The 288,358-nt window shown below is 38.9% G+C and overlaps 8 protein-coding genes, 1 long non-coding RNA gene, 1 other non-coding gene and 4 pseudogenes across 22 annotated transcripts; 10 read left to right on the top strand and 4 right to left on the bottom strand.

The window, feature by feature from the left end:
- Positions 1-8,724: 8,724 nt before the first annotated feature.
- On the bottom strand, positions 8,725-9,526 carry LOC145545660 (olfactory receptor 5BS1-like; annotated as a pseudogene).
- An 8,911-nt stretch (positions 9,527-18,437) lies between these two features.
- On the bottom strand, positions 18,438-18,995 carry LOC145545659 (olfactory receptor 8S1-like; annotated as a pseudogene).
- Positions 18,996-33,694: 14,699 nt separating this feature from the next.
- Positions 33,695-35,888, bottom strand: LOC145545658 (olfactory receptor 8S1-like; annotated as a pseudogene). Its single transcript, XR_014082161.1, has one exon. The product of XR_014082161.1 is annotated as an olfactory receptor 8S1-like (transcript).
- Positions 35,889-50,885: 14,997 nt separating this feature from the next.
- Positions 50,886-156,219, bottom strand: LOC145545657 (olfactory receptor 8S1-like). The gene is made up of 6 exons (XM_081590495.1): positions 155,981-156,219; positions 140,945-141,097; positions 86,946-87,032; positions 55,389-55,535; positions 53,076-53,171; positions 50,886-51,838 (listed from the first exon to the last, which is right to left on the bottom strand). Exons 5-6 carry the CDS (start codon positions 53,158-53,160, stop codon positions 50,886-50,888), a joined length of 1,038 nt encoding a protein of 345 aa, XP_081446621.1. The 5' UTR covers positions 53,161-53,171; positions 55,389-55,535; positions 86,946-87,032; positions 140,945-141,097; positions 155,981-156,219.
- Positions 118,508-141,285, top strand: C4H12orf54 (chromosome 4 C12orf54 homolog). 9 transcript variants are annotated; one of them, XM_081589104.1, is made up of 10 exons: positions 118,508-118,541; positions 119,361-119,474; positions 119,830-120,011; positions 125,156-125,186; positions 126,179-126,217; positions 130,375-130,407; positions 136,026-136,050; positions 138,236-138,278; positions 139,758-139,930; positions 141,081-141,285. In XM_081589104.1, the coding sequence occupies exons 4-9, from the start codon at positions 125,175-125,177 to the stop codon at positions 139,897-139,899; spliced, it is 294 nt and encodes a 97-aa protein (XP_081445230.1). In that variant the 5' UTR covers positions 118,508-118,541; positions 119,361-119,474; positions 119,830-120,011; positions 125,156-125,174; the 3' UTR covers positions 139,900-139,930; positions 141,081-141,285. The 9 variants fall into 9 exon arrangements, 7 of the variants coding, with proteins under 7 accessions (XP_081445230.1, XP_081445228.1, XP_081445224.1 ...); XM_081589102.1 differs by having other exon boundaries at positions 118,508-118,586; XR_014081932.1 differs by lacking the exon at positions 119,830-120,011 and having other exon boundaries at positions 138,155-138,278.
- TRNAC-GCA (transfer RNA cysteine (anticodon GCA)) lies at positions 125,225-125,296 on the top strand. Its single transcript has one exon. It is a non-coding gene; the product is annotated as a tRNA-Cys (tRNA).
- Positions 126,179-197,099, top strand: LOC145545180 (olfactory receptor 8S1-like). The gene is made up of 2 exons (XM_081589079.1): positions 126,179-126,221; positions 195,871-197,099. The coding sequence occupies exon 2, from the start codon at positions 195,904-195,906 to the stop codon at positions 196,876-196,878; it is 975 nt and encodes a 324-aa protein (XP_081445205.1). The 5' UTR covers positions 126,179-126,221; positions 195,871-195,903; the 3' UTR covers positions 196,879-197,099.
- Positions 156,288-270,093, top strand: LOC145545191 (uncharacterized). Of its 3 annotated transcripts, XR_014081933.1 has the most exons (9): positions 156,288-156,550; positions 216,829-216,923; positions 236,390-236,538; positions 246,014-246,073; positions 248,167-248,386; positions 257,476-257,536; positions 258,434-258,491; positions 260,122-260,383; positions 269,969-270,093. It is a non-coding gene; the product is annotated as an uncharacterized LOC145545191 (long non-coding RNA). The 3 variants fall into 3 exon arrangements; XR_014081935.1 differs by lacking the exon at positions 248,167-248,386; XR_014081934.1 differs by lacking the exons at positions 216,829-216,923; positions 248,167-248,386; positions 260,122-260,383.
- LOC145545184 (olfactory receptor 8S1-like) lies at positions 164,693-169,730 on the top strand. Its single transcript, XM_081589082.1, has one exon. It carries the CDS (start codon positions 166,920-166,922, stop codon positions 167,850-167,852), a length of 933 nt encoding a protein of 310 aa, XP_081445208.1. The 5' UTR covers positions 164,693-166,919; the 3' UTR covers positions 167,853-169,730.
- LOC145545181 (olfactory receptor 8S1-like) lies at positions 183,164-184,251 on the top strand (annotated as a pseudogene). Its single transcript, XR_014081930.1, has one exon. The product of XR_014081930.1 is annotated as an olfactory receptor 8S1-like (transcript).
- Positions 205,551-206,484, top strand: LOC145545183 (olfactory receptor 8S1-like). The gene is given in 2 exon segments (XM_081589081.1): positions 205,551-205,621; positions 205,623-206,484. Coding segments are annotated over 2 exon segments (933 nt in total).
- LOC145545179 (olfactory receptor 8S1-like) lies at positions 250,028-250,963 on the top strand. The gene has a single exon (XM_081589078.1). It carries the CDS (start codon positions 250,028-250,030, stop codon positions 250,961-250,963), a length of 936 nt encoding a protein of 311 aa, XP_081445204.1.
- Positions 262,858-266,271, top strand: LOC145545182 (olfactory receptor 8S1-like). Its single transcript, XM_081589080.1, has one exon. The coding sequence runs from the start codon at positions 264,891-264,893 to the stop codon at positions 265,824-265,826; it is 936 nt and encodes a 311-aa protein (XP_081445206.1). The 5' UTR covers positions 262,858-264,890; the 3' UTR covers positions 265,827-266,271.
- An 11,983-nt stretch (positions 270,094-282,076) lies between the features above and the next one.
- LOC145544907 (olfactory receptor 8S1-like) lies at positions 282,077-287,233 on the top strand. The gene has a single exon (XM_081588291.1). The coding sequence runs from the start codon at positions 286,295-286,297 to the stop codon at positions 287,231-287,233; it is 939 nt and encodes a 312-aa protein (XP_081444417.1). The 5' UTR covers positions 282,077-286,294.
- Positions 287,234-288,358: the final 1,125 nt, after the last annotated feature.

Genomic DNA, 288,358 nt, shown 5'->3' with positions numbered 1-288,358 from the left:
CAGGGAGCCTGGGAGAGGCTGCAGTAGTCAGTCACTTGGGGCCTGATTTGGAAGTGGGGGTGCAGAAAAATTTCCAGGAATAGCCCAAGGAACAATGCAAAATCTGACAAATAAAGCTCAATCTAGGGTTTCTCAACCTCAGACTATAAATGTGTGCACAGTGAGGCATTAATGTTCATGTGTGTGTGCACACATGCGTCACCCTCATACTCTCTCTATAAAGTCTAACATTCCCTTTGGAGTTACTCCAAAATCTATGCACTTGAGGTATGCTATATCTTTTCTGCACACATTTATCACATGGCCCTATAAGAGAAATTAGAGCCATAAGGCAGGAACTCTTTAATTTTCTTGAGTCCTCACTTAGAAATGTATTTCTTTGTCCCTTCTTTAGATTTAATGGTAGAGGTAATGCTTTTAATCCAAGACTAACACCTGTACTTGGACTTGAACTCCAATCCCCTTCTGAGCCTCTGGGTCCTTCTCCTTCAGGTATGCTAATTACCTGTTTTTAATCATCAGTTTCCTTCTTATATTCATTTGTACCAAGAATATAAATATATTAAAATAGTTCCCATATTTAAAAATATCTAACTGACCCCATGTTTCACTGCAGCTACTGATTTTACATTGCCTTACTCTACTTGTCTCACAGCCACTTCTGAAAGTCTGACTTAACTATACTACCTCCCAAGCTTTTCTTACTTCTTATCCCACAGCATGCTGGGTTCTGCACCCACCATTCCTTTTCCTTTCTGTTTCTACTGACTTCTAAAACCAGTATTAATTTTCCTCCTGATACTGTGATGCAAGAAACTCCCATTTCAGTCCTCATATTCTGCATGATTGGACTCTGGACTCTACAGAGCTAAGAAAAAGTGGGGAAGAGGGAGTTATTATTCTTCTTGAGCCATCAGGAAAATAGTTCCTATATAAGTATATCTTTGGAAGGAGTCTGGGATTCTTCCTCAATAGGACCAGATCAGGAGGACTGGTGGTTTCTCTTACTGATAGACTTTACTTCTGCATAGGGTGTAGGACAATAACTGTAAACAGATGATTATAAGTATTTATATTTTATATAAGTAACATAAAGGTGAAGTGAAGTCGCTCAGTCGTGTCCGATTCTTTGCGATCCCATGAACTGTAGCCTGTCAGGCTCCTCTGTCCATGGGATTTTCCAGGCAAGAATACTGGAGTGGGTTGCCATTTCCTTTTCCAGCGGATCTTCCCAACCCAGGGATCAAACTCGGGTCTCCTGCATTGCAGGCAGACTCCTTACTGGCTGAGCCACAAGGGAAGTCAACATAAAGGTATAAATAATCAATTCACATTGACCAAAGATCAGGCTTAGCAGCATTACATATAGCATTAGCATTTACTTACATATTAATACATATACCACCCTTTCCACTTTTTTGGAATCACTGGCAGATTTTATTTTCTTGGGCTCCAAAATCACTGCAGACAGTGACTGCAGCCATGAAATTAAAAGATGCTTGCTCCTTGGAAGAAAAGCTATGACAAACCTAGACACTGTGTTAAAAAGCAGACAACACTTTGCCAACAAATGTCTATATAGTCAAAACGATAGTTTTTCCCGTAGTCATGTATGGATGTGAGAGTTGGACCACAAAGAAGGCTGAGTGCCAAAGAATTGATGCTTTTGAATTGTGGTGCTGGAGAAGACTCTTGAGAGTCCCTTGGACTGCAAGGAGATCCAACCAGTCCATCCTAAAGGAGATCAGTCCTGGGTGTTCTTTGGAAGGACTGATGTTGAAGCTGAAACTCCAATACTTTGGCCACCTCATGCGAAGGGTTGACTCATTGGAAAAGACCCTGATGCTGGGTAGGACTAGGAGCAGGAGGAGAAGGGGACGACAGAGGATGAGATGGCTGGATGGCATCACCAACTCAATGGACATGAGTTTGGGTGGACTCTGGGAGTTGGTGATGGACAGGGAGGCCTGGAGTGCTGCTATTCATGGGGTCGCAAAGAGTCAGACACGACTGAGTGACTGAACTGAACTGAACTGAAGACACTGGAGATAGCTATTATGATGATTAATAATTTAATCATACATTTGTTACTTTCATTACCATTGTTTTCTTAGGTTCCAGTCCTTCCCTCTGATATCACTTTGTTTCTTGTGGAAATATTCTTTAGTAAATTTTTTGAGTAAGAAATCATGGGTAATATATCCGCTGAGTTTTTACATGTTTTAAAATATTTTTAGCTTTCCCATATTTAAAAATGTATTTTAGTACATATCCATTGTATAAAGAGTAAGTTTTCTCCAATTCCTATTCCCCAACTACTTACTTATCCCTTTGTTAGATGCATAGACTATTTACCATTTTACTTAAATGAACTTTCTGAGATAGTCTATGATATAGCCACATGTATATATGTAATATTTTTATAAAAAAGATAGCAGAGTCTACACCCCATTTTGCAACTTACTTTTTAGTATTATTTATTATTTATTTTGAAGATCACTCAATATTGGTATATACAGAGCTGCCTCATTTCTTTTCTTTTTTTTTTTTTTTTGGCCATGCAGTTTATGAGATCTTAGTTTCCTTACCAGGATCTGAACCTATGCCCCAGCAGTGAAAGCACAGAATCATAACCACTGGACTGCCAAGGAATTCCCCAGAGTTGCCTCAACTTTAAATGGCTGTCTAGTCATCGTCATATGAAAACACTATAATTCATTTAACATGTTCTTTACAGATGGCAATAGTCAACATCCATGCATTCATTCTCTAAATATCCATTGAGCATGTATTATGGCCAAAGTGCTTCTAGGTGCTTGGGAAGACATTAATGAAAAAACAGAGTTCCCTGTCTGTATAGAGAAATGTTTTGATGGTTATGCTTATAGTTTTCTTTGCATGCTTGTGAGGATATTTGTAAGATTAATTCACTAAATGTCCATTGACAGATAAATGGATAAAGAAGATATGGTGTGTGTGTATTATATATATATATTTATTTATATACATATATATGTATATATATATTTATTTATATACATATATATGTATATATATATATGGAATATTAGAATATTACTCAGCCATAAAAATAATACCATTTGCAGCTACCATGGATATATCATACTGAGTTAAGTATCAATAAGTCAGTAAGAGAAAGACAAAGACTATATAATATCACTTCTATGTAGAATCTAAAATATGACACAAATTAATTTATCTAGAAAGCAGAAACAGACTCACAGACACAGAAAACAAACCTGTGGTTGCCAGGGGGAAGGGGGCATGGGGGACAATTTGATTGGGAGTATTGTACTAGCAGATTCAATATATAGAATGGATAAATAACAAAGTGCTATTGTATAGCACAGGGAACTATTCAGTATCCTGTAATAAAACCTAATGGAAAAATATGAAAAAACATATATATATATATATATTTGTTGTTGTTCAGTCACCCAGTCATGTCTGACTTTTGTGACCCCATGGACTACAGCACATCAGGCCTCCCTGTCCCTCACCATCTCCTGGAGTTTGCCCAAGTTCATGTTCATTGCATCAGTGATGCCATCCAGCCATCTCATCCTCTGATGCTCTCTTCTCCTTCTGCTTTCAATATTTTCCAGCATCAGGGACTTTGCCAATGAGTTGGCTGTTCACATCAGATGACCAAAATTCTGGAGCTTCACCTTCAGCATCAGTCCTTCCAATGAGTATTCAGGATTGATTTCCCTTAAGATTGACTGATTTCCTTGTAGTCCAAGGGACTTTCAGGAGTATTCTCCAGCACCACAGTTCAAAGGCATCAATTCTTTGGTGTTCTGCCTTCTTTACAGTCCAGCTCTCACAACCATTCATGACCACCAGGAAGACCACAGCTTTGACACACAACACGTGCTTATATTCTCATTCCTGGTGGCTCAGTCAGTAAAGAACCTGCCTTCACTGTGGGAAACCCAGGTTCAATCTCTGGGTCAGGAAGATTCTTTGGAGAAGGGAATGGCAACCTACTCCAGTATTCCAGCCTGGAGAATTCCATGGACAGAGGAGCCTGTGGGCTACAATCCATAGGGTTGCAAAGAATTGGACATGACTGAGCAATTAACACTTATATATATATATATATATATATATATATATAAAACTGAATCACTTTGTTATACATCAGAAACTAACAATATTGTAAGTCAACTATACTTCAATTAAAATGTTTTAATTAAAATTCTTCCACATTTTTGTAGTTTCATTATTTGTCTTTAATGCATGTGGAATTTATTTGGGTGGGTGTAAGAGGGGAATCCAGGTTCATTTTTAACAGAAAGCTACCAGTTATTCTATATCATATAATGAATAATCCATTTTTAACCTATTGATCTGAATTAGCATCTTTCCAATATTCTAAATTGCCTGTATATCTTTGGGCATGTTTATGGGCTATCTATTCAATATATTCATTCACTAGTGCTACACAATTGGAATTATTGGATCCTTTCATTCTTATATTCTGGAGTACCTTTCCCTTTATTACACTTAAGAGTTTTTTATTCTTGTTTTTTCTTAACTTTTCCTTTGAATTCTAGAAACAAATAATCTAAGTCTAAAAGAAGCTTGTTTCTATTTTTATTGACACCATGTTCCATCCATAAGCTTTTAAGAAAGTTATTAGATCTTCACTATATTGAGTTCTACCACTCAATAATATGATATGCTTGTTCGTTTTAATCTTCTTTGAGTCCCTTGATAGAATCTTAAACTTTTTTTCCAATAGTTTTTGAATATTTTAAATTTATTCCTGGGTGTTTTATCTTTTTTTTGTTCCTACTGTGATGTTAATTTCATCCATTATGTTTTCTAATTAGTTGTTTAGAGATAAGGAAGGATATTGATTTCTGTTTATTAATTTGATATCTAGTTACTTTGCAAATTCTTTTATCATTCTCTTAACAGTTTTCTGTATAAATCTTCCAGATTTTCCAGGTAAACAATCACATCCTTTCTAAAACCCTAAAATTATCCTTTTCTTTCAAGTTTTTATTCTTAATTTCTTTCTTGTCAAATTGCATTCTCTTAATACTTCCAGGAGTATTCCATGTATATTTAATATATGCATTTTCATAATAGTGGCTATAAAGAGCTCCTTTTCCTGAATCAGGGAAATGTACTTAGTGTATTCTCAGTAAGTATGATATCAGCTTTAGAGAGAAATAAATAAAGCATATATATTTTTAATTCATATATATATATTCAAATACATACATTTTAAAGAACTTTACTCATATTAAGCAGACTTTATTTTTTGGGGCTCCAAAATCACTGCAGATGGTGACTGCAGCCATGGAATTAAAAGACACTTGCTCCTTGGAAGAAAAGCTATGACCAACCTAGACAGCATATCCAAAAGCAGAGACATTACTTTGTCAATAAAGTTCCATCTAGTCAAAGCTATGGTTTTTCCAGTAGTCATGTATGGATGTGAGAGTTGAGTTATAAAAAAAGCTGAGTGCCAAAGAATTGATGCTTTTGAACTATGGTGTTGGAGAAGACTCTTGAGAGTCCCTTAGACTGCAGGGAGATCAAACCAGTTAATCCTAAAGGAAGTCAGTCCTAAATATTCATTGGAAGGACTGATGCTGAAGCTAAAGCTCCAATACTTTGGCCACCTGATGTGAAGATCTGACTAATTAGATACGACCCTGATGCTGGGAAAGACTGAAGGCAGGAGGAGAAGGGGATGACAGAGGATGAGATGGTGGATGGCATCACTGACTTGATGGACTTAAGTATGAGCAAGCTCCGGGAGATGGGGAAGGACAAGGAAGGCTGGCGGGCTGCAGTCCATGGGGTCACAAAGAGTCAGACACGACTGAGCAACTGAGCAACAACAAGAGAACAAGTAGAATTGAGAAGATGGAGAATTGGGAAAATTTAGGTAGAATTAGCTATTGGTATTGGGCAGATGAGTCTGTTTCTGAGATGTAAAGTTGTGAATCAAATTATAGTTTGGGGGAATCTTAAGATTATAGGTGGTAATTTAAGACCTAGGAGTACATGAGAATATCCTGCACAATTTCTTCCCTATTCTTACATAAATCAGGGGAATAATTCAGAAGTTATGTTTCAGATCTTATTTATACAACCTCTTCCTAACTCTGGTTGCAAACTTGCTATTGAGAAATCATACAAATAGGTTATTTGGCTCTTGACATTGGTTTACCTTGGATGTCTCTTCGTTGTTCTTCATTTATTTTTGTATCTATTTTTGTATTTATTTTTGTACCTCCCTGAGCCAAATGAGGATCAGACTCTTATTAATATGCTTGCTTGGAAGGGACAAGAGAAATTCTATATGACTTAAATGAAATGTAAAAAAGCACACAAGAAAACTAGAAGAAAAATTCAGGACACTGATGGTAAGGGACTTCTTAACCTTCTTAATCTTAAAAGCGGAGAAAATTACACAAAAGGAAAGTTATTTGACTACATAACACAATTAAAAATAAAAACATAACAGTAAAACAATACACTTTGAAAGGGTGTGAAATGAGTTATTGCAAAAATTAACATCCTTGTTATTTAAACACATCATTCAAATAAAATAATACTGTGAATGCAGTAAGAAACTAGGAAAATGGCATGCTAATAATAAAAGAGGAAATGCTGATGTTTAATGTTTGAGAAATGTTGAATATTATTTGTGATGAAAAATAAATGTAAATACAAGAAAGAATTAGCATCTTATACCTATCAAATTGGTAAATATTAAAATGATTTAAAAATGATTGCCAAGCCTGGCAGATATACATCGCTAAGCCCTCTAATATATTGCTGGCTGGACTATAAATTAGTATAAATATTTATGCAAGCAAATTGGTAATATAAATCAAGATCATACTTATAGCAGAAAGACAGGAGAGGGAATGAGAGTTATAAGATAAAGGATGACAGTTTGAGTATAAAACTTTTTTTTTAACTAACACAATTCATAATGTATATATGGGAGGCTGGTGGGGCAGTCTTGCCAGAGATTTTACCACATGAGAGTCTGTAGTAGGAATTGAAAATAAAGAAGTAGGTGGCAAGCACACCTGGAAGCTTGGCCAATGACTGCTTCAGTCTCCTAAGGGAGGGGAGATTGATTAGTCAGTCCTTGAACCCATCTCTCAAAGATTCAAATGAGGAAGGGAGTGGTTGCAAGATGCAGATGCTATCCTGTTTACGTCCATTTAAGTGACTGCATATCCTTTACTAGGGTTTGGTCTGGGGAAGGATGCCCTTCTCATTATACCCATAACCTATATCTAAATAGGTCCATTTTGGAGAGGTACTCTTAAGAATATATAAGGGGCAGGGCACAATAATGGTCTTATTAACTTTTCCTTTATTTGAAGAGTCACTAAGTCTGTTAATTCTACCTCCTAACTATCTTGAAATTAGATCACTTAAGGGAGAACTGTATGTTCTACATGAGATGCAGAACTGGCTACACTCTGTACAAAAACCCCTTTTTCTTGACAAAATCTGATGATGTCAATCTGTAGAACTGACCCAAAAGGTAATTACTATGGATATATAACCATTATATTTTAGAAGTATACTTCAAAATTAATTTTTCCTGAAAATATGATTTTTAAAATATTTACATCTTTAAAAGTATCTTCCTTATTTACTCACTACAAATTCCCCTACTAATTTTGTAGAATTTATTATATATTTAAGATTAAAAGTTCATGGTAAAAATAAAAAATAAACCAACAATATTTTTTGAATTTTAAGAAATTAAGAAAATGCCAAAGGAAAAATAAAGTCTTACTTTTGTTTAATGCTTATGAGGGTAAACACAATGATGCATATTAAGTATTTCATTTAAGGAGTCACACAAGTCTGTCCATCCACTGGGTTGTGAGCTTACTGTCTCCTCACCCATGAATCTTTTGTGACAAGAAATTAATTTATTTGACTGAATATGTGTCAAATAAACAATGGACAGTGAGTTCAGGAGGGTTTGGCTGATTTGGACTGTCAGACACCAAGTGAATTAACTGACTTGATGTGCTCAGGGCTGAATGAAAACATTGTTTTGAGACAGCATAGATATTCAGCAGGTTATGTCCAAGGAGATCTCTAGTCTAGTTGCCAGACAGCCAGATCCCATTCCAGATACTCAAAAGTCACCACCAGCACACTTGAAACAGTTATTTTCCCTTTGATTAGATTAGAGCAGATTCCCGTCCTAATTTGTGTTTTTGCTTTCTGGCAACTTGAAAGCTAGTAACTCAAACCAGGCACATCAATTTTTTTAGGTTTCCCCAGGTAAGGTGGATGAAGCAACCCTCATTCACTACAATCTTCAATCAGTAACTAGTTTTCTCTCACTCTGAAATGCCTTTCACACTCCCATCTTTTTTTTTTTTTTTTCTTTTTTAATGCTTAGAACACCATACTATTAACACTTTGAAAACAAGGGAAACAGATTTGGACTCTGTCTACACTATTCCATCACAGTACTTATTTCTCAGGCTTCACTTTATTTTCCTACCAAATACAATAAAGTAAGCAATCACACAGTTAAAACTCTATTACGCACACCCGATAGGTTATATTCAGCAAATGGCAAATTCCTAAAGTAACCAAGTTGGCCATTAATGCTCTACAGCCCATGACCATGCTCTTTCATTGTCTTCAGACCAAAGATAACATGAATCCCCCACATACTGAAGGGCACATTTATTGCTTCAACACTCTATGCAGGGCTATCTTCACCTCCTGGTTCTTGAGGCTGTAGATGAGGGGGTTTAACAAGAATGTGATCACACTGTACTGAATGGAGACCACTTGCTTCAACACAGAGCCCGAGAGAGGGGTCGTGTACCTAAATAAGGCTGTCCCATAGAACAGAAGCCCCACAGTGAGGTGGGAGGAACATGTAGAGAAGGCTTTGCCTTGACCCCCAGAAGAAGGGATGCTTATGATGGCAGAGATTATTCTATATTAAGAGAAAAGAATCAAGGGAAATGTCACAAATCCTAACAATGCACACAACCCAGCAAAAGGGCCTCATTGGCAGTAGGATCAGTGCAGGACAGAGGGAAGAGTGAAGGCAGCTCACAGCAGAAGTGAGGGATGATATTGGGGCCACAGAAACATAAAGTTGTAAGTGAAAAGACTGTTTGGCAGCGAGTTTAGGAACCCCACTGCCCAAGCTGTAGTTACCATCCCAACACACCAGAGGCCTCTTCACAATCATACTGTATAGCAGAGGGTGGCAGATGGCAGCCGAGCGGTCACAGGCCATGGCAGAGAGCAGGCAGGCCTCCGTGCTCCCAGAGAGTAGGAGAAAGAAACTCTGGGCCATGCAGCCCCACACAGAGATAGTTTTCTTTTGAGTTAACAAGTTCTCCAGCATCTTGGGCATGGTTATTGAAGAAAGGAAGAGATCCAGAAATGACAGGTGACCTAGGAAGAAATACATGGGTGTCTTAAGGTGAGAATCAGTTCTGATCACCAGGATCATCACCAGGTTCCCCATCGGGGTCAGGAGGTATATCACCAGGAACAATGCAAAAAGCATGTTCAGGATCTGAGGATTTCTGGAAAATCTCATGAGGACAAACTCAGTAATGATGGTGAGATTTTTCACGATTAGAGATGCCCTAAAACTTTCATGCATTGGAGAAGGAAATGGCAACCCACTCCAATATTCTTGCCTGGAGAATCCCAGGGACAGGGGAGCCTGGTGGGCTGCCATCTATGGGGTTGCACAGAGTCGGAACAACTGAAGCGACTTAGCAGCAGCAGCAGCAAAAAGAAATATAATGCAGTTGAGTCATTCCAGGTGAATAGGACTGCCTCCCCTGTGAAAAATGTGACTTAACAGCTTAAAGGTATAAATAAAAACTATGAAGCCAAGGAGTTTCCCTCTTTGTCACACTAAGCACTCCCATCACTACTTCAACTCCGCAGGCATGCAGCCTTCCAAAGTCTATCTCCCATAATTGCTTCTTTAAAAGTCCGTCTAGTCAAGGCTATGGTTTTTCCAGTGGTCATGTATGGATGTGAGAGTTGGACGATGAAGAAAGCTGAGCACCGCAGAATTGATGCTTTTGAACTGTGGTGTTAGAGAAGACTCTTGAGAGTCCCTTGGAATGCAAGGAGATCCAATCAATCCATCCTAAAGGAGATCAATCCTGGGTGTTCATTGGAAGGACTGATGTTGAAGCTGAAACTCCAATACTTTGGCCACCTCACGTGAAGAGTTGACTCATTGGAAAAGACCCTAATGCTGGGTAGGATTGGGGGCAGGAGGAGAAGGGGATGACAGAGGATGAGATGGTTGGATGGCATCACTGACTCGATGGACATGGGTTTGGGTAGACTCCGGGAGTTGGTGATGGACAGAGAGGCCTGGCGTGCTGCAATTCATGGGGTCGCAAAGAGTTGGACATGACTGAGCGACTGAACTGAACTGAATCTTTAATACATGGTAAAGCTTCAAAGACCAGGTAAAAATGCTTAAGCCTGACTGAAATGTACTCCACTAAGGAGACAAAGTGGAAGATGGTATTCCAGGCAGAGGAAATGATGTGATCAAATACAAGGAGACATGTGCTAATAGTCCATCTCTGAGGAATTTCATCAGCTTGGTTTGGGTGGGTATAGGGTGATGTAAGGAGGCATGTAATGCCAAGCATGTGGGTCATATGATCAGATTGGTAGTTTAGAAATATTCACCCAGTGGACATGTGGAAGATGAGCAATGGAGCATATAGTCAGGGCAATGAACTCATCCATTCAGTACACACGTACTGAATACCTTCTGTGTGCCAGGCATGATTCTAGACTCCTAGGGTGCACCATTAAACACATCCGAGTTTACATTCCAGTCAGGAAAAACAGGTAAGAAATAACAGGTGTAATAATAAATAAGTATAATGTGTCAGAAGATGCTATGTGCCATTTAAAATAATAGATCAGGGAAAGGGAGATTGTTAATGGGATAGAGGAAGGCAGTGAGGTTTGCAATTTAAAACAAAGTAGTCAGGGAAGGACTGAGACAGTGTCACTTGAACAAAAATTTGAAGGAAGTGAGGTTGTAATCCATAAGAATATCTGTTGAAGAAGAATTGGGAGAGCGTTGCACTAGCCCTGGTCTGAGATGATAAGGGGTTAACAGAGGCTGCAGCAATGAGAGCAAATGAGAGGAGACATATTCGAAAGACATCATTGTGCTGTGCTTAGTCGTTCAGTTGTGTCTAACTCTTTGCAACCGCATAGACTGTAGTCCGCCAGGCTCCTCTGTCTATGGGGATTCTCCAGGCAAGAATACTGGAGTGGGTTGCCATGCCCTCCTCCAGGGATCTTCCCAACCCAGGGATCGAACCCAGGTCTCCCACATTGCAGGCAGATTCTTTACCAGCTGAGCTACCTGGGAAGCCCGAAAGATATCATTAGTTGTATTCAAAAAGATTTCAAGAATTCCCTGGTGATCCAATGGTTAGGACTTGGTGCTTTCACTTTCAGGGCCCAGGTTTGATCCCTGGCACAGCCAAAAAACAAAAAAAACCCAAAAAACAAACAAAAAAGAATTTCATCATCAATTCAATGATAGGATAAAAGAATAAAAAAAAATGATTCTCAGGTTTCTGTCTTTAGTGACTGAGAGGTCTCATTTATTAAAATAGGTGACCCAGGAAAAGCAGCATGTTGAGGGAAAGAGGATACTCAGTTTTGAATATGTTGTGTTTGATGAGCCCGTGAGACAGTGATGAGACATTCAGGAGGCACTTAGAGCTAGAGTCCTGAAGTTCAGGAAAATTATTTGGGCTGAATATATGAGTCAAAGAATCATTAACAAGCTTAGCCACTGAGAGCCCACTCATAAGAGAAGATGCACTCTAGGACAGAGTTGCATATAACAGAGAAATTTAATGAAAAGAGAGGAGGAGAAACCCACAAAGGGTCCCTGCGCTCACTCAGCATGGTCAATCATGGATCTGTCTACTCTGGAGGGTCCACTGGAGGTCATGGAGCCCAGTGTCCTCTGTTTATAGGTGAGGAGACTGAGGCCCAAAGAGGGGAAGTGGCCTATAACCTCTTTCTCCAGCTCCACCACTCACCAACCACCACCCCGTCCCCCCACCCCCACCCCGGCCCCACATCATTCCTGCTTCTCTTTCTCTGCCTATCCTGCTAAGAGCCTTCACATCTTAGCTCAAGGGTCATTTCCTCAGGGAAGTCTTTGCTGCTGACACAGTAACTTTTTGGGGGGGAGGGGATATACTTGTTTCTCATTTATTATGCTTATTATAGCTGTAAAAATAAGACCTTTTTAGACTATGTAAGAAAGATTTTCCGAATCTCCCTTAGCCTGTCCCCACCCCTGCAGATTACCTCGGTCTTATTACCTTGCTTTGTCTTCACAGCACATGCCAGTATCTGGTATTTTATAATACATTGATTATCAATTTTCTTTTCTACTGAAATGTAAACTCAAAGATCTGGTCTGTTTTGGTCAATACTCCATCTCTAGCACTTAAAAGAGTGCCAAGTGCCCAACATGTGAAAAGGGCTCAGTGTATTACGTGCTGAGTGACTGAATGAATTTGTTTCACATCTATCTAATTTTTGAGTAAGTTCTATGAAGACAGTGACTATGTCAGTATATTCATCATTATCTCCTCAGAGTTCAGCACAGTGCCTGGCACTTAGTAGGTACATAGTAAAGGTTTATAAAATACACATATAAAAATGCCACAAAGCTAGATTTTACATAAGCTTGTTCTATTTTTAATGTACTACATATAGAAAGCATTAGTCACTCAGTTGTGTCCGACCTTTGTGACCCCATGAACTATAGCCTGCCAGGCTCCTGTGTCCATGGGATTTTCCAGGCAAGAATACTGGAGTAGGCAGCCATTTCCTTCTCCTGGGAATCTTCCCAATCTAGGGATTGAACCCAGGTCTCTTGCATTGCAGGCAGATTCTTTGCCATCTGAGCCACCAGGTAAGCCTTATACTATATATAGGAGATCATAAAAATATTTTTGATTATTAAGTAAAACAATGAATGAAATGAATAATCATATGATCCATAGGCAATCCGACTGGTGAGACCATAGGTTACACTGGCAGTGAGATGTCACATACACTCTATGGCCTGGTTAGGAAGGAACTCTTTGAAGGAAGGAGTTATTTGAGGTCTCTGTGGCTTTCTTGAATGGATGGTAATGGGGCTGAACAGAGTCAGAGGACCTTGATGGGACTCTCAGCTACTCTGCAGGGAGTCAGACTTTGGGCAAGGAGGCAAATCTGAATCTGAATCTCTGTTTTCTCACTTGCATTACCTACCAAGGTTTACATGATGAACTATATAGAAATAGGCCTTAAAGTCTGGTCCTAATGCCAACAACTTTTGGTTCAATTTGTAACTTAGGATTCAGAGAGGACTGGTTACATTGTTGGAAAAAATAAGGATAACAACACATCCTTAATGGAATAAAATTGGTTGCAAAACAAAAGCAATTTACTAACGTATGAACACTATTTCAGACAAGAACTAAATTAAGTAGCTCATGATCTTTAACAAGTCAATTGATTTTTCTTAGTTTAGCCTGAGCATACTGCTGGGTACAGGAAGGTCTCTCCAATTTTTACCTAACACATTTTGTTTTTGTTGTCTCAATATTTTAAAATTTCCCTATTTCCATATCCCTCTATAGTATTTACCCTTTGAGATTCATCATCTAGCAATGAATGATTCCAGAAGCTTTCTGTGACCTGTCCATATGCAGGTTCTCTCTGCTCTGGTTTCTAGCTGCTGCAATTCCTTGGACAAAATTTAAGTGGTGAAGGCATGACTAGCCTAAACTCCTAGGCATATACTAGAAAAATATATGGGAAACCTCTGCTCTATTTGTAAATTGAAGCCAGATGATGATACTGTTCTACATCTACTTAAATGGAAATTAACTACTTTAAATTCTAATATCCAGTGCTGGCAAGATTTGGTGAGTCATATATGACCTTATACCTTGTTCGTAATATTATATTTGGTACAATAATTTTGGCAATGTGAAATCTAAGTTCTCTCTTTTGGAAATTTATCTTAAATAATTCAAAGGAGAGGAATGACTATGTGTGAAAATTATATTCCAGGGTTATTTTCAAGACAGTAACTCAAGGATCAACCTAAAAGATCAAATAACTGGTGAATAGCTACTGTATTGTTGTAGAAACAAATGTAGAATATTATCTGATTAAAATGATAATTATAGGGGAGAGACAGAAACAAAATATTCATGATATCTAGTAAAAAGATCAGAATACCTGATTAGTATGAATTCATTAAATTATGTAAAAATATGCATATAATAGGGGCTTATGTAGAGTTAACAATGGAAAAATAAACAGCTGAGTGGACTATTGTCATGATTTTGCATTTTTAACAACACAGTTTTTATACTTTTAATGAAAAATATCTTTATGGGGGTAACAAGCAATCCACATTCTACCCTTTTGTTTCAAACTCAGCAATTAATTACGCCAAATTCCAACAAAATATATGCACCTCTTCCTCTTCCCACCCTATTTCTGCCTTTCATATTCTATCAAACAAGATTGAGCTTGGTCTGAGAAGCCATTTCTTTAAGAAGGTGTCTTAGAGGCTCAGCTGGAGAATGGAAATGGCTCAAGTAGTTTGATTTTTCTATTAGTTATTCTGCCTTTTGTGTGTTCCCTACCAGATCTTTAATCCCAAATTTGTGGTCTAGGAGACATCGCTGGAGGATTTGGTCCTGAGGCCAAAAGCTGAAGGCTAGAGAAAGGTCCCTGGTAGAAAAGGAAAAAAGGGAATTCCCTGGTCAGAAAACTAAGATTCCACATGCCTTGTGGCCAAAAACTGAAACAAAACAAAAAAGTATAAACAACAGAATCAATATTGTAACAAATTGTAATAATATTGTAACAATTGTAACAAATTCAATAAAGATTTATAAAATATACATATTAAAAACAGGAAAGAAATAAGCTTTCTAAGGGAAGAGAATGTCTGGAAGTGAAGACAAGCGGAGCAGTGCTCTTGCGGAGTAGGAAGCAAAGGATATCAAAGATGTTCTCTCTCCTCCTTTTCTCATGCTAGTTCCAGACTTTGTGGTCTCCGTGAGCAAATCTTTGTAGCTACAAGCCATTTAGGCTTTCAGATAACAAAAATTTTCAAAACATTTTGTTTTGTAACAAGAATGAAAAGGAAAGTTACAGATTTTGCTTTGTTTCTGAAAAATTCTAAGGAGCTGTGCAATTTGGCTGTGCTTTCTACAGATTTGGTCTTGCTTGGAGATGGGGCCCTGAACTACAAAAAGGGTTAGTCACTGTCGTATCCAGCTCTTTGCAACCCCGTGGACTATAGCCTGCCAGGCTCCTCTGTCCATAGGATTCTCCAGGCAAGAATACTGGAGTGGGTTGCCAGTTCCTTCTCCAGAGGATTTTCCCAACTCAGAGACTGAACCCAGGTCTCCCACATTGCAGGCAGATTCTTTACTGTCTGAGCCACCAGGGAAGCCCCTGAACTAAATGTCCTCTCAAATTACTTTCAGCTTAAGATTCTGGCATTTAGCTAGGAAATCTTCCATCAGAGACTATTCCAAACTCGCTGTTACTACCCATAATTCAAAAATGTTCCACTCAGCTGCCCACCCAGAAATTATAGTTCCCTCATTCGTTCAATCTCAAAAGGAATTGTAAACTTCATTTTGTAAGTGAAGGGAAAGGACAGATTATGGATTAATAAAGTGACAAATTACTCAACCTTGTAAATATTTCATCCCAGATCTGACATGACCTGCTTCTGTGAATTTGGCAAGGCACTTTTTGCTTCTTCTTCTTGAGCTCAGTTCTCCCTGCTGTGCAATGAAAGGTCTGAAACAGTTGCCTAGTAAGATCCCTTACATCTGATGGGTTGGGAAGGACTGAGAAGGACTGTGGAGTCTCATTCTAACTTGGAGACCTGAGTCGTTCATTGCCTTCTGCATCACTTTGAAAGACAATGATGTGGAATGCTCAAAGAACTCAGTTAGGTTCCAGGAAAAGCTGGTTTTCTTTCCCAACCAGTTGAAAACTGTCTTCAATGCAAATAGTCATCTTATGTTTAGTTTTAGGTAAAGCCTAAAATGTTGGGATGCAAGGGCTCTAGTTTGAGACAAAACCTATTAATGAGAGGGCAACAGGCAGGAAGGCCAGGGGTCTCCAAATGGAGGAAATAGGCAGCAAGTGTCAGACATTTTCTCTCTCTTAAGAGGCAGGAGGAAACAAACTAGTGATATTTTTTCCCTTCTCTATACAAATTTAAAAGAGGTTTCTCTTAAAATACTGTGTTGCCATGACACCTGGTTTCACCTGAAGTTAACTATTCTCGAACTTTGAGTTAACCAATGCATTTTTCTTATGGAAATGTTTGTCTTAAGTTATGTTAATGTACTATGCATTTACCCCAAACGCTGTCTTCCACCTAATGGCTCAGAACCTACTTGGCAAACCAGTATGTTATACTCAGACGTTGTTCCCCTAATCTATGTAAATGAAACTATTTGCAAGATCTGCCTTTCTGCAAAATTCAAGTCAATCGTTTTATGACCCGGGAATGTCCGGTGCCCAGATTATTCCAAAATACATCTTATGGATGAGGGGCCTGGTGCCATTCTGAGTTTAAGACATTCCTTTCTTACGTTAACAAACTGCTAGTGACTATATAACATCCAGCTGAAGACTAGCAGGGGGGTACTCTTTCTGCCCCCTTCTGATGCCTATGTCAGAAGCTTTCTCTATCTCTTTTATACTTTAATAAAACTTTATCACACCAAAGCTCTGAGCGATCCAGTCTCGTCTCTGGCCCAGGATTGAATTCTTCTCCTCCAGAGGCCAAGAATCCCGGCCGTTTTTCTGTGGCTCAGCAACAACCTTTCATTAAGAAGTTTTAGCCATCCTCCTTTTCTTCCTCCTTCTTCCTCTTTTATCTCTTTTGGTTCTAAGGAGGGCTCCTGGCTAGTTTGTGTGATTTCTATCATTATCTCTAGTCTTTTTCTACTTGGTACCCATATGCCAGGCTGGTTCTTAAAGAGTGAGAGGAAGCAGTGACGGGGAGCTGGGAATTAATCTGTACTCATAGGAAAACAGCAGTAGTCAGTCATCTGGACCCCTGGCATTCCTGCCACTCTTGTGGGAGGGCTTGTAAACCCTTCTGCTAGCCAGAGAGCAGCCTGGGGCTTCTCCAGGTTTGACAAAACTTGACCTTAATGTACATGCACAGGGATACATACTCCTACCCACACACTCTCTCACATATATGCAAACAAATAAGTCTTACTTTTAGAATTCTATTAATTTTTTTAGAATGCTTTTAGAATTCTAGAAACCTTACTTTTAGAATTCTTACTTTTATTCTCCACAGGATTCTATGGAGCATAAAGGATAATGTGGATCATTTTATTTCAATCTCCAACCTGATGCATGAGTCCCATACAGCATCTCCCATTAAGTGGCCATTCACTTCTGTTTGAACTTCCTCAGGAACTCTATTCCATCAGCTTAAGTTTCTTTGCCATAATCCTGCCCCAAATTTTGATATTACTTTATCTATGTGACCCTTTCCACAAACACCTAAACAAGCTTAACTATCTCTTTTTAGAAACAAAGCAAAATCAAAAGCAAGAAGCACAAACAAAAAAACCCTTGACTTTCCTTAAACCTACTGCTCCATTTTCTCAATCTCCTTCACAGCAAAACTTCTCAACAAAGTTATCTATGGTTGTTCTTTGTACTTTTCCACTTGCCATTCTTTCCTCATCTTATTCCAGCTAGCTGAAACTTCTCTTGTCAATATTGCCAACAACTTCCAAAGTCAATATTGCAAAATTCAATGGTAACTTTTCTGTTTTCTTCTTATTTGAATTTTCAATGGCATCCAACACAACTGACCTCTCTATCCTCCTTGTAGAATTCTCTTTCCTTGGATTTTGTGACACAAAGATTCCTGATTTTGTTTCTTGCTTAACGGCTGCTACTCCTGTTTCTCTTGTTGGGTCATTCTCAACTTGAACTATAAATGCTGGAGTGCTCCAGAGCTAATTCCCAGAACCTCCTCTTCCTTTCATTTTCCTCAGATGTTCTGTGCTAATCTTATATCTCAAAATACCACATATACCCCAAATATTAGCCCTGATCTCTCCCTAGAGCATCAACTTGACATCCAACTTGACATACATACAACTTGACATTCCACTTTGATGTCTAATAAGCATCATAAGCAGTTTAGCCAAAATGCAACAAACCAACCAGCCAAACTAATAAAAATCAAATCCTTAATCTTCACCCTCCTAATGTGCAATTCTCCCAGTCATGCTTCTTTTAGTAAATGATGCTACCATCTACCCACTTGCTCAATTGAAAATCTAAGACTTATCCAAGATGACTGCAGTGAGGTAGGAAGTACAGATGAAGAAATCCTCACTCCTGCTTTGTGATGAAGCTGATGCTCAGAATCGTGGACAGAATGTGGGCATAGAAAGGAGGACAGTTCCAAGGTTACACGTGACATAAGACCAGTCCAGGGCAGTTAGACTCGTGGAGACATCAGAGCAGGCCAGAGGGAAGAGAGAGGGCAGCTCGCAACTGAAGTGAGCGATAGTGTGGGTCTCACAAAACTAAATTGACAGTTCCAAAGATACTGATGCAATCATCCAGAAAGCCCAGGCCCCATAAGGCCAACAGCAGCCCCACATAGAGCTGGTTTCTCATCACCTGACTCAATAACAGAGAATGACAAATGTCAACATAGTGGTCCTGGGCCATTGCTAACAGCAGGAAGGATTCAATGCCCACAGAGGCAAATACAAATGTGGGCCACAACCTGCTACTAAGACTGCCTTCTTTTCAGACAAGAGATTTTCCAGAAACTTGGGCACTGAGACTGAGAAGTAGCAGATGTCCAGGAAGGAGACATAGGTAAATGGAAATGGTAATCAGCATTGATTGTCAGCAGCATCACAGGATCCTTCATCAGGGTTAGGAAGTAAATCTCCAGGAACAGCACAAGAGCACAGCCCAGATGTGGGGGTCAGCAGACAGCCCAAGGACAATGAGCTGGGTGATGGTGTTATGTTTCTCCACAGTCAAAAAGAGGACACTTTCCCTTGGAAAAAAATTAGTGTTTCAAAAAACTCATTTTTTCACCTATTTCCTCTGGGTCTTAAATCCTTCCTCTATACACGTTATTTCTTGACTCTGGGATCCAAGTTCAAGTTTTGAACCATCTTCACTAACTCTCTAAACTCAGTAGTATCTTTGATTTTCTTATATTTTACACCCCCAACCCTAGATCAATCTGATGCTGTTCAATCTTTAATAAAATATTTAGATGGATATAGAGAGAAATAGCTAATATAGGTTGAATGACTGAATTTTTTGCAAAAGGAAATGTCAGTGGGATCCAGAGAAAGAGTGGAAGAGTTTATCTTGGGAATAGGGATGCCTGATCCATTGTAAAAGGAAGGAAAGCAAAGAGGGAGGTGAAAGATACAGGGAAGTGTTTGTGTCTGGAAGGGAAGCAACCCTATGGACTATAGCCGGCCAGGCTCCTCTGCGCATGGAATTTTCCAGACAAGAATACTGGAGTCAGTTGCCATGCCCTTCTCCTGGGGATCTTCCCATCCTGGGGATCTTCCCGACCCAGGGACCCTACTTGCATCTCTTGCATCTCCTGCATTGGCAGGCAGGTTCTTTACCACTAGCACCACCTGGAAAGCCCTCAGAAGGAAAGAGAGTTTCCTATTTAAAGCCTGTATGTTATCAAGAGGTAAAAGGTAAAGCCATCAGTGGATGTGCAAGGAGACTGATGTTTCAAATAACTACTTTGGATTAGTTGCAGAGGTGAAGTCTAGTCCAGATTTTTGGTTATAAATTTGAGTCCAGTGATCACTCTTATGTGATTTTTCTCCTGTTTGGTATATGTGGAGCATAAGTCATTGCATTTATCTCAGACATGTAAAGTAATGAAAGGAGATATGGTTTATGGAATTAAGAAACTGCCCAAGGTGATTAATTGAATGAATCTTGCCTGGTTCATGAGAGAAGTAAAGATATGAGTGGCATGAAAATGAAAATGTGGTCAGCATAAAGGATTAGTGTTCTCAATGCATGTGAAAAATGGTTGGTTTAGGAACACTAAATTAAATGAATCAGATAGAGAGGTGACTGTGGTAGGAGAGTGTTTGAAACTGAGATTTCTGAAGGTACTGGCTGAATGTGTGAAGGAAAACATCCATGGAGGGAAGGACACAAGGTAATCACAAACTCGGTACAATTTTAATTAAGATGAAAATTTGGGTTTTCCTTTTCCCCTTTCTCCTAAAAGTCACATAATGTTAAAATGTTTTAAAATATGTAAAAGTTTTAAAAATGTAAAAAGCAGAGCACAAGAAAGGTAGTCCAGAGATAACTTCAGATGTGCTGCTGTGGCAAGGCACCCGTCTCAATGGGTCACGACTGCTTCTTCCCCTCTTGTTGTTCAGTCGCTAAGTCATGTCTGACCCTTTGCAACCTCGTGGACTGTAGCCCACCAGACTCCTCTGTCTGTGGAATTCTCCAGGCAAGAATACTGGAGTGGGTAGCCATTCCCTTTCCCAGGGGATCTTCCCGACCCAGGGATCGAACCCAGGTCTCCCATGTTGCAGATAGATTCTTTACCATTTGAGCCACAAGGGATGATGATTACTTTTTCCCCTCTACAAATATATAATTAAGCTCTGTTTAAGAGTGCTATATTCAGGCCTTGTTACTTTCAGTGTTCTCAGTTAGCTAACTTATGCTAACCTAGAAAATGCCCAAGTTCGCTTGCTCTGACCTGACACTGAGACACAAACTCAGCATCAATATCACTATTCAAAGTTGCTGGCTCAGTCAGCTAGCTCATTCTGGCCTTCCTGTTTTGTGGCTGATGAAATTAATTACTTAAGCAAGATTGAGACTTTCTTCCTATTATTTCCTTACTTAGCAATCAAGCATTTGTTAGATACCATGTCCAAATAAACCTATGAACATAATCAAATGAAGCAATAAGCAGACAAGTTGGCAGAATTCATTCAGATTCAGTGACAAAGATGTTTAATTGGCTTGTAAAATATGCACTGAGAACTGCCAGGAAAGAGTTGGCACAGTGTACTGTTTATATTTTTTATTTTCTGTATAATGTGATGTTTTGACATCTTAAGCTTTCTGGCAGGGGAGAGTCTGCCTCTCACCAGGGGTAGCTAATTCTTAAAGATAGCAAAGGAATTAGTAGGGAGAAGACCTTTAAAATACACACTAACCAATTTAGAGCCATATCTCCTCTATGTAGCCCTTATACACCAGGAAACAATATTTATCTGCCTTTGTCATCCCAGAGCCAGGTGCCAGCCTATTAGGGACCATCCCTATAAGCACTTCCCTGGTGGCTTAGATGGTAAAGCATCTGCCTACAATGCGGGAGATCTGGGTTCAATCCCTGGGTCGGAAAGATCTCCTGGAGAAGGAAATGGCAATCCACTCCAGTATTTTTGCCTGGAAAATCCCATAGACGGAGGACCCTGGTAGGCTACAGTCCATGGGGTCGCAAAGAGTCGGACACAACTGAGTGATTTCACTTCACTTCCTATGAGCATAGAACCTGCTGAAATTATTCAACCAATCCAGTCCCAAACTTTTTACCCTGCCTTGCCTTTCCAGTTAAAACCCAGTCAAGACTCTAGGCCATGCTCTCTCTCTGTCCCCTTCTGCTCCTCACCACTGCTGGTGCTTCCCCACATGGCCCTATGTGGTGTGCCATGCCAACTGTTTCTAGTACCTGTCAGTAAAATAGATTTTGTTTTCTTGAACTTCTCCTGTGATTCTTCCTACTGCCTGAGACATACCTAGGGTCAAGTCATCAAGTCTCTTATTAGCTCTGTTTCTTATTAGCCATGTGATTTTTGGAAAGTCTTTAAGTCTTCTTTTTCTCTATTTCCTGATCCATAAGATGGCCTATAATAATATCTCTCTTACATGGTTTTAAGAAGTTATTTATATAACTTATATGCAGTGCTCAGCATACATTGGTTATAATCAAGCTTCTTTGTTATTCATTGCCTTACCTTTAATCTCTCAATATTCTCAAGGACAGAAGAGTTCATTTTAAAGGCAGATCTGAACATGTTAGTAAACAGAGAAATAAAAACCAGATCAAAGAGGGAGAGATGGAGATGGATGACCGCACTGTAAGAAATGAGCTGCAGGAAAGCTCAAAGGCAAAGCACAGAGCAGGGAGGACATGAAGAGGAAGAATAGTGATAAGTGACTTGAGGGAGACCTAGCTCTCCTCTTCCCCAGTGAAGAAGGCCCTTTACATGCTCTCACCTGTTCACAGAATGTGTCAATAAACCACGCAGGAAGAAAAGATCAACAATTGTTTTCTCTGAAGGAAAGCTTTTGTCTGTCTACATGCCAGTATTAGAGAAAAAAAAGTACATTAGTGTATGTGCCGGGAGTCTTCCTGGCTAAGATTTCAAAATTCTTCAGGTTCTTATTAATATAAACTTGGGCTGCTCTGAATTCCAAGAAAATACATAGAAATACAATTTTGAAAAGTTCTGATTCTCAGCATATAAATATTTGAGTGACTACTCAGACCATTTCAAAGCCAGTTACACAGTTGCTTTTCACTATTTTCTCTTATTATTCTACTTTCCCAAGGGTATTATTCAAATAAAGCCCTGTCAGATCTAAAACATTCAGAAGAATGCCTAAATTTAAATAGCCAGTGGATGGGCAACTGATCATGCAAGCCCAGACAGAATACAGATGAGTTGATTCCTTGGACTCCCTGAAGTTCAACCAGTAGCAAATTTTTGATCTCTTTGTCTTAGAAGTTTCCTTATGTGCATGTATGTATATATGAACAAATACAGTCTTAATGTTTCCCTCAGCTTGACTAAACTTTAAATAGGTTTCCTGAGTCTAGGTTCCTGATCTCCCTTTTCTTAAAAAATTTGCTTTAAAAAACTTGAAATTGTAAGTTCTCTGCTTCTTTAGGATGGATGTAAATCTCCCAGCCTTTTACCTGTCTTTCTCCAGGTCCTGGGAACTATCTCTTTGAAATGCAAACACTGAAGAAGACAGCACCTATCTCTTAGTCCCTGTGGGAGGACAGAACCCTAACTTACATAAACAATAATTAGTAAATTTGAAAAACAGAGAAAAACATTTGCAAACCCAGGAATAACTCAGTGAGCCTGACCTCCCATTGACTGACCTTAAGGAACATACATACATACATGCTCTACTGAGTCATAAGCAGCTAACATTTCCCTCTCCCTGAAAAAGGCTTATTTATGCATCCCATCACAAATAGCATAGGATAATATACATATCTCAAAGGGGCAGAACTTGTTCCACTAATTTTATCACATGGCCAAAATGAGTTGATGTGTACCTTCTCTACGGGCAAATGGGAAAGAAGAGAAAGGTGGGATTGAGCTGCTTCTTCTGAACTCACCCATCCAGTAACAACTTGCCCTCTGATGGGGTTGGAAAGACTTTTTGAGCGTTAGTGTTTTAGGTTGGGTTCCCAAGAACTGGAGCCTGAGAAGTCTGTTCATATGTAAAAAATTTAAAGGAGAAAGCTCTCAGGAGAAATTAGTAAGGAAGTGGGGGAATCCATTATATCCAGTATAGGGAAAGATTTGTGTAAGATTCTGGTTTCAGGTAAAGTGTAGCAGCTATATTCTAATGAAATCCACTGAGACTTCTGAACTTTAGAAGCTGATTTAATCTCTCATAGGCTCCAATGTTGAATACTGTAAGGAGTTAACAGAACCCCTTTGGGCTTCCCTTGTGGCTCAGTTGGTAAAGAATCTGCCTGCAATGCAGGAGACCTGGGTTCGATCCCTGGGTTGGGAAGAGCCCCTGGAGAAGGGAAAGGCTACCCACTCCAGTATTCTGGCCTGGAGAATTCCATGGTCTACAGTCCATGGAGTCACAAAGAGTCAGATACGACTGAGTAACTTTATTTATTTATTTTTAAGATTATCAGAGCATCAGCCAAACACCTAAAATATTATTAGAAGGATCTATTGTGCTAGCACCAGGTAAGTTATTTCAGGCAAACTGAATGAACTCATTTGTCAGTGAGAACTACATTACCATTATTGAAGACCATAGCAGAGACATATAGGAGCCTGAGAGAAGAGGAACAGACCAAGGAAATTTTGGTTTTAGCATAACCAGAATGCCATGCACTCTTTCTAGTTGCCTGAAAGACAGGCCTTATTAACTAAAACAAAAATAAGAAAAGCAATCTGTCAAGAAGTTATTTTGGCTCTAAGTTTTGCCATATTTGCTAGGCCAAAGCTATATATAAACATGAACACATCTCTCAGAAAGTGCTCTTTAAGATACGGCTGTCTTACAAAGTATAAATATTTGCAGTCGTGGTAGTCCCAGTCCCTGGGATAGTTACTCAAGTAAGGTACTTTCTTTGCTCCCAGAGTATTTAAATTATTTTAATTTCTATTTTGTTCTAGTATTTGTTTCTGACATCACATGTTAGATCAAAGTGGGCTCTGTCAGGACAGCCTGTACCTCAATGGTAAGAAGGGAAAACCTGAGGAGTTACAAGTCAAGGCACCACAACACCTGCTTTATCTCTTACTCTGGATTAATTATATCATCTTCTTTTATGTTTTAAATTGTACTTCCTTCTTTTTTTGATGACAAAACATGAGCATATTTTTAAAAAAATCAATTCAAGATTTTAGGAGAAAATGTTTCAAAAGACAGTGTATTCCAAGCAATTTATTATTATTTTTGTTTTTTAATTACAATTTTAAGATTGTAACTATTTTATTTCAAAATTGAGATGATAGAATAATTATTTCACAGTGAAATATCCTTGTCTTTTTCTTTTGTTTATTAATAAAGCATTCTTAGGCTAAAGAGTCAGTGTGTTAATTTGGGGATTATTAATATCTTCACAATATTGAGACTTCCAATATCTGAGCTTAAACTATTTTTTAATTTATTTAGATTTTATTTCAATAATTTTTATGACTTTATATTTTAGCATATTTTCAAATTCACAGCAAAACTGAGAGGAAGATAGAGATTTTCAATTTATCCCCACTCCACTCATGCGTAGCCTTCTACATTATCAACCAAAGTAGTTATATATGTGTTACAACTGATGAGCCTACAATGACACGTCATCAACAACCAAATCCACAGTTTACCTTAGGGTTTACTCTTGGCATTGTACATTCTATGGATTTGGACAAATGTAATGACATGTATCCATTTTTAAAAATTTGTTTATTTTAATTGGAGCCTAATTACTTTACAATATTGTAGTGGTTTTTGCCATATATTGACATGAATCAGCCATGGGTGCACATGTGTCTCCCATCCTGAACCCCCCTCCCACCTCCCTCCCCATCCCATCCCTCAGGGTTGTCCCAGTGCACCGGCTTTGAGTGCCCTGTTTCAGGCATCAAACTTGGACTGGTGATCTATTTCACATATGGTAATATACATGTTTCAGTGCTATTCTCTCAAATCATCCCACCCTTGCCTTCTCCCACAGAGTCCAAAAGTCTGTTCTTTACATCTGTGTCTCTTTTGCTGTCTTGCATATGGGGTCATCATTACTATCTTTCTAAATTCCATATATATGCGTTAATATATTGTATTGGTGTTTTCTGACTTACTTACTCTGTATAATAGGCTCCAGTTTTATCCACCTCATTAGAACTGTACAGAGTAATTTTACAGCCCATTGATCTCTCCCTTACCCCAGCCCCAGGTAATCACTGGTCTTTATACTGTCTCCACAGTTTTGCCTTTTCCTGAATGTTGTACAGTTGGAATCAAAGAATGTAGTCTTTCCAGTTTGGCTTTGTTCACTTTGTAATATGCATTCACGGTTTCTTCATGTCTTCTCATGTATTTTAGTATTGAATTTTAGTATTGAATAATATTCAATTTATTTTTATTGTTAGTATTTTTAGTATTGAATAATATTTCATTGTTTGGATGTACCACAATTCATTCATTCAGTCAAGAGGGGTATCTTGATTACTTCCAAATTTCATTATTGAATTTATTTTTAGTATTGAACAATATTCCATTGTTTGGATGTACCACAATTCATTCATTCAGTCAAGAGGGATATCTTGATTACTTCCAAATTTCAGGAATTATTAATAAAGCTGCGATATCCATCCATGTGCAGGCTTTTGTGTGGATATAAGTATTTAACTCCTTTGAGTAAACACCAAGGAGCATGGTTATTTGATTGTGGTAAGAGGATTTTTAGTTTTGTAAGAAATATCAAATTGTCTTCCAAAGTGACATCCCATTTAAATTCCCACCAGCAATGAATGAGAATACCTAGAGTGCCACATTTCAACCAGTATTGGTTTTGTCAGTATTTTAGATTTTGCCAATTCTAAAGGGTGTGCAGTGGTTTCTCAGTCTTAGGTTGCATTTCCCTGATGACAAATGATGCATAAAACTTTATTATATGCTTATTTTCTATCCGTATGTCTTCTTTACAAGGTGTCAAAGAATTTGGCCAATTTTTTAATTAGTTTTTTATTGCTGAGATACAGGGGTTCTTTTTTGGTCACACCAACTGACTCATAGGGCCTTAGTTTCCCAGTCAGGAATCAAACCTGCATCTCCTGTACTAGAACTGTGGAGTGTTAACCACTGGACCACCAGGGAAGTCCTATAGGGCTTCCTTTTATTTTGGATAACAGTACTTTATCTGATGTATCTTCTGAAAATATTTTCTCCCAGTCTGTGACTTGTCTTCTCATTCTCTTGACCTTGCTCACAGAGCAGAAATTTTTAATTTCAGTGAAGTCTAGTTTGTCAATTATTTCTCACATTAACCCTGTCTTTGATACACTTAAAAGTCATAGCAATATCTAAGGACTTCTAGATTTTCTCCTGTGTTAACTTCCAGGACTTTTATAGTTTGCCATCTATACTTACTTCTGTGTTCCATTTTGAGTTATTTTTTGTGAAGGGTATAGGTCTGTGTTTAGATTCTTTTTTTCACATGTGGATGTACAGTTGTTCCAGGGCCATTTGTTGAAAGGACTGTATTTGCTCCATCCTATTACCTTTGCTCCTTTGATAAGATCAATTACTATAGGTATGAAGGTCCATTTCTGGGCCTTTTGTCCTATTACACGAATTGATTTCTCTATTCCTTCACCAGTACCACACTGTCTTGATTGCTGTAGCTTTATAGTCAGTCTTGAAGTCAGGTAGTGATGGTTCTCCAACTTTGTTCTTCAGTATCGTGGTTGTTATTCTAGGTCTTTTGCCTTTCTATGCCAACTTGAGAATCATTTTGTCAATATCTATAAAATAACCTTCTGGAGTTTTGACTGGAATTGCACTAAATCCATTTATCAAGTTGGGAAGTACTGACATTTTGGTAATATTGAGTCTTTCTATCAGTGAACATGGAAAGTCACTACATTTATTTACTTCTTCGTTGACTGTGTTCATGAGTTTTGTCATTTTTAGCATATAGATCTTGTACACATTTTGTTAGATTTCTTGTTGCTCTTCAGTTGCTAACTCATGTCTGACTCTTTGCCACTCCCATGTATGACTCCCATGTATGAGACTGTATGACAGGCTCCTCTGTCCTTCACTGTCTCCCAGAGTCTGCTCAAGTTCATGTCCATTGAGTCAATGATGCTATCTAACCATCTCATCCTCTGCCTCTCACTTCTCTTTTTGCCTTCAAACATTCCCAGCATCAGAGTCTTTTCCAGTGAGTTGGGTCTTTCCATCAGGTGGCCAAAGCATTGGAGCTTCAGTTTCAGTCATTCCAATGAATATTCAGGGTTGATTTCCTTTAGGAATGACTGGTTTGATCTCCTTGCTGTCCAAGGGACTCTCAAGAGTCTTCTTCAGCACCACAATTTGAAAGTATCAATTCTTTGGCACTCAGCCTTCTTTATGGTTCAACACTCACATCCATACATGACTACTGGAAAAACCATAGCCTTGACTATACAGACCTTAGTTTGCAACGTGATATTTCTGCTTTTTAATATGCAGTCTACGTTTGTTATAGCTTTTCTTCCAAGGAGCAAGCATCTTTTAGTTTCAGGACTATAGTTCACCGTCCACAGTGATTTTGGAGCCCAAGAAAAGAAAATCTGTCACTGCTTCCACTTTTTCCCCATTTATTTCTCCATGAAGTGACGGGACCAGATGCCATGATCTTAGTTTCTTTAACGCTGAGTTTTAAGCTAGCTTTTTCACTCTCCTCTTTCACCCTCATCAAGAGGCTCTTTAGTTCCTTTGCACTTTCTGCCATTAGAATGGTATCATCTGCATATCTAAGTTTGCATATCTTGATTCCAGTTTGCAATTCATTCAGCCTGGCATTTCAAATGATGTACTCTGTATATAAGCTAAATAAGCAACATGACAGTGTACAGCCTTGTCTACTCCTTTGCCAATTTTGAACCAGTCAGTTGTTCCATGTCTGGTTCTAACTGTTGCTTCTTGACCCGCATACAGGTTACTCAGGAGACAGGTAAGGTCCTCTGGTACTCCCATCTCTTTAAGAATTTTCCACAGTTTGTGTGATCCACACAGTCAAAGGCTTTAGCATAATCAATGAAGAAGAGATAGATGTTTTTCTGGAACTCCCTTGCTTTCTCTGTGATCCAATACATGTCAACAATTTGACCTCTGGTTCCTCTGTCTTTTCTAAACCCATCTTGTACATCTGGAATTTCTTGGTTCATGTACTGCTGAAGACAAGATTGAAGGATTTTGAGCATAACTTTACTAGCATGCGAAATGAGTACAATCATACAATAGTTTGAATATTCTTTGGCACTGCCCTTCTTTGGGATTAGAATGAAAACTAGTCTCTTCCAGTTCTGTGGCCACTGCTGAATTTTCCAAATTTGCTGGCATATTGAGTGCATCACTTTAACAGTATCATCTTTTAGGATTTTAAATAACTCAGCTGGAATTCCATCATCTTTACTAGTTTTGTTCATAGTAATACTTCCTAAGGCCCACTTGACTTTACACTCCAGAATGTCTGGCTCTAGGTAAGTAACTATATCAACACGGTTTCTGGTCATTAAGACCTTTTTTAGTTCTGTGTATTCTTCTGCATAGTTCTTCTGTGTATTCTTGCCACCTCTTCTTAATCTCTCTTGCTTTCATTTGGTCCCTACAGTTTCTCACCTTTATCATGCCTATCATTGCATGAAATGTTTCTTTGATATCTCTAATTTTCTTGAAGAGATTTTTAGTATATCCCATTCTACCATTCTAAGAAAAGTTATGAACAACCTAGACAGCATATTAAAAAGCAGAGACATTACTTTGCCAACAAAGGTCCATCTGGTCAAAGCTATGGTTTTTCCAGTAGTCATGTATGGATGTGAGAGTTGGACTATAAAGAAAGCTGAGTGCCAAAAAATTGATGCTTTTGAACTGTGGTGTTGGAGAAGACTCTTGAGAGTCCCTCAGACTGCAAGGAGATCCAACCAGTCCATCCTAAAGGAAATCAATCCTGAATATTCATTGGAAGGACTGAAGCTGAAGCTCCAATACTTTGGCCACCTGATGCAAAGAGCTGACTCATTGGAAAAGGCCCTGATGCTGGGAAAGATTGAAAGCAGGAGGAAAAGTGGACGACAGAGGATGAGGTGGTTGGATGGCATCACTGACTCAATGGACATGAGTTTGAACAAGCTCCAGGAGTTGGTGAAGGACAGGGAAGCCAGGCGTGCTGCAGTCCATGGGGTCACAGAGTCGGACATGACTGAGTGACTGAACAACAACATGACAAAATAAATAGACAAGTAATAAGTCATCAATATTAGCAATACAGGTTACAAATTATTAGTAATTACATGGACAAAATATTGGACAATTTTGTCCAATGAACAAAATATTGGACAAAATATTGCTAATCGACAAGACAAACACAAAAGAGAAACAGGAAAAGATGTGAATGAGAAACTTACAGGAGAGTAAATCCAAATGGTAAAAAAATATATGAAAAATAGTAACACTCACTGGTAGTAAGGAAAATGTAAAATAAGCTAAACAAACATACCACTTTGTACCCAGCTGAAGGCAGAAGATTTTTTTTTAAAGTTTTTTAAACTCGTTTATTTTTTAATTGAAGGATAAATGCTTTACAGAATTTTGTTGTTTCCTGCCAAACATCAACATGAATCAGCTATAGGCATACAAATGTCCTCTCCCTCTTGAACCTCCCTCCCATATTTCTTAAATTGAAGTACTGATTTACAGTGTTGTGTTAATTACTGCTGTGCAACAAATGAATCAGTTACATTTTTTCATAAGTTTTAAATGATCTGTAACAATTGTATCTGGAGAGAGGAAAATCACACCCATTCACTACTTAGGATGTGTGAACATTCCAGAGAGCAATCTAGCAACATATATTCAAATTGAAATACCTATCCATTTTGATTTTAGAATCTCATTCCTGGGAATTACTCCCATATAAATAGAAGCATCCAAAATTTAAGGCTCTATATACAAATATATTTATTGAGATATTCATTGTCAAAAATCTGTAAGCAAACGTAACGCCCAAATAAAAGATAGTTGTAGAGATTATGACACATCCTTACCATGGAATATTAGGCTATATTTTGAAAGACTAAATTAGAACTAACCCTTTGACCTAGATTACTATGCCAATGGTACTGTTGAATGAGAAAGACAAGACAAAACCTACATATTTAAAAGGATATATTTAAACCTACATATTTAAAAAAACAGAATGTCCATGTATGTGTAGAAATGAATGTATATGTAAAAATGAATATATCTATGTGTGTGTGTGTGTGTGTATACAAATATATATATGAGCACTTACATATAACTATATGCTGCTGCTGCTAGATCGCTTCAGTCATGTCCGACTCTGTGTGACCCCATAGATGGCAGCCCACCAGGCTCCACCATCCCTGGGATTCTCCAGGAAAAATTATATGAGCATGCCAAAAATTATGAAACAAAATACATTCAGTTAACATGGGTTTGTGGAAAAGGAGGTGATGTGATTGGATGGAAAATAGAAATTGGAGAAAAGGGACATAAGTAAAAAAGAAAACAATAAGACTGGAGCACCATGAAGTTTTATACATCCAATAATCTCACAAAATTATATATGTGTCTTTATTTGTATAAAGATATAAAAATTAATTTAAAAATGTCAAGTACACACTCCTTGGCTGAACATACTTAAAATAATGTTCCACAAATTATCTCTGTATTTTTGAAATAGAAATTAATGGGTTATTATTTGGCTTCCCTGGTGGCTCAGACAATAAAGAATCCACCTGCGATGTGGGGGACTTGGGTTCAATCCTTGGGTTGGGAACACCCCCTAGAGGAGAGCATGGCAACCCACTCCAGTATTCTTGCCTGGAGAACCCCCATGGACAGAGGAGCCTGGCAGGCTACAGTCCATGGGGTTGCACAGAGTCAGACATGACTGAGCGACTAAGCACAGTACAGCACATTGCTAGTTTAAATTCAAATCTAATTATCTTTTCTGATTCTGCATTTCAGTCCAAGTCATGTTAATTTTGCATGCTGGAAACTAACAGAGAAACAAGAAAGGATGGACATGAGAAGAATCATGGGTTTTTTTCCTTCAAGGATGGAAGAACTTGGGTGAGGAAGAGCACTGTGGGGGTCATTTTGAGTGGTTTGGAGGTTTGATATGCTGAGTCCTCAAATCCTCCCTGGTATAACTGTTCAACTCTTGATCAATTCTATACACAACTCAGGATGATAGTTCATTCTCATAGGGCTGGAATTCAGCAAGCCAGAGATCAACCTCTGAGTTTGGCTTTAGGTCATTTCTGAGCCACAAGCAGTAATGTCAGAATTTCCAGATTTCAACTTGTTTTGCTTGAAATTATCCTCGGTTCTTAATATTTTTATCCCTCCCATACTGGATGACAGGAGCAGCTTCTTAATTACTATAGTTTTATTCTCAGTGAGTACATGATTTTAGGTGATCACAGGTGGTAAGTATACATTTGTCATTGAATAGTGTGGTATGTATGTTCCCATCAAAATACAGGTTTTGCTGTATTTTATACTTGATGTATATTAATTAATCCAAAAATCTACTGGGGGTCACATGAAGAACATAATTCAATTTTTAGTGCCAATTTGAATAGCAATTTGACTTGTTTCCCACCCATATAATTTGAATTCTGATCATACTAATAAAGAAAAGGTGGCTCAGGGGTAAAGAATTCACCTGCCAATGCAGAAGGTGAAAGAGACACAAATTCGATCCCTGGGTCAGGAAGATCAATCCCCCGGTCAGAAACGGCAACCAACTCCAGTATTCTTGCTTAGAGAATCACATGGACAGAGGAGTCTGGTGGGCTATAGCCCATGGGGTCACAAAGAGTCAGACATGACTGAGCATGTAATAAAGAAAAGGATGTTTTGCAAAGTATCAGACTCAAAAAAAGGTTTGTGAAAATGGACTCTGGATTCAGACCTACTGGTTTGAAATTGCGCTTCTCCTTACCTGTAGGCAACTTTCCTGGTTCTTGGGTATTTATTTGCAAAACAGGAATAACAGTACTTAGTTCATACAAGGTTGTTGAGATGAGGATTACATGTATAAAACATTTAAGATAAGGGTCTTTATTAAAAGTTTGCTGTTGTTATTTTGTTTATTGAAAACCCTCCTAGGAGGAAGCCCAGTAGGCATGGAATCACTGGAGATCTCAGTAGCAGGAGGGACTGCGCATCTCTTGTTAGGAGGCACTGGCCTTTCATGGGTCACATGATCTCCTTGTAGTGAGTGTGGGGACAGGCGGCACATGGAGAGCCCACCAGGCTACACAGAGGGGGGAAGTGTTAATTTCCATAAGAGAGTGGTGTTCAGTGACTGGAAGAAGGGTGAAAGCACACTGGGCAGGCAAAAATAATAGATGTTCTCTACAGCATAAATATATAAACAATGCCTTGTAAAATTACGTGACTCATTTCTCATCCTCTGAAGAAGTCTGACCATTAATCCTCCTTTGAATAGAGCCTGCTGTCTTCTTAAGCACGTATTAAGATGCTGACACATACATAGCTTTTAACGTCTGGCATGATGGTCAATCCCTTGTTTCTGAGAACACTACTTTCAAGCTTCAGACCACTATTTTATCAGTGAATGGAAGTGACCCTCATTCTGTAATGTATGTAGTGAAGGATTTAAGAACACTTCTAATAAAGATATTTCTAAGAATACTAATATTATTATTGGCCACCTGATGTGAAGAACTGACTCATTTGAAAAGACCCTGATGCTGGGAAAGATTGAAGGCAGAAGGAGAAGGGGATGAGAGAGGATGAGATGGTTGGATGGCATCACCAACTCGATGGACATGAGTTTGAGCAAGCTCCGGGAGTTGGTGATGGACCGGGAAGCCTGGCGTGCTTCAGTCCATGGGGTTGCAAAGAGTCAGACATGACTGAGTGACTGAACTGAACTGAAGAATACTAAAAAAATACCCTTAATTTCCAATTACATATCTTGTTAAAGAATAGTTTAGCTTCTCCATGGTCGTGTTTCTCTGGTTCTCTATGTGAAAAAGCTACCATATCTTCTCAACATTCTTCTCACAGCTGCCTTCACCTCCTTGTTCTGCAGGCTATAGATGAGAGGATTCAGCATGGGAGTGATCACGCTGTATTGTAAAGGGAAGATCATCTCTAGGGGGGAACCTGAGGTCGGCAACAGATAGCTGAGGAAACCTGAGCCATAAAACAAAATCATAGTAGTGAGGTGGGAGGAGCAAGTAGAGAAGGCTTTACTTCTGCCTGAGGTGGAGCTGATGCTCAAGACGGTGGAGACAATACAGGTATAAGAGAAGAAGATGAAGACCAAGGTTCCAAAGAAATGTAAGAATGAAGAGCAGAGCAGGAGTGTGCAATTGGTGGAGGTATCAGAGCAAGACAGAGGGAAGAGAGAAGACAGCTCGCAGCTGAAGTGGGGAATAGTTTGGTCCTCACAATAGTCTAAATGGACAGCCAGGAGGATGTTGATGAGAGCATCCACAAAGGCCAGGCCCCAGGAGCCCCACACCAGCCCAGCACAGAGCTGGGTGTTCATCACCTGGCTGTAAAGCAGAGGGGAGCTGATGGCTACGTAGCGGTCATAGGCCATCACAGCCAGCAGACAGGCCTCAGTGCCCCCGGTGGTAAACACAAAGAAGGCCTGAGCCAGGCAGCTCTCTACAAAGATGGTTTTACTTTCAGAAAGTAGATTTTCCAGCATCTTGGGGACTGTGACGGATGAATGGCAGAGATCCAGAAAGGAGAGTTGTCCCAAAAAGAACTACATGGGCATGTGGAGGTGGGGATCAGCCCTGATAACCAGCAGCATCACCAGGTTCCCCATCAAGGTCAGGAGGTAAATCACCAGAAACAATGTGAAGAGAAGAATCTGGGTCTGAGGGTCAGCAGAAAAACCAAGGAGGATAAACTCACTGAATATGCTGTGGTTTCCCATAGTGATAAGATTTATCCTAAGAATCCAAGAAAGAAAGACATTAAAACCCCCTTTGTGCCTCCCAGTTACCACACTGCCTTAGCCCTCTTGTTCATTTACATCATTTCACAATTGTACTGGAAACCATGTTCACATATTCCTAAGCTAACTTCCTAATCATCATGATAACTTTGATATTGCTGGATGGCAATCCACCATCCCTCTATCAAATCCCTATGTAAATTTGTGGACCCTTGTCTTACATCTCTGGAAGTTTCTTTAAGATGGTATTAATATAAAGAACATTTTGTATAGTCAGTGGGAATAGAGAGAGAATTTTTGATGCAGCAGAGCAAGACATAAACAGCAAAAGTGTAGTCATTTTAAAAGGGAAAAGGAATGAGATCCAGGCAGGACAGGTGGAGTTTTCTCTATAATTAGAAAGACAGGCACTTTATCTTTCGTAAACAGGAGGGAAGGTAGAGTGAGTGGGGACCGAGGCAGCTAGCTTGGAGGATTTTATGGATGAAATGAGAGACTTTCTGGCTATTGCAAAGTTTTGTAGAAATATGAGATGAGATCATGAACAGAATTTGCCTGTCTATCTATGCATGCGTGTTGTGTGTTTTTAGTGAGGTGGTGGTGAAAGATTTTGATGAACCAAGAACACAAAACTCAGGTACACCAAATACCTGTGACTAATTTATGAAGGAAATACAGTAGGGTTAACTGGTGATGTATTTGCCCCTTTGAGATGCTGGGACCAATCTGAACAAGCCTGTGGGTATGTCAGTAATACTTAGCTGCTTAAGCACCATGTGTGGAGCAGATACATATTTGGTTTTAAATGGAGTTTTGTTTTGTTTTCTTTTTATAGCCATATATAGTGATAAAGACAAAAAGATGTAAGGAAGAAGCATGCTGGCAAGTGAATGAATCACAGAAACAAGGCTGTGCAGGGAATTAAAAGGGGGGCCAAGCCAAGGAGTATGGCTAGGGCAAAAGCTGTAAAGTCATTGGCTTGGGATTGAAGAACTGCTTACATAGGAACACTAGAGTAAACAAATTGTAAGATTTGGAGATAATTATTAGAGGGATGCTTGAAATTCAGATTTTGTAGGTATAAGTACTTCTGATGAAAAGTGATGGGTGTTGTTGTGAGAGTCGGTAGCTAAGATGAGGTAGAAGGTTCAGTCTCAGGCACAGTGGAGGACAAAGTCTAGGGTGCTGAGCTAGTGGGTAAGGACTGTTTTCCTGTTTTATTATTGTTTTATTTTTTAATTCTACTCCATTTTCTTTAATGATTAGTTTTAAATTTAAATAAAATTTACTGAAAAAACATTTCAGTTTAAGGTAACCAGCCGAATTATAAACCTAGTTGATTGTTGGAAGAAACAGCCATATATTTGAAAAGAGAAGCTATTCCCTGCAACAGAGTAATACCTGGTTGGATATTCTATGCCCAGCTTAAACTCCTTTTAATAGTTTTTATAACCAGGCTCTGCATTGTCAATGTCTCAGACAGCATGGAAAGTCTACATGCCAACCCAACCTCATGTCACACTCCAAGACCTGCCCATGTTCTGCTTTGTTTTGACATCCCTGACTTGTAACCTCAGGCTCTGGGTAACTATTCTATAATGCTGTCCAAGTCTAGCCCACGTTGGTCTTTCCTTCTAACTCAAGACAATTATATTCAGCTGATTGAGGGAATTAGGGTTTCTCTTCCCTTGACTGCTAACCAAGCACTAGATGACTGTGTTCAATTACCTGTCTAAATAACCAGTAGCAGCAGGTGGTGGCATCAATCTCAGTCAATTTGAGATCCAATGACAAATTATTCACATCCGGGGAAAATTACTCAACTTGTATAGTTAGTGTTGAGAATCCTATATTAGAGCACAATGGGGCAGCTCAATTTTCTACTGAAAATTAATATTTGTATTGAATATGCTGGCAATAAGGAATTATGAATTATGTATATTATTCTTCCAATATATGCTTATTTATTTCTGGTTATTTGAAAAATATGTTATAAAAATAATGGCTGAAATTTTTATATTTTGCTCATTAATTTAGATCTGGTCACAGTGTCCACTTGGGCTCCTGGTATGCAGATCATCACACTATGTCCAGAGGATACAGGCAAAGCAGCTAGTATAGAACTGAAATATGAAATCCTTTATGTCTGGTAAAAAGCTCACATTACTAAGAGTGTGGATGTGTTGGGGCCACTGTGCCTCTTTGACATGATTTCAGGGCAATACAAAGAAAAACCCATTTCATATCTCCAGCCTCCACATATATCCTTACTTATTGGCTCCAAAAGATTCTATGAATTATGGAGAAAAATTTATCCCTACAACAAGGCGAAAGATGCGCTAAGCTTGCATAGTGTATTTGCACACATGAGACACACTGACAGGAAGAAGAGTTTCTGTCCAGGGGGCTTGACTTCTGCAGAAGTAGAACATCAGATTTCTTTTTAGAAGAATATTTGTAGATACTCTCAAATATGTAAAATAATAAAAACAAGCCACATTATTGTGGCTGATGTTTAAAGTGTCACCACTAGTGATTTCTTTCTTCTGTTGTTTCTAAACATAAAATGTCAACACTTTGGAAAGCATGACATAGCAGTTTTATTGCCAGATATAGTTCACTGGATCCTATCCAAAGGAAAAACAGCTAAAGACTGATCATTACAGAACGAAATATGACTTTTCTCATGTTAATCAGAAAATATTACAGAGAACATTAATAAGTGTATGAATGAGTAAGGAGCAAAAGGAGAAAGTGGTTCAGTGTATTATCGATGTGGGAAGATAACATAAAGAGCTTAAAGTTCTAGGTTTATGAAGGGGCACCTGATATGAAGGAAAAAAAGTAAAACCAGAGCTAAGCAGGTATTAGAGATATGTATAACCTATTTTATAATTATACTCAGACTGTGCCTTGATCTTGCCCCACTGGTCTCAGGGCTGGGCCATCTGAAGGTTATTTGAATTGCAGATAAAGCAACTCCCCGAAGCTCATAAGACTACAGTTGATGAGGAGACAGTTGAAGACATTAAAAATAGGAAATGTGCTCCTAATGTTCTACCATATCCCTATCTGGGTTGCTCTCAGCTTCTTCAAGATAAAACATAGACTTTATGCCTGAAGGTCACCAAGTGGACTGGAATGTTGACAACATCCTGCAGTTTAGAGACAGACACATCTGGTATGACCCAATTGTGTCATTTACTATCTGTTTAACTTTTGTGATATTGCTTGGTATTTTATTTATTTTTTTTTTTTATTTTTTTTTTATAAATTTATTTATTTTAGTTGGGGGCTAATTACTTTGCTTGGTATTTTAAATCATAATTTTTTCACAAGTGAATTGAGTAAACTTGGGGGAAGTAATGTATATCTTACATTTGGAAAGATAGAATTCATTTATACATAAAGAACTGCAAACAAGATTTCTGACATACTGTAATTATTAATGCATACCAGAAAGAGGAAGAAGAAGGATACTGCAGAGGGGAAGATCAAAGCATCTTAGGGAAGAGATAATATAAAGTCATTTGCAGAAGAGCTGGCCCTAGACCTGGAACAGTGTTTAGACAGGAGAGCAGTGAGGAGCTGAGAGGCTTCAAAGGGAAGCTAAGTCTCTTAGGAAGCAAGAAGATAGGAAGGGAGTGACGGGAAGAGGGAAGTACCTTAAAGAGTAGGTTAGGAGGGGAAAGAGCATCAGAGGATTCAGTAGAAAATTTTCATGCTCTTGGCTTCTCCTGGTGGAAATTATCCTGGAGCTTTGAGTCAATAGGTGAAGAAATCAGAGAACAAGTGATATTCTTTAGGAAAAGATGTACTGTAACTTCCCAACTGTGGGAGTAGACATAGTTTTCTTTTTAGGCAGCTGAGTGAAAGGGAGAGAAAAAAGAAATACGTTAGCACAGTCTTCAAAAAGCACATCACTGGTAGAGAAAGTGTTCAGAATCTTACTTGTGCTCTTAGCCTATCCTGGCTTTGAAAAAAAGACAGAAAAATATTTAGAAAATTTCAAGTTCTTGACAGGTTGTATTAATCTCTCATAGTGTCTCAAGCTTGATCTGGGTAGTAAGTAAGTACAAGATCATTAGTTCACACCTTTTCCTCAATGACTATAAATATGTTGCTGATAGCATTACCTGAACAAAGGATTCTGGTGTCTAGCCCATCAAAAGAGCAGTTAGTTTAGCCTGACTCAGTAATGTACATTCACAGGAATATGGATTATTGAGCTTGAAGCAAAAGTCTAGACTCATTTGCTAAGAAGCTTGAACTTTTAAAAAGTCATATGGGATTTTCTCATGTGTGATCTTTGCAACTTGTGGACTGAAGCAATCAACCTGAACTCCTAGATGAGCTTTCCTGCTAGTCTGCTGGAAACTGAAGAGAGGCATGGTAGGAGAAGGGAATTTGGAACCTGTGAAGGAAGCCAGAATTTCCCCTCAGGGACACAGAGGCCACGTGGACCCAGAGAATTAACTTGGGATCTGAAACTAGACTCACAGCCAACCTCCAGATTATCTTCTCATGTGTATGAGAAAGTCAACTGGATTTAATGTTAATCAGCATTAATATTAATCAAGTGAGGTAACTTTTTAAAATTAGTATGTTATTATGCAAGAAATAGATGATTATGGTATAGTGTACAAGCAAAACATAAGCTTCAATATCTTTCCTGTGACAGCTCCTATTCTTACCTAACCTCATAGACTGGGGAACCAGTAAGGGAGAAATTTCCAGTTGTTAAAGACACATGGTCCAATTGCACCCAGAAACTGGGACGATATCCATAGGAATCAGAATTGTGCTGGCCCTATGAAATACAATGGGGTTCCCTTGTGGCTCAGCTGGTAAAGAATCTGCCTACAATGCAGGAGACCTGGGTTCGATCCCTGGCTTGGGAAGATCCCCTGGAGAAGGGAAAGGCTACCCACTCCAGTATTCTGGCCTGGAGAATTCCATGGACAGTATAGTCCATGGGGTCACAAAGAGTCGGACACGACTGAGCGACTTTCACTTCACTATGAAATACCAGAACAGCAATGATATTTTCTGATGCCAAGGAATTATTGTTATCTAAAGGACTAATATTAAATAGATGTCAAGAGGTTTTCATAATTTACTGCATATGATTACCTGGATAAATGGCTCCATGTCACTTTAGTAAAGTGGGAAGAAAGCCTCAAGGTATTTACCTATGTACTATGTACATCTGTGTAAAAGTATTCACTGTGACATCATTTATAATAGCACAAATACCCATGAGTAGAGACTGGACACTCACAGGATGGAGTACCTTTAAGCTGCAGAAAAGAATGGGAAAAATCTCTGTGCATTACTGTGGAGTGATATCCAGAATGTATATAGTTAAGTCAAAGCAAAATGCAGGGTGGTCTAAATAGTGTGCTAACTTCTGAGTAGCAAGCACACACCCATGTGCATACAATACACATCATTTGTTTAACTTTCAAAAACATTAGAAGTATCGAATAAAACTAATTATATATAGGAAGATGGAGAAAACAGGGTGGGGGAAACAAAGATAAGAGTGATATGACCCAGAGGGATGGGATGGTGAGGGAGGTGGGAGGAGGGTTCAGGATGGGGAACACATGTAAACCCATGGCTGATTCATGTCAATGTATGGCAAAAACCACTACAATATTGTAAAGTAATTAGCCCCCAACTAAAATAAATAAATTTACTTAAAAAAAAAAAAGAGTGATATGCATTGAATGTACTTTGTTATACAGTATTGATTTCTGAGTAAAACTTCCGAGTTTTATAAAATAAAAGATTAAAAATCCTGAAGTTAAAAATAATCTAAAACAAATGATTCTTGCTGTATATCAAAGTAGTGATATGACCACAATAGAAAAGAATTATTTCAACTGACCTTAGACTATGGGATTTTGACCAGGCTGCCTCAGTGAGAGATTTCATTCAGTAGTCTTATTTTAGTAATAATACTGGTACTGCTTTTTGAAACTATTAGATTTAAGTTTGAAAGATGAAATAAATATCATGCTAATATTGTTAGGAATACATATTTCAGCACAAGACAAAATGAGACAATATAAAATTAGAGTTTTTGCAATCTTGAATTTGGGTTTGAAATATTTATGAACTTTTTTTTTTTTTTGGCTTTAAAAGGCTCTGTCCATTGAAAAAGCCTACAAGTAAAGAACAGTAGTAGTGGTCACTTATGGTATTCTGAGTTTGGTTTCCAAATAAGATAAAAAGAATCAGGATTCCTTAGAAAAATAACTGATTACAGGTTCAGGACAGGGAGTACACATAATAAATCTGGATTTCTTTGTGCCAGAATGTAAAAAAGGCATCAAAGCCTATTATGTCATCAGAAGGTCACATCAATCAGCCCACTGTCCAAGAATGGAGTATTCTAATGAAAAGTAATGACTGAAATTGATTAAGACACATTGAATATATTAAAATACATGACTTAATGACAATGCACAATCATTCAATTAATAAACTGATAAAAGGATAGAAAGAAGAAGCCCACTGGACAGCAATGGAGGTTGCACTGAAAGTTTATAATTAAAAGGAAAGAAATAAAGTAGTTGTCATGACTTCTGCTATGAATTACATTTCAGGGTAGTCAAGGAACCCCAGTGGATACAAGAACTTACTTTTTTTCAGATGAAGTCAGCTAATAAATGCAGAAAAGTAATAAAATTAGAAAATTACCATTTCGGAACTTCTAATAAAATAACAGCTCAGGCAGTGGTCATAAATATGTAAATATATAAATATGTAAGTAAATATCTAAGTAAAAGAAGATTTACAATTAAGAGATGTGATTATAATCACCCGAACCAATTGATCAAGCCTGTCATCAAAATAAGTAGAATAACCAACATCATTTTCTCCTTGATATAATGAAACAGGAAGTTCACAAATCCACTTATGAAGATTTTAAGAAAGTACTGAAGTCTTAAGACAAAGTATGGGACAGCACAAGGTAAATAACAACAATAAATCAAATTGGCTAAATCTAGAATGTAGATATTCCACAGGAAGACAGTATGGATTTCTCCAACAAATAGCAGCAGTCACAGTTTTCAAAACTGCTCAGAAGCTGTGAAGACTCCTGCCTTGGCAGTGAGGTAAGCTGCTTGTAGCATGCATGATGGCCCTTGTTCTCCTCTTCAGTAGGATCTCCTGAATCCACCACCTTCACCTCTGGCTCTGCTCTCAGGAATATTCCCTGTCCATTATCCTGAACAGCCACATCTGAGATGCGCACTGGAGAGAATGTCCTTCTGAGCAGCTGTGTGGCTGTCACTGCCTACTTTTTATTGGTACCTGTTGCTTCAACACCTGGAATTTTCTTTAGGAATTGATCTAACAGTGGTTTTTGTAAGGCATGCTAGTCCCTGTGTAGGTATGTAATCATAGCTCTAAATCTTCAATAGGCTTGATTTTTAAGTCTGAAGACCCTGGTATCTTAATTTTATTTAGCAAGCATGCTCTGCATCATCTCCTTGCACTCTTATTAGTTGGGCTACCTTGGAGCTATCTGAATCAATGGGCTTAAGTGAGAAAGTAACACTCAAACCTTGCCTTGCCACTAGGTCTTTGTCTTTTTGTGTGGAAGGAATTTAGTCTTATCTCCTATTATGGCTTTTGCATCAAAACCAATGCTTATCGCTGTATCAGTTTCAGCTACAACATTTCACTCCTGCAAGACTCTAAATTATACAACTCTCAATTAATATAGATTAACTATAGGCAGAAACTAACTTGATAAACTATATTTCCTTCCACTTCTGCTTAGAGGCAGGAGTTTTGGCCAGAACTCATTTCTCACAGGGCTTTTCAGAAATGGGCAGTCAGCATCCACCAATATCTTATATTTTCACTATCTTTTCCTCTAATGTTATGTCATCAGTTGGCATGTGGGCTGCCTTTCAAGCTGTCATGGATGAAACTTTGATCAGATAATTTACTATAGCTTAACTAGGGTGCTGTACTTTCTACTCTGCAGTCTCTAAATCTTTACTGCCTGTTGCTTGACTACTTGTGCCAAACCTATGACACATATTATAAGTTTTGTTACATGGAACACTCCATTTCGTGGAGTCAAATTCTATATTCCTTAGGATAAAATTTATTCACAAGTATCTGAGACTGAAATGATAATAGCTTAAACAATACAGAATTTTATTTTAGTCATATAAAAGTCCAGAGGTAGCAATTCAGGGTGGGTATGATGCCTTTATTGCCCCAAATCTTTAGCTTCCAAGCAGTTTGTATTTGCACTTATGTGAAAGACGTCCATTCCCAAAGTCATGGGACAACATGGGTATTCTAGCTCTTGCATTATAAATGCAGTCTAGCAACAATAAGGAGAAAGATGCAAGATGTGGAAAATGGCAAGAAACAAACAGCAATCTTTGAAGGATGGCTCCTTGAAACTTTCACAGTATACCTTATTGGTCTGATTTCAATCACATTGTCATACATAGCTGCAAGAAAGACTTGCTAAAGAATTATTCTGTGTATACATAAGCCTGGATAAAGAAGTGTGATAATTCTGTGATGAGGCAAAAAAAACATAACAAGTATTTGGTGACAACAAGCAATTTCTATCACACACAGAGCATACGATTAATATAAAATGCAAAATGATAACCAGAAAATAAGGCTATAAAATAATATCAATTATAAATATTGACACAAAATTTCTGAATAAACCATAAGCAAAAGGAACATAGCAATGGATGGATTCCAAAATAGGATGTTTTGAGGTTGAATAAAATAATGAGAAAGAATAATAGTGGTTGTGGGGTAATGTTGCTGAAGGAGCCTTATTTTGCCAAATATTAACACTTTAATAAAAACATAAATAGAACATTGATTGAAAAATTTAAAGACCACAAACTTAACTCAGATTTAATGTGCGACTCAACTGCTATTTTAGTTCAGTTAGAAAATAGTTTATTTATTAATGTTGCTGTCATAGTTGTTATCCATCATACCCTAATATAGTTAGACACCTATTTCACACCAAGTACAAACATGAATTCCAATGATTATAGATACAAATGTAAAAAAATTAAATTTAAACTAAGTGTAAGAAAGCATATCTAGGGAACTATTTTTAAATTCAAAGGTGAAGTAGACCTTTATCTCAATGAGTAAAGAGATTTATTGTTTGAAGAAAATAAATTATGTATGAACATGTAAAAACTAAAACTTTTACATGGAGAAAGATACCATAAATAAAGACAAGAACAACAACAAAAAAAAAATCAGGAAAGAAAACACCTACTACATAGAATATGAATGTCAATATACATGAAATTTGAAATGCTCTAAAACTTGATTAAAGACCACAAAAAACAAGCTGAAAGAAGAAATTGGCTGAGGACATGACCTTTGCAAAAGATCAAATGCAAAGAACAATCTAATGTGTGAAAATATGTGAAAAGATGTTAACATTGCCTAGTGGCAGAGGGATGCAAATTGAAATAAAAATGAAATAGCACTATGTAGTAAACTATAACATTGCAGGCTCAGTGCAATAGATTCTTGGCTGGTAGAGTTGTGAAGTGTTAGTGCATATCCAGAAAACAATTTGGTGGCATCAATTAAAATTAGAAAAATACAAACACTTTACAGTGCTACTTCTGGGAATCAGAAAGAAATGCCAAAGAAATAAAAACATTTAAATTTCATAGTATGTACTCAAAAATGTTTACTGTTGCATTTTTGTACTGGTTAAAAAATGGAAGCCTAAATGTAAGGGAATAGTTTGAGAAACTATGGCACATTTATAAGAGAATGTTATGCTGATACACACAAAAATAATGAATTAGGACTGGCGATTTGAGGTGTAGTATGTTTTATATAAATTATTCATGAATGAAAAGCAAACAGAAGTGTATAATACATACAGTTTTTAAACAGAGATGGAAAACTTCTATTTACTATATATATCAGTTCAGTTCAGTTCAGTCGCTCAGTCGTGTCCGACTCTCTGTGACCCCATGAATTGCAGCACGCCAGGCCTCTCTGTCCATCACCAACTCCCGGAGTCTACCCAAACCCATGTTCATCGAGTCGGTGATGCCATCCAACCATCTCATCCTCTGTCGTCCCCTTCTCCTCCTGCCCCCAATCCTACCCAGCATTAGGGTCTTTTCCAATGAGTCAACTCTTTGCATGAGGTGGCCAAAGTATTGGAATTTCAGCTTCAACATCAGTCCTTCCAAAGAACACCCAGGATTGATCTCTTTTAGGATGGATTGATTGGATCTCCTTGCAGTCCAAGGGACTCTCAAGAGTCTTCTCCAACACCACAGTTCAAAAGCATCAATTCTGCGGTGCTCAGCTTTCTTCACCGTCCAACTCTCACATCCATACATGACCACTGGAAAAACCATAGCCTTGACTAGACGGACTTTTGTTGGCAAAGTAATGTCTCTGCTTTTAAACATGCTATCTAGGTTGGCCATAACCTTCCTTCCAAGGAGTAAGCGTCTTTTAATTTCATGGCTGCAGTCACCATCAGCAGTGATTCTGGAGCCCAAAAAAGTAAAGTCTGACACTGTTTCCACTGTTTCCCCATCTATTTCCCATGGAGTGATGGGACCAGATGCCATGATCTTAGTTTTCTGAACGTTGAGCTTTAAGCCAACTTTTTCACTCTCCTCCTTCACCTTCATCAAGAGGCTCTTTAGTTCTTCTTCACTTTCTGCCATAAGGGTGGTGTCATCCGCATATCTGAGGTTATTGATATTTCTCCCGGCAATCTTGATTCCAGCTTGTGTTTCTTCCAGCCCAGCGTTTCTCATGATGTACTCTGCATAGAAGTGAAATAAGCAGGGTGACAATATACAGCCTTGACGGACTCCTTTTCCTATTTGGAACCAGTCTGTTGTTCCATGTCCAGTTCTAACTGTTGCTTCCTGACCTGCATACAGGTTTCTCAAGAGACAGGTCAGATGGTCTGGTATTCCCATCTCTTTCAGAATTTTCCACAGTTTATTGTGAACCACACAGTCAAAGGCTTTGGCATAGTCAATAAAGCAGAAATAGATGTTTTTCTAGAACTCTCTTGCTTTTTCGATGATCCAGCGGATATTGGCAATTTGATCTCTGGTTCCTCTGCCTTTTCTAAAACCAGCTTGAACATCTGGAAGTTCATGGTTCCCGTATTGCTGAAGCCTAGCTTGGAGAATTTTGAGCATTACTTTACTAGCATGTGAGATGAGTGCAATTGTGCGGTAGTTTGAGCATTCTTTGGCATTGCCTTTCTTTGGGATTGGAACGAAAACTGACCTTTTCCAGTCCTGTGGCCACTGCTGAGTTGTCCAAATTTGCTGGCATATTGAGTGCAGCACTTTCACAGCATCACCTTTGAGGATTTGAAATAGCTCAACTGGAATTCCATCACCTCCACTAGCTTTGTTCGTAGTGATGCTTTCTAAGGCCCACTTGACTTCACATTCCAGGATGTCTGGCTCTAGGTGAGTGATCACACCATCGTGATTATCTGGGTCGTGAAGATCTTTTTTGCACAGTTCTTCTGTGTATTCTTGCCACCTCTTCTTAATATCTTCTGCTTCTGTTAGGTCCATACCATTTCTGTCCTTTATCGAGCCTATCTTTGCATGAAATGTTCCTTTGGTATGTCTAATTTTCTTGAAGAGGTCTCTAGTCTTTCCCAATCTGTTGTTTTCCTCTATTTCTTTGCACTGATTGCTGAGGAAGGCTTTCTTATCTCTCCTTGCTATTCTTTGGAACTCTGCATTCAGATGAGAATATCTTTCCTTTTCTCCTTTGCTTTTCGCTTCTCTTCTCTTCCCAGCTATCTGTAAGGCCTCCTCAGACAGCCATTTTGCTTTTTTGCATTTCTTTTCCATGGGGATTTTCTTGATCCCTGTCTCCTGTACAATGTCACGAACCTCTGTCCATAGTTCATCAGGCACTCTGTCTATCAGGTCTAGTCCCTTAAATCTATTTGTCACTTCCACTGTATACTCATAAGGGATCTGATCTAGGTCATACCTGAATGGTCTAGTGGTTTTCCCTACTTTCTTCAATTTAAGTCTGAATTTGGCAATAAGCAGTTCATGATCTGAGCCACAGTCTATATATATATATATATATATGTATATGTATATGCATATGTGTACATAAGTTTGAATGTGAATGTATAAACCCAGAGAAAGCTAAGAAAGATACACTCTGTGGTTAACATGGATTATCTTGAGTAGGAGAATAAGCAGGAGAAGATGTGGAAAGGATGGCAAGCCAAAAAATCCCTAGGAAATAGACTGTAATATGATGTGATACCATTCAAGTGTTTGTGTAAAATGATGTCTGAATAAAAGAACATAGATATGTAAAAATGGCTCAAAAAACAATACTACACAGAAATTAAATTGACTCTCCTTGGTTAAGAAAAAAAATTTCTCAGAAATATTCTCTAGATTATTAGAGATAAAAATTCATCTATTTATTTTGTTCAACATGTAATTCTTTCCTTTCTTGATTCTGATCTCATCTTTCAAGCCATGTTGGTTTTGAATCCTGGATCTCAACAGAGAAACATGGAAGAATAGTATGAGCGGTAACTAACTTTCTTCCATTTGGGAGTCACAGTATGATGGGGCAAGAGAAAACATGCTGGTTTTAGAGAGGTAGGAGGTTCATTATTCTCCAGGTCCTTCAAATTCTTCATCATGACATTATTCTGCTATTCCATGATGTTGAGATGATATAATTCCCAGGTCAACATCCATTTCTCCCATAAGCAACCTGCTGTGGTAGTGAAGTCACTGAATCAGTCTCTGAAGTTAGTTTTGAATAGCCTCTGTTCTACATCTATAAAAGGTCATGTATTTGTTCAGCATAGGGAAAGAAAGTCCCTGAACTTAATTCTGTGCCTGAAGGTCAAAAATCAAGAAATGTTTTTTTGATGTTGAGTTGTACAAGGTGTTTATATACGTTGGATACTAATCCCTTGTCAGTCATATCATTTGCAAATATTTTCTCCCAACAACCTGATTTAAAAAATGTACAGATAAGCTAGACATTTTTTCAAAGAGGAAATGTAGATGGCCAACAGGCACATGAAAAGATGTTCAACATCACTAATTATTAGAGAAGTGCAAATCAAAACCATGAGGAGATATTATCTCACACCTGTCAGGATGGCTATCTTCAAAAAGTCTACAAATAAAAAACCTTAGGGAGGATGTGGAGAAAAGGGAGACCCTGTACACTGTTTTTAGAAATGTGAATTGGTTTAGCCACCGTGAGAAACAGTATGGAGATTTCTCCAAAAAACTAATAGAACTACTGTATGACTCAGCAATTCCACTCCTGAGTATATAGCCAAAACCCCCCTAAAACAGGAATTTAATAAGATACATGCACCCCAATGTTCAGAGCAGCATTATTTACAATTTCCAAGATGTGGAAATAACCTAAGAGTCCATCAACAAATGAATAGATACAGAAGATGTGGGGGGGGGTGTGTGTGTGCGCGCGCGTGTGTGTATATAAATATATATACATATATATACACATACACATATACATACAATGGAATACTACTCAGCCATGAAAAGAACAAAATGTTGCCATTTGTAGCAACATGGATTCACTTGGAAGGCATAATACTAAGTGAAATAACTCAGAAAAAGAGAAATACTGTATGAGATCACTTATATGTGGGGTATAAAAAAATACAACAAGGTATTGAACATAACAAAAAACAAGCAGACTCACAGACATAGAGAAAAGTCTACTGGTTACTAGGGTGGAGGAGGAGCAACGTAAGGGTTGGGGAGTGAAAGGTACAAACTATTAGGTGTGTAAGATAGGCTCAAGGATATATTGTATAAAACAGGGAATATATCCAACATTTTGTGATAACTATAAATGGAAAGTAACCTTTATAACTGTATAAAAATTTAAAAATCAAGAAATGAAATAACTGTCTTAACAATAGAAGTCCCTGTGGCCTTGGCATTCCTCTTTCTCTTGTACTAGCTTAATGTTAGCAAATTTCCCTTACTACAGGGCTTAGTACAGTGTTCATGGTCTCAGGCAATGGGTCTTAAAATAAGGTTGGCAATTACATATCATGAGTAGTAACGATGGACAGATGACCGACTTCATTGTACTTGTCTTAGCACAATCATAAATACTAAATATCTTCATTTCCCTGAGAGTTGTTGTCTACAAATCAATCTCCCAGTTCTAATTTTAAAACCAGTTTTCTTTGAAAGAAACAGAAACTGACTGAAGATAGCTTAATTAACGGGAGAAAAATACATTTTTGGAAAAAAAGGACAGTTCACAAAATAGAAGAGGAAGCATAGCAATTTACTGTCTTTTCCAAAATCTTAACCAAATATCTAATTCTAAATACTTCCACCATTTATCTGTTGCATTTCACGCAAATTTCTGTTGCTTGAACCTCACTTTTGATACCTGTATCAACTACCGTTCTTTGTTTGTAAGCAACTAATCCAATAGAAAATATAATTACAGAAAGTAGTTGTGAGCCTCATAGACTTGGTGGAAGCAGCACTTCAGTGATTGAGAGTGTGGACTCGACTCAAACTGCATGGGTTAAGATTCCAGCTCCACCATTTCCTTGCTCTGAATTTCTGGACGGTATATAAACATCCTGAGTCTCATTTCCTCACCAGTAAAGGAAAGCTAACAGTAAATGCATCTCCTTAAGTATGATAATAAAAGTTAGATAACAGATAATAAAAGTTAGGTGTCCGACTCTTTGCAACCCTATGGACTGTGGCCCACCAGGCTCCTCTGTCCATGGGATTTTCCCGGCAAGGATACTTGAGTGGATAGCCATTTCCTCCCTCAGGAAATCTTCCTGACCCAGGGATAGAACCCACGTCTCCTGTGTATCCTGCATTGCAGGCTGATTCTTTACTGCTGAGCCACTGGGGAAGCTCCACTGAGCAAGAATATTATTAATATTTTTCTATCGCTGCCATAACACACATGACCACAAACTCAAATGACACAAATATATTTTCTGATAAGCTTTTTAGGTCAGAAATATGGGTGGGCTCAACTGATTTTTTGATGTGGGTCACACAAAGCCAAAATCAAGTCAGCAGGCCTTACCTGGAGGATTGGAAGAGACACCAGGTTGTTGGCAGAATTCAGTTCATGAATTCCATGAACTAAAGTTCCTATTTCTTTCCTGGTTTTGGCTGGGAGTTGTTTTCAGCTTTTAGGAATCACCCACAGTCTAGCTCACTGACCCATGCCAGCAATGGTGGTTTGAGTCTTTGTGATGTCCATATTACCTTAAAAGACTTTTTCTTTCTGCCTCATCATAACTGCCTACAGCTGGAGAAGTTTCTCTGCGTTCAAGGATTCATGTGATTAGATTGAGCCCACCTGGATAATATACGATACCCAAGCCCTTTTAAGGTCTATAACCTTATTCATCTGTCCAGTCCTTCTTGCCACATAATGCATTCACAAGTTCCAGGGATTATGAAATCATCTTCGAGGGGCCAGTCTGTCTATCCCAAGTACTTAATGCACTTTGTGACATGAGTTAAGAAATGTAACAAATTGGCTAATATTACCATATCTGTTAAAAACATGACCTCAGGAAGGACAAGTGCCAGGGGAACAGGGTTTCACGGTCTCTTTAGGCACTACAGTCAGATTTTCTTCTGAATGATGGGTGTGTTGTTGTTGTTTGTTCCTGCTCAATATTTGAATTTTCTACAGAAAGATTCTAAGTAACATCACTTGGGTTTTTCTTTCACTCCTTGCCTGAATGCACTGTCAGAAGAAAAGGGTAGAATGGTTGGTCTATCCTGGGTTATAGGATCACCTCACTCTATGGGTGTATAAATTTGAGAAAATCAGGTTTCCAAGGGATTTGGAGTATAATTATTCAAAGACGTATGAAGGGGGAATAACACTAGCAACAAATGTTCACATAATATGAATAATAAATCAACATTTTAACAAAATAACCCTGTAAAAAAGAGAATTATCTGATTCATTTCTCCTTTGCCAAATGAGACTAAATCTGAATCATCCCAAGAGTTTTCTATCCTTTTCGGAAGCATTTTCAAGGAAATAATTGCTCTATGTTCCCTGTAATATCTGGCAGCCTGGACAATCAAGAAACTCTCCTTAAAGTCCATTGTTTGATCATGTAGCACAGTAGTTCAACTTCTCTTTCATAATCATTTTGTGTATCCTACAAAAGAGAATGAAAGTATTTTCTAAACACTCTTCCCATAGCTGCCTTCACCTCCTTGTTCTGCAGGCTATAGATGAGAGGATTCAGCATGGGAGTGATCACGCTGTATTGCAAGGAGAAGATCATCTCCAGGGCAGAATCTGAGGTTGGCAACAGATAGCTGAGGAAACCTGAGCCATAAAACAGTATCACAGTAGTGAGATGGGAGGAGCAGGTAGAGAAGGCTTTACTTCTGCCTGAAGTGGAGCTGATGTTTAGGACAGTGGAGACAATGCGGGCATAGGAAGAAGCAATCATCACAAAGGTTCCAAAAAAATGCAAGACAGAAGAGCAAAGCAGTAGCGTGAAATTGGTGGAGGTATCAGAGCAAGACAGAGGGAAGAGAGAAGACAGCTCGCAGCTGAAGTGGGGAATAGTTTGGTCCTCACAATAGTCTAAATGGACAGCCAGGAGGATGTTGATGAGAGCATCCACAAAGGCCAGGCCCCAGGAGCCCCACACCAGCCCAGCACAGAGCTGGGTGTTCATCACCTGGCTGTAAAGCAGAGGGGAGCTGATGGCTACGTAGCGGTCATAGGCCATCACAGCCAGCAGACAGGCCTCAGTGCCCCCGGTGGTAAACACAAAGAAGGCCTGAGCCAGGCAGCTCTCTACAAAGATGGTTTTACTTTCAGAAAGTAGATTTTCCAGCATCTTGGGGACTGTGACGGATGAATGGCAGAGATCCAGAAAGGACAGTTGTCTCAAAAAGAAGTACATGGGTGTGTGGAGGTGAAAATCAGCCCTAATCATCAGCAGCATCAAGGAATTTCCCATCAGAGTGAGGAGGTAAATCAGAAGGAACAGCACAAAGAGTACAGCCTGAATATGAGGGTCAATAGACAGTCCAAGGAGAACGAACTCATTGATAGCACTATGGTTTTTCATTATCATATAGAGAAGTGTTCTTTCTGGAAAACAAAAAAAGAATATCCACATCAAAAGTCCTTTAATGCTTCTCAGTTACCCCAGCACCTAGATCTTACTCTGCATAAATGTTTTTTCATTACTGTCCCACAATCCATATTCAGATACTTAAAAGCTCACTTCCTGGTCATTATCATACCATAAATGTTTTAAATCAGCCACATTACTATTTTTTTATTAAAATCTTTTTTTGAGCTAGAGTACTTTTATATGGCTCATAGTGATATATTTGAAAAGGAAAGTCTACTGATATTAGAGGAGAATGAAGAAAAATTTCAAGAGTGAATTACTTGAGAAATAGAGCATTAAATCTAGGTGAAAAGGACTTAGGTAGAAGCAGGGGCACTTTGTCTATTCTATATCTAGGAGGGAAGGTAACAAGTGGAGGAAGTTAAGGTAATTTCCATTCGATTGCTTCCATTTGTTTTCAATAAAGTATAAATGAATTCATTGGTTATACATGTGAATTCTGTGAGCATGCCCATAGGCACATAAGAAATTATAAAGGGATGATAATAATGAAATTAAGTGTTCAGTCATGAACTATAAGTGAAAGTGAAGTGTAAGAAACCATTAGATGGTAGGAAGTCAATGTGATAAGAAGGGAATTTAGAGACTGAATATGAAATTATATTGCTTTGGATTTTTCTTGTTTTAAATCTCTCATTTTACTTAGTGGCATCATTTATCATTTAATTTTAAAATATATTAATACAATTACAGAAAATTTTTAAAAAACCAGTAGCCTAGATTATCATGCCCCATGATATTTTAGGTGGGTTTTTGTAGACAATGCCCTGACTACAATGAGTCATGAGAAGCTGTGTCCCAGTAACAGAACAATGCTCTGGATAGATATACCATTCTCATCCTAAAACCAATATATCCAAAAATATTTATAGTCACCACATGTATCTAAGTCATTTTGGCAAGTTTTAAGGTTCCACATGGTTAGTTAAACTCTATTCTCACCCTTTAAATAAGACTTGTGCATGTATCCCTTTGATATTCTATATATGGGGGTTGATATATAGAAGTTCTGAGTCTCAATATAACTATTCAGTACTCTGGACTCAATCCTGAGACCCATCCTGGCCTTTGATGTTCAACACTAGTTCACTTAGTTCACCATTTCTGAAGACTCGGAAACCTATCCTTTTGTCCATTCGTTGACTAAATAGCTGAGTTTCCCAGCCCACCTGAGGAACAATACCCACTTACCTGAATTCTCAGTTAGTGGTACACTGGTGTGTGGCATTTTCAGATCCAGTAAGTGATAAAACTGTTTAGCTTGTGAAGTCAACATTGAGGATACTGCTGTGGGGAAGAAATAGAAAACAATATTGAAAGTTAACACTTATGATGGAAATTCCACACTAATAATGTAAAGTGACAAAATGTGGACCACATCTGGACATCTGGTGACAGTAATTTGGCCTCAGGATAAGGGAGATAATTTCTTAAATTCTTCTTCTTTCACTCTTTGTGTACAGCAACATTGTGCATGGGGGCTCCCAGTGCTCATTCTGAAATCAACCCAGAGCAAAGGAACTTGGAAAGGAACTCAAGTAAGTGTTCACAGTAGCCAGGGGTAAGGCTTTCTCTTTCTCTTGGCTACCAACAAACACAGTTCAACTAACTAGATCCAGAGATTCCATGAATTGTAGAGAGAAACTGAACTTTGGCTCAAGGCAATACCTTGCACAGCAATTATCACTGTGATAAAAGTTAATGCTAGGGGTTTGATTTCATAGCAAGCTTTTTCTTTCAAGTTATTTTGAGATTCTCAGGGCAATCTTTTAAAAACACAATTAAGGAGTAATGTTAGCAAGATGGCGGGCTAGGAGATCCCAGCCTTCATCCTCTCCAGAGAAGCACTAATTTAACAACCATCTATGGATTAAAAATACCTTTATGAAAGATTTAGAATCCAAACAAGAGACTAGCACACTGATGGAACACAGAAATGAGAAAAGACACAACTGAAAGGATAGGAATAAAGTTTTACTTTACCTATGTCACCCCTTTTATAACTCAGCACAGAAGAGCACGCCAAAAACCCACCTCTGATCTGAGTTCTTCTATGGGGGGAAGAGAGAAGCACACTAGCAGGTGCCAGCACCAGGTGTACTTGCTGTGGACCCCAGCACCAAGCCTGCTCACTAATGGTTCCAGAAACCAGGCCCAACCACAACCCGCTAGAACAGGTCTGCCTGTGAACCTTGGCATCAGGCCTGCGCATCTACAGACCTTAGGACTTGGCAAGCCCATGTGCAAACCTGGCACCAAGCCTGCCTGCTAGTGAACCCCAGCATAAGGCTGGCACACATATCTCACCAGCTCCTGCTCATGGTCCCCACCAACCAGCCCACACAGATCTCAGGCAAAATTAACTGGTAAAGAACTTTCTTTGCTGAAGCCAGACTATAAAGACTCAAAGAAGTGACTCCTCCTTGAAAGGTACGGACACTAATGCAAGGTTACAATGATCATGAGGAATCAGAGAAACATAACACCAACAAATGAACAAAAATAAAACTCTAGTAACTGACTCTTTGTTAGAATTCAAAATAATTCTAAGAATTCGAAATAATTGTCTTAAAGGAACTCAGTGAACTGTAAGAGAACACAGATAACTGAACAAAATCAGGAAAGGAATACATGAACAAAATAAGAAGTTCAATAAAGAGACAGAAACTATAAAAAAGGACCAACCAAATATTTTTGAACTGTAGAACACAATGACGAACTGAAAATTAAATAAAGAGCTCCAACAGCAGACTTGACCAAGTAGAAAAAAGAAATCTGTGAACTTGAATATAAATCAATTTTTAAATTATCCAATCAGAGGAATAAAAACAAAAAAATGAAAAACAGTGAAGGAAGTCTATGGCACATATGAGACTCCATCAAGCAAATCAATACATACATCAATGGTGTCCCAGAAGGAGAAGAGAAAGAAATACGGGCAGAAATGTTACTTAAAGAAATAAATGTTGAAAACACCCAAATCTGAGGAAGGAAATGGACATCCAGATTCACGATGCACAACAAATTTCAAACAGGTTGAATACAAAGAGGTCTACACAGACACATTATAATCAAATATCAAAAGTCAAAGAAAGAGAATTTTGAAAGCAGCAAGAGAAAATCAACTCATCACACAAAAGGGAATCCTCATAAGACTATCAGTGGGTTCTTTTTTTAGCAGAAACTTAGCAGGACAAGAAAGACTTACATTCATATTTTAAAATATTGAAAGAAAAAATCTGCTAACCAATAATACTATGCATCTCAAAACTGTCCTTTAAAAATTAGATAAAGATTTTCCCAGACAAATGAAAATAGGCAAAATTCATCTCCACTAGAACTGCCTTACAAGAAGCACTAAAGGAAGTTCTTCAAGTTGAAACAAAGGGATGCTAAACATATAAAAGCATATTAAAGTATAAATCTCACTGATAAGGTAAATATATAGACAAATACAGAATACTGTAATATTATAATGGAAGTAAAATAGAAAGTGTTACTTGCTCAGTCAAGTCTGACTCTTTCCAACTCCATGGACTGTAACCCACCAGGCTCCTCTGTCCATAGAATTCTCCAGGCAAGAATACTGGAGTGCGTTGTTATTCCCTTCTTTGGGGGATCTTCCTGATCCAGAGATCAAACCCCGGCCTCCTGCATTACACATAGATTCTTTACCATATGAGCCACCAGGGAAGCCCCTAGTGGTACACAAATTATTTTTAACTGCAGTATAAGACTTTTACTTAATCTTATAATTATATATACTTAATCTTATAAGATCTTAACAGTATAAGATCAAAGTATTAGGAGTAATGTACATGATAACCACTAAATTTTTTAAAAGGATACACAATTTACATTTACTGTTTACAAAGTAAATTCTGACATCAATAACATAAATTTTGGGGTGGAAGAAGTAAAAATTTTTATATGTGATTGAAATTAAATTGTTATCAGCTTTAAATAAGTTTTTATAACTAAGAGAAATTTTATTCAAACCTCATGGCAACCACAAAGAAAAAGACCTAGAGTAGATTCAAAAATGATAAAGAGAAAAGAATCAAAGTATATCATTACCAAAAAAACCCCACCAAGTCTTTGTGGAAAACAGAAAAAAAGAAAGAGGAACAAAAGAGCCACAAAACTAGCAGAAAACAGTTAACACAGCTGCAATAATAAGTCCTTTTGTGTGGCTGTGCTCAGCTGTGTCCGACTCTTTGTGACCCTGTGGACTGGAGCCTCCAGGCTCCTCTGGCCATGGAATTTTCCAGGCAAGAATACTGGAATGGATTATCATTTCCTACTCCAGGGGATCTTCCCAACCCAAGGATCGAACCCACATCTTTTGCATCTCCTGCACTGGCTTCTTTACCACCAGTGCCACCTGGGAAGCCCTTATCTATCAATAATTACTTTAAATGTAAATATAGTAAATGTTCTAATTAAAAGACATGGAGTGTCTCAATGAATTTTTTTAAAAAGATGAAACTATATGCTATTTACATGAGATTCACTTTAACTTAAAGGGCACACATAAGCTGAAAGTAAAGGGATGGAAAAAAAGGTTTTCCAAACAAATGGCAATCAAAAGCAAGCAGGAATGCTGTACTTACATTTAAAAAATAGTCTTTAAGAAAAAAACTGTCAAAAGAGATAAAGAAGGTCATTACATAATGAGAAAATACATTACATAATGTACCAGAGAGTCATAAAAATTATAAACACATATGCACTAAACATCAGAGAGCATGTGTGTGTGTATGCACACATGCACACACACACACAAACATATAAAGCAAAAATTGATAGATCTGAAGAGAATAACAGACAGCAATACAATAACAAGGCTTCAATAGTCCATTTTCAATAATGGATAGACCACCTGTACAAAAAATAAATAAGGATATAGACTTAGGAAGCACTACAGGCCAAACAAACCTAACAGATATATACATAATATTTGATACAAAAGTAGTAGAATATGGAACACACATATGGAACATTATGCAAAACAAACCATATATTAGACAACAAAATATGTCTTAACAAATTTGAGAGGATTGAAATCATATCAATTACTTTTCAATCACAATGGTATGAAAGTAGAAATCAATAACAAAAGTAAAATAGGAAAAAAATACATGGAAATTAAAGAATGCACTCTTGACAATCAATTAAAGAAGAAATTAAAAGGGAAATTAGAAAACATCAATATAAACTAAAACAAAGATATAACATACCAAAATTTATAGGACATAACAAAAGTGGTGTTCAGAAGGAAGTTTATAGTGATAAGTAGCAAACAACCTAACTTTACACTTCAAGGAATTAAAAATAAGAACAAACTAAGCCCCAAGTGGGGCTTCCCTGGTGGCTCAGATAGTCAAGAATCTGCCTGGAATACAGGAGACCTGTATATTTGATCTTTGGTCAGGAAGATCCCCTGGAGAAGGGAACGGCCACCCACTCCAGTATTCTTGCCTGGAGAATTCCATGGACAGAGGAGCCTGGCGGGCTCCAGTCCATGGGGTTGCAAAGAGTCACACACAACTGAACAACTAACACTTTTCACTACTGTTAGAAACATAATGTTACATACAGAAAACCCTGAGTACAACAAAAAAACTGTTAGAATTAATAAATGAATTAAATTAGTAAAGTTGTAGGATATGAAATCTATATAGAAAAACATGCTGCTATACAATAACAGCAAACTAGCTGGAAAAGAAGTTAAGAACACAATCCCATTTATAATAGCATTAAAAATAATAAAATACCTAGAAAAAATTTAACCAAGGAGATGAAAGACCTTTATGGTGAAAACTATGACTGGTGGAAAAAACTGAAGAACACACAAATAAACAGAAAGACATCACATCTTCACAGACTGGAAGAAACGATATTTTTTAAAAGTCCATGCTAATCAAAGTAGCCTACAGATTCAGTGCAATCTCTTTCAAATTACCAATGGCATTTTTCACAGCAACAGAACAAACAATCCAAAATCCATATAGAATGATAAAAAAATACCCTAAATAGCTTAAGTAATTTTGAGCAAGAACAAAGCTTGAACACATCACACTTCCCCATTTCAAAATATATTACAATGTTATAATAATAAAAACAGTAAGATACTGGTAGAAAAAAAAAATGCATATACACCAATAGGACAGAATAGAAAGCCCAGAAATAAACTCATGCATACAAAGTCAATTAATCTCCAAAAGAGTGTCAAGAGTACACAATGGGGAAAAGATAGTCTCTTCAACAAACGATATTGGGAAAACTAGACATCCCCGTGAAAAACAATGAAATTGAATCCTTATACACAAAAATTAACTCAAAATGGATTAAAAGCTTAACTGTAACACCTGAAACTATAGTACTGGTAGAAGAAAGCATTGGGGGAATCTTCTTCATATTCATCTTGTCAATGTTTTCTTGCATATGACATTGAAAGCACAGAAAAGTACAACAAAAATAGACTAAGAGGGACCATGTCAAACCAAAAGGCTCTGCGTGGGAAAGGAAACAACCAACAAAATGAAAAGGCAGCCTAATGGTTGGGAGAAAATATTTGTAAACCACTAATCTGTTAAAGGGTTAATATCCAACATATACAGGGAACTTTTCCAACACATTAGGAAACCATCATCATCTGATTTAAAAAATGACAAAAGCTTTGAAAAGACATTTTTCTTAAGAAGACATACAAATGGCCAATAAGTACATGCAAAGGCACTCAACATCACTACTCATCAGTGAAATGCAAATCAAAATCACAAAGACATATCACATCACACCATTCAGGATGGCTATTATAAATAAATAAACAATTGTTGGTGAAGATGTGGAAAAAAGGGGGACCCTGGTTTGTCATTGGTAGGAATGTAAATTGGTAGTCACTTAGGAAAATAATATAGAAGTTCATCAAAAAAATAAAAATACCATATAACAATCATTTGGGTATATTTCCAAAGGAACTGACATCTAGATCTTTGAGACTTCTGCATTCCCATTTTCACTGCAACGTTATTCACAGTACCCAAGACAATAGCAATCTAATTGTTCATCAACAGATTAATGGATAAAGAAAATGTCATAAGTACATAAAAAACAATATTATTCATCCTTATAAAAGGAAATCTTGCCACCTGCAACAACATGGATGAATCTGAAGGACTACATGTTAAGTGAAATAAACCAGGAACAGAAGTAAAAATATTACATAATACCATTTATATGAGGAATCTAAAATAGCTAAACTCATAGAAGCAGAGAGTAGAATTGGGATTGCCAGAGTCTGGGAGGAAGGAGAACCAGAAGGTATTAGTTAAAGGGTCCAAAGTTAATTATACAACATTAATAAGTTCTAAAAATCTCATGTATAGCTTAGTGTCTACAGTTAATAATGCTGTTGTATACTTAAAAAATAGTTAAAGAGGTTAGATCTTAAATGTTACTATCACAAACAAAAAAACCACAATAATAATAAAAAGGGTGGGAGGAAACTCTTGATGGTGATGGATACCCATTTATCTTCCAACTCATCAAGTCATATATGTTAAATACATGGAACATTTTATTTATCAATCACATCTCAAAAAAGTTCTTTTAAAACTATTTTAAAACTTCCATTTTTTACCATGGCAGAAATGTCACCATTATTGAGTTTTTTAAAAACTATTTCAAATTTAAAATAAACATCTTTGGGAGCATAGTGAAACAGGTTTGTTTCTGGATACTAACACCATTATGTGAAGAAAATTAGTTGGCTCCTGCCTAAAGAAAAAGTTTCCTAAGAAGACTTCATTTCAGAATTAGACAAAGGGTATCAAGCATAATAAAAAATCCATAAGTGTTGCTCAGAATGTAATAGTGAAAAACATGAATGAATGAATGAATGACACTGCTTTTGGAAGACAAGTCAGTCTATATAACTAAGACTCAGGTTTTCAAATGGTCTGGATTAGCTTGAAGTCCTTTACTTTATGGGGGCTTTCTTAGTGGCTCAGGTGGTAAAGAATCTGCCTGCAATACAGGAGACCTGGGTTCAGTCCCTCAGTTCAGTTCAGTCACTCAGTCATGTCTGACTCTTTCCGACCCCAAGGACTGCAGCATGCCAGGCCTCCCTGTTTATCACCAACTCCCAGAGTTTACCCAAACTCATGTCCATTGAGTTGGTGATGCCATCCAACCATCTCATCCTCTGTCATCCCCTTCTCCTCCAACCTTCAATCTTTCCCAGCATCAGGGTCTTTTCCAATGAGTCAGTTCTTCACATCAGGTGGCCAAAGTATTGGAGTTTCAGCTTCAACATCAGTCCTTCCAATGAACATTCAGACTGATCTCCTTTAGGATGGACTGGTTGGATCTCCTTGCAGTCCAAGGGACTCTCAAGAGCCTTCTCCAACACCACAGTTCAAAAGCATCAATTCTTCAGCACTCAGCTTTCTTCACCATCCATCTCTCACATCCATACATGACTGCTGAAAAAAACCATAGCCTTGACTAGACAGACCTTTGTTGGCAAAGTAATGTCTCTGCTTTTTAATATGCTGTCTAGGTTGGTCATAACTTTTCTTCCAAGGAGCAAGTGTCTTTTAGTTTCACGGATGCAGTCACCATCTGCAGAGATTTTGGAGCTCCAAAAAATAAAGTCTGTCCCTGTTTCCACTGTTTCCCCATCTTTTTGCCATGAAGTGATGGGACCAGATGCCATGATCTTAGTTTTATGAATGTTGAGTTTTAAGCCAACTTTTTCACTCTCCTCTTTCATTTTCATCAAGAGGCTCTTTAGTTCTTCTTCACTTTCTGCCATAAGGGTGGTGTCATCTGCATATCTGCTGCTGCTGCTGCTGCTGCTAAGTTGCTTCAGTCGTGTCCGACTCTGTGTGACCCCATAGACGGCAGCCCACCAGGCTCCCCCGTCCCTGGGATTGTCCAGGCAAGAACACTGGAGTGGGTTGCCATTTCCTTCTCCATTGCATGAAAGTGAAAAGTGAAAGTGAAGTTGTTCAGTCGTGTCCGACTCTCAGCGATCCCATGGACTGCAGCCTACCAGGCTCCTCCGTCCATGGGATTTTCCAGGCAAGAGTACTGGATTGGGTTGCCATTGCCTTCTCCACTGCATATCTGAGGTTATCAATATTTCTCCCAGCAATCTTGATTCCAGCTTGTGATTCATCCAGCCCAGCATTTCTCTTGATGTACTCTGCATATAAGTTAAATAAGCAGGGTGACAATATCCAGTCTTGACGTACTTCTTTTCCTATTTGGAACCAGTCTGTTGTTCCATGTCCAATTCTAACTGTTGCTTCCTGACCTGCATATAGATTTCTCAAGAGGCAGGTCAGGTGGTCTGGTATTTCCATCTCTTTCAGAATTTTCCACAGTTTATTGTGATCTACACAGTCAAAGGCTTTGGCATAGTCAATAAAGCAGAAATAGATGTTTTTCTGGAACTCTCTTGCTTTAGGTTGGGACAATCTCCTGGAGAAGGGAATGGCTTCCCACTCCAATATTCTTGTCTGGAGAACTCTATGGACAGAAGAGCCTGGCAAGCTACATTTCAAGGGATTGCAAAGAGCTGGACAAGACTGAGCAAACAACACTGTCACTTTATAAAGGGCACTTGGCATTAGGGGGAAAGTATAAAGTGAGAGGCGCCACAGACAACCATCACCTACTTTTAGAATGTGTCCTGATTTTGCCTTATGTCCTACTCCTTGCTCAATTAGATACCTCATATGTTCTGTGGTGGATAAGCGAAGTGTTTTGTTAGGTTTTATTCTGCAAAGTGTTATTAAACAAACCTGGAAATCCATAGTATTATTAGATGAACTAGACTGTAATAAAATTACCTAGGATTTATATACAAATCATAATGATTTCCACTGTGCCATAAATTGACAAGATTTTGAACAGTACTCCACATGAGTGAAAATGAGCCGTGTACATCACACAGAAACTGAGATTATCTCATAGAGTTTCCAGTTCTAGCTTAACAGGAAGAGCAACAAATGACCAAGCTTACTATCTCATATCCATAGTACCCTATAAGAGTCATATCTGTCCAAGAAGCGTGGACCACACAGTGAGGTTGCCCATAAAGTAATACAGAAAGATCTCTGCTATCACAGTTCTTTAGAGCTGAAGCACTATCTTAGAGGACAAGGAAGTATGACTATGTTTCAAAAGGCTACTAATCTCATCCATTAAAACACAAATCCAATGTAATATGTTGTTGAATTATTGTTAATCATCTCAGGTATGTCAATGGGATTGCAGTTATGTAGGAGAATATTCTTATTCTTAGGAGATGGAAGCTTAAGTATTCAGGAGTGTTATGGTGTCACAACTTACTTTCAAATGATTCAGCAGAACAAATTATATACATACATACATAGAGATAAGATGACAGATAAAGTACATGCAATATGCTAACAATTTGTAGATCCAGGTGAAGTTATATTATCATATTACTCTTTCAACTTTCCTAAATGCCAAAAATTTTCAAAATTGCAAATGCTTTTTAAATTCTTGAATAAAAGCCCCCACAAATTTAACAGCTAAGTTTTACTTAGCCAGATTTTTCTACGATCAAAGATCAAACTTAAAACTAAATAATATTTCATAGAATTCCTAAATAAAAGTCCCCACAGACTCAGTGGCTAAGTTTTACTTAAACAGACTTTTCTACAATGGAAGATCAAGCTTAAATCCAAATAATATTTCATAAGATACAATAATGTATAGAAAACTGTTACAATGTATTTCCCTTGGTTACCAGGCCATTCTATTTGCAGTGTAAATCTGAGATTAAAACATTGTTCTTGGTTAAAACACAATCCCTCTATACCTACCAAATACATTACAAATAAATTATGGATTCACAAACGTAATTAAAACAACTGTTTTGTGCTTCTCTTTTTGTTTTTGTTAAGTGAAAATTTTGAGTTCTCACCTCTGTAAGAAACAAGAGTAAACAATATATATAACTTTTCCAACATATATAAAATTCATGCTAGGTAAAGTGACCAAAATAGAAAAGCAACTGAGGAATTACACTACATATCCCTACAACTGAAACAATGGAGATCTAATATTACAGTAATGTGATAAAAACTGGGTAGGGAAAAATCCAACCAGTTCTTTACCCTGCTTATGTCAGCCAAATATCTGGATCAATTGCTTTAATATTTAGGTGTAATGAGTATCCAGACAGTGGTGCTGTATATGAATACAGAGTGGCAAGATTTTTCACTTATAAAACAAGACCCACGAAATATGCTTCTTGTTGCAATGTATGCATTTCTTAAAGATATTTTTACAGTATAGCTTTTAAGGAAATACTGATAACTCATAAAATCACATAGAATAAATCTATAACATCTGATACAAACTCTGTGATTTATTTTTTAATTGCCAAAAAAATGTAACTCTCTAGAATTCAGAGTAGAGAGGAAAATGTAATCTAAAAATATTAGAGCTATGTGCTTGGTGTCCTAACCTGTTCACATGGTAATCTCAGTGACCTCAGGACTTGATAAAATACAGGCTCTATGCCCAAAGGCAGGGAGAAGCTGCAGAGGCATGGCATGCCTCCTTGGAGGCACACATATGTAGGGCCCTATCTTACCCTGCTATTTTCTAGATAAGTGAGCTTTGAGAAGAAATTTCATTTTTAATTTTAAGTTACCCATATGCATGTGGATATAATAATATTCAGTTTTTAGTGTTATAGGAATTTGATTTGATAATTTACATAGAGTAAGAACTTTAACAAATTCAGTTTTCAATTTATTCTAAATGCTCAGTATTCAAAAGAGGCACATCTGAGAAGCTGACCATAAGGTCTTAGGGAACAGATTATAAGCTAGTCATCCTGGAGGAGGCAGCATTGCAGGGACTGTAAAAAAAAATAAAGAGTTTAGTTGAGAGGAATCAGACATAAAATAAGTATCTTCAGTTCAATTCATTCTAAGTATCTTAGAAAGCCATAAATAGAGTGAAGGATAGAGGGGAAGGAGTAGAAAGTAGTAGGTCAGGGAGTTGGTCATAAGCAACAAAAACATCAGAGAACTTAGGGAGAATGGTATTATGTTCTTGACTTGTATTCTGGAGCTCAGAATTATTAACAGTAAGTAACATATCCTAGTTCAGGTGATTTCATTAGGAGAGAATGTATCACAACTTCTCAACTCTGTGAAGAAGTAGTCTTCAATCTAGAAAGTTGGATAAGAAAAAAGAAGTATGTTTACCCAGGCTCCAAAAGACCTGTAGATAAATCTTCAGAACTTTTTTCTAAATTCTGCTTGAGAATCATCTTGAAACATTCAAATTTTTGAGCAACTTCTTTCATCTTTCTTAATCCTGATCACACAATCCTCTGTCCACTTAATTTCCTCTATAACTAATATTTTTTGCTGTTAGCATTATCCAAATGAAGTATAACCTATTAGAGGAAAGCAGGTGGGTTTAGACAGCCAAGGAGTTGGAGAATTAAATGGAGAGTGAGAGGAAGCTAGATAATTCTAGGCACTCCCTCGAGTAGTTCAAAAGTTTGGCTTTGGACTCATTAACTAAAAAGAAGAATTCTTTTTAGAGCAACAGGGGACTTTATTATATACTTTGTTATGTACCATCTTTGGAAATTCTGAGTTGAAGCAATCACTTTGACCTATTTAATGACAAATACTGCTATTCTGATGAGAGTTCCAGGGGAACAAGGAAGAAGAATTAGTTCCCTGCTTAGGAAGCCAGGATTTTCCCACAGGCCCATTACAAGGTGGATGAACTCTCTGTGGTTTACCACAGAAGCTGAGAAATAACTGCATTTATCTCCTGATCATCTTCCCATGTGTATGTCCTACAGGTTTGTAAATACAAGCAAGTTGAGAATCATGATAGTCAAATAAGTGAAAGCAAGACAAACTTGCTTTTCATTAGTGTTTCATCATACAAGAAATTATGAAACAATCTCCTGCCATATGATTAGACACTATACTCTCTTACCTAGATATAACGATTTAGCAGGTATGCTCAGAGGCACTTTCTATACATATATGGGATCCATATTTATGATCCAGCTTGTTTTCATCATTTAATTGTACACTTTAGGGATCTTTTCATCCATACACACAATATCCAGCTTATTCTTTTTTATCCTGGCATGATATTCATAATTCAGCTCTATCATAATTTTTTAACCGTTCTCCTTTAATAAGAGTTATAAAGGAGTTCTTCAAGCTGATTCCAAATTAGATATACTAGTATTATAATGAGCATTATTGTACATATTTCTTGGGTATGTATGCTAGCTATTTTGTAGTCTATAACATTATATTCTAATTGCAGTATCAATGTCAAAGAGAAACATTACTTAAAATCTGGTTTGATAGTTTACATACTTTACCTTTCAGTTATATCAATTTACTAGCTGTTCATCTGTCTCACCTCAATGTGAGGTATCTGTATGGGCTCACCAAGACCCCAAATCAATGCTAATTTCATGTTACTAACATGGAAGGAGGAATATGAAAATACATAAGCTTAGAGCTATGTCTGTGAAGTCATTTAGCCTCTCAAAGGAGACCTCATCTTTGGACGAGAATAGGAAGCTGTGTAATGTCTACAGTTACAGCACAAAATCACTTAGAGAAAGTATGCAATATAAAGCCAGTACATTTAAATCAGCACACTGACAGGGAAAATGTCAGAATAATTTTCGTATTTTTGTCATAATAAATCTTTACAAAAAGATGGCACAGATCAACACAAATTGCAGTGGAAATTTTCAATGAGAATCAAACATTTCTTATTTGACACACTATTCCACTCAAACACATAGCAATGATAAAGTACAAAAACAATCTGCCAGTTATTCGAAATCTGACCTTGTAGTACTGCATTTAATGAATATTTCACAATTTGTCCACTCTTTACCATTCTTTTAATAAGCATTTGAATTATTCTAGTTTGTGGCTGGTATAAAGCTATGAATATCATTATAAAAATCTTTTATGTAGACATATGTATTCATTTTCCTTGTATGTTACTTGGATAGAATTGCTGGGTAATAGCACATCTATATATTTAGTTTTATTAGAACTGGAAAACTGTTTTCCAAAATAGTTGTAAAATTTTTCATGCTCAGCACCAGTATATGAGGGTTTCAGCTGCTTCACATTCTTGCAATATTTTGATCTGTTACTCTTTTTTAGTCTTTTTAAATTTTAGTGAATCAAATGCATGTGAAGTAGAAAATCATTGTGGTTTAATGGTGTTTGAAGTAAGGGATACTGAATAATATCCACCGAACTGAAAAGGAACTTTGAGACCATAAAATGAAGCAGGCAATTCCATAAACTGCAGTTATGAAGTTTATTGTGGGTAACTTACACAAAGGAAGTATTGGGCAGACAACAATCCAGAGCCATTCACAGCTACAATAGACAACCCAAAATGGGCATAGGGGGACTTAAAGGGACCAAAGCTAACAATAGATTCTGACTACTAAGGGAGAAGCAGGGGTTTTTTCCTCCCCTTGGGGGGGGTGTCACATGATCATTATTCCTCATGGGCCATTAAACATCTGCATCAGCAAAAGGCATTCTTCCGGTTTTCACATAAGATGAAGGTAAGGGCAAAAGTTGAGAGGAAACTGACCAAGATGGTGAAGCAGCAGGACATGGAACTCACCACCCTCCACAAACACATCAAAAATACATCTACATGTGGACCAATTTTCACTGAAAACTAACTGAAACTGGCAGGAAGACTTGTACAACCAAGGCTGTAAGAAAGATCTGCAGAGAATCAGGTAGGAAGGGAAGAGAAGCCATCAGGTTGAGACATGTTCCCCTATGAGGGGACTCAGGAAAGGGGAGACTATATAGGCTGAAACCCACATTTAGGAGGAAGTTGTTGGAGCATATTGGACACTCCCATCCTAGAGCCTGACACAGGGAAAATGAGTCCCCTTGGCTGGCTGGTGGGCTGGTGGGACTAACTGGAAGGTCTTGGGAAGCCTGGACTCCATTTGTAAGGAGCTTATGTGTGCTGGCATAATCCTGAAGCAGGGTTGAGACAGTGGCTTGCAGACTGCTAGAGTGGCTGCCCAGTTTCCCATGACTGCCCGAATGCCCCCCCCCCCCCGCCACCCGAGTCAAACAAATGCTCCAGACATTTCTTGCTTTATGTCACAGCTCCACACTGGAGCAGGTGCTGCTATGACTGAGAAAAGAGCTCAGCCATGAGGGGCAGAATTGACTCACAACCCCACAGTAGTGTTGTGGTCAGAAAATATGCTTGATATGATTTCAGTTTTCTTAAAATACTGAGGCTTGTTTGTGGCATAGCACATGATCTATCTTAAACAATGTTCCATGCACTTGAAAAAATGTTTATTATGCTGCTTTTGGATGGAATGTTATATATATACATGTATGTCTATTAAGTTCATAGGGTATAATGTGTAATCTAAGGCCACCATTTCCTTATTGATTTTCTATCCAGATGATCTGTCTAATGATGTAAGTGGGGTGTTAAAGCCCCCTACTATTCTTGTATGACTGTCAGTTTCTCTCCTGTTTCTTAATATTTGCTTTATGCATTTAGTTGGTCCTATGTTTACAAATTTTACACCTCTTTTTAGATTAATCCCTTTATCATTACACAATATTCTTCTTTGTCTCTTACAATAGTCTTTATCTTAAAGTCCACTTTATCTGATGTGAGTACTGCTACCCTGGTTTTCTTTTCATTTCCATTTGCATGGAATACCTCTTTCCACACTCTCACTTTTAGTCTTGGTGTGTCTTTATATCCGAAATGAGTGTCTTATAGGCGGCATATACATGGGTCTTGTTTTTTTTAATCCATTAAACCACTCTGTTTTTTTTACATGATTGATGGAATTTAATACACAAAACTTAAAACTTTTGTACCACAAAGGAAATAGAAACTCATATCAAAAGGATAAACATCCCACTGGAAAAATTATTCACCACTTATAATAACAAAGGGAAATAGATTCATATATAAATATGGAACATATATATGGAATAATTGTTATTGTTTAGTCACTAAGTCATGTCTGACTCTGCAACCCCATGGACTACAGCCCACCAAGCTCCCCTGTTCATGGGATTTCCCAGGCAAGAATACTGGAATGGGTTGCCATTTCCTTTTCCAGGGGATATTCTTGATCCAGGAATCCAACCTGTGTCTCCTGCATTGCAGGTGGATTCTTTACCACTGAACCACCAGGGAATGCTCCATTAAATCAATAATCTCAACCACTCCATGCCTTTAGACTGAAGAAATTATTCCATTTCCACTTAAAGTAATTATTGATAAATATGTTCTTACTGTCATTTTGGTAATTGTTTCTTGTTTTTGTAGTTCTTTTTTGTTCCTTATTCTTTTGCTCTCTTCTCTTGTGTGTTGAGGCTATATTTGTACTATGATGGATGCCTTTCTCTTTTTTGTGTGTCTATCTAGTATAGGATTGTATAGGATTGTGGTACCCTAGGTTCATATACAACAGCCTATATATATGTATGTTATTATTTTAGATCAATGATCTCTTAAGTCCAAATGCATGGTAACCTTGCTACATTTTTTTTTTTTTTTTATAAATTTATTTATTTTACTTGGGGGCTAATTACTTTACAATATTGTAATAGTTTTTGCCATACATTGACAAGAATCAGCCATGGGTTTACATGTGTTCCCCTTCCCGAACCCCCCACCCACCTCCCTCCCCCTCCCATCCCTCTGGATCATCCCACTGCCCCGGCCCCGAGCCCTTGTCACATGCATCGAACATGGAATGGTGCTCTGTTTCACATATGACAATACACATGTCTCAATGCCATTCTCCCAGAACGGCCCGCCCTCACCTTCTCCCTCAGAGTCCATAAAATTGTTCCATGCATCTGTGTCTCTCATTCTGTCCCGCATATAGGGTTATCGTTACCATCTTTCAGATTCCATATATATGCATTAGTATACTGTATTGTTGTTTTTCTTTCTGGCTTACTTCACTCTGTATAATGGGCTCCAGTTTCATCCATCTCAGTAGAACCGGTTCAAATGTATTTTTTTTAATGGCTGAGTAATATTCCATTGTGTATATGTACCACAGCTTCCTTATCCATTCATCTGCTGATGGACATCTAGGTTGCTTCCATGTCCTGGCTATTGTAAACAGTGCTGCGATGAACATTGGGGTACACGCGTCTCTTTCAATTCTGGTTTCCTCGGTGTATATGCCCAGCAGTGGGATTGCTGGGTCATATGGCAGTTCTATTCCCAGTTTTTTAAGGAATCTCCACACTGTTCTCCATAGTGGCTGTACTAGTTTGCATTCCCACCAACAGTGTAAGAGGGTTCCCTTTTCTCCACACCCTCTCCAGCATTTATTGCTTGTAGACTTTTGGATAGCAGCCATTCTGACTGGTGTGAAATGATACCTCATTGTGGTTTTGATTTGCATTTCTCTAATAATGAGTGATGTTGAGCATCTTTTCATGTGTTTGTTAGCCATCTGTATGTCTTCTTTGGAGAAATGTCTGTTTAGTTCTTTGGCCCATTTTTTGATTGGGTCATTTATTTTTCGGGAATTCAGCTGCAGAAGTTGCTTGTATATTTTTGAGATTAATTGTTTGTCTGTTGCTTCATTTGCTATTATTTTCTCCCATTCTGAAGGCTGTCTTTTCACCTTGTTTATAGTTTCCTTTGTTGTGCAAAAGCTTTTAATTTTAATTAGGTCCCATTTGTTTATTTTTGCTTTTATTTCCAATATTCTGGGAGGTGGGTCATGGAGGATCCTGCTGTGATTTATGTCGGAGAGTGTTTTGCCTATGTTTTCCTCTAGGAGTTTTATTGTTTCTGGTCTTACGTTTAGATCTTTAATCCATTTTGAGTTTATTTTTGTGTACGGTGTTAGGAAGTGTTCTAGTTTCATTCTTTTACAAGTGGTTGACCAGTTTTCCCAGCACCACTTGTTAAAGAGATTGTCTTTTCTCCATTGTATATTCTGGCCTCCTTTGTCGAAGATAAGGTGTCCATATGTGCGTGGGTTTATCTCTGGGCTTTCTATTTTGTTCCATTGATCTATATTTCTATCTTTGTGCCAGTACCATACTGTCTTGATGACTGTGGCTTTGTAGTAGAGTCTGAAGTCAGGCAGGTTGATTCCTCCAGTTCCATTCTTCTTCCTCAAGATTGCTTTGGCTATTCGAGGTTTCTTATATTTCCATACAAATTGTGAGATGATTTGTTCTAGTTCTGTGAAAAATACCATTGGTAGCTTGATAGGGATTGCATTGAATCTGTAGATTGCTTTGGGTAGAATACTCATTTTCACTATATTAATTCTTCCAATCCATGAACACGGTATATTTCTCCATCTGTTTGTGTCCTCTTTGATTTCTTTCATCAGTGTTTTATAGTTTTCTATATATAAGTCTTTTGTTTCTTTAGGTAGATATATTCCTAAGTATTTTATTCTTTTTGATGCAATGGTGAATGGTATTGTTTCCTTAATTTCTCTTTCTGTTTTCTCATTATTGGAGTATAGGAATGCAAGGGATTTCTGTGTGTTAATTTTATATCCTGCAACTTTACTATATTCATTGATCAACTCTAGTAATTTTCTAGTAGAGTCTTTAGGGTTTTCTATGTAGAGGATCATGTCATCTGCAAACAGTGAGAGTTTTACTTCTTCTTTTCCTATCTGTATTCCTTTTATTTCTTTTTCAGCTCTGATTGCTGTGGCCAAAACTTCCAAAACTATGTTGAATAGTAGTGGTGAAAGTGGGCATCCTTGCCTTGTTCCTGACTTTAGGGGAAATGCTTTCAATTTTTCACCATTGAGGATAATGTTTGCTGTGGGTTTGTCATATATAGCTTTTATTATGTTGAGATATGTTCCTTCTATTCCTGCTTTCTGGAGGGTTTTAATCATAAATGGATGCTGAATTTTGTCAAAGGCTTTTTCTGCATCTATTGAGATAACCATATGGTTTTTTTCTTTCAATTTGTTAATGTGGTGTATTACATTGATTGATTTGCGGATGTTAAAAAAACCTTGCATTCCTGGGATAAAGCCCACTTGGTCATGATGTATGATCTTTTTAATATGATGTTGGATTCTGTTTGCTAGAATTTTATTAAGGATTTTTGCATCTATGTTCATCAGTGATATTGGCCTGTAGTTTTCCTTTTTTGTGACATCTTTGTCTAGTTTTGGAATTAGGGTGATGGTGGCCTCATAGAATGAGTTTGGAAGTTTACCATCTTCTGCAATTTTCTGGAAGAGTTTGAGCAGGATAGGTGTTAGCTCTTCTCTAAATTTTTGGTAGAATTCCGCTGTGAAGCCGTCTGGTCCTGGGCTTTTGTTTGCTGGAAGATTTCTGATTACACTTTCGATTTCCGTGCTTGTGATGGGTCTGTTAAGATCTTCTATTTCTTCCTGGTTCAGTTTTGGAAAGTTATACTTTTCTAAGAATTTGTCCATTTCTTCCAAGTTGTCCATTTTATTGGCATATAGCTGTTGGTAGTAGTCTCTTATGATCCTTTGTATTTCTGTGGAATCTGTTGTGATCTCTCCATTTTCATTTCTAATTTTGTTGATCTGATTCTTCTCCCTTTGTTTCTTGATGAGTCTGGCTAATGGCTTATCAATTTTGTTTATCTTCTCGAAAAACCAGCTTTTAGTTTTGTTGATTTTTGCTATGGTCTCTTTTGTTTCTTTTGCATTTATTTCTGCCCTAATTTTTAAGATTTCTTTCCTTCTACTGACCCTGGGGTTTTTCATTTCTTCCTTCTCTAGTTGCTTTAGGTGTAGAGTTAGTTGATTTATTTGATTTTTTTCTTGTTTCTTGAGGTACGCCTGTATTGCTATGAACCTTCCCCTTAGTATTGCTTTTACAGTGTCCCATAGGTTTTGGGTTGTTGTGTTTTCATTTTCATTCGTTTCTATGCATAATTTTATTTCTTTTTTGATTTCTTCTGTGATTTGTTGGTTATTCAGAAGCGTGTTGTTTAGCCTCCATATGTTGGAACTTTTAATAGTTTTTTTCCTGTAATTGAGGTCTAATCTTACTGCATTGTGGTCAGAGAAGATGGCTGGGATGATTTCAATTTTTTTGAATTTACCAAGGCTAGATTTATGGCCCAGGATGTGATCTATCCTGGAGAAAGTTCCATGTGCACTTGAGAAAAAGGTAAAATTGATTGTTTTGGGGTGGAAACTCCTGTAAATATCAATTAAATCTAATTTGTCTATTGTATCATTTAAAGTTTGTGTTTCCTTGTTAATTTTCTGTTTAGTTGATCTATCCATATGCGTGAGTGGAGTATTAAAGTCTCCCACTATTATTGTGTTATTGTTAATTTCCCCTTTCATACTTGTTAGTATTTGCCTTATATATTGTGGTGCTCCTATGTTGGGTGCATATATATTTATGATTGTTACGTCTTCTTCTTGAATTGATCCTTTGATCTTTATGTAGTGTCCTTCTTTGTCCCTTTTCACATCCTTTATTTTAAAGTCTATTTTATCTGAAATGAGTATTGCGACTCCTGCTTTCTTTTGGTCTCCGTTTGCATGGAATATGTTTTTCCACCCTTTCACTTTCAGCCTGTGTGTGTCCCTAGTTTTGAGGTGGGTCTCTTGTAGACAGCATATATAGGGGTCTTGTTTTTGTATCCATTCAGCAACCCTTTGCCTTTTGGTTGGGGCATTCAACCCATTTACATTTAAGGTAATTATTGATAAGTATGATCCCGTTGCCATTTACTTTGTTGTTTTGAGTTCGTGTTGAAACATCCTTTCTGTGTTTCCTGTTTAGAGAAGATCCTTTAGCATTTGCTGGAGAGCTGGTTTGGTGGTGCTGAATTCCCTCAGCTCTTGCTTGTCTGTAAAGCTTTTGAATTCTCCTTCATATCTGAATGAGATCCTTGCTGGGTACAGTAATCTGGGTTGTAGATTATTCTCTTTCATTACTTTAAGTATGTCCTGCCATTCCCTTCTAGCCTGAAGGGTTTCTATTGAAAGATCAGCTGTTATCCTTATGGGGATCCCCTTGTGTGTTATTTGTTGTTTTTCCCTTGCTGCTTTTAATATTTGTTCTTTGTGTTTGATCTTTGTTAATTTGATTAATATGTGTCTTGGGGTGTTTCGCCTTGGGTTTATCCTGTTTGGAACTCTCTGGGTTTCTTGGACTTCTGTGACTATTTCTTTCCTCAATTTAGGGAAATTCTCAACTATTATCTCCTCGAGTATTTTTTCATGGCCTTTCCTTTTATCTTCTTCTTCTGGGACTCCTATGATTCGAATGTTGGGGCGTTTCATATTGTCCCAGAGGTCCCGGAGGTTTTCCTCATTTCTTTTGATTCTTTTTTCTTTTTTCCTCTCTGCTTCGTTTATTTCCATCATTCTATCTTCTACCTCACTTATCCTATCTTCTGCCTCCGTTATTCTACTGTTGGTTCCCTCCAGAGTGTCTTTTATCTCCTTTATTTCATTATTCATTCTATATTGATTCCTTTTTATTTCTTCTAAGTCCTTGATAAACATTTCTTGCATCTTCTCAATCTTTGTCTCCAGGCTATTTATCTGTAACTCCATTTTGCTTTCAAGATTTTGGATCATTTTTATTATCCTTATTCTAAATTCTTTTTCGGATAGATTCCCTATCTCCTCCTCTTTTGTTTGGCTTTGTGGGCATTTCTCATTTTCCTTTACTTGCTGAGTATTTCTCTGCCTTTTCATCTTGTTTAGATTGCTGTGTTAGGCGTGGCCCTTCTGTATTCTGGTAGTATGAAGTTCCTCTTTGTTGTGGAGGTTCCTCACTGCGGTTGGGGTTGGACAGGTGGCTTGTCAAGGTTTCCTGGTTGGGGGAGCTTGTGTCGGTGTTCTGGTGGGTGGAGCTGGATTTCTGCTCTCTTGAGTGTAATGGAGTGACCAGTATTAATTTTTGAGATGTCTATGGATTTGGTGTGCCTCTGGGCAGCCTGTATATTGATGCTCAGGTCTATGTTCCTGCGTTGCTGGAGAATTTGCGTGGTATGTCTTGCTCTGGAACTTATTATCTCTTGGGTGGAGCTTGGTTTCAGTGAATTTATGGAGGCTATTGGATGGTCTCTTATTAATTAATGTTTCCCCTGGCTTTCAGTCTTATTCTTGCAGTAGCCTCAAGACTTCTCCTTCCATACAGCCTCAATAATAAAACTTTTAGGTTAATGGTGAAAAGATTCTCCACAGTGAGGGATACCCAGAAAGGTTCACTGAGTTACATGGAGAGATGAGGTGGGGGGGGGTGGGTTGTAGTGACCAGGAGGGGAAGAGGGGAATTCAAATGTGGAGAGAGCAATCTAGCCAGTAAGCACTTCCCTCTGTGCTTTCCACAGTTTGGAACCCTCAGAGTGATTCACAGAGATACATAGAGAGGGGGGAGGAAGGTAACAGAGGTGAGCATGAGTAGAAAGGGAGGAATTAAGAGGGGAGAGAGAGATCTGGGCAGTATCCTGTTCCTGAAGTGTTCTCCGGTACCCAGAACACCCTCAGAGATTCACAGAATTGGGTTGAGAAGAGAAGGAGGAGGGTGGGAGATAGAGGTTCCCTGGGGGAGAAGAAAGAGCATCAATAGGGGGACAGAGTGATCAGGCCAGTGATCACACTCCTGAGTAAAAATGGGTCCTAAAGATTGGGTTCTTAAATGTACAAAGTTGATATCAAATATGTAAAACACAGATTAAAAATCTAGAGTAGAGGTTAGACTCTTATAAAACTTACAATCTAAAAAAAAAAAAAAAAAAAGAAAAAAGGGAACAGTGTAAAAAGAAAAAAAAACAGTAAAACAGTAAAAAAAGAAACAGTAAAAAAATGTAGAACAGGAAAAAAACATTAAAAAAAAAAAACACAAAAGGTATAAGATATATGTATGTAGTTTGCTTCAAAAATAGGGTTTTTTTTTTTTTTTGCAAGTTAATAGTGGGTTATGAAAATGAAACTTAAAGGTGTAATAGAGGACTTGAAGAAAAAGGAAAGAAGAGAAAAAAAAATTTTTTTAATTAAAAAAAAAAATTAAAAAAAAATTAAAAAAAATAATAATAGTAAAAAATATATATATCCCGGACTTTCTCTGGAGCTGTTGTGAGCAGTGTGGGATCTGCTCAGTTTTAGATAGATCCTTATTCCTGCTTATACTTTTCAAGATCTGTAGGTCCTTTTTAATGCAGTCGGTATTAGCTACAGGGATCTTAATCTGTTGGCCTGTCCCTTCCAAAGCACTTCCCTCTGTTTATTTGGCTTCTGTTTGGAGATCTCTTCAGTATCTAATTTCCGCCCTGCATCAAAGCGGTGGAGGTGATCTCTTTAGGTTCGCTTGTTCAATCGTGCTGTGGGGAGGAAGGAACACTGCAATTCTGGCGTGTGTGTGGTAAGCTCGCAGTGTCTCGGCCGCACTGGGTTCGCCCCCGCTCACGGCGTGTGTGCTTTCCCCGTCTACCCTGCTCAGGCTTCAGGTTACTCGGCCGGGGAGCGGGCCCTGAGCTGCGTGCACTTCCCAGGACTAAGCCGCTCAGGTTCAGGCTCCCGGTTACTCCACAAAGGCGCAGACTCGATTTTGCCCGCGGCTTGTGCCGTTCCCGGTCGGAGCTGCCCAGGCGGCCAGGAGTTTGGCGAGGGCGCTGTCCCCTGTTGGGGCGGTGCGGCTTATCACCTCCCTGGTCCCCGCCTCGGTTTACGGGCGCGCCCGGCTCCGGTGTGCTTTGTGTCGGTTCTGGGGAGCTGGTCTCTGGCTGCGACCCTCCCGGCTGCTGTCGACCCTCCGGGATCTCAGGCAGTCTTTGCTTAAAAAACTGGGAGCCTGTTTGCAGTTTGGTAGGGGGTGCCCTCTCTGGAGCCGAGTTTGCCCCTTTCCGGCTCTGGCGGGCCCCGCCTGCCCGCTGTGTCCGGCGGGGGATGGCGCAGTCCGCAGCCGGCTAGCTCTCCTCTGGTATCGCTCAGTCCTTTGTTCTGTGAGCGGGCCGGCAGTGCCTTAGAGTTGGGCTTTTCGCGGGATAGTTCTCTCTCTCGCTGTCCCACAGTTTAGGTTACTATCTCACGTTAGCTCCCTCAGATTGCCCTCGGGGCACTCGGGCCCGGTCTTTACCCTAGGCAATGCCGCCCGCTCCTCTCCGTTCAGCCCCCACTTGCTGGTGGCGGATGATGCGAGCGTCTGGGGTTCTTTGCTGGGAGTTGCTTTAGGCACGTAATCTGTCGATTTTATTTATTTTTCCTCCCAGTTACGTTGCCCTCCGAGATAAAAAATCCTCCCCAACACCCGCCGGTGAGAGGGTTTCCTGGTGCTTGGAAATTCCTCCTCTTTTACGACTCCCTCCCCGGGACGGGTCTCCGTCCCTAACTCTTTTGTCTCTCTTTTTATCTTTTATAATTTCTCCTACCTCTTTTGAAGATAATGCGCAGTTTTTGTGAAAGCCTGACGTCCTCAGCCAGCCTTCAGAAGTAGTTTTGTGAAGTTTGGTCAGCGTTCAGATGTTCTTTCGATAAATTTGTGGAGGAGAGAGTGGTCTCCCCGTCCTATTCCTCCGCCATCTTCTGCTCTCCCCCCCCCTTGCTACATTTTTATTCTCCCACCATGTTTAATGTTTAATTCTCCCATCATGTTTAATGTTTTGTCATCTTTTCATTTTGTATATCTGTTATCTACTTATAGATGATTTTAATACTTTTATCTTCAAACTTCCTAAAAGTGTTTCTTCTGCTACCTTTACTGTTCATTTGCCTTTACCAGTGAGGTTTTTCCTTTTTATAATTTTCATATTCCTACTTTGGCATTTTCTTTCTTAGAGAAGTCCCTTTAATGTTTCTTATAAATCCAGTCTAGTGGTGCTGAACCATTTTAGTTATTGCTTGTCTGTAAAACTATCCCTCCTTCAAACTTGAATGATAATCTTGCTATAGAGTGTTCTTAGTTGTAGGTTGTTTGTTTGTTTCATCACTTTGGATATATTTTGCCACTTCTGGCCTGCAAAGTTTCTGGGGAAAGTCAGCTGACAGCGTTATGGGAGTTCTCTTGTATGTTACTAGTTGCTTTTCTCTAGCTGCTTTTAAGATTCTCTATCTTTAACTTTTACCATTTTAATTTTGATATGTGTTGGTATGGACCTCTTTGGGTTCATCTTGGTTGGGCCTCTTTGTGCTTCCTGGACTTGGATATCTCTTTCCTTTCCCTGTTAGGGAAGTTTTCATATACTGTTATTGTTGCTGTTGTTGTTCAGTTGCTAAGTCACATCTGACTCTATGTGACCCCATAACTGCAGCATGCCAGGCTTCCCTGTCCTTCACTATTTTCCTGGGATTGCTCAAACTCATGTCCATTGAGTTGGTGATGCCATCCAAACATATCATCCTCTGTTGTCCCCTTCTCCTCTTGCCCTCAATCTTTCCCAGAATTGGGGTCTTTTTCAATGAGTCAGCTCTTCACATTAGGTGGCCAAAGTCTTGGAGCTTCAGCTTCAGCATCAGTTCTTTCAATGAATATTCAGGGTTGATTTTCTTTAGGACTGACTGGTTTGAATCTCCTTCCTGTCCAAGGGACTCTCAAGAGTCTTCTCCAGCACCACAATTCAAAAGCATCAATTCTTCGGCACTCAGCCTTCTTTATGGTCCAACTCTCATATCCAGTACATGACTACTGGAGAAACCGCGGCTTTGAATCTTTGGACCTTTGTCAGCAAAGTGATGCCTCTGCTTTATAATATGCTATCTAGGTTTGTCATAGCTTTTCTTCCAAGGAGCAAGCATCTTTTAATTTTGTGGCTGCATTCACCATCTGCAATGATTTTGGAGTCCAAGAAAATGAAATCTGTCTCTACTTTTTCCCCATCAATTTGCCATGAAGTGATAGGACCAGATGCCATGATCTCAGTTTTTGAATGCTGGATTTTAAGCCAGCTTTTTCACTCTCCTCTTTCACCTTCATCAAGAGGCATTTTAGTTCCTCTTCGCTTTCTGCCATTAATGTGGTATCATCTGCATATCTGAGGTTGTGATATTTCTCTCAGCAATCTTGATTCCAGCTTGTGCTTCATCCAGACCCACATTTTGCATGATGTACTCTGTGTATAACTTAAATAAGCAGCCATTATTTCTTCAAATTATTATTTTTTCTCTCTCTTCTCTTTCATGGACCCCTATGGGTGCTTAATATTTCTCCAGAGGTTCCTTAAACTATCCTACTTTTTTAAAATTCTTTTTTCTGTTCAGTTTGGATGATGTCCACTACTGTCTCTCCTCCATTCCTCTCTGTCATCTAATCTACTGTTGATTCCTTGCAGTGCATTTTTTATTCCAGTTACTGTGTTCTTCAGTTCTGTTTGGTTCTCCTTTATATTTTCTAACTCTTTGTTGGAATTCTGTGTTTATCCATTCTTCTCCTGAGTTTGGTAAGCATATTTGTGATAACTACCATGAACTCTTTATCAGATAGAGTGCTTATCTCCGCTTCACTTAGTTCTTTCCTGAGGCTGTGTCTTATTCCATAAGTTGGAACATATTCATCTGTCTCCTCATTTTCCCCAGTTCTCTATGTTTATGTGTTAGGTCAGCTAAGTTTCCCAATCTTGGAGAAGTAGCCTAAGCTGCTCCCTTTTGGTCACCAGATCTATATGTTCTAGGTGTATCCCCACATGGGCTACATGCACCCTTCTCTTGTGATGGGGCCAATCATGTGGCCATGCACTGCTGACCTCTAGTCAGGCTGGCTGTGAGGCCATGAATCATGTGGTAGCTGTGGGCCTACTGGATGGTGAGGAAGGCTTCCCACATGGTAGGCTACACCGCCTGGGGAGAATGCAGGACTGATGCCAGCCTGTTGGTGGGTGCAGCTGTTCTCCAGTAGGTAATAGCAGACTCAAATGAGGATTCCAAAATGGTGCTTGCTAATCTCAGTGTTATTGCATTAGAATGAACTCCCAAAATGCTGCAGCCAGTGTCTCTGTCCCCAGGGGGAGTCTGAGTTTCCCCCTTCCTCTCCAAGAGGTTCTTCAAGATCAGCAAGTGGGTCTGACTCAGTCTGCCTTCAAATTACAACCTCTGCACTGGAACTCAGAGTCTATGAGCTTTTGTGCATACCCTTTAAGCATAGAATCTCTGTTTCCTACTGTCTTCTGGATCTCCTGAATGTAAGACTCACTGGTTTTCAAGACCAAACATTCAGGGGTGCTCATCTTCCAAGTGTAGGACCTCTGGGCTAGGGAGCATGATGTGGGGCTTGGACCTTTTTGCTGCTTGGAGGGGACCTCTACAATTGTGACAGTCCTCCCATTTGTGGGTTTCTGACCTAGGGGTGTGGGTCCTGACTATACCTCATCCTTCCTTCCCATCTCATTATGGTTCCATCTTTATATCTTTAATTGTGGAAAATTTTTCAGCTAGCCTTCAGAGTGTTCTCACTGATAATTGCTCTGTAACTAGGTGTAATTTTGATGTGTCCATGAGAGGAGTTTTAGAGTCTCCCTACTCTTCCATCCTGGCCACCTCTCTCTTTTACTTTTCTTAAATATATCTGGCTGAATAGTATTCCACTGTATATGTGTTTGTGTGTACATATTTATATATGTGCAACATATTCTTTATCTATTCACCTATAAACAGTCACAGGTTTCTTCCATATCTTGGGTATTATAAATAAAACTGCAAAGACATGATTTTATATATAGAAAATCACAAAGAATACATCAAAATTACTGGAGCTAATAAAAATTTTCAACAAAGTTGCAGGGCATAAAAGCAAACAGAAAAATTAGTTGTGTTTCAATAAGCCACAAATGAACAATCTGAAAAAGAAATTGGGAAATATATTTTTACAAAAGGATCCAAAAGAATAAAAGACCTAGGCATAAACTTAAGGAAGTGAAAGAGCTGAACACTGAAAATACAAAACATTGCTGAAAGAAGTTAAAGAAGATCCAAATAAATAGAAAGATTCCCTTTTCATAGATTGGAAGACTTAGCATTATTAAGATGTCAATAATACCCAATCAATCTACAGATTCAATGCAATTCCTATTGAAATTTCAATGACCTTTTTTTTAACAGAAATGGAAAATATGACCATCAAATTCATATAGAGCTGCAAGGAGTCCTGAATAGCCAAAAATTCTTGAAAAAATTAACATAGTTAGAGGACTTATACTTCTTGATTTCAAAACTTACTACAAAGCTTTAGTTATTAGACTACTGTGTTAGCGGCATAAAAATAAACCTATAGACCAATGGAACAGACTTGAGAGGCCCGGAAAAAAACCCTAAATCTGTTGCAAATTCACATTGGTACCCAGCCCATTCAATAAAGGAAGAAGAGTTTCTACAACAAATGGTGCTGCGTCAAGTGGATATCCACATGCAAAAGAATGAAACTGATCACTATCCTCAAACCATAGCCAAATATTAAATCAAAATGAATCAATAACTTAATTATCAATATAAGAGCTAAAACCATAAAGCTCTTTAAGTAAAATATAAGAATAACATTTCATGATCTTGGACTAGGCAATGGCTTCTTAGATATGTTACCAAAAGCATAAGTGACTAAAGAAAAACAAGTTGACCTCATCAAAATTAAAAACTTGTATGTATCACAGCAAAGGAAACTATAAACATTGTAAAAAGACAACCCTCAGAATGGGAGGAAATAAGAGCAAATTAAATAACTGACAAAGGATTAACTACCAAAATGCACAAGCAGCTCGTGCAACTCAATACCAGGAGAACAAACAACCCAATCAAAAAGTGGCAGAATACCTAAACAGACATTTCTCAAAAAAAGGCATACAGGTGGCTAATAAACACATGAAAAGATGTTCAACATCGCTCAATATTAGAGAAATGCAAATCAAAAACTATCTCACACAAGTCAGAATGGCCATCATCAAAAAATCTACAAACAATAGATGCTGAAGAGGGTGTGGAGAAAAGGGAATTCTCTTGTATCATTGGTAGGCATGTAAATTGATATTGCCCCTACAAAAGACAGCATGGAGATGTCTTTGAAAATTAGAAATATGACTACCATATGATCCAACAATCTCACTACTGGGCATATACCCTGAGGAAACCAAAAATGAAAAAGTCACATGTACCCCAATGTGCACTGCAGCCCTATTTACAATAGCTAGGACACGGAAGCAATCTAGATGTCCATCATTAGCTGAGTGGATAAAGAAGCTATGGTACATATATACAATGGAATATTACTCAGTCATAAAAAGGAACATATTTGAGTCAGTTCTAACGAGCTGGATGAACCTAGAGCCTATTATACAGAGTGAAGTAAGTCAGAAAGAGAAAAATAATCATAATGGATATATGTATGGAATCTAGAAAGATGGTAGTGAGGAATCTATTTGCAAGGCAGCAATTGGGATTGGAAGAAAAGTTATGACCAGCCTAGATAGCATATTAAAAAGCAGAGACATTACTTTGTCAACAAAGGTTCGTCTAGTCAAAGCTTTGGTTTTTCCAATAGTCATGTATGGATGTGAGAGTTGGACTATAAAGGAAGCTGAGCACCAAAGAATTAATGCTTTTGAACTGTGGTGTTGGAGAAGACTCTTGAGAGTCCCTTGGACAACAAAGAGATCTAACCAGTCCATCCTAAAGGAAATCAGTCCTGAATATTTATTCATTGGAAGGACTGATGCTGAAGCTCCAATATTTTGGCCACCTGATGTGAAGAACTGACTCATTGGAAAAGACCCTGATGCTGGGAATGATTGAAGGCAGGAGGAGAAGGGGATGACAGAGGACAAGATGGTTGGATGGCATCACCAACTCAATGGATGTGAATTTGAGTAAGCTCCAGGAGTTGGTGATGGACAGGGAAGTCTGGCGTGCTGCAGTCCATGGGGTAGCAAGGAGTCGGACATGACTGAGCGACTGAACTGAACTGAATCGGGATTCCCTCGTAGCTCAGTTGGTAAAGAATCTACCTGCAATGCAGGAGACCTGGATTCAATTCCTGGGTCAGGAAGATCCCCTGGAGAAGGAAATAGCAACCCACTCTGGTATTCTTATCTGGGAAATCCTATGGACAGAGGACCTTGCAGGCTACAACCCATGGGGTTGCAAGAGTCGGACATGACTTAGTGACTAAACCACCACCCCCTTAACGGAGACGCAGACATACAGAACAGATTATGGACACAGAGGGGAAAGAAGAGGGTGGGATGAATGGAGAGAGTAGCTTGGAAACATATACACTATCATATGTAAAACAGATAACCTGTGGGAATTTCCTGTATGACTCAGAGAGCTCAAACCAGTGCTCTGTGACAGCCTAGAAGGGTGGGAGGGAGGGCCCAGAGGGAGTGGACATATGTATGCCTGAGGCTGATTCATGTTGATGTATAGGGCAGAAACCAACACAATATTGTAAAGCAATTATCCTTCAATTAAAACTAAGTAAATTAAAAAAAAATGTGTGTCAAAGAATACTATTAACAAAATGAAGAGACAATCTACAGAATATTTGCAAATCATATATCTGCTAAGAAACCAGTATTCAGAAAGAACGCTTACAGTCTGACAACAAAATACAAATACTATATTAGAAAAGAGGCAAAGTTTCTACATATTCTTCCAAAGAAGATATGCAAATTTCCAATAAGCACATGAAAAGATAGTCAGCATCATGAGTCATTTGGGAAATGCTAATCAAAAACCATAAGGAGATACTACATTACACATACTAGGTATAAAAATATACTCAAAAAATAACAAGTTTTAGCTAAGATATGGAGAAATTGGAATCCATATACATTGCTGACAGGAGTGCAAAACAACTCAGCAACTGTGGAAAATAGAGTGGAATTCTTTTTTCAGTTATAAAAAAGGAATTAAGTGTGATACATGCTACAATGCAAGTGAAACTCCAAAACATGCTAAGTGAAAGAAGACACAAAAAAGGTCACATATTATATGTTTTTGTTTATATGAAATATAAGAGCAGGTAAATCCTTAGGGGCAGACATAGATTCATGGTTGCCAGGGGCTAGAATCAGGAGTAGTTAGGAAGAAGCTACTTAGTGGTATTAAGTTTTACTTGGAGTGATGAAAATGTTTTGAAACTAGACAAAAGTGGTTTTTGAACAACACTGTGAATATACTAAATGATCTCACATTGTTCACTTTTAAATGATTAATTTTATGTTATGTGAATTTTGCCTCAGTATATCAACTTTTAATGTGGAAAAAACCCTGAAGATTCTATTGACCACACATAATTAGTACAGGGGAGGAGGCTTCATCCTAACTAGCTTAGGTTTCATATACGCCCTCATTTGTTCTTTAGAATCCTTTCTTCCTGTGCTAATACTCTACTGCAGTCCTTAACTCTGGGTCAAATTCACCATGATAATACTTTGTGGCAGATATTCTATTACTTTGTGGCATATATTCTATCTCAGAGATTGCTGAAGAAATTCATAAGTATTCCCAAATTGAACCATGATCTTTCAACTGAAACTGGTCTCAACAATTTTCCTACACTTCATAGGTTGCAGTAGACCATCTAGCGCAATGTTCCAAATTTGTCTTCTCTGCTGTGTCACTTAGACTCTTACTTCTATTCAAGACCTATCCAAGGGAAAAAACTAGTTAATTGTATTATTTTTGCTTTCTTTTAGCCATGTCACATACATTGCTTATTTTACTTTGTAGGGAAAACTAAAAGGTGCAAGGGCAAGCATCTGTTAATGTACTTGTATGTGAGTGTGTCTGTGTACGTTTATTTCTTTGTATGTTGGAGGATGAGGTAGAAGAAATGAAGGAGGATCTTGCTGAAACCATTTAACAGAAGTGAAAATTCCCAGATATTATACAACTTGTCTAAATGCCCAATTTAAAGTTAATATTTGAGTCTATTATGTAGGATCCCAGGGCAAGAAATCTGTCTAACACACAGTCTTTCAATCAAGACTTGACAATGAATGTTCTCCATTGTCTGACATTCACGTATCTTTAAGGCTGTTCACACATTATCTTTTTTTTTTTTAATAAATTTATTTATTTTAGTTGGGGGCTAATTGCTTTATAATATTGTAGTGGTTTTTGCCATACATTGACATGAATCAGCCATGGGTTTACATGTGTTCCCCATCCTGAACCCCCCTCCCACCTCCCTCCCCGTCCCATCCCTCTGGGTCATCCCATTGCCCCAGCTCTGAGCATTTGTCTCATGCATCGAACATGGAATGGTGTTCTGTTTCACATACGATAATATACATGTTTCAATGCTATTCTCCCAGAACGTCCCACCCTCACCTTCTCCCTCAGAGTCCATAAGACTGTTCTATGCATCTGTGTCTCTTATTCTGTCTCGCATATAGGGTTATCGTTACCATCTTTCAAATTCCATATATATGCATTAGTATACTGTATTGGTGTTTTTCTTTCTGGCTTACTTCACTCTGTATAATGGGCTCCAGTTTCATCCATCTCAATAGAATCGATTCAAATGTATTTTTTTAATGGCTGAGTAATATTCCATTGTGTATATGTACCACAGCTTCCTTATCCATTCGTCTGCTGATGGACATCTAGGTTGCTTCCATGTCCTGGCTATTGTAAACAGTGCTGTGATGAACATTGGGGTACACGCGTCTCTTTCAATTCTGGTTTCCTCGGTGTGTATGCCCAGCAGTGGGATTGCTGGGTCATATGGCAGTTCTATTCCCAGTTTTTTAACGAATCTCCACACTGTTCTCCATAGTGGCTGTCCTAGTTTGCATTCCCACCAACAGTGTAAGAGGGTTCCCTTTTCTCCACACCCTCTCCAGCATTTATTGCTTGTAGACTTTTGGATAGCAGCCATTCTGACTGGTGTGAAATGGTACCTCATTGTGGTTTTGATTTGCATTTCTCTAATAATGAGTGATGTTGAGCACACATTATCTTTAAAAGGACTCACTACTAAGGGTTGACTGGCATATTAACACTTGCTGCTGAGCACCCCAGGGACATCCTTTCTTTCTACCTTTGCTCAAGCATCTGCTAAGTTTCAAATGCCCTCCATTTCAATTCAGATCATATTTGTATTGTCATTTTCACTTTAATTTCAATCTTATTAGATCTTTTTTGATCATTTCTTTCTCCAAACTCATCATAATATGTAATAATAGGACAAATATTATTTACTGAGAACTCTGATAAGTTCTAGGCACTTCTAAAATGCTTTGGTTTTCAATTCTAAAAAAAAAATTATGGCAAATCATTATATCCATGTTTCTAAAATGAGGAAGCATAGTATTTGAATATCTTCCCAAAATTATTAACAAAAGTTGTAATGATTACAACTCTGATCTTTAGTTTTAAAAGGCTGATTTTCTTTCTATCTTGTCCCTTACTTCTTAAGAATTTCTTAGTAATTCCTGTTTTACTCCATGCTGCTGCTGCTGCTAAGTCGCTTCAGTCGTGTCCGACTCTGTGCGACCCCACAGACGGCAGCCCACCAAGCTCCGCCATCCCTGGGATTCTCCAGGCAAGAATACTGGAGTGGGTTGCCATTTCCTTCTCCAGTGCATGAAAGGGAAAAGTGAAAGTGAAGTCGCTCAGTCGTGTCCGACTCTCAGCGACCCCATGGACTGTAGCCTACCAGGCTCCTCCGTCCATGGGATTTTCCAGGCAAGAGTACTGGAGTGGGGTGCCATTGCCTTCTCCGATTTTACTCCATAGTTTGATGTAATTTATTAGCCCACATTAAATAACTCTTCCCTGTATGCCATCACATGAACCACTCTCTTGATCTGGTAGTTAGTGCTTGTGTTATTGTGTTTCTTTCTTTTTGCCTCCAATGACATTATAATGTTTTGAGACAGTGACTTAAGACAGTGACTGTACTACATACTATTACAACTCTGAAGGATCTGGCATGGACTTTAATTATGCATCTACCAATGCCTATTTGATCCTTGCATTCAAGCAGTCATCCCACACTTGTTTCATACTTTTTGACTATACTTGAAAAACTGTTGAAAAACTCATGACACCTAAAAATGATTGAAATGGTAAGTTTTATGTTATTGATATCTTACAAAAAGGAATAATAAAAACCCCTTACATTCAGCCTATAACCTCCCATCCATTCATCTATCCATCATCAGTTTATCCTTTGCCCATCTCTCTAGTCATCTATTCATTTGTAATCCAAAGATTCCATTCACAGTCCTTCTTTCCATTTGTGTATTCTTCTACTATTTCTCGAGAGGCCCATTTGTCCGGACATCATATGATAGATACCGAGAGGAACACAATCTAGTACAGACTGCACTTCAACTGTGACATGAATACTTTTTCCTTTTAGATTTTAAGTCATCCTTGTCCAGCATTCAGGAATTTGTTCTCTTAAACTTTTTCCTCATGCCCAGTTTCATACCGGATTTGTAGCTAAATATTAGGTTATACCTACTTATGAAAACTCTTGCCTGGCTTGGTTACACCACATAGTTTTCTGATCAGTCCTCTTAGGGTATAAGTCTGCTCTATATTCTCAAGCTTAGCCCTTATACCAAGTCTGACCTTGGTGTTGCCCAAAGGATTTGCAACAAGTTAAAACCTATAGAACAGTCACCTTCTCAGTCTTTGTTCTTTCTGGTCATTTTTCCACTATTAATATTGAATATTCATATATCTTCCCTGATGATGGGACTTTATTAGATTCAGTTTATATCTCAGGTCTCCCCACCAGGCTAATATGCAGCATAGATGGCTCAAATCTACTCAAATTCAACAATGAAAGGAAACAGCATGCTGGAACAAAACAAATTTTGAGTCCCTTTATCTGCATCTGTCAAATCCTGTTGGAAACAACCAACCTTTCTGGTAGTTATACTAGCAAACCCAAAACAAAACAGTAAAAGAAGTTGAGGCCACTATCAGCAAGAATATGAACTTTTCTGTGACTGAAATTTTCTATGTGAGTTAGGTAGATAATTGATTCAATTATCCCACAGCTCTCTTTCAGACTCATGGTGCTTACTTACCCTTCCAGAGAGCTCACAGTGCCTCCGATTCACACTGAAGTTTTGGTGAGACGAGATCCAGCATAGCAGAAGAAGAGATGTATTCATCTTTATAGGGAGAAAAGAGAGATCAATGTAAAAGTTAGTCAGAAAGTTGCTTCTAATGGGAAGTGAGTTTACCAGTCTGTAAAAATGACAATATGGTACATATACACAATGGAATATTACTCAGCCATTATAAAAAATACATTTGAATCAGTTCTATTGAGATGGATGAAACTGGAGCCCATTATACAGAGTGAAGTAAGCCAGAAAGAAAAACACCAATACAGTATACTAACGCATATATATGGAATTTGAAAGATGGTAACGATAACCCTATATGCGAGACAGAATAAGAGACACAGATGCATAGAACAGTCTTATGGACTCTGAGGGAGAAGGTGAGGGTGGGACGTTCTGGGAGAATAGCACTGAAACATGTATATTATCATATGTGAAACAGAACACCATTCCATGTTCGATGCATGAGACAAATGCTCAGGGCTGGGGCAATGGGATGACCCAGAGGGATGGGATGGGGAGGGAGGTGGGAGGGGGGTCCAGGAAGGGGAACACATGTAAACCCATGGCTGATTCATGTCAATGTATGGCAAAAACTACTACAATATTGTAAAGTAATTAGCCCCCAACTAAAATAAATAAATTAATTTTTTAAAAAAATGACAATATGAGAACATGTCTGCCCAGTTACACTTCATAGATCAGCAGGATGTTGAATTCTGGGGGCTATTTTTAATATTCATTCTGTTGTTTTATCATCTATTCCACTGGAATGAGTATGTATTTAAATGTGGGATAGCACTTATAATCAGGCTCAATAGTAACACCTCTAGAACCAATGAAAAATGTTGATAGTGCTAATAAGGTGAAGAAGATGTTAGACACTACCCCAAGCACTTTACATATATTAACCTACTTATTTCTCACATAAATCTTACAAGGTACTGTCTGTTTTTATCCTTTATCTTTCGGCTTCTTGAAAAATAGATGAAGAGCTGAAGCCGAAGGTAGTTAGGCAACTTGTCCAAAGCCACAAAGGTTTCAAGTGATAGGGTTGGAATTTGAGCTCAGTACCCTGGCATGTGCCTTACTGCATCCTTTCCAAAAAGACAGATAGATGGGAAATATTCCTTGAGAATGAGAGTATACAAAAAGATTCCTAAGAGTTTGCTAGCCTCACATATATTTAAAGTAAAAGTGATAGCTAATTATCACAATCCCAGCGACAGGTCTGGGACTGATAGCTTAATGAAAAGGGAAACCGAGAGATTCAGTGTTTTTTCTATTCACTGAGCATGGGAGACCACAAGATATGACCCCAAACAGGACAGTTTGGATAGTCAGAGGTAGGATAAATCCATGGGTATCTGGGAGGCCCTGAAACTAAAAAGAGGGATGAAAGTAGGCAAGCATGGAACAATTTAACATCACTGAATTTTATTTTTTTCTTAAATTTTTTCTTGGTTTCTGCCTCTCTCCTCCATGCTTTGGCATCTATATAAATTTGATTAATCTTGAAGATAGAGTTAAAAAAAAGCAAATAAGTGAACCTTCTAGGTACATGTGGTTAGGCCCTTGAAAGGACCAAAACTCTACCATCTACTTTCCTGTATCCTCCCTATTCCTGCACTATTAGCCTAGCTTCTGTACCCTACTTTCACTGGACTCTGAGAGTCTGGGCTAATACAAAGCTTGAACCCTAAGTATACGAAATCCCCATTCCCATTGCCCAACATAAGTCACCTTGGACAGACAGTGTTTCCTAAGTAACTGTTCAGACAGGTGAACACGTAGATCCCACAGCATAAAAAATATGAAAGTCTAAATCTGGTTCATTGTCCAGGCATAGAAAGTCTATGAAAAAACCCAGGGTGAAAAGAAGACCCAGGGTGATTTCAGAGAGCAAGAAAGAGGTCACTGAGAAAAAGGAAAGAAGTAATCAGAAGAGAGGAAGTGGGGGAGGAAGGGAGAGAAAGAGAGAAAAAACTTCAGAGAATCATAGATGACATTACTGAGCTCTGGGCTTTTTATGGCTCAGACTTCCTGTTGCACTTATCTTTCCTGAGGCTGAGAGGTCTCTGTATCCACAGGAACCAATATTTTTATAATCCAATTGCAGGAACTTCAGATGATTTAATTTTATTTCTAACTCACAGTAACAGCCTCACAAATGACAACCCCTGAAGCTCCAGGACATGCATCCTATCAGCTTTGGACTGGTCCTGCTTCTTTTCCACTAGCCACTAGGACATTTAAACCCTCAACAAAAGGTATGAGGAGTTTCTCTCTGATGGTCTTAAGCCCAACCACTTGGGCATCTCCTTATTTATTTTACTCTCTGATTCTAAATACTATGCTAGGAAAACCCATGATGTGAGTGATTCCCACATATAAACCTTTAGAAGGGCATGTATAGATTAAGCAGTCAGTAACTGGCTGGCTGAGCCTGACAGCCCAGGAGACAGAAAAGCTGATGTCCTTTATTGTCTGGGGTCACAGCTTGAAACTCAACTTTAGATTTACTAATAAAACATACTGAAACTTTTAAAAGACTCAGTGGATTCTATTTAGTGTAGGCTTTTGTAACTTTTGTGCTGAAGCTTTGGCTTTGATGAAAACTCTCTTTTGTCTGTCTAGTGGGGCTTGAAAGGAGGCAAGACGGGTCACAACATATTTCATGTACTTATTCTCAGTAGATGACATTTGGGAATGACATGGGAAGCTGTGCATTGATCTTTAACTGACCTTCAGGTTTTTTCCTTTGTCCTCATGATTTGAATTCCTAAACATTTCTCAGAAGGATATGTTAGTGATATTTGTGTCAGTGATCAGAGAGGTTTTCAGGGAAATATCTGAATGCAGGTCATGAAAGCCAAGGGAAAAAAAGCTGATGTGAAGGACTGAATGATCAACAGTGATGAGTCAGAAGTTTCATCTTGAGAGAACAGAACTGAAAAATACCTGTTAGATCTTGGAACTGGCTCTGAATATTTTCTGTAAATAAGGAAGACAGGGAGTATTAGCTTGAAGAAGATTTAGATGTGAGCTAATGCTTAGAAACTGGTATATTTTCAAATTTTGCAAGATAATGAAACCAAGGTGATTATAAAATAAGTCAATATTTATAATTAATATCCAAATAGCCAGGTATTGTTCTATATGTAAAACAACTCTATGAAGTAGTGTTAATGAACAAAACGTGGGTCCATTTACCCATGTACAGTAGCACCAATTTACTGACACTGGGTTGTGGTGAAAGAGAGTGCAGGGTTTACTGTAGGTGCCTAACAAGGAGTCTGGGTAGCTAATGTTCAAAGACTTGAGCTACCTGATGACTTTCAAAGACAAGTTTTCAAAGATGGGGAGAGGGTTGGAGAGTGTGTGATAAGCTCATGAGTATTATTCTGATTGGCTAGTGGTGAGGTAATCAGGAGTCAACATCATCAACCTTCTGGTTCCAACCACTCTGGTGTCCACGTGAACAGCATAAAGTTAATGTTTTCCACCTGGTGGGGGTTTTATTATCTATAAAACAGCTTAAAGGATATGGCACAAAATATTATCTACAGCCCTTAAGGAGGAATTAAGATGCTTGACTTTTGTTTAATGGCTAAACTATTATTATTCAGTCTTGCTTGACTGTTTTCCTTTGCTTCTGCATTTTCTTGCTTCTCTAGATTTATTCTTTGGAACTCAGGGAAGGCATAGGAGGCTAAATATTTTCTATCAACAAGAGGTGGGTGGTGGACGTGGGGTGGGGTGGTGGTGGGGGTCTGTCCCAAGAAGGCCCCATAGAGTCCTGCTGTCTTTACAGGTGAGGAAAGGAGGCAGAGAAGTGTGAAATATCTAGTCCAACTTGACACAATTATTAAGTGAAGGAGGTGGGATTAAAATTCACAGCAAAGTCTTCAAAGTCTGACTTTTGTCACCATTCTACTGGTCTTAAATGGAGAAGTTTAACTGAAGGTCTGTCACAGGAATGTTTGTAGGCTGAAGAGGAGTTAGATATACAAAAGCAAGAGAAGGATGAATAATAAAGCAAAGTCTGTGCTCTGATAGAAGACTGTGACCCTTCTCTGGAGGATGACTCTGGGAAAGCAGATAGGATACATTCCACATCATTTATTATTCTGATTTCACACTGCAATAAATAGCTAAATAAGTTTTTTGGCATATATGAGTATTTGTATGTGTGTTTCTGCTTACATTTGGAAAAATATTGGGATTATGCCATTCTTCACTAAATATTGGCTGAATCAAATATACTTTGATACCTGAATTAATCTTAAAGTTACACTGTGATTTAAATGTGTTGTTTGGCACATGTTACTTTTTGCTCTTCTTGTTCAGTTGCTCAGTCATGTTCGACTCCTTGTGACCCCATGGACCGCAGCAAGCCAGGCTTCCCTGTCCATCACCATCTCCCTGAGCTTGCTCACATTCATGTTCACTGAATTGGTAGTGTCGTCCAACCATCTCATCCTCTGTCATCCCCTTCTCCTCCTGCCTTCAATCTTTCCAGCAACAAGGACTTTTCTAATGAGCCAGCTCTTCACATCAGATGGGCAAAGTATTGGAGCTTCAATATCAGTCCCTTCCAATGAATATTCATGATTGATTTCCTTTGGAATTGACTAGTTTGATCTCCTTGCAGTCCAAGGGACTTTCAAGAGTCTTCTCCAACACCACAGGTCAAAAGCATCAATTCTTCAGTGCTCAGCTTTCTTTATGGTCCAACTCTCACATCCATACATGACTACTGGAAAAACCAAAGCTTTGACTATACAGACCTTTGTTGGCAAAGTGATGTCTCTGCTTTTTAATATTCTGTCTAGGTTTGTCATAGCTTTTATTCCAAGAAGCAAGCATCTTAATTCCATGGCTGCAGTCACCCTCTGCAGTGATTTTGGAGCCCAAGAAGATAAGGCCTGTCACTGTTTCCATTGTTTCCCCATCGATTTGCCATGAAGTGATGGGATCAGATGCCATGATCTTTATTTGAATGTTGAGTTTTCAGCCAGCGTTTTCACTCTCCTCTTTCACTTTCATCAAGAGGCTCTTTAGTTCTTCTTTGCTTTTTGCCATAAGGGTGATGTCATATGAATATCTGAGGTTATTGGTATTTCTCCCAGTAATCTGAATTCCAGTTTGTGCTTCATCCAGCCCAGCGTTTCGCATGATGTGCTCTGCACATAATTTAAGTAAGCAGGGTGACAATATACATCGTATCATATTCCTTTCCAAATTTTGAACCAGTCTGTTGTTCCATGTCTGCTTCTAACTTCTAACTTCTGATTTTTGACCTGCATACAGGCTTCTCAGGAGGCAGGTAACGTGGTCTGGTATTACCACCTCTTTAAGAATTTTCCACAATTTGTTGTGATCCACACAGCCAAAGGCTTTAGTATAGTCAAGGAAGCAGAAGTAGCTATTTTTCTGGAATTCTCTTGCTTTTTCTATGATCCAATGTATGTCCCATTACTTCATGGCATATAGAAGGGGTAAAAGTGGAAGAAGAGACAGATTTTCTTTTCTTGGTCTCCAAAATCACGGCATACGGTGACTGCAACCATGAAATTAAGACATTTGCTCCATGAAAAGGAAAGCCATGACAAACCTAGACAGTGTATTAAAAAATAAAGACATCACTTTGCCAACAAAGATCCATATAGTCAAAGCTATAGTTTTTCTAGTAGTCATGTATGGATGTGAGACTTTGACCATAAAGAAGGCTGAGTGCTGAAGAATTGATGCTTTTGAATTGTGGTGCTGGAGAAGACTCTTGAGAGTTCCTTGGACTGCAAGGAGATCAAGCCAGTCAATTCTAAAGGAAATCAACCCTGAATATTCACTGGAAGGAATGAGGCTGAAGCTGAATCTCCAATACTTTGGCCACCTGATGAAAAGTGCTGACTCACTGGAAAAGTCCCTGATGCTGGGAAACATTGAAGCCTTAAGGAGAAGGAGCAGCAGAGGATAAGATGGATAGATAGCATCACCGACTCAATGGACATGAATTTGAGCAAATTCCAGGAGACAGTGGAGGATAGAGGAGCCTGTCATGCAATCCATGTGGTTGCAAAGAGTTGGATATAATTCATCAACTGAACAAGGGCAACAAATTGATGGTACCACTGATGCAAAGTCAGAGACACTCAAAATAGTGTGTATGTGTATGAGTGTGCTTGTGTGTGTGTGTGTATTACATAGGAAATGCATGAGAGGAACACAAAGTAAGACAGAGAAGAGCATACAAAAGAGGCTCAACTCTACCTGTAAAGTTTTGCTTCTCAAATTAAAAACTATGATCTGAGGCAAAACAACAACAACAAAAAAAGGGTAGGGAAGTATAAATTTCCCTGAGCAAAGAATAAAGACTGCTGGAGAAAATGAACTTGGAAGAGCTCCCAACCTTCATACCCTCCTGTGACAGCAACAAGGCCACCCATATGTGCAATAGATAGATAAACAGTTCTTCTCAACAGCGTGTGTAGTTCAGTTCAGTTCAGTCGCTCAGTCGTGTCTGACTCTTTACGGACCCATGGACTATAGCGCACCAGGCCTCCCTGTCCATCACCAACTCCCGGACTTTACCCAAACTCATGTCCATTGAGTCAGTGATGCCATCCAACCATCTCATCCTCTGTTGTCCCCTTCTCCTCCCACCTTCAATCTTTCCCAACATCAGGGTCTTTTCCAATGAGTCGGTTCTTTGCATCAGGTGGCCAAAGTACTGGAGTTTCAGCTTCAGCATCAGTCCTTCCAATGAATATTCAGGACTGACTTCCTTTAGGATGGACTGGTTGGATCTCCTTGGAGTCCAAGGGACTCTCAAGAGTCTTCTCCAACACCACAGTTCAAAGGCATCAATTCTTCAGTGCTCAGCTTTCTTCACAGTCCAACTCTCACATCCATACATGACCACTGGAAAAACCATAGCCTTGACTAGATGGACCTTTGTTGGCAAAGTAAAGTCTCTACTTCTTAATAATATGCTGTCTAAGTTGGTCATAGCTTTTCTTCCAAGGAGTAAGTGTCTTTCAATTTCATGGTTGCAGTCAACATCTGCAGAGATTTTGGAGCCCCCAAAAATAAAGTCTATCACTGTTTCCACTCTGTCCCCATCTATTTGCCATGAAGTGATGGGACCAGATGCCATGATCTTAGTTTTCTGAGTGTTGAGTTTTAAACCAACTTTTTCACTCTCCTCTTTCACTTTCATCAAGAGGCTCTTTAGTTCTTCTTTGCGTTCTGCCATAAGCGTGGTGCCATCTGCATATCTGAAGTTATTTCTCCCAGCATTCTTGATTCTACCTTGTGCTTCTTCCAGTCCAGCGTTTCTCATGATGTACTCTGCATATAAGTTAAACAAGCAGGGTGACAATATACAGCCTTAATGTATTCCTTTCCCGATATGGAACCAGTCTGTTGTTCCATGCCCAGTTCTAACTGTTGCTTCCTGACCTGCATACAGATTTTGGTCAGTTGGTCTAGTATTCTAATCTCTTTAAGAATTTTCCACAGTTTGTGGTGATCCACACCATCAAAGGCTTTGGCATAGTCAATAAAGCAGAAATAGATGTTTTTCTGGAACTCTCTTGCTTTTTTGATGAACCAACGGATGTTGGCAATTTGATCTATGGTTTCTCTGCCTTTTCTAAAACCAGCTTGAACATCTGGAAGCTCACAGTTCACGTACTGTTGAAGCCTGGCCTGGAGAATTTTGAGCATTATTTTACCAGCATGTGAGATGAGGTCAATTGTGCGATAGTTTGAGCATTCTTTGCATTGCCTTTCTTTGGGATTGGAATGAAAACTGACCTTTTTCCAGTCCTGTGGTCACTGCTGAGTTTTCCAAATTTGCTGGCATATTGAGTGCAGCACTTTCACAACATCATCTTTTAGGATTTGAAATAGTTCAACTGGAATTCCATCACCTCCACTAGCTTTTTTCATAGTTATGCTTCCTAAGGCCCACTTGACTTTGCAGTCCAGGATGTCTGGCTCTAGGTGAGTGATCATACCATCATTATTATCTGGGTCATGAAGATCTTTTTTGTATAGTTCTTCTGTATATTCTTGCCACCTCTTCTTAGAGGTGGTAAGAAGAGGTGTGTCTAGTTAGGAGAGAGATATTTACCTCAATAAATCATATGCAGCCATATGCAGTTGGTTGCCCTCTCCTAGCTTTGGTGATTTACCTTCAGTGAGTAGGTTGCACAAATTTGATTATAAAACTCTAAAGCTTTAGTATCATAAAAAATAATGAAAACAGAGAGATAAAAGGAAAAGGTATACAATAAGTCTGTAGTGCTTATTAGACATTGTGGTAGGCAGAATAATGCCTCCCCCATTGATGTCCATGATATAATCCCAGAAACCTGTCAATATGTTACCTTACTGGCAAAGGGACTTTCAGATGTGATTTCTAAGAATCTTGACTTGGAAAGATTATCTTGGATTATCTGGGTGGGACTAACGTAATCACAAAAGTCCTTATAAGAGGGAGGCAAGAAGGGTGAAGCCAGGAAAAAGACATGGGACAAGAGAAGCAAGGATTGAAGTTGTACACTGTAAAAATTTAGTATGACCTATAAAGCCACAGATAATCCACCTCCATCTACCTATAGGTCTCATCTCTAATGAATTTAATTTTCAAATCATTAAATTTATAATTTTTCCCACATCAATCATGGTATTTTTAATCCATTTGAACATTATCAAAACTACCCACATGACCACTCATCTTCAAGCATAATGGATAAGAAGCATCTTCTGTTCATGTAATTTTGAACCTTTGCATACTGCTATTTCAGTACACAGTACATTTCTCCATTACTGCCCTGTCATTGATACAATTCTCATTAAACTGTCAAAATTTCTGTAGGCTGGGGACTATTCTGTAATCACTGTCATGTTTTTAGATCATTTTGAGCATTTAAAATGCCCTCTGATAAGCAGATAAGCCCAACCAAGACAATAGCCTGGTAGTCACAGTATATGGAAAAACAAATTGCTTTCATGTATATGAATCAGAAAATACATTTTTATGTTTTCAAATAAAAATTCAATTCTCATTTTATACCGTTGCAGATTTGTTAATAAATAAATTATATACGTGGCATTAAAGCCAAATACTATCCCATCTATAATCCAGCTTTAATTCTTTTAATATTGTATTTAACATTTCATCATAACATAAAATTGTAGCCTCCAATATTTAGTTATGTCACCTGACTAAACTTTTATTAATATTTATAAGCCATTAAGACTTTGTGCCCTACTATATAAGGAATACTTCAGAAGTTTATATTCATATTCCTTTGGATCTATTAAAAATTTTTGTATGTTAATTGTGACAAACATAATCCTTTGTGTGGGAAAGAAAAGATATACACTGAAAAATACGTTTGTACATGTAAATATATTCTATATATGTTCTGTTTTCATTGTTTCAAATATTTACTGAGCATTTCACTCTTTCCTCTAGTGTTTATCAATGTGACATTTTCCAATAACAATAAAACGTACACATTTTTGACAACTAGTTTTATATATCTAAGTACCTGGAAGCTGCTAGGTTCTATATTTGGTTCTTCACATATACTGAGCATAATATAAATTAGAAAAAAAAATGAAAGATAGTGTTGTCCTAGATATGTTATAAATTACTATATAACTTAGGGCCAGTCATTTCATTTTACTAGATTCAAGATATTTATTTGAATAACTTGAATAACAAGAAGCGGGACTGGATCATCTCCGCAGATGATTATGTCAGCATTCTCAAACATCCCTCACAAATCCTAATGAGCCAACTCTTCAGGGAAAAGGCCCAGCCTGACTAGGGCAATCCAGTCACCAAGTTCAATCTTGAGCTTCTGAAACCGTTATTGAAGAATAGCCCTTTGTACAGCACATTTCACAAAGTTACCCCTTAAAGCCAAAGCTTAATATTCATCAAGTCATGTAAAATTCAAAGCAAGGTATCTTTTTCTTTATTAAATCCACTTATAGGAAAATTTTTTTAGCTAAACGATTCAGTCAATATTATGAAATAAGTCATATATTTTTAAAACTGCTGACTGGGGCTGAATTTATTCTCATAAAAAGTTACATTTTAGAAATGTGGGTAGATTTTAAGTTTTCCATTGCAAGAAGAATATTTCACGTTACTGAGGCCCTCCAGTATATTTCTCAGTACGAAATTGGAGAAATGAAATAAATATTTCTTTAGTTAAAAAAAAATCAACTTTCCATTGCCTCTCTTAAGTAATGGAAGTCACCCATTCTCATGTACATTGATTATTATGAACGGATATGCATCATACAAAATACATTTTGACATTTTTGCCATTACAAGAGTCACATCAAAAAATTCTTAACATGTACTGAATGCTACCCAGGTAGATACATTTTTGTTGTTGTTGACAATTCATTTCTGGAGATAATGATGACCCTGGAAAAAGTGTGTTGGTATAAGACTGGTCTTCACACTAGACCTTTTTAGAACCATAGTGTAGGTTGAGCATTCACAAACTCCTCTCATAAGATAACCACACAAATATTGTTTTTTTTCAGTTGCTTTAATCAATTATCATCAAATTGTTTACTTCTAAAAACGCAGCCCATGTAAACACAGGAAAAATATGGAAAAATGTTGTACACAGTACAACTCACAGAGAATTCTCACAAGAGATATCTAGCCCCTAAGTATCAAGTGGGAAAATTCTTCCAGCTCTGCCTTCTTTCTTAAAGGCAAGAGACCTTCAGGAGTATTCTTCCAAGGGTTAACTATATTGTATTACTTCAGTAGATCCCAAAGTTTCACATGCTAAAAAAAATTAATCTCATTTAACTTTACTTGGTCAAGTTAAATGAGATGAAATCTGACTTCAGGCTGTATGTACTGAGAGAATAGATGCCATTGGCCAAACATCTATTAGAACGCCAGGCTTCACTGGCCAACACACCAACATTCTAAACATACACACAATTCTATAAGACTAGATCTCAAAATTATTTATTTCCAGATAATTCCTGTACTGCATTTAGATGTACCATGAGAAATAAATGAAGAGATGTTTCAGTGCCAGAGTCTAGAATCAAGTGAGAAATTCTGCACTTCTATCATTGAGTATTTCCACTGTGTGGGAGTGTCCCAAGGATAAAGGTAATGAAGATTTTCCTGAGTACATAAAGAGTTTGGCTCTCTCTATTTTCTTGCCTATTTGTAGCTTTCTACTGGGGGAAAAAATGCGTGATGTATTTATAGCTCCTTAGAAGATCTGGTTCTCTTATGTGTGAAGAATTACTGACTTCAGCCAAGTTCATCAGGGACTAGAGAGAGACAAAGAAATAGATGTTTGGTACCAGAAAAAGCAGGCAATTCAGTAGGTCAGATATGATCTCTCTGTGCTTCCTCTTGCCAATTTCTCTTTGCATCAGTGCTCTATCCCCCTGTGGGGAATCCTGTACTCAGTCACTCAAGAGATCAGTTTTCTTTCCTGGGTAATAATACTCATTGAATAGACAGTCTCTGCATACAAACTGCCTGGCCCAGGGCCCTAGAAGATTATAGAAAGCTAAATCCCTCAGGCTCAAGCTTGCTTTCCAAGGAAAAGAGGGGAGAACAACTTCATAACCCAGTCTATGTACCACCCACCATCCAGTGTACAGTCTTTGTCCACAGAAGAACAAAATCTACGGCTTTGCCTGATTGCTGAGTATGGCCTATGACCTCACTTGATGAGGGAGCCCAGACATTGTCCCTGTCCAATCGCAGATCAGTCTCTAGCCCCATCCAAAGAGAAAGTGGGCAGCCACACATATCAAAAATTGATTTTAAGTAAATAACTGTATCAGGAAACAAAGATGGTCATTTTATAATTATAGATGGGTCATTAATCAAGAGGATACAAAAATTGTGTGTGTGTGTATATATATATATATATATATATAGGCACCTGATAATTGAAAACCTAGATATATAAAGCAAATACTAACAGACCTGAAAGGAGAAAAGAAAAAAAGTACATTAATGGCAAGAGACCACAATATCCCACTTTCAGCAAAGGATAAATCATCCAGACAGAAAATCAGTAATAAAACTACTCTTGAAGCAAAATGGACTTAACAGACATATACAAATATCCCATTCAACAATAGAAGCACATACATTCTTCTCAATTGCTACATTCTCTAGAATAGTTTATATGTTAGGTCACAATATGAGCCTCAGCAAATTTGGAAGACTGAAATCATAGCAACATAGTGTGAAACTAGAATCAATGAGAGGAGAAAAAAAAAGGAAAAATCCACAAATATATGAAGATCAAATGGCACTTTCTTGAAAAAACAATGAGTCAAAGAAGAAATTAAAAGGAAAATTAAAAAATATCTTGAGGAAAACAAAAATGTATACACAACATACCAAAACTGTGAAGTGCAGCAAAAGTAGTTCTAAAAGGGAAGTTTACAGTGATAAACACCTAGATTAAGAAAATAGAAAGATCTCAATAAACAATTTATCTTTACATCTCAAGTCACTAGAAAAGACTAAGCCTAAAGTTAGAAGAAGGAAGGAAATAAAAATTAGGAAAGAAATAAATGGAAAAAAAAGACTAAAAAGATATTAGAAAAGAGCAATGAAACTATGAACTGGCTATTTGAAAGATAAAATTGAGAAAACATTAGCTAGACTAAGGAAAAAAGAAGACTTAAATAAATAAAATTAGAAATGAAAAAGATGTTATAAGTGACACCACAGAAATACATACATAATCACAATATTATGAACTATATGATGCCAACAAATAGGATAACCTATTTGTTGAAAAAAATTAATAAATTCCTACCAAGAACCTACCAAAAATCAATCATGAAGAAATAGAAAATATGAACAGACCAATGAGTAAGGATTGAGTCAGTAAGCAAAAACCTGCCAACACAGAAAAACCCATGAACAGTTGGTTTCACTGGTGAATTCTACCAAACAATTACCACCAATCCTTCTCAAATTCTTCCCAAAAAATGAAGCAGAGGAAACATTCCCAAACACATGGATTAAAGAATTAAACACAAAACCTGAAACCAGAGGAGGGAAGATCAACTTGGGAGAGTAGAGAATGGGGAGCTCACCTCCAACCACACACATCAACAGTACATCTAAATGTGGAGCAATTCTCATTGAAAACAAACTGGGAAGCTGGCATAAAGTCTCATATACAACCAAGACTGTAAGAAAGATCCACTTGGAATTGGGTAGGAAGGGAAGAGAAGCAATCAGGTTATGACCAGCATCCTTGGGAGGGGACGCAGAAGAGGAAGGGGATTACAAGTACATCTTCCATGGGAAGTGAGCAGTGCACACCACATATTGGGTATCCCAGTCCCAGGGTCTGACAGTGGAAAAATAAATTCCTTTACCTGGTTTGAAAACCAATGAGACTGACAGCAGGGTTACAGGAAGCCTAGACTCTGCTTGTGACGAGCACACACACACTTGCTTACCCCTGAAACAAGGTAAAGGAAGCAGAATGAAACTTTCCAAGACTATGTCTGGCTTCCTGTGACTATACTGCTGCATGCCCAAGCCTGAGCCAAATGCCCGCTCTGGCCCCTCTCTCCCTTCAGCACAGCTCCACACTAAGGTGAGGGCAGTCATGGCTCAGGGAGGTATGTGATTTTGAGGGATGGAACTGCTCAGACATGGGAAAACATCTAAACAGGGTGAGGATGGTCATTGCTGCAGCCTAGGGAGGCAGCAGGTCAGAAGCAGCCTAAGACTGACTGGTGCTAGGAACATCAAACTGTTGTCTATACTCCAACTCATGATAAGCACCCATATCAGTCAGCCACTCTTGCTCCAGTACTGCTTCCCTCGGGGGCAAGGGTGCCAGTGCTGTGAGGGAGGACCACACATACTTAGAGGGGATGGATTCAGTTGGACATGACGAACAGGGCTTCTGCTCCAGCAATTTGGGACCCACTCCCATCCCAAATAGGGTGGTGTCTGCCACTGAGCAGAGGAGAGATCCTGGTTCATATCTGGCTCTGGCTCTAGACCCTCCATCTCCAGATGTACCTCCTACCAAGGAAATAGTTGCCAGCACACCCTGGAGGAAGACATGACATGTGCTCATGTCAGATCCAGTCTCCAACCAAAGGCACTGGACATGCGCACACTGTATAGTAGTAGTGATAGCGGCTCAGTCATGTCTGACTCTTTGCAACCCCATGGACTGTAGTCCACCAGGCTCCTCTGTCCATGGAATTCTCCAGGCAACAATACTGGAGTGGGTTACCATTCCCTTCTCCAGGGATCTTTCTGAACCAGGTATGGAACCCAAGTCTCCTGCATTGCAAGCAAATTCTTTACTGTCTGAGACACCATGGAAGCCCTGCACACTGTATAGGAAGTTTCCACAACAGTGACAAAACAAGACTAGAATAAGTAACTGTTTCACCTAATTTCACAGAGTCAGAGAAAGGTAAGCAAAATGAGAAGACAGAGGAATTTATTTCAAATGAAAGAACAAGAGAAAACCCTGGAAAAAACAATTAATGCAACAGAAATAAACAACTTACCAGAAAAAGAGCTCAAAACATTAGTATTAAGAATGTTAACTGAATTAGGGAAAGCAATAGATGAACACTGAGAATTTTAACAAGGAACTAGAAAATGTAAAAAAAGAACCAGTCAGAACTGAAGAAAACAACTGAAATACAAAACATATCAAAAGGAATTAACAGCAGACTAGGTGATACAGAAGACTGTATTAAGTGATCTGGAAGATAGACTAATGGAAATCACCCAACAGAACAACAAAAGAAAAACAAATTAAAAAAAAATGAGAGCAGGTTAAGGGACAATATCAAGTGTATAAACATTCACATTATAGGGATCCCAAAGGAAGTGAGAGAGGAGAAGTGCCAAAAATATATTTGAAGAAATTATGACTAAAATCTTTCAAACCTGAAAAAGAAACAGATAGCTACGTATCTGGATACAAGAAACAAAGAGGTTCCCAAACAAGCTATCCCAAACAAAATCACATCAAGACATATCATAATTAAAATGACAAAAATTAAAGAGATAACTTTAAAGGTAGAAAGAGAAAGAGTCATATACAAGGGAACCTCCATAAGTCTATCAGCTGATTTCTATGCAGAAAATTTTCAGGGCAAAAGGCAGTGGCATGATACAATCAAAGCTGCTGCTGCTGCTGCTAAGTCGCTTCAGTTGTGTCCAACTCTGTGCGACCCCATAGATGGCAGCCCACTAGCCTCCACGGTCCTTGGGATTCTCCAGGCAAGAACACTGGAGTGGGTTGCCATTTCCTTCTCCAATAATCAAAGCATTGAAAGGTAAAACTACAACCTAGGATACTCTACCCAGCACAATAATCATTCATAATTGAAGGGGACATACAGAATTTCTCACACAGGCAAAAACTAAAACAGCTCGTAAATCTTAAACCTAACCTAAAGGAAATGTTAAAGAGTTTTCTTTCAAGTGAAAAAGAAAAGGCCATACCACTAAGTAAGAAATTGTAGGCAGAGGGAAATCTCACTGGTAAAGGCATACACACACACACATGGCTGTGGATCAACCACCTAAATAAGCTAATACAAAGATTAAAAAACAAAAATTGTAAAATCAACTAAAATACAATAAACTGTTAAGGAATAAGCATGAAGATGTAAAATATGACCTCAAAAACCCTGAGAACAGAAGTAAAACTGTGTATCTTTCAGAATGTGTTTAAACTTGAGCTACTATCAGTTTAAAACAAGTAGAAATGGTTATAGGCCAATAAATACATGAATCCCATGGTAACCACAAATTAAAAATCTACGATAGATAGACAAAAACTAGACAGAAAGAAACACAAGAATACCACTAAAAAATCATCAAACTACAAGTCAAGAGGATAAAAGAATAGAAAGAACCACAAAAACAACTGAAAACAGGTGACAAAATGGCTATAAGTACATACATCTTAACAATTACTTTTACATGTCATTAAATATCAATGTCTCACTCAAAAGACATAGGGTGGCTGATTGGATAAAAAAAAGAATCTACTTGCTGCCTACAGAAGACTCAGTTCAGAGCTAAATACACAGAGACCAAAAGTGAGGGGTGAAAACAGATTCCATGCAAATAGAAATGACAAGAAAGTTGGGGTAGCAATACTCTTAGCAGACAAAGCAGACTTTCAAAGCATTTTAAAAGGCATTTTAAAATGTGCAATAAAAGACAAAGAAAGGCACTGTATAATGATAAAGGACTTAACACAGCAAGAGGCTATAACATTCATTAACATATATGTACCTATTACAGGAGCACCTAGATATATAAAGCAAATTATTAACAGACATATAGGTAAAAATTGACATATAGGTAAAAAATGCAATAATAGTAGGGACTTTAACAGCTCACTAATACCAATGAACAGATCATCCAAACAGAAAATCAATGAGAAAATAGTGATCTTAAATGACACGTTAGACCAATTGGACTGAATCGATATCTACAGGCCATCTCATCCAAAACAGCAGAATACAAATTCTTTTCAAGTGCACCTGGAAATGAACCAGGATAGATCATACACTAGGCCACAAAATAAGTCTAAACAAATTATAGAGGATAGGAATTACATCAAGTAACTTTTCCAACCACAATGGTATGAAGCTAGAAATCAATTACAGAAATAATCATGGGAAAAATAAAATAGGTGCAGGCCAAACTAAGGCCAAACTACATGCAGCTAAAAACCAATGGGTCAATGAAAAATTAAAGAAAAAATCAGAAAATATCTTGAAAACAAATAAATAAAGACATAACTTTTCGAAATCTACGGGATGTAGCAAAAGAAGTTCTCGGAGGGTGGTTCATAGCAATAAGGCCTACCTCAAGAAACGAATAAACTCAAACAACCTAATCTACCATCCAAAGAAATTAGGAACACAAAAACAAACAAAGCCCAAAGTCAACAGAAGGAACGAAGTAACAAAGATCAGAAAGGAAATAGATAAAATTGAGACAAAAAGAAAAGAAAAAGAAAATACCAGTGAAACCAAGATCTGGCTTTTTGAAATGATAACAAAATTGGTAAACCTGTAATGAGGCTCATTAAGAAAAATATAAAGGACTCAAATGAAAAAGCAGAAATTACAAATCATATCACATAAATACAATCATAAGAGAATACTATGAACAGTTATATGCCAACCAATTGGACAACTGAGTAGTAATGAACATACAATCTTCCGAGACTGAATCAGAAAGGAATAGATAATCTGAAAAGACTGATTATTAGTATTAGTTTGCAATTTAGTCAGTAATCAAAAAAACTCTCACCAAACAAAAGTCCAGGATCAGAGAGCTTCAAAGGGGGCATTCTACCAAACATAAAATGAAGAGTTAATTACTACCCTATGGTTTTTCCAGTGGTCATGTATGGATGTGAGAGTTGGACAGTGAAGAAACCTGAGCGCTGAAGAATTGATGCTTTTGAACTGTGGTGTTGGAGAAGACTCATGAGAGTCCCTTGGACTGCAAGGAGATCCAATCAATCCATCCTAAAAGAGATCAATCCTGGGTGTTCATTGGAAGGTCTGATGTTGAAGCTGAAACTCCAATACTTTGGCCACCTCATGCGAAGGGTTGTCTCATTGGAAAAGACCCTAATGCTGGGTAGGATTGGGGGCTGGAGGAGAAAGGGACGACAGAGGATGAGATGGTTGGATGGCATCACCGACTCGATGGACATGGGTTTGGGTAGACTCCGGGAGTTGGTGAAGGACAGAGAGGCCTGATGTGCTGCAATTCATGCGGTCGCAAAGAGTCGGACACGACTGAGCGACTGAACTGAACTGAACTTCTCAAAATATTCCAAAAAACTGAACAGGAGAGAATAATCTCAAAATCATTTTATGACGCCACCATTGCTCTGATACAAAACCAGTAAAATACAAAAAAAAAAAAAGAAAAGAAAAGAAAATTATTCAGGCAAATATCTCTGATGAATACATAAGAATCCTCAACAAAATATTATCAAACTGAATTCAACAATATATATAAAAAGGATCATACAACATGATCAAGGGATTTATTCCAGTGGTGCAAGGATGGTTCAACATTCACAAGTCAATAAATGTGATACACCACATTAACAAAAAGGATAAAAGTCACATGATCACCTCAATAGATACAGAAAAAGCACTTGACAAAATTTAATATTCATTCATGATGAATATTCATTTATTTCATTAAAAAAGTTAGTATAGAGGTAACATATATCAATATAATAAAGGTTATTTATTACAAACTCATAGCTAACATCATACTCAACAGTGAAAAGCTAAAAACTATTCCTTTAAGATCAAGAATATGACAAGGATGCCCACTCTTGCCACTTCTATTTAACATAGTCTAGGAAGTTCTAGCCACAGCAATTAAATAAGAAAAAGAAATAAAAGGCATCTAAATTGGAAGGGAAGAAGTAAAACTATCATTATTTGCAGATGACAACTATATGTAGAAAACCCTAAAATCTCCAGAGGGGGAAAACACTATTAGAACTAATAAACAAATTCAGTAAAATTGCAGGACACAAGATTAACACAGAGAAATCTGTAGCTTTTCTATCCAAGAATAATGAACTACCAGAAAGAGAAAGCAAGAAAACAGTCTCATTTATAATCACAAAAAAGAATGAAACTTAATCAAAGGAGTAAAAGACCTATACCCTGAAAATATAAGACACTGATGAAGGAAATTGAAAATGATACATCCCATGTCCACAGGTATCCTATCTTCATGGACTATAAGAATTAATATTCTTAAAATCTCCATACTACCCAAAGTAATCTACAGATTTAATGCAATTCCTATCTCAATATTCATGATATTTTCCACAAAACTAGAACAAATAATTATAAAACTTACATGGAACCACAAAAGACCCCAAATGGCCAAAGTAATCTTGAGAAAGAAAAACAGAGCTGGGAGGAATCATGCTCTCTCACTTCAGACTACACTATAAAGCTATAGTCATCAAAACTGTATGGTACTGGCACAAAAACAGGAACATAGATCAATGAAACAGGACAGAGATCTCAGAAATAAACCCATTCACATATGATCAATTGATTTATGACAAAGGTCACAAAAATATACAACAGGGAAAAGACAGCCTCTTTAATGAGTGATATTGGGTAAATTGGACAGCTACACATAAAAGAATAAAATTAGAATACTTTCTTACACCACATAAAAAATTAAACTCAAAAAGAATTAAAAACCTAAAAGGCAAAATTGAAAACCATAAAACTTCTAAAAGATAACACAGGCAGTATACTCTTTGACATAAATCTTAGCAATATTTTCTTTTCATCTGTCTCCTGAGGCAAGGGAAATACAATTTAAAAATAAATAAGTGGAATAAAATTAAGACTTACAAGCTTTTGCATAGCAAAGGAAACCATCAACAAAATGAAAATACAATGTATTGAATGGGACAGGGTATTTGCAAACAATGTCTGATAAAGAGTTAATATCCAAACTACATACAGTTTATACAACTCAATACCAAAAACACAAAAACTGAATAAAAAAAATTGACAGAAGACCTGAATAAAAATTTTTCCAGAAAAGACACATATAGCCAATAGGTACATGAAAAGATGTTCAATATTGCTAATCTAATCATCAGGTAAAGGCAAAACAAAATCACAGTGAGATATCGTCTCACACCTATAGAATAGCTATTGTAAATTGACAACAAATAAGTGTTGGTGAGGATGTGGAGAAAATGGAACTCTAGTTCAGTATTGATGGGAATGCAAATTGGTGCAGTCAATATGGAAAACAGTAAGGAGTTTCTTCAAAAAACTAAAAATTGAACTGAAACAGGCCTGGGACCTGGGACACTTAACTACAGTGTAGCAGTGCTTACACCTGGACAAATATATCAAGTAACAAGATACAAACAAATATAAGGGACTAAAAATAATTTCATGCATGTGAAGTTATGGCAAATTAAGGACAAGATACAAAAAGACCAAACAGAAAAAAACATAGCTGCCACTTCTGATGGGTTTCCCTGATAGCTCAGTTGGTAAAGAATCCTCCTGCAATGTGGGAGACGTGGGTTCAATCCCTCAGTTGGGAAGATCCCCTGGAGAAGGAAAAGGCTACCCACTCCAGTATTCTGGCCTGGAGAATTCCATGGACTGTATAGTCCATGGGGTCACAAAGAATTGGACACGACCGAGTGACTTTCATTCACTCTCTCACAGCCACTTCTGAAGATCTAGGAGCAAAAAAAGGGTGTTGGGGAGCAAAAGCAGTATACTGCACATACCCTCAGCATATACCACCACCAAAGGGGAAGGCAAACCACCCTACCACACCAGCCCAACCCCTGGACTCACCCTTATCCTCACTCCACATAAGGAACCAGCTTATCCACCTTGGGAGAAAGCAAGGGGACCTGTTACTTGTTTTTGCTTTTCCTGCTATAGCAGGAGCCCTAACAAAACCTTGACTGAATTTCTTGACTAATCTCTTATCAATTTCTACTGATTGGGAAAGGACAAGAATCCTGGTCTGTGTCAGAAGTACCATATGATCTAATTATTCCATTCCTGTTATTTATCTGGAGAAAACAGAAAAACCAACTTGAAAAGATATATGAACTCTACTGTTCAAAGCATTAATTACAATAGCCAAAATATGGAAGCAACCTAAGTGTGTCCATCAACAAATGAATTGATAAAGAAGATGGGTGTGTGTGTGTGTGTATATATACATATACAGTTTAGTTCAGTCACTCAGTCGTGTCCATCTCTTTGTGACCCCATCCCATGAACCCCAACATGCCAGGCCTCCCTGTCCATCACCAACTCCCGGAGTTTACCCAAACTCATGTCCATTGAGTCGGTGATGCCATCCAGCCATCTCATCCTCTGTTGTCCCCTTCTCCTCCTGCCTCCAATCCTTCCCAGCATTAGGGTCTTTTCCAGTGAGTCAACCCTTCGCACGAGGTGGCCAAAGTATTGGAGTTTCAGCTTCAACATCAGTCCTTCCAATGAACACCCAGGACTGATCTCCTTTAGGATGGACTGGTTGGATCTCGTTGCAGTCCAAGGGACTCTCATGAGTCTTCTCCAACACCACAGTTCAAAAGCATCAATTCTTCGGTGCTCACATCCATATATGGCTACTGGAAAAACCACAGCCTTGACTAGATGGACCTTTGTTGGCAAAGTAATGTCTCTGCTTTTTAATATGCTGTCTAGGTTGGTCATAACTTTCCTTTCAAGGAATAAGCGTCTTAATTTCATTGCTGCAATCACCATCTGCAGTGATCTTGGAGCTCAAAAAAATAAAATCTGACACTGTTTCCACTGTTTCCCCATCTATCTCCCATGAAGTGATGGGACCAGATGCCATGATCTTAGTTTTCTGAATGTTCAGCTTTAAGCCAACTTTTTCACTCTCTTCTTTCACTTTCCTCAAGAGGTTTTTTAGTTCCTCTTCACTTTCTGACATAAGGGTGGTGTCATCTGCATATCTGAGGTATTGATATTTCTCTTGGCAATCTTGATTCCAGCTTGTGCTTCTTCCAGTCCAGCGTTTCTCATGATGTACTCTGCATATAAGTTAAACAAGCAGGGTGACAATATACAGCCTTGACATACTCCTTTTCCTATTTGGAACCAGTCTGTTGTTCCATGCCCAGTTCTAACTGTTGCTTCCTGACCTGCATACAGGTTTCTCAAGAGGCTCAATAAAGGACAGAAATGGTATGGATCTAACAGAAGCTGAAGATATTAAGAAGAGGTGGCAAGAATACACAGAAGAACTGTACAAAAAAGATCTTCACGACCCAGATAATCATGAGGGTGTGATCACTCACCTAGAGCCAGACACCCTGGAATGTGAAGTCAAGTGGGCCTTAGAAAGCATTACTACGAACAGAGCTAGTGGAGGTGATGGAATTCCAGTTGAGCTATTTCAAATCCTGAAAGATGATGCTGTGAAAGTGCTACACTCAATACGCCAGCAAATTTAGAAAACTCAGCAGTGGCCAAAGGACTGGAAAAAGGTCAGTGTTCATTCCAATCCCAAAGAAAGGTAATGCCAAAGAATGCTCAAACTACCACACAATTGCACTCATCTCACATGCTAGTAAAGTAATGCTTAAAATTCTCCAAGCCAGGCTTCAGCAATACATGAACCGTGAACTTCCAGATGTTCAAGCTGGTTTTAGAAAAGGCAGAGGAACCAGATATCAAATTGCCAACATCTGCTGGATCATTGAAAAAGCAAGAGAGTTCCAGGAAAACATCTATTTTTGCTTTATGGACTATGCCAAAGCCTTTGACTGTGTGGATCATAATAAACTGTGGAAACCAGACCACCTGACCTGTCTCTTGAGAAACCTGTATATATATATATACATATCAGAAACCTGTATATATATATATATATATATAAAATGGAATAAATATTAAATAAAATTATATTAAATACATAAAATTCCATCTTATACAATGTTATTCATTATATACATATGTATATTATATAATACATATACATATATATGCTGTGCTTAGTTATCAGTCATGTCCAACGCTTTGAAACCCATGGACTGTAGCCCACCAGCCTCCTGGGTCCATAAGATTTCCCAGAAAAAGAATGCTGGAGTGAGTTGCCATGCCTTCTTCCAGAGGACCTTCCTGACCCAGGGATCGAACCAGCACCTCCTGTTTGGCAGGTGTATTCTCTACCACTGAGCCACCTGGGAAGCCCATAAACTGGAATACTCAGCCATGAAAAAGAAGGAAATATTGTGTGGGGGCGGGGGAAGCCTCTCCAGGAGCAGCCAGGGCCAATCCATGGTTGGTCCCAATGCCCACGTCCTGTATCCCACAGGCAGTAGCCAAGGCTGCCAGAAGGGCCCTGGCCTCCAAGGGCGCCCCACTTGGGAGGCAATTCAGCTGCCCCACCACCAAGACCTCCCGAGGTTGGAGCAGGGTTTCCTCAGCTTCACCCTCTGCTCCTCTTCAGAGGCAGACTGAGGTGGCTCCAGGCCCTACTCGCAGGCGGCCAGAGGGATCTGCGTGGTGTCCAGCAAGCCAAAAGTTAACAGCAGGGGACCAGAAGATTTCAGAGCTGTGTGACTGGCCATCCACGCAGCTGTCCAACTAACTTATGTGGACCAGCTATGGGTTACATGATGTTACAGGCTACACAGCTGGCCCACTTGCATAGAGGTGAATGCTCTGCATCTGCCAGCAGACACTGTCCATATGGTCAAGTCAATATTAAAGATCTATCTAAAAAAAAAAAAAGCAATTCAATTCGCATTTTTTGTTTGACAGTAATTTCATCTCTGTTCTCCATCTAAATAAGGTTTTAAATAAACAAAACCTTAATTCAGGAAAAAAAGAAGAAATTTTGCCTTTGAAACAATATAGATGGACCTGGAGGGTACTATATTTAGTGAAGTCATAAGGGCAACCCCAGTGGTTCTAGTGGTAAAGAACCCATCTGCCAATGCAGGAAGAGACACGGGTCCGATCCCTGGGTCAGGAAGATCCCCTGGAGGAGGGTATGGCAAACCACTCCTGTATTCTTGCCTGGAGAATCCCATAGATAGAGGAGCCTGCTAGGCTACAGTCCATAGGGTCACACCGAGTCAGACACAACTGAAGCAGCTGAGCACACACACACATAAGGAGAAAGAAAAACATTGTGTGCTTTCACTTAAGTGTGGGATTTGAAAAATAAAACAAGTGATGAATATAACAAAATAGAAACGGACTCACAGAGAACAAATTAGTGGCTACCAGTGGGGAGGGGGCTGCAGTAGGGTCAAGACCGGGGAAACAGATTAAGAGGTACAAAGTGCTAGTATAAAATAAATAAGATACAAGGATGTAATATATAACACAGAGAATATAATCAATAATTTATATTAACTTTAAATGGAATATAATCTATAAAAATATCAATTATGTTGTACACTTGAAACTAATATGGCACTGTAAATCATCTGTACTTCAAAGAAGACAATGATATATGAAATAATGTCATAAAGTAGAATTTAAAAGGGGTAATAGCTACATATATGGAAGAATTGTTAAAAGTTAATATGAAAATTGTATCAGGACTTTATGCCAATGACATGATAAAGTTAGATGAAATGAACAAATTCTTATTAAAAATATAATTTACCTCAACAGATTCAGGATGAAATAGAAATCCTGCAGAGATTCTAGTTTTTAGAAAAATTATTACAGTAATTAGGAATCTTTCTATCATGAAAACCTCAGGACTACAATGTTTGTATAGGTGAGTCCTATCATGAGTCCTATCAAATTTTCAAAAACTTAATTTTGATCATACATAACTCTATCAAAGAATAACAAAAGCACAATTACTGAATTTATTCTATGAGACCAGTATATATTTTAAACCAGTCAATCCTAAAGGAAGTCAGTCCTGAATATTCATTAGAAGGACTGATGCTGAAGCTGAAACTCCAATACTTTGGCCACCTGATGTGAAGAACTGACTCATTGGAAAAGACCCTGATGCTGGGAAAGATTTAAGGCAGGAGAAGGGGATGACAGAGGATGAGATGGTTGGATGCCATCACTGACTCGATGAACATGAGTTTGAGCAAGCTCCAAGAGTTGGTGATGGACAGGGAAGATTGGTATGGTGCAGTTCATGGGGTTGCAGAGTCGGACACGACTGAGTGACTGAAATGAACTGAATAATAAAATACCAAAGGAAGTTTATAGGCCTGTTTTACTCCTAAACACAAAATTCAAGGTGACAAGTTCTCAGAAGATAGTCGGGATAAGGGAGAAAAAACAAAGGTGGATATAATTACTAATAAGTTTTAGTTTAGGTTAGAAGGTGGGCCATGAGTTTGTAATACCTTTATAAACAAATGAACATCCTAACATAAAGTAAATAAATGAAGTAAAGTAGTATATATGTGTACCAATTATGATATTACATTGTGAACAAGGAATTGAGAATAACTCAATTCTATGCTTCAGATATCCTAAATTAGGAAAAATTTAAGAGACAGGAAGGAAAAGAGAGGAGAAACAAAAGGAACACAAAGGGAGAGAGGGGGAAACTCTAGCTAGTAAGGGTTCAGGTTACAATTGGAGGCAGTGGTCTGTTTGAATGTTAAGGAGAAGGTAGTGGAGGAGAAAGAGAAGCAGAAGGAGAAAAAGAGGAGGAGGAGGAAGAAGAGGAGGAGGAGAAGGAGGAAAGAAGAATGAGGATGAGGAGGAGGAGAAGGAGGAGACACAGCAGCCACGTTCGGACTCTGGCATGAGCAGCGCAGCACTTTTCAGCTGTCCTAGCATCGTCTGCAATTCCTCTCCCAGGTGGTTGTGGCACTGATGCCCCCAGCAGCACAGCAGTCGTTGTTAGAATCACCAGTTTCTTCTCTATGATTAACTTGTTTTTTCCTCAGGAAACCTCTACCTAGGATCCTCCCTACTTCTTTTCTAGACATCATCACTTTCCCCAGAACAAGATTCACCAGACTTAATGTTATGAGCCACCAGTAAAACCTAGAAGGGGGAATAGCAGGGCTGTTGTAGTACCCTAGAATGAATGGCATTCTCTACCGTTTATCACACACCAGATAATTCTTCACAGAGCCTCGAGCTCCACTTCAGTCAGGGCTCATCTTAAACCCACCTTCTATTCATCCCTTCATGAGTCTCAAGCCCGTGTCTTTCTTCCTTTCTGAAAACCTGGCTTTCTACCTTGTAGCAAAGCTTTACCCCTAGCTTCACACCTAAGGGAATCCACAGAAGAATTTAGGACATAAACAGTTTTTCTGATACTAAGCATATTGTATCAGAATATGGACATGAGTTTGAGCAGGCTCTGGGAGTTGGTGACGGACAGGGAAGCCTGGCATGCTGCAGTCCAACGGGTGGCAAAGAGGCAGACAGGAGTGACTCAACTGAACTGAAACATATTATTAAAGTTTCACAAACAAAAGAACAATGTATCTTTATGTCTGTAACCAAATTACCTGCAATTGAAATAGTTTTCAAATGAATTTTTTTCTGCCTCTGAGAAAGAATATATAAACCAAAGCAAGAACATACTTTGCTGTTTTGGGGGTACATTTCCAAGAAAGGAGACTTTACAAGGTAACTTTTCAAGTCTGACATTAGGAGCAAACAAAGTTTCCTTAATGTTTATTGGTAACATCTTACAGTAATCCTAAATTGCCCACTGAAACTCTGAATCAGCTATGAATTCTTTGGCTTCCATGTGATATGAAATAATCTGATGCTGGTATTGCCCACATAACTCAAAATAACAAGTTCTATTTACACTGGGATGGGCCATGAATTAGTCTTTGCTCTTTTGAGCTTTCTTCACTCATGCTGTATGATATTTAGTTATTTTCCCATATTCCAAGCACTTCTCAGATATCAGATCCACGTTGCCTCTTGGTTGTTTCCAGAGGGTAAAGTGTAGTCTAGGGCGGTGGCCCAAGTTAATTTAGACTCTGTAGTGAAAAGGAAAAATCAAATGGAAAACTCATGTTTTTCTCATCTCTGTGCTTGTCAAATCCTATTGAAATAAAGTCTCTCTGACTTTTGCATCAGTCAATTTAATTCAACTGAAAAATTTCTAAGTATTTTCAATTTGCTGCCTAATTTTGAGCTGGTAATTCTTTCAATTCTATCACATTTATATTCAATGTATCTTCAGCCCACATAATCCATCAGCAAGGTACGTAGAAGCCCATATTGTGGGATTCCAGATTTTCTCATTACAATTCCCAACTCTTCTGGTGACAAAGTGAGGACAAGGCTCATTTTAACTGAATAGTAAAAGACACACACAAATTCCAAATTCTGCTCACTTACTTTGGAAGAGCTCACTCTTCCTTCCACCACCTACACAGTGGATTCAGTCCATAATGTATGAATGACGACATTTGAAATTCAGAAAAGAGGACAGTATCTCTGCATACAGAAAGAAGACTGGGAGATCCAAATGGGAGCCCAGGCCTTTCTGCTTAATATGATCCTTATTTTGCCATTTTTCCAGGGCTAGCTCTCTTTGAGCACCCTCAGAGGCCACTCAGAAGTATCTGGTCTATGTGTTTTCAGATTTTTATCTTAATAAAAAGTGGAGCAGGAGGTTGATATTTTGAGTCATTTTAAGAAAAACATTTAAGAAAAATAATCAGCTGGTTTAGGGCAAGAATTTCACTATTGGGCACTCATACTTCTTAAAATAAGTTGTGTCTAAATTTAAAATTCAAACAGCTCCAGGAGACACAGTGCATTATTTTATTTATAAATTATTAAATCCTTGAGTTCTGATCATCTTATCCTAATATTTACAAATATATAGATAGGTAGCTGAGGATGACTCCACATCTAATATAGAAAATGTTAGTATTTTGAATGAATGTCTGGGAAGGTGGAATAATGAGGATACAAGGAAAGACTAGTGCTGAGAGGCTGCACTTGTCTTCCCCTGGCATCCTGGGAGGCACCAGGAATGGGGAGAAACAGTGTTTGTTAGAGTTAGGCTTCACCTGAGTGTCCTTCCCTGAAATTCTTTGGTCCTTTCCTCCTACTCCCTTTACCACCTCCCAACAGGGAGGTAAATAAGAGAAGAAAAATGAACTCTCTAGAATATATGATTAGACTTTCAGAAGAGGAAAAGAATTGTAGGTTTCCTTTCTACTCTGGGCTTCCCTGGTAGCTTAGACTGTAAAGAATTCACCTGCAATGTGGGACACCTGGGTTCGATCCCTGCATTTGGAAGATCCTCTGGAGAAGGGAATGGCTATCCACTCCAGTAGAATTGCCTGGAGAATTCCATGGACAGAGGAGCCTGGCAGGCTACAGTCCATGGGTTGCAAACAAGTCAGACACAACTTTCACTTTCTACTTTGATGTACTTCCCACCATTCTACTCTGTAACTTTGATTTTAGAATTTTATATTCCACATATAAGTGAAATCACACAGTATCTTTCTCTGTTTGACTTAACTTCCTTTAGCATAATGCTCTTAAGGGTCATCCGTGCAATCACAAAAGGCAGGATTCCTTTCTTTTTTATGGCTGAATAAGAAAGAATGAACTACTGAAATAATAACGTTGAACGAAGCTCAAAATAAAATACTGAGTAAGAGTTCATGCAAAAACAGTGCATGCTGTATAATTTTATTTACATAAAATTCTAGAAAATCCTTACTATAATGAGGGAAAGCATATCAATGGTTGCTTGAGGATGGAAAAGGTGAAGGTGACAGAGAGGAGCATGATAAAGCATTACAAAGGGGCATAAGGAAATTTTTGAGTCGTGGACATGTTCACTACCTGGCTTTTTTTTTTTTAATTTATTTTTAATTGGAGGATAATTGCTTTACAATGTTGTGCTGGTTTCTGCAGTACAACAATGTGAATCAGTCATAAGTATATATATATCCCATCCCTCTTAAACCTCACTCCCACCTTCCCATGCTCCATCCCCATCCAACCCCTCTAGGTCATCACAGGTGGCTTTTATTAATGATTTCATGGATGTACAAATATGCCCAAATTTGCCAAATATGTGCTGTTTACTGTGTGTCAATTATAGTTCAATAAATTTCTTTTGAGAACTAAACTTTTTAATTTAATCTGAATTTAATCTTTGTGTGTGTATGAGATCACTTGTATTAAGCACTGCCAACTTAGTTACTTTTCTTCTTCTCACTCTTGGTGACCTCTGTTTGTAGGAGAAGGCAATATCATGGCAGAAGAAGGGTTCCTCTCCTCTGTGGCATACCCCTTGTATCCTTACCAATGGTTTCTACCCATCTCTTTGGAAGAAGTCTATGTACGGTTGATTGGTTAATCATTCAACATACATTTGAGTTCCTTCTATATTCCAGACACGGTTCTTGGCATGGTAGATACAATCAATACTGAATAAGACAAAAGCTTTCGTGGAGTTTATGTTCTATGAGAAGAAACATGCAGACAAACAAAACTAATAGGAATTTATATTAATATGGCAAGTGATGATGAAAATAAATGTAAATCAAAATAAAGGGCTAGTCAGTGGCAGCAACTGCTGCCTTAGATAGGAGACACAGAAAGACCTCTCTGAGGAAACATCGTTTGCACAGAGATCCGAAGTAACTGTGGTCACCAAACTCATGTCTGGGAGAAGAATGTTCTGGGAAGAAAGGACAGCAAGAACAGAAACCATGAGCCAGAGGCATGCTGGGCACACTTGAGGAAAAACAAGGAAGCCAGTGTGACTGGAGCAGAGTGAGCAAGATGGCAATGTGCAGGAAATGATGTCTAAGGGGTAGGCCTGACTTGGAAGCTCTGTGTACTTTATTCAAAGCATGATGCAAAGGGAATACGGGGTTTTGAGAAGAAAGTTATGTGATCTGTATGCCTTTAAAGATGATTTTGGCTGCTGTAGGAAGATAACGGACAAATTAAAAGGCTTCAGCAATAGCCCAAAAGACAAATGATATAGCTTGACCTGGATGACAAGTGACCAGATTCAAGATACAGCCAATTGGATTTTCTGAAGTGAGACAGAAAAAGAGGGGACTTGATGATTTCAGGGTTTTTTAATTAAGCAACTGGATGAATGGTGGCACCATATAATGTGGTGGGGAGGAACAGGTTTTTAAGATGGGCAGAATTGAGAATTCAGTTTTAGATGGTAAAAGATTTGGAGTGGTTAGACAGAACTAGGAACTTGAGTTAGGCTATGGCATGTATCTGGCCACAAAAAACTAAAAGTTCCTGTATGTGAAGTCATGGAGTGAGGAGCTTAGACTTTTTGTGAAAACTGAGGCAAACAGGGAGGCAGGGCATGATGGGAACAGCCCCAGGGCCTCTGAGAGGGAGGGCGAGAATAATCTCTAATCAGAGGTTCTTCTGGTGACCAATCGTTTAAGTAGTTCATAATAGTAAGAAGGTGGTGTTCAGGGAGGGCCTATGGTGGTCTCAGTGTGTCTTATTAGTAGCACTTAAAGCTCTAAAATCTCTCTTCAAAGCTAGGGGTGGGCAGTATAATAGATATTCCCTAAATACTGCTGAAGACAGCCAGAGGGGCAAGTAATGTCCGTGCCTTTATCCATGAACCTACAATGGTCTTTTGCTACAGGGCTCACACACTGTGAGTCCTCTTCAATGTCAGACCCCTCCTCCTCCACTCTGTAATTTCTGCCTGAGGGATAGTCTGGATCTCTTCCACCACCACCTGGGCAGGCTGTGGGGAACTGGAAGGGTACCATGTTAGGCCCTGTCTGCCTAAATACACACCATACCACAAGTCCCATTTTATCACAATCTCCTCCTGTCAGCACAGCACCCTCTCTGAGTCTGTTCTTCCTAGGGGTCCAGTTGCAGGGAAGAAGCAGGTTCTTGGTCCCTTTGTTCTCAGATTTCTATACATATTGGGAGATTTCACATGTGTGTATGCATGTTCAGTTGTATCTGCCTCTTTGTGACCCCATGGACTGTAACCCACCAGGTTCCTCTGTCCATGAAATTTTCCAGGTAAAAATACTCGAGTGGATTGCCATTTCCTACTCCAGGAGATCTTCCCAACCCATGGATCAAACCCACATCTCTTGCATCTCCTGCATTGGCGGGCAGATTCTCTACCACTGTGCCACCTGGGAAGCCCCGTTTTACGTGTACGATCACCAAATAGTAACAGGTTCCTCTCAGAGCTGCACGTCTACGTCTAACTTTTCTCTAATACTCATTTCCTGCCTTCTTTTTAGCACTATTTCACCTCTTTTTAATTTCTATAGATATAAACTATTTTTTTCTACAGATAACTATTTTCACCCCTTCTAAAACTTTACAGCCACAATAATTCACCAATCTTTGCTGCTCTTTCAAGTCAAAGACTTTTGGAATTCAAAACAAATCCATTTTTCTCAAGGTGCTGTGCTATGCTCAGTTGTGTCCAGCTCTTTGTGACCCTATGGAATGGAGCCCACCAGGTTTCTCTGTCCATGGGACTCTCCAGGCAAGAATACTGGAATAGGTTGCCTTGTCCTACTTCAGGGGATCTTTTTGACCCAGGGATCGAAGCCAGGTCTCCTGCATTGCTGGCAATTTCTTTACATGTGAGTCACCAGGACCTACCTTCTGAAATCAAAAGACCTAACTCTTTAGACCCTATTTTGAAATTCAAAATAAAACATGGATTCTTCTGGGCTCATTCCTGTCATCTCTCAGAAGTACAGAAGGTCTAAGGCAACAACGGGTGGAGGTCAATGATGTAGCAAAAATTCCCAGAAATTAAAATTTCACAGTATTATCTCACTATTGTATCATTTGTATCAAATGAAGCCTGGTTGAGGGTGGGAGGAGAGAGTCAGTTGTCTCAGATCTATGAGGTCACAGCTGAGGTCACAGAAGAGTTGAAAGGGCTAGGTTGATAGGAGAGATGAGAGGAAGCTGTTGTGAGATGTGGCTCAAGGAGGAGAAATTCTAGTAGGTTAGGGGTGGGGAGAAGAGCTATTTGGGGTGCCCAGCTGGGTAAGTTTCTGGACATAATTTTCTTATTAGTTCCTGACTCAGGTTTGGAGATGGGAAGGATGGGAGGAGGGGTTCTGGGAAGCAACTTCTCAAAGGAGGATTTAACTGAGTCACTGATTTGACCTCTTAGCTCCATGTGTTTTTGACAGTATCAGCTATGGGGTTTCCCTCTTGCCTACAAAACACTTGAAGGCTGGAGCTGACAGACCTCCAGCCTGTGTTGCTACCCTTAGCCGTCTGACTAGGATGGAGGATGGGATGGGAAATTGTCCATTCCTGAATTTATTATATATTACTTCCTAACCTTGTCTCCAACTCGATGGACATGGGTTTGGGTAGACTCCAGGAGTTGGTGATGGACAGAGAGGCCTGGCGTGCTGCAATTCATGGGGTCGCAAAGAGTCGGACATGACTGAGCGACTGAACTGAACTGAACTGAACCTTGTCTTAGAGCCACCGTTATCTCAAGCAGCCACGGGCCCACTCCCTACCCCAATCCCAGCCAGCTATTATTTTTTCACTTAGTTTCTCTTTTCTCTACCCACCCTCTCACTGGAATTTCTTTACCTGGGGCAAACACTTCTTCTCTCACACCCTTATCTTTACACATATGTGTACACACACATACACACACATTCACACAAACACACTGACCCATTCAAAATACAGGTGCTTCCTGAACTACTGAGACATCTGTCCTGGTAATTCTCCAACAGGGAAGTTTCCTCTCATCATTTACCTGCCCTCTTCCCCTATTCATTTACTCTTCTCCAGGACGTGGAGCTATCTCCATTTTCAGCTCCAGAGCATCTGGTTTCCATTCAGACTAATGGCACAGCATGCCTTCCAAGATCAAGAGGCAGGAAGGAACTCTGGGCAGCAGAAAAGGTAAATGGGGCTAATGATGACCTTCAAATGTCCTTAGATTGGATATTCTCTATGGGAGAAGAATCAAGGTCCCCTGTCTCCCATCCCTGCCACGGCTGCACCTATTTCCTGGTTGGGGAAAGTTGGGACTTTCATGTGTCCTTTCTCCTCTCCTTAATGGAAGGAACAAAAGCAAGTCATTCTCATTCTAATTAGAAGGTGGGCATCAATCTGAAATTCCTGTTGGAGGAGTTAGTTGTGTATACAACCAAGGGACATTTATTTATCCCAAAACCAACTTTCTCTAAGAAGTTCTTATGTCCTTTACAATGTAAATCAAGGCCAGATGCCCAAAACTTTGCTTTCCTTGCCCTAGGGTACACAGAAGGGCCAGAATCTGCTGCTTTAGACTGCATATGAGACCCAGGCAATATTATCCATAAAATCTGAAAAAAGAAGTACATATACACAATGGAATATTACTCAGCCATTAAAAAGAATACATTTGAATAAGTTCTATTGAGATGGATGAAACTGGAGCCCATTATACGGAGTGAAGTAAGCCAGAAAGAAAAACACCAATACAGTATACTAATGCATATATATGGAATTTGATAGATGGTAACAATAACCCTATATGCAAGACAGAATAAGAGACACAGATGCATAGAACAGTCTTATGGACTCTGAGGGAGAAGGTGAGGGTGGGACGTTCTGAGAGAATAGCATCGAAACACGTATATTATCATATGTGAAACAGAACACCATTCCAGGTTCGATGCATGAGACAAATGCTCAGGGCTGGGGCAATGGGATGACCGAGAGGGATGGGATGGGGAGGGAGGAGGAAGGGGGGTTCAGGATGGGGAACACATGTAAACCCATGGCTGATTCATGTCAATGTATGGCAAAAACCACTACAATATTGTAAAGTAATTAGCCCCCAACTAAAATAAATAAATTTATTAAAAAAAAAACAGTGGGTTTTCTGTGCACTTATAGGTCAAGAATGATTCAGAAAGGAACTGGAGCCTTGGTTTGAGCTTTTGAAGTATGCAGGAGATGTTGTAAGAATTTATAGGAAGCAAAAACTGACACAATATTGTAAAGAAGTTATACTCCAATTTAAAAAAAGCTACCTAATGTAGGATTATATTTATAGGACCCTCTGAAAATGGTGCAACTACAGCAAGAAGAAATAGATCAGTGCTTAGTTACCAAGGTCTGGGAGTAATGGAAAGAGACTGATTCCAAAGAGATAAGAGGGAATTTTGGGGAGTGATGGGAGTGTTCTATATCTTTACTGTGGTGATGATTACATGATGTTTGCATATGTCAGTGTGTAAGTGAAGTGAAGTCACTCAGTCGTGTCCGCCTCTTTGTGACCCCATGAACTGTAACCTACCAGGATCCTCCATCCATGGGATTTTCCAGGCAAGAGTACTGGAGTGGGTTGCCATTTCCTTCTCCAGGGGATCTTCCCGACCCAGGGATCGAACCTGGGTCTCCCACATTGTAGGCAGATGCTTTACCATCTGAGCCACCAGGGAAGTCTACATATCAGTGTGTAAAACTGTACACAATAAAAAATAATGTTTACTGTACATAAACTTTTCCTCATAAACCTGGCTTTATAAATTGTGATTCTAATTACTCAATGTCTTCAGCACCATTTTAGCCAACTTCCATGAAATGCATAGTACCACTATTTCCAAATGTATTGAGAAGTTTCTCATCATCAAAACTGAGAAATGCAGGAATCAAAAATCACAGGATCTTGTGTAGTAAAGACATTAAAGACCAAAAAAAGAAAAAGAAACGAGTTTAAAGGAATTCAGGAAGAAAAGGAGTTAAAAGTGTCTTCTAAGGTTCCTAGGTGGCATATCTTACTAAGGTGCTCATAATGATTAACTGAGGCTCAAGTCTGAGAGCCACTGAGGAATTGCGAAGCCTGACACTTGGAGGAAGATAGAAACAAGTTCTAAGAATATGAGGAATAGTTACGTGGTTCCACTACAGAACTATGAGGAGAAAATAGTCGGTAGATATGGAGGCACTGAGAGTTCTATTTGGGAAAGTGTATTGTTGTTCCTGTTCAGTTGCTAAGTCGTATCCCACTCTGCCACCCCATGAACTGCAGCATGCCATGCTTCTCTGTCCGTCACTATCTCCATGAGTTTCCTCAAACTCATGGATGCCTTTTAATCCTTTTTGTTGCCTAATTGCTCTGGTTAGGATTCCCAGTATCCTGTTGAATAGGAAGGTGAGAGTGAGATTCCCTGTCTTTTCCTAACCTTATAGGAAAAGCTTTTAGCTTTTTACCATTAAGTATGATTGTTGGCTATAGGTTTGTCATATACAGCCTTTATTATACTGAGGTGAATTTCTTCTATAACTAATTGTTGAGAGTTTTATCTTGAATGGATATTGAATTTTATCAACTTATTTTTATGCATCTATTTAGAATATTACATGATTTTTATCCTTTATTCTGTTGATTTTGGGCTTCCCTGGTGGCTCAGCTGGTAAAGAATCTGCCTGCAATGTGGGAGACCTGGGTTCGATCCCTGGGTTGGGAAGATCCCCTGGAGAAGGGAATGGCTACCACTCCAGTATTCTCATCTGGAGAATTTCATGGACTGTATAGTCCATGGGGTTGCAAAGAGTCAGACATGATAGTGACTTTCACGTTCTGTTGATTTGGTGTATCACAATTGATATCCATTTGTAAAATCATTCTTAGAGCCCAGGGGTACATCTCATCTGATCATAGTGTATGAGCCTTTTAATGCACTGCTGAATTCAGTTTTTGTTAGTATTAAGTTGAAGATTTTTGCATCTACATTCATTAGGAATATTGGTGTGTAGTTTTCTTCTTGTTGTATCCTTATCTGGATTTTGTATGAGAGAAATGTGGGCCTCATAGAGTGAATCTGAGCATGCGCCTTCCTCTTCAATTTTTTGGAAGAGTTTGAGGAGGACTGGTGTTAATTCTTCATTTGGTAAAATTCACCTGTGAAGCCATCTGGTTCTCAGCTTTTCTTTGTAGGGAGGAGTTTGATTACTAACTTAATCTTCTTACTCATTATTGGTCTGTTCAGATTTTTGTATTTCATCATGATTTGGTCTTAGTAGGTTGTATGCATGCGTGTTAAGTCACTTCAGTTGTGTCTGACTCTTTGTGACCCTATGGACTGTAGCCTGACAGGCTCCTCTGCCCATGGGATTCTCCAGGCAAGAATACTGGAGTGGGTTGCCATGCCCTTCGCCAGAGGAACTTCCTGATCCAGGAATCGAACCTGTGTCTCCTGCAGCTCCTGCACTGCAGACAGATTCTTTACTGCTGAGCCACCAGAGAAGCCCGAGTAGGCGGTATATTTTTCTAAGAATTTATCCATTCCTTCTAAGATATCTAATTTTTTCGTGTATAGTTTTTCATAGTAGTCTCTTTGGTATTAGCTGCGATATCTTTTTATATTTTTATTTAAGTCTTTCTTTTTCTTCGACATATTTGTTGTTTGAGTGCTGTTTAATTTCCACATGTTGTTCAATTTTAAGAATTTCCTCGTTATTGATTTCCAGTTTAATATCTTTGCAGTAGGAAAAAATACATGATATGTTATCAATATTAAGTCTGTTAAGCTTGGTTTGTGGCCCAGCATATGACCTTGCCTGGAGAATGTTCTGTGTGTGCTTGAGAAGAATGTGTATTTTATTGTTATTGGATGCAGTGTTTTGTATAGATACATTTTGTCCATAATGCCATATGTTAGTTATTTCCTTCATAACTCTGTCTGTATCATCTATTCATTATTGAAAACGGGGTATTGAGGTCTGCTCTTATTATTTTTGTCAGTTTTTCCCTTCAGTTCTGTCTCTCTTCATTTCTGAAGAGGAGCTTTGCCAGGTAAAGTATTCTTGGTTAGCAAGTTTGTTTGTTTGTTTTTGATACTTAGATTGTATCATCTTACTCCCTCCTGGCATACAAGATGTCTGCTGAGAAGTACTCTTTTGGGACTTCCCTTGTATGTGGTAATTCACTTTTCCTTGCTACTTTCCAAGCTCTATTTGTCTTTGACCTTAGACACTTTGATTATAATGTCTCAATGAAGATTTCTTGATGTTCAGCCTCCTTGGAATTTTTGAGCATCATGGATCCAGATGTTAATTTCCCTACCAGATTTGGGAATTTTTCTGTCATTATTTCATTAAATAAGCTTTATACCATTTTCACTTTCCCTGTTCCTTCAGTGGCTTTCAAAATGCCCATATTATGTCATTTGATGGTGTCCCATAAGTCATATAGGCATTCTTTACTCTTCTCAGTTCTTTTCTTTTTATTCTTCTGAATTTCAAATTATTTGTCTTCAAGTTCAATCATTCTCTTTTCTTCTTGATCAAGTCTGCTGTTGAAGCCCTCTATTGAATTTTCCATCACAGCCATTGTATTCTTCAGTCCCAAGAATTTCTGTCTGGTTCTTTTTTATAGTTTTCATTTCTTTGTTGAACTTCTCATTTTGCTCATGTGCTGTTTTCTTGATTTCCATTCATTGTTCATCTTCTCTTGTGGCTTAAAGATTCTTTAATATAACTGTTTAGAATTGCAATTGATCTCCATCCCTTTGAGATCCATCACTGGATCTCTTTGTTCTTTTGGTGGTGTTTTGTTTCCTTGACTCTTCATGTTCCTTGAATTCTTGCATTTGCTGTCTCTTTATTTGAAGAAGCAGTCCTCTCTTCTAGTCTTTACTGACTGGCTTCATAAGTGAAAGATCTTCACCAGTCAGCACAGCTAAAGATTTTGGGAGTCTTTTAGGTCTTTCCTATGGGTGCACTCATCTCTGTTTTCTTGTTACCTCTTGAGGAGAGGCCTTCTCTTAATCCCAAAAAGTCAGTCTGGGTACTGAAAGCCTCCTGTTTATTTTCCCCAGAGTATTCAAGATTCTTTCAAATGTTCCTTCTCCCGTTCTCGCATAGTTGAGCCAGCTGCTGTTATCTACATACTGTCTGAAGAGGCTTTCACTTGCCATCTGCAGAGGCTAACATGTACCATCTCAGGATTATGTGAAATACTAGGAGCATTTCTCAGTCAGTTGAGGGAAGTAACCAATAGGTGAGAAGTCCCATAGTGTTCTGGATAACCCTCTTGGTGGAGTTCATCTAGATCTAACAGGTGATCTGCAGCTGGTTCTGAAGATCCACGTGGTGAATGCCATGAGTGTCCACCCCTTTCTTCTGTTCCCAACTCCTCCAATACTATTCAGCTGTGACAATCACCTTAGCCATCTGGGTGGGATGAGACAGAAGCGGGCCTCCTAGTCAATGTCTTATAAGCCTGGGAAATCAGAGAGCTCATTCCACTCTCACTTCCCTCATAGGAGAAATCACAGGTTGAGAGGGTCCCTACTGGCACTAAGCTATGCTACCTTTGGGGAGGAGTGTCTTTTGGGGAGGCGGGGGTAAAGTGAGACCGTCTTTCTTACCCTCTTCAATGCATCTATTCATGGATTTCTTTTGCTTGAATGAGGTTTTGGAAGCTCTCCACTGGATTCCTGATTTCCCAAAAGGTATTTCCATCCATGGATGGTTGTCAAAATTGATGTTTATGCTGTAGATATGAGGGCTGTAATCTCCTATGCTGACACCTTGTTTATGTCACCTATCTAGTGACTCATCAGATTTCTATCACCCTTTCTTTCCAGAAAATCCTTTGAAGACACAATGAGACCAAAGGTGGGTGAGACTTCCAAATATACTGGTTCCTTTGGGCTTCCCTGGTAGCTCAGATGGTAAAGTGTCTGCCTGCAATGCAGGAGACCTGGGTTCAATCCCCAGGTCGGGAAGATCCCCTGGAGAAGGAAATGGCAACCCACTCCAGTACTCTTGCCTGGAAAATTCCATGGATGGAGGAGCCTGGTAGGCTACAGTCCATGGGATCACAAAGAGTCAGATACAACTGAGCAACTTCACTGGTTGGCAATCAAGGTTCGTGGGGAAAGCAGAGGTGAAAAGGCTGTGGCCAGGAGGCAGGAAAACTGTCTAACAAGAACCATATCTTGGAAAACTTGGGCATTGTAGCTCAGAATGCTCTTGACCAAGTGGTGGGTCATTGTGCACCAAGACTAAGTAACATCTTCAATGCCACAACTACACTACTGCTGCTGCTAAGTCGCTTCAGTTGTGTCCAACTCTGTGCGACACATAGATGGCAGCCCACCAGGCTCCACTGTCCCTGGGATTCTCCAGGCAAGAACAATGGAGTGGGTTGCCATTTCCTTCTCCAATGCATGAAAGTGAAAAGTGAAAGTGAAGTCGCTCAGTCGTGTCTGACTCTTTGCGACTCCATGGACTGCAGCCCACCAGGCTCCTCCGTCCCTGGGATTTTGCAGGCAAGAGTACTGGAGTGGGTTGCCATTGCCTTCTCTGACAACTACCCTAGATGACTTCAAAAGCATGCAGGCTATATATGTGGGTATTAATAAGGTGAGTCAATATAGGAGTCTGTTTATATCTGTCACCCCCTGGCTAGATTAAGAGATGACAAGGGATATGGGCTGAAAAATGACTCAGTAGGGCTGAAGGAGACTTAGGGCTGCCTGACAAATGGCATGCTTTTGAGTGTCCATCTCAACTCCAAAAAATGCCTCATATTCTATCTGTTATGATACGTCAGTTCAGATTATGGGAGAGTTAATGTTCCCAATATGTGTATCTTATTTCAACAGGAAGTAGAATTAACAATCACTGAAACCCTGTGGGACCAGGTGAGTACAGAGGGGTCCTCTTTGACAGCAAAGTGAGAGATGGAGAAGGGAGAGAAGCTTAAGAAAGGAGCACATTTCCTTCTTTCTCCATGAGTAATCTGCTGACTAATGGTAAGGAATTCCCATACTCCCTCCTATCTTGTTCTACTACTCATCTAGTCCCAAATCCTCAGACACTCCTTGTGTCTGGGCATCTCAGTGTCGATTCTCAACATCCACTTCTCCATTAGATAAGCCCTTTCAAGTATGTTTCCTCTACCAGCATTGTATAAGCACTGCACAATTAATGATTTAAATCTTATCCACTAGCAAATACCTTAGCACAAGTATATTTTAACTTTCAGATGAGAGGAAGACATACCATTTTGATATGAAAATTAAAGATCCTAACTCCATTTCTTATTAGAAAGAAATATTTCACCTCTAGAGCCACTCAACTGATCTGACAAATTGTCGGCCAATGGCCCTTGATTCCTATGTCATAAAAAATAAAGATTTGGCCCTTCCAGAATGAGTTACCTTCAAAATTAATCTCTCAAAAATAAATACGTCAACCTAAAGAGAAGACATGTTTAATTTCATTCATTTGAATGAAAAATTAACTCCATAAAATGACTAATTTCTGATTAATTACTAGTGAGCTGTTGTTTCTGAGGGAAACATGCCAATTGTTTCTGGAGTTCCTGTTTGTAACATGATTATGATCGTGTCATTAACACAGAAGAGGATTCTTTTCTTCCATCGACTATAGCAAAAGGTCTATATAAAGACATTAAAAGACATAGAATTTGCTTAAGTCACTCATATATAATTTCAACATAATTTCAATAGGTGGGACATCATTCTGTTTTGATTATTTACAGTGATAAACTGCTCTGTTACTGAATTGCTTTAGAGTATTTTAATAAGGATTCTGAAGCTGAAGCTCCAGTACTTTGGGCACCTCATGCGAAGGGTTGACTCATTGGAAAAGACCCTAATGCTGGGTAGGATTGGGGGCGGGAGGAGAAGGGGACGACAGAGGATGAGATGGTTGGATGGCATCTCCGACTTGATGAACATGGGTTTGGGTAGACTCCGGGAGTTGGTGATGGACAGGGAGGCCTGGCGTGCTGCAATTCATGGGGTCGCAGAGAGTCGGACACGACTGAGCGACTGAACTGAATAAGGATTCTGAAGAAGCATAAATGCCAGATTCACTCTGCGCCATCAGAGATTGCCAACACGACTTTTTTAATGCTTCAAAATATTCTACAGAGCATCAAATTTATTGACAATAATTTAAATGAGAATAATGGCCAGCAGCAGAAACATAGTCATGGAGCTTTCCTGTCCTTTAACTTAATATAGTTGAGAGCTTCAGACCTGTTATTGGGGAGGTCTGAGGTGTTGAAAAGAAAAGAATATGAGTTTGTACTTGGATGTGAAGAACTGCCTTTCCTGTGGTTATGAAAAACATAGTGTTTTAATGTCATTTCAAGGAAATTAGATCAAATCATTAAAATTGTTTTAAAGAGATCAAGTTGAAAAAATATGTTCTTTTATAGAAGACAGATTAATCATATGTTTGTTAATGAATGAAACTGTTGAATCTATCAAGAGAGTTTTTGGTCTGAAAACTTTGATTTGAAAGAGAAATACAAGTTCATTAGGTCACCAATGGGAATTTGCTGCCTTTAGCCTTCTAAATGAGGCAATGCCATGAGCAGTTACTCTCAGAATCCACATGATTAAGCCCTGCATTTTGAAATTGCTTTAAAACAGACTTGTATTTAGAGAATGTGAGAGAAAATTCTTTTAATTCTGTAAAAAGAGATGTCTTTTTCACTTTGATGAAATTTCCTTGTTTTCCCAGAAACAGGAAAATGGCAACCAAGGTGACAATTCTCAAATGTAAAAACACAAGATTTCACTTTATATTTAAATGGTCTATTAGTGCAGAAGCTAGCTATGCTCATTAATAGCCAAAGAAAACTGCTGCATACCTTCACAGAACACAGATATTCACATGGAGTTTCTGAGACCTTTCTAAAATTATCAGCTATTTCAACTTCCCAATCTTGACTTTCTAGTTGCATACACATTTAAACTGTGATATAGAGATGAGAATTAGAGGGAAAGTGATCACTTCTGAACCTATAATATCAAGTGTTCACATGAAGCTAAGCAGAAAAAGACTTTAAATCAAAGACTACGAATTTTTTAAATTAAAAAAAAAAGTAAGTGAAAATCTCCATAGCCTCTCCTGCAAGGCCCCACTGAACAACACTATGTAATGTAATCAACCTTTTTATTCTTTGCCTTTCAATGACTTTTCTGATAAGTTTTACAGAAAGAAAAAAACTTACTTAAAATGTTGTACTAGAATAACTAATGTTCTTATAATTACTGTATTACTAAAGAGTTGATTATATAAGGGTCAGAAAATTGTCCTATGGAGAACCAGTACATAATTGGATACTTACAATGTAATAAGAGATGACTATAAAACAAATATAAATTTATAAGAGATTTACATAAATATATAAGACATGAATATAAAACGGCAGATGGTGACTGCAGCCATGAAATTAAAAGACGCTTACTCCTTGGAAGAAAAGTTATGACCAACCTAGACAGCATATTAAAAAGCAGAGACATTACTTTGCCAAACAAAGCTCCATCTAGTCAAAGCTATGGTTTTTCCAGTAGTCATGTATGGATGTGAGGGTTGGACTGGGAAGAAAGCCAAGTGCCGAAGAATTGATGCTTTTGAACTGTGGTGTTGGAGAAGACCCTTGAGAATCCCTTGGACTGCAAGGAGGATCCAACCAGTCCATCCTAAAGGAAGTCAGTCCTGAATATTCATTGGAAGGACTCATGCTGAAGCTGAGACTCCAATACTTTGGCCACCTGGTGTGAAGAACTAACTCTTTTGAAAAGACCTTGCTGCAAGAAGATCCAACCAGTCCATCCTAAAGGAGATCACTCCTGGTGTTCAAACTAGTCGATCCTAAAGGAAATCAACCCTGAATATTCACTGGAAGGACTGACTCTGAAGCTTCAACTCTTTGGCAACCTGATATGAAGAGCTGTCTCACCTGAAAGCCTGTGACGCTGGGGAAGATTGACAACAAAAGGATACGGAAGCGGTAGAGGATGAGATGGTTAGACAGCATCACTAACTCAAAGCACATGAATCCAAGCAAACTCCAGAGGACAGAAGAGCCTGGGGTGCTGCAGTCCAAGGAATTGCAGAGATGGACACAACTTAGCGAATGAACAACAAAGCATGTTAAAATTCCTGGATATCACCAAAAACAGTTCTATATTTCAACTGAATAAGATATAGCTATCTCATTGAAACATGTCTATTATCATATGTGAAACAGAACACAATTCCATGTTCGATGCATGAGACAAATGCTCAGGGCCAGGGCAATGTGATGACCCAGAGGGATGGGATGGGGAGGGAGGTGGATGGGGGGGTCCAGGAAGGGGAACACATGTAAACCCATGGCTGATTCATGTCAATGTGTGGCAAAAACTACTACAATATTGTAAAGTAATTAGCCCCCAACTAAAATAAATAAATTTATTAAAAAAAAAAAAAGATATAGCTATCTGTCTTAAAGTTCTCATCTTTTCCCCAAAATGAAGAAACTCAGACTACCAATAGTCACTGTATCCATTTATGTCTGGATGAAGAATATAGGTACATGTTTAGTTTTAGAAGACTCTGCCAGAGCTTTTCCCACAGTGATCATACACTTCTGTACTTCTTCCAACAATATATGAGAGTTTCAGCTGCTCTATGTTCTCAACAACACATGGTCTTGGTCTAATGGTGTATTATAATCTAAATGCAAATGCGTTGACTTCCACAGCTATGTTTACCTTCAGAACCAACACCAATGAAATGAAGTGGGTTTCACTGACATTCCTTTCACAACTTGGCCTTCTTTAAATAACTTCCTGTATTTCACCCATATGAAGAAATAGTGGCCCATATGAATGAGAGTGGAATTCAATGGGATTTATTTTTTGAGCTAGGAAGCCATAGTCTGTTGGCATTCATACTCTACAGCCTAATAATGACTGAGAGATTCTATATATAAAATCCCTTTGTAATAACGTTTGTAACATTAATTTGTCCATAATTTTTTGTCTTCTGTCAGGTGCTAATGGCCTTTAAGGATATACAGAAGGAGGTGAGATTAAATTTCCATTCTCTAAATTCCCTGACCATATCACTTCTCTTGCTTCTGATTTTCCTATACCCTTCTGTGATGTTGACTTTGATCAAGCTTTTAGTTTCATTTCTTTATCTAGGAATTTCTCCCTTAAAAGACTAGCACTCATTTGTTAGTCTAGTAAGACCAGAAGATGCCTAACAATTCCCTTACGAAAATGTGATAATACAGAGAGAACATCATATCAATCAGAACTACTCTCAGCAAGAATACTATGCAGTTATGTGAAACAGATAGGTGACTGAGTTGGGAGGATCCCAAATGACATGGTAAATTATTAGGATAGTATGTTTATTAATTATAGGGTAGTACAAATGGATCATCGAAAAACCAAGAGAGTTCCAGAAAAACATCTATTTCTGCTTTATTGACTATGCCAAAGCCTTGGACTGTGTGAATCACAATAAACTGTGGAAAATTCTGAAAGATATGGGAATACCAGACCATCTGATCTGTCTCTTGAGAAACCTGTATGCAGGTCAGGAAGCAACACTTAGAACTGGACATGGAACAACAGACTGGTTCCAAATAGGAAAAGGAGTACGTCAAGGCTGTATATTGTCACCCTGCCTATTTAACTTCTGTGCAGAGTACATCATGAGAAACGCTGGGCTGGAAGAAACACAAGCTGAAATCAAGATTGCTGGGAGAAATATCAATAACCTCAGATATGCAGATGACACTACCCTTATGGCAGAAAGTGAAGAAGAACTAAAGAGCCTCTTGATGAAAATGAAAGGGGAGAGTGAAAAAGTTGGCTTAAAGCTCACCGTTCAGAAAACTAAGATCATGGCATTTGGTCCCATCACTTCATGGGAAATAGACATGGGGAAACAGTGGAAACAGTGTCAGACTTTATTTTTTGGGGCTCCAAAATCACTGATGGTGACTGCAGCCATGAAATTAAAAGATGCTTACTCCTTGGAAGGAAGGTTATGACCAACCTAGATAGCATATTTAAAAGCAGAGACATTACTCTGCCAACAAAGGTCCATCTAGTCAAGGCTATGGTTTTTCCAGTGGTCATGTATGGATGTGAGAGTTGGACGGTGAAGAAAGCTGAGCGCCGAAGAATTGATGCTTTTGAACTGTGGTGTTGGGGAATACTCTTGAGAGTCCCTTGGACTGCAGGAAGATCCAACTAGTCCATCCTAAAGGAGATCAGTCCTGGGTGTTCATTGGAAGGACTGATGTTGAAGCTGAAACTCTGATACTTTGGCCACCTCATGTGAAGAGTTGAGTCATTGGAAAAGACCCTGATACTGGGAAGGATTGGGGCAGGAGGAGAAGGGGACAACACAGGATGAGATGGTTGGATGGCATCACCGACTTCATGGACATGGTTTTGGGTAAACTCCGGTAGCTGGTAATGGACAGGGAGGCCTGGCATGCTGCGATTCATGGGGTCGCAAAGAGTCAGACACAACTGAGCGACTGAACTGAACTGAACAAATTAAGAGTCCAGACCTAAATTTCGCTATGCAACAATCCTCCCCTTCTGCTCTTTCATGCAAGTTCTAGTATATTTTCTATACAAACACTAATTAAATATCTAAAAATATAGTCAAAAAAGGGAGTATATTATTGGCCTACCTCAGACATTGAGTTACTACATTTGCTTGCTCATGGTTTTGATCTGTCTCAGTCCTACCAAGGTGGATCGAAAGGACCTGAAAGAAATTTCCTCTACTTCACTAACTGGATCACTCTTAGCCTTTGAACTAAGCCTTTTTTTATAGTCCAAGAAGCCATGCCATTTTATCCTGCTGCTGTGTCTGGAACTTACTCTAGGAAAAAACTACAGCAGCCTCTGCCTCCGTCTGGCTGGAGGTAAAAGGGAGAAGAGATCAAAAGCTTGGTATTTTCACGAAGTACTCCTTGGCCTCAGGGTGCCTCCACGTTACCCAGAATTCTAGTCCCCTGAGTCCTTCCTAAATGTCCTCCAAGCAGGACTTGAGCTAGTGAGAGGAGGAGGTTTGTCCATAAGTGGGACTCACATGTGTTTATATCATCCTCTCAAGGCCCATGCTGCTGCTGCTGCTGTTAAGTCACTTCAGTCGTGTCCAACTCTGTGCGACCCCATAGATGGCAGCCCACCAGGCTCCCCTATCCCTGGGATTCTCCAGGCAAGAATAGTGGAGTGGGTTGCCATTTCCTTCTCAAATGCGTGAAAGTAAAAAGTGAAAGTGAAGTCACTCAGTCGTGTCCAACTCGTAGCGACCCCATGGACTGCAGCCTACCAGGCTCCTCCATCCATGGGATTTTGCAGGCAAGAGTACTGGAGTGGGTTGCCATTGCCTTCTCCGCTCAAGGCCCATAAACAAAGTTAAATGTCCCACCTGACATCTTCTATGCTGAAGCTCTACTCTAGTTCTAGTGGTTCTTCATAGGCTTCATCAGACACAGTTCCTGCCCTCATGGAACACCTGGGCTGGTGCAGACTGTTATGTCAGTCTGACAAACACCTTCAATCATACAGGCACACTGAGAGAAGAAAGTCAAGCAAAAGATATCTGGGAGAAACAGAACTAGAAAGCACTCCCTTGCCCCAGAGCACTGTTATGTAGAAACACCATCTAGCTAGCTCCTGGGAGCTCAGGGGCCCCAAAGTACATATCATCAGCAGCTATTTACTATAGGATAAGTAAGAGGTAATTTTTTAAAAAACAGATACTTAAAGGTTCATCTCAGAGAACCAATACATACACAGTGAGGAGTCAGTTCAGTGGTTCTGTCATGTCCGACTATTTGCAACCCCGTGGACTGCAGCATGCCAGGCTTCCCTGTCCATCACCAACTCCCAGAGCTTGCTCAAACTCATGTCCATCGAGTCGGTGATGCCATCCAACCATCTCATCCTCTGCTGTCCCCTTCTCCTCCTGCCTTCAATCTTTCCCAGCATCAGGGTCTTTTCAAATGAGTCAGTTCTTCACATCAGGTGGCCAAAGTATTGGAGTTTCAGCTTCAGCATGAGTCCTTCCAATGAATATTCAGGACTGACTTCCTTTAGGATTGACTGGTTGGATCTTCTTGCTGTCCAAGGGACTCTCAAGAGTCTTCTCCAACACCACAGGTCAAAATCATCAATTCTTCAGTGCTCAGCTTTCTATATAGTCCAACTCTCACATCCATATATGACTACTGAAAAACCATAGCTTTGATTAGATGGACCGTTGTTGACAAAGTAATGTCTCTGCTTTTTAATATGATGTCTAGGTTGAGCATAGCTTTTCTTCCAAGGAGCAAGTGTCTTTTAATTTCATGGCTGCAGTCACCATCTGCAGTGATTTTGGAGCCCAAAAAATTAAAGTCTCTCACCGTTTCCATTGCTTCCCCATCTATTTGCTATGAAGTGATGGGACTGGATGCCATGATCTTAGTTTTCTGAATGTTGAGCTTTAAGCCAACTTTTTCACTCTCCTCTTTCACTTCCATCAAGAGGCTCTAGTTCTTTTTCACTTTCTGCCATAAGGGTGGTGCTATCTACATATCTGAGGTTATTGCTATTTCTCCTGGTAATCTTGATTCCAGCTTGTGCTTCATCCAGCTCAGCATTTCTCATGATATACTCTGCATATAAATTAAATAAGCAGGGTGACAATACACAGCCTTGACATACTCCTTTTCCTATTTGGAACCAGTCTGTTGTTCCATGTCTCGTTCTAACTGTTGCTTCTTGACCTGCATACAGATTTCTCAGGAAGTAGGTCAGGTGGTCTGGTTTTCCCATCTCTTGAAGAATTTCCAGTTTGTTGTGATTCACACAGTCAAAGGCTTTGGTGTAGTCATTAAAGCAGAAGTAGATGTCTTTCTGGAATTCTCTTGCTTTTTCGATGATCCAACGGATGTTGGCAATTTGATCTCTGGTTCCTCTGCCTTTTCTAAATCCAACTTGAACATTTGGTAGTTCATGGTTCACATACTGTTGAAGCCTAGCTTGGAGAATTTTGAGCATTACTTTGCTAGCTTGTGAGATGATTGCAATTGTGCTTAGTTTGAGCATTCTTTGGCATTGCCTTACTTTGGGATTGGAATGAAAACTGACCTTTTCCAGTCCTGTGGACACTGCTGAGTTTTCCAAAGTTGCTGGCACATTGAGTGCAGCACTTTCACAGCATCATGTTTTAGGATTTGCAATAGCTCAACTGGAATTCCATCACCTCCACTAGCTTTGTTCATAGTGATGCTTTCTAAGGCCCACATGACTTCACATTCCAGGATGTCTGGCTCTAGGTGAGTGATCATACCATCATGGTTATCTGGGTCATAAAGATCTTTTTTGCATAGTTCTTCTGTGTATTCTTGCCACCTCTTCGTAATATCTTCTGCTTCCATTAGGTCCATACCATTTCTGTCCTTTATTGTGCCCATCTTTGTATGAAATGTTCCCTTGGTATCTCTAATTTTCTTGGGGAGATCTCTAATCTTTCCCATTCTATTGTTTTCCTCTATTTCTTTGCATTGATTACTGAGGAAGGCTTTCTTATCTCTCTCTCATTGCTATTCTTTGGAACTCCGCATTCAAATGGGTATATCTTTCCTTTTCTCTTTTGCCTTTAGCTCCTCTTCTTTTCTCAGCTATTTGTAAGGTCTCCTTGGACAACTATTTTGCCTTTTTGTATTTCTTTTTCTTGGAGATGGTCTTGATCACTGCCTCCTGTACAATGTCATGAACCTCCATCCATAGTTCTTCAGGGACTCTCTCAGATCTAATTTCTTGAATCTATTTGTCACTTCCACTGTATAATCGTAAAGGATTTGATTCAGGCCATACCTAAATGGTCTAGTGGTTTTCCCTACTTTCTTCAATTCAAGCCTGAATTTGGCAATAAGGAGTTCATGATCTGAGCCACAGTGAGCTCCTGCTCTTGTTTTTGCTGACTGTATAGAGCTTCTCCATCTTCAGCTGCAAAGAATATAATCAATATGATTTCAGTATTGATCATCTGGTGATGTCCAGGTGTAGAGTCTTTTCTTGAATGAAGAGAGTGAAAGTGAAAAGAAAAGTGAACGTCACTCAGTCATATCCTACTCTTTGTGACCCCATGGATTGTAGCCCACCAGGCTTCTCTGTCCATGGGATTCTCCAGGCAAGAATACTGAAGTGGGTTGCCATTCTATTCCCCAGGGGATCATTCCAACCCAGGGATCGAACATGGGTCTCCTGCATTGCAGGTGCATTCTTTACCATCTGAGCTACTAGGAAAGCCTGAAGAGAATGAAAGAGACCAGAAAACAGAGAGCACAGAAAGGCCAGAAAGAATAAAAGAGGGGAGGTCATTGCATGAACCATTATGACTGTAGGTAATTAATGATGTCTCTCCCACTCCTAATAAGGCCAGAGTTTGTCCAATTTATTATTCAGCAAACATTTACTGAATATGCTATAAGCAGTGCGTTGTGTTTGATGTGAGGCATACAAAAACAACACCGATTCTTTCAGGAAACTTAGAATTTCATTCCATTCCCAAGAAGCCCACGTCTCACACAGACATCCCTATAATCTTAACAAGTCGCTGGTACACTGAAGAGGAGAGTGGCCCCTGACGCTCTGACTTTCTCTCATCTTTTTTCAGCTGCAGGAAGATGCTCGGATTCGAGGTAAAGAGCGATATTTTAAGGTTTGGGTAAACCAAGGGTGAGGGGAGGGAATAAGGAGGTGTTCATATCAAAGTCTCAACGTTGGTGCTTCTATTTGGCTGAAAGCTGGAGTCTGGATCCAGCTAGTCTCTCCTCTTTCTGGTCCAGTTATCTGGACAGGGACAGCAGGATCCCTTTCTCCCCTGGAATGGCTGTTGAGGGTCAGAGGATACTCTCAGCCCTGTCAGACATGGCACTTGCAGGAGAGGAGAGGCAACAATCGGAGGGAAGCTTCCCAGCTCTGTGTTTAGGGTTTAGGAGGCACTGAAGAGTGGGGAAGCCAAAACGGAATGATTGTTTAGGGTGATCAAATTATAGCACTCAAATGATCATATGCAGATTTTAATGTTTCAAATTAAAACATCCAGGTTCTATGCTTAGTTGCTCAGTCATGTCCAACACTTTGCAACCCCATGGACTGTAGCACGCCAAGCTCCTCTATCCATGGGGATTTTCCAGGCAAGAATACTGGAATGGGTTGCCATGCCCTCCCTCCAGGAGCCTAGAATTATAGCATAAATTTAGCCGTAGTTGGAGTTCTTTCCTTTCCAAAAAGGAACTTATAAATCAGGGCTTTTCAAACATTTGAATGTATATAAATTTACCTTGGTACTTCATTCAATAGGCCTGAGACTCAGGTTCTTCATTTCCAAGAGGCTATCATGTGATGCTGGAGCCTGTGGTTCATGAATCAGACTTTGAATACCAAGGATATAAATGAGTTCACTGAAATATCCTCTAATGTCACAAACACACACTACTATATATAAAACAGATAACCAACAAGGACTTAATGTAACAGCACAGGGAACTCCACTCAACATTCTGTAATAACCCATATGGGAAAAGAATCTGAAAAAGAATGAATATATGTATATGTATAACTGAATCACTTTGCTGTACAGCTGAAACTGACACAACATTGTAAATCAACTACTCTTTTCATTTTTAATTACATGTATATTATTTTAATATTTGTCCATAAGAACATTTATAACAGATCATCTAATTTGGGTTAAATGTATCACTGTGCTTAGTCGCTCAGTAGTATCTGACTCTTTGTGATCCCATGGACTATAGCCGACCAGGTTCCTCTGCCCATGGGATTCTCCAGGCAAGAATACTGGAGTGGGGTGCCATTGCCTACTCCAAGGGATCTTCCTGGTCCAGGGATCAAATCTATGTCTCTTATGTCTCCTGCACTGGCTGGCGGATTCTTTACCATAGTGACACCTGGGAAGCCCAAAAGTATCACTACTCAGTTTTATCTTTTGAAGTGTTCTCCAAAGAGGACTTGCTCAGTGATGTAAGCTATTTTGTTATCATTCTGTAGTATATGCTATCTCTGTGTGGTTTGGAGGTGATCTTAGCTTTGGAGGTGCACATAAGATTAATAGCATTCAGTGAGTTGTGTACTGGAAGTATCCATAAGTTACCACCCAGGAATCTCTGCTGAATTCTGAATATCAGTTTCCATTCCTCAGGCCCATGCAGGGCAGCAGACAGGACCAAAAATATGGAAATATGGCCAAGCAGAATCCATCATGAGGTATAGGGAAAACTTCTCTTGGCTGCTGAGCCCTAAAGGTCAACAGGTCAAAAGGGCTAAGTTTATCTAAGCTTGAAAGATGTTCTCCTTTATTCAAGGAAGGCTGTTTTCCAAATAGGTCACTATAGGCCCTGGAATACCTGCTTGATGACCCAATGTAAAAAACATGGATTTAGGATCTTGATTGTTGTTGTTGTTGTTTTCTGCTTCCTAAAAGGTGGCTGGGTGGGGGAATTCAGAATAAGAGAAGAATTCATCTCATTGTATTTTTCATCTGAAAAAGGAGACAAGGACCTAATCTAGTGTCAGTGCCCTGGGACTGAGGAATTTGACTAACTCCTAATGCCCAGAGCAGGTTAAACAGGGATCTGGTGGCCATGATTCAATATATACTTTGTAAGTGACCAGATGTCCAGTGTCATGTTCTGCAGCTGCCTCTCTGACAGGCCTATAGTTCTTTAGTTTCTCCACAAGTTCTGATCTCTCCCACTTTGACTGGCCATACTCCAAACTAAGGATGTGAGCAGGCCTCAAGGCTCCTAAGGAGATATTTTCAGACCCCTGCAACGGAATGATTCCTTCCTGTGTCCCACTCAGGGATGAGCTCTGCGATACCCACATCATCTGCATCAAAGACTGGGTAAGTGACCCTCTTTTGAGAGTTCCTAAGGGAGATAGCATCCACTTGGATATGGGTGTAGTGACTAGGAATACTGCCGTCTCTGAGCCTTGAGTCTTCAGAACACTGTACTTCCAACTGCATCTCTCCGGAGATGGTCCCCCACCATTCTCAATTAATGGTGAACTATAGAGCCAGGGCGGAGAAGGCAATGGCACCCCACTCCAGTACTCTTGCCTGGAAAATCCCATGGGTGGAGGAGCCTGGTAGGCTGCAGACCCATGGGGTCGCTAGGAGTCGGACACAACTGAGCGACTTCACTTTCACTTTTCCCTTTCATGCACTGGAGAAGGAAATGGCAACCCACTCCAGTATTCTTGCCTGGAGAATCCCAGGGACGGCGGAGCCTGGTGGGCTGCCGGCTATGGGGTCGCACAGAGTCGGACACGACTGAAGCAACTTAGCAGTAGCATAGAGCCAGGGCTTCCTCCTTCATCCTCAGCCCCACTAGAAATCTCTGGAATTTCAGGATCAGTCCTGCACCTCACCATACAGATTTTGGGAGATTCTATTCACTCAATTTAAGGAAAAAAAGGAGAGAAGGAAATAATGACAGATAAGAAAGGAAAGCCACAAAAAAAAAAAGAGTAAAAAATGAGAAACTTAGAAAGAAAAGGACTTAGAAAAAGAAAATTTTAAAAACTTGGAAGTCCAGTGCCTCAACATTGGGAGATGTCAATTTATTTTCCATCCAAAAAAAGACTAGGAGAAAAAAGATCAGGCTATACCACCAGAGATTTAATTTAGACACTAGTAATAACTTTATGATAGTGAAAACTGAAAAACAGAGTACTGTGTAGTAAGGGAGCAGCAGCATGTTCTGCAGAGGACTTTGGAAATACTTTTAAAAATCACTTTGACCTGTTTCAGATACGGTTCCACCTGAACCAGGAAATGGATAAGGTGAACTTCCTAGATCCCTGTTTCAACCCAATTTGATCCTATTCTAGAGAGTTGACCCTAGTGAAGTAAAAAAGCATTCCTCTTAAAAAGATATATCACTATAGTTTAAATTGATCATTGCTGAAACCATGAAAGGGATAATGGGCTGGCAATCTCGTATTTATATAAACCTTAAATGTAATTATTATAAACCTTTACATATGAGGAGCACTTTTGATTGGTCAAAACCATATTGGATCAATGATTTTACTTTATTTCAGTATTCCTCTCTGAGGCAAACATGAGGAATTTACCTGACTTTCCTGATGAAAACATAGGCTCTGATAACTTAAGACACATCTCCTAATCCCACTAAGGGCTCTCTCTTATAGGACACAAGATCATCAGGGAATTGCAATTCCCAGAGCTAGTGATGCCCATTCCTGGTGGAGTCTGACAACAAAATAAATCCTTAAGGAGAGTGGAGGCCAGGGAGGGGGCCCCAGGGATGGGATCTCTCTCCCTCATACATTCACAGCTTCCTCTTATTTGGTACAGAAGCACCAAGACTTCAGATGCTGCAATGACCCCAAAGTTGGGAAGACTGCTGCCAGGCACTGGAGAGCAGCCATCAGGGATCCAGGCCCAAAACCTGAGAGGACAGTCCTCTGATCAGTCAGCTTGCTACCCTAGACCCTAATCCAGCAATCAACGAAGAAGACCACCTTCAGGTATTTCACCGAGGTCTTTCCTCTGAACTCCACCCTTCCCATCCTCAGGACCCCAGGCCTCATCAAGTCCTCACTCCAATATGGCAGAGTAGCAAACTCCATCCCCTCTCCAAAGCTGGGGTGACCTGAGGAACAATCGGTTGAGAAGGTAGAAGAAGCCTGAGGGCAGGGCCAAGCTGGAATCTTTCAGTTTCTTGATTGAGGAAGAGCCAGACAGAGTGAGTCAGGTACAGATAGTTCTGTATAGGGAGGAGCATTCAGAAATCAAGACAGACAATTATGGGATAGAGAAATGGAAACATAGAAGTGTAAAAAACACACTAAGAAACATGAGGCCCATTATCCCCTTCGGGAAAGTGCTCTGGAAACCTACGTTATTTTGAGGGCTTAATTCAGAATAAAGAGTCAAACATGGTAGGTCCACAATAGACTCCATTGTTAGGATTTTCATTAATAAAGCAGTTAAGTAAACTGCCCTCAAAGGAACTGCTTAAGTGATAGCCCACTTCCTCAACTGTTCAAACTCCCTGACTCTCTAGTTTTATCTGACACCTAATCTCATATGGAGAAAAAGACCATTCTCAGATATTTATCTGTGTCACAGACTAAGCTAGTGATACCCTCTCTATGGCCCTATATAAGGCTTACTGGGAACTCCTGAAAATAGAATCTGAGAGACAAATGATAGAGAAAATCAGGTTCATCTGCATGTGTCTAAGTACAGTGACTCTGTGTATTTTCCTGAATAGTCCCATTTCAAATATTTTTTCTCATTTCCCCCATATAGCATCAAAATACAAAATGTCCCAATATTTTGGCAATAAGATCACATCTTTCTGAAAAGAATATATACACTCACAAAACCTCTGTCATCATTCAAAACTCACATTTGACTCAGAAATTAAGGCAGAAAATTTCTTTTCTCCTCAGTACAGCACAGGCAGCAAGTGTAAGACAGCAAAGTGTGGGCACCTACATAGAAAGAAAATGGTGTACAACCAGTGGGTCTCCTACCTTAGTGTGTGTTTGATATCCTGGGATACAGTCATGAGGGCAGAAGTATCATCTGTACGACTGATTTTAGTTTCAGTGCCATCTTCCTGGTAAACTAAATTTCTTTTACTCTCATCCATATGACTGTGACATCTAGGGCACAGTTTTGGTTGCCTGAAAAACAAAGTTATTGGGCAGGCATCACCACTGATCTGGAAGAGGGAGTGATACTCATGGGCAGAGATGCCAGGGTCTATGGCTACAACTGGGAACCTGGAAATCAAGTGAGATCCACACACATCACAAGTGCCAAGCACAGAAACCAGCAAGCAACAACTGATAAAAATAAATGTGGTGTAAAAGACGTCTATCCTATTGGCTCTTACTGGGTAGTGGAATGTAGTGCTTGAATGTCCAAGTATGGTCTTGCATTTGATTCAGAGAACAACAGCATAGATTAGGAGAAGATCTGGATTATAAAGTCACAAACCCATTTTAATTTTACCCAACTTATGGACTCATAGGTCTCAGTTTCCTCCCCTATAAATAAGGAAACATAACTAGAAAATGCTAGAGGCTCCTTTCATTTCTAATATTTTGTGATCTGACTAGCCTCACAGTCTATGACTCTAACATGGCTATCCCCCAAAACTATAGAAAAAGCCAACTAGTCCAAAAATACTTCCTGCAAGAAAAAAACTACTTAGGATATTTATCAAAGATGTTGCAAACAAATATAAAGCATATATCATGACATAAAAGGTGGAGTTTTTAATTCTTACTTGTTCTTTTCCCAACAAAATTTAGACAAAAAGAAAACAACATATTAAAAATGATACAACATAGAATTTAAAACCAGTGGTGAGAATTTGTCACAATACCAGTAAAATAATAAATAAAAATCCATTATAACAATAAAATAAGTTTTAAAAATCATCACCTCATTAGATACTGACTTGGCATTTGTTGAGAGACAAATGTTGAGTTTTTAAATTGAGACTACAAAAGTAATGGAATTTTTTTCACATGAGAGACCCCATAATTTCAGGGTTGTATTGAAAACAGAAACTACACAAGGATCCCTTATATTTTCATGCTAATTCAGAAGTATTTAAAATGCTTTCAGTGGTTTTCCAGTTCCCTGATAAAGCAGGGAAAGATAAAGATAAATCCCTGTAAGACATTTTATAGAACTTGACAGACAGCAAAATTCATCAAGAAAAATAGGCAAAATTTTTAAAAAAGGAGTATTGATGAAGTTACCTTCAAAATTTTACTTCTAAAAGTCAAGAAAATGAGAAGACAAGTCACAGATTGGCAGAAAATATTTGCAAAAGACACATCAGATAAACAAAAATATACCATAAAATATTTAAAACTCAACAATAAGAAAATGAACAACTCAGTTTAAAAATTGAGAACAGACTGCTGGCTAAAGAAGATATACAGATAGAAAACAAGCATATAAAAAGACACTCAACATCAAGGTCATTAGGGAACTTAAAACAAAAATAACAATTAGAGACCATGAGACACCTATCACAATGGCCTAAATCTAAAAACTGACAATAAATAACTGATGAGAATGTAGAACAACAAGAGCTCTCATTCACTGCTAGTGGGAATGCAAAATGGTATAGCCACTTTGAAAGACAATTTGGCAGTTTCTTAGAAAATTAAACTTACTTTTACCATATAATTCAGCAATCATGCTCCTTTGTATTCCCCAAATGAGTTGAAAAGTTATATCCACACAAAAATGTACACATGGATGTTCACAGCAGCTTTATTCATAATTCCCCAAACTTGGAAGCAAACAAGATCTCCTTCAATGGGTTAATAGAAAAATTAACTGCTACATTCAGACAATGTAACATTATTCAGCCCTAAAAAGCAATGAGCTATCAACTCATGGAAAGACATGAAGGAAATGCATATTACTAAGTGCAAGAAGCCAATCTGAAAAGGCAGCATACTGTATGATTCCAAGAATATGACATTCTGGAAAAGACAAAACTACAGATATGGTAGAAAGATAACTTTGGTGTGGGATGTTGATAGGAGAGGAAGTTGTGCATGGGTCAGGGAAGGAGTACAAGGCCTGTACTTTGTGCTCAATTTTGCTTTGTATCTAAAACTTGTCTTAAGAATTTTTTTTTTTAGATTTTTTTTAATTAGTTTATTTTCTATTTTTTAACTTTACAATATTTTTAAAAGTATAGTGGACCACACTGTCATGAGGCTGAAGACCAAAGAATGTTACCAAGGGTGAGGAAAATGCTAAACCCTCTTGGCTAGCTGACTCACATTTCAAAAGGTAATACAACATCAAAAATGTTAAATTTGCAGGTGATACAGTTTCTGAAGACCAGGAGGCTGTGGAAGAATTTTTTTTAATATCTATTAAATGTTACACAGGGAAAGGGTTATGTGGAAGAGAAAGTTTTCAACACTGATGAGACTGACTTGTTTTACAAGGATGTTGGCAAATAAACATATATAATAAAAATAAACTCCAAAGCCCCTGGTTTAAAATCATTTAAGACTGTGCAATTAATTATTTGTAAGTATACATAAGATGTCTTTAGGCAGAAACACATAAAACAAGGTTATGTACTGATCACCTGATGAAAATGTGGACTGAAGGTTTACAGGAATCTGATCCTGTATTTCCCCTAGGAGCAAAAAGTCTGTATTCACTAATTTAGTGTTCACAGAACTATCATGAATAATTAGAACTGACTGTGCTTACAGTTGTATAAAAACCAGAAAGCAACCAAGATGTTCTTCAGTAGTTGAATAGATAAACTAGGGTATATTCAGACAGGGATGTAATTCAGTGATAAAAAGAAATGAGCTATCAAATCACAGGGGCTTCCCTTGTGGCTCAGCTGGTAAAGAATCCGCCTGCAATGTGGGAGACCTGGGTTTGATCGCTGGGTTGGGAAGATCATCTGGAAAAGGGAAAGGTTACCCACTCCAGTATTCTGGCCTGGAGAATTCCATGGACCATATAACCTACGGGGTCACAAAGAGTTGGACACGACTGAGCGACTTTGACATACTTTATCAAACCACAGAGGGAGAAAAAACACAAATAAATCTTTATATTGGTAAGTGAAAAAAGTCAGTCTGAACTCTATTTTCTATTTTTATAATCTTTTAGAAAAGGCAAAACTATACAGGCAGTAGATATTAGTAGCCATTAGTTTAGGGGGAAGTAGTAGGGGGCTGAATAAGTGAGGCATAGGACTTTTAGGGCAGTGAAACTATTCTGTGTGATACTATAATTGTGGATACATCACACTAGGCATCTGACAAGGCCCACTGAACTTTACAGCAAAAAAAAAAAGAGTAAACTAATGTATACAAATTTAAAAATATATCATTAGCAGGATGGAAAGCAGAATGTAATCAAGCAATTTAACTATTTCATAAATGTATGAAACAAGTTCCCTGAAGTGGTTATGGGGTAAGGGGGCTGATCTAAATAGCTCTGGAAATCAGTAGAATCTGTAAGATGTATGACTAAAGACAAAAGCAACTATACATAAGCACAGTACCTTAATTGACAAGCTTGTTTCCCACAGTGGGAATGGGTTAACAATTCTGATGCTGCTATTCATGTATACTGGAATTAAATAAACAGCAGGTGGTAGGAACCAAGAGTCTCACCTTTGAAATGGGAGATTGCAGATAAGCAGGGAAGACTAGAATGATCCATATGATAATAGAGTTGGAAACATCAGTACGAACTCATGTTTAGCTTAATATAGTTACAAATGGTTTCATATAAAAATATTTATAGATATGTTTATACAGATGGCTTAGAATGCACACATATATTTTCTTGCTATCAACTGAGAGGGCCTGAACATATTAGAAGCAACAAATCACATCGACCTTCTCAGATCTTGCTTTCTAGTATCAGTAGCCATTGGAAAGAACTAGGGCTCCTTGAAGAAATGGCTTATCCTAGGGATAAAACAGGGAAATATACAAGATGAATTTGAAACATCTTATAGTACCAAACAGTATGAAAATGCTAAAAAACACAAAGACACACACAAACACACAAAAATAAATAATGGGTATTTGTCAAAGGATCACAGGAACCAATTGAAAGAGGTCTCAATGACCAAAGCCAGAACAATTTGAGCAAAAAATAAAGTAGTACTGGATTAAAACACAAAATATGTGATCACAATGATGTAAATAAATGACTCAACAGATAAATGGTGGAGAAGAAACAAATCTCCCACGCAGAATTTTAAATAATTTATGCAAATACATCACCCTCAAGGAGGTGAAGAATAACCTCATTCCATAATTATAAGGTGTGCATAGTAACTTCCTTCCAAAGAGAATAGTATGGGGGAAAAAGAAACCAACTTGGAGGAAATAAGAGTAACTACAATGCGTAAATCTGAAAAACACTAGCTGAGACACGTGAGCTAGATAACCTTCAACAGTGATAAGGTTTGTTGGTTTTGTGTACTCTTGATATGACACAATGAAAATGGTACTTTACCTTTGTGATTTTCCTCCCCAAAACCTTTAACCCCAGTCTAATCATGAGGAAAACATCAGATAAGCTCAAATTTAGGGACATTCTTCAAAATATCTGACCAGTATTCATTGGAAGGACTGATGCTGAAGCTGAAATTCCAATACTTTGGCCACCTAATGCGAAGAACCGACTCATTTGAAAAGACCCTGATGCTGGGAAAGATTAAAGGTGGGTGGAGAAGGGGACAACAGAGGATGAGATGGTTGGATGGCATCACCAACTCAGTGGACATGAGTTTGAGTAGGCTCCAGGAGTTGGTGATGGACAGGGAAGGCTGGCGTGCTGCAGTCCATGGGGTTGCAAAGGGTCAGACATGACTGAGCAACTAAACTGAACTGAACTACTCAGAACTGTCAAGATCATCACAACAAAAAAAGCCTAAAAAACTGTCACAACCAAGTACGTCTTATGGCAACATGACAACTCAATATAATATGGTATCCCTGGATAGGACCCTAGGGCAACCAAAAAAGAGGACATTATGTAAGCCTAAATAAATCTGAACTTTTAAACTATGGAGCTCAATGAATAATTTTTAATATTGTTTCATTAATTCTAATGTATACTGCATTAATGTAAGATGTTAATAGGTGAAACTGGATTCAGGGAATATGAAAAACATACTATCTTTTCAATTTTTCTGTAAATACTTCAAAAATAACTTCCGAAAAATAAAGTTAATTTAAATATTAAAAGAATAATAATAAATATTGATAGTTAATAGGTTTCTCACTGTGGTATGGGTCAAAAATTCTGAAATGTATTTTAGATTTTTTTTTATACATTTTTACATTTTACATTGTAAAATGTATTTTTGTATACATTTTACAAATGTATTTCTAAAATACATTTTTTTATGTATTTTAGAATTTTACAAAGGATTTGGAGACAAATAGGAGCCAAGGTTCTCACTGTTAGAAAAGAGAATACCAAATACGGAAAGGCTGAGATAAATCTGTATGTTTATATAATACATTTATATAAATGTGTTTATAATTATACACAAACACATTTTTCCTAGCTCTATCTGCTAAGAGAGTCTAGAGGCAATGATCTAACAGTGACATAATGATGACTTACCTAGGATCCAGATCTTATTTTCTAAATATATTTTCTCTTTAAGAAACCAGGGTATCTTCGAATAAAGACTGATCCAAGGCTAGGGCAAGGAAAGTACTAGATGAATCTTTCTGTGCTCTAAAAGGAAGTGATTAAGTAATGATAAGTGTGTTAGTCGCTCAATCGTGTCCAACTCTTTTGCAACCCCTGGACCATAATCCGCCTGGCTCCTCTGTCCATGGAATTCTCCAGGCAAGAATACTGGAGTGGGTTGCTATTTCCTTCTCCACAAGTAATGATGGGACACAACAAAAGGAAAGAGAAGCCAACTTGGAGGGAAACCCGCTGGGCATATCTGAGAAAACTTGAGCATAACAATAAATAATAATAGTCATTGATTATAATCTATGAATAAAATAAGAACCCATGAGTATGTACTGAGAAAATGAGGAGAAAGAGACACAGAGATAGGAAGAAAGACTATAATTGCAGAAGAATGTAAACCAATAAAGAAGGAATGAAGGAGTTAGGAAGTTTTAAACAATATTTATTTATGGGGTAAAAGTTTAATGGGACTTCTCAGGTGGCACTAGTGGTAAAGAACCCACCTGCCAATGTAGGAGACATAAGAGACATGGGTTTGATCCCTGGGTCAGGAAGATACCCTGGAGGAGGGCATGGCAACCAAAGAACAAGATATTTATATAGTCTCAAAATACCTCTCCACAAATTAATTACAAAAGAAAAGGTTACTTTACAGTGAAGAAACTATGTAACACCATGCTATACATTTTTAGGTTTTATACACACACACACACACGCGCGGGGGCTTCCCTGGTGGCTCAGACAGTAAACAATCCACCTGCAATGCAGAAGACCTGGGTTCAATCCCTGGATCAGGAAGATCCCCTGGAGAAGGCAATGGCAACCCACTCCAGTATTCTTGCCTGGAAAATTCCATGGACAGCAGGTCCTGGCAGGCTACAGTCCATGGGGTCACAAAGAGTTGGACACAACTGAGCAATTAACACTTTCATTTTTCATATTTAAATACACACATATGTATATATACACACAAATATATAATATATCTAACTTATGTATGTAATACTTATATATATTTTATACATAATATATATATTCTAATTTACAATAAAAATTGTTAGAAAACAAGCCGGATAACGTGAAGAAAATAAGAGCTAATACTTTATGTGCCTGAAATGAATCAACAAACCTGATTACAAGTTGTGAAAATTAAAGGAAAAAATTAAAACATATTTAGATTACTTTTTTACATTTTATCTTTATGGTATACACATATTTTCTACCATAATTATATTAATCCCATCATATATAAATTTGACATGTATGTCATTTAGATTACACTCTATGTTAATTAGAGAGAATAGAAATAAGACTAATCTAGAAAGTTTGAGGGATCCAATTGGGGTCAATATTAGAATTTTTCGATAACAAAATGCTCTGCCTTAACTAGAAAACCAGTGGGGGGGATGCCAAAACAACGCACAACTCTATAGAGAGTGATCTTTCCAAAATGAAATATATTTAACACCCCAGCTTAAAGCACTTCAGTGATGCTCCATCACCCATATAACCAAGTCCAGGTTTCTTTACATGGAATAAAGAACACTTGATTACCATGTGGTCCAGTCTAAATTTCTACCCTCATAATATTCCTCACCACTCTGTCAAAAATTCCCATTGCAGGCACAATAGGTTACTTTCTGTTCTTAGACCAGGTCACATTTTTCATCTTGGGACAATGGATATAGAGTGCTGTTACTCTATCCTCACTTGGAATTTAGTTCAGTTTTCTAAACCTTGGCATAACTCTTACTTATCCTTCTAGTCTATCTCACATATCACTTTCTCAAGGAAGCACACTTCCTTATCTGCCAAACTGGAATACAATTCCTAAAATACACCCTGCTTACAGTGATATATTTCTTATGAAGTTATGTTTTGTAGTGCTTGTATCTATGGGCTCTGGATAAGGCTGTCTTGATTTGAATTTTAGCTTTGCTATTTAACAGCTGTGTAATGTACTGCAAGTTAGCTTGGCATTTCTGGTCTTAAGCTTCCTCACCTAGAAAACATAATTATTACACTCCTCATAGTCATATTATAATATATAGTATATACTTCTCATATTTTGGCCACCTAATGCAAAGAGCCAACTCACTGGAAAAGATCCTGATGCTGGGAAAGACTGAAGGCAGGAAGAGAAGGGGACGACAGAGGATGAGATGGTTGGATGGCATCACAAACTCAATGGGAGTTGGAGCAAACTCTAGGAAATGGTGAATGACAAGGAAGCCTGGCATGCTGCAGTCCACGGGGTCGCAAACAGTCAGACACAACTTAGTGACTGAACAACAACTCCTCATATTATACTCCTCATAAAGAGAACTGAAAGAAATAATACATGTACATGTAATAAGTGATAAATATAGTTCATAAGAGGATGCCATTCTATTTTAATGTCCATAAAAGTAGATATAAATAACTTTTGGACCCCTGACACTGCTGTGATGAAACAATTTGGCCTAACATGGCAGCTCAGCTGGTAAAGAATCTGCCTGCAATACAGGAGACCCCAGTTTGATTCCTGGATCGGGAAGGTCCTTGGAGAAGGGATAGGCTTACCTTCTCTTCCTGCCTTCAATCTTTCCCAGCATCAGGATCTTTTCCAGTGAGTTGGCTCTTTGCATTAGGTGGCCAAAATATGAGAAGTATATACTATATATTATAGTATGACTATGAGGAGTATAATAATTATGTTTTCTAGGTGAGGAAACTTAAGACCAGAAATGCCAAGCTAACTTGCAGTACATTACATAGCTGTTAAATAGCAAAGCTAAAATTCAAATCAAGACAGCCTTATCCAGAGCCCATAGATACAAGCACTACAAAACATAACTTCATTCCAGTATTCTTGGATTTCCCTAGTGGCTCAGATGGTAAAGAATTTACCTGCAATACCAATATGGGAGACCTGGGTTTGATCCCTGGGTTGGGAAGATCCACTGGAGTAGGGCATGGTAGCCCACTCCAGTATTTGTTATGGGTTCCCTGGTGGCTCAGACAGTAAAGAGTCTGCAAATCTGCCTGCAATGCAGGAGACCTGGGTTCAATCCCTGCGTGGGGAAGATGCCAACCTTAAGTGAAATCTCAATGAAATTTAACATGGTAAGAGAGTTTCCTTAGGATTAAAGATCTCTATTGTTCTTTCTTGGTGGCTCAGATGGTAAAGAATCTGCCTGCAACGCAAGAAACCTGAGTTCAATTTCTGGGTTGAGAAGATTCCCTGGAGAAGGGAATGGCAACCCACTCCAGTATTCTTGCCTGGAGAACTCCATGGACAGAGGAGCCTGGTGGGCTATAGTCCATGGCATTGCAAAGAGTTGGACACATCTGAGCAGCTACACTTTCACTTTGAAACATTAGTTTCTTTAAAGTCAATGTTTTTAATAGAACTTTAGGGTTTTTTTAATGTTATTAGAATAGTGCACTAGTATAAAATGAATCCATTGGGTAAAATTACACACAAGGGTGTTTAAATAACAGTTCTTGACAGTCTGGGGTTTAGATAATTCTCTTTTCTGACCAATCAATACTTTATAATGGAATTCAATTGAACTCGGCAGTCTTTGGCTAAATTGTAATAGTGTATCTAGACATTCAGTATAGAAAACAGAAAACACTTTTGTTTTCATTTTTTATTAGTAAAAGGAAATGAGGAATTGTCAAGGATTTCTTTTCCCCTTCCTCCACCATTTTTTTTTGTATTGGTGAACTGTAGAAAATATTTTTACATTTATGATCTGCAGAAAATTTATAAACCCATATGTGATGCTTTTTAAAAAACCTATAAATAGAAGTTCACTTTTTCAGAGCATGGATTTAATACAATGTGGTTCCCTAGGATACACTCTGCATAAAAGTCTTACAATCCTTGGGGCAAACACAGCACGAGTTTTGTAACAGTGAAGAGCAAATCTGACTCCATATGAGATGTTTCTTTTACTTTAACCTTTGTATTCTATTGCCTTTGCTGCCAGATAAGAATGCTGCCTATATCCTGAAATATATAGGATAGCCCATTCTCAAGATTCTGACCTTTTATTTTTCTATAAAAATGTTTTGCTGAAACCCTTTTTGGTGTTCAAGGTTTCAGGGGACATGAGCCACCAATTCTCCTTGTATGGCCCTGCACCAAACCTTTCTCTATTTCAAACTCCAATATTTCAGTTTGCTTGGCCTCACTATGGATCGAGCACATGAACTTGTGTTTGATAAGTTTTTTCAAACCAGAAATAGGAAGTTGGAAATGTGTTGTTATTGTTAACAGAAAATATTTAAAATATCGCAAGTATGCAAGAAAAGATACAGAATCTGAATAGCCACAGTCCAACAGTTATCTTGGCAGCAAGTGTGTAGTACTTGGGCACACTAAAACAAATGCCTTAGGACTGTCTGTCTTTTGCTGAACAAGTCTCAGCTATATACACTCAGAGAGTTGAATATTTATGAGAGAAATTAATAGAAGCAATCACTCAAATGTCATCTCTGAATAGGGAATGGTACTTATCCTGATTTTCATAAAGGACTCTGTTGACAGATTTAGAAACCTGGGATATGAATACTAGGAACACTATCAATGCATTTAATTTTTCTGGGTATAAGAGAAAGGTGCAGAGGTGGACAGAGTGTGGCTTGCCAGATCCTATCAAACCAGATGTTTTTGCCTTTCTTTCTCCTTCCCCCACCCAAACATTTGAAAAATGAAAAGATTTAGACTTTCTCTTTAAGTCACCTCACACTGCCCAATTATCACAGAGGTGAAGGTGGAGCATCCAGAGTAAAGCAACTAAGAGCTGAATGACAGAGAAATTTAAGACAGCCCAAACTGAGACTTTTGGGGAAGTCAAGGCTTTAGTTAAAAAGTTAGGCCATCATTCTAGAAATCTCATGTTTTCTGAGTTATAAAGAATGTAGACACCTTACTTCTGATCATGCAGGGCCAGCTTTATCTGATCAACATTCCTTTTGAGAACTAGAAAAATATAAATGAAAAGGAAAATGCTTTTGTTTGAAAGTACTGGAAAGTCTAACACGTCTGTCAAGAGTCAGAGAATAAGACCTCACAGGGAAGAGAAGAATACTGAGATGAGCTTGACATTCTGCATTAACTGTGTCCTCAAGGGCTTTGTCTATTTGTAAGTGGCACATGGCCAAGAGACTGAGAAGCCTAGCAGAAACTGATAGCTAAGAGGCTGAGAACATTAGCTGAGCTTTTGGCAGTCCATGGACTGCCAAATCTGTACTAATCTAAGAGTTTAGATTTTTTAGATTCTATATATAAGTAAGATTATACAGTATTTTTCTTTCCCTTTTTGACTTAGCTCACTCCCCTCCAGGTCCATCCATTTTGTCACAAATGTTAGGATTTCCTTTTTATGGCTGAATAATATTTCATTGTAGAGATATACCACATGGACACAAAACTTGAAGTTCAGGGATACCAAAGCAGCCAGGATTTATTGGGCCAAGATCCCCAAAAGAAGCAAAATGTTTTAAGGTAAGCCCAACATTCTGCATAAATTTTCCCCAGGAGATACGTTTATGCCATATGCAGCACATGATAAGAGGATAATAAGCTGAACAGAAAGTAGAGGCTACAAGGCTGAGAAGCCAAGCAGATCTAGCTGTAGAGCTGAGGACCCACCAAGAAGGGGTGAGTGGTAATTATTCCTTTAGTTAGAGCCATGGAAGGTCATGGAAGCACTATACCATAAAAGTAATACTGAACAAGAAATAGAACAAAGCAAAAGTCATTCTTTTCTGTACTAAGATAACATAAGCCAGTCTCAATTTCATTTCTAAAAATGTCAGATATTCCTTAAGACAGGACTAAATGAGTCAAAAAAAAAAAAAGACCATAGGAACAGACTCACTGGAGATCTCAGTAGTTATTAGACATGCATTTTATTTTTTTCATATTCATTCATCCATTTGTTTGTTCAATAAACATTTGCCTTTTTTCCTACCTTTATATAATTGACCAATAACATTGTGTGAGTATAAAGCACAGAGCAAGATGATTTGATACACATGTATATTGTGAAATAATTACCACAATAAAGGTTCTGTCCCTGGGTCAGGAAGAATCCCTGGAGTAGGAAATGGCAACACACTCCATTATTCTTGCCTGGAAAATTCCATGGACAGCAAAGCCTGGCAGGCTACAGTCTATGCGGTTGCAATGAGTCAAACATGACCAAGCAAGTGAGCACAGCAAGGTTAATTAACACATTCATCACCTCAGGTAATTACCATTTTGTGGATATACCCTGAGGACATTTAAGACCTACTCTGTTCGAAAATTTAAAGAATGTAATACAATGTTAACTAGTCACCATGCTGTATATTCAGTTCAGTTGCTCAGTCTTGTCTGACTCTTTGCGACCCCATGAATCACAGCACGCCAGGCCTCCCTGTCCATCACCAACTCCCTAAGTCTACCCAAACCCATGTCCATCGAGTCGGTGATGCCATCCAACCATCTCATCCTCTGTCATCCCCTTCTCCTACTGCCCTCAATCTTTCCCAGCATCAGGGTCTTTTCCAATGGTCTTTTCCAGTTCATTTTGCCAATAAAGCAGAAGTAGATGTTTTTCTGGAACTCTGTTGCTTTTTCGATTATCCAAAGGGTGTTGGCAATTTGATCTCTGGTTCCTCTGTCTTTTCTAAAACCAGCTTGAACATCTGGAAGTTCACAGTTCACGTATTGCTGAAGCCTGGCTTGGAGAATTTTAAGCATTATTTTACTAGCATGTGAGATGAGTGCAATTATGCAGTAGTTTGAGCATTCTTTGGCATTACCTTTCTTTGGGATTGGAATTCATAATTCGAAGTTCATACCCTCTGACTAGCAACTCATTTCCCCCAATCCTCAGCCCCTGGCAACCACCAATCTTCTGTCTGTTTCTAAGAGTTTAGATTTTTTAGATTCTATATATAAGTAAGATTATACAGTATTTTTCTTTCCCTTTTTGACTTAGCTTACTCCCCTCCAGGTCCATCCATTTTGTCACAAATGTTAGGATTTCCTTTTTATGGCTGAATAATATTTCATTGTAGAGATATACCACATTTTCTTTAATCATTCATCCACTGGCATACACTTAGATTGTTTCCATGTCTTGGCTCTTGTGAATAAACTGCAGTGAACACAGTAATGCAGATATCTCTTCAATTAATTATTTCTATTCCTTTTGGTATATACTCAGAAGTAGGATGCTGAATCATACATCAGTCCTATTTTTTTCATTTTTTGAGGACCCTCCATACTATTTTCTATAATGGCTATACTAATTTATATTCCCAACAACAGTGCACAAGGGTTTCTTTTCCTCCACATCCTTGGCAACACTTGTTATCTATTCAGATGTGCATTTTTTAAATGACTTTGATTAATATGTTCAAGAAAACATATGACAAAATGGAGAATGTCTCTAGGGGACTGGATTCTATAGGATATAACCAACAGTAAGCTCTAGAATTGAAAAATATAATAACCAAAATTAAACAGATTAGAAACAGAAGATAATAAAACTAGAATGTGGGTCAACAGAAAATATCCTAACTGAAAGAGATTTTTTAAAAGAGATAAATACAGCATAAAATCATCAAAGTTTTGTGGGAAGTAGTAATGATTTAACATATTTAGAGGTATAGAAAGAGAGGACAGACAGAATGGGACAGAGCAATATAATTTAATATGGAAACGTAGTTAAACAGAAGTTGAAAAATTAGAAAAGTGAAAAGGGAACATTATGGTAATAGAGAGATAGTAATCACAGGAATTGGGGCTAAGGGAACAAAGATAAGAGGTTGGATCATCAGCAACTGAAAGCCTGCAAGAGATTCTCTGTGAGCTGGGACTCAGATCCCTAAGGGGGATGCTGTCCATCCATGCTGCCATCTCAGGAGCTCAGAGAAAGGGGTGTCTTATGGAGCTGGGAAGGGGTGCTTTCTTGCTGTTGCTATGTCTGAGAGGGCATGGGGAGACTAGTTCCATGAGTGCTGAAAAAAGCTGAAACTGGAACCCCAGCTATTGCTGTGGTGGGCACAGGGGGTGATGTTAACAGGAACAACAAGCGGTCTGCCTTTAGTGCCACCACCCAAGAGGAGTGGTATGTCAAAGAAGAAATCTATTTTCCATATTCTGCACATCACAAAGCATAAGAGTGGGTTTAGAGACAAGAGGAGTTCAGTAACCACTATGAATTTCTAGAAAGATCAATACAAAAGAAACCACATCTAGGCATTCATAACAAAATACTGAAAACCAAAGACACAAAGAACAATTTTAAAACAGTCTGAGACAAAAGACAAATTGCCTTTAAACAGACAGGCTGCGACCTGGGGACCTTTGCTGTACCTGGACAAACATCTCCTCCAGCAACAGAATACATAAAGGACTGAAATCAACTGCAAGCATGTGCAGCTGGGGCAAATCAAGAGCAACAAGATACAAAAAGACCAAAACCCAACTGCTACTTCTGAGGTGTCAGTAGCAAAAACAGGGTATGACCTAGGACCCCTGCAAACAGCACCACCAGGGGGATAGGCAGACCATCTAAGTCACCCACTGGCCTGAGCCATGTGTCTGCCCCTACCCTCAGCCCATTTAAGGGACTAGATCACCCCACCATCTCAGGGAGCGAGCAAGGGCCCCTGTTACCTGTTTTCACTTCCTCCAGCTGCAGCGAGTCCCAGTAAAGCCCTGCCTGAATTTCTTATCTGACCTCGCATCAATTTGTATTGATTAAATAAAGAGTTTAAGAACCCAGGCCGGTAAGGGTACCACCTTTAGACACGGGGCAACTGTGGTCCAGGCCTGAAACTGTGTTTTAGGACGTGTTTGACCTCCTTCCCCACCTGTCATTCTTCACAGGGTGATGGTCTTGCAGAGTTGAGTGGATACAGCCAACCACAGCCAGCACACTCTGTATCTTGTGCTCCAGAGATCTGGGCCTCAGAAATCTCTGCCCAAACAACCTCAGGCCGCTTCTGGGTCTCAGGGCCCTCTTTCCACAGAAGCGCACACACCAGGCCAGAGGAGTAAGCATCGAGCTTGATGGTGTGTGCTGAATTATGCAACCATGTACAGACTCCTTCACTTCATGAAAGACCCAAGGGCCTCCATCTGTACTTTTAACTCGGGAAATAAGTAAATATGAGCCTGCCTTCCAAGGAGCCAACATTAGACTGAAACCGATTTCCCAACAGAAGTGACGGAAGCCTAAAGACTGTGGGTTAATATTCCGGAAAGCATGAAAGAAAATAAGTGCAAACACGCTCTATAATCAAAATGTACCTCAAAAGGAAAGAAAACATACCTCATAAAGCCCTGGCGAGGTGAGGCGAAGCGAGAGGAGGCCCAGGCCCTGCGCGCTGGATGCCTGGTTCCACACCACTGTTTACCGTGTTGTTTGGCACCAACAGACGGTTCGGCTCCTCCAGATCAGGTGGCCGGTTGCGAGAAGGGAGAGGACTGCGAAGAAGGTTGGAAGCTTAGAAGGCAGCCTGCCCCAGGGCCCACGCAACCACACCTCTCCTCGTGGCCCCGCCCCAGCACTCTCCCGGAACTTTGGCCCTTGGCCTCCATCCAACCACGGGGGCCGGCTCCGCCCACCTGGCGGCACCATAGCAACCGTGACGAAACTTAAAGCTGGTTTCTTCAAGCTGGCTCCTTCGGCCATGGCGCTAGAATAATGGAGGACAAGCTGATGGAAGTAGTCGAGACCTGGGAGAGTGAGGAGCAAAAGCAGTGCGTGGCATCCTGAGAATCATCAAACCCCACAACCAAGTGTTTATCCGGTCCATCCACATCCTGCACCATGGCGGCTCCTGGAAGGTCACTGAGGGCTACTGGGTCCAGCAGAGCTTAGCATTGCACTCCCTGCAAAGTAAGTATTGGTTAGTGAGAAGATGTGAGTGTAGATAAAGTAAAAGCTTTGGTTTGCCTGATGACGTATAAATGTGCTGTGTTGATGTGCCATTTGACGATGCTAAAGCTGATGTTAAGATCAATCCCAGGAACCATACTGATAATAAAGTGGAAAAGATCACAAGGAGGTTCACCATGGAGCTGGCAAAACAGAGCTTTATTGGTCCTGGCGTTGATGTTCGTTCCCCAGTCAGGGGCACAGGTGAGCAAGAAAATGTCCTGGATTGCTGACACCTGTGCCAGCACCGTTGGGCCCGGAGATATTAATGCACATGCCTGCTATTACTGGTAAATCCATCAGTCAGAGTGGCGTCTGCAGAGGTATCTCTGCCACTGGTCATGGTATTTGCCATGGGATTGAAAATTTCCTCAATGAAGTTTCTTACACGAGCATTTTACGAACGACGTCAGGGTTTGGAGATAAAACATTTTTTCAGGGATTTGGCAATGTGTGCCTATACTCTATGGCATATTTACATCGTATTGGTGCTAAATGTGTTGATGGTGGTGAAGTTGATGGGAGCATATGAAATTCAGATGGCACTGACCCAAAGGAACTAGAAGACTTCAAATTGCAACATGAATCAATTCTGGACTTCCCCAGGGCAAAACCCTTTGGAAGGAAGCATCTTGGAAGCAGATTGTGACATACCAGTGCCTGCAGCCAATGAGAAGCAGTTAACCAAATCCAGTGCACTGAAAGCAAGGATCATTGCTGAAGCTGCCAATGGATCAACAACTCCAGAACCTTAGGTTTTTCTGGGGAAGAACAGTATGGTTATTTCTGATCTCTACTTGAATCCTAAGGGCTTCCCTGGTGACTCAGACAGTAAAGAATTTGCCCACAATGCAGGAGACCAGGGTTCGATCCCTGGGTCGGGAAGATCCCCTGGAGAAAGGAATGGCAACCCACTCCAGTATTCTTGCCTGGAGAATCCCATGGACAGAGGAGCCTGGCAGGCTACAGTTCATGGGATCGCAAGAGTTGGACACAGCTGAGCAACTAACACACATACACACAGTTGAATGCTGAGGGAGTGGCTGAGGAATATAATCATGTCAGCTATGGCCATTTGACCTTCAAATATGACAGATTCTAACCACCACTTTCTCACATTTTTTCAAGAGAATCTAGAAAGAAAATTTGGAAGGTGTGGTGGAAATATTCCCGTTGTACCCACAGCAGATTCTAAAACACAGTACCAGGTACATCCAAGAAAGATATTGTGTAGTTTGGTTTAGCTTAAGCTATGGAATTTTCTGCCAGGCAAATCATGCCCACAGCCACAAAGTATAACCTAGGATTGGCTGCCTATGTCAATGCCATTGAGAAAGTCTTTGGGGTATACAGTGAAGCTGGTTAACTTCTTCACTACCCTATTTATAATTTCTGCAAAACTATCATAAGTTCTATAACCACAGATATCTTTTTCTCTTATGGACATTATTCTCAACAAGTCAATCCAAATCAGCCCTTTAAGAAAGAAATTAAGGTTTAGAATGTCATAGACAGGTTGAAAAGTGTGAAAGTATTACAGAAATTAACTGTGCCAGAGGGCTGTTTGGGATATTATACTTTTAAATAAAAATACTCTTGTATCTAGTCATGCTCCCTTGCTCCATAGCTTGTTCTCAAAATGTTAGTTACCTGTTGTTTGACCTCAGTAATCAGTTGCTTGCAATATTTTGCTCTGGCCAAGTCTGAGATGGGACTATAACTTTGCATTTAAGAAGTGGGTGTGTGGCATTTTCAGAAAGTGGTATGGTCCTTAAGTGAGTTTTGTTACTTCACATCAGCAAAATAACTCAATCTCACAGGTTGCAAACAAAAATAACAGTTGTTTCTCTTTATTCAATCTATTATTTTAGAATGAAATAAGGACACACTGCTGTAATAAAATTGCCTTTAATCACTTAAGCCTATACTGGAAGCAATGAATGCTTGTAAACATGAATTTAGAAAGCTAGCATTTTTATGATATCAGCAGTATCATTTGTAGCTCATCAGTTCTATATTGTTATCCTGCAAACATAAAAAGCTAGATGGATAATTGCTACAGTTTTGAATATAACAACTGTCCATCTATAGAGGATAGATGGTGGAAACTGTTTTTGTTATGGCTCTTTGAATTTGCTAAATGCAAATATGACATGCAGTCTAAATAATGCAGTAATCTCTTTATCATGTTAATTAGTTTTTCATTTCTCTAATTACCTATTGAATTCAAGTAGAGTATAATAATTCAAGTAGAGTAACCCAAAAAAATACTGCTTAGTCTCCTTGTCTGGAGTCTGCCTGACAGCTCTAAGCATTGTCAATGTCCCCAGCCCTGCCTGATTTTGTATCCTTTTTTTTTTTAGAGGCCTCATATGTACACACAAGCTTAATTAGCACAGTGGAGCTTAAAACATTGAGTTGAATGTTTTGTTTGGGATTTTTTGGTTAAGGCCTTTTGAACAGCAGAATATCAGTGAAATACTAGACATTATTTATGTAACGAGTGAGTCATTTTTAAAAACAGTAATTCTCTTTCAGAAATTTCTAATTACTTTGTAACTTAATGACTTAACCTGGTAATAAAAATAACTGTTTAACTGTTTAAAATTTACCTTTTCAAAACAAAAATAAATGAAAGGGAAATATTTCTCCCTCCCTATTCTAATGCTTCTTAATAAGGGCTGAGGTTCATTGTTCTCTTGTACTCAGGTACTGAGTAATAATTACTATAAAGAGGATGCGGGCAGTGCTAATGGATCCTACTTAGCATGTAATTGGAACCAAGCAAAGGGTGAACTTCCCCAACATTTGGCTACAAGCTGACAACAGCAAGGCCCTCTACTCAAGTATCTCCTCTCTTCCAACACATTTGGGCCAATGTGATGTCACCTCCAGATGTATATCTCTCACTTCTAATTTCCTGTCTACATTTTTACTTGACTTTGGTACCTACCTTCTGCCACAAAACTGGCATAACACCTCAAGGTTTATTTCAGGTTCCTGAACATTGCTTTCTGATTTCCCTGCAAATACAGCAGACATCATGTAGCAGAATTCCCAGAGAAGTTAGTATGTTTTCAGTGTTAAAATCATGGAGGTTATATAATACTAATTTGGGGATGATTGTGGGCAAATTTAAGAGATGAGATCAGAAAGATTAGAAATGAGGTTTTTCATGCTTATACTCAGAACTGCCAGAGCCAAGTATCTTTAACAGCTATATGGTTTTCAATTAAAAAAAAATTTTTTTTTTTGTTTAATAAGCTGAGACATTTGGAGAATTGATATCCTTTTTCACACTGTAGCAGCTAATGGTGCAATATGCTGTGCTCAGTCACACATGTCTGACTCTGAAACCCTTTGGACTGCAGCCTGCCAGACTCCTCTGTCCATGGGATTTTCCAGTCAAGAATACTGGGTGGAGTGGGTTACCATTTCCTTCTCAAGGGGATCTTCCTGAACCACAGATAGAACCTGCATCTCCTGCATTGCAGGCAGATTCTTTACCACTGAGTCACCTGGGAAGCCCTCTATTTCTTGTGTTTATATACAAAACTGACAGAACGAGAATGCAAATCACTAGGAAACATTGCAATCTGAATGATAACATTACAACACATCATAAACTATTATGACTCAACACATGATCCACTCAACAAGTAAATACTTCTTTAAATAAAATCTTAATCACTAAGCCATGAAATTGTCCTACAGCTATTGCAAAGCTGAGTATATATAGATTCATCATACTACAAAAAATTTATGGGGTAGTTTAAGCAAATGACTGGTTACTGAGTTTTTCTCCTTTAAGTTTGTCATAATTTTCTACTCATTTTATCTTCAACTCACATGTACTTTGGAGTAGGAAATGGCAACCTACTCCAGTATTCTTGTCTGAAAAATCCCATGGATAGACGAGCCATGGGGTTGCAAAGAGTTGGACATGACTGAGCATGCACACACACACACACGCATGCACCCGTGCTAAGTCACTTCAGCCGTATCTGACTCTTTGCAACCCTATGGGCCATAGCCTGCCAGGCTCCTCTGTCCTTGGGATTCTCCAGGCAAGAATACTGGAGTGGGTTGCCACGCCCTCCTTCAGGGGATCTTCCTGACCCAGGAATCGAACCATGTCTGTTACGTCTCCTTCATCGGCAGTCTGGTTCTTTACCACTAGTGCCACTTGGGAGGCCCACATACACATATACATAGTGTCAACTGAAAAATATTTTTTATAAGGAAAATAGTTAAATGCCCTCTGCCTCCTCTTTTCCTATGAAACTCCTTAGCAAGAGTTCACATTTTGTGGTTCTGGTCATTGCTTCAACTTAGAAATTCCAAATGCCACATTTGAGGGAGTCCCATTGACACTACTGACTACAAAGTCTTACTTCAAGTTCTCACCACAGGGAATAACTGGCTCTGCTTCAGCCATCCTCTAGGCATCTGATGCCTGGGAGTCAACCTCCGACTACCTAAGCACAGCTGAGGATCAATTAGACTGATATATTCTATAAATGGTTGAGGCTAACCATTTAGAAAAACAGTTACAAATGAAGAGGTGGCAGGATGATGGTGTCTCAGACAATCTGAGAGAATTGCCCTATATTATTTCACTTTAACAATGAAGAATACAAGAAAACATTATCAATAGAACTTTATAATGTCAGTCATAAAGCCAGATGTAAAGGAAATATTTTCTCCAGATTATTTTCATTCTTAGCAGGTGAATCAAACATAAGCCCTGCAACCACACTGGGGAACAGACTGTCTTCTGAAGCAGATGTACAGGTAACATACATTCAGGTACTGGAAAGGACTTGGGATGTGTTCACGACTGAACAGCTGAAAAGTAAGGACTCAAAGTCCCCCTTAGATGGGTTATGAGTTTATTGGGAAGAGGGCAGTAAAGGAATGGCCAGGGACAGAAAAATAGACTCAGCCACTATGACAAGTCCTACAAGTGACCCAAAGGTCCAATTCTAGCACATCAGACCAAAGCTGGAACTCACAGATAACATCCAGTGTTCAAATAGAGTATTTCTGTATATCAGACCTGAGCGAGTAAAAAACCAAGTCAAGGGACACAGAAAGGTCTTGGTACTGGAATATTGAGAAAAGTGTATTAGGATGAAAGTCAAAGGATAAATCCAAATATCTGCACAATTGAGATATACAGGACTGAATGCTTGCTCTATTTCTCTCCTTAGGAAGCCTTCTTAAGGGAATTAACATATACATACTATTATATATAAAATAAGCAACAAGACCTACTGTATAATACTCCAGTGCATGCATGCTCAATCATGTCCGATCCTTTGCGACCCTGTGGCTGAAGCCTGCCAGGGTCCTCTGCCATGGAATTTTCCAGACAAGAATACTGGAGTGAGTTGCCATTTCCTCTTCCAGGGGATCTTCCCATCCCAGGAATTGAACCCATGTCTCCTGCACTGCAGGTGGATTCTTTACTGGATGTACTGTATAGTACAGGGAACCATATTCAATTTCTTATAATAACCTATAATGAAAAAGAATCTGAATATATGTATATATCACTGAATATCACTGAACCACTTTGCTATATGTCCAAAACCAATACATAAAATTAACCGTACTTCAATTAAAAAATGGTAAAAAAATAAATAAATAAAATTTTTAAAAAGAAGCCTTACAATGAGCACAGAAATATTATTTAGTAAGGATTTCTTCTTGTGGCACAGGAAACAGCCACAGCTGGTGATTCCAAAATAATTTAGGTGTCCTGGCAAGCTCTCAAAGTTCTAGGAACATGGGACCCTGCCCTGGGTGCCTGCTCAGTCATGTCCAATTCTTTGCGATCCCATGGACTGTAGCCTGCCAGGCTCCTCTGTCCATGGAATTTCCCAAGCAAGAATACTAGAATAATGGGTAGCCATTTCCTTCTCCAGGGATCTTCCCGACCCAGGGCTCAAACCAACGTTTCCTACATTGCAGGCAGATGCTTTACCACTGAGCCACCAGGGAAGCCAACTTGTGTCCCTACTTTACTACTGTGCCCAAGTGAGTGGTCCATACCATGGACCCTGGCACAATACTCCTTTAAATCACCTCTTCCTTATTCAAATGGAGGCCTGACACTTCATGAAATACACATCCACCCCAGAAAGTAATTTTAGGACAGGAGCCAAGGGTCCACGTTCTCTTTTCCTTGTCATTTCTTGAGTCTGGCTGCCCTTTCCTCCTGAACAATGCTGTCCTCAGTAACTTCAAGTTATTTGATACTTGGACACATCAGTGTGATTCCAAATGCCAGAGTGACTCCAAATGCCATCTCTTCAATTGGGAAATGGGAAAAGGAGAACAGCTACCTTTAGTGATTTCAAAATGACTTTATTACACCCCCTTCAGTAAAGGAAGAGGATCAAAGTGGAAAGAATAGCTTTAACTGTGATAGGGGATCATCCTACCTGAGGATATTATTTTTGTAGGCTAAATTATAATTACAAATAATAATGATGATTATTACATTGAGTAATCAGTTCAGTTCAGTCGCTCAGTCGTGTCTGACTCTTTGCGACCCCATGAACCGCAGCATGCCAGGCCTCCCTGTCCATCATCGACTCCCGGGGTCCACCCAAACCCATGTCCATCGAGCCAATGATGCCATCTAACCATCTCATCCTCTGTCGTCCCCTTCTCCTCCTGCCCTCAATCCTTCCCAGCATCAGGGTCTTTTCCGATGAGTCAGCTCTTCGCATCAGGTGGCCAAAGTATTGGAGTTTCAGCTTCAACATCAGTCCTTCCAATGAACACCCAGGACTGATCTCCTTTAGGATGGACTGGTTGGATCTCCTTGCAGTCCAAGGGACTCGCAAGAGTCTTCTCCAACACCACAGTTCAAAAGCATCAATTCTTCGGTGCTCAGCTCTTTATAGTCCCAACTCTCACATCCATACATGACCACTGGAAAAACCATAGCCTTGACCAGACGGACCTTTGTTGGCAAAGTAATGTCTCTGCTTTTTAATATGCTGTCTAGGTTGGTCATAACTTTCCTTCCAAGCAGTAATACTATACAGATTTTTTAAACACACTTCATGTGTTATCACACTTAACTCTCACAACAACTCTAACAGAGTACTCTACTGTTACCCCAATTTTCAGCAAGGAAACAGAAGTCTAGGAAAATTATGCAACATGCACAAGTGGAGCTGGGATTTGATCCTAGTCTGACGCAGGAGCCTACATCTTTAGTCGTTGTACTAGGTTTTTACCCACATTCTGAGTTCTAGCTATTAAGAAATGTCCATGTTTTACCAAACATATCTTGCTGCTTCTCAACCCTAAACCTCCTGGTACACAGCTTTGCTCTTGTTGTTCAGTTGCTCAGTGGCATCCGACTCTTTGCAATCCCATGGACTGCAGCACGCCAGGCTTCCCTGTCCTTTGCCATCTCCCAGAGCTTGCTCAATCTCATGTCCATTGAGTCAGTGATGCCATCCAACCATCTCATCCTCTGTCATCCCCTTCTCCTCCTGCCCTCAATCTTTCCCAGCATCAGGATCTTTTCTAATTAGTCCACTCTTCACATCAGGTGGCCAAAGTATTGGAGTTTCAGGTTCAGCATCAGTCCTTCCAATGAATATTCAGTACTGATTTCCTTTAGGATTGACTGGTTTGCTCTTTCTGCAGTCAAAGGGACTCTCAAGAGTCTTCTCTAACACCACAGTTCAAAAGCATCAATTCTTCAGCACTCAGTCTTCTTTATGGTCCATCATCCATACATGACTATTGGAAAAACCATAGCTTTGACTAGACAGACTTTTGTTGGCAAGGTAATGTCTCTGCTTTTTAATATGCTGTATAGCTTTTCTTCCAAGGAGCAAGTGTCTTTAATTTCATGGCTGCAGTCACCATCTCCAGTGATTTTGGAGCCCAAGAAGATAAAGTCTGTCACTACTTCCATTGTCTTCCCATATGTTTGCCATGAAGTGATGGGACCAGATGCCACATTCTTAGTTTTTTGAATGTTGGGTTACTGCAAGCATCTAGAATGCAGTAGTTTTAAGCCAGGTTTTTCACTCTCCTCTTTCACCTTCATCAAGAGGCTCTTTAGGTCCTTTTCGCCTTCTGCCTTAAGGGTGGTGTCATCTGCATATCTGAGGTTGCTGATATTTCTCCTGGCAATCTGGATTCCAGTTTCTGCTTCATCCAGCCTGGCATTTTACATGATGTACTCTGCATTTAAGTTAAACAAGCAGGGTGACAATATATATCCTTGACGTACTCCTTTCCCAATTTGGAACCAGTCTATTGTCCCATATCTGGTTCTAACTTGCTTCTTGACCTGAATACAGGTTTTGCAGGAGGCATGTCAGGTGATCTGGTATTCCCATCTCTTTAAAAATTTTCCAGTTTGTTGTGACCCACAGAGTCAAAGGCTTTAGCCTAGTCAATGAAGCAGAAGTAGATGTTTTTCTGGAATTCTCTTGCTTTTCCTATGATCCAACAGATGTTGGCAAATTTATCTCTGGTTCCTTTGCCTTTTCTAAATCCAGCTTGAACATCTGAAAGTTCTTGGTTCACGTACTGTTGAAGCCTAAGTTGGAGAATTTTGAGCATTACTTTGCTAGCTTGTGAAATGAGTGCAATTGTGCAGTAGTTTGAACATTCTTTGGCATTGCCTTTCTTTGAGACTAGAATGAAAACTGACCTTTTCCAGTCCTGTGGCCACTGCTGAGTTTTCCAAATTTGCTGGCATAGTGATTCTAGCACTTTCACAGCATCATATTTTAGGATTTGAAATAGCTCAGCTGGAATTCCATCACCCCACTACCTTTGTTCGTAGTGATGCTTCCTAAGGCCCATTTGATGTCACACTACAGGATGAGTGTGAGTAATCACACCATCATGTTATCCGAGTCATTAAGATCTTTTTTGGATAGTTCTTCTATGTATCCTTGCCACCTCTTAATATCTTCTGCCTCTGTTAGGTTCATACCATTTCTGTCCTTTATTGAGCCCATCTTTGCATGAAATGTTCCCTTGGTATGTCTAATTTTCCTGAAGAGATCTCTAGTCATTCCTATTTTATCATTTTCCTCTATTTCTTTGCATTGTTCACCTAGCAAGGCTTTCTAATCTCCTTGCTATTTTTTGGAACTCTGCATTCAGATGGTTATAGCTTTCCTTTTCTCCTTTGCCTTTCACTTCTCCTCTTTCTCAGCTATTTGCAAGCCCTCCTCAGACAACCATTTTGGCATTTTGCATTTCTTTTTCTTGGGAATGGTTTTGATCACTGCCTCCTGTACAATGTTATGAACTTCCATCCATAGTTCTTCAGGCACACTAATCATGAAGATTAGATCTAATTCAGATCTAATTCCTTGAATATTTGTCACTTACACTGTATAATCATTAGGGATTTGATTCAGGTCATACCTGAATGGTCTAGTAGTTTTGCCTACTTTCTTCAATATAAGTCTGAATTTTACAATAAGGATTTTGTGATCTGAACCACAGTCAGCTTCCAGTCTTGTTTTTGCTGACTGTATAGAGCTTCTCCAACTTCAGCTGCAAAGAATACAATCAATCTGATTTTGGTATTGACCATCCGGTGATGTTCATGTGTAGCGTCATCTCTTACATTGTTAGAAGAGGGTGTTTGCTATGACCAGTATGTTCTCTTGGCAAAACTCTGTTAGTGTATGCCCTGCTCCATTTTGTACTCCAACGCCAAATTTGCCTGTTACTCCAGATATCTCTTGACTTCCTACTTTTGCATTCCAGTCTCCTATGATGAAAAGAACACCTTTTTGGGGTGTCAGTTCCAGATCTTGAAGGCCTTGAAGGTCTACACAGGAGATCTTCCCGACCCAGGGACTGAACCCGGGTTCAGACATTGTAGACATTGTAGACACTTTACCATCTGAGCCATAGGGAAGTCCCTCTACACAGCTACCTCAATCTAAATGTGCTTCCATTCCATGGCTCCATAGAGAAATGATATTTATCCTTAACAATTTTGTTCCACTACTTTAAATTAGATGATATCACCAACTTTCCTCTAAATCACAAAGAGTTCCCATTGCAGTTAATCACACTCTGTTTCAATTACTTGCCTTTGTTTTTATATTCTTTTTTGAACTACTGCCTTTTAAAAAATTAGCAATGAATCTTATTCTCTATGTTCCATGAAACTGACACAAAACTTGACCCGAGTTGAAGTCATATTTCTTGAATGCTTGTGATATTAAAAGACAATCAGTATGAAAATTGCTTGGAGCAGGATAGCAGAAAGTTCACTGTCATGCTTTTCTTTATCATATTTAGGGACAAGTCTCTGTAAATGGCCTTGGGAAACCACAGCACCATCATGGAATTTATCCTCCTGGGGCTCTCTAGTGATCCCCATGTCCAGGCTATGCTCTTTGTGCTGTTCCTGCTGGTTTACCTCCTGACCTTGACAGGAAACATGACAATGATGCTGGTAATCAGGGCTGATTCTCACCTTCACACCCCCATGTACTACTTCCTGAGTCACCTCTCCTTCTTAGACCTCTGTTTCTCTTCTGTTACTGTGCCCAAGATGTTGGAAAACCTCCTTTCTAAAAGGAAAACCATCTCAGTAGAGAGCTGTCTGGCTCAGGTTTTCTTTGTGTTTATCACCGCAGGGACTGAAGCCTATCTACCCTCAGTCATGGCCTATGACCGCTATGTCGCCATCTGCCAACCACTACTCTATGGCCAGGTGATGAGTAAACAGCGGTATGGACTGCTTGTGTGGGGTTCATGGAGCCTGGGCATTCTGAACACGCTCATCAATGTCCCTCTGGCAACGAAAATGGACTTCTGTGATACCCATATCATTCCACACTATAGTTGTGAGCTGCCCTCACTCTTCATTCTCTCTTGCTCAGATGTTTCCACCAACCTCATTGTCATGTTCTGTTCCCTCATCCCACATGGCCTTGTAACTTCCCTCTCAATCTTCTTCTCTTATGCCCGCATAGTCTCCACCATCTTGAGCATCACCTCTACCTCTGGCAGAAGCAAAGCTTTTTCTACGTGCTCCTCCCACCTCACCACAGTAATCTTGTTCTATGGTTCAGGTTTTCTCCGTTATTTCACTCCAACCTCAGGATCCTCTCTGGAGCTGGTCTTCTCCATGCTGTACAGTGTAGTCATTCCCAGGCTGAATCCTCTCATCTACAGCCTGAGGAACAAGGAGGTGAAAGCAGCTCTGCAAAGAACACTGGGAAAGTATTTACAATGTTTTTGAAGGCAGAATAAAGACAATTGTAAGAGAAAAACATAAAGCAAGATATCGCATCACTGACATTAGGAATTTTCTGACTGCTCATAAAGTCAAGTTTGGAAAATTTAATCAGAAAGGACTAAAGAAAAAATAATGTAGATCTATTATACAGTGGGTCATTCAATTCAATCTTCTCAGAAGCAAAAAAATTGATTAAATATTCATGTGACATTGTAAAAATTTGCTTAGAACATGTTCATCAATATTTCCCACTTGTTCTCGTATATACATATTAGGGTGAGTTTGGTGTAAATTAGATATCAGAATTTGTAGCTGAGTTTGCAAAAGGCACTGAAAGCTATAGTTTTCCTAAGCAGAAAATGCCCTGAATCTTTGAAAGACAAAAGGTCATAAGTTCATAGGGCCATTGGATAATAAGTTCAGGTTAAAGTTACAGGGAGATAAATGAGTGAGTCATCATAATGAGGCTAAAGCTATCCCAGATATTTTCTCTTACAGGGAGCTTAAGTTGGGAACTAGGCCTGTAGAGAATTCCACTCCGTGTGTGTGTGTGTGTGTGTGTGTGTGTGCGCGCTCAGTCGCTTCAGTCAAGTCTGACTCTCTGTAACGACATGGACTGTAGCCCGCCAGGCTCCTCTGTCCTAGAGTGGCATAGCAAACCTACCCACCATTTCCTGAATTTAAGTAGAGCCCACAGCTACAAGTAGAGGGATACTGCCTGAAAAACACAAGGAAAAAACACAAGTACCGGGGCGAAGCACTCCTGTTTCTAAAATGAGCATACAGAAGTTAGGTTCTGGACAGAACTGCAAAGACGACATGGTCACTGGCTTCTTCCTTTCCTTTGTGGATCCTTTCCAATCCTTGATGCCTCTTCTGATCTAAGTGCTCAGGGCAACATTTTTATTCCCTGAAGGAATCTTGCATTTCCTTAGGTTAGCAGTTGAAAAATAACTCACTGAAACTGAATATTCCTAAATGTCCTTAATCTCAATGGTACATTTCTATAGTAATACACTCATTTAAACTCTATCATCAAAATATTTTAAAATATTGAGCACCTATAGTATTTTGAGATGTTTTTCACTTGATTTTTGGAGAATCTGAAGGATTACTAGCCAACTGAGAAAAACCATTTTATGTTTAAATCATTTTAAATGCTTATCAGTAGGCCATCCTTAACACATAATTCATCAAGTATGCATTTTTTTAAATTATTTATCTGTTTTTTCTATTCATTCATATTTGTATACATATTGTATCACAAGAAATTATAGATCAATTTAACTGCTGCTCAATATTCATTTCTGAATAATGAGGTATTGCTCTGTGGACAGCACATGTGACAGACGGTAATAGCTACAATAAAGCATTTGCTGTTAAGGTTCCATTAACTTTTCACTACATTGAAAATAAAATGTTTTGTTACTATATCAAGTGATACACATTACCATGAACCAATTTGAAAGAAATAGAATCTATCAAAAGTTTCCAAACAGAGAAATGACAGATCAGTCTCCCCTCCTTTCATGAATCCTTATGTTTTTAAGTAAATTTCTTGGTGCTTTCTTTACTTGATATCCAGGAAGAGAGTCATCCGTATCTCACCTACAAGAAGGGGAGGAAACGTTTGTCCATCAAACATACTTTGGAATTCCACACAAGGACAAAAGCATCAAGGCTCACTCTCCTGCCTTGAAGACCTCAGAATTTCTTTTACGTATTGTTCAGTGTGTGTTAGAATAGTAGTATCAGATCTTTTTTATCACCTGTTAGAAAGCTGAAGGGGAAAGGATCTAATCACAGCTGCTGACAGTTTTATTTAAAATGAGGAATTTAGCATCTCTTCCACTGTGAGCACAATAAATACATTTAATCTGGTCTGGCATAGCTGATTCCAACTTGTAGATTTTCTTAGAATGTCTTTTAATACCATGGGCTTCTTCTTTTTGATAGAATGTTAATTTTTATGCATTCAAATATGCTTAACTCCTTTTACAAAGATTCTTTTTTCCCTAAGCTTATAAAATGCTTGCATTAATATGAGGTAAACAATACTATCAAACATGTTTTGAACGTTTAATTTGTCTCAGAACTCAAATACTTAACATTCACCCTCCCATTAATTATTGACATTATACCTTATTATGTATAAGGTAGAGTTTGATCAGCCATGTTATATGGACAAGGAAACAGAATGAAAGAGGTTAATAAAAATAACTCAATCATCCATATTAAATGGTGTAACTCTGAAATCAAACTAGGCAGCTCAGAATCTAGAGGCCATGTTCTTAACTACTGCAAAACAGACAAACTGAAACAAATGTGACTTGATTATTGATGTAAATAATGACTTGCTCTAGCTTTCTATATACACACATGCAGATACACACATACACTTACAGAAAACTATTTGTTGTCCTCTTGTACAAGCTAGCAAATTTCAAGTCTGAAATGCTACAAAGAAGCTTTGCAATTTAGAAATTTCTGTTCCTCGTATAATCTTCATTGTCTGATGAGGAAAACTTTTTTCCGATTCCTTTTTATTTTCACATCCATTCTTCTTAAGGTGTAAGGATTCATGCATTTGCAGAACACTGGCTACATATAGTAGCCAAGACTAGTCGACTGGTTTTGTTCTTATCTTTAGTGGGTCCTGAGACCATCTTTGTGGTTCTCTCTTTGTCAAATAGGCAACTAGTGAATGTTTAGTGCCTGCTGTGTTAGATGATTCTAATGCCAGTGCTTAAGTCTCCTACAAGAAGTCATGTCTTTCTAAAAATTACAAATACATTTTAACATGGCTTTGCATATTTCATTTATATTTAAAATTATCTGATTTACTGTTATCATAAATTCCCTTGGACTGCAAGGAGATCCAACCAGTCCATCCTAAAGGAGATCAGTCCTGAGTGTTCATTGAAAGGACTGATGTTGAAGCTGAAACTCCAATACTTTGGCCACCTGATGCGAAGAGCTGACTCATTGGAAAAGACCCTGATGCTGGGAAAGACTGAGGGCAGGAGGAGAAGGGGACGACACAGGATGAGATGGTTGGATGGCATTGCCGACTCGATGGACATGGGTCTGGGTGGACTCCGGGAGTTGATGATGGACAGGGAGGCCTGGCATGCTGCGGTTCATGGGGTCGCAAAGAGTCAGACATGACTGAGTGACTGAACTGATACTGATAGTCATTATTGAATGCTGAATACTGTAAGTTGCCTTTCATAAATCTATTGATATGATCTTATAGTTGTATTATGTTTTTAATTTGATGAATTACATTGATTCTTTAAATTTTAAAATTGTGGTAAAATAGTCATGACACAAAATTTACCATTTTAACCATTTTCTCGTGCAAATTCAGTCCAGAGGCATTAAGAACATTACTTTGTTGTATAACCATCACCACAATCCATCTCCAGGACTTTTTCATCTTCCAAAACAGAAACTCCATAGCCATTAAATAATAACTCCCATTTCTCCTTCCCTTAGTCCATGACAACCACCATTCTACTTTCTGTCTCTATGAATTTGATTATTCTAGATGTCTCATATAAGTGAAATCATACAATATCTGTGACTGGTTTATTTCACGTAATGTCATCAAAGTTCATCTTTATTGGAGCATATATCAGAATTTCCTTTCCTTTCCTTTCCTTTGTAAGGTTGAACAGTCTTCCAGCCATGTATATACTATGTGTTGTTTATCCATTCATCCACTGATGGACATTTGGATTTTTCCACCTTTTGGCTATTGTGAATAATGCTGCTTTGAAGAATGGGGTACAAGTACTTGTTTGAGTCCTCGCTTTCAATTCCTTTGGGTATCTACTTAGAAGGAGAATTGCTGGATCACATGATAATTCTGTGTTTAATTTTGTTTTGTTTTCCACAGTATCTACACCATTTTAGATTTCCACCAACTTATAGGATTCCAATCTCTCCACATCCTAGCTAACACTTCTTATTTTCTGGGTTTTGTTGTTTTGCTATTATAACAGCTATTCTAATGGATATGAAGTGTTTTCTCATTGTGATTTAGATTTATTTCCCATTGCTTTTTACTACTATTAGATTAATCTAGTATCCCCAAAATACACTCATTATAGTAGGTTATCTCTTTTAATGTACATACTTCTGAAACTTTTTAAGCTTTTATTTTGAAATATATATACTTTTTAAAATTTTTATTTTTTATTAAACTGCAGTTGGTTTACAATGTTTCAGGTGTACAGCAAAGTGATTCAGCTATATACATGAATATATATATATTCTATTCTTTCTTAGATCCTTTTTCATTACAGGTTGTTATAAAATATTGAATATGGTTTCCTGTGCTATACAGTAGGTTCTTGTTGGTTATCTGTTTTATACATAGTAGTATCTTGCCGGGAGCCAGCTCACGAGATCCCCACTCATGACAGAGTCATGAGGAGAAGGACTGACGAGCAGAGCAACTCAGGCCTCAGGGATTCTTGAGAGGCTGCCTCAGCGCTCACCTTAAAAATGAGATCTCCCTTTCTGACACTTGCTATAATAAACCTCTTCTTATTTTCTATGACTTAGGCAAAAGGCCTTTCCTGATTCCCTACTAAAAAAGATCATTCTGAAACCTCAAATCAACAAGGCCCCTGAACGGTAGCACCCTAAATAAAATTATCTGAGATATAGAGTATGCTGATCTAAATTCCTTTTGCTAACATATTGGTTTGTTTAATAAATGTACCTGTGCCTTTGGAGCTAATGTGCATAACTGCTCCCTAGTAATAAAACAGCATTGAGAGCCTCCGCACAGAAAGCCCCTATGGGCACAAAACCCTTCGCAGGAAAAAAGGCTTTTTAGGAAATACAAAAAATATTGCTTTGTGAAACTGTTACTTAATCTATATTTACTCACTATGTTTTTACTCTTAACATATTTAGCCTATATAATGAAAGCATAATAGTTAGAGATTTATATAAATAAAAATTTAGCTTTACTACAAATAATAAGACAATTGTTGATTTAACTGATGATTCTTATTTAGAGCTGAATTTCAGCTTGCTGTTCTTTGATTTTATTGAACTACATTCTTTTCTGTTAAGCTCAAGGCATAGAGTAAATTACCAAAAACAGGTTTTACCTTGAAACTTCCTGTTGATGAATTCTTTCCTGATGTGCCCTATACAAGTGTTCTGATTGATCAACCTTTATCAATGGAGAGTCGCAAGGTATTAGCAGGCCACCAGGCCAGAAGATGATGTAAACAAAATGAGGCCTTTTTGTAACTAAAGACATGCAAACGGCTTCGATGAGGGTCGAAGCTGCTGGCCCATTGAGCTAACTTGATAGGCCCATTAAGATATACCCATTAAGCTAAGTTGGTATGTCCCTTGAGCTAAGTTGGTATGTCCCTTAAGCTGAATTGGTATGTCCCTTAAGCTGAATTGGTATGACTCTATACTTTACATTTGTTTCTATATACCACTAAAAATATAAAAGCTGTCTTAAAAACAATAAAGTTGGAAGACACTTGGAAAACGCTAAGACTCGCTGTGTCTTCTCATTCGTATCACCGACGCCGTCCATCCTGAGGGAACTCTAGACCCGCTGGAGCTGGACTCTGGCAGTATCTGTTAATCCCAAATTCCAAATTTATCCCTCCTTTCCCTTTTCCCTTTGGTAACCATAAATTTATTTCCTATGTCTGTGAGTCTATTTCTGTTTTGTAAATAAGTTCATTTGCATAATATTTTAGATTCTACATCTAAGTGACATTGTATGACGTTTATCTTTCTCTGTCTGACTTACTTCACTTAGCATGATAATCTCTCTGTCCATCCATGACCTAATAAAAAGGCATTATTTCATTCATTTCTATGGCGAGGTAATACTCCATTGTATATATATTATACAACATCTTCTTTACCTATTCATCCATCAGTGGACATTTAGTGCTTTCATGTCTTGGCTATTGCAAATAGCATTTCCATGAACATTGGGGCACACATGTTTTTTCAAATTAGAATTTTCTCCAGGTATGTATGCCCAGGAGTGGGATTGCCACATCATATGGTAGCTCTATTTTTAGTTTTTTAAGGGACCTTCATACTCTTCTCCATGGTGGCTGCATACATTTATATCTCAAAAGATGCACAACCTACATCTCAATAGATGTAGGAAAAGCTTCTGATAAAATTCAACATTCATTCATGATAAAAACTCTCCAGAAAGTGGGCATAGAGGAAACATACCTCAACATAATGCTGCTGCTGCTGCTGCTAAGTTGCTTCAGTCATGTCCGACTCTGTGCGACCCCATAGATGGCAGCCCACCAGGCTCCTTCGTCCCTGGGATTCTCCAGGCAAGAATATTGGAGTGGGTTGCCATTTCCTTCTCCAGTGCATGAAAGTGAAAAGTGAAAGTGAAGTCGCTCAGTCGTGTCTGACTCTTCCCGACCCCATGGGCTGCAGCCTACCAGGCTCCTCCGTCCATAGGGTTTCCCAGGCAAGAGTACTGGAGTGGGGTGCCATTGCCTTCTCCGCCTCAACATAATAAAAGCCATATATGACAAACCCACTGCTGCTGCTGCTAAGTCGCTTCAGTCATGTCTGACTCTGTGCATCCCCATAGACGGCAGCCCACCAGGCTCCCCCGTCCCTGGGATTCTCCAGGCAAGAACACTGGAGTGGGTTGCCATTTCCTTCTCCAATGCATGAAAGTGAAAAGTGAAAGTGAAGTCGTTCAGTCGTGTCTGACTCTTCGCGACCCCATGGACTGCAGCCCACCAGGCTCCTCCATCCATGGGGCTTTCCAGGCAAGAGTACTGGAGTGGGGTGCCATTGCCTTCTGCATATGACAAACCCACAGCTAACATCATACTCAATGGTGAAAAACTGAAAGTATTCCCTATAAGATCAGGAACAAGACAAAATGCCCCACTTTTCGGAGATGGCAATGGCACCCCACTCCAATACTCTTTTGCCTGGAGAATCCCATGGACAGAGGAGCCTGGCAGGCTTCAGTCCATGCAGCTGCACAGAGTTGGACATGACTGAAGCAACTTAGCAGCAGCAGCACCACTTTTGCTCAACATAGTTTTGGAACTTCTAACCACTGCTATCAGAGTAGAAAAGGAAATACAAGAAATGCAAATTGAAAAAAAAGAAGTAAAATTGTCACTTTTGCAGATGACATAATACTACACATAAAAAATCCTAAATGTACTATCAGAAAATTGTTAGCACTCATCAATGAATTTGGGAAAGTTGAAGGATACCAAATTAATATACAGAAATCTATTGCATTTCTATACACTAACAACAAAAGAAACAGTCCCATTTACCATCACATCATAAAGAATAAAATATCTCGGAATAAAGCTACCTAAAGAGGCAAAAGACCTGTACCCCAATACTTATTAGACAATGAGGAAAGAAAATGAAGATGACATAAACAGATGGAAAGACAGAATTACCAATGGCATTTTTCAGAGAGCTAAACAGAACAAAATATTACATTTGCATGGAAACATAAAAGACCCTAAATAGCCAAAACAACCTTTAGAAAGAAGAATGGAGCTATAGGAATCATGTTCCCTGACTTCAGATTATATTTCAAAGCTACACTAACAAAAACAGTATGGTACTAGGACCAAAAAAAACAGACACACAGATCAATGAAACAGGATAGAATGTCCATAAATAAACCATGCACTTACGGTTTAATATAATATACAATTAATATACAACAAAGGAGGCAAGAATATAAATAGGAATCAGTCTCTTTAATAAGTGGTACTGAGAAAACTGGACAGCTACATGTAAAAGACTCAGAACTGACTTGACCAACCTGTATGTTTTACTCATACATTGTTCTCCTAATCTATGTTAATGAAACTATATGTTTACTTGGAAAACTGCCTTTCTTCAAGATACATGGCTCTGGATGATTATGGCCCGGAATGACTCACCTGGTGCCAATGTTATCTCAAAATGCCTGCTGTGGGTAATGGGCCTGGTGCCAGTCTCTGAGTTTTGAGACATTTCCTTTCTCTAATTAGCAGACTGCTAGTAGTTATATAACATCTGGTTAAAGACTAGGAGTGGGGCACTGTTTCTGCCCCCTTCTGATGTCTATGTCAGAAGCTTTCTCTATCTCTTTACTTTAATAAAATTTATTACACAAAAGCTCTAAGCGATTGAGCCTCGTCACTGGCCCTGGATTGAATTCCTCTCCCCCAGAGGCCAAGAATCCCAGCTTCATTCGTGTTTAAGCAACAACCTTTCGCAACCATCTCATCTTCTGTCATCCCCTTCTCCTCCTGCCTTCAACTTTCCCAGCATCAGGATATTTTCCAATGAGTCAGTTCTTCGCATCAGGTGGCCAGAATATTGGAGTTTCAACTTCAGCATCAGTCCTTCCAATGGATACTCAGGACTGACTTCCTTTAGGATGGACTGGTTGGATCTCCTTGCAATCCAAGGAACTTGCAAGAGTCTTCTCCAATACAACAGTTTAAAAGCATCAACTGTTCGGTGCTCAGCTTTCTTCACAGTCCAACTCTCACATCCATACATGACTATTGGAAAAACCATAGCTTTGATTAGTTTTGTTGGCAAAGTAATGTCTCTGCTTTTTAATATGATGTCTAGGTTGGTCATAACTTTCCTTCCAAGGAGCAAGTGTCTTTTAATTTCATGGCTGCAGTGACTTTGGAGCCCCCAAAAATAAAGTCTGTCACTGTTTCCATTGTTTCCCCATCTATTTGCCTTGAAGTGATGGGACTGTGTGACATGATCTCAGTTTTCTGAATGTTGAGTTTTAAGCCAACTTTTTCACTCTCCTCTTTCACTTTCACAAGAGGATCTTTACTTCTTCTTAGCTTTCTGCCAAAAGGGTGGTGTCATCTGTATATCTGATGTTATTGAAATTTCTCCTGGCAATCTTGATTCCAGCTTGTGCTTCACCCAGCCCTGTATTTCATATGATATACTCTGCATAGAAGTTAAATAAGCAGGGTGACAATATACAGCCTTGAGGTACTTCTTTTCCTATTTGGAACCAGTCTGTTGTTCCATGTCCAGTGGTAACTGTTGTTTCTTGTCCTGCATACAGGTTTCTCAGGAGGCAGGTCAGGTGGTCTGGTATCACCATCTCTTGAAGAATTCTTTTCCACAGCTTGTTGTGATCAACCCAGCCAAAGGCTTTGGTGTAGTCAATAAAGCAGAAGTAGATGTTTTTCTGGAATTCTCTTGTTTTTTCTATTATCCAACAGATGTTGGCAATTTGATCTCTGGTTCCTCTGCCTTTTCTAAATCCAGCTTCAACATCTGGAAGTTCTCAGTTCACGTACTGTTGAAGCCGGCTTGGAGAATTTTGAGCATTACTTTGCTATCGTGTGAGATAAGCGCAATTGTGCTGTAGTTCGAATATTCTTTGGCATTGTCTTTCTTTGGGATTGGAATGAAAACTGACTTTTTCCAGTCCTGTGGCCACTGCTGAGTTTTCCAAAGTTGCTGGCATATTGAGTGCAGCACTTTCACAGCATCATTTTTTAGGATTTGAAATAGCTCAACTGGAATTCCATTGCCTCCACTAGCTTTGTTCATAGTGATGTTTCCTAAGGCCCACTTGACTTTGCATTCCACGATGTCTGACTGTAGGTGAGTGATCACACCATCGTGGGTATCTGGGTCATAAAGATCTTTTTTGTATCATTCTTCTGTGTATTCTTGCCATCTCTTTGTAATATCTTCTGTTTCTGTTAGGTCCATACCATTTCTTTCCTTTATTGTGCCCATCTTTGCATGAAATATTCCCTTGGTATCTCTAATTTTCTTGAAGAGATCTCTAGTCTTTCCCATTCTATTGTTTCCCTCTATTTCTTTGCATTGATCATTGAAGAAGCCTTTCTTCTCTCCTTGCTATTCTTTGGAACTCTGCCTTCAATTGGGTATCTTTCCTTTTCTCCTTTGCCTTTAGCTTCTCTTCCTTTCTCAGCAACTTGTAAGGCCTCCTCCGACAATCATTTTGCATTTTGTATTTCTTTTTCTTGGGGATGGTCTTGATCATTTTCTCATGCACAGTGTCATGAACCTCCATCCATAGCTCTTCAGGCACTCTGTCTATCAGAGCTAACCCCTTGAATCTATTTGTCACTTCCACTGCATAATCATAAGGGATTTGATTTAGGTCATACCTGAATGGTCTAGTGGTTTTCCCTACTTTCTTCATTTTAAGCCTGAATTTGGCAATAGGGAGTTCATGATCTGAGCCACAGTCAGTTCCCAGTTTTTTTTTTGTTTTTTTTTTTTTTGCTGACTGTATAGAGCTTCTCCATCTTTGGCTGCAAATAATATAATCAATCTGATTTCGGTATTGACCATTTGGTGATGTCCGTGTGTACAGTCTTCTCTTGTGTTGTTGGAAGAGGCTGTTCACTACGACCAGTGCGTTCTCTTGGCAAAACACTGTTAGCTTTTAACCTGTTTTTTTTTTGTACTCCAAGGTCAAATTTGCCTGTTAATCATATAATCATACACTTTAGGCCAAAGTGTAAAGTGGTTCAATATTTCTAGATGTGTGGTTAAATGTATCACAAAGCTCATATTCTTTTCCCCTGCATTTGTAGTTTCACTTAATAAATCACATATTGCATCAATGTTTAGCCACCAGATTGCTTATCAGAATTTTTCATGATAGTGATGAAAATTGTAAACTCTTTAATTGATATACTAGGGAATGCACAGCTTGATTAAGGTAAATCCATTCTATTGAATACTGTAATCCATATTTTGAAATCACATTTAGAAAAGTAGTAGTCATGTATGTATGTGAGAGTTGGACTATAGAGAAAGCTGAGCACCGAAGAATTGATGCTTTTGAACTGTGGTGTTGGAGAAGACTCTTGAGAGCTCCTTGGACTGCAAGGAGATCCAACCAGTCAATCCTAAAGGAAATCAGTCCTGAATATTCATTGGAAGGACTGATGCTGAAGCTGAAACTCCAATACTTTGGCCACCTGATGCAAAGAACTGACTCACTGGAAAACACCCTGATGCTGGGAAAGATTGAAGGCAGGAGGAGAAGGAGACGACAGAGCATGAGATGGTTGGATGGCATCATTGACTCGATGGACATGAGTTTGAGCAAGCTCTAGGAGTTTGTGATGGACAGGGAAGCCTGGCATGCTGCAGTCCATGTGGTCGCAAAGATTTGGACACAACTGAGCAACTGAACCGAACTGAACTTAGAAAAGTATCTAATATAGGAAAAATTTACATGTTAAAATCCTCCATAAAAATGATACTAAATTATATTTGGATGTAATCCACTGTTTACCAAGCTTTTATGTCACAAATGAAGATGTTGTGAATGTAGATCTTAATTTGATAAAGCAATCATGGAGCCTTAGAGTCTGGTTTTCTAACAAATTCCCAGATGATGCAATTAATGCTGGCCCATAGACTGAAGCGACTTAGCAGCAGCAGCAGCAGCAGCAGCAGCAGCATAGACCATAGTTTGAGTTGAGAAGCAAGGATGCAATCATTTTTGAGGGGAAAGTTGATGGTAGATCGAGAAGTGGATACATGGATGGTAGATGAATGAAAGATAGATGGGTAGAATTAAAAGAAAAATATTAATACCTTAATACTAGAATATTTATCTCTGTAGCAAATAAAGAGGGCTTTATATCAATGCAGGAGATATAAGAGACAGGGGTCAATCCCTGAGTCAGGAAGATCCCCTGGAGGAGGAAATAGCAACCCACTCACAGTATTCATGCCTGGAGAATTCCATGGACAGAGGAGCCTGGTGAGCTACAGTCCATAGCATCACAAAGAGTCAGATGTGACTGAAGCGACTTAGCACACACCAGAGTATTTGTCCCTGTTGCAAATAAAGAGAGCTTTATGTCTTTTTATGCTTTTATTTTACTTAAGCTTGCATTACTTTTGTTCTGACACTTTTTATTTCCTTATTTTAGTAGATGCTCAATAGAGAAACACAGAGAATCCCCTTAAAAAGAATAATTAATGAAAATAATATATAATATTGTCCATTAAGAGATAACTACTATTAATACTTGGTACATGTTCTGTAACACATGCAGATACCATCACATATAAAAATATGCAAACTTGCATGTAACAAGTCATTGACCATATTCTTAGATTATATATATAGCTTTTATAACCACAGAAATAAATGAAAATTTTACTTTTTTGCGTAGATTTTTCTATAGAGAAACAGTGGTCTGCACTTGAGCTGTCCAATGTGGTAGCTACTAATCACATGACTATTTAAATCTTATTTTTAATTACATAAAATTAAAAATCCACTTCCTCAGTCTCACTGGCCATATTTCAAAGGCTCAATAACCACATGTGTCTAGTGGCTACTTTACTGGACAGTGTGTATATCAAACATTTTTCTTATGGTAGAAATTTCTACTGGACCACACCTCTCTCTAGACAGAGAGGTGGACCTGAGTTTTCCAGTTTTCTTGGAATTTTGTTTGCTCGCCTAATAAATATAAAGGATTACTTTTTATTCTAGAGTTGTTAGTATTATTAATAAGCTTAAAACTCATTTTAATAAATAAATGGAAATTTGTTTTATATCAGGAGCATGATAACTTAAACAAATGACTTGTCACATGATATCTCAATCTGTGAGCACCCAAACTTTAACAGAACCCTTAAGCGGACTGAATCTACACATATGTATCACACAAAGGCAGTCAAGCTGTTCAGAAGAATGATTGAGTTCACTCATTTTTTTCTCTTTACTAATTTGATAATCAATTTAGTGAGTCAGCAACTCACTTGCAAGTGAATTCCCATCGCCTCATGGGGACCAGTCAAATATTCTTGGTACAGTCTATCTCCAATTAACTCCCTCTAGACTAACAAAGGTTCATATGTAGCGCTTCATGGTCATTACATCAAGCCAGTAGTTCCATAGTAGTTCCACATTCAGGCATGCTTTCTGAATTTTAACTTGCTGACATTCTTGAGTACAGCTGCTGTAGTTCTTAAGTACAAGATTGGCTTCAAATTGTGACTACTGGGAATAGCAGAGCTGTCATTCCTCTGAACCTCTAAAGCCAGGGAGTGAATGCTTAGGCTGTCTAAATGTAACTGTTCTGAGAATCAGCTAGACAAGATAGACATATGTGTGGCTGAGACATGTTATAAAGAAATATGTGGAAATCCAAGTGAAGAAATGCCTGAGAGCATTTGAGATCATTTGAAAGAAGCCAACTGTCCTATGGCTGTTTCATGTTGTTAAGTGGTGACTCCAGTAATATAGCTAATGATCAATAGATTTCACAAATTTAACCACATTTCAGGATGCTGAAAACTACTTTCCCCAACTCATTCATCATCTTAGAAGCTAGCTTTAAATCATACTCCTGCACCTTCTTGGGCATCAGGTTGCCTTGTTGGACAGAATTTACAGGTAATCAGAATTGGGGTTTTGAGAAGGGCTTTGAAGCTGGGATTGTGGATGAAGAATTGATAAGTAAGGGCTCACCTTTGCTAAGTATTTACGTCTGGGTCAGACCTTGCATAATCAGGTACCAAGCAACTCAGAACTAGGTAAAACCAGGAATCAATTTGGGACACCGTGATGACTAAAGCATAGGCCCTAGGCTAGACCAGAGTTGGAAACAGGGTAACAAAGTTTAACTAGACTCCCTGATGTTATAAACTAGTCATAAAGTCTAAGAATGAAAGGGGCTTCCTCAGTGGCTTAGTGGTAAAGAATCTGTCTGCAAGGCAGGAGGTACAGGTTTAACCCCTGGGTTGGGAAGATCCCCTGGAGAAGGAAATGGCAACCCACTCCAGTATTCTTGCCTGGAAAATCCTGTGGACAGAGGAGCCAAGGAGGCTACAGTTTATGGGGTCGCAAAGAGTCAGACATGACTAAGCAACTGAACAACAACAAATGAAAAATAAAAGTAGATCTGAGGGCAGGAACATAACCGGGCATGAGAAAGGACTGGAACTGAACACAGAAAGTGTGTAAGGATCAAGATCAGAGAGGTACACAACTGAGGTACATAGAGGGCTGAATGTTTTAAGTATGCCTTTCTAGACTGGAGAAAGAAAGGTGAGATCCACTTTATCTGGACAGAGTAAATAGCAACTGGCAATTTCAACAGAAGATAGGGGCCCTCATTAAGCACCAGCTGGTACAGGACTAAGAGGGTGAGTTCCCGATATTCTCTTACATTCTCTCTGTTCTCCTCTGTTTCAGGGAACTGTCCAGAGTCTTGCTCTAGAGAAGATCTTCTGTCCCAGCTGCTTCTCTGAGTACTGGCATAATTTCCATTCGTGTCATTCACTTCCTTCTTTGTCTGGAGCTTTCTGCACAACTGAGCTATGCATCCATCCCAAAAGTAATATAGGGGCAGTGCCAAAGATAAAGATACACTGAGCATCCCTAATACTCCCTGCCCTGTCTCATTACAGCTGCTCTTCCTTTCGAGAATAATCACATACCCTCCCCTTCTGAGTCAAACTGCCCACAGTGGTTTAGCTTGGAGGGCTTCCCAGGTGGCACAGGAAACCACTCCAGAGTGACTGCAAAATGCCAATCTTCAGCTACCTTGGTGACCTCTACATGATTTTCTTATACCTCCTTTACAAAATAAGTGCAGTAATTATCATAGCAAAAAACTTGAATTCCTGATGGTGCATCACCCTGCAAGAGGGTTTATTTATTATGTGACTTATGCCTACAATTGTAGCCTATAATAACAATGAAAATAATAATCATAATAGGTGAGTGTTATGTAGCATTTTTCTAAATACTTTATATATAAATATATTTTATTCTTACAGAAACCTTATGAGATTGAGATAATTATTCCACATAGGCAAGAAAACTGAGACACAGAACAGTTAAGTCATTTGTACAAGGTCTCAGAGGTAATTAGTAGTGGAGCTGAGATTTGAACCTACACTAATGCTTACCTGTAAGTACTACACTATGCTGCTTATTCATACTCTACAGTCCAACTATAAAGAATGATCCTATTTCCTATCTTCACCTCTGATTCTCAATCTGCTGTTCTCTCAATCTGCATGTTTCTCTAGAGAAAGCTTACTCTTTCTCAGACCTCAATATTAACTCATGAATGGCTCTTTCAAAAATCACCTCTAGGACTCCCACTGCACTAATCATAATGGTTTCTAATAACCTGTATTCACATATATATCTCACAGAAGTGTGATCTTTAAAATGAGCAAGACCATGCTTAGTTCCTCATCATATTTAAAGTGACTGATATAATATGTGGCTTAGTTTAGAACATAAATATTTACTTGCTGATTGACAATATAATAAAAGAAAATCAACACAATGTGAAAAACTGATTGAAGGATAAAGAAAACATCACTGACATGATTTTTTTGTATAATATTTAGGAAACAGCCTTTGTCAATGACTTCGGGGAACCACAGCATCGTCACTCAATTCCTCCTCCTCGGGCTGTCTACTGACCCGCACATCCAGGCTCTGCTCTTTGTGTTGTTCCTAGAGATTTACCTCCTGACACTAATGGGGACCCTGATGATAATGCTGGTGATCAGGGCTGATTCTCACCTTCACACGCCCATGTTCTTCTTCCTGAGTCATCTCTCTCTCCTGGATCTTTGTTTATCTTCAGTCACTGTGCCCAAGATGCTGAAGGACCTCCTGCCTGAAACGAAAACCATCTTGCTAAGGGGCTGCCTGGCTCAAGGCTTCTTTGTGTTTATCACTGCAGGGAGTGAAGCCTGTCTGCTCTCAGCGATGGCCTAGGACCGCTATGCCGCCATCTGCCACTCTCTGCTCTACAGACAGATGATGAAGAAACAGCTGTGTGTGCAGCTTGTGTGGGGCTCATGGGGCTTGGGTTTCTTGAATGCTATTATCAATATCCTCCTAGCTGCCAACCTGGACTTCTGTGAGAACCATACCATTAGCCACTACAGCTGTGAGGTGTCCTCTCTCTTCCCTCTGTCCTGCTCTGATGTCTCCATCAACCTCATAGTCCTGCTGTGTTCCAGCCTGATGCCTGGGTTTGGGACCCTCCTCCCAACAGTCTTTTCCTATGCTCGTATTATCTCCACCATCCTGAGCATAAACTCCACTTCAAGCTGAAGGAAGGCCTTCTCCACCTGCTCCTCCCATGTCATTGTGGTGAGCTTCTTCTACGTATCTGCTTTCCTCCACTATCTCATGCCAACTACAGGATCCCCTCTGGAGTTGATCTTCTCTGTGCAGTACGGTGTGGTCACTCCCATGGTGAATCCTCTCATCTATCGCCTGAGGAACAAGGAGTTAAAGGCAGCTGTGAGAAGAACACTGAATATGTACTTGCTATGTTCCAGATGAAAAAAAAAAAAAGAGTCAGAGGAAAATGGGGAATTAGAATAATATGACACTGTGAAAGTTCACATTAAGAAAACTTCCTCGCTCTACACGGTGTCAGATGGCACAAGGTAAATTAGCAGTGCATAAGAAATGAATACAAAGGTAGTAGGAAAGTGTTTGCTTAGGCAAAACAGAGGGAAAACTATGGGTTAAATAACCATCTGAATCCAGATAATGTGGTCATGAAAGTATTAATTCTTAATTCTCGTGTGTGCTCAGTTGCTTAGTCGTGTCTGACTCTGTGACCCTCTGAACTACAGCGCCAGGCTCCTCTGTGCATGGAATTTTCCAGGCAACAATACTGGAACGGGTTGCCATTTCCTACTCCAGGGATCTTCCTGACCCAGGGATCAAACCCGCGTCTCCCTGTGTCTCCTGCAGTGGCAGGTGGATTCCTTACCTCAGAGCCACCTGGGAAACCGTCATCATTCTCAGTACTTCGCAATAATCACTTTGGTCTACTTATGAGGTGAAATATCTTTATCTTAAATTATTACTTTTAATTGAACTTAGGGAAGGTAGTGAAAGCTGTAACTTCACTATTAAGAGAGTATTCAGATATTGGGTAAAAAGAATCATAGATTTGGGGACCAGGAAGTAAGAGAAAAATGAGCATCAACTGGAGTGGCCCTTGGAGATAAGCAAAAGGAAGGAGGTACAGGTTCTAAAGACAATGAGTTCCCATATTAGGACAAAGGCCAGGCTCACAGAAACCTTCCAAGGACCTTGCTATTTCTTGCCAGCACTGGTCTGTGGAGAATTCCACATCTCAAGCTGCACAGGAGTTCTGATCATTCCCTTTTCCAGGCACTGCCTGGGGCACACATCCCTGAAGAAGAGGACTCTTGGGAAGATGGAAAAAGGAAAACAGATCCACTGGTACAATTCAGAACTGCTGGTGACCTAAGCTGTGGTTTGTTTCAAGACAGTCACTGAAATACCACCGGCATGGTCCTGCAGGTGAAAGTCAGGTTTTCTCCTCAGAACTCCACAATAAGCCAGGACAGGACAAGAGGGATCAACAATAAGTTTGTGGGGGTTTTGGGCCATGCTCTGTGGCATATGGGATCTTACTTCTCCAACCAGGGATGGAACCTGTGTCCTCTGCATTGTGAGTGCAGAGCTAACTGCTGGACCACTAGGAAGTCTGACAATAGCTCTTTTTACATATGGGAAAACTGTGTGGGTTCTGGGCAGAATTGAAAAACCAAACAACATAGAAGGTCTATCTTCCTTTTGTGCACCCAGTTCCTTTTCATCTAGTTCTGTTCTCTATTTTCTGCAGAACTTTCCCAGCATCTCACCAGCTGTCTACCTTTATCAGTAACAATTTACTCAGGAAACATTAAATGTCCTCTTTTCTAATAACAAATTTCTATCATGATAGAAATAATAATGCATATTATTATGCAAGCATAATGCATATTTCATATAGATACATTTTATCATGTTATGTATATCTCCTTTGCATAAATAATTTTAAAAATTATTAACCAATTACTAAAAATTATTAACCAACTGCATTTTCTCCTAAAGACTATATTCTAAAAAGTGCTTATCAGCAAGCAGATATTGTGACATGATATATTTAAGTGTATTTATAGAAACTTCGTTGCCTTTAAGCTTTTTATTCACATTTGATTATACGCATTGTTCCAGGAGCTTGTCAATCACAGCAACTAACACATATTCCTTTCTGTATAGTAAGATATTACTCTTTTGTCAGTGGAATCAGAATGCATACATTAAATTATTTGAAGTTGCATTTCACTTAATTTTCACTGTAACTAAAACATAATAATTTGATTCTCTAATACCAGCATGCTTCAATTTTTAATAAAAAAAAGTTTTTTTCAAAAGTCTATGAAGAGTTTTCATTCTGCTGTGTATGCATGCACGCTAAGTTGCTTCAGCTGTGTCTGATTCTTTGTGACCCTATGGACTGTAGCCTTCCAGGCTCCTCTGTCCATGGGATTCTCCAGGCAAGTACACTGGAGTGGGTTGCCATGCTCTCCTCCAGAGGATCTTCCTAACCCAGGGATCGAACTTGCATCCCCTGTGGCTCCTGCATTGCAGGCAGATTCTTTACTGCTGAGCCACAGGGGAAGCCCCTTCATTCTACTGTACTTTCATTTATCTATGACTTAGGTAGGGGAGGTAGGATTGTACGGCCAAATAACATTGTACTTTCCCACAGAATTAAGACACTACAGACTCCTTCATTTTTCTCTTCCTTCCCAAGAGTTTTTACATAGATTGGGAAATGTGTATGATGTGGTGGTTGATGATGGAAAATCAGTACTGACACCTTGTAAGTCAGACCAAAACCAAGGGTCTGTCCTCAATTGTTGCCAACTTTCTTTAAACTCTGAACTCTATTATCAATTCAGCATGGCAGGAAAAGTTCAAACCATATTTTTAAAATGTTTTGCATTTTTTACACCCAGTAACAATCATACAATATACACAATAGTGTACCCCGATTTACCTACTGAGGAATTTTTTCATGTTTATGCTAGTATGCTGCCACCATTTATTTTAGTCAATGAAGCTCCGCTTATGACCCAGGCTCTTTTGAAGCCTCTGGTCTGGTACTTGGAGCAAGTGTTTGTGTGTGAACACTTCAATAGTAGACTCTCTGAGGCCTCTGACCCTTTAATCTCTGTGTGTGTGTGTTAGTTGCTCAGTCGTGTCCAACTGTTTGAGACCCCATGGACCCCACCAGGCTCCTCTGTCCGTGGAATTCCCCAGGCAAGAATACTAGAATGGGTAGCCATTCCCCTCTCCAGGGGATCTTCCCAACTCAGGGATCAAATCCGGGTCTCCTGCATTGCAGGCAGATTGTTTATCACTGGCACCACCTCATCTTAACTCTAAGCTCTGCTAATTTTCAAAGCTAGACATTATGGGGGCTCATTTTCCTAGTTCAAGTACCCAAGGATAGGGAGCCTGACACGAAACTTAAACCTCTCACTGCTTAGGAAAGACATCCACAGAGAGGACAGCCCTCTTGCTCGTGGGTCACTGCACTGGTGGTGTAGGTTCTGATTAGACTGCATCTCTGCCCCTCATACACATTCTGATGTGGCCTTTCTATTATATTCTTGAAAGTGAAAGTCGCTCAGTTGTGTCTGACTCTTTTTGACCCCTTGAGCCCATGAGGCTCCTCTGTCCATGGGATTCTCCAGGTCAGAATACTGGAGTGGGTAGCCATTCCCTTTCTCCAGGGGATCTCCTTGACCTAGGGATCAAACCTGAGTCTCCTGAATTGCAGGCAGATTCTTTACCATCTGAGCCATCAGGGAAGCCCAGTTCCTCAGCTGCATAAAGCCTATTCTGCTAGTCTTCATGTTGTTCTCAGAGATAGTTCTCAGGTTGTTTTATATGTAGTTATAGTTTTGGTATGTCCATGGGAGAAAGTGAGCTCAGCATTTCCCTACTCTTCAGTCTAAACCCAATCCTTCAAGTAACCCTATACAACATCTTTATCTATTCAACTATTGACGGTCATTGATAGTCCATCAATGTGTTTGCATTTTCTTGGGACAGATACCCAGATGTGGAATTGCTGGATTATATGATAGTTCTATTATTAATTTTTGAGGAAACTCCATACTGGTTTCCATAGTAGTTACACCAATTCACATTCCACCAACAATGTACAAGAGTTCCACATGACCTCACTTACATGTGTAAGCTAAAAAACAAGACAAACAAAACAAAACTCAGACTCGTAGATACAGAGAACAAATTGGTGGTTACCAGAGGAGAGAGGGGTTTAGAGGGGTGAAATGAGTGAAGGGAATCAAGAGGCACAAATTTCCAGTTACAGAATAAATATCATGGATATGTAATGCACAGCATGGGAGATAAAATGTTATTTTATTAACTTTGTATGGACACAGATGACTACTGGACTAATTATTGTGATCATTTCACAATGTATACAAATGTCAAGTCACTGTATTGTACACATGAAACTAATACAATATGGTATGTTGTTGTTTAGTTGCTCAGTCATGTCCAACTCTTTGTGACCCCATGGACAGCAGCATGCCAAGCTTCCCTGTTCTTTACCATCTCCTGGAGTTTGCTCAAACTCATGCCCATTGAGTTGATGATGCCATCCAACTATCTCATCCTCTGTTGACCCCTTCTCCTCCTGCTTTCAATCTTTCCCAGCATCAGGGTCTTTTCAAATAAGTCAGCTCTTAGCATCAAGAGGCCAAAGTACTGGAGCTTCAGCATCAGCATTGGTCCTTCCAATGAATATTCAGGATTGATTCCCTTTAAGATTGACTGGTTGGATCTCCTTGCAGTCCAAGGAGCTCTCAAGAGTCTTCTCCAACATCACAGTTCAAAAGCATCATTTCTTCAGTGCTCAGCCTTGTTTATGGTCCAACTTTCACATCCATACATGACTACTGGAAAAACCATAGCTTTGACTATACAGACCTTTGTTGGCAAAGTAAATATGGTATAATCAGTTATAATTAAATAAAAAGATAAATAATTTAAGTGTGCAAATGACCAATTATGATACATATATAATTATCTCATAGTGATTTAAATTGTATCCCCCTAATAATGTTAAATCATACTAACTTGCTTACTATTTTGAAATCTTTTATGAAAGGACAGTTTAACTCTTTTACCTAATTATAAATTAACTATTTGACATTTTGTTATTTATTTAAAGGAGATCTTTTTATACCCTACATATATCTTATCACATATATGAACTGTATTTATCTTCTCTCAGTTGTTGGTTTATTTTCACTTTCATAATGTTGTCATTCAATTAATAGAAATTCTTAATTTTAATGTCAATGAATCCCAATTAATCTTTTATTTTAGGAAATAACTGGCAGGAAAGGTATAATAGATGTCATTCATCATATTTTATTATACCAAAGCCACCATAACACTTTTTAAAAAATAATTTATCTATGGTTGTGCTGGGCCTTCATTGCTGCATAGACTGTTTTCTAGTTGTGGCAAGCAGGGGCTGCTTTCTAGTTGCAGTGTGTGGGCTTCTCATTGTGGTGGCTTCTCTTATTGTGGAGCACAGGCTCTAGAGCACAGACTCAATATCTGTGGTGTACAGGCTTACTCGCTCCATTGCATGTGGGATCTTCCTGGATCAGTATTGAACCCGTGTCTCCTGCATCAGCAGCCAATTCTTTACCACTGAGCCACCTGGGAAGCCCTATCGTAACACTTTGAATCATGTTCTCCACACTTACACACACGAGTGTGTGTGTGTAGATATAATTAACAATGAATTCAAACAATTTTTATATAGGCAAATAATCATATCAAATATTCATGGAACTCTTTTATATACACACACATGCATGTATAAATTCTTAGGTACATGAATAAATACATATCACCAACAAACACATGAAAAGATGCTCAACATCACTAATTATTAGAGAAATGCAAATCAGAACTACAATGAGGTATCACCTCACATTTGTCAGAATGGACATCATCAAAAAATCTACAAACAATAAACGCTGGAGAGGATGGGGAGAAAATGAACACTCTTACACTACTGATGGGAATGCAAACTGATACAATCACTATGGAGAACAGTATGGAAATTTGTTTAAAAACTAGGAATAAAACTACCATATGACCCAGCTATCCCATTACTGGGCATATACCCTGAGAAAACCATAATTCAAAAGATACATGTAGTCCAGAGTTCAGTGCAGCACTATTTACAATAGCCAGGACATGGGAGCAGCCTAGATGTCCATCAACACATGAATGGATAAAGAAGATATGGTGTGTATATGTATGTGTATATATACATATATACACATACATACACACATACATACATACAATGGAATATGACTCAGCCATAAAAAGGAACAAATTTGAGTCAGTTGAAGTGAGATGAATAAACCTACAGCTTGTTATACAGAGTGAAGTAAGTCAGAAAGAGAAAAACAAGTATTGCATATTAGAGCATATATATGGAATCTAGAAAAACGGTACTGAGGAACCTATTTGCAGAGCAGGAGTAGAGACTCAGACATAGAGAACAGACTTGTGGACACAGTGGGGAAGGAGAAGGTGGGATGAACTGAGAGGGTAGCATTGACACATATATACATTACCATGTGTAAAACAGCTAGTTAGTGGGAAGCTGCTGTATAGCACAGGGAGCTCACCTTGGCGTTCTGTGATGACCTAGAGGGGTGGAATGGAGGGTGGGTGGCAAGGAGGCTCAAGAGGAGGGGATAAATGTACACTTATAGTTGATTCCTTTTGTTGTATGGTGGAAAGCAACACAACATTGTAAAGTAATTATTCTCCAATAAAAATAAAGTTTAAAAATATTATAAACAAGAAAATAAATTAAAAATAAAATACTTTACAATGCCGTATAGTTAAGAAAGAAAATATTTATATAAGTGAACTTCATTATTTCAGACATTCACCAATTATAATACCACTGCTTACTTATTTAATTGCTAAATGATAGGAAAAATATTATGCCAGAGCAGTCTCATTTGACTAAAAACCTTATAGCTCATTCTAATAGAAAAGTAGACATTTTCATCCATAAAACAGTTTTTGTCCTACATAAGACTATCATAAGCTTTTTAAACAAATACTTCCAAAAATACACCCAAATTTTGGAGCTCACAAATAATAAAATGGCCCTGTGTGGGAATCTAATTGGATCCACCAAAGCAAATAAAGTTGAATAGATATTTTAGGCAAATATTATACTATGTTTAACTTACTTTTTTCTTTTCACTTTTTTGATCAACAAATTACTTTTACACACCAAATTTAACTGGACATGATTTCACCTGAGAAATCCCACAGAGATGAGACAGACTTTAGAGTGCAAATTGAAAACTTTTCTTTTCCTGCTTGGGGAGCCAGGCAAATACCCACTTGGCCAGTCTGCCTACTTTCAACTCCCACTAGATTCAGAAGAGCTTAGAATTCATGATTAAAGGTCATTACATCACCCAGATATTCCAAAGATCACACAAAGATGAGATCCCTACTTCCTCAAAAAAGTCAACGTTGCTAAAGTTCTTGACAACTTAGTCCAACTTCAAGTTGTAACTTTATAATATAAAAACCAATGCCCTTGATATTTATGACCTACCAGGAGCATGGAATCAAATCAACAGGCTAAACATAGCTGCTCTGCGGACTGCTTAAACCAAAGCAATACTATGTGTGACTGAGATATGATATTAGAAACAGGGAAAACTAAAGCATATTTGAGACTCCTTGAAAAAGGAACTGCTCTACGGCTATTTAACTTTACAAGTGAAATTGAGTAAAACATTTCATCATTAACAGGATTTTATAAACTCTACCATGATACAGGACTTCGAAGCCATATTCTTCAGTCCATCTTTCCTCCTAGTAGATGAATCTAAATAAAAACCCTGGAACCAAGTTGGAGAGCAGATTTTCTTACTGACAAGAAATACGGGTAATGTGTGTTTGAAGTATGGGAAGCATTTTGAGTCTGGGATTGTGGCTAAAAGGTTACTAAGGAATCAGAACTTCTCATTGATTGAATGCTGGACTTACTGAGAAATGGATAGGACCAGGAAACTGACTTAACTACCAAAGTAACTGCTGTGGGTGACCATGGTCAGATTTTAGGGTGTAAAGTTAAAGCTGAGAATCATGAATAACCGTTCAGTATTCTAGGAAATACAGCATTGTAATCCACAGGTGAAGACTGATAAGAAACAGAGTTGAGAGAAATGAACAGAATCTAGCCATTAAAGACGGAGAAGGCGATGGCACCCCACTCCAGTACTCTTGCCTGGAAAATCCCATGGACGGAGGAGCCTGGTAGGCTGCAGTCCATGGGGTCGCTAAGGGTCGGACACGACTGAGCGACTTCACTTTCACTTTTCACTTTCATGCATTGGAGAAGGAAATGGCAACCCACTCCACTGTTCTTGCCTGGAGAATCCCAGGGATGGGGGAGCCTGGTAGGCTGCCGTCTATGGGGTCGCGCAGAGTAGGACACGACTGAAGCGACTTAGCAGCAGCGGCGGCAGCCATTAAAGAGAAATTTGGAATTTGGAGATGGAGGACAGTGTCCCAGTATGAAAGTCAAAAAGTTCATCTAAACATCTGTACAAAAGAGGAATAAAAAGGACTGAATGTTCTATTTTGATTTTAAACCGGTCTCTGAACATGAGCAGAGAAAAATTCGTAGATGGAAATTTCTTCCCCAAGAACAGAGAGTAGCAGCAGTGGGTGTCTCCAACAGAACATAAGAACTCTGAGTTAAACTCTCACTGTCCTGTAGTAGGAATTGCCACGCTTGACTCCTGTGCTGTCAGGGAACAAGGTCCGGAAAGTGTAGTAGTGGGCAAAGTCCTCTATCCTGGCTGCTGCTACAGCCAGGATATCCATTCGTTTATTCCTGGCATGAAACGTGAAAGGTTTCATTCCTCTTGCTTACTTTTCTAGAGAGCCAGCCTATTCTAGGATACATATACATCCCAGTAATGCTTTTCTGGGTGGGTCCGAGGGGCTACACTGAGTCCCAACACTTTCTCTCCCACTTGACATCCCTGCAGTTTGGCAGCTATCAGTGGCAATAGATGCCCTTCTTTCTGTGAAGGTACCCACAATAATTATAAAGACAGGCTTCACTCAAATAATTATAAACTTCTAATTTATCTTACAATTAGGGTCATGAACAGATGAGGGCAGCTACTGTGAGTGATTTCAATGTGATTTTCTTACATCCCTCTTTATAAAGGAACAGAAAGGGGACAAACAGCAGCACTAGCAGCAATCACTTTGATCTTTGATAACACCTCACAAGATATTGGGCTTCCCAGGTGGTATTAGTGGTAAGGAACCACCTGCCAATGAAGGAGACATAAGAGACATGGGTTTGATTCCTGGGTCCAGAAGGTTCCCTGAAGAAGGAAATGGCAATCCACTCTAGTACTCTTGCCTGGAGAATCCCATGAACAGAGGAGCCTGGCAGGCTACAGTCCGTAAGGTCACAAAGAGTTGGACGTGACTGAGGCACCTTAGCATGCATGCACAACATATGAGAATGTATTTGACTTTTGCCTAGACACAAGACTCAGTCTCAAGAAATAATAATGATTTTTCCATGAAAGATACACTTTAACTGACAAAATAATATATGTATATGACTAAAAATAAAAGATGCAGAATGATATAAAATTAAAAACTAGTCAACAAATGTTTTTAAAACATGGTTTGTGTATGGATGGAGTGGGTAGGAGTCATATGTATATGACTAGATCATCACGCAGGTCTTAACAGTTAATTATTTTTTTCAATGTCTGTTTTCCCCCCTTGCTTTATCCAATATTAGTTTTCCATCCCTTAATTATCCCTCAGAATTATTTCACAACTTCCCAGTTATTTGCAATTATTAAAAACCTGTGCACACTGGTATTTTAATCTCAAACTCAATGCACACTGTACCTGCCCAGGCTTGATCTGGGCTTTTGGGGGGATCTGCAGTGGGTGAGAGGGTTTTTCAGTCCTTTGCTCCTCATCCCACTTCAGCACTTGAAACAAAGAAAAATGGCTTTGTCTGTCTCCCAGACATCTTTTCCTTCTCCCACTTCTAAGCTGTAGATTCTCCACTGTTAGGGGAGAAAAAGATTTGAGTAAGACTGTTTACTCTCCCGGGTATGGATTTAATTCTCTGTCTGAGAGGCATACCTGTTCAAGCCCAGAGAACTTCTGAGTGTCCTTCTGATGCACCAGGTACTCCCACTTTTTAAAAACACCCTTCTTGGGATGCAGGCCTCTCCTCTGTTGTCACTCCACTCCTACTCCACTTTTTGTGCCCTGCCATCTGTTTCTACTCCCCTTTCTGGCTCAATTCTTCACTTATCCAGGAAGAGAAGAACATCAATCCATGGAGATGGAGCCAGTCTCTTCATCTTTTTCTTTTTCAGTATACAGAGCAGTATTATTAACTATTGTCCAATAGGTTGCAAGACTTATTCATCCTACATAATTCAGTCTGTACCCTGTATGGGTACCAATATCTCCCCATTTCCCCACCTTCCTGTCCCTGGTAATGCTCCTTCTACTCTCTGACTCTATGATTTCACATTTTTAGATTCCACAGACAAATTAGATTATGCAGTGTTTTTCATTCTGTGTCTGGCATATTCCATGTATCATAATGTCCTCTCAATTCTTTCATTTTGCAAAATTGCAGGGTCCCCTTCTTTTCTAAGACTAAACAATATTCCAATTATATATTTTAATAAATATATCTAATTATAATAAACAATAATGTGTTATAATTTCTTGCTGTCATTGAATAGTTTCTTATAGGAATAGGTTCTTTTGAAGAGTTTTATATATAAGTTAATATTTAGGGACTTCCCTGTGGTCCAGTGGTTAAGAATACATATTCCCAATGCAGGGAGTCCAGGTTTGATCCCTGGTCAGGGAACTAGATCCCACATACCACAGCTAAGTATTCTCATGCTGCAACTAAAAAAATGATCCTGCATCCCACAACTAAGATGCAATGCAGCCAAATTAAAAAATAATAATAAGTTATTATTATTTATATTTAAATATAATTAATTTAAAAATTATTTAATTAAATAATAAATAAATTAAAAATTATTTAATTAAAAATAATTAAATTAAAAAATATTATAATATTTACCCCAAACTCTCCACAGTACTGCTATTTTTTTCCCATGCTTCTAATATTTATTTTGATTTTTCAGACATCTGCTACTGGAACACATGTTGTATTTCTTTCTTGTTTGGAAATATTAAGAATATTACCATAACAAAGATTTCAGACAAATAGGCAAGTCTGGCTGTCTAATACATATCTTTAAAAGTTGGGCCCAACCTGGTTTCTTATCCATTAGTAGCTCACACTTTATTCAAAATTCTCTACAGAACTTCCTCCCAAGTAACCATTGTCCACAATGCTGTTATTAACTGCATTTTACACATGAGGCAAATGAGGCAGAGAGTTTTATGTATCTTATACTAAGTCACACAGCTAATCAGTGGTAGAGCTGAAAGTTGAACCTAGTCCGAAGGACAAGCCCACATGGTTAGCCACAGATCAACAATGTCCACTCAAGCCCTAAGCATTAGTTTTTCAGAACTACTCATGTTTTTACCAAACATGGCTTGATTTTTTTCAGTCTTGAGCCTCAGTTCATGCAAACCACATGTCTCTGGTAAATGTTTTCCAAGCTCAATCAGATACTTTTTTTAAAATTCTGCTCAAATATTCTCAATATAATGTCACTACTGAACCCTCTCAAAATCGCAATTGTATTATCCATTACATAAATAATACTGTGTTATTATTGGGTTGGCCAAAAAACTTTGTTTGGGTTTTTCCATACCAACTTATGAGAAAATCCAAATGAACTTTCTTACCAACCCAATGTTTATTGGTGTTAAATCCATATTATCCCACAGAGTGGGACCATTTTAAGAGCTGAAACCACTCCTTGATGATCTTTATGTTCCAGATGTCTAGGTCTAACAGAGAGCAAAAATGTTTACTGAATAATAGTGATACAAGAAGAGAATAAATGCTTTGAGAAAATGATTGGATGATATCAGAACTTTGCTGTCATGCCTTTTTATATTATTTCTAGGGAATCACCTGTGCAAATGACTTTGGGGAACCACAGCATCGTCACTCAATTCCTCCTCCTCGGGCTGTCTACTGACCCGCACAGCCAGGCTCTGCTCTTTGTGTTGTTCCTAGAGATTTACCTCCTGACACTAATGGGGAACCTGATGATGATGCTGGTGATCAGGGCTGATTCTCACCTTCACACGCCCATGTTCTTCTTCCTGAGTCATCTCTCTCTCCTGGATCTTTGTTTATCTTCAGTCACTGTGCCCAAGATGCTGAAGGACCTCCTGTCTGAGACAAAAACCATCTCGCTAAGGGGCTGCCTGGCTCAAGGCTTCTTTGTGCTTATTACTGCTGGAACTGAGTGCTTTCTGCTCTCAGCAATGGCCTATGACCGCTATGCCGCCATCTGCCACCCTCTACTCTATGGACAAATGATGAAGAAACAGTTGTGTGTACAGCTTGTGTGGGGCTCATGGGGTTTGGCTTCTTTGAACGCATTCATTAACACCCTTCTAGCTGCCAACCTGGACTTCTGTGAGAACCATACCATTAGCCACTACAGCTGTGAGGTGCCCTCTCTCTTCCCTCTGTCCTGCTCTGATGTCTCCATCAACCTCATAGTCCTGCTGTGTTCCAGCCTGATGCATGGATTTGGGACCCTCCTCCCAATAGTCTTTTCCTATGCTCGTATTGTCTCCACCATTCTGAGCATCAGCTCCACCACAGGCCGAAGCAAGACCTTCTCCACCTGCTCGTCCCACCTCACTGCAGTGAGCTTCTTCTTTGGCTCTGGGTTTCTCCGCTATCTCATGCCAACTTCAGGATCCTCTCTGGAGTTGATCTTCTCTGTGCAGTATGGTGTGGTCACTCCCATGGTGAATCCTCTCATCTACAGCCTGAAGAACAAGGAAGTAAAGGCAGCTGTGAGAAGAACACTGGGAAAATATATGCGACGGTCCAGATGAAAAAATAAAGCCAGAGGAAAATGGAGAATCAGGATAAAATAATGCCAGTTAGACATTACGAGAGTTCTCACTAAAAAAAATTTCCTGGCTCTATGCAAAGTGATATGTTACAAGATAAATTAACAGTGCATATGAAACGAGCACAGACATAGCAGAGAGATGTTGGGGTAGTCCAATTACAGGGGAAATGATGGGCTAAATAACTATCTCAATCCAGAAAATGTGGTCATGAAAGTGTTCACTCATTGTTCCCAGTACTCCTCAAATAGTCACTTTGGTCTTCTTATTAGGTAAAGTATTTGCATATTGAATCATTACTTTAACTTGAATTTAGAAAAACGCACTGAGAAAGGCTTCCCTGATAGCTCAGTTGGAAAAGAGTCTGCCTGCAATGCAGGAGACCCTGGTTCAATTCCTGAGCCAGGAAGATCCACTGGAGAAGTGATAGGCTACTTGGGCCTCCCTTGTGGTTCAGCTGGTAAAGAATCTGCCTGCAATGCAGAAGACCTGGGTTCTATCGATGGGTTGGGAAGATCCTCTGGAGAAGGCAAAGGCTACCCAATCCATTATTCTGGCCTGGAGAATTCCAAGGACTGTATAGTCCATGGGGTTGCAAAGAGTCGGACACAACTGAGCAACTTTCATTTTTACTAAGTATAACTTTACTATTAAGAAAACATAGATCATTGGGTAAAGAGTCATAAACTTGGAGGTCACAGGAAGGAAAACAATGAACTTCAACTGAGCGGCCTTTGATATAAGTAAAAGAGATAAAGTTTCTAAAGAAAAGTTGAGTTTGCTTTTAGGGATAGATGTTTCATGTAAACCTTCCCCAAACTCTGCTGTTTCTTGCCAGCAGTGGCTCACAGATTAATTTCAGCTCCTGGGGAGTCCTACTAATTTATTTTACCAAGATTTACCTGGGAACACATCACTGGAGAGGGGAACACTCTGGGAACACAGAATAAGGAAAATCAGACTCACTGGTACAATACAGAACCACTAGCTATGGTTTGGGTCAAGATGGTTACTGGTCCAAAAATGCCTGCCTGGATCTGCAACTGAAGGGCAGTCATTCTCCATTTGAGTTTTAAAAAGTCATTACAGTTTTTGAAAATACGGCAAAACAGCATGGGTTCTGGGCATAATTTTTGTTGTTGTTCAGTCACTCGGTCGTGTCTGACTCTTTGTGACCGCATAGACTGCAGCACACCAGGCTTCCCTGTCCTTCACCATCTCCCAGAATTTGCTCAAACTTATGTTCATTGAGTCAGTGATGCCATTCAACCATCTCATCCTCTGTCATCCCCTTTTCCTCCTGCCTCCTTTTAAAATTTTAAAGTGAACAATTTTAAATAATAATTTTAAAAGTGAATAATTTTATAACATCTGCCTACCCATTGTATAATTGTTCCACTTCTTGGTGACCCCTTTTCATCCATTTCCATCCTCTGCACTTTGCAGAACTATTCCAGCCTCTCGCTAGCTGTCCATTCTACAATAACAATTTACTCAAAAAGAGGCTTCCTAAATTCCTTTTCTCTAATAATAAATTTTGTCTATAATAATAAAATCAAACCAGTCAATCCTAAAAGAAATCAATCCTGAACATTCATTGGAAGGACTGATGCTGAAGCTGAAACTCTAATACTTCGGCCACCTGATGCGAAAGGCTGACTCATTAGAAGAGACTCTGATGCTGGGAAAGATTGAAGGCAGGAGGAGAAGCGGATGATAGAGGAGGAGATGGTTGGATGGCATCACTGACTCAACGGACATGAGTTTGAGCAGGCTCCGGGAGCTGGTAATGGACAGGGAAGCCTGGTGTGCTGCAGTCCATGTGGCCGCAAAGAGTTGGACATGACTGAGCAACTGAACTGAACTGACTGAATAATAAAATAATAAATAATAAATTTTACCAAATATATTGATTTGGTAATATCACAAATTTTGCATAGAAACATATTATACCTTTTAATATCTTAGCATTTATTTTTCCTTGGCATTTGATTAACTTCAAGAATAATTAAATTATTGATTTTACACATGTATTTTCTCCTAGATGTCATACAGTACTAAAATTATTTATCAATAGGCAGACATTGATGTATGACATACAAACTGTGGTTTTTTAAAAAATACTTCATTACCCATAGCTGTTTCTACTCACATTTGGTAATACTTTTTGTGACATAAGCTTATCAGTCATATCACCTACCACACATTCATTTCCTTATAGTAAGGGATTACTCTGTGACCAGTGGACTTGGAGTATATACAGCAAATTATTGGAAGTTTATTTTATTTTCACTGTAATAATCACTTGATTCTATATGACTAACAGGGTTTTTCATTTCCCAATGTTAAAAACATAAATTTAAATTATAAAATTTAAATTCCTCTACTTACTACAAATAGAGGAATGAGCTCTCATATTACCCTACTAACGGTCATCTGTCTGATTTAGACATGGAAAAGATCTTATGGGAAATAATTTTGTGGCCAAATCAAACACCACTCTTTTCCACATGATGAAGACATCATAGACTTCCGCTCTCTCTCAAAATATCTTCCAGATTTCTTAGACACATTGGAAACAGGAGTGGCATGGTTAACAGTGGCAGATTTGGTCTGGCATCTATTACTAAGGCTACAGAAAAGGCATCTGACCACAACGTTGGTCATAAAAATATAGATGCTGGGAAAGACTGAGGGCAGGAGGAGAAGCGGGCAACAGAAGATGAGACGGTTGGATAGCATCCCTGACTCAATGGACAGGAGTTTGAGCAAACTCTGGGAGATAGTGAAGGACAGGGGAGCCTTGTGTGCTGCAGTGCATAGGGTCACGAAGAGTTGGACACGACTTGGCAACCGAACGGCAACAAAAAACAAAGAATGTAGCTTTTTCTTTGTGAGCCCTACTTTCAATTCTGGCATATGAGGAAAAGTTCAAATCAATTTCTCATATAATATTCTGTACTTTATGCCTGGTAACAATCATATAATTTGCACAAGTGTGTATCCAACTTAAATACTTAATGTTGTAAGAGCTTTTCCATATTGATTCAAAGACATAGTAAACATAAGTTTTAGTTATCTTAACACGCATCTTCTTCATAGTTGACTAAGCCATTTCCTGAGAATGTCATTAAAAGCATATTTCAGTGTTACATTTTTAGAATTCACTTCTTTACACTGTTTAGAACACAATTTGAGTTAGACTTTCACCCTTACAAGTAACATTTTATTAGACTTTTTTGCACAGCATTTCCTGAGTTAGAATCACTCCTGAACTGGTTTAGTGGATTAATCGGTAAGAATATTGATGAGTTTCTTGTCACAAATTGACAGACTGCTCTCTGAAAGGGCTGACCAGTTTAAAGCCAGAAATGATGCTAACAACTGTTTCTCCTTTGCCTTAGATACCACTGTCTTCAAAAAATAATGTACTAAGTTGAAAAGCAAGAAACAATATGAATTTTATGATTTGTATTTCTTTGGTTATTAGTGATAATAAAACATTCTGTGCCTTATTAATTATATTTATTCTTCTGTAAATATTTTCTTCATTATCTATTTTATCTATCTTCATATATAGCAGTCAATTTCTCAAGGTCTTTAACAAACTCACCTCATTACAATTGGTCTGACCATGGTTTTTCTTAACTTCATCATTGACCTCCCCCAGGTGAAACCTCTTCTTAATTGCTGTCAAAAATCAGAATAAATTTTTTAAAAAACTCAATAAGCACTGTAACCCTCCATGAATAATAAGACTATTTCTATTGCTTTCCTGGGCTTAAATTGGGGCATAAACTCCATATATATGTGTAACTCCAGGAGCCAGCATTCCTTGGAAGATCTGGGTCATAGGGTAATCTGTTGTTGTTACTCTGAAAGAGGCTGATTATAGTCAGCATTCTAGTATCACTGGGATGACAGTGATTGAGAGAAAAAATACTAAAGACTCAGGCATATACCTTACAAGGGAAAAAGCAAAGGGCACAGTAGTATAATAGCATAAAGGCAGTCCTATAGATCTCAAGGCTATCCCCTCTATCATATCTGAAGACTGTTCCTACTAGGTAGATGACAATAGAGGCAGGACAGATTCTTGAGAGGAAATTTTATTTCATTTCACTTCATTTTATTGTTATATTTTATTTGGTGGGACGTTTTGGGATCTTGAGTCCAGGAAGCAGCAAGAGAGAACTGCTCCAAGGAAGCTAGGGGAAGGGGACCCAAGATATACAAGAGTTTTACAATAAAGGGCAGGTAGTCTGAATATCAAAAGATTATTGTTAATTTAAAAAAAACTATATCTTAAGTAAAGGAATTCAGCACTTTTCTATGTATGGGAAGATGCAAGAGCCTGGACTCACTAAAATCATTTCTTTGATAAGCACCTTAATTATATGGAGCCAGTATCCTGTGTTTTCACATCCTGAGTTTCCTCAGGTCTCACTGTAGGGAGTGGCTGCAGTGTGATGGCTGCTAGATGGAAGGTATTCTTTCCTTCCTCAATGAGAGGGACTCTTTTAAAGTGACCAGTTCATGATGATGTTTCTCATTTAAATATAATTTTTACACATTTCTTTATTATTGAAGTATTAGAAACTTAATTTTTGTTATTATGTTAAGTCATTTAGTTGTAAAAGAGGATACAGTTTAAATAATAATTTTAAATGGACAAACAACAGATTCTGGTGTGTATATAATAGTATCTCATTGTGGTTTAAATCGCATCTCTTTTTCTTGGGCTCCAAAATCAGTGTAGATGGTGACTGCAGCCATGAAATTAAAAGGTGCTTGCTCCTTGAAAGAAAAGTTATAACAACTCTAGACAGCATATTAAAAGCAGAGACATACTTTGCCAACAAAGGTCCGTCTAGTCAAAGCTATGGTTTTTCCAGTAGTCATGTATGGATGTGAGATTTGGGCCATAAACAAGGCGGAGCCCTGAAGAACAGATGCTTTCAAACTGTGGTGTTGGAGAAGACTCTTGAGAGTCCCTTGGACTGCAGTGCGATCCAACCAGTCCATCCTAAAGGAAATCAGTCCTGAATATTCATTGGAAGGACTGACGCTGAAGCTGACACTCCAATACTTTGGCTACCTGATGTGAAGAACTGACTCATTGGAAAAGACCCTGATGCTGGGAAAGATTGAAGGCAGGATGAGAAAGGGACGACAGAGGATGAGATGGTTGGATGGCATCACCGACTCAATGGACATGAGTTTGAGTAAGCTCCGGGAGTTAGTGATGGACAGGGAAGCCTGGCATGCTGCAGTCCATGGGGCCACAAGGAGTCAGATACAACTGAGCAATTGAACAACAATACATGAATAGTCTTAGAGACATATAAGAACAAAGGTTGTAAAGAGAAAATAAATAAAAATAAAATTAGAATTCCATATAGATTAACAAAAAATCAAATGTCTAATTTGATTATTTAATTATCCCAAACATCTATGATATTTCTTTTGCTTACTAGTTTAATTGGCAAGCGACAGTAGGGAATAATTATTAGGTCACAAAAGTCTAGTTTGAATGAAAACCTTTTAACTCACTGTAACAAACAAATAGAAATTTTGGTTTATATGAGACTATTCCTTACTTAAGACTATAATAAACTTATTAACAAGCATTCCCCTAAATGCTCCCAAACATGGGAGCACACACATTGTAACACAGCCCTGCTTAGGAATCTAATTGGATCTATCAGAGTAAATAAAATTAGAACAGACAGTTTAAGAAAATTATTATCCTTATTAACTTTTTTTGTCTTTTTACTTATTTGATCAACAAAATACTTTTACACAGCAAGTTTAACTGGAGGTGATTTTGCCAGAGAGAAGACATAGCCTTTGGAGTGTCACTTGTAAACTATTCCTTTCCTGCTTGGGGAGCCAGATAAGTACCCCTTTGGCCACTCTTATTTCTAACTCCCACTAGCTCAGGTGACTTTAGAATTAATATTTAAAGGTCATTGCATCACCTAGACGTTCCAAAGGACACACCTAAGAGATTCCCCTTGGTCCTTACAAAACTCAGTGTTGAAAACAGTTCTTGAAAACTAAGTCCAACTTCAGATGGTGACTATGTGATATAAAAGCTATTGCCCTTACCACCTCCTGGGCTGCCGAGGGCAAGGAATCAAACCAGCCAGCTGCCTAAACATAGCTGCTCTGTGGAATGGTTAAACTCAAATAATACTATGTGTGGCTGGGATGTGATACTGGACACAAAGAAAACTAAGGTGTATTTGAGACCCACTGAAAGAAACTGCTCTCTGGCCATATAAGTTTATTAGTGTAGAATTCAGTGAAACATATCATCAATGGGATTTTATAAATTATCCCAAGATACAAGACTTAGAAACCACTTTTCTTGGTAGATGAATCATCTTCCTTCTTAATAGATGAATCTAAATAAAAGTTCTGCAGCCACACTGGAAAGCAGAGTGCCTTATCCAACAGGATGTACAGGTAATCTGCTTTGGGGAAGTGGGGAGGAATTTGAGGTGGGTTTACGGCTAAGGAGTTAACGAATAGGAATCAGAACTTCCCTTTGGCCGCGCTTTGGACTTATTGGGAATGGACAGGACCAGGAAACTGACTGAGCCACCTCAAGGAGTCCTGTGTGTAACCGAAGACCAGACTTCCAGGTGTGAGGACAAAGCTGGAAATCACTGGTAAATATTCAGCATTCAAGCAAAAAGAGCCTTGTTGTAACCAAGACCTGAAGACTTATGAGAAACAGAGTTGAACAGAGAGACATGAACAGAATCTGGCCATGGAGGAGAAATCTGGGATATGCAGAGTGAGGACAGTATCTAAGGACGAAAGTCAAAATTTCATCTAAATATCTGTGCAAAAGAGGAATATGAGTGAATGTTCTATTCCTCTTTTAAACAGGCCTCTGAATGTGAGCAGAAAAAAATGGGTAGAGATTTCCTCCTGAGGGACAGACAGTAGCCGCAGTGGGTATTTCCAACAGAAGGTAAGAGCTCTGAGTCAAACTCTCACTGTCCTACAGGACTAATTTCCAAACCTGTTTGCTACACTGTATTGGAGGGAGGTCCAGAATGTGTGGTACTGGGCAGAGTCCTCTTTCCTGGCTGTTACTCTTTCCTGCAGCATGAAACCTCTCAAGCACTCCACTTGCTGACTTTCCTAGAGATTTCAACCTGACCTGGGAACACATCCATCCCAGTAATGCTCCTCCAGGTGGGCCCAGGGGTTCACACTGAGTCCCACCCACTTTTTTTCCCTAGTCATCTCTTTAGCCTTACAGCTATACTTTCAGTAGAAAATACTTATATAAATATATATATAGTGGAAATACTTTTATTTCCTCCTTTCTGAGTGAAAGTACCCACAGTAATTGCAAATTGCTCTCCTCCAAAATAATTCTAAAATTTACTTTATAACTGTGTTCATACACTTTTCTTGGTACAGGTATATAAGGTATATAAAGTATATACAGGTATGTAAAGTACAACAGCAGTATTAACAGAAACAACTTTAGTCTTTAATAGAGCTTCACCATATGTGAGAATTTAGGTGATTTTTGCCTAGTCTTACAATCTCATATAATAACGGTAAAGGACAGTTAGGAGTAGATGCTTTTTAAGAACTTTATATATAATCCCATATTTAATCCTAGAACCTTTCTTAGTACTGTTATTAATTTACATTTTTTTAATTTAATTAGTTTATTTTCTATTTTTTAACTTTACAATATTGTATTTGTTTTGCCATGCAAGACATCAAAAGAGACACAGATAAATAGAACAGTATTATGGACTCTATGGGAGAATGCGAGGGCAGGATGATAGGGGAGAATGGCATGGAAGCATGTAAATTATCATATGTGAAACGAATCGCCAGTCCAGGTTTGATGCATAATTTACATTTTAAACATAAGGAAATCCAAGCAAGGAGTTTTATGCATCATGTACAAAGTCATGTACCTAATTAAAGGTAGAGCTGAAATTTGAACCTAGTCTGATGCAGGAGCCCACATTTTTAGCCACTATCTCTGATGTCCGTTTACTCCCTAGGGGTCAGGATCTTAGAACTGATTTTGTTCTCAGTTACTCAGTTGTGTCCAGCTCTTTGTGACTGTAGCCCACCAGGTTCTTCTATTCATGGAATTTTCCAGGCAAGAAGACTGGAGCAGGTTGCCATTATGGTAAACCAAATATAACTTGATTTTTCTCTGAGCCTTTGAGTACAAACTTCATGTTCATGCAAACTAAATATCTGTCAGAAACATTTTCCAAGAGCAATCATATTGCTTTCTTAAGAATATTGTCAAATTCACTCAATGTATTATAATTATTGGCCCTCAGTAAATCTCAATTTGAGTTCCCATTGTAGTAATTACAGTTGTATATTTACTCTTCATATGCATATTCTTCAGTGGATATCATATCTTGATCATCTTTTTGTTTCAAGTGATTGACACAAACTGAGGTCATAATAGAAAGCAAAAATATTTATAAACAATAGTGATATGAACAGAGGACAAATACAATGGAAAAATTCCAGTGTAGCCTGAGGTCATTGAGGAAAACCCCTGTTATCAGGAGAGGGGAGAGGTCTGGGGAAACAGACTTTTGGCTCCCATGCCTGTTTATATTATTTCTAGGGAAAGGCCTTTGTAAATGGACTTGAGGAACCACAGCACTGTCACAGAGTTCATCCTCCTCGGACTGTCTGCCAGCCCTCACATCCAGGCTCTTTGTGCTGTTCCTGGGGATTTACCTTCTGACAATAATGGGGAACTTGATGCTGCTGCTGGTGATCTGGGCTGATTCCCACCTCCACACGCCCATGTACTTCTTCCTGAGCCACCTCTCTTTCGTTGATATCTGCTTCTCTTCAGTCACAGTGCCCAAGGTGTTGGAGAACCTCCTGTCTCAAAGGAAAACGATATCGGTAGAGGGCTGCCTAGCTCAGGTCTTCTTTGTGTTTGTTGCTGCAGGGACCGAAGCCTGTCTGCTCTCAGTGATGGCCTATGACCGCTATGCCGCAATCTGCCACCCTCTACTCTATGGACAGATCATGAGTAAAGAGGTGTACATGCAGCTTGTGTGGGGCTCATGGGGCCTGGGCTTTCTGGATGCACTCATCAACATCTTCCTAGCTGTGAACATGGTCTTCTGTGAAGCCAAAATCATCCCTCACTACAGCTGTGAAATGCCCTCTCTTCTCTCCCTGTCCTGCTCTGATATCTCCAGAAACCTCATTGCCTTGCTGTGTTCCACTTTGCTGCATGGGCTGGGAACCTTCCTTTTGGTCTTCCTATCCTATGCCCGCATTATCACCGCCATCCTGAGCATCAACTCTACCTCAGGCAGAAGCAAGGCCTTCTCCACCTGCTCTTCCCACCTCACTGCAGTGACACTGTACTTTGGCTCAGGTTTGCTCCGTCATCTCATGCCAAATTCAGGATCCCCTGCAGAATTGATCTTCTCTGTGCAATATACTGTCATCACTTCCTTGCTAAATCCCCTCATTTGCAGTCTGAAAAACAAGGAGGTGAAGGTAGCTCTGAAAAGAACTTTGGAAAAGTATTTGCAGCATATCAGGTACTGAAATGAAAACATAGGATAATGAAGAACTGGAATTAATCTGCATAGAAAAGGACATTAGGTGAGTTTGCAGTAGTAAGGAGCACTCTTGACTACTTACAATGTCAGATGCTACAACCTACATTAGAAGTACATGAGAGAATGGCATAAAGTTATAGGAAGGTAACCTCCCTTTATTTTCTTTTAAAGGAAAAGCAAATTATTAAATAATCACCTTAATCTAGAAAATTTTGTTATGAAAAAAATTGATCCATTTTTCTCATTCTGAAACATCTGTTTTAGTAAAATTACTAGTTTCATGAATCTATCATTATTTTTATTGACTCTGGAGAATATGCTAAAACCTATACATTTGATAAGAATGTAGGGTCCTGGATCTGAAAGAGAAAAAAGTCACAGGTAAGGGTAGAGGGTTGAAAATAAAAGAAGTCCAACTGGGTGGCCATAGAAGACAGGCATAAAAAGCTAAAAGTTCTGCAGAGAGACAATGAATGTACAGAGATGGAGCTCAGACTCAGATAAAATTTCTAAGAACTCATGTATTTGCAGTGAAAAGTGAAAGTGAAAGTCGCTCAGTCATGTCTGTCTCTTTGCAACCCCATGGACTATACAGTTCATGGAATTCTCCAGGCCAGCATACTGGAGTGGGTAGCCTATCCCTTTTCCAGTGGATCTTACCAACCCAGGAATCAAACCAGGGTCTCCTGCTTTGCAGGTGCATTCTTTTCCAACTGAGCTATCAGGAAAGCCCCCATGTATGTGCATAGTGCTGGCCAAGTCTCCAGTGTGAGAGGCTACAAGGAGGCTCTGTGGCTCTAGAAACTTTATTTCTCACATAGTCATTATTCAGATTTGCATATTCTCCAATTCGCTGATCTCATCAAGATCTTCCCTGTGTAGAGTGTAGGCAATGTGCCTTAGACAAATAATTTGATCTTATCACACAGGAGTCCTGAAACCATCTTTGTCCCTCACCTCTCAGCTGTCAAACAACTGGTCACTGTGTAGGGGCTGATGGTTTGCTGGTTTTAAGGCACTGCATCAATCTCACATAATTCATTGTTACCTATAAGACATAAGACCTGTAAGACATAAATCAATTCTCATGCTGCTTCTGCTTTGTTTAATCTGTATTTTGCAATCATCTAAATAACTGCAAAATGAAAAAGGGTAAAAACTAAGCAAAATTTTTGAATTTACTTAATATTAACTCCCACATTTCTCAGGCCTCTTTCATAAGCACAGTTCCAATTGTCTGCTGTAAAGGCTTTTCATCCTCATCTAGCCATTTATAACTCATAATTGTGGCCTCTTTTCAAATGATTCTCCAGAAAACTCTACATGCATTATCACCTTCCACAGGCAAAATATTCAAGGCCTTATTTGGTTTCTTTAACCTAAGGTGAAGCACCAGCTAAACCTCCAGGGTCAAGCTTCTAATGGTGAAGGTACTGCACCCTGGGATAAAAGCTAGTTTTATACTCAGTGCACAGATGTCACAGGACGACAGTACTTGAAAGAAAGATAGCAACAAACTCAGTCAAATCCTCTTTAGGATAAGTAAAGACATCAGTGTAACTGCAGGAAGACATCCCTATAAACCAAAAGACCCAGTACTGTTCTCTCCTTGGAGGGGCCATGTCCTTGAATTTCAATGACCGTAATGTTACCCCACTGCTTACTAGACTGCCTGATCAGTGAAAGGATTCTGTCTAGGCCTTAAAGAAGCTCTTCTTGCTGTTCTCTCAGGGTTTCTTTATGTCCATCTGGCCTCCAGAAGTTTGAGAAGACCTTGCTCACATATCATCTTCCCAAGAGGTATAAGTAAATGGTAACAATCCACCATATACCTGAGTGTTTATCATTGAGAGGTTACATTTATGCAGAAATTCTCAGTATTAGTTTACCAGGAACACCATTCCCTTAGCAGGCCTGAAGTTTCTTCCTTCAAAAGGTGACCCAAAAAGGCAATAAATATGCCAGAGAATGAGACTCATGAAGTGACAGCTCAAGACAAGTTTTTCAATTTTACCTTAATTCATTATGTCCTTTACTTTTTTACTGTGAAAATCTTTGCAATCTATTTTATTCCTTTTATCATTTTATCTTTAAAAATCACACAAAAATGTACAAAACACATCTGTACAAGTGAGAATAATTACAAAATGAATGCACATGTACTCACTCCTCAGTTTAAGAAAGTATTCATTTTACCATCTCTTCACCATGCCTCAAAACTGACACTACTCTGAATTTTTAATTATTCCCTTGATTTTCATTATGTAATTTAGTTTTACCTGTCTCTGAATTTAAATAAATAGAATTAAGACATATGTATTTTGGAGACTTGCTTCTTTTTACTCACATGAAATTATCACCACTCAGAGACTCTGGCTTTGGCACTCAGCTGTGATGTGTCTAAAATTACTAACATAGTCTGCTGCCTGAATTACTAAGGGGTTCTAAGTTTTGGCAACTTTCTCAGGTTAGGGGCTTAGAGACCAAATGTACCCTCTGATAAGGCCTACACTAGTGTGTAGAAGAACTGAAATGATGACCTGAATAATTCAGATGGTAAATTCCAACATCCTGGAAATTTTCAGATTCTTAGAAGAATTAATTTAATGCACTATTTCATTTTGATATTATAGTATCAAAATTTAACAGAATTTGAAAAACCCAGAGATTAAAATAGTTCCTTAAAATTGACCAGTTGGTTGTTCTTTGCCTCTGACGACTTAATTGGATTTAACACCTGAGGCTGAATTTTGCCATTCTGGTCAGAATGCAGATATTCTGGATGTATGAAGAGATAAGAGGATAGGACGTTGAATGAGTATCTAACAGGAATTTTGCAGGAAAGAGAATAAAGAACTGAGAAATTCCCTGGAATAGCAGGACTGGAACTTGTTATTGTGAGTTCAAAGATTCAGAGCTTGTGTCGTTAGCCAAGGCTAATATCATGAACAAGCCTCAGAGTTCTGGTAGACAGGTCAATATATTGTTTAGAGGCTACCTGCCAATGAGGTCACAGTGAGGAGCTCAATCTGAGCCACAGAGCAGGGTTAAATCTTGGCACAAAAAAATGAATGACTTGGATACTTGGATACTGCCACAGCTGGTGTACTGGTTAAGAGATAAACTCTGAAGTTTTGATTGTAGCTTTATCTCTTACAGCTTATGTAACCTTGATTTTTAAACCTTCGGTGACCTCATAACATGATATTTTTATGGGGAATAAATGTGTTAATACTTAGTAAAATATTTAGATGTGACTGCAACATACACTGTATTATATAGGTAGTTTTTTTACATATTTACTTTTTTATTTTTGGCTGTGCTGGGTCTTCATTGCTGCACAGGCTTTTCTCTGGTTGTGGTCAGCTGGGGCTACTCTCTAGTTATGGTGTGCAGGCTTCTCACTGAAGTGGCTTCTCTTGCTGCAGAGCCTGGGCTGCAGAGCACAGGCTCAACAGTTGTGACGCTTAGGCTTAGTTGCTCTGGGGCATGTGGGATCTTCCCCGACCAGGGATTAAATCAGTGTCTCCTGCATTAGGAGGCAGATTCTTTGCCACTGGGCCACCAGGAAAGCCCTGTTTTGTACATTTTTAAATTCCATGTTAGCTCAACAAAGGCATATAGCATTCTCTGACCTGTGTGTGCTTTGTATCTTACACATCGAGAACTCAATAAATAATTTTTGAAATAATCAAGACTTAGTACAACTCATTGCTAAAACAATGACTGGATATCTGGATAAGGGAAGGAGGAAGGAAGAAGAAGAGAGATGTATGATAAGTGCCTCAATAGTTTCTTGGTGGTGCTGATAGCTTTTCCAGTGCATATAGGTGAAGCTCACTAAGTGACATGGAATAAAGTTATCTAGTGTCAAACCAACAGTGCAAGATTCAGAGAATAAGTTTGGTACATTTTAGATTTAGGAATGACAATAAATTGGGGAGGAAGTGCCTTCAGGGAAGCAGAGAGCCACCCCAGTAAGATGCATTACCCTGAAGCGGAGGAGCATGGCCGGAGAGAAGGATGAATAAGCAGTTTGTTACCAACTGCTACTTGGGAAAGCAGTCAGTAAATTTCTTGTAAAGGGAAATTCAGTGCATTATATAGGTAACAATTCATATAATTTATATATTTCAAGAAGACAGCTATGGGAAGAATAAGACCTAGTATGAGAAGAAGAAAAAAGGAAGCTGAAGAACACAGATAAAGATATGAGTGGAAAGGAATGGTTCAATTAAGGTCAAAAGTGTGAAAGTAGGATAAACAGAAAGTACAAAAAAAGGATGTTAGAAATTAATCCAAACAATGGTAACCATAATAGATATAAATGACTTAATTCTAGATATAAATGGCTTACTTCCACAGTTAAAAAACAAAACTTTTAAGCTGTAGAAAAAATACATACTGTTTAGAGGAAACAACTCTAACACATAAGGATAAAGAAAATTCAAAAAAATCAGAGTGGAAAAAGGCACAAGAGATAAATATAAACCAAATTATTAAATTATATCACAGAAAACAAATATGGCTAAAGAATTTTATAAGAGATAAAATGTGTCACCCATAGTGATAAAAGTTCACGTTGATTGGTTAGAAAAGGTAATGTTAAAGAGGGTCAAAAATTTTAATCTACAGGAAGAAGGGAATCAAAACTGTAGCCTAAGGTCACTAAGGAAAACCCACTGTTATAGGGCAAGAGGAACAGAAAAAAGTCCTATCTACAGGAAAAGGGCAGGGATATTATTAAGCAGTCAGAGAAAAAAGGATACCCCATCTATAGAGGACCACTTTCTTACACCATATACAAAAATAAACTCAAAATGGATAAAAGACTTCAATGTAAGACTTCATAAAACTCTTAGAAGAAAACATAGGTTGTAACCTCTTTGACACTGATCTTAGCAGTATTTTTTTGAAACTGTCTCCTTAGGCAAAGAAAACAAAAGCAAAAATATATATCAAACTAAAAAGTTGTTTGCACAGTGAAGAAAACCATCAACAAAACAAAAAGAGAACATACAGAATGGGAGAAGAGATTTGCAGATGATATATCCAATAAGGTTTTGATATCTAAGATTTATAAAGAACTCATACAATTCAGTATCAAACAACAACAGCAACAATTGAAAAATGGGCGGAAGACCTGAATAGACATTTTTCCAAGGAAGACATACAAATAAATGGTCTGTTGGCACATGGAAAGGTACTCAACATCACTGACTATGAGGGAAATGCAAATCAAAGCCACAACAAGCTAATCACCTCACACCTGTCTGAGTGACCATTACCATAAGGACAAGAAACAACCAGTGTTGGAGAGGATGTGGAGAAAAAGGAACCCTCGTGTGCTGTTGGTGGGAATATAAATTGGTACAGTCACTATAAAAAACAGTATGGAGGTTCCTCAAAAAACTAAAAATAAATTCAGCAATTCCACTTCTGAGTATCTATCTGGAGAAAATGAAAACACTAATTCAAAAAGCTATGTATATCCCTGTGTTCACTGCAGCACTGTTTATAATACCCAAGATACTGAAGCAATGTAAGTCAACGTAAGTGTCCATCAAGAGATGAAAGGATACAGAAGATGGGTTTTATATATATACACACACACACACACACACACACACACACACACACACACACACACATATATATATACACAATGGAATAATACCCAGCCATAAAAAAATAAATCTTGTAATCTGTGGCAACATGGATTGACCTGGAGGATATTATCTAAGTGAAATAAGTCAGTCAGAGAAAAACAAATAGCATGACTTTTTTAATATATGGATTCTGGGAAAAAAAAGAAAATGAACAAAGAAAACAGAAATACACTAATAAATACAAAGCACCAACTGGTGGTTGCCAGAGTTGGGGGACAGATGGAATAGGTAAGGGGATTAAGAAGTACAAACTTCCAGCTAAAAGATAAATGTGTGTGTGTGTGTGTGTGTGTGTGTGTGCGCGCGCGTGTGCAACTCTTTGTGACTCCATGGGCTGTAGCCCACCAGATTCCTCTGTCTACGGAACTTTCCAGGCAAGAATAATGGAGTGGGTTGCCATTTCCTCCTCCAGGGGATCCTCCCAATCCAGGGATTGAAGTCACATCTCTTGCATCTCCTGCATTGTCAGGCAGATTCTTTACCACTAGCACTAGCTGGGAACAATGTGATGTACATACAGGGAATGTAGTCAACAATATTGTAACAACTTTGTATGGCAACAACTGGTAATTGGCCTTATCCTGGTGATTATTTTGTAATGTATAAAATATCAAATCACTATGTTGCACACTGAACTAAAATAATATTATATGTTCATTATAACTCAATAAAATAATAAAATAGCATGTGAAATGAGCATGAGTGTATGTTAGTTGAGAAATGAAAATCAAAACTACAGTGAGGCAGCACATCATACTAGTCAGAATTGCCATCATTAAGAAGTCCACAAATAATAAATTCTGGAGAGCATGGAGAAAAAGAGACCTTCCTACACTGTTGGGAATGTAACTTGGTGCAACCACTATGGAAAATGGTATGGAAATTCCTCAAAAAACTAAAGATAGAGTTGCCATGATCCAACAATCTCACTCCTGGGCATATACCCAGACAAAACTATAATTCCAAAAGATACATGCACCCCTATGTTCATGGCAGCACTATTTACAGTAGCCAAGACATGGAAACAACCTAAATATCCATCAGCAAATGAATGGATAAAGAAGATGTGGTACGTATTTACAATGGAATGCTACTCAGCCAGAAAAAAAATGATGAAATAATGCCACTTTCAGCAACATGGACGGACATAGGGATTATTCTACTAAGCAAAGTAAGTTAGAAAGATAAAAATGAATACCGTATGATATCACTTATATGTGGAACCTAAAATGTGACACAAATGAATTTATCTACAAAACAGACTTGCAGACATAGAGAAGAGACTGGTGGTTGTAGTCAGGGAGGAAGGGTAGGACTGGAAGTTTCATACTAGCAGAGGCAAACTATTAAATATGCTATGGATAAACAACAAGGTCCTATTGTTAGCGGGCAAGTTCCCTATAGCACAGGGAACTATATTCAATGTCTTATAATAAACCAAAATGGAAAAGCATATGAAAAGGAAAATATATAGGTAAAACTGAATCATTTTGCCATATACCTGAAACTAATACAATATTTTAAATCATTATGCACCAATAAAATTTTTTTAAATATAAAATAAATACATAAATAAAGAGTATCTTAATCATTGTATTATGAATGATAAAGGGCAAAAAGTAACATGTATCAAATAACATGTTTAAACCAGAATGCATCTTTACATTAATATTAATTCAGGTATCAAAATATATTTGTTTCTATCAATAGTAAGGAATGGCATAATTCCAATCCCAAATATAAGCTGAAACATACATACAAAAATAAATACATATAAAAAATAACCCCCAAACGACAATTGAGCTGTTTATTACAGTGTGAAAGCAGGAGAATAATAAATGACGTGGAATGTGTCTTGTCTGCTTGCCCAGAGTCATCCTCCAGAGCAAGGACACAGTCTTCTATCAGAGCTTAGACTTTGCTTTATCACTCACCCTTCCCTTTCTTTTATATATCCAGCTCCTCTTCAGCCTACAAACATTCCTGTGACAGACCTTCAGTTCAACTCCTCCATTTGAGGACAGTTAACATAAGGACAAAAACCAGATTTTGAAGCCTGTCATTTGAATTTTAATCCAACTCCTCCATTTAATAGCTGTTTGAACTTGGCCTAGATTATTTCCCATTCCTCTGCCTCCATTTCCTCACCTGTAAAGGGGATAGTATAATATTCTACTTCATAGAGTTGTTGTGCAGAAATAGTTAACATGTCAAAAGGAAATAGAACAATATCTGGCTTTTGGATAGTAATTATAAATATGGGTTATTATTTTATTAATGCCCTGGTCTTATTATCTTCCAAAAATGAAAACATACTAGTTTTTCCTGCATTAATGCACAATCTAATCCTTCTTCAATCTAATACTCCCACTATTCCTTCTTGACAACAATAAGGCCAACTCCAAAGTCCAACTAATATTTTTCAGTTCTGTTCCTTCAGGATGAAATGCATCTATCACTGTTTATGTATCATTCAGTCCTTAACACCATCTACTCCGTTGGCTTTCATGGTCTACATTCAAATGTTTTCCTGAAAATCTCTCTGATCATTGACAGAAATGATCACTAAAATATCCATCTGAGAGATGTTTATGAATTCAAATCATATGGACAAAGAAAAATAACCTGACAATCAATTAAAGATCAACACACAGCTTCCCCTGGCATTCCCAGATGTGATATACTAGACAACCAAGAGTTTTCATCAAAGTCAAAGCTTCAACACAGAATTTCCAGAAGTCCACATTAAATAAAATACCCAGAGGCTTTTAGAAATTTTCTTTTGTTTTGTTCATAAGTCTAAAGTTGGGCTTCAAGCTGTGACTTCAGAGAATAAAAGAAACTGATTACTCTGTCTCCTGTGCTTCCAGGCTCAGCAGCCAGTTACTGCTGCCTAATCTATACCTGCCCTTCTGAAGGCTTATATCTGGGAACCACTCACATCATGCATTCTCTAGCACAGAATTTAGAATCAGAGAGGAAACTAAATAGATGCCCAAGTGGCTGGGCTTAAGGTCATCAGAGAGAAACTCCTCATAACTTTTGTTAAGGGTTCGAGAGTCCTAGAGACTAGAGGAAAAGAAGCAGGACCATGCCAGAGCTCATAGGATGCATGTCCTGAAGTTTTAGGGGTAAACATTTGTGAGCTAGCAACAAAAGCAAATGCTCTCAAGTTCCTGCAATTGGATTACAAAATTATTGGTCCCTATGAATACAGAGACCTCTCAGCCTCAGAAAAGATCATCAAAGCAGGGTGTCTTCTGAGCCATAAAAAGCCCAAAGCTTGGTAATGCTCTCCATGATTCTCTGAAGTTTTCCCTCTCTCTCTCCTGACAATTTCTTTCACTCTCCTCATATGACCTCCTTCTGGTTCTCTGAGATCATTGGGTCTTCTTTTCACCTTAGGTTTTCTTATAGACTTTCTATCTGTGGAGACCAATCCCCTAAATTTAGACAGACTTTCATCAGTTCCTTGTAGCGAGGTATTTGTTTACCTCTCTGAGCAGTTACTTGAGAAACACTCACTGTTCTTGGTGACTTTTGTTGGGCAATGGGAATGGGATTTCATGCACTTTGGGTTCAAACCTTGCAACAGCCCAAGCTCTAGGATTATAATGAAAACAGGGCACAGCAGCGAAGCTAACAGGGGAGAAATGGGGAGAGTATATGGGCATAGATAGTGGGGTCTTGGTCCTTCCTAGGGCCCAATCATATATACCTAGGAGGTTCACTTTTCTGCTGTTACTAACATTATCTTCAAAACTGATGAAACTAATACAGATATTGAAGCATAGGAGAGGCAGAAGCTAAGAAAAATTTAAGAAAAAAATTTAAATTCAGTGATGCTATTGTTCCATACTTGCCTACTTTTATCCCACTTTCTAGTCCTAGGGCCTCCCAGACACCCATGGAATTTTCCTATTTCTGACTATCCAGACTGTCCCACTTGGAGTCATATAGTGCGTTTCCATGCTCAGTGAATAGAGGAAACACTGAACCTCTCTGTTCCCCTTCTTATTAACCCATCCATCCCAAGACTTGTGACAATAACTAACCCTTTTGTATTAAATATGTGTGTGGCTAGCAAACTGTTAAGAACATTTTGTTATATGTTTCATTCTCAAGGAATATTTCCCATCCACCTGTCTCCTTGAAAAGGATGCGGTACAACACATGCCAGGCTACTGAGCTCAAACTCCAACTCCACCATTTGAAACCTTTGTGATTTTGGCAAGTTGCCTAATCACCTTCTGCTTCAGTTCTTCAACTACTTTTTTAAGTAAAAGGATGAAGGATAAAAACAGCCATGATCTCATATGATTTATGTGAGAAATAAGTAGGTTAATATATGTAACGTGCTTGGAGCAGTGCCTGACATCTTCCTCTCATCAACAAACACTATCACCATTTTTCATTGAATCTAGAGGTATTAATATTGAGTCTGGTTAGAAATGCCATCCCATGTCTAAATATATAATCATTCTAGTGGAATAAATGGTAAAACAGAATGACTATTCAAATAGCCCCCAAAATACAACATCCTGCTGATCAGTAAAGTGATACTGGGCACAAGTGTTCTCATATCACCATTTCTACAAACTGATAAACCCACGTCCCATTAAGAGCAGCATTCTAACTAACTCCCTTTTCTCCCTGTAAAGATGAAGTTCATCTCTTCTATTAATTCTACTCTGGATCTGGTCTCACTCACTGAAACTTCAGTGTGAATTGGAAGCACTGTGATCTCTCTGGAAGGGTAAGTGAGCACAAGGAAGCTGAAAGACTGCTGTGGAATAACTGAAGCAATTATCTGCCTAACCTGCACAGAAAATTTCAAACACAGAAATGTTCAGATTCTTGCTAATAGTGGCCTCAATTTCTTTTATTGCTTTGTTTCAGTTGTACTAGTATAACGACTAGAGAAACTGTTTCCTTCCAACAGAATTTGACAAGTATAGAGATAAAGGGACTCAAAATTTATTTTGTTCCAGCATGCTGTTTCCTTTCAGTGTTGAATTTGAATAGATATGAACTATATATACCATATATTGGCATAGTGGGAATACATGAGAGGTTACCTGAACCTAATAAGGTCCCATCATCTAGGAAAATGTATGAATGTTCAATATTAACGTGGCAAAATGACCAGAAACAACAAAGACTGAGAAGGTGACTGCTCTACAAGATGTAACTTGTGAATCCTTTGGGCAACACCAAGGTCAGACTGTGGTATCAGGGCAAAGTTTGGTAACATGGGGCAGATTGATACCCCAAGAGGACTGGTCAGCAGACTATGTGGTGTAACTAAGCAAGGCAAGAGTTTTCATGAATAGGCACAACCTAAATCAGCTCAGTTCATTCGCTCAGTCATGCCCAACTCTTTGCAACCCCATGGACTACAGCATGCCAGGCTTCCCTGTTCATCACCAACTCCCAGAGTTTACTCAAACTCATGTCCATCAAGTCAGTGATGCCATCCAACCACCTCATCCTCTGTCATCCCCTTCTCCTTCTGCCTTCAGTCTTTCCCAGCATCAAGGTATTTTCCAGTGAGTCAGGTCTTCACATCAAGTGGCCAAGTATTGGAGTTTCAGGTTCAGCATCAGTCCTTCCAATGAATATTCAGGACTGATTTCCTTTAGGATGGACTGGTTGGATCTCCTTGCTGTCCAAGGGACTCTCAAGAGTCTTCTCCAACACCACAGTTCAAAGGCATAAATTCTTCAGCGCTCAGCTTTCTTTATAGTCCAACTCTCACATCCATACATGACTACAGGAAAAACCATAGCTTTGACTAGACGGAGCTTTGTTGGCAAAGTAATGTCTCTACTTTTCAATATGCTGTCTAGGTTGATCATAGTTTTTCTTCCAAGGAACAAGTATCTTTTAATTTCATAGCCGCAGTCACCATCTGCAGTGATTTTGGAGCCCTCCAAAAAATAAAGTCTGTCACTGTTTCCATTGTTTCCCCAACTATTTGCCATGAAGTGATGGGACCAGATGCCATGATCTTAGTTTTCTGAATGTTGAGTTTTAAGCCAACTTTCTCACTCTCCTCTTTCACTTTCATCAAGAGGCTCTTTAGTTCTTCTTCACTTTCCACCATAGGATAGTGTCATCTGCATATCTGAGGTTATTGATATTTCTCCCAGCAGTCTTGATTCCAGCTTATTCTTCTTCCAGTCCAGCGTTTCTCATGATGTCCTCTGCATATAACTTAAATAAGCAGGATGACAATATACAGCCTTGACATACTCCTTTCCCTATTTGGAACCAGTCTGTTGTTCCATGTCCAGCTCTAACTGTTGCTTCTTGACCTGCATACAGATTTCTCAGGAGGCAGGTCAGGTGGTCTAGTATTCCCATCTCTTTAAGATTTTTCCACAGTTTGTTGTGGCCCACGCAGTCAAAGGCTTTGGCATAGTCAATAAAGCAGAAATAGATGTGTCTCTGGAACTCTCTTGCTTTTTCGATGATCCATCAGATGTTGGCAATTTGATCTCTGGTTCCTCAGCCTTTTCTAAATCCAGCTTGAACATCTGAGAGTTCTTGGTTTGCATACTGTTGATGTCTAACTTGGAGAATTTTGAGCATTACTTTGCTAGCGTGTGAGATGAGTGTGGTAGTTTGAACATTCTTTGACATTGCCTTTCTTTGGGATTGGAATGAAAACTGACCTTTTCCAGTCCTGTGGCCACTGCTGAGTTTTCCAAAGTTGCTGGCATATTGAGTGCAGCACTTTCACAGCATCATCTTTTAGGATTTAAAATAGCTCAGCTGGAATTCCATCACTTCCACTAGCTTTGTTCATAGTGATGTTTCCTTAGACCCACTTGACTTCACATTCCTGGATGTCTGGCTGTAGGTGAGTGATCACACCATCGTGGTTATCTCGGTCATGAAGATATTTTTTGTACAGTTCTTCTGTGTATTCTTGCCACCTCTTCTTAGTATCTTCTGCTTCTGTTAGGTCCATACCATTTCTGGTAGGTCCATACCATTTCTGGTATTACAACATAAATACATAACCACAAAATCAGGTTTGAAACTAGGCCTGAAGAAAAAGGTTAAGAGAAAAAATCCCTGAATACTGGATAATAGTGACTTAAAATCTAAAAGGAAAGAAAAGAGTATTCATATAACTGTTGATGAGCAGTCTATACTAGGTTGGCTTCCTCTCAATGCCTATCATAGTCTGGCATATAGTAGGCAATGTGAGTACTTACTGTCTGAATAAATGGGCTTCTGGAGAAATAGCAGAAGAATAAGTACATGGGAAAAAAACCGAGTATGAATGGAATCGCTGGATACAATGAATGGATGACTAGACAAGTTAACAAAAGGATAAACTAAACGGATGATAGATAGATGGAAGGATGGATGAGAGGTTCCAGTCATTTTTTAAATTATTGTTGCAAAATATACATAACACAGTATTTACCATTTTAGCCATTTTTAAGTATCAGAAGTTTTTTAGCAAATTTTCCAGTATAGTCAAAAATTGACCAATTAATGTGGAGAGCCTCCTAATTAATTAATGCTAATTAATGTGGGCACAGGGATCAGATAGACAAATAAGTAAAGACTTTGGGGGCTGCAACAATCTGATGCCCCCTTTACATAATACATACATGTACGCACACATGTTGGCACACACACACACATCATTTCTTTTCCTTTTTCTTGCACTTCCTCTTTGTGCTGAATTTTCATTAATGTTATGGGTCTTGAACTGATCTCCAAAAAATGTTTGCTACACAGTCTGTACTATTCACTTCATTATTTTCTTTCTTTATTGAGAAAGTTTAATAAATACCCTTATGTACATTTTCACTCACTGTGTCAAATATTTGGGATATAAAATACAATACAGAACAATCACAAGACAGTATAATATCATTAGAAGGAAAAAGAAAGAAACACACTACACATATACTAACCCTGACTACCAGATCAAGAGAGAAAGAATGTGATGGTACACAGGGAAGAGTTACTTAATGTGAGCTGATAAATTATACCAAACTGTGGAGAAAAATTAAAATTCCTAAGATATTGTTAAGAAGGAAAGTAGAAGACAGAAAGAAAAGCAGCCTTTTAAAAATAGATATCAGAGTTGTAATCATGCTGCTAATATTTTTTGGAAGATATCCAAATACTATGTTTCCTCATTTAAAAAATCTGATATAATGATTTGCCCCAAATTTTTTTCTAAGAATTAAAAAACAAAACATTTTAGGAGTGCCTAAAACTTATCAGGTTCTCACTGAATAATATTTGTACTCTTATTGCACATTATGTGAGTTTAGAGAAGGAAACAATCAAAGAAGATCTAAGAAAGTTTAAATTAAGGTGAAAGTTACAATAATAGGATTTGGATTGAAAAGGAGGGCATTTCAAGCTCAGCAGATGCTTGATCAAAGGTGGAAAGGATGTCTCTGGAGTGATCAGTGGCAACTACAGCAGTGAGGACTTTTACAGATAATGTATGAAAAATCTTAAAGATTTGTAGATGCCAGACAATGGAGGACATTCACTGCCAAGTCTTCATTGGAAGACACCATATGGTAGACAGATTTATTGCCTTGGGATCCTACATAATGGAGTCAAATACTAACTGTTCAAATTGGTAATTTAGACAAGTTATAAAACATCTGGCAATTTTCTCTTCTGTAAAATTGACTCAGTAAGCTGCTCCCTCATTTCTTATACATCATCCTCCAACATACAAGGAAATAAACATACACAGACACACTTACATACAGGTACATGAAAACATGCTTGCTTCAAAAATAAAATGGGCAATGTATGTGAAATTACCATATGAAAAAGCAAAAGAAAGGCAAAAATAATATCATTTAACAGTTATACCCCTTGGGTAGGTTTTGAGTTGGACTAAAAGCCTGAGTTTCACTGAGTTAGACAAGGCTGTGGTCCATGTGATCAGACTGGTTAGTTTCCTGTGTCTGTGGTTTTCAGTCTGTCTGCCCTCTGATGGAGAAGGATAAGAGGCTTATGGAAGCTTCTTGATGGGACAGACTGACTGAGGGGGAAACTGGGTCTTGTTCTGATGGGCAGGGTCATGCTCAGTAAATCTTTAATCCAATTTTCTGCTTCTCTCCCTGTTATTTGACCTAAGGCTAAACTATGGTGGAGGTAATGAAGATAATGGCGACCTTCTTCAAAAGGTCCCATTCACGCACTGCTGCACTCAGTGCAGCAGGCCACTGCCAACCCATGCCTCTGCCGGAGACGCCTGGACACTCACAGGCAACTCTGGGTCAGTCTCTTCTGGAGTCACTGCTCCTTTCTCCTGGGTCCTGGTATGCACAAGGTTCTGTTTGTGCCCTCCAAGAGTCTGCTTCCCCAGTCCTGTGTAAGTTCTGGCAGCTCTATGGTGGGGTTAATGGCCACCTCCTCCAAGAGGGCTTATGCCATACCCAGGGCTACTGCACCCTGAGTCCCTGCCCTTGTGGCAGGCCACTGCTGACCCATACCTCCTCAGGAAATACTCAAACACAGTTCTGTCTCGGTGTCTGTGAGGTCTCTGGGTCTTGGTGTGCACAAGGTATGTCTGAGCCCTCTGAGTGTCTCTGGCGGGTATGGGGTTTGATTCTAAATGTGATTTCTCCACTCTTACCATCTTGCTGGGGCTTCTTCTTTGCCCTTGGACATGGGGTATCTCCTCAAAGTCGCTCCAGCGCTGCGCAGACGCCACTCAAGCACCTACCATCTTGCTAGGACTTCTCTGTCCTTGGATGTCGGGTATCTCCTCACAGTCGCTCCAGCCAATTAGAATCAAATGGGACCAAGATGGCCGACAACACGAGACCTTGATCCTCAATCAGCAAGTGAAATGACACACCCAGAGGTGCCATGACAGTTCCAAGGCACTGTCAAAAGTGTCAAAAGGCAACCAAGACAGATGGGCCATGGTGGAGAGTTCTGACAAAATGTGGTCCACTGGAGAAGGGAATGGCAAACCACTCCAGTATTCTTGCCTTGAGAACCCCATGGTAGGACACTGAAAGATGAACTCCCCAGGTCAGTAGATGCCCAATATGCTACTGGAGATCAGTGGAGAAATAACTCCAGAAAGAATGAAGAGACAGAGCCAAAGCAAAAACAACACCCAGTTGTGAATGTGACTGGTGATGGAAGTAAACTCCAATGCTGTAAAGAGCAATATTGCATAGGAACCTGGAATGTTAGGTCCATGAATCAAGGCAAATTGGAAGTGGTCAAACAGGAGATGGCAAGAGTGAACACTGACATTTTAGGAATCAGCAAAATAAAATGGACTGGAATGGGTGAATTTAACTCAGATGACCATTATATATACTACTATGGGCAAGAATCCCTTAGAAGAAATGGAGTAGCCATCATAGTCAACAAAAGAGTCTGAAATGCAGTACTTGGATGCAATCTCAAAAATGACAGAATGATCTCTGTTTGTTTCCAAGGCAAACCATTCAATATCACAGTAATCCAAGTCTAGGCCCTGACCAGTAATGCTGAAAAAGCTGAGATAGAATAGTTCTATGAAGACCTACAAGACCTTCTAGAACTCACACCCAAAAAAGACGTCCTTTTCATTACAGGGGACTGGAATACAAAAGTAGGAAGTCAAGAAATACCTGGTGGGGGTGGTTTACTTGCTAAGTCATGTCTGACTCTTGCAACCCCATGGACTATAGCCTTCCAGGTTCCTCTATCCATGGGATTCTCCAGGCAAGAATACTGTAGCGGGTTGCCATTTCCTCCTCAGGAGGATCTTCCCAAACCAGGAGCTGAATCTGGGTCTCCTGCATTGTAGACAGGTTCTTTACCAACTGAGCTAAAAGGGAAGCCAAGAAATACCTGGAGTAACAGGCAAATTTGGCCTTGGAGTACAGAATGAAGCAGGACAAAGGCTGATAGAGTTCTGCCAAGAGAATGCACTGGTCATAGCAAACACCCTCTTCCAACAACACAAGAGAAGACTCTACACATGGACATCACCAGATGGTCAATACTGAAATCAGATTGATTATATTCTTTGCAGCCAAAGATGGAGAAGCTCTATACAGAAGGCAAAAACCAGAACAGGAGCTGATTGTGGCTCAGATCATGAACTCCTTATTGTCAAATTCAGACTTAAATTGAAGAAAGTAGGGAAAACCACTAGACCATTCAGGTCTGACCTAAATCAAATCTCTTTTGATTATACAGTGGAAGTGGTAAATAGATTCAAGGGGTTAGATCTGATAGATAGAGTGCCTGAAGAACTATGGACAGAGGTTCGTGACATTGTACAGGAGGCAGTGATCAAGACCGTCCCCAAGAAAAAGAAATGCAAAAAGGCAAAAGGGTTGTCTGAGGAAGACTTACAAATAGCTATGAAAAGAAGAGAAGTGAAAGGCAAAGGAGAAAAGGAAAGATATAAGCATCTGAATGCAGAGTTCCAAAGAATAGCATGGAGAGATAAAGCCTTTCTCAGTGATCAATGCAAAGAAATAGAGGAAACCAATAGAATGGAAAAGACTAGAGTTCTCTTCAAGCAAATTAGAGATACAAAGGGAACGTTTCATGCAAAGATGGGCACAATAAAGAACAGAAATGGTATGGACCTAACAGAAGAAGAAGATACTAAAAAGAAGAGGCAAGAATACATTCAAAAAAGATCTTCACAACCCAGATAACCACGATGATGTGATCACTCACCTACAGCCAGACATCCTGGAATGCGAAGTCAAGTGGGCCTTAGGAAACATCACTACGAACAAAGCTAGTGGAGGTGATGGAATTCCAGCTGAGCTATTTTAAATCCTAAAAGATGATGCTGTGAAAGTGCTGCACTCAATATGCCAGCAACTTTGGAAAACTCAGCAGTGGCCACAGGACTGGAAAAGGTCAGTTTTCTTTCTAATCCCAAAGAAAGGCAATGCCAAAGAATGTTCAAACTACTGCACTCATCTCACACGCTAGCAAAGTAATGCTCAAAATTCTCCAAGCCAGGCTTCAACAGTACGTGAACTGAGAACTTTCAGATGTTCAGGCTGGATTTAGAAAAGGCTGAGGAACCAGAGATCAAATTGCCAACATCTGTTGGACCATCGAAAAAGCAAGAGAGCTCCAGAGACACATCTATTTCTGCTTTATTGACTATGCCAAAGCCTTTGACTGCGTGGGCCACAACAAACTGTGGAAAAATCTTAAAGAGATGGGAATACTAGACCACCTGACCTGCCTCCTGAGAAATCTGTATGCAGGTCAAGAAGCAACAGTTAGAGCTGGACATGGAACAACAGACTGGTTCCAAATAGGGAAAGGAGTATGTCAAGGCTGTATATTGTCATCCTGCTTATTTAAGTTATATGCAGAGGACATCATGAGAAACGCTGGACTGGAAAAAGCACAAGCTGGAATCAAGATTGCTGGAAGAAATATCAATAACCTCAGATATGCAGATGACACCATCCTTATGGCAGAAAGCGAAGAAGAACTAAAGAGCCTCTTGATGAAAGCAAAAGAAGAGAGTGAAAAAGATGACTTAAAACTCAACATTCAGAAAACTAAGATCATGGCATCTGGTCCCATCACTTCATGGCAAATAGTTGGGGAAACAATGGAAACAGTAACAGACTTTATTTTTTGGGCTCCAAAGTCACTGCAGATGGTGACTACAGCCATGAAATTAAAAGACACTTGCTTCGTGGAAAAATAGTTATGATCAACCTAGACAGCATATTACAAAGCAGAGACATTACTTTGTCAACAAAAGTCCATCTAGTCAAAGCTATGGTTTCTCCTGTAGTCATGTATGGATGTGAGAGTTGGACTATAGAAAAAGCTGAGGGCCAAAGAATTTATGCCTTTGAACTGTGGTGTTGGAGAAGACTCTTGAGAGTCCCTTGGACAGCAAGGAGATCCAACCAGTCCATCCTAAAGGAAATCAGTCCTGTGAAGCTGAAACTCCAATACTTTGGCCACCTGATGCGAAGAACTGACTCATTTGAATCAACCCTGGTGCTGGAAAAGATTGAAGGTGGCAGGAGAAGGGGACGAGAGAGGATGCAATGGTTGGATGGCATCACCAACCTAATGGACATGAGTTTGAGTAAACTCCAGTAATTGGTGATGGACAGAGAGGCCTGGCGTGCTGCAATCCATGGGGTCGCAATGATTTGGACATGACTGAGCAACAGAACTGAAGAGTCTGAGTGACATAGGAGAGAAAATAAATTTGGAACATTTATGATAGGCAGTCTACAGCAATCCACAAAGCATAGGAAAACTGTTGAGCCCAGTTTCAATGTAAAGAAAGAGTCTAATTTAGGTCATGCTCTAATTTGGGAATATTTATGAATTTCTTCAGCCAATCTCTGAGATAGAATATCTGCCACAAAGTGATATTATGATGAATTTTGTTTTGTTGTTTAGTCACTCAGTCGTGTCTGACCCTTTTCAACCCTACGGCTGCCAGGCTCCTCTGTCCATGGGATTTCCCAGGCAAGAATTTTGGAGTGGGATGCCATTTCCTTCTCCAGGGCATATTCCAGACCCAGAGACTGAACCTATGTCTCCTACATCAGCAAGCAGGTTCTTTACCATCGAGCCCCCAGGGAAACTCCTGGTTTTAACTTTAAATGATGAAGTTGACCTTGGGTTAAGGATTGTAATATAATACTAACAGAGGAATAAATGATTCTAAAGAACAAATGAGGGTATATGAAACCTAAGCTAGTTGGGGTGAAGCCCCTCCCCTCTAGTAATGAAGTGTGGTAAATAGAGTTTTCAGGTCTTTTCACATTTAAAAAAATAATTTATTGAGGCAAAATTCATACAACATAAAGTGAATCATTTTAAAGTGAACAATTTCATAGCATTTAGTGGGGCTAGTGGTAAAGAACCAGGCTGCCAATGTAGGAGACATAAGAGATTCGAGTTCAATCCCTGGGTCAGGAAAATCCCCTGGAGAAGGAAATGGCAACCCACTCCCGTTTTCTTGCCTGGAGAATCCCATGGACCAAGGATTCTGACTGGCTACAGTCCATGGGGTGGCAAAAAGTTGGACACGACTGAGTGACTCAGCATGCACACAGTACACTCACAGTATTGTTCAACAACCACTTCCATCTAGTTCCAAAACATTTCCACCACTCCAAAGTAATATTTGTTACCACTAAGCAGTTTCTGCCCAACTATCCCTGATTCTACCCCGGGGCAACCATGAATCTATGTCCACCCCTAAGGATTTACCTATTCTGCATCAGTTCAGTTCAGTCGCTCAGTCGTGTCTGACTCTTGGAAATGAGGAGATTTTGTTCATAGAATACAAACTTTCACTTTTAAGATGAACAAGTTCTTCAGGGGATCTAATATAAATTACTGTGACTATAGTTAAGAATATTGCATTTTATACATAAAATTTTCCAGGAGAGTAGATCTCAAAAGAGTTTCCACTTAAAAAAAGATTTTTTAAAAAAGAATAGCTATGTGAGGTGATGGATGTATTAGTGAATCTGATGGTGGTATTTGATTCACAATATATGTATATATTAAATCATCACCTTGTACACTTTTAAAAATTCAACTTGTACAACCTAAATATATACAATTTTCATTTATGAATCATACCTCAGTAAAGCTGGGGGGGGACAATTTACCCACAAAAAATAAAATATCTTCTTTCAAAAAAATAAAATTTAGCCAATAAATTGAAACCATAATGTATTAACTATTGCTAGAAAATATAAAATGACAGTTTTAATGGTGATGTAAGATTTCCCTACTTTGGGTCCTTCTTTTTTTAACAACTAATTAAGCACCTATCCACAAATAAAAGTGCTGCTGTGGAAATTGAGGAATCCAACAATATATACCAAAGAACCCAGGAGGAGTCTTCCCCAACTGTGTCTCCAGTGATAGGCAGACAGAACTTGGAACAAGCTGCGGAACCAGCAGAAGCAGGGAAGTTGTTCAACCCCTCCTGGCCACAGTTGTGCTGACTTGGACAAATACCAATAGACAAGGATGAATTTGTGGAAGTCTAGCCTACCTGAGGGAAGATATATAGACGAGATGCAGCAGAGATCTTAAAAAGAACTTTTCCAGCACTGCCGTAGCATAAGGTAACACAGTGATGACCTCTCATGCAGGAAAAAAGGAGAGTGATGAGAGAAGGTCCACCCAATCCAGTGTAGAACATTTTTTTCTCTTATTGGAGAAACCTGTGCTGCTTCTGCAGCATTCAGAGTACTGAGGCAAGACCTCCGTGACGAAGGGAGAGGAGAGATCAGGAAAAAGACAGTTAAGAATATCAAAGGGCAGGAGATGAACACAGTTCCTCCTGACTGCACTGACTTCAGCAAGAAATCCACCTTTAATTCTCTGGGAGAAGTTCATCCAAGATACACAGGCACCCCTGATACTCCAAGTGCTAAACCCACACTTCCCTCCACTTTTTAGCTGTTTCCTTGTACACAATCCTGAGTGCAGTGGTGAGAATGAGTTTAGTAAATGGAATGCTACCAGAAAAACAGACCAAGATGTGGGCAAGGGAGAAACCACAAATTTGAGCTATAGCACCTCCTTCTGGAAAACAAAAGAGAGATTTCTGGCAGTCAGCCAGTGGAGTGATAGGAACCAGAGAAGACATATTTAAAGATTCTGCCACAAGAGGGAGGAAGAAGTATGGAGCAGGTGTGAAAACAGAAGGTCAGAGAGAACCCCAGATATAAAAGAACCAATGAACAGTAAACCTAATCCAAACGCAAAAAGTAAAGATTTGAGGAAGTGACTGCTTCCTCCAATGGAAAGCATCAATGCAAAACTAAAAGGAACTTGAAGATTTAACAAAACTTCATCATCAAAAGATAACTAAAGATAACTATAATTCTCCAATAGCTGAACTCAAAGTCATTGAATCTTGTGATCTAGTGAATAAAGAATTCAAAATGGCTGCTTTGAGAACTCAATAAGCTATAAGAAAACACAGAGAGATGATTCAGTGAAACCAGGAAAAAAATATAATAACAAAATGAGAAATTTACCAAAGATACAGAGATCATAAAAAAGAACCATACATAAATTCTGAGGCTGAAGAATGAAATTAAAATGGAAGAGAGAGCATCTGCTGCAAAATAAATCAAACAGAAGAGAGGATAAGTAACCATGAGGTCAGGGATTTTGAAATAACCCAAGAGGCTTCCCTAGTGGCTCAGATGGTAAAATATCTTCCTGCATTGCAGGAGACTCGGGTTCAATCCCTAAGTCCAAAAGATTTCCCTGGAAAAGGAAATGGCTACCCACTCCAGTATTCTTGCCTGGAGAATTCCATGGAAAGAGGAGCCTGGCAGGCTACAGTCCATGCAGTCACAAAGAGTTGGACATGACTGAGCAACTAACATTTCGCTTCACTTTTCAACCAGAGGTGAAGAGAGGAAAAAAACGAAGAAAAAGAGTGAAGAAAACCTGTGTGATCTATGTATGGGTCATAAAAAATCATCAATAAAACAAAAATTAAAATAATCAGAATTCCAGATGGATAAGAGAAAGAGAAAGACGCGAAGGCTCATTTAAAGAAATAACAGCTGAGAACACCTCAAACGAACAGAAAGACTTAGACATTCTAGTTCACAAAGCCAACAGATTACCCTGTTATCTCAATGTCAAAATCTTTCTAAGACATATTATAATGAAACTCTCAAAAATCTAAGCTAAAGAAAGTATCCTTAAGGTACCTGGCACAGAAAAAGATTGTACGAAGGAACCCCATTAGGCTATCAGCAGATATCTCGACAGGAGAGAGTAGAATGACACATTCAGTGTTGGAAGTTAAAAACTGCTAGCCAAGAATACCAACTATCTGTCAAATTTATCCTTCAGACATAAAGGAAAAATAGTTTCCCAGATAAACAAAAGCTGAGAAAATCCATCACACTAGGCCTGCCTTTCCATTTCAACTTGAAATGGAAAGATGCTTATTAGTAGCATGAAAACAAGAAAAAGTATACAATACACTGGTAAAGGGGAAAAATGTACAGTCAGATTTAGAAAACTAATTCAACATTGTAAGCATGTGTTAACCACTCAGCTATAGCATAAAAGCGTTTAATAAGTATAGCTACTACAATTTGTTAATGAATACACAGCATAAAATGAGGGAAATTATGGCAAAAAATACTTTAAAGGGGGCACAAAACAGTGGAGACTCTGTAGGCAATCAAAGATAAGTTGTCATTGTTTCAAATGAACTGTTTTATCTATAAGATGTCTTGTGTAAGCCTCATGGTAACCACAAAGCAAAAAATCTAGAAAAGATACACAAAGATTTTAAAAGGAAAAACATGGCATACCACCATGGAAAACTACCAATTTACAAACTCGGCAGAAACAGAAAAAGAAACAATGGAAATAAAAAACATCCAGCAAGCAACCAACAAGATGGCATTAGTAAGTCCTTACATATCAATAATTATTCTAATGTAAATGGACTGAATTCACCAATCAAAATTTACAGAGTACTGGATGCATTAAAAAATAAGATTGAACTATATGCAGCCTATAAGAAATTCACTGTAACTTTAACGACACATAGAGGTTTAAAGTATAGGGATGGAAAAAGACATCCCGTGCAAGTGGAAAAGGTGGAGGATAGTAATACTAATATCAGCCAAAATAGAGTTTAAGCCAAGAATGGTAACAAGAGACAAAGAAGTCATTATAAAATGTAAAGGGGTCAATTCAAGAAGAAGATAAAACAATCCTAAATATATTCAAACCCAACACTGGAGCACCTAAATACATTAAGCAACACTATCAGATCTGAAGAGAGAAAAGACAATAATATCATTAACATTAAGGAATTTTAAACCTATTTTCATGAATGGACAGATCATTCAGACAGAAAATCAACAAGGAAATTATGAATTTGAAAAATACAAGAGACCAATGGACCTAACAGATAATAGGACATTCCATCCAAAAACAGCATAATATACAAAGGTGTATGGGACATTCTTCAGGATAGATTTATGATGGAACACAAAATGAGTCTTAGCAAAGTAAAAACACTGAAATCATATCAAATATTTTTTCCAACCACAGTGGTATGAAACTAGAAATCAATAAGAGGAAACCTGTAAAATTTATAAGAAGGTGGAAACTAAATAATACTACTAAACAATGAACATGTTAAGAAGAAATCAAAAGGGAAATCAAAAATACCCTGAAAACAATGAAAATGGAAACATAGGTATATAGCAAAACCTATACAGTACTGCAAAAGCATTTTGAAGGGAAAGTTTATAGAAACTTAAGAAATTAGAAAGGTTAATAATAAGTGAGATCAAGATGGCAGAAGAGGAGCACATAGACTCATCTCTCCCAACAAACACACCAAAAATACATCAACACGTGGAACAATTCTCACAGTAAAGCACATGGAAACTGGCAGATCTCCTACGAAACCAAAGCTGCAAGAAGATGTCCACATAACCAGGTAGGATGGGAGAAAAAGGCATCAGGATGGGACCAGTGCCTCTGGAGGGATCTGTAAGGAAGAGAAGGTCCACATGGGCAGACCCATGGGGAACCCCCCAGCTTCCTGGAAAGCTGTTGGGATGGGTAGAGGGGCTGGAGAAGCCTAGACTCTACTCACAGTGAGTATGAACAGGCTGGCGAGCTAACAATCAGGTCAGAGAGAGACCTGTGCTGGTAGCTGCCACCTCGCTGCTCTTTCCAGTCTGAAGGGGTGAATGCTCCACACTGCAGTTTGGCACAAGATCAGGGCAAAGATTTGGTCTAGCTATTCCAGTATTCTTGCCTGGAGAATCCCAGGGACGGTGGAGCCTGGTGGGCTGCCGTCTATGGGGTCGCACAGAGTCGGACACAACTAAAGCGACTTAGCAGCAGCAGCAGCAGCAGTGCAGACAGATCAGGGTGCCTGTGGTGTGATCTGGGCTGAATCCCAGAGATGGTTGTCAGAGCACACGTGAGGGCAGTGGATCCAAAAGAGAGGACATTGTCAGCAGGCATCCTGAGCAATGGCTAAGTGCTGCATCTCAGGCAGACAGGACCTGGCAGAGGATTCAATCTAGCTGCAAGAAGACAGCCCAGAGGGCCTGGGGTGTGGTCCAGAAGGAACCACGGAGCCTACCGTCAGTGTGTACACAGCAGCATAGGCTTTGACTACAGAGCCCATTGTCAAGTCACGCTTGGCAGGGGTGGGTCTGGCAGCACAGATAGTGGCAGTGTACACAATGAGTGGTGCCACAGATATGCACAGTGTCTGGGCACTAAGTCTCGGAGGGACACGCCCTAGACTGGAATGTGCAATGTTTTGCTTCCCCAGAGGGAATGCTCCAACTCTGCCCACTCTACACCACAGTCTGGAGCCAGATCTGGAGTGGACAGGTCCCAGGAGAGGTCAGCAGAGGTAGCCCAGGTCCCAGGTGACAGCACAGCCACCTTGATTTCTGCAGCCACAGATCTTCAGCCAACAGTCCCAGTCAATCCCACACCACAGCCTAGCATAAGGTCTGGGACAGACAGAGAAAGAGATGCAAGTTTGAGCTGTTTCTGAGCAAAACTGCAGGCATGTGCTTGGGAGGTGCATAGATTCACTGTGACAACAAAGGCCTCACTTCTTTTGGTGATCACCTCCTTTGAAGGAGGGCACACACTCAAGGGCAATGAGCCTGATTAAATGTAACCTTCAGGGTTTCTACTTCAACTGGGGGGCTGACCCCATTGCATGGAACAGAAAGGATGCCACACTTAAGATGTGGTACAGGCTCTGGACACACGACACCAATCACATGCCTTATCTAGAGGATAACAGCCAGCCCACTCGGAGGAAAGACATGTTTGACATCCATACCAAAACCAGCTTTTGCAACAAAAGTATTGAACTCACACATTCTATACCGAGATGCTCCCATATAAAAATATCCCTTCAAGACCATGCAAGATAACTGTTTCTCCCAAATTCATTGAGACAGAGAAACTTAAGTAAAATTAAAAGGCCAGAGAACTACTCTCAGTTAAAAAAAACAAGAGAAATCCCCTGAAAGAACAACTAATGAAACAGCCCTCACCAGTCTACTAGACCCTAAGTTCACAAAGGAGGTAATAAAAATGCAAAAGAAATTCGGAAAGGTTATCAACAGAAATGTAGATTACCATAACAAGGAATTAGAAACTATAAAGATGAACCAGTCAAAATTAGATAATCAATTGCCTAGATAAAACCAACCTAAAATCAATGAATTGCAGACTAAATGACAGGCTACTAAAAACCAGTGGGTCAACAATGAAATCAAAGCAAAAAGAATTAGAAAATACCGGGAGACAAATGACAATGACAACACAATCTTACAAAATCTCTGGAATGCAGCAAAAGTAGTTCTAAGAGGGAAGTTCATAGTGATACAGGCCTTCCTCCAGAAACAAGATTAAGTAAAGGACCTAACTTACCACTGAAAAGTATTAGAAAAAGAACAAATAAAACCCAATTTGAATAAAATTCAAACAGCCAGGAGAGCAAGAACAACCGATGAAAAAAAAAACTTGACTCACAGCCCTCACACTGCATTTTTCTTTCAGTTGACAGGTGGGCAGATTGTTCATGTTCCTAGCTAAGGCATCCCCCTGACGCATGCCCTATGTGTACCATCCCTTCTCAGCAACTCAAGGGCATGGCTTCAACTTCCCTCTCTCTTTTGCATTATCAATTTTTCTTCCTCCTTTGGAGTTTTCTTGGAAGAGAGAAAGATCTGTTTTTTCTCCAGTCTTTAAAAAAAGAAAAGCAGGGAAAGAAAAAAATCATCTCTTGACCCCACCATCCCCTCTAGAAGCTGCCCATTTTTCTTTTCCTTGACACCAAAATTCCTTAGAAGAATGATCAGACTCACTCTTTCCAATTTCCCATGACCCCCTCTTTCTCTCTAGATAGACAGACATTAGATAGGTACAATGGAATACCATAAAATAATGAAATTTCCTCATGCAACAATGTGGCTAAATATTACACCTTATGTTGACAAAATGAGCCAGATACAGGAGAAAACATACACAAAGACTCCGTGTATGTAAAGTTCATAAACAGGCAAAATTAAACTAGATGGTAGAGCAATGCAAATTGAAGGGTGTCAACTAAAAATAAAAGCACAGTGTGCATGTTCTGAATTAAGTTTTATCTGGGGCAAAATGATGACTGTAGCCTGTGAGACAGCATTTCGGATAGCTCTGAAAAACTTCTCCAGAGAGGAACAGGGGAAGGTCAGTATACATGTGATTTGGGTGAAGGGGAAGTACATGCAGTCAAGCACATGTTTTTGTAGGAGGTTACTGCTAGTCAGAAGGAGGAGACATCACCATGAAGGATTTCAGTGCTTTTCTAGAGATGAAGAGATATAAGAATCGGGCTCATATCAATAAAATTGCCCCATATTTGAGACCATTTTGAGAAAATTTGGCTCATATTAATTAATAAAATTGAAATATCTGAAAAAAAAAAAAAGAAATGTCCCTCCAACAGACGGTGTGAGGAAAACTAGATAAACACATACAGAAATGAAACCAGAACCCTCTCTTATACCACTCACAAAAATTATCTCAAAATGAATCAAAGGTTTAAATATAAGACCTAATACCATGAAACTCCTAGAAGAAAACATGGATAAACACCTCAACATTGGTCTCAGCAATGATGTTTGGCTATGACACCAAAAACACCCACAAAGGAAAAATAACAAATGGGACTACATTGAATTAAAAATCTTCAGCCCAGCAAAGGAAACCATCAACAAAATTAAATGGCAACTGATAGATTAGGAGAAAATATTTTCAAACCAAATAGCAGATGAGAAGTTAATATTCAAAACACACTAAGAACTCATATAACTCAATGGAAAAATATTAATCTGATTTTTAAATGATCAAAGGAGTTAAATGGACATTTTTTCCAAGAAGACATGTAAATAGCCAACAGGTACACAAAAAGATGCTCAACATTATTAATCATGAGGGAAATGCAAATCAAAACCACAATGAGATATCACCTCAAGGCATCACCTGGCACCTATTAGAATGCCTATTGTCAAGAAGCCAAGTGACAACAAATGTTGGTGAGAATGTGGAGAAAAGAAAAGCTTTTTATATTATTGCTGGGAATATAAATTGGTTCAGCCAGTGTGAAAACAGTATGGAAGTTCCTCAAAAAATTAAAATAGAACCTCCCAACAAAAAAGGTCCAAGATCAGAGAGCTTCACTGGTGAATTCTACCAAACATTCATAAGAGAGTAGCAATCCTTCTGAAAGTCTTCTGAAAAACAGAAAAAAAGGAATACTTCCAAACTCATTTTATAAGGCCAGCATTACCCTGATACCAAAACTAGACAAAGATGCAAAAGTAAAGAAAATCACAGGCCAATATTTGTGATCAACATAAATGAAAAAATCCCTAACAAAATGTAAGCAAAGAAAATTCAACAATACATTAAAAGAATGATATATCATAATCAAGTGGGATTATTATTGCTGGGATGCAAGGATGGTTAACATCCACAAACTAATATAATACAGATTACAAAATGAAGGATAAAAATTATATGACCATCTCAATAGATGAAGTCCAACAACTCATTCCCAGAGATGAGGATGCCTTCCACGAGGTGATTGTGCTGATTTGTACACTGCTTTTCACAGCACTGTTGTATAAAATAAGCTTTCATAGATGCATTCAGTTCAATTTGGGTAGTGTCATTGCTAACTGTTTCTGATTTTTTTTAATGGATTTAGTAACCAAATTATTCATCCCAGGTGTGTTTAAGCCAGTCCAGTTTCGATGCATGAGACAGGGCGCTCAGGGCCGGTGCCCTGGGACGACCCTGAGGGATGGGATGGGGAGGGAGGTGTGAGGGGGGTTCAGGATGCGGGACACATGTACACCCATGGCTGATTCATCTGAATGTATGGCAAAGCCCATTACAGTATTGTAAAGTAATTAGCCTCCAATTAAAATAAATAAATTTACAAAAAAAAAAACAAACACTACAGTTCCTTGTGAATATGGGAAAGTGAGCTGTCAAGTGAATTACATCTTGCCAAACACCTTCTATGATCATTTCCTAATAAAGTATCCCTCCAGTAAGTGGCCAATAGGCAAAGACTTCTCAGCTTGCCTACTTTTCTTTTCTTAGCCATGTCTCAAGACATGCGGGATCTTAGTTCCCCTGAACCCACACCCTCTGCAGGGGAGGCAGAGTCTTAACTGCTGGACTGCTAGGTAAGTCCCTCAGCTTGCCTGCTTTTAAAACTCACACTACTCCAGGGTTTACAGTAGGAACTTCAATCCTGAAGTTCTATAGCTTATATTTGTGAGATTCCCCTAGGAGTTCTATAGCCTTCACTCTTCTAATTAATAAGTTCAAAATTTGGCTTCAGATTTGACCTCAGGGACTACAGCTCTCTTGCACTGCTGAGTTTCACCAGCTCCACCAGCCTCTCTGGCTTCCCTTCAGCTAGATTATATCTGAAAATCACTTGCTTCACTGATATGCTTTGCCTAGTATCTAGACTCACGAAGAGTGTTAAATGAAGACTAGCTTCTGTGAATTGGTTTGGGATGACATTAGAGAAATTTCTCCTGTGCTCCTGTCAGAATTTGAAAGTGGCAGGACCAAGGCAGCTTTCAACTTCTTCATCTGAGTTGGTCAGTTTTCTCTCCCTTGCGGTATTTGTAAATAGAAAACCTTAACATGTACACTTTCTGGAATTCACCTATAGAATTATTGATTTCCCTGTGAGTAGTGGTCACCTGACCAAAGATGACTTCTTATGTCACAATGAGACTAGAGTGAAAAGATGAGCTTTATGCCACAAAAACCCAGACCTCTACGATTTCTCTAAAGTTTTCCTTTGTTCCCACCTGGGACTTCCAGCTTCTGTTTTCTTTTCCTTCTCACGCCTTCTGCACTTGGCTTTCTCAAGCACTTTCTTTCATCTTACGTTCTCCCATCATCTTTTCCTTGCGCTGCAGTCTGAGTTTCACACACTAAGAACTTTATGGGTGTCTCTCTCCTTTGAAGCTCTTAGCATCTACTAAATAAATCCTATCTATGCTTTTTAGAGTTAAGCACAAACTGGTTATGTGATCTGCATTGATCTGGGGAGGAATAGGGAAGAGCATAACATAGTTGATAAACTTTAGTAACCTGACATCCTCCTCCTTCTTTTAGACTCTAAATACATGTGCTAAAAATAGTTCACCTTTCTGCTATTATTAACCACTTCAGTCATCAACAATATTCTGGTCATCAACAAAATTCATGGTTAAAGGAGAAGAGGAAGAGCAGAATCCGGTAAAGATTATAAGGAGAATATTAAGGTATGCAAAGTCTGTCTTCCATGAATACAAACCACATGTCCTGCATCCCTTCTCTCCTTTTCCCCTTCTCTCCTTTTCAAGGTGTGCTTGGGATACCCATATTCTGTACACTCTTCTGAGTTTCTTCCAAATAATTGTTACCCAGACCATTTCTGCCTTCTAACACTAGACGTGTCTCTCATTCTATTTTCATTAACCTGTCCATCCAGTCATTAATGTAATTAGCTTATATTTTGTGTCTGATTACACTTAGTAGCCTGGAGAAGGAAGTGGCAGCCCACTCCAGCGTTCTTGCCTGGAGAATTCCATGGACAGAGGAGCCTGGCGGGCTGCAGTCCATGGGGTCACAGAGTCAGACACGACTGAGAAACTTTCACATACACTTAGTAGCTAAACCTGGAGACTGTTTTCTTAGAATATCTGTTTGGGGATGATGTAAAATCATTGGATATAAATGAATTAATAATTTATAATGGCATTTATGTTCTTTTGCTTTCAGAATTTGTTGAATTTTAAGTTTAGGCAAATGTTAATTTAAGTAAAATGAATTCACAGTAGTGTAAACACAAGTAAAAAGTAATAGGGTAGAAAGTGATAATTATTTTTTATTACTCTTCAGTGATCCAGAAATGCAATATCTTGCTCTTCTTCTCTTTAAGATAATATCTGATGTGAACATTTATAAGATATTAAGAGCTGACCTATTTTAAGTGCTCACATACAGTTACCCAGGCGAATTGGTAAAAAGCACTTTTCTATTAAGAGGATCACCTTGAGCTTTATGTTCTTATCTTCCTCTCTTCTCTATGTAAGCATCAAAACTTCTCTCTACCTTTTTCTGAATTTCAAAATAAGCATTCAACTTTAATGTGAATTGAAGCCACTGTGTTCCCTTTCAAGGTAAGTGACAAGAATTTGAAATTAGTGTATAACCTTCACTGCAAGGTTGAAATGAAGTTCTGTCTTCCCTTGCTCACAGTCAGAGGATCTATGTTGGGAGTCAGAGGGAGAAAATCATAGAATCTTAGAACTTGGGCTTCCACCTGCCTTGCTGATGGGCTTTGTGAGATGTTAGCAGAGGACAGAGGTTTTCAAATATTGGACCTCTCACGGTTTCTCCAAAGTCCTTTGGATATCCTAGAGTTTTCTCAGGCTGATGCTGGAAACAAAACTTGGATAGTAACTAGGTCTACAATGAGAGTAAATATGGAAAAACTGGAGAATAAATATGGAGCAAATGTGGCCAAACTGTACCTGACCAAAATTAGACAGTAAGTTACAAATTTTGAGAAATTTTCCAGTTAAAGTGAATGGACTGGATTGACTATTTTGCTACTGAAGAACACAAAGAATTGTTTATTTCTGTAAGATTTTACAAACTCCAAGACATGAAAAATTGACTTTTCCATTTGGTTATCATTTCATTATTCATCTTTACTGAAGAGTAAATATTAATTTAGTTCACCATGCTGGACTACAACTTACTCACCAGATAGAATCAAGAGGTAATTTCAATAGGGGTTCTGGTAAGGGGTGAAAGTATAAGAACTTGCCTAAACAGAAATAGGAAAATAAAGGAAAGTTAGGAAAAGCAGGGCATTGGCTAGCCCAGCAAGAACTGAATCTATTCTGGTGAGTTCTTTAGGCAAGAACAACTGAGACTTTAGTGAGATTCCCCAGGTGAAAGCTTGGGGAATTCATAGTTGATTCCCAGTTCTAGTTGGCAGATCAAGATTTCAGTAAGGAGTTATCATACCAGGAAAGAGCACTCATGACAGAATAGAGTCTGCGATTTCACGTTGGGTACAAAAAAATTAACCAGTGCAAAAATTCAACCCTGGGTTCTGGAAAAATGTAACTGGAAAAACAGGACAAATAAGTGTATTTACACAACAGTTCAGCAAAGGTTAAGCAAGGTCTTTTTGCCCAATCTATTGTAAGTAAGCCTTGTACAAAATAAATCTATATTACTTTGAATAATTAGATAAATAACAGAATTGATGAAGTGATGCATAACTGAATGAAACAGATGAATACATTGCTGAATTGACAGGATGGAAAATGGAGTGGACAAATGAAATATTAAGTGACTAAACAAATTAGTAACTATCAATAAATTATCTGATGGATAGATGAATAATTGTCATGTTTCTAAGCAACCTTCTGAATGTGGCCCAAAATGAGCTAGTAGGTACTCCCTGGAGGGAATGAATCTTTAGGTGCCAGTTAGTACAACAGAAAGTAAGTCCTGTGCAATCACGCAACCCCACAGAGCCTTCCTTTTCTTTACAACTTCCAAGTCATTCTCAAGTTGTTTATTTCTGAAACCAGAAATCAAACTGGTATGGGAGAGGGCAGAGAGGAGGCAGGTATTGCTAAACAAAGCACACACAGTACTTCTATACTAGTTTCATTATTTCTATATTCAACAAATATTGAGGACCCATCATATGCCTCTCATTCTGCTGTAGTTTAGGATTTAACATAATAAAGATGATTGAATACCAAATCTTCTCTCCATAAGCAAGCAATATGCTTGGAGAAAAAGGAAATAGTACTCACACATTCTGCTGAAAACCAGAGCAATAGATATCCAAACAAAGGTCAAAAGAGTTTACAGAAAAAGGAGTAAAAGAGAAGACAGAGTGGAGATAAGTAAACAGGTTTAAGAAAATGGGTAATGGGTATCAGCTGGTCAGAACATAAAAATCAAAGATAATGACAGCTTCATAGACTTGGGATGAGTGTAAATCTTACTCACTCACTCACTCTCTCAATAGTAGCAAGTTACTGCAACAGTTTCAGATAGAATTTCCTCCTTCTAAAATTTGACATAATGCAGCACCTATAGTTTTGTTGTGATCTTCAAGTAGAGGGAAAGCTAAATGTTTGATGATACCTAGACATAACTGACACACACACACACAAAAATGACAGGGATCATTCTTTTCTATAATCTGTGCAGGAAGAGAAGGAAGACATATATAATGGAGGAGATAGAAATATAGTGAAGATTCAAGAGCAATGGGATTTGGGTCAAAATGTGAAGAGAAAAAATTTCAATAGACTATCAGCTGAAGGCAGAGAATAGAAGAGTAATGAAGTCACCAGAACAAATATGATCTTACCAATTGGTGCCCTGATTCTGCAACTGGAGGCACACCAGAACCACCCAGGTTTACTGGTTTTGACTAGTAGTGTTACAGAATAAAAGCAAGGGATGGTAGGGAATTTCCTAGTGGTCCAGTGGTTAGGACTCTGCGTTTTCAGTGCAGAGGGTGTGGGTTCAATTCCTGGTCAACGAACTAAGATCCTGCAAACCATGCAATACAGGTAAAAAAAAAAAAACACCGCAAGGGATAGTTCAAGATGAAACCAGTTAGTCATAGACTAGACTGAAAAATTAAATAAAGTTCTCCAGAGTTATTTTGGTAGAGGAGCCACAAAGGGAAAGAGCATAGACAGATGGACTGGCTCATGGTTCCAGGAGTTAAACAGCTGGCAATCGGGTCAAAGAAGAATTTAAGGGAAGGAGGGAGACTTTTTTTTCAACTCCTTGTAAAAGATGAGCGGGCTGAAGAGAGATGTATATGTGCATGGAATGAAATAAGAACTCTGAGATGGCATGAAGAGGAGGTGAATACTTCACATTTCTTTCCCTGTTTTTATTCCAGTGGAACACCTTCTCTCATGGTTTTAGGAAACCATAGCACCATTACAGAATTCATCCTCCTTGGACTATCTGCCAACCCCCACATCCAGGTTATGTTCTTTGTACTCTTCCTGTGGATTTACCTCCTAACCCTGATAGGGAATCTGATGATGATGACTGTCATCAGGATGGAATCTCACCTCCATTCACCCATGTACTTCTTCCTCAGTCACCTCTCTTTCCTGGATCTTTGTTTAACTTCAGTCACTGTGCCCAAGATGCTGGAGAATCTCCTATCTCAGAAGAAATCAATATCAGTAGAAGGTTGCCTTGCCCAGGTTTTTTTTGTGTTTTTCATTGCAGGGACTGAAGCCTTCATGCTCTCTGCCATGGCTTATGACCGCTACGCTGCCATCTGTCACCCTTTGCTCTATGGCCAGCGGATGAGTAAACAGCTTTGTGGGGGTCTAGTATGGCTCTCCTGGGGACTGGGCTTTCTGGATGCTCTCATTAACACCCTCATGACTTTGAACTTGGACTTCTGCGGGGCACATGTCATGCCTCACTTCAGCTGTGAGCTGCCATCTCTATTTTCTCTCTCTTGCTCTGATATCTCCATCAACTTTTCAGTCCTGGGGTTCTCCACCATTGTGCATGCTTCTGGAACTTTACTCTTGGTCTTCTTCTCATATGCCCACATTGTCTCCACCATCCTGAACATCAGTTCCACTGCAGGCAGAAGTAAGGCCTTCTCGACCTGTTCCTCCCACCTCACCACAGTGAGCTTCTTCTACGGATCTGCTTTTCTTCGTTATCTCATGCCAACCTTAAGTTCCCCACTGGCGCTGATTTTTTCCCTGCAGTACAGTGTGGTCACTCCCCTAGTGAATCCCCTTGTCTACAGCCTGAAGAACAAGGAAGTAAAAGAAGCTCTGAAAAGAATGTGGCAAAAAGGTTTACAGCATTTCAGACAGCAGAGAACAGGTAGGGAATAACTGGGAAATGCAAAAGCATCTCATCAGATGTTTGAATAACAAGCTGAGGAAAACTTTTCTTAGTTCATAACAGATGTGACAAAATATCTTACAAGAACCTGTTTCATTTGAAATTATTGAGAAAATCCAAGAGCTACTTGCTGTTTTTGTTCAGGCAGTTGGCTCAGGTACAAAGCAATGCATCAGTTAATTATTTCAATCCTGGAGATTGAGATAACTTGGCACAGATTCTCTTTTTTATTTATGAAACATTCCCATTGAGATTAGCACTGAGAAAATTGTCTAGAACCTCAGTTCTTATCTGGGTCTGAGATTTATAGGGGGAGTTTTCCTAGAAGTAAAAGAGGCAAGGTCACTGATTATAAAGAGTCATAAATTTTAGACTCAGGATTGGGAGAGGGTTGGGATTGATCTTAAATTGGAGAGGGATTTGGAGAAAATATAGGAGAAGCCAGGAATTACTGAGAGAGGGAGTATGCTATTAAGGCAAAGCAGACGTTACCCATTCTCTGTGCCTTTCCTGGCACCTGGTGGTAAAAGGGAGGGAATCCACTCCGAGGGTGGCTCAGCCCTGCTTTTTCACTGGGGGCACCACTGTTGGGTGCTGAGGAAGTACTGAGGCCAGGTGGCAGGCCATGAGCATGGAAAAGAGCCGCTGATGCTGGGAGCACTGAAGGGACACTACCCTTCCTCCATCAGAACCACATTAGCTGTCTCTTTTAGTTTCTGCCCATACTTCTCACTGGCTGAGGCAAATCAGAAGCCAGCAGTAATAGAAATATCCTTGGGAAATGTCCTCTGTAGTGGTCTAGTCCTGGTAATATAAAGCCAAGTGTACAAGACAAGCTTGGGATTGAGAGCCAACAGAAAGCAACCTAGTGTACCAAATAATCATGTGAATATGATCCCCTTCAGGCAAGAGAGAGAGAGACATGTGCAAGAGAGAATGAGAGGGAAGACAGGTTGACCAGATGAGAGAACATGAGCCAGACTGGAGAATGGTGATAATAAGGAGAAATTAAAGAAAGAGAAGTCTTCAGTAAGGATCAGAAGAATGAGGAAGAGGGACACTTATGACAGACAGGAATTGGAAACCCAGGTCTACACATGCACTGGCACCCTTATGTGGCCTGAGGGATTTACTGCACCAATAAACAAAGAGGACATTAGGGAGGAAGGAATTCTTCCTCTTCTATGCTCAAGCAAAATATCGTTTGAAGGGGTCAATGGTTCTTTCTTCAAACCCCGGAATCCTAAGAAACTTTCAAGGAACGTTGAAGAACTGGCTTGTTTTGGTGGCCTCCTCCTTTCTTTTTTGTAGCCCTAACATCCCATGATATCTCTGTTCCCACCTAGCCTCTCAAAAGACCTCACCAAGATTTGGGAAATGACCCAAATTCACCTAAATCCTTTTTTCTAAAGAAGATGTAGATTGAAAATTTCTGCTTCTAATCTAGAGAGACAGTCATTGGGGGAAAAAGAAACCTGCATTTATAAAATTTCAAAGTTTCACGTATGTTTCAGACTTTTCCTACAATTATACCATATTGCATGCATGGTTTTCCTATTTTACCTTTCATGATGATTTAAGGGATTTTAAGTTTTCCTTCTCAATTTTCCTTTACCTTTTAAAGGAATTATTTTAGGAAAGATTTATCAAATGTTACATAGTTATATGTGATTCACCAAAGTTATATATTTTAAAGAGTCTTATTTTTACTATTTCTCTTTTTCATACATTTTTATATAATAAGAATTTATGAAACAAGTTAGCACCTGCTTAGTTTTTACTCCCATTTCTCATCATAAGAATGAAAATATAAAATAGATGCTATGAAATAGTTTCTATTTTATTCATCATTAAATATTTCCAAAAATATTCGAAGCCAGAGTTTTTTCTTTTCTTCCTTCTACCCATCTATCCTTCCTTTCTTCCTTATTTCCTGTTTTTCTTTTTTTTCCCTTCCTTTAAGACCTCACATGATATCTAGACTTATTATGGTGAATGGCAACTAGACTTATCATGGTGATCATTTTGAAATGTACAGAAATATCAACTCACTACGTTGTGTACCAGGAAAGAATACAGTGTTGTAGGTCAATTATACTTTAAAAACAAACATACAAACAAACGAACTCATAGAAAAAGAAATCAGATTTGTGGTTACCAGAGGTGGGGGTAACGAAAGGAGGAAATGGATGAAGGTAGTCAAAAGTACAAACTTCCAGTTAACACATATGTGAGTATAGAGATATAATGTACACCATGGTTAATATAATTAACACTGTAGCACCTTATATATGAAAGTTGTTAGAGTAAATCCTAAGAGTTCTCATCACAAGAAAAATTTTTTTTCCCTTTTTATTGTTGTATCCATATAAGATGATGGATAGTCACTAAACTTATTGTGGTAATCATTTCATGATGTATGTAAGTCAAAACATAATGCCGTACTTAAACTTATACAGTACTGCAGGTCAATTATATCTCAATAAAACTGTAATTTTAAAAAAGAAATGAAAGAAGGAGAAAGAAAGAAGAGACAAAACAAAAAAAGGAGAAAGAAAGGAGAGCAAAAACAAAGGACCTCACCTCGCAGAATTTAGAAATAATAATCCTTTTCAGATGATATGTAATGATTGGTTGATACATGTACATCTTTTCCTTTATTTTGTTTATTTTACTATTAGTTTTATTTTTATTAAAATGGTATTATAAACCCTCCCTGATCCCACAATTTACACGAATAACTAAAATATTGTGAATAACATGCATTTATCGATGACTTCTCCCCATCTTATTGCCAAATATTTCACGTCTTGTTTTAACATCACAAAATAAAGACCAATTTTATTATATTAGTGTAATTTTGGTTTTCCTATTTTTAACTATTTATGTATTAACCATTTCTTCTTGAAACTCAAATATCTTTGGGGGATCGTTTGTCTTCTCTTCAAGTATACTCTACATTAAGCAGATATCAGTAAAGCAATTATCCTTCAGTTAAAAATAAATAAATAAAATATATATATGCTATAATAAGAAAACAAAACAAAAAGCAGACACTCACTCAAAAAGCAGACATTCATCTCAAAATATGTGAGACTGACAATAGACTTCTTCACAGAGATTCTTCACATTCCCCTCCAGTTTCAGTACATTCCATACAATCTACTGGAGTCACAAGGAAACGTTCTTCAAAAGTATAGGATGCACACAAGTGTCAGACCTCCACTTCCTGTGGTGTCTTCCAAAGCCATGTTCATATTCTTACCTCAAGAAATCTAAAAGCCTACCCCATGTTTCAATACCCATTCACCTCTCCAACTCAATAAGTAGCCACCATTCTTTCCTGTTGTTGGATGATTCATCTTGATAAATCAGAGATAACCTAAAACAGGGAATCTCCCCCACATACGTCTACCTCCCAGATAACTGAAGGATAAGAAAAGAAGATGAGAATGTAAAGAGAGGTGAAGTCACTAGAAACTTAGAAAGTGTTCCACAAATGTGTTCCAGGCACTTTACAGTTTTATTAACATCTCGTTGACAGACCTTCTCTGTCTGAATCTCTAAGACATTCTTTTACACTTTCTCACTTTACTTTCCACATAATAGAGAGTAAACCTTTGCATTTCAAAACTCCCTAAACTGTATATTTCTTCTTATGTTCTAGTGGGCTTTTGTCCTCAAGTTCTCTGACTAGATAATGAGGAGGCCCATATTTACTCGGTGAATAATGTTAATCATTGAGAAAGAGGACTCCTTGAATTTTGACAGAAAATACTTGTACCCTAAAGTATGCCTCCTTTTCCCATGTCCTCAATCCTATAATGTGCACAAAATTCATTTTTCTGTTATTATTACCCATTCCCAATCTAATCTCTCATCCCTGCTAAAATAATTGAAGAACAGTGGGAGACCTATTTATAAGAATTCATTCTGGTCACCAGGTTCCCTCCTATAAGAACTAAACCATTTCAGCTTCCTCTCCTCACTTAACTGTTCATCAATTCATTTAATATCTCAACATTTTCTGAATAAGTATACCAAGACAACTATCAGACATCTACTGAACTGTCTCATATTCTGACTATTGAGCCTTAACTACTTGTCACATTGGAAAGCACTGATGGTCTCATTCAACCTAAAGTTTTGATACTTGATAACTGTCTCAATGTACTATCCTTTCCAAAATTGCTTAATTTTACTTTAGACACATATGTACTCCATTAAAAGCAATCTCTGATGTTGAAACTTCATAGAAGGGAAGATGGTGATTTTTTTTATGATGATACTTGAATTCAGGTCTATTATTTCACTTTATACAGTCTTGTAGCTCAGCTGGTAAAGAATCCTCCTGCAATACAGGAGACCCCAGTTCCATTCCTGGGTTGGGAAGATCCCCTTGGGAAGAGATAGGCTACCCACTCCAGTATTCTTGGGCTTCCCTGGTGGCTCAACTGGTAGAGAATCTGCCTACAATGCCAGAGACCTGGGTTCAATCCCTGAGTTGGGAAGATCCCTTGGAGAAGGGAACAGCTACCCACTCCAGTATTCTGGACTGGAGAATTCCATGGACTGTATATCCATTGAGTTGCAAAGAGTTGGACACGACTGAGAGACTTTCACTTTCATTTCACTTTCCTTAAGATGGTTTTCTGGGTGAAAAAATGTATAGGATGATGAATTTCTGTTTTCATTTTGAATGTTCAAGGAAAATTGGTAAGGTAAACAGTTTGGGGGGAATCTCTTGGGCTTATCTTTTCTAACTCTGCCTTCTCAGGAATTATCTCATGACCTCCCTACTCTCACACCCATTTTTAGATCTGCAACTCCTCACTCAAACTTAGGGCTGAACTGAATTCACTGTGTTTCTTCTTGGAGGTAAGTGAGAAGATCTTTATATTAATAATTTGCCATTTCTTTAAAAATTAACATGTAGATATTGTCCTTCCTTAAAAGAAGGTTAGTAAAGAGTTTTGTGCTCGGGGCCTGGAGTGAGATGGGTCATGAATTTACATAATGTAGCTGTCTCACTGATAAACTGTGGTACTTCCATTTTAGGATAGAAGTTCTCAGGTTTTGGATCCATAATCAAAACTTCTCTAAAATTCTCTGAAGATTCTAGAGTGTTCTCAAGCTAAGACTTGGTCCTATGGTCAGGTCTATATTACAGAGTAAATAGGGAAGAATTGGACCAGCTTCTATGATGAATTTTTATACTTAATCCCAAATTCTTAAATTTTCACATTCTTGAAAAGGATGACTTTTGTTCACTGTATTATTCTGTTAGTACAAAATCCAGAGAAGTTCTTTACTTTCAAAAGTATTTTATACAGACTCAGGTAAAACAGACTTTTACAGGTTCTTCATTGATGAATCTTCATTATTTTGGGTCAACCCCTTGGACAACAGATCACACACTGGACAAAACTCATAGGTGATTCAGATATACATATTCTAAATAAGAACTCAGGGTTTGGGAATTATATGAGTCCTTGATAGGCATAGTAACAGGGGTAGGGTAGTATGCAATAGCAAGTTCAAGGACTGGGAAATTTACCTTCTGAGAAGGATAATACCTTTTACTGCAAGTCACAAAAGATACCAAGATTAGATTTGTCTGGTAAACACCAAAGCTAGAGATCCCAGGAATGATTCGGAGTTCAAGAGGTAGATTAGAGTTACTCTAAAGCAGACATGAGAGCCCCAGGAAAGACTGAATCTGAACGTACAACTACATATCAGGGTTCTATCTGATGATGAGAAAAAAGGTGAGAAGGATTGATCACCTTGAATAATGGAGAATAATCTCTCAGGTAGGTGCATTCATACAGCAATTTAACAAGATTTACAAAAAAAAAAAAAAAAAAACCAAAGAAAATGGTAATAGGATCATATATATTGGTTATTACCTTAAACGTAAATAGATTAAATTCACCAAGCAAAAGACACAGACTGACTGGGTGAATACAAAAACAAACATACATGTAGACTTGTCTTCAACTGCATGTATAACACAGTACCTTAGGGTGAACAGACTCAAAACTACTTATTAAATAACTGATGAATGGAGGGCTTCCCCGATAGCTCAGTTGGTAAAGAATCCACCTTCAATGCAGGAGACCCTGGTTTAATTCCTGGGTTAGGAAAATCCACTGGAGAAGGGAATGGCTACCCACTTCAGTTCTGACCTGGGAATTCCATGGACTGTATAGTCCATGGGGTTGCAAAGAGTTGGACACGACTGAGCGACTTTCACTTTTGATGGATGGATAGATGAATGGATGTTGCATGTTAAGCAAAATGTAATGTGATCCCTCTGAAGCAGGGATCTGTAGGTGTTGATTTCAGAAAGAGCTAAGCCCTCTGTCAGTCTATTATAGCAAAAGGAGATAAGCAATCTGCCTCCTCCCTTTCTCTCCTAATTTCAGGCTCCCTTAACTCCCTTAACTCATTTCACAGGTGAGAAAATGTAAGCCCCAATATTATCTAACTTGTCTAGATCCCCACACTGATTAGCTCTTTGAACTACAACTTGAACATCTGGGCTTGGAAATAATCACCAAGAGTTTTTGCTACATAATCTGTCCAGTTTTCTTAACTTTTTGTCTTTATTTAACAATAATTGATTGCAGGTTCATTATATTTTGATCTGTGTGTGTGTGTGTGTGTGTGTGTGTGTGTGTGTGTGTGACTATAGGCATAAAAACTAACAGCCCAATTCCTGCCCTGTCATTGTAGAAACTGCACTCTCATTGTAGAGACAAAAATGACACACATATCACTAGGTGATGAAGATTTTAATACAGATGATGGAAAAACTTACAGTGTATTGATGAATTGTTATATATCAAAGGGAAACAGACAAGGTTTTAAGTCCCTGGACTAGAAAGAGGTAAATTAGAATCTTGAATTTGCTTATTTATCTTTATTTTCCTCATTTGAAAAACTAGGGTTAATAATTATTTCCACAGAGATTTATGTGAGAAATGAGCAGGAACTGATCAAAGAAGAACTCATGGAACAAGTGCACCACAAAATATATCAGCTTGAACCAAGTCAGAGAAAAAAAGGAAGGTCCAAAGGGTGATCAGAAACAAGCAAAGCTATCTGACCTCAGCAGTGGGGCATCAAGAGAATCCATAGGTCATTAACGCTTTGAAATGCAACTAAGGAGTTTGGCCTGTTCTCTAAGTAAGTGATGTAGAATAAAAGCCTTTGTTTAGTAACCGAATGAAGCAGATTTAAATCCTTGCTGTTGAAAGAACTAATCAGTGTGGGGATCTAGACAAGTTAGATAATATTGGGGCTTAACTTTTCTCACCTGGAAAATGAATTCAATCTCTTCTCTCACCATCCATCATATACACACAAATGTAATACGTACACACAAACACACACCCCCCAGTAGAAAACATGTGAAAGTCATTTGTTTAAGATAAACTGCTACCCAAACACAACATGCTATTAATACCATTAATCAGTTAATGAATCAGTTTTAAATAGGGCAGTAAAGACCAGGTAATAAAGGTGATTGGAAATCTGCACCTCTCCTGGATGTTTGCTGGAATCTAAAAGATGATGAGGAAAGCTGTGGAATACAAGGGCTCAGACTAAGGAGATGGTATAATATAGTCATAAGGCAGTTCTCCGGTAGGCCTGTAGAGTGGATGATATCCTCACATTTCATCCTTTTGGGAAAAATCTTGTGGGGCAAGTTCAGAGCTCACAGATGGCCCAGCAGAAAGCCAGGGAAAACAACACCATGGAACCACTGAAGGCAGATATGAGGGCTATGAAAATGAAGATCAGACCAGGCAGGAAGAAACATACAATTGCCTCTTAAACATTGCAGGAGTTAGGGGCAGCAACCACCCTCACAGCTTCCCACAAGTTGAAAATCTGAGTACTGCGATCTCTGCCTCAAAATCAATGACATTGAGCTATATCAAAGATATCTCTTGGTAAATGTCACATTGCACTTGAAAATAAGTGCATTATTTTCAAATATCTTTTGATATTGATCTCTAACCTAATTCTACAGTGATACGAGAATAGACTCTGTATGATTTCAATACCTTTAGATCATCAAATTTTTGCACCTAATCTTTTGTCCCTGGATATGTTCCAGTTCTCCTAGTTCGTAGTCTATGAGAACTTGAATAGAATTTGTATTCTACTGTTGTGTGAAAATTATGGGCTTCCCTGGTGGCTGAGACAGTAAAGAATTTGCCTGCAATTCAGGAGACCTGGGTTTGATCCCCTGGTTGGGGAAAATTGTATAAATCTTAATTATGTTGAATTGGTTCACAGTGCTTTTCAGGTCTACTATATCCTTCTACTTCTCTGTATATTCATTCTATTAGTTTTTGAGAGTTTGATATTGAAACTCCAACTAAAAACCTTATCTATTTAAAAAAATAATTGTAATATATAGTGAAACTATATGTAACCTTGTTCAGTATTTTCCAAGTCTCCTGTAAATGTGTTATCATATTTTCATAATTTAAGAAAATGACATTGATAAATGGCATACAATGGCAGGAAGCTAAAACAGTTAAATTAGAACTCAAGACTAGCTCTTTTGATTCCACATATTGTGATCTCTAATCCAACATAAATCTTTTCCTCACATTTAGTTAAAGATCTGTAAAATGAAAACACAAGTACTCTATTTATTTAAAAATATAAGTGGACTGCCATGATTCATATCCATGTTGTTCAAGGATCGACTCTATAAGGAAAGAGAACAGAACAATGCCTTCTGGAAACTGCTATAGAAAGAAGAAATTTCAGTCCTCTTCCTAATTTTTCTGTAAAGAACAATGACCATAAATGGCCACAGGGAATCACAGCAGCATTACGGAGTTCATCCTCCTCGGGCTATCTGCCGACCCCCACATCCAGGCTCTGCTCTTTGTCCTGTTCCTGATGATTTACCTTCTGACTCTTCTGGGAAACCTGCTGATAATACTTGTGATCCATACAGATTGTAACCTCCACACACCCATGTACTTCTTCTTGAGCCATCTCTCCTTCCAAGACCTCTTCTATTTTTCAGTCACTGTACCCAAGATGCTTGAGAACCTCCTGTCTCAGAGGGAAGTCATCTCAGTAGAGGGATGCATGGCTCAGGTCTTCTTTGTGTTTGTCACTACTGGGATTGAGGCTTGCCTGCTCTCAGTGATGGCCTACAACCGCTATGCTGCCATCCGCCACCCTCTGCTCTACAGACAGGTGATGAGGAAACAGCTGTGTGTGAGGTTGGTGTGGGGCTCCTGGATTGTGGCCTTTCTGGATGCACTCATCAACATTCTCCTGGCTTTGGATTTGGACTTCTGTGAGGTTCAAACCATCCACCACTACTCCTGTGAGTTGCCTTCCCTCTTTCCCCTCTCCTGCTCTGATGTCTCCACCGATGCTGCAATGCTGCTCTCCTCTGCCCTCCTGCATGCCATTGGGACCTGTGTCCTGATCTTCTTCTCTTACACCCGCATTGTCTCCACCATCCTGAGCATCAGCTCCACCACAGGCAGAAGCAAGGCCTTCTCCACCTGCTCCTCCCACCTCACTGCAGTGATCCTGTTCTATGGCTCAGCCATTCTTCGTTATCTCATGCCAACCTCAGGTTCGCTTCTGGAGCTGATCCTCTCCATACAGTACAGTGTAATCACCCCCCTGGTGAATCCTCTCATCTACAGCTTGAAGAACAAAGAGGTGAAAGCAGCTCTGAGAAGAACGATTCTAAAATATTTACAATGTCTCAGATAGCATGGAAGAGATAGAGCATGAAGGGAATGCAGAAGAGAACTGCAGCAAGAAATCTAAAGATTGACATTAAGAAGTTCCTGATTTCCTATTGTTACATGTAGCACTGTGCATTGTTGATTCTCCCTTCTTAAAGATATCAAGGTAAAGTATAGGAGCTATTTTCCTTGCCATGGCTCAGAATCAGTCCTACTCAAAGACACAACATATGACTGAGAAAAACATCAGTTTCCTAGATTTAGTTAATGACATGTCTCTTTATGAGTCACATTTTTGAAAATCATTCAAATTAGAATAAACCCTGAAGTATTTTTTGTTCTCAATTTTGTGTTTGAATTGATGTGTCTGGGGGAGAGTTTTTTTCTAGGAAAAAATCCTGAACCTCTGAAAAAGGAAAAACAAAGACTTGGGCTTTATGGGGTGGAGCACAAGCCCATTATGGGGTAGTGCCTCCAGAGACAGGCATAAGTAGATAAATGTGATCAACAGATGGGAGCTGCAATTTGCCAGGTACATGCTCGGTGCTTGCTCATTCAGTCATGTCCCATTCTCTGCAACCCTATGGACTATAGCCCGCCAGGTTCCTCTGTCCATGGGATTTTCCAGGCAAGAATACTGGAGTGGGTTGCCATTTCCTCCTCCAAAGCATCTTCCAGACCCAAGGATCAAACCCCAGTCTCCTGTGTCACCTGAACTCCAGGCAGATTCTTTACCGCTGAGCCACCAGGGAAGGTATACTTGTTCTCTATTGCAGCCATAATAAGTTATCACAAATTTATCAAATTAAAATAACACCCATTAATACCATACAGTACTCTAGGTCAAAAATGTCAGTGGATTCCACTGGGTTCTCTGTTAGCATCTTACAAGGCTGAAATCAAGGTGTTGGCTGGGCTGTGCTCTTACCTAGAAGCTCCAGGGAAGAATCTGCTTCCAAGTTCATTCAGGTACTTGACAGAATTCCGTTCCTTGAAACTGTAGGTTTGAGGTCGCCAAATCCTCACTGCCTGTGGGATGAGGATTGCTTTCAATTTCAGAAGTCGCTTCACTTCTTACGTGGCAATCTCCATTTTCAAAACAGCCAGCACATATGGAGTACTTCTCATGTGATGAACCGCTCTCCTTTCCTCTCTTCTACACCTGGAGATAATACTCTGCTTCAAAGGGGCTCCTGGAATGTGATTAGGACCACCTGTATAATCTTGTATTTTAGTTTTCTCATATTTTAAGATCAACTAATCTGGGACTTTAATTACATCTACAAAATCCCTTTGCAGCAGTTTCTAAATTAGTGTTTGATAACCAGAGAGTGAGAACTTTGAGGGGCTATCTTTAGAATTCTTCCTTTCACACCAAGTACATTTATCAATGTGATACTTCTACTAGAAAAATACAGCACAAAAGGGAATAAAGTTGTAGTGATGTGGAGAGAAGAAATGATGAGAGAAGTGGGAAGGGAAAGGATTCAATAAGAGAAAATAGTGTTAAAAAAAAATCAGAGAAGGAACCAGTCTAGAGAGGGAGATGATTAAACAACTGTCAAAAGCAGAACTTCTGTCTGTCCTAGAATAAGTATGGATCTAAGAAATTCAGTGTATCAATGCTTGGGGCTGATAATGAAGAAAAACTTTTGTTCTGGACTTTACAATGAAGCAAAATACAGAAATATGCTCCTACACAAAGCCTGTAGTAACTTCTTTCAAATTAGGGTGGGAGGGCGTAAGAGCATCGGGAATCCTTTTAGTCTTTCTCTTTCTCCATATCTCCCACTTTGTGTCTCTGTGCCCACCCAGGACCCTCAATTTACCTTTGTAACACAGAAGAAACTTTGTATTCCATTACAAGTTAATCATTAAAGGGATGTTGCCTATAAGCTTAATTATACATAATGGTCCATCTCTAGGAACCCTGCCTCCCAGGTAATGATGAGCATTAAGCTAAAATACCTTTGTTTAGCTCACAGGAAATATCCTGACCAGACCCACCTGTGAATGACTGCAGGGAAGAAGAAATTAACACATCCACTCAGGAAGCTGACTGGAACAAGGAAATATTTGACTTGACTCCCTCCCTTTGTTGTATAAATGAAGCCTGAATTCTTTTAATAACTCAGGGAAGATGGTTCTTTGGGACACAAGCCCACCATCTTCTTGGTCTGCTGGCTTTCCAGAGTAAAGTTGTTATTCCTTGTCTCAGCAATTCATCTCTCAATTTGTTGGCCTGTCATGTGGCAAGGAGTGCGAGCTCAGACTCAGTAACAAGTTCTGCAGAAGTCCTTCGACTTTTCACCTAAAAGATACTTGCCTAAAAGCCATTTTGCCAGTTATCAATTCTTCTTGCAAAACACTTTTTCTATAATTACCAACCTTTAGATTTGCACACAAGGTAAATATGTTTCAGCCCACTTTAACATTTTGTTTCACTTTCAATCTATGTCCCTGTTTTGCTTCTTTGGGGGGACTTTGGCCAATTTATCTTACTTGTATTGGCCTATTTTAACAAGTTTCATCAAACATGCAATATTCATTTGTGATTCACTAAATCTTTTTGAAGATCCTTATGTTCTGCTATTTTTAACATTTTACTTTATATGAAACAAAATGCCTACTCAATTTTTGTTGCTATGTCTTCACTAAATTTTTCCCAATAATTTAGAGTAAGAATAAAAATATGTCATGGATATTTTAAAATATTTAAAATTTGATACACTTTATTTTTGACTCAAATTATAAATGATTATTGAATTATATTTTATTAATTAATACTCATTGACATTTTCTGTGTAAATATTTAAATAATAAAATAATAAAACAGATGAACTACCTAAAACTGTAACACAGAAATAATTTTATTTCTATCCTTCTAAATGTGTTCTACAGAAAAATGTTTTTGTATGCATTCTTTTATATTCATTATTAACACTATCATTATACCAAGAATGATATAATAAATATTTCCCATTACTTTCGATTTTCAAAAACCTAATTTTCAATTATTATCCAGTGTCATTAAGTATGGGCTTTCCAGGTGGTGCAGTGGTAAAGAATCCGCCTGCCAATGCAGGAGACACGGATTTGATCCCTGCAGGGGATCAGGAAGGTCAGGAAGATCTGGAGTAGGAAATGGCAACCCACTCCAGTATTCTTGCCTGGAAAATTCCATGGACAGTGGAGACTGACAGGTTACAGTCCATAGGGTTGCAAAACAGTCAGACACAACTGAGCATGCACATGCGCATCGTTAAGTATACCCCCCAAATCTAATGTAAAAATTCCACTATATTAGACATATTTTCAGCCTTTTACCACAATACCAACTTCTTTATTTCTCATGTTGCTGCAAATTGTATCGAGGGCAGAATTGTGCTGTGGTAAACAATACTGCATTAACCAATTTTGGGCATGAAGTTTTCTCTCATGCTTATTTCTCTCTCTTATTTCTCCGAGTCCAAATAATTGGGTCCAAGGTTATTAACACAGTTAGAATTCTTGATACTGCTCAATTTAAATAAGACAAGACTAAAACCCTCTGAGTAGTAAATCCAGCATATTCATGAATTTTGTTCTCAACTACAGCAAGTGACAAAAGAAAGGGATTCCAATTATCCTATTCTGCCTTAAGAAATGAATATCAAAACCTCTTAACTTTCACAAGCAGAATGTCACTCTAAATTTTATTTCCAAGGCAACATACCATGAAATAAGACAGCCTATTGAAATTATTGCCTTTTGGAGATTAAAGGTTACATTCATACATCAGAGCAGCAGTGTCTCAAGTTCCGCAGCCTTACAATGACACATTTCACATAGAATAGTATTTGCTTTTCTGTAACTAAAAGGTAAGAACCATTATCTGCTTTTCATTTTACCGAGATTTCTCTGACAAGCATCTAGAGGGCCTGGAGTTTTTAAAGGCAAGTGTTGAAATCACTTTAGTTAAAGGCAATAATGGGATTACTTACAAAATGAATGTGAGTCACACAATATTACAGTAGTGTCACTTGAAGGTAGCACATCTTATATTCGAATCTGCATGTATATCCTATATCTTGCACACATGATTTCCTTTTTCATTATGCACTAGCATTTAAAATCTGGGTTAGAGAGTTTGTAATTCACCTTTGTAGGTTACAAATTATACAAGATTTAAAAAACAATATTGCTAAGTATGAAATGAATTTCTAACATTATTTCAGTTTAGTTCAGGTCAGTTGCTCAGTCGTGTCCAACTCTTTGTGACCCCATGGACTGCAGCATGCCAGGCCACCCTGTCCATCATCACCTCCCAGAGTTCACTCAAACTCATGTCCATTAAGTTGGTGATGCCATCTAACCATCTCATCCTCTATCATCCCCTCCCCCTCCCCACCTTTAATCTTTCCCAGCATAAGGGTCTTTTCAAACGAGTCAGTTGTTCGCATCAAGTGGCCAAAGTATTGGAGTTTCAGCTTCAGCATGAGTTCTTCCGATGAATATTCAGGACTGATTTCCTCTAGGATGGACTGGTTGGTTCTTCTTGCTGTCCAAGGGACTCTCAAGAGTCTTCTCCAATACCACAGTTCAAAAGCATCAATTCTTTGGCACTCAGCTTTCTTTATAGTCCAACTCTCACATCCATACATGACTACTGGAAAAACCATACCTTTGACTAGATGGACCTTTGTTGGCAAAGTAATGTCTCTGCTTTTTAATATGCTGTCTAGGCTGGTCATAACTTTTCTTCCAAGGAGCAAGTGTCTTTTAATTTCATGGCTGCAGTCACCATCTGCAGTGATTTTGGAGCCCAAAAAACTAAAGTCTGTCACCATTTCCACTGTTTCCTCATCTATTTGCCATGAAATGATGCAACCAGATGCCATGATGTTAGTTTTCTGAATGTTGAGTTTTAAGCCAACTTTTTCACTCTCATCTTTCACTTTCTTCAAGAGGCTCTTTAGTTCTTCTTCGCTTTCTGCCATAAGGGTGGTGTCATCTGCATATTATTGATAAGGGAGGTTATTGATATTTCTCCCAGCAATCTTGATTTCAGCTTGTGCTTCCTCTAGCCCAGCGTTTCTCATGATGTACTCTGCATATAAGTTAAATAAGCAGGGTGACAATATACAGCCTTGATGTACTCCTTTCCTGATTTGGAAACAGTTTGTTGTTCCACGTCCAGTTCTAACTGTTGCTTCCTGACCTGCATACCGATTTCTCAGGAGGCAGTCAGGTAGTCTGGGATTCCCATCTCTTTAAGCATTTTCCACAGTTTATTGTGATCCATATAGTCAAAGGCTTTGGTGTAGTCAATAAAGCAGAAGTAGATGTTTTTCTGGAACTCTCTTGCTTTTTCGATGATTCAAAGGGTGTTGGCAATTTGATCTCTGGTTCTTCGGCCTTTTCTAAATCCAGCTTGAACATCTGGAAGTTCACGGTTTACATACTGTTGAAGCCTCCTAGCCTGGAGAATTTTGAGCATTACTTTACTAGCGTGTGAGATGAGTGCAATTGTGTGGTAGTTTGAGCATTCTTTGGCATTGCCTTTCTTTGGGATTGGAGTGAAAACTGACCTTTTCTAGTCCTGTGGCCACTGCTGAGATTTCCAGATTTGCTGGCATATTGAGTGCAGCACTTTCACAGCATCATCTTTCAGGATTTGAAATAGCTCAACTGGAATCCCATCACCTCCACTAGCTTTGTTCGTAGTGATGCTTTCTAAGGCCCACTTGACTTCACATTCCAGGATGTCTGGCTCTAGGTGAGTGATCACACCATCGTGATTATCTGGGTCGTGAAGATCTTTTTTGTATAGTTCTTCTGAGTATTCTTCCCACCTCTTCTTAATAGCTTCTGCTTCTGTTAGGTGCATACCATTTCTGTCCTTTATTGTGCCCATCTTTGCATTAAATGTTCCCTTGGTATCTCTAATCTTCTTGAAGAGATCTCTAGTGTGCTCTATGTTTTCAGTATACTACCACTGGTCAACTTCTTTTTGGATGTGCTTTATCATGGAGGACAAATGCTTTGTCAGGAAAATAGATTGAGTGACTTTGTTGTTTATATCCCTACTCCTCCTTGGTTAGCCAATGTAAAATCTAGAGCCATGTGAATCCACAGGACTATATTTCTAATGACCAGTCAGCAATAACAGATTGTAAAGAATTAAGGCAGTTACTGATTTGTTCTAAAGAGTTAACCAAGTCTTTCAGCTAATAGGACAGCAACTTCATTTCATGGAAATATTACCCAAATCATGGTGCTTCATTCATGCCAGGGATAGTGGAACCTATCCTTCTGTGAAAGTTAGTAAATCATGGGTTACAGTCTCCCATACCACAAAAGCCACACCAACTGTGTGATGACTTCAGGTATGCGTCAGTTCCACAAATGAAATAGGTGCCTCTATAATTTATCATACCTTTTTCCTCAAAGATGCAAGTTTCACCTAGATATACAGTGGTAGAAAATCATACCTGATTCTATGATTTAGGTGGCTGAAAAAGGTGACTGACTCTCCTCTTTATTTGCATGTTCCAGGCTATGGGTTACACAAGCAAGAAAGGGATGAAAATCTACAGCCTTTCAAGCAGCCATGGAGGTAAGACCAAAGACAGTCTGGATGGAAAAGGGCCCTTCACATTCTGCAAAGTTTCTGAGATAGGGCTTGATTTTGAAAAACAGTGACAGGTGTAAGGGCAAATACAACTTAAAAATAAGAGGCTTATTTTTCCCTGTGAAAATATAGGAGACTTCTCCTCCCACCCTCTTCTTAGAGCATTTACTATGGAAAATTTTAAGTTCTTTCTCTGACTCTAAAATGCACACAAATCTTCTTAAAAGTTAAATAAGCTTCTTACCAGCTTTATGACGGAGGAATGTGTTTCTCAAGGACCTGAAAGCCATCTCTCTGAACTACAGTCATCAAGAAAGCAAGTGAATGCAATCTGTGCCTCCCTCCAAAACTGTCTTATAGATGTGAGAAGTTTATTTTTCCTTTAGATAAAGCCAATTCGCAAACAGAGATAGCCACCTCAATTACCAGGCGAATCTGAGAGGAACTATGAGTAGCAAACGGTGCTTTAAATTCTCTTACTTGGTGACTAGTTATCATTTATCTCAAGAACAAGTATGTAACAAATCGTATCTGCTCAGCTATATAAATGAATGAGACTCTGTATGTTCTCCTAGCAGATTTTCTTTGATGCACGTTACATTCTGGATTAGTAATTATTCAACAATAAAAGTATTTTCTTTCTCTTTTACCTTTGTGGAGAAGTTTTCTGGATTGGGAGATTTTGTTTTTAACTATATTTCTCCAATACAGGCAAATGAGTTGCCACAGGCAATGGTCAATGACCAACACGTAAATGTTCTTGAGTACTAGAAATAGTCAGTCTTGCCTGAATTACTGTCCAAAATAACAGTATTTTATAAGAGCCTCAGCAGAAGGTCACATAGTACCATTAGGTGTTCATGACTATTTCTTACCTTGCAGTTCACAAAAGCACAATGAAAGTCAATATGTTATCAGAACTTTGAGGATACACACTCAGGTAAAGTAGATCACTACCTCAAGCATAAAATGCAAAGAGGAGTGTTTCTTTACCTTTTTTTTTGAAAATAATCTTCATATCCCAAATCATTTTCTCTAAGGTCCACATTCCTCTAGGACATCAAATCTGTATTCAGTAAGATCTGTGTATGTGTGTATATAGAATATATATTTTAGTGAGCTCTAAATCTGTTTTCAATGTTACAACTGTTCAGAATAACTGTGCCAAATAATATATTTAAATGACAATTATATTTGTTTTAAAGCTTAGCCTTTTAAAAGAATTTTGTCTAGTATACTGTAAGACAATATTTATATGTTGATTTTATATCTTAATTTGTGTACTTTGAAGACAATTTATTTATAAGTAGGTGAGAATGTAGCAATTAAAACAAGGGGATTGTGTTGTGACTAGGTTCTTTGTTGTCTCTGTCTCTTTTGAATTCTGGTCTTTAGAATTTCTGAAGATTAAAAGAAGAAAGACTACTAAATAATTCCCTAAATACTGTATGAATCCATGCATTCTGAAGTCAATTAGTATATTTACACTTATTAGGAGAAAAACTGCCTTTTTTCTCTACCCTTTTAAGTTCATGACTAGGACTGTTGTAACAAGAGGCAGATTAACAAGAGAAAAGCATACAGATTTATTTAATTTTTATGTGACATGGGAGCCTCATAAGGAAATGAAGACATGAAGAAACAAGTAAACCCAAGTGATTTTTTTCAGCTATATTAAAATATAATTGACATAAACACTGTGCAAATTTTAAGTGTACAATGTATGGATTTGATACACATATATTGCTCTATGATTACTGCCATAGTGTTAGCTAACACTTCCAGTAATGGGGAGATTTGATTAAGGGTACAAACCTGATTGTATATATGGAAAGACTGAAAAGTCATGGAAAGATGTCATAGGACAAAGGTGAGCTAAGTGTAGTAAACTGAAAGTGGAAGAATGTGATTAGCAAGGCCAGTTCATTCAGGTTCCTCTGTGTCTCTTCATCTTCGGAGATAAGGATGACCTGTTCCTCCAGGTTGTGTAGGGCACCTCTCATATGAGGGCTTTACGATCTCCTTCAGAGAAAATCAGAAAGTCCCTCCTGCACAAGCCATTTCTCAAATTCTTTTAGCATGAATATTCAATATGGCAGGTGCTATATTTTGGGACAGAGTTCTCGTCCTAGGCCATAACTTCAACACAGAAGCTCCAAAAGAACACACTTAATAGAATCACCTGAGGGTCTTACAAATTTCAACTTGTCTAGTTAATGAGTTTCAAATTGGGCAAGCTATGACTTCAGGGAATAACAAGCATTGGCCCAAGTTCTACACCCGAAACTAAGTTAATTATACGTACATTTTTTTTAAAAAAAAGACATTGGTTCCTCCATCTGGGATTCCAGGCTCAGCCAGCCAACTACTGATTGCCTAATCTATATGTACCCTTCTGAGGGATTATATGTGAGAGTCACTCATATCACAAATTCTCATGTGATTGCATTTAGAATCAGAGAGGAAACTAAATAAAGAGAAGTCTAAATGGTTGAACCTGAGTCCCCTGGAGAGATGCTCTTTACACATCTTCTGTTAAGGATTTGATAGTCTTCTTATGTAATTTGTAGGAGCGAAAGCCAGGACAAATTCAGAACTCAGAGGATACGTGTCTTGAAGCTTCTGCCTTTAAGAAGATACTCTGGGGTATCAGTTTTCTGCTCTCAGTATGACTTCTAACCAGAAAGAAAAAAGGATGTCTTGCTTTTTCTATAAGTAGGCTACAGAAATACTGATGCCCATAGGCATAGAGACCATCGCAGTCCAGATGAGAGCCCACCATGAAAAGACCAGAGCGACAGGAAACCTGAGTCAGAAAAAGCCCAGAACTTGGTAACGTCCACTACAGTTGCTCTAAAGTTTTTCCTCTCCCTTTCCTAGTCCTTGTCTTTCCCTCAGCTAATCCACCCTTCTTTTCCTGTCTTCTCATCAACTTTCTATCTGCTGGAGACTGAGCTCCCTGACCTAGGACCACATTGTCCATACACTGAGGACTTTGTGCTCAGTTACTCTGAGCAGCCACTTGGGAAGAATCTCTAACCTCAGTTAGTTATGCTGACTTTGGGATCAGGCACATCTTACATCTTGGGTTCCAGCTCCACACTGGCCTGGGCTCCAGCAGTGCAATGAAACCTGGCACCAGCAGGTGGAAGCGTAACAGTTAAGCTGGATGGGGAAAGTATACCCACCCAGAGTAGATAGCTGATGGTCGAGAGGACACCAGAGCAGATCAGAGTACACCAGAGAACATACTAAACAGCAGATAATGGTAACTCAGAGGAAACCCTCCTCTTCTAGGATGTCACACCACACATACTACAAAAAGTTCAGTTTGTTCCTATTAATAATTCCCCTTGACCCCAACAAATACTGATGATGTGAAGCACACAGATAGAGAGGGGTAGAAGTCTAAACAGGTTTGAGGGGTGAAAGCGCCGAATCCTAGCCACTAGACTACCAGGGAATATTATTGTAAAGTAATTAGCCCCCAACTAAAATAAATAAATTTATTAAATAAATAAATAAATAAATAAATAAACAGGTTTGAGGGAAAATATCTGAATTCAAAAATTCCAAGTTTCCTCCAACGTTCACCATCCCCCTGTCCAGGTGCCTGTCTAGACACCGATGGTCTTTCTGCCGCTTTTTCCTGAGTATTCAATTCCTACTCCACTCCATCTGCATTTGGTCATGAAGAATACTCCCACGTTCAGTGAATAGAGGAAATATTGAGCCTCTCTCCATATCATTTTCAATATTAAATCAATCCCAGTATTTATGCAATTAACTAACATTTTAAAAACTTAAATACATGTAAGGGCAACAAGACTTTAGGTACCCCATGGTATATGTTACAGATCTTCTTCTCCAAGGAATGACCTAGACACCTATTTCCTTACAAAGAATATGACAAAGCTGGACACATGTCAAGTTCCTGAGCCCAAATTCCAACTCTAAGGCTTACATCTCTATGACCTTAAGAACGTTTTGTAAGTTTTCTGTGTCTCATCCATAGAAAGGTCTGTGTTAGGACTGTTTCATAAGCAAATAGAATCACATTACCCAGCCGGCCTCCTGCCCTACTGCTGCATCACATAGGCCCACCCTCCAGGACCAAAGTTTTTCAGATTTGGACTCTCAGATAACAATTCCCTGATATCTTCTGCAGAATCTGGCATGTTCTTTGGTGCACAGTTAGAAACACAAATAAACACTGTGGTCAGGTATACTTTTAAAAGTCAGTCTAGAATGAAACAAGCAATTCCATTTAATTCATTCAGAAAATTCCAAACACTTGGAGACATTTTCAAATTCTAGAAGATAATGATAGAAATTATTGTTGTTTGTTGTGATTGTTATTTTGCTAGTGAAGACAGTAGAGGAAGTACTCACTTTGACAGGACTTAAACTCACAGATGAGAGAGGCTCCTTAAAATAGATATTTTTTCAGCAAGTTGCTCTCATTGTTCACTGAATCAGTTAATTTGGGTCATTCTGAACTGCAAATTCCGGAGAAGGCAATGGCACCCCACTCCAGTACTCTTGCCTGGAAAATCCCATGGATGGAGGAGCCTGGTAGGCTACAGTCTATGGGGTCGCTAAGAGTCGGACACGACTGAGCGACTTCACTTTCACTTTTCCCTTTCATGCACTGGAGGAGGAAACGGCAACCCACTCCAGTATTCTTGCCTGGAGAATCCCAGGGATGGCGGAGCCTGGTGGGCTGCCGTCTATGGGGTCGCACAGAGTTGGACACGACTGAAGCGACTTAGCAGCAGCAGAACTGCAAATTCAGCTACTGGACAGACAGATACAATCTGGATCTAAGTTCTGCTATGACTCATAGTCATAAGGATTTAAGAAAGAATGAATAAATAAACTGAATAAATTAATGTTCAGAAAACAATGAATGACCAAGTGAATGTTATAGGCTTTAACAGCCTTTCCAGTATGGTCTGAAATGGGCTAGTAAGCATTGGATATGTTAAGTACACTACTGGTTACACAAAACTGAGACAGTCTGTACACACACACACAAACATATATATACACATATACCATCCTTTGCTTCCCACTTTGTTGTCTTCTTAGTGCTGAATCCTTATCAAGCTTATGATTCTGCAAACTTTCCCAAAGAAATTACCTAAAAAGCCTATCCAATTCACTTCATTTTTTTATTCAACATATTTGCTATGGAAGACCAACCATATGTGCTTTTCACTGGACCAAGAGTTATGGTATGGAGATACAAAGTAATATAGAACATAATCGCTCTCTTCAAAGAACTGTAGTGTTATTGTTTGGGAAGGAAAAAGAAAAGAAAGAAATGTGCCATATACATTCTAACCACTAACTGCCAAAAGAAGACAGTGATTCAGTAAAGGCATAAAATGAAGGGAGTTGCTTACAGTGGGTGAGCTGATGAATTAGCACAGAGTGGAAGTATATCTGTTGAAGTCCTCCCAGAACAGATACTTTGGTAGTAGTAATATTACATGAAACTGGGAGAGAGGGAGAGGAGCCTGTGAAAGACAAAGAGGAAGGAAATAGAATTGGGCTGGAAAAGCCTTCAGACCAGATATGACACTGCTAACAGGAGAGAGGAAAGGAAAGCAGAATCATCTAGGGAGAGTTTCAGACTCCAGTACAGACCTGTCAAGGATTATCCAACCCTTAGATGGATTGGGAGCTCCAGGGCAATGACTGACCCTTAGACAAGGCAAAAATGGTCAAAATGTGATATCTAAGGTATGCTCAGTTGTTGACTGCCTGGGAAGTTTGGCTTCCGCTAAAGCTGCAGTTATTTTCAAAGCACCAACTGGATGCTGTCAGCAAGTTCATCATTTTCAGCTGAATGTTGAGTTCTTTCTCCCAACTGGAGCGCCTCAATGGCTGCCACATGAGGAGAATCAGCATATTTAAGAAAAACATAAGAAAATGGAAGGCAGAAGTGCCAGATGAGAACAATAATGAAGACATAGGCTAAATCCTGGGATAGTCACTTATTCACTCTGGTAAGACAAGATATTCACATACTTCTCATTCTACATTAGAAAAATTAGGATATAATGATCTACCCAGAATGTTTTGTGAAGTTAAATGAGAAAATGACAATTTTAATTGAAATACAACACATAACCTTTTATTATATTCAAGTATACAACATAATGATTTGATACATATATTGCAAAATGATCACCAAATGAAAGCCAAGCCTTTAAGTGAAAGTCACTGCATGGTAGAAAGACCTGATGTCTCCAGACATAGAGAACAGACTTGTGGACACAGTGGGGGAAGGAGAGGGTGGGACAAATTGAGAAAGTAGCATTAACATATATGCACAATCATGTATAAAATAGATAGCTAGTGGGAAGCTGCTGTATAACACAGGGAGCTCAGCTCGGTGCTCTGTGTGATGGGGTGGGAGAGGGAGGGGAAATATATAATTATGACTGTTCTGTAATGTTGTATGGCAGAAACCAACACAATATTATAAAACGATTATCCTTGAATTAAAAATTTTAAAATACAAATGTGAAGAATAAAAGAAATATGGATTTTCTATTCCATAAATTAGCAAATAAAAATAGATAAATCATGACCATACAAAAAAAAAAAAGACCCAGAGTCCTGAGGTTTTATAGAATTGAATTATATAGACTGGGGACTTGGACGAGTTATCTAATTTATGATAGTCAAATTTCTAATTCAAAGAAAGTAGTCAGCAGTATCCTCCTTATCCTTTCTTCACATATCCAAAATTCAGATACACACACACACACACACTCTCACACACACATACACGCAGAGTCACACTCTGTCATCTTTTAATCTTGTCCCAGAGAGTCAAATTGACAATAGATGTTAATGCATAGCGTCAATAATAAAAAGCTAAAGAAAGATAAAACAATATTATTAGGAAGTTATGGATTCTAAAAGGGTTTTGGAGTGGAAGATTGGAAAACAGGGGAGAGAAGGCAAAAGCTGAAACAGCTTCCCAGCAACTCTGCCATGATTTACAAAACATGCATAGAGTATTGCTGGTAAAGCAGTGCCCAGTTGAAGGAGACAGAACAAATTAGTCACAGACAGGGTCTGCACAAATTAGCAAATTTCTTCAGTGTCTTTAAAACAGAATGTCACCTATGGAAAAATCACTGTTTGAAATAGAACCCTAGAAGGGGAAGCAAACATTATAGACATTTGATAAGGACATACATGAAATCTAAATAATCAGGAGTAAGTACATAAAAGTGGATCCCTTTCTCCATAGTTGGGTGTAGTAAAGAGAAGTTTCAGGTACATTGTTATATTTCTTTCTAGGAAAAATCCTTTCTAAATGGCCTTGAGGAACCACAGCACCATCACTGAATTCATCCCCCTTGGGCTGTCTGCTGATCCCAAAGTCCAGATACTGCTCTTTGTGCTTTTCATGGGGATTTACCTCCTAACCATGATGGGGAACCTGATGCTGCTGCTGGTGATCAGAGCTGATTCTCATCTCCACACACCTATGTACTTCTTTCTGAGTCACCTCTCTTTCCTGGATCTTTGCTTCTCTTCAGTCACAGTTCCCAAGCTCCTGGAGAATCTCCTGTCTGAAAAGAAAATTATTTCAAAAGAAGGCTGCCTGACTCAAGCCTTCTTTGTGTTTGATATTGGAGGGACAGAAATCTTCTTGCTCTCAGTGACGGCCTATGATCGCTATGCTGCCATCTGCTACCCTCTGCTCTACAGTCAGTTGATGAGCAGCCAGCTCTGTGTGAAGCTGGTACGGGCTTCATGGGGCCTGGGTTTTCTGGATGCAGTTATCAACATCCCCCTGGCTATGAACTTGAACTTCTGTGAGAATCATATCATCCCCCACTATACCTGTGAACTGCCCTCTCTCTTCCCTTTGTCCTGCTCTGATATTTCCACCAATGTCCCTGTCCTGACAGGCTCCACACTGCTACATGGCTTTGGTACATTCTTCCTGATCTTCTTCTCATACACACGCATTGTCTCCACCATCCTGAGCACTGGCTCCACCACAGGCAGGAGCAAAGCCTTCTCCACCTGCTCCTCCCACATCACTGCAGTGAGCTTCTTCTATGCCTCAGCTTTCCTCCGTTATCTCATGCCAACCTCAGGTTCACCTCTGGAGCTGATCTTCTCCATACAGTATGGTGTAGTTACTCCGCTAGCAAATCCCCTCATCTATAGCCTCAGAAACAAAGAAGTAAAGACAGCTCTGAGAAGAACCCTGGGGAAATGTTTGCAATGGTACAGGTAGCAAGCTGTAAAGAGAAGAGAAATTAGGGTCATTTGTAGAGATGTGGATGGACCTAGAGACTGTCATACAGAGTGAAATAAATTAAAAAGCAAAAAACAAATACCAAACTATTGTTGTTCAGTTGCCCAGTCAGGTCCAACTTTTTGCAACCCTATGGACTGCAGTACGCCAGGCCTCTCTGTCCTTCACCATTTCCTGAAGTTTGCCCAAGTTCATGTTCATTCCATCAATGATGCTGTCCAGCCATCTGATCCTCTGATGCCCTCTTCTCCTTCTGCCCTCAATCTTTCCCAAAATCAGAGACTCTTCCAATGAGTTGTCTGTTCCCATCAGATGACCAAAATACTAGAGCTTCAGCTTCAGCATCAGTCTTTCCAGTGAATATTCAAGGTTGATTTCCCTTAAGATAGACTGGTTTGATCTCCTTGCTGTCCAACAGACTTTCAGGAGTCTTCTCCAGCACCAGAGTTTGAAGGCATCAATTGTTTGGAGTTCTGCCTTCTTTATGATCTCATCTCACAACCATATGGGACCACCAGGAAGACCATAGCCTTGACGATACGAACCTTAATGGCAGAGTAATGTCTCTGTTTTTCAGCACATTGTCTAGGTTTATCAATGCTTTTTTGCCTAGAAGCAATCATCTTCTGATTTCATGGCTGGAGTCACCATCCACAGTGATTTTGGAACCCAAGAAGAGGAAATCTGTCACAATTTCCACCATTTCCCCTTCTATTTGCCATGCAGTAATGGGGCCGGATGCCATGATCTTGGGTTTTTTAATACTTAGTCTTAAGCCAGCTCTTTTTACTCTCCTCTTTCACAATATCATATATTAATAAATATATACGGAATAGAGACACAGACGTAGAGAACAAACATATACATACCAAGGGGGAAAGTGGGGGTTGGGATGCATTAGGAGATCAGGATAGACACATATACACTATTGATCAGTTCAGTTCAGTTCAGTCACTCAGTTGTGTCTGACTCTTTGCAACCTCATGGACTCCAGCACACCATGCCTCCCTGTCCATCATCAACTCCCAGAGTTTACTCAAACTCATGTCCATTGAGTTGGTGATGTCATCTAACCATCTCATCTTCTGTCGTCCACTCCTCCTCCTGTCTTCAATTTTTCCCAGCATAAGGGTCTTTTCAAACAAGTCAGTTCTTCGCATCAGGTGGCCAAAGTATTGGAGCTTCAGCTTCAGCATCAGTCCTTACAATGAAAATTCAGGACTGATTTCCTCTAGGATGGGCTGGTTGGATCTCCTTGCAGTCCAAAGGACTCTCAAGAGTCTTCTCCAACACCACAGTTCAAAAGCATCAATTCTTTGGTGCTCAGCTTTCTTTATAGTCCAACTCTCACATCCATACATGACTACTGGAAAAACCATAGCTTTGACTAGACAGAACTTTGTTGGCAAAGTAATGTCTCTGCTTTTTAATATGCTGTCTAGGCTGGTCATAACTTTTCTTCCAAGGAGCAAGTGTCTTTTAATTTCATGGCTGCAGTCACCATCTGCAGTGATTTTTGGAGCCCAAAAAACTAAAGTCTGTCACCGTTTCCACTGTTTCCTCATCTATTTGCCATGAAGTGATGGGAACAGATGCCATGATGTTAGTTTTCTGAATGTTGAGTTTTAAATCAACTTTTTCACTCTCTTCTTTCATTTTCATCAAGAGATTCTTTAGTTTTTCTTCGCTTTCTGCCATAAGGGTGGTGTCGTCTGCATATCTGTTGCTGCTGCTAAGTCGCTTCAGTCGTGTCTGACTCTGTGAGACCCCATAGACGGCAACCCACCAGGCTCCGCCGACCCTGGGATTCTCCAGGCAAGAACACTGGAGTGGGTTGCCATTTCTGAGGTTATTGATATTCTCCCAGCAACCTTGATTCCACCTTGTGCTTCATCCAGCCCAGCTATTCTCATGATGTACTCTGCATATAAGTTAAATAAGGAGGGTGACAATATACAGCCTTGATGTACTCCTTTCCCTATTTGGAACCAGTCTGTTGTTCCATGTCCAGTTCTAACTGTTGCTTCCTGACATGCATACAGATTTCTCAGGAGGCAGATCAGGTGGTCTGGTATTCCCATCCTGTGAAGCATTTTCCACAATTTGTTGTGTCCCATGTTCTTATGGCAGAAAGTGAAGAAGAACTAAAGAGCCTCTTGATGAAGGTGAAAGAGGAGAGTGAAAAAGTTGGCTTAAAGCTCAACATTCAGAAAACTAAGATCATGGCATCTGGTCCCATCACTCCATGGGAAATAGATGGGGAAACAGTGGAAACAGTGTCAGACTTTATTTTTGGGGGCCCCAAAATCACTGCTGATGGTGATTGCAGCCATGAAATTAAACAACGCTTACTCCTTGGAAGGAAGGTTATGACCAACCTAGATAGCATATTGAAAAGCAGAGACATTACTTCCCCAACAAAGGTCCATCTAGTCAAGGCTATGGTTTTTCCGGTGGTCATGTATGGATGTGAGAGTTGGACGGTGAAGAAAGCTGAGTGCCGAAGAATTGATGCTTTTGAACTGTGGTGTTGGAGAAGACTCTTGAGAGTCCCTTGGACTGCAAGGAGATCCAACCAGTCCATCCTAAAGGAGATCAGTCCTGGGTGTTCATTGGAAGGACTGATGTTGAAGCTGAAACTCCAATACTTTGGCCACCTCATGCGAAGAGTTGACTCATCGGAAAAGACCCTGATGCTGGGAAGGATTGGGGGCAGGAGGAAAAGGGGACGACAGAGGATGAGATGGTTGGATGGCATCACCGACTCGATGGACATGGGTCTGGGTGGACTCCGGGAGTTAGCGATGGACAGGGAGGCCTGGTGTGCTGCGATCCATGGGGTTGTAGAGGGTCAGACATGACTGAGTGACTGAACTGAACTGAACTGAACACAGTCAAAGGCTTTGGCATAGTCAATAAAGCAGAAGTAGATGTTTTTCTGGAACTCTCCTGCTTTTTTGATGATCCAGCGGATGTTGACAATTTGAAATCTGGTTCCTCAGCCTTTTCTAAATCCAGCTTGAACATCTGGAAGTTTACAGTTTACATACTGCTGAAGCCTGGCTTGGAGAATCTTGAGCAGTACTTTGCTAGCGTGTGAGATGAGTGCAATTGTGCGGTAGTTTGAGCATTCTTTCGCATTGCCTTTCTTTGAGACTGGAATGAAAACTGACCTTTTCCAGTCCTGTGGCCACTTCTGAGTCTTCCAAATTTGCTGGCATATTGAGTGTAGCACTTTCACAGCATCATCTTTTAGAATTTGAAATAGCTCAACTGGAATTCCATCACCTCCACTAGCTTTGTTCGTAGTGATGCTTTCTAAGGCCCACTTGACTTCACATTCCAGGATGTCTGGCTCTAGGTGAGTGATCACACCATCGTGATTATCTGGGTCGTGAAGATCTTTTTTGTATAGTTTTCTGAGTGTTTTTGCCATCTCTTCTTAATATCTTCTGCTTCTGTTAGGTGCATACAATTTCTGTCCTTTATTGTGCCCATCTTTGCATGAAATGTTCCCTTGGTATCTCTAATTTTCTTGAAGAGCTCTCTAGTCTTTCCCATTCTATTGTTTCCTTCTATTTTTTTTGCACTGATCACTGAGGAAAGCTTTCTTATCTCTCTTTGCTATTCTTTGGAACTCTGCATTCCAACGGGTATATCTCTCCTTTTCTCCTTTGCCTTTCACTTCCCTTCTTTTCACAGTTATTTGTAAGGCCTCCTCAGACAATCATTTTGCCTTTTTGCATTTCTTTTCCTTGGGGATGGTCTTGATGCCTGCTTCCTGTACAATGTCATGAATCTGCTCTGTATAAAATAGGTAACTCATGAGAACACACTGTATAGCACAGGAAACTCTACTCAATGCTCTATGATGACCTAAATGGGAAGAAAATCTGGAAAATAAAGGGTATATGTATATGTATAGTATAGCTTATTCACTTTGGAATACAGTAGAAACTAACACAACATTGTAAAGCAACTGTACTTCAGTAAAGCAATTTTTAAGTAAAAAATAAGAAATAAAATTTTTTAATGGGAGATGATAAATTAGGAAAGAACTATAGGCTTCAGGATATCTGGTGAGTTAACACTAACAGCTTCCTAATGGTCCTCTGTTTTAGATGCTGAAAGATGCCACAGAAAAGCATGAAGATACTTTGAGGGTGGGGTCAAGACGGGAGATGACAGTTCAGATTCAACCCTACTCAAAGGCATATCAATGGAAATATAGATATATTGGCCAAAAGTTGTACTTAATCATAATTTATTTCTCTATCATTTCATTGATACTGAGTAAAGTTGTATGCGTATTGAATGATTTTTTGAAATTAAATAGATAGAAAGGCAATGAAAAACATAAGATTTCACCAAAAGTGCTGAATTTCAGGGAAAGAAAAGTTGTCAACTTAGGGCTTATGGTAGGGTTGGAGCTTTGAATGGGAAGCCTTGGAGATTAAAACGTGCTATGTTCTGCCCAGAGTGACTATCAAGTGAGTGACTTGGGTGATGCCAAGAACTCTGCTTTTCTATTACATGAGAGTTGGAATTTGAGGGGGAATGTTGCTCACTCAAGGTAACACAAGAAAATTTAGCCTCTCCAATATCTCACCTTCCTTAAAGCACTGGTTTTCTCTAGTTCGTCTGCTGGAGAATGCAAGGGCTGTTAGTCTTCCTTCTCATTATTTTAGCAAGAATTTATGAAATATAAAAGACGTGTTATATGACACAGCAATTTCATATTTTCTGAGTATTTGTACATGCTACTTATGATTTTACTCAAAATTCATTGCGTTTTAAAGTCATAACTTGCAATCATCCAATGCTATTTTCTGTATAGCAATAATGAGAATTATTATAGTCATGGATATGGTTAATAGATTAAAACACTTCAAAGTTCCATTTTACTTTATTTTTCCACAAGTGAAACATACATTCTGAATCATGTACTAAGTAACAACACATCTGGTATTTCTAATTTTTTGAAGTTATAATAAGAAAGCATCACAGTCATCCAAGTCTATGCCCCAGCCAGTAATGCTGAAGAAGTTGAAGCTGAACAGTTCTGTGAAGACTTATAAGACCTTCTAGAATTAACCAAAAAAAAAAAAGAAAGATGTCCTTTACATCATAGGGGATTGGGATGCAAAAATAGGAATTCAAGAGATACCTGGAGTAATAGGCAAGTCTGGCTTTGGAGTACAAAATGAAGCAGGGCAAAAGCTAAGAGACTTATCCAAAGAGAACACACTGGTCATAGCAAACACTCTCTTCCAACAACACAAGAGACAATTCTACATATGGACATCGCCAGATGGTTAACACTGAAATTCACTGATTATATTCTTTGCAGCCAAAGATGGAGAATTTCTATACAGTGAGCAAAAACAAGACCAGGAGCTGACTATGGCTCGGATCATGAACTTCTTATTGCAAAATTCAGGCTTAAACTGAAGAAAGTCGGGAAAACCATAGGCCATTCAGGTATGATCTAAATCAAATCCCTTAAGATTATACAGCAGAGGTGACAAATAGATTCAAGGAATTAGATCTGGTAAACAGACAGCCTGAAGAACTACAGACAGAGATTTGTAACACTGTACAGGAGGCAATGACCAAAATCATCCCAAAGAAAAAGAAATGCAAAAAGGCAAAATGAGGAGGCCTTACAATAGCTAAGAAAAGAATAGAAGCAAAAAGCAAATGAGAAAGGGAAAGATATACCCAACTGAATGCAGAGTTCCAAAGAATAGCTAGGAGAGATAAGAAAGCCTTCTTAAGTGAACAATGCAAAGAAATAGAGGAAAACAATAGAATGGTAGAATGGGAAAGACTAGAGATCTCTTCAAAAAAATTAAAGATACCAAGGGAACATTTCGTCCAAGGATGGGCACAATAAAAGACAGAAATAGCAAGGACCTAACAGAAGCAGAAGAGATTAAGAAGAAGTGGCAAGAATACACAAAAGAACTATACAAAAAGGTCTTAATGACAGGGGTAAGTATGATAGTGAGGTCACTCACTTAGAGCCGGACATCTGGAGTGTGAAGTCAAGTGGGCCTTAGGAAGCATTACTACAAACAAAGCTAGTGAAGGTGATGGAATTTGAGCTGAGGTATTTAAAATCCTAAATGATGATCCTGTGAAAGTGCTGTACTCAATATGCCAGTAAATTTAGAAAACTAGGCAGTGGCCACAGGACTGGAAAAGGTTAATTTTCATTCCAATCCCAAAGAAGGGCAATGCCAAAGAATGTTCAAACTACCACACAATTGCACTCATTTCACATTCTAGCAAGGTAATACAAAATCCTTCAAGCTAGGCTTCAACAGTACGTGAACCAAGCAAACTGAGAACTTCCAGATGTACAAGCTGGATTTAGAAAAGACAGAGGAACCAGAGATCAGTTTTCCAACATCTATTGGATCACAAAAAAGCAAGAGAATTCCAGAGGAACATCTACTTCTTCTTCACTGACTACGCCAAAGCCTTTGACTGTGTGGATCACAACAAATTGTGAAGAATTCTTCAAAAGACTGGAATACCAGACCACCTGACCTGCCTCCTGAGAAATCTGTATGCAAGTTAGGAAACAACAATTATAACCAATGGAACAATGGGCTGGTTCCAAATTGGGAAAGGAGTACACCAAGGCTGTATACTGTCACCCTGCTTATTTAACTTATATGCAGAGTACATGATGTGACAGGGCAGTCTGGATGAAGCACAGGGTGGTATCAAGATTGCTGGGAGAGATATCAATAACCTCAGATATGCAGATGACACCACCCTTATGGCAGAAAGTGAAGAAGAACTAAAGAGCCTCTTGATGAAGGTGAAAGAGAAAAGTGAAAAAAATGGCTTAAAACTCAACATTCAAAAAAATATTTCATGGCATCTGGTCCCATCACTTCATGGCAAACAGATGGAGAAGCAATGGAATCAGTGAAAGACATTATTTTCTTGGGCTCCAAAATCATTGTGGATGGTGACTGCAGCCATGAAATTAAAAGATGCTTGCTCCTTGGAAGAAAAGCTATGACAAACCTTGACAGTACTTTGCCAACAAAGTTCTGTATAGTCAAGCTACAGTTTTTCCAGTAGTCCTGTATGAATGTGAGAGCTGGACCATAAGGAAGAGTGAACATTGAAAAATGGATGCCTTTGAACTGTGGTCTTGGAGAAGGTTCTTGAGAGTCCTTTGGACTACAAAGAGATCAAACGAGTCAATCCTAAAGGAAATCATCCCTGAATACTCATTGGAAGGACTGATGCTGAAGCTGAAGCTTCAATAATTTGGCCACCTGATGGGAAGAGGCAACTCATTGGAAAAGACCCTGATGCTGGGAAAGATTGAAGGCAGGAGGAGAAGAGATGAGGACAGCAGTGGACAAGATGGTTGGATGGCATTACCAACCCAATGGCCATGTGTCTGAGCAAACTTCGGGAGATGGTGAAGGACAGGGAAACCTGGCATGCTGCAGTCCATGGGGTTGCAAAGAGTTGGACATGACTGAGTGACTGAACAACAACAACTCTTTCTCCAAATGTATGTGTGAGCTGAGATCTCACTATTTTAAGAGACCTAATATGACCCAGAGACATCCTCTCTACTACCCCTTAAAGACACATTTCCTCCCGTTTTGGAGACAAAAAAAATAAACAGAAGGGGAAAAAAGCAGTAATTTTTATAATTAGCCCTGTTGTTATTTTCTCACTGTTGATCATCACTTGTTTACTCATTGGCAATGAGCAACCCAATCCCAAACAATGACCTTAGGGTAGCAGTCATACAGGCATTGACTCTGGAGGAGGCATGTGGGAATTCTTCAGATCTTGCTGATTCTTCTCACTGCACAGTTCCCTGACCTAGGAGGCTTGACTCCCATTCACACTCTCATATCCCGCCTCTTCTCCAATCCCAGCAGCACCCTCTCTGCTCTAACAACCTCCTTGGATGTGACAATTGGGTGCTAAGTCAATTCACTCATGTCTAACTCTTTGCACCTCTATGGACTGTGTAGCCTGCCAGCTACAGGGATTCTCTGGCAAGAACACTGGAGTGGGTTGCCATTTTCTTCTCCAGGGAATCTTCCCAACCTGCATCTCTTATGTCTCCTGCATTGACAGGCAGGTTCTTTACCAGTAGTGTCACCTGGGTGTGTCCAAAGCCAGATCTCTACCAAGATGACCAATTGACTTCTCCCCAGAAATTCACATACCCTTGCAATACCAAATAGGGAGTAAACAGGCTGCTGTTTTTCTACCACCCCACGCTCCACCCTGTCAGCTTTTCCAGTTCTTCTCTTTCTGGTCCAGAGAGGCATAGAAGAAAGATCAGAAAGTCTACTGCTAAAGCAGAAGTCCAGCAAAGAAACAGATCTACTTCTTCTGCTTGCAGCCATCCTCTATCTATTGTAAGTGCTGCTCTTAGGACCCCATTCATTTGGATTCTACAAAAAGAAAGTAACCCTTCCCTCCCTACAAAAAGAAAAGGAAATGGTGTCCCACCACGAACACTAAATTCTTAATATGGCCAAAAAGCCCTTTCCCATTGGTTTCAGCCCTCAATTTTTTATATAACCAAGGAAGGAGCAGTGATAACTAACAGTTGTATCATAGGTCTGCTCTCTCTTACTAAGTCTTGCAAACAGTGCCTGATGCCATTAATGTTAGAGAATACCAAATGGGTATTTATGTTGTGGAAAGCAATATGAAATCTCCTCAAAAAGCCAGAAATAGAACTACCATTTGATCTAGCAATTCCACTTCTGGGTATAAGCTTAAAGGAAATGAAAGTAGAATATGGAAGAGATATATACAATCCTATGTTTACTGCAGCATTATTAAGAATAGCCAAGAAATGGAAATAATCTAAGTGTCCATCAACTGATGAATGGATAAAGAAGACGTTTTATGTGTGTGTGTGTATCTGTGTGTATGTATAAAATGGAATATTAGTCACCCACAAGAAAAAGGACAACCTGCCTGCCATTTTCAAAAATAAGGATGGATCTTGAGCACCTTATGCTAGGTGAGATAAGTCAAACAGAGAATGACAAATACTGTGTGATGTCACTTATATGAAATCTATAAAAGCCAAACTCTTAAAAACAGAGAGTAAAATGATGGTTACAAGAGATGGAGGGTGGGGGGATAGGACAAATGTTGTTTAAGGGTACAGACTTTCAAATAGTAGTAAATAAATCCAAGAGCTCTAAAGCATAGTAGAGTGAATATGAACAACAACATTGTATTATAATCATTATACTTCCTAAGAGACTAGAACTTAATTAATTATACTGACCACTAAAATAGAAATAATATTTATGTAACATAATAGAGGTGCTAATAATCACTAAAATGGCAATACTATTATGATAATAAATACACCAAATTAACATGTTCTATACCTTAAATTTATATGTCATATGTCAAATTAAAAAAATAAACAACACACTCATAGTCACAGAGAACAGACCGGTGGTTACCAGAGATAAGGAGGTTCACTTACCACAGGAAATTTAAAATTAATTCACAAAAAATCTTTTTCAAGATTTTAAAGGATATGGAAATTTGTGAAGTATATTTTCTTAAATGTCTTTTTTCCTCCTCTAATTCTGCCACCTCTGTCTACTTGTATATTTATACCTTAAACAACAGGAAACTAAACTAAAAGATCCATTCTCGGACATGTTTTGTCAGTTCTCATGGGTACATACTCTCCATATCCTACAGCTGGTTTGGTAAACAATGCCCTCCTCCCATAGCAGGACTGTACTTCCTCACTCCAACCACAATGAGACATAATTCCAGCCGGTGGTCTAGAAGCCACTGAGGGAGGTAAGAGAGGGTAAATAACATCTTACCAGACATCTGCCTCGGGTTCAATTTCTCCATGGTCTTCAAGCAAGGGAAAAACTTCTGTAATGTTGCGGAGAGTAGTAAATCAATTCCATAGGCTCTGACGATTCAGGAAGTTGAAGCATATTCATCCAAATGTCCCCACCACAAGTCTCATGGTCCTACTCCTTTTCTATTAAAGCCCTATATATGGCATAGGATATTTGTTGAACTGTAAATAAAGTGCTCTTTTGAATTCAACTATTCTATTAGTCAGGCCCTGGGCCCATTTTCACCAAAGTCTACTCTTTGGTTACAGGAGACAGGATTTCCTTTAAAATGCTCAGAAAGGCCTTTTGACCTTCATATCATCCTCTAGGTTGGTAATTGGTTAATTCAAGGCTGTCATTTTATTTCTTTAGCATACCGATTACATTCTACAACAGCAAATCAAATGCACACTTCTTATAATTGTTATTGTTATTGTGCCTGCATCTTTCAGTAACTAAAGATATTGCATATGCCAAAGCATTCCCTTGTGTAAGTATCTCATCCCAATTTACCACAGGTAAGAGTTGTATAGCTGCGATGCTGGGAACAAAGTAGTATGCAATGTAGTAGTATTTCCTTGTTCCTCTGAACAAGGAAAAATGTTCAGAGACTGACATTTTTAGGTTGGGCCAGTATGCACAGAAGTTGTAATGGTGAAAGCATTTGCTGGATAGTTACCGTTAGCATCTGCTATTACTATAAACTGAAATGGGAGAATGATATATTAAAATTTCAGAAATCATTCAGTTCAGTAAAGAACATTAAACAAAGAAGATAATTAAGAAAGTAGATAAGCACAGCAAAATGGTAAAGAAGGCATAGGTTTCCTTCCTACAGATAGACAGATAAAAAATATGGCAAAAATGATAGTAATTGTTAGGCTTTACAGCTACTGGAAGTAGCTGTAAGTAATGGAGGACTTAGATGAAAGTTTGGCTTGGCAGACTACATCTACTGTATACCTTGCAGACAGGTCCTATAGACTGAATCCTTGTTCCCGTCTCTTCTCCTGCTCTCACTGTTTGTGAGGTCTTGCTTCTGCATTTTGCAAAACCTGAACTGAGTGTGTGCTGCCTTCTCAGTGCACTTGGTTAGGAGACCAAGGTGAAGCTTCTTAGAAGAGATATTTTTCAGGGTATTAAAACTAAATCTTTTTCTTCTCTGAGACCAGAATTGAATATATAAGTGGCATAAACCACCATTCCTACAGTCAACAAGAAAGCAAAGTTTTCTCACAAGCTAGTACAGGTGCTAATAAATTAAGAGGCTCATAATAATGTTGGTACCTTCTCTGACAACACTTAGGAAACAAATTCTTACATTTTGGGCATAAAGTAGAGAATAATGCCTCCAAATACAACAATCATCTTCGGTTGCTTTTTAACATTTACTGCAAAACCTTTAAAACAAGTTAAAACACTATTCTCTGGTCCACCACTGCGAAAATAAAAGACTAAGTTTAGCCCCCAGCCAGCATGGTCAAGGAAACTCGTGGGATGGGAACTCTTCCTCTTTCCGACCTCCCCAAAATTTTCCCTGATAGTGGAGAATCTGAAATTTCTATGTAGAAGGCATTTTGTGTTGACAAACTGGTCGGGAGATGAGAAATGGAATTATTTCCTGCCATGTCAGTAAACAAAGGATGACACAGTCATCAGCAATCCCAGCCCCCATGGCTGGTGAGCTGGTGACCCTGAGGGAACTCAGAAAGGAAAGAATACCTGCCATCTAGCAGCCATCAGACTGCAGTCACTCCCCAGGGTAAGCCCTAAGGAAACTCAGTTTGTAGAAACACAAGATGCTAACCACAATAGCTGAGGCACATATCAAAGAATGATTTCAGTAAGCCTAGATTCTTGCATCTTCCCATAAATAGAAAAGTGCTAAATTCCTTAACTTGGTATATCTAATTTCTTTACTTCATGGTAATCTTTTGATGTTACCAATTACCTGCCCTTTGTTGCAAAACTCATATATCCTAGCTCCTCCCCTCACCTCCCTGGAGCAGTTTCTCAGAGCTATCTGAAATGTTGTCTCCCAGGCTGCAGTGATATCTATGTCAGTTTTATATACACTGAAAGAAAGAAATGAAAGTGCACGGAGGTTTAAGTGGGAAGCAGATTTCAATATGATAATCTTGTATGTCAAATAGACAATCATGATAATCTTGTATGTCAGCCGCCATCATGAAACTACTGAGAGTCAGGTTAGATACACGACAACTAGAAAGCATCCCAGGCAGGATGCTATGAAAAGTACTAACAGAACTGTGATATTTCTTACCACTCTGCTTTATTTACTTATTACCCAAAGTTTTCCCCATCTGTCCATTCAGTAGAATAAGAGAACAAAGACTCAAAAATCTTTGGATTCTGAGTTTAAAAGTATAAAAATATTTGAAGGAATATACAGCTAGACATGAAACAAACTGGGGAGAGAATTGGAAAGATATGCAGGAAAATTCATAGAAAGCATGGAAGACTCCATATATTACTACCCAATCCTATTTATATGGATGCTAAATATTCACCCTCTACTAAGTTTGGAGGTATAAGAGTAAAGAATTCAGTCTTCCTTCTTACAGGGGGATCAGGAACATGATAAGCCCACTGAGAAGTCCACACAAAATATAATGCAATCACCAGGGATCTGAAAAAGTAGTGTGGATTGAGTACATGTAGGCATGACCTTCTGAGCTTCTCTTGGTCTTAGAATGGCACAGAAGGACATCCAAAGACTTCAGTGTGTCCACTAGTGGGACAAAGATGTTAGCTTACAGTAAGAGAGCTAGTGGTCTGCAAATGGGTCCTTTGATTCAGATGAGAGTTGAATTCAAAAATGTGTGGCATGGTCAGTATTACCAGGAAATGAAAAAGGATGAGCTATTAGTATATCATGATAGATTTCCAAGAGAGAGATGACTAGAGGGGGTGAGTTACATGTGGAACAAGAGGCCAGCAAAGGACTAAAGCAGACCACTGTTTCCAAGTAACGCCTCTCATTCCAGGACCATCGTAACTTTGTGCATGCATGCATGCTCAGTCCTGGCTGACTCTGTGTGACCCCATGGACTGTAGTCCAACAGGCTCCTCTATCCATGAGATTCCTCGGGCAAGAATACTGGAGTGGGTTGCCATTTCCTTCTCCAGGGGATCTTCCTGACCCAGGGATCGAACCCACATCTCCTGCATTGGCCACCAGGGAAGCCCACCCCAATGCTTATAGTGGCCTTATTCATAAGAGCCAAGATATAAAAGCAATCTCAGTGTCCATCCACAAATGAATGGATAAAGAAGATATGGCATATATACAATAGAATATTACTGTCATGAAAAATAATGAAATTTTGCCATTTGCAACAACATAAATGCACCTTAGTGAAGTAAGTCAGAGAAAGACAAATACTGTATGTTTTCCTTTATATGTGGAATCTAAAAAAATTAAACAAAAGAATATAATAAAATAGAAAGAGACTCACAGATACAGAGAATAAACTAGTAGTTACCACTGGTGAAAGGGGCTGGAGGAAGGGCAACACAGGAGAAAATTAAGAGGTACAAACTACTAGATATAAAATAAATAAGATACAATGTAACATATAACACAGGGAATAGAGCCAGCATTTTATAACCACTTTAAATGGAGTGTAATCTAAAAAAGTATCAAATCACTGTTTACATCTGAACCCAATATAATATCGTAAACCAACTGTATCTTACATTTTTAATTTAAAAAGTCATTGACAGGGCTTCCCTGGAGGCTCAGGAGTAAAGAATCTGCCTGCCAATGCAGGAGACATGGGTTTGATCCCTGGTCCGTGAAGATCCCACATGCCATGGAGCAACTAAGCCCATGTGCCACAACTACTGAATCTGTGCTCTAGAGCCCAGAAACCACAACTACGGAAGCCCATGTACCCCAGAACCTGTGCCCCACAACAAGAGAGTAACCCCTCCTCAGCATAACTAGAGAAAAACCTACACAGCAAAGATGACCCAGCACAGCCAAAAATAAATAAATAAATGAAATTATTTTTTTAAGTCAATGATAAAGAAAGAATTTTAAAGGCAACCAGGGGAAAAAGGATGATAACTTACAAGGGCACCCCCAATAAGCTATAGCAAATTTCTCAGCAAAACCTCTACAGGCCAGGAAGCAGTGAAATGACATTCTCAAACTATTGAAAGACAAAAACTGTCAGCCAAGAATATGCTATTCAGCAAAGGCAAAATTAGATACGAAGGAGAAATAAGGACATTCCCAAACAAACAAAAACTGAGATAGTCATCAACACAGCTCAGTTCAGTTCAGTTCAGTTCAGTCGGACCTGCCTAAAAAAAAAAAAGTTGAAAAGAGCTATTCTACCAGAAACAGAAGACAAAAGAACATAAACTGTAAGGTGATAAATAGAATTATAAAATTGCAACTCTATATGAGAATATGTTTTAAACACTTTATTATCAGCAGCAAAAAGAATAAAATATCTAGGAATAAATTTAATCAAGGAGGTCAAAGACTTTGACCCTGAAAAATATGAGACATAGTTGAAAGACACTGAAGCAGACAAAAAGAAATGGAAACAGAGTTCATGCTCATGAATGTCTATATTGCCTAAAGCAATCTACAGATTCAATGCAATCCCTATCAAAATCCCAGGTAGATTTTTCACAGAAATAGAACAAAAAAATACTAAAATTTATACGGAACCACAAAAGCCAAAGCAATCTTGAGAATAAAAGAACAAAACTGGAGGTTTCACATCCCCCAATTTTAAACAATATTATAAAGCTACAATAATCAAAACAGCACAGTACTGGCAGAAAAACAGATACACAGATCACTGGCATAGAACTAAGAGCCCAGAAATAAACCTAAACACATAACAGTCAGTTAATCTATGACAAAGGAGCAAAGAACAAACAATAGAGAAAAAGATAGTCTCTTCGATCATCAGCAATACATGATGCCGGAGAAACAGGACAGTTCACATGCAAAAAAAATTCATTATATTCTTGAATTACTATCTATATATTACTATCTTCATAATTCATTATATACTCTGAATATAGAATTCTATAAACTTAAGATCCAATTATTTTCACTTTGTATGTCTTAAATATACAAAAATTTTAATTGTCAACTATACCTTAATAGATCTGGCAGGGGCACAATTAAGTAAGGCCCTAAAAATAATCAAGATGTACACTTAAGTCTATATAATTTTTGCCGATTGTATTTCGATAAATCTGTTAAAGAATAAACTTTAACATGATTCATGTTAAACAGAATATCACTTTTTAAACAAAAACAGGATATTACTCTGAAAAAAAAGATACTGTAAATTCAAGCCCCAATAATATTCCTAGCATGGAGTTAACTCCTCTCAGTCACTATAATGGACAAGTCTATGGTTAAAATGAGAAAAATTTAAGTATGCACTAAAATATAATCTGGAGCTCAGCTCAGTCACAGCTCAGTTTACTGAAGAATTTTGAAAGCTCATTTTCAGCTGTGTGTAGCCATTAGGAAAATGTTCCATCAGATCGAAATCTGTTTAAAAGTCCCATTCTTATACTCTGCTTTTTCAACCCCCACAACTCTAATAAAATACTCTTCTAGGCTTTAAATAATTGCCTTAATTCATACACTTCAAATACTTCCCCGAGAGAATCCCCTATGCCTCATACTAAGTTTAATTTTCCAGTTATCTGGAAACTGTGTAGTTAGTGAGACCAGAGCTAGGCTTCAGGCTGGGACTTCAGGGAATACAGGGCAGTGGCCAAGCTTCCCCCGAGTACCCAACATAGCCCATGGCTATCTAAGTAAAATGGCTTTCTGATTGGTTCCATTAAAGAATGCTTTCTTTAAGTGATGCTCTTAGAGGAGTACTCAGAATCACAGAAGAAATGAAGAGGAGGCACATTGCTGCACCTGAGATCATGTGAGAAGGTTTAATGAAATATATGTCTGTTGTTCAGAATTTGAGCTTCTTTAGAGAAATTGTCCTCACCTTTGCCTACATTAGAGAATGACACCACCCTAAATTAAGGTTTTCAGCAAAACAGTCCTGATTGTGTGATTTATATACTGCTTCTAACAAGAGAACTATTCTAATGCCCAGAACTCTCTGAGAGCTGTCTGATATATCAAACACCAAACTCCTTTGAGAGGAGGTCAGTTTTGAGGAGAATTTACCTCTGATATTCAACGATGGGAAAGGCAGAAAATTCAGAAGAGTCGTCTCCAGGAAAAAACAGAAAATATGGTAATTCTGAGGATTCTCTGAGGATACCTTTATCTTTTTCCTGGAATATCTGTGTGTAGGGTTTTTCAACTATTTTTTTAATATTCATTATTTTTATTTATGTATTTATTTGGCTGCACCAGATCTTGTTGCAGGATGTGAACTCTCAGTTGCAGCATGTGGGATCTAGTTCCCTGACTAGAGATTGAACCTTAGCTCCCTGCATTGGGAGCATGGAGTCTTAGCCACTGGACCACCAGGGAGATTCCTGTGTGTAGGTTTTAAATCTGCTGTCCATCCCTTCCCACATCTCTACCTCTTCACATTTCACTACCTATTCCACTTGTTCTAGAGCCAAGGATCCTGTTCCTTCATCCCTCTTCCCTGACTAGAGATGAAAATATCTTGGCCCTTGACATCATCTCCAACCCTGGGAAGGGCTTTCAGTTCAGTTCAGTTCAGTTCAGTCACTCAGTCATGTCCGGCTCCTTGCAACCCCATGGACTGCAGCACGCCAGGCCTCCCTGTCCATCACCAACTCCCGGAGTTTACCCAAATTCGTGTCCATTAAGTCGGTGATGTCATCCAACCATCTCATCCTCTGTCGTCCCCTTCTCCTCCCACTTTCAATCTTTCCCAGCTTAGAAATCTCTATTCCCCCAAATGTTGCATTAGTCTATCAAACCTGCACAAATCAACAGAATGACTTCTATCCTCTCTGCATAACACTGAGTACAGGGACATCTTACAGCCTGGCCTAAATCTTCTTATACTTCATAATCACAAAACATTGCAGAGAGAAATCAAAATATTATAGACAGATTCTGTGCTGTTGAAGGAACTTATTCCCCTGTTTTTTCTGACTCCGGTTTGATAAACTGCAGTCAATGTTTCTGTTCCTTAAACCTTCAGATTTGGTTACCAGTGAGTAGGTATGAGTACCGCAGAGGAGTACTATTCCCAAGGAGGGAACAGCTCTGAGAATAATTCAACTAGGTCATGTTGACCTTTGGTTCTCTCCTTCCCGTACAGATATCCTTCTCCCAGTTCAGATTGCTGGGTCTGAAAGTTGCCCTGGGATCCCTCAGCCACCTACTACACACACTTCACTCTTTTGTTCATTCCAGAAATATCTTTAAATAGTGTGGGTTAGACCTTTCTAAGACAATTATGTAATCCTCCTTTCATATCTTTTACCATTTGCTGAGATCGAGCACCATTTCATTCACTTTAATTGTGCCTGTTCTCATCCATGTGTAAATCTCACATCAGTCTCTCATACAAAAGGATGAAACGATGATAATGTCTTCCATCCCAAGTAGTAATTAAAGATTAGATTTATTTCCTGATATCCTGACCTAGAATGAGTTGCAAGGCTTTGCTTTTGGTCATTCAAAAAAAATTTATCCCATCAGTTTAAGGTGTTATTTAGCAGGGGATGGAAGGGCTCCTTTCTCTGTGATACCTTCTAAATCACTTGATACAGTGGTTGATGTCTTCCTGCACACTAAATGTGGACATCGGATGAGAGAGAAAAATTTCTCCAGAAATACTATGCTAAAGAAATAGAAATGATTCTGGAAATAGTCTCAATTAACAGGAGACCCTGAGCTTGCCACTGTGGTGGCAAGACACTGTGGTCTGGTCTCCTTGTGAGCGAAAGTGGAGAATAAAGCAATTTGGGGGATGGCTTGAAAATATCCAGATCATTGAGATATACATGAAAATATCTAAGTTTTATGAAGAATAAGTCCTTTTATCATTTTACTTTGCTTTGAGTAGATTTTATATAAAAAGCTTTCTATCAACAATATTTACAAATGTATCCATGCAGGATCCTCAGACATAATTTCTCCAGCTGTTTCTGCCTCATAATCACTAGAACTAAGCCAATATCCCACAGGCACATAAGGGTAAACACTACCCCGTTTTCCAGGCACAAAGGTAACCTACATGTCGGTCTAAGATGGGCCTAAGCTTTGACTGATGAGTTTGTTAATGGGATCACAGCTGAAGTATCTCTTGGTGAGTTAGCATGGGGTCATAGATTATCGCCAGGATCAGAAATAGGTGCTCTATGAAAAAGCAATATAAATTTTTTGTAAGTTCAGAAAGCTACATAGGGTTATATTGTGAGCTGACAAACAAAAGCAGAAACCTGCTAAATCATGTTTTAAAATCTCAGGCTCCTAAGAAAACTTCATATAGAATGGTGCTTTGCTACATAGCCCTACAAATGCAGGTTCAAAATTATTTGGATTCAGGTGAGCATCATCATTCACATAATCTACCACCATTCTGGTCTTCTTGGATAAACCCTTACACCTAGCACAAGTAGATTCAAGAAGCAGTTAAGGGAAAACCACACAAATACTTATTTTCTGAACTCATGGGACAATAAAAAAATAAATTGCCCACAACACAAATGCAAGTACCTTGTTGCAGTGATGGTTAAAGTGTACCTGTTGCTTCTATAAAAATGAGAGATCATCAGAGGATGTTGCAGAAGATGACATATTCTGCAGATAAACACAAACTTCATGGGTAGGCAGTATGGCAACTCTGATGGATAATATTCCCAATACTTCTGCCAAGGATCAGTATTACAGGTGATTGGTAGTATTAGGAGGGCTTTCCCTGGTAGCTCAACTCATAAAGAATCTGCCTGCCATGCAGGAGAACCTGGCTTGATTCCCTAGTGGAGAAGATCTGCTGGAGAAGGGATAGGCTATCCACTCCAGTATTCTTGGGCTTCCCTGGTGGCTCCAGGGAAGCCACCTGCAATGTGGGAGATCTGGGTTTGATCCCAGGGTTGGGAAGATCCCATGGAAAAGGGAACGCTACCCACTCCAGTATTCTGGCCTAGAGAATTCCATGGACTGTATAGTCCATGGGGTGGCAAAGAGTCAGACACGACTGAGGTGGTATTAGGGGCATAGAGAGAAAGGATGGGATTGTGCTTGGAATATTCAAGAGGTCATATCTGAAGTATGCATGAGAGGTCATATGGAGGTTTTCAAATAATGTGATAGGTATAATGAAGCTAACACAAAATGTGTGAAGATGAAGCAAGAAACAATAATTTGTGATTGCTATTAAGACGTGGTCCATTTTCTCAATGAGCTCATAGCCTTGAGGGGAAATCTGAGAAAACATATTTAACATTAATGAGAAAAAAATCAGAATTCAGACTATGACATAAGGCCACTGAGAACAAGGAGTCAGTGATTTAAACAGAAGGTTGTGAGTTTAGAAGAGGGAGCTGTCAGGAGAGACTGTAAGAAAAAGACAGGATTTAAGGTCAGTTAAGAATTTGGATCCACAGATTAAAATGGAGAACATCTGAATGGAGAATAATAGAAGCACAGAAACAAATACACTTTTCTGATATCAAAAGTAGCCAATTTGGTTAAAAAGTAAGTTAAAAATGGATAATAAAGAACTCTGAATACTGGAACAGGAAAAATGGCCTAAGTACCTGGGGATCAAGCCTAATTTGGTAGATTAGAAAAAGCAATGGTTTTAGAAAAAGCGATTTTTTTAACTTGTCAACATGGCATTACAAAATCTCCCTGAATATCATATTTTTCAACAGTAAAATGGATATCATCAGCTGCCACAAATAAATCACACAAAATCACTTTGAGAAAAAACCCGTGATTGAGTTATCAGTGATTGAGATACTCTGTACACACATACGGAGAAGGCAATGGCAATCCACTCCAGTACTCTTGCCTGGAAAATCCCATGGACGGAGGAGCCTGGTAGGCTGCAGTCCATGGGGTCATACACACACACACACACACACACGCACACACACAAAGTTAATGAAAATTTAATGCGCTGCTTAGGAAGTTAGAAGTCACTGGATGATTATGACCTAACATATAATGATATGGAAAGGAGATAAGTTTAAGACAACTGCTGCAAATCCATACTATAACGGTTCTTAAAACCAAATGATTATAAGGCTCTCTAAACAATAGGAAAAATTCAGCTGGAAACTAACTACCATGAGTGTACAAGGAAGCCAGGTATATTTATTTTTCCAATTAAATCCCTATAAAAAAGGAATGAGATTCTCTGTTAAGCATGTGAAGACTGTAATCCAAGAGCAGCAACTGACAAAACACAATAAAACTTCTTGCTGAGGTACAGTGAGGGATATGTTGAGTGTCTCAACACAGCACCCAAACAGCGCAGGGGGAAATGTGTAAGCAGAAGGGTCACCCTTCTGCTGTGAAGGAAATAGGAACAATCATAGGAGATCTCACCTCTCTTTTATTTTATTACAGGAAAATAATCTCAACAAATGGCCTTGAGGAACCACAGTACCATCACCCAGTTTATTCTCATTGGGCTGTCTGACGACCCCCACATCCAAAGTCTGCTCTTTGTATTATTCCTGGGAATTTACCTCCTGACATTAATGGGGAACCTGACAATGATACTAGTCATCAGGACTAACTCCCACCTCCACACCCCTATGTACTATTTCTTGAGTAATCTATCATTCCTAGACCTCTGCTTCTCTTCTGTCACTTTGCCCAAGCTACTGGAGGACCTTCTGTCTGAGAAAAACACCATCTCAGTAGAGGGCTGTCTAGCCCAAGTCTTCTTTGTGTTTCTTACTGCAGGAAATGAAGCCTGTCTGCTCTCAGTCATGGCCTACGACCGTTATGCCGCCATCTGCCACCCCTTGCTCTATGACCAGGTGATGAGCAACCAGCTCTGTAAGGGGCTTGTGTGGGGCTCCTGGGGCCTGGCCGCTCTCAATGCAGGCATCATTGTGCTCTTGGCTATTAATCTGGATTTCTGTGATGCCCAAACTATCCACCACTACACTTGTGAGCTTCCCTCGCTCTTCCCTCTGTCTTGCTCTGATATCTCCATCAATATCAGTATCTTGTCCTTCTCCACTATATTCCTCGGGCTTGGAAACTTCTTCCCAATCTTCTTCTCCTATGTTCGTATTATAATCAACATTCTGAGCATCAGCTCCACCACAGGCAGGAGCAAAGCTTTCTCTACCTGCTCCTCCCACCTCATCACAGTGATCCTGTTCTTTGGCTCAGGTATGCTTCGCTATCTCATGCCTCTCTCTGGTTCCTCCCTGGATTTGGTTTATTCCTTACAATACAGTGTGATCACACCCATGCTGAATCCCCTTATCTACAGCCTAAGGAACAAGGAAGTAAAGACAGCTGTGAAAAGGACATTGGAAAAATATTCGCAATATTTTAGGCAGTGAAGGAAGTTACATTTACTCATCAAAACTGCAAAGATTGCTCCAGTTCCATTCTTCTTTCTCAAGATTGCTTTGGCTATTCGAGGTTTTTTTGTATTTCCATACAAATTGTGAAATTATTTGTTTTAGTTCTCAGAAAAATACCGTTGGTAGCTTGATAGGGATTGCATTGAATCTATAGATTGCTTTGGGTACTATACTCATTTTCACTATATTGATTCTTCTGATCCATGAACACAGTATATTTTTCCATCTATTTGTGTCCTCTTTGATTTCTTTCACCAGTGTTTTATAGTTTTCTATATATAGGTCTTTTGTTTCTTTAGGTAGATATATTCCTAAGTATTTTATTCTTTTCGTTGCCATGGTGAATGGAATTGTTTCCTTAATTTCTCTTTCTGTTTTCTCATTGTTAGTGTATAGGAATGCAAGGGATTTCTGTGTGTTCATTTTATATCTTGCAACTTTACTATATTTGTTGATTAGCTCTAGTAATTTTCTGGTGGAGTCTTTAGGGTTTTCTATGTAGAAGATCAAGTCATCTGCAAACAGTGAGAGTTTTAGTTCTTCTTTTCCAATCTGGATTCCTTTTATTTCTTTTTCTGCTCTGATTGCTGTGGCCAAAACTTCCAGAACTATGTTGAACAGTAGTGGTGAGAGTGGGCACCCTTGTCTTGTTCCTGACATTAGGGGAAATGCTTTCAATTTTTCACCTTTGAGGATAATGTTTGCTGTGGGTTTGTCATATATAGCTTTTATTATGTTGAGGTATGTTCCTTCTATTCCTGCTTTCTGGAGGGTTTTTATCATAAATGGATGTTGAATTTTGTCAAAGGCTTTCTCTGCATCTGTTGAAATAATCATATGGTTTTTATTTTTCAATTTGTTAATGTGGTGTATTACATTGATTGATTTGCAGATATTGAAAAATCCTTGCATCCCTCAGATAAAGCCCACTTGGTCATGATGTATGATCTTTTTAATATGTTGTTGGATTCTGTTTGCTAGGATTTTGTCAAGGATTTTTGCATCTATGTTCATCAGTGATATTGGCCTGTAGTTTTCTTTTTTTTGTGGCATCTTTGTCAGGTTTTGGTATTAGGGTGATGGTGGCCTCATAGAATGAGT

The sequence above is a fragment of the Giraffa tippelskirchi genome, chromosome 4 (genome assembly GCF_054371585.1).
Source record: "Giraffa tippelskirchi isolate mGirTip1 chromosome 4, T2T-mGirTip1v1.2.pri, whole genome shotgun sequence".
NCBI classification, from domain to species: domain Eukaryota; kingdom Metazoa; phylum Chordata; class Mammalia; order Artiodactyla; family Giraffidae; genus Giraffa; species Giraffa tippelskirchi.
This window is presented reverse-complemented; position numbering and strand designations above follow the sequence as displayed.

Coding starts and splice junctions, on each gene's coding strand:
- LOC145545657 (XM_081590495.1), bottom strand. CDS start 53,160: ATGTTGACTTCACAAGCTAAACAGTTTTATCACTTACTGGATCTGAAA. Junction 51,839..53,075: donor ACCACTAACTGAGAATTCAG/GTAAGTGGGTAT, acceptor TTTGTTTTCCAG/AAAGAACACTTCTCTATATG.
- C4H12orf54 (XM_081589098.1), top strand. CDS start 119,416: ATGGCACAGCATGCCTTCCAAGATCAAGAGGCAGGAAGGAACTCTGGG. Junction 126,218..130,374: donor CTGAAACCCTGTGGGACCAG/GTGAGTACAGAG, acceptor GTCTTCTGTCAG/GTGCTAATGGCCTTTAAGGA. Junction 130,408..136,025: donor TTAAGGATATACAGAAGGAG/GTGAGATTAAAT, acceptor ATCTTTTTTCAG/CTGCAGGAAGATGCTCGGAT.
- LOC145545184 (XM_081589082.1), top strand. CDS start 166,920: ATGGCCTTGGGAAACCACAGCACCATCATGGAATTTATCCTCCTGGGG.
- LOC145545180 (XM_081589079.1), top strand. CDS start 195,904: ATGCCTTTTTATATTATTTCTAGGGAATCACCTGTGCAAATGACTTTG.
- LOC145545179 (XM_081589078.1), top strand. CDS start 250,028: ATGGCCACAGGGAATCACAGCAGCATTACGGAGTTCATCCTCCTCGGG.
- LOC145545182 (XM_081589080.1), top strand. CDS start 264,891: ATGGCCTTGAGGAACCACAGCACCATCACTGAATTCATCCCCCTTGGG.
- LOC145544907 (XM_081588291.1), top strand. CDS start 286,295: ATGGCCTTGAGGAACCACAGTACCATCACCCAGTTTATTCTCATTGGG.